The sequence below is a fragment of the Nothobranchius furzeri genome, chromosome 2 (genome assembly GCF_043380555.1).
Source record: "Nothobranchius furzeri strain GRZ-AD chromosome 2, NfurGRZ-RIMD1, whole genome shotgun sequence".
NCBI lineage: Eukaryota > Metazoa > Chordata > Actinopteri > Cyprinodontiformes > Nothobranchiidae > Nothobranchius > Nothobranchius furzeri.
The window spans coordinates 96,657,346-96,882,585 of record NC_091742.1 but is presented as its reverse complement, the minus strand read 5'-3'; the positions used below and the strand labels follow the sequence as shown (position 1 = coordinate 96,882,585).

The 225,240-nt window shown below is 44.3% G+C and overlaps 7 protein-coding genes across 11 annotated transcripts; 5 read left to right on the top strand and 2 right to left on the bottom strand.

Annotated features, from left to right (window-relative positions):
* Positions 1–9,607: 9,607 nt before the first annotated feature.
* Positions 9,608–12,827, bottom strand: LOC139066234 (gastrula zinc finger protein XlCGF57.1-like). Its single transcript, XM_070548582.1, has one exon. It carries the CDS (start codon positions 11,460–11,462, stop codon positions 9,939–9,941), a length of 1,524 nt encoding a protein of 507 aa, XP_070404683.1. The 5' UTR covers positions 11,463–12,827; the 3' UTR covers positions 9,608–9,938.
* Positions 12,828–20,066: 7,239 nt separating this feature from the next.
* Positions 20,067–219,083, bottom strand: LOC107373102 (zinc finger protein 665). Of its 4 annotated transcripts, none has more exons than XR_011519166.1 (4): positions 218,825–219,083; positions 218,615–218,681; positions 22,292–22,387; positions 20,067–22,204 (listed from the first exon to the last, which is right to left on the bottom strand). XR_011519166.1 is itself a non-coding variant. In XM_070548445.1 (3 exons), exons 2-3 carry the CDS (start codon positions 218,622–218,624, stop codon positions 188,136–188,138), a joined length of 2,163 nt encoding a protein of 720 aa, XP_070404546.1. In that variant the 5' UTR covers positions 218,625–218,681; positions 218,825–219,083; the 3' UTR covers positions 187,379–188,135. The 4 variants fall into 4 exon arrangements, 2 of the variants coding, with proteins under 2 accessions (XP_070404546.1, XP_070404547.1); XR_011519165.1 differs by having other exon boundaries at positions 20,067–22,196; XM_070548445.1 differs by lacking the exons at positions 20,067–22,204; positions 22,292–22,387 and adding an exon at positions 187,379–190,288.
* Positions 43,174–68,467, top strand: LOC107396960 (zinc finger protein 585A-like). The gene is made up of 4 exons (XM_070548426.1): positions 43,174–43,546; positions 43,643–43,805; positions 43,937–44,003; positions 64,737–68,467. Exons 3-4 carry the CDS (start codon positions 43,994–43,996, stop codon positions 67,361–67,363), a joined length of 2,637 nt encoding a protein of 878 aa, XP_070404527.1. The 5' UTR covers positions 43,174–43,546; positions 43,643–43,805; positions 43,937–43,993; the 3' UTR covers positions 67,364–68,467.
* LOC129161839 (E3 SUMO-protein ligase ZBED1-like) lies at positions 68,648–74,152 on the top strand. Its single transcript, XM_070548516.1, has 2 exons — positions 68,648–69,688; positions 70,145–74,152. The coding sequence occupies exons 1-2, from the start codon at positions 69,521–69,523 to the stop codon at positions 71,915–71,917; spliced, it is 1,941 nt and encodes a 646-aa protein (XP_070404617.1). The 5' UTR covers positions 68,648–69,520; the 3' UTR covers positions 71,918–74,152.
* On the top strand, positions 91,225–135,550 carry LOC107396959 (oocyte zinc finger protein XlCOF6). Its single transcript, XM_070548521.1, has 5 exons — positions 91,225–91,486; positions 91,590–91,752; positions 91,882–91,979; positions 104,956–105,228; positions 133,425–135,550. The coding sequence occupies exons 3-5, from the start codon at positions 91,970–91,972 to the stop codon at positions 135,050–135,052; spliced, it is 1,911 nt and encodes a 636-aa protein (XP_070404622.1). The 5' UTR covers positions 91,225–91,486; positions 91,590–91,752; positions 91,882–91,969; the 3' UTR covers positions 135,053–135,550.
* Positions 105,223–109,968, top strand: LOC129154117 (E3 SUMO-protein ligase ZBED1-like). Of its 2 annotated transcripts, XM_070548673.1 has the most exons (3): positions 105,223–106,712; positions 107,065–109,282; positions 109,453–109,968. In XM_070548673.1, the coding sequence occupies exons 2-3, from the start codon at positions 108,818–108,820 to the stop codon at positions 109,801–109,803; spliced, it is 816 nt and encodes a 271-aa protein (XP_070404774.1). In that variant the 5' UTR covers positions 105,223–106,712; positions 107,065–108,817; the 3' UTR covers positions 109,804–109,968. The 2 variants fall into 2 exon arrangements, with proteins under 2 accessions (XP_070404774.1, XP_054589941.2); XM_054733966.2 differs by having other exon boundaries at positions 105,223–109,282.
* LOC107396956 (gastrula zinc finger protein XlCGF26.1) lies at positions 153,147–182,995 on the top strand. The gene is given in 4 exon segments (XM_015976807.3): positions 153,147–154,641; positions 154,773–154,839; positions 169,410–170,844; positions 170,846–182,995. Coding segments are annotated over 3 exon segments (1,506 nt in total). The 5' UTR covers positions 153,147–154,641; positions 154,773–154,829; the 3' UTR covers positions 170,907–182,995.
* Positions 219,084–225,240: the final 6,157 nt, after the last annotated feature.

Here is a 225,240-nt window from a genome sequence, read left to right as displayed (position 1 = left end):
TATTGAAATACGGAAGCATTTGTGAATTACATGCTACAGCTGCTTGCTACAGACCTGCTGCGGTGTCTGGAGCAGACTCCAGTTGCCGACTCTCAGGGTGCGTTCGATTTTCCTCGGAAGTTGGAATTGGGAATGACGTCACACCCGAGTTAACTACGTTCTGGTTGCCGGAGACGGAGAAGTCGGGATTCCAATATAGCGACGCCCTCGAAAACTGCTGTTTTGTCAGCTCTCAGAACACAGACGACTCATAACCACACATAAAGCTCATCTTCAAAGAATATTGGAAGAGAGACGAAGACGAAGAAGGTAGGTGTTGCTCTTTCAGCATATTGCTGTTGGTTGAGTCTTTGGTCAGGATTTTCAACCTTCATTGTGTGTTGTGCCATTCTCCAATCTTTTTTTTAAAGGGATAGAAATCATATTGTTGTAATGTGAGACGCAAACAAAAATAAGACAAACATGTTGTCGGATTTGTAATTAAGTGTTTGTTTATTTATGTGTATTTAGGAGTAATAAGATAATGATTTAGTGATGATTTAATTGAAGTTAAAACTATTATTTTCCCTTACTGTGAAGTGCTTTGTGGTTTTTATCTTACAAGGCACAATAAAAACTGGTTTCTTCTTCTTCTTAGGATGTACTGTCATCTCCTACTAGGGATGGGTACCTTTGACATTTGAATCGATCCGGTACTAATTCCCGGTACCTACGAATCGATACTGGTACTTAACGGTACCAATTTTCGATACTTTTGAGTGTTTCATATTTTTAATTCTCTTTTATAATTAAATATATATTTTTCTCAATATATAACCATATTTGATAAATATCACGATAAATAACATACAACTGTTTGTATTTTAACATCGTCCTTGTAGTTTTATAAGCTGATAATTAAACTGAAGCAAACATCTTTACTGTGAACTAAATTTATTGTGTATCTTCATTCCTTTTACCGTCCTTTTTCAATTGATTTTTCCTACTGGGAAGTTAGAATTTCCGAGGAGAAAGCGAATGCACCATTAGCTGATAACAACGGTGGCATTGGAAGTTATCAAGCTAACATTATCTTAAACAGTTTATTTAACTGCTGGAACAGATTTAAACGATGATGCCTCACACTTAAATCGTTGTCACTGGTTTCATCTTCACCCAATCACCCGTCGCATTTAGTAAAGTGAAGCCAAACTTTAGAGCGCGTTCATGTTCTTCTTGTCGGAATTTCGGAGTTCCGAGGAGAAAGCGAACGCACCATTAGTGAAACGGAAGGTAAAAAATCAAGCTAACGTTATCTTAAACATTTTATTTACCTACCGGAGCTACTCTGTTTACAATTCGCTCGCAGCGACCGATGACATAACGCTCTTGCGCATGCGCAGCTGTCTAGGCAAGTTCTCGTTGTGAAGGACGGGTACCGAAACGAGGCACTGTTTCAAATGAAGTGAATCGGTGCTCGGTCGGTACTGTGGAATTCGGTCGGTACCTTAAAAAGTACCGAATTCGGTACCCATCCCTACAAGAGGCTTATCCTGAAGACTGGAACAGAGTGGGAGGTCTTGCTGCACATGGATGAGCACACCTTTGCTCGCCATTTTAGGGTCACCAGGCCACCGTTTGAATACCTGACAATGAAGCTGCAGGAGAATGGAGTAGGCAGGGAACACCATCAAGGCCTGCCACCAGTTCCTGCACCAGGTGCTGATGTTTCTGTGGTCCATGGCGAACCAAAACAGCTTTAGAGAGATGTCTGACAAATTGGACGTGTCCCAGTCTGCGGCACACCAAATCATTGTGGATGTGCTTCAAATACTTTGCACACTTGGCTCAAACTTTGTCTCCTGGCCAAATGCCTGTGAGAAAGCAACACCTGCTCTTGCTCTTCAGCGAGTCTGTGGCATCCCTGGTGTCATTGGTGCCATCGATGGGTGTCATATAAGGGTGCAGAAGCTACCAGTGCGAGGGGTAGACTACATGAACAGAAAGTCTTTCTTCTCTGTCCTTCTCCAGGGGATTGTAGGTGACAGAGGAAGATTCTTGGACATTTGTGCTGGACCACCTGGAAGGGAGCATGATGCAAGGATGTTGAGGGCTTCTCCTTTCTTTGAATCATGGCAGGAGAAAATGGCTGCTTACAGCTGACTTGGAGACAGTGCATACATCGGGCGAGATTTTCCATTTGTTGTAACCCCTCGACGCGACAACGGAACCCTGACTTGTGAGGAACAACTTCAGAACAACAAGATCAGTCGTGGTAGGGTGGTTGTTGAACAAGCTTTTGGACGAATGAAGTGCATGTGGAGGCGTCTCCGTGATCTTCAGAACACCAACATTAAAACTGTGGTGATGATAATAATGGCAGCCTGTTTTTTGCACAACATGACTATTGCTGACTTGTGCCAGCTGCACCCCCAGGGCTGCCCAAGAGAGGATGATGACAACTAGTAGTGTTGTCAAAGTTGCAAGACGCTTGTTCTGCGTTACAAGTATTTAGCATTTCTTCTTGTTCTTGTCAGATATTGACATATGTTGTTAATTGCAGTGTGCCTGTATTTCAGTGGCTTTATTTTATGCCACTTATATTTTTTTACACTAGCACCTCCAACAGAACACCATCCACCAGTACCTCCCACAAGGCCCATTTTGACTTTCCAGTGAAATCTGTTTCCTCAAATATTTTTTTAACTGATTTTTGACTTATGTGGGGCCAACGCTTCTCCTACAGCAGGGGTTCACAAATACTATTTTAAAAGGTCCTGTCAGAAAGAATTTTTTTAGCCCAAGGTCCGAAAGATCATAATGTCCGACCTACAATAGTGTGACATGTATTTAACTATCATAGCAGTTTTATCAACATCTGCATAATTAATTAGCATATCAAATCAGAAATACTTCAGTGTAATTCAAATACTTTTGACATTTATTGTTACTTAAAGTGTTGAACATGTAAATAATTTCTTATTTGGAATGTTCTCTCATTTACTGAATGAAAGTAGAAAAAAACGCCAACAAGAAAATAAGACATGGCAACTGAATCTTCACAAACTAACTTCAGAATACAATAAATGTAGGAAAAGCTTAATTTTTTCATTTTTCCACTTCACGTGTGGACTAAAAAGTCTTAAAACGATTAAAAAATGTGACTCTGCACACATATTAACTGAACTTACAGAGGGGCAAAAAAGTATTTAGTCAGCCACCGATTGTGCAAGTTCTCCCACTTAAAATGATGACAGAGGTCAGTAATTTTCATCATAGGTACACTTCAACTGTGAGAGACAGAATGTGAAAAAAAATCCATGAATTCACATGGCAGGATTTTTAAAGAATTTATTTGTAAATCAGGGTGGAAAATAAGCATTTGGTCAATAACAACAATTCAACTCAATACTTTGTAACATAACCTTTGTTGGCAATAACAGAGGTCAAACGATTACTATAGGTCTTTACCAGGTTTGCACTCACAGTAGTTGGTATTTTGGCCCATTCCTCCATGCAGATCTTCTCGAGAGCAGTGATGTTTTGGGGCTGTCGCCGAGCAACACGGACTTTCAACTCCCTCCATAGATTTTCTATGGGGTTGAGGTCTGGAGACTGGCTAGGCCACTCCAGGACTTTCAGATGCTTCTTACGGAGCCACTCCTTTGTTGCCCGGGCGGTGTGTTTGGGATCATTGTCGTGTTGGAAGACCCAGCCACGTTTCATCTTCAAAGCTCTCACTGATGGAAGGAGGTTTTGGCTCAGAATCTCACGAAACATTGTCTCTCTTTTAGAACATCCTGGCATATCCTGCATCAGTTTGAGCAGCGCTTTGAGTTCTCCAGTCTAAAATAAATTATTTATTTATTTTCTTACCTCCCTCTTCCCGTCTCTGATTCTGCATGTCGTGGGTCAAAAGAATACCACAGAACATGACAAAAGCGTGCTAAAACTCTGCCTTTGCTGAGCCATCTCACATTGTTGTGCAGCAGAAGATCATCAGCATTGGCATCAACTTCTATGAGGAATTCTCTAAGCATGTGATGCTGGTAGGAAGAGGACGCTCTAAGAAAGTTAATCATTTTCATCACTGAAGTCATCACCGCAGCATGCTCATCTGACAGGGAGGCACAGAGGACAGATTGATGAATAATGCTGTTACGCCCCCTCTGAAGGTCTAGGATGAGGAGGGGACTAACACAAGAAAATTGGTGTAAGTGTGTGTGAGTGGATAAAGGACGAGGAGGTTAGTGTAAAAACAAAAGGACTTATTAACAACAAGTGTCCGCTGTCTGAACAGCAAAGAAGGCTTAACAATAATGGTGCAAAATAAGGTGGAAACTGAAAACATAGGCAGACTAACCGCTTATGATAAAGGCTCTCCGCCTAACTTAACTTAACCACCAACATGAAAATATCCCCGGCTCAGAAGTCCAAATGGGGATAACAACCACCAACATAAGAAAACTGACATCTTGTCAGATAACTCCTACTAAGGAGGACAATTAAGCCAAAAACTAGAACTCGGGAAAATCTCAGATACATTCTGGATCTCTAGCAACAACCTTAAACCCAAACGGTAACGGTGTAAATAACCTTGAACCCGAGTGGTAACGGTAGCACTGTAATCAGGAGTGTCAAAGAGCGAGGGAGAATCTCCGGCTAATCCAGGATCTCCAGCAGCAACCTTAAACCCAAACGGTAACGGTGTAAAACAACCTTAAACCCGATTGGTAACGGTTTTAAACCTAGCAAAGTGTGTCCGTGAGCTAGGGAGAACCTCCGGCTAATCTAGGATCTCCTCGACGTCTGCTGCATTCCTCCTTTTAAACCTGTTGGCCGCTTGATAGCTGATGAAGATCAGCTGCTGTCTTTTGCCGGCGTGCCTCTCTCCGAGGTCCTGAAAGGGCGCTGGAGAGTGAGCAGGCCACTCCTGGCGCTGTCCCTGGTGCTGGATCCTTTGCAGCGGGGACAAAAGGCTCAGGCTGGGATGAGAGGACGGACCGAGGGGGCGAGGGTCGTCACAAATGCAATGGTAGGTTAAGAGGTCAGGGTTATCTTTCTTCATTCTTGTTACAGCTCCCTTTTCTCTCCCTATCATAGCAGGGGCTCCATCTGTAGTTATTGAAATCACTTTTGTAGGCTCAATTCCTCTCTTTGCCAACATCTCCATAATGGCCAGGTAGATGTCCTCTCCTGTTGTGCTGGTCTGAAGAGGAGTAATACCCAGCAGGTCTTCATAGAAAGCTTTCTGCTCTGCGTAATAAAACCTCACATAAACCAACAGCTGAGCATTATCACACACGCCAGTGGACTCATCCACAGCCAAACCCACACATGGTGCCTTCTGTATGGCTCCATCTAGCTGGGCTACAACATCCTGAGTCAGTGTTTCACTTTTCTTTGTAGCAGATGATGCTGATATGGGGATTTGCTTTATTTTTTCCCAAACTTCTTGTTTTTCTTTTCCTTCAAAAAGTGTTTCAGTAACTGCTGTCATACACTCTTTGTCGACCTCTCCATCAGTAAATGGTTTTTTGTGCTGATCCAAAGTCCAAGAAACTCTGAGGGAACTCTCATGGGCTCGTTGCTGAGCAGTGAATGTGGCTCAGGATCCTGGTGGACTGGTCATATTGGGCTTTGAGACTACGTATTTTCTCTGATCTTACTTCTGATCTGAGGGGATATGTTTCTTCAAAACATTTGTGTTTTGTCTCATAATGGCGTTTCACATTGCCACTTTTAATAAGTGCCACTGTTTCTGAACAGTTTTGTGCCACCAGTGGGAAGAACAAAGAGAAATGACTCTGTCCATTCTGGATTAAATGCTCTATTTTCGCTGTCCACTTTCCGTTTTTTAGAGGCTGCCATTCCTGCTTTTTCTACTTCTCTCATCTCTCCTTGTCGCCGCTCTCCTTTTCTCTGCCTGAACTCCTCCTCCTTTCCAACCGAATCTCTCCTTGTCGCTGCTCTCCAGTTCTTTGCCTGAATGTCTCCTCCTTTCCTCCGCTCTCCGCCTGAATCTCTTGTTTTCTCTGTTCGAATTCCTGCTCTTCACTGCTCTCATTCTGAAACGTTTATTTTTGCTACGTGTCGGCTGTGTTTTCTGGCAGGAATGTGACATGTTATTGGCTTGTTGGTGTCACGTGGTCTGACTAAACTCACGCACAATTGGCCTGTGGGTGTTCATGGATGCTAGAATACTACCGTAAAGAATGCAATAGCTGCACCGGCCAGAAGCGGTTATAAAATTAGGCGAACGTTAATTTTGGCATTAGGCTCGGGTCCACACCAGACAGCATTTCGGTCCGGATCCGGACCCAGGTCCTCCTATTATGGGCCATTCCCATCTGTACCGGGTCGGCCCGGGCCGGGTAGCGTAGGTTGTTTACATATCTGGGTGGCCTGGTATTTTTCCGGGCCAACCAAGGCTCATTCTCAGCCCTCTTCTCGAGGGGCTCTGCTTCAGGCCGACCAGGGCCAACACACCCACTGCTGACAGCAAATTCACACCTTCCATTAGAGCAAGCCTCTGATTGGTGGGTAGAATCAGCCCACATGGGCTTAAGACAAGGATATGTGGAATCAACCGGGCCAGGCTGGGGCTGACTGGGGCTACCCGGCCCGGGCCGACCCGGTACAGATGGGAATGGCCCATTAGTGATCTCTATATCCACCACAGGTGATAGAAAAAGACGGACTTTGTGACGCGTGGAAATGGAGTAAAACAAAATGTTGTTCTTTCATTTTCTTATTCCTCAAGAACAGCTTCTTCCAAAAACAGCTTCCATGCTTTTGAGCTTTTTCTCATATTGTACCAGACTGATGTCTTTAAATTTAAAATGTCCAAAATTTTCTTCCTGGGGGGCATGCCCCAGACCCCCCTAGAGTAGTTTAATACTTATCTTTTTCATGTCTGCTCTTTGGTGCTGGTGCACACCTTGTGGTAGAAAAAGAACTGGAAGATATTTCAAATACACTTTAAAAAGGCATTTAAAAGTTAGGGTTTGGTAAAGTGGTGTGTGTGTGTGTGTTACACAGTTAGGACTGCATGAGACAGTGTGGTTCCTCAAATCCATGCATCTTATTATTTGGTTGAAGTAATGGTGAACAAAAATAACTTGTATTTCATAAATGACGTCTTAATAGTGTCTATGATAATATTTTATCTTATCTTTGGTCTGAGAGGTGTAACTTATCATGATACAAGCCTTTTAAAACATGTTCACGTGCTACAAGAGGAGATAAATGCATGAATTTAAAGTTCATGTTTGGAGACCAACCTTCACAGTTACCCCGGCTTTCCACGGGAGCCGTCAGCAGCACGTCATAGCTGCTGATAGGAACCGCTGTGGTCAACAGAACCTTTTCCACCGGAGCCGTCAGCAGCCGTCAGCAGCGCGAGTCGGCCGCGTCTCAGGAGCAGCATGTCGCGGCCTTTACGCGCCGGTTCTATTTTCTACGCGCGACGCCTCTGAAACGGGTCAAGTTCGACATTTTTGGGGAAGGAAAGACAGGAAATCGGACGCGGAAATGGAGAGAAGCTCCCGAGATTTTCAGAATAAAGAACGTACTGCTTTCCGGTTGCTTTACTTTTAAAAAACGTTACTAACTGTGCATCCCCGTGAGAAGTTATCACCTAGCTAGCGGTCTCCTTTGTTTTTCAGGTCCGTATTGGCGATTATAAAGCGGACAGAACATAAAACACAAACCATGTTGTAGTTTTCTCCTGCTTGTTGTTGTGTTTACTGACGAAGTCACTCGTGTGACTTCGTGCTGTGTCGGTGACAGCTGCTCCCCTGCTGCTTCGCGTCTCGTGGGAAGGGCCAAGCAGCAGCTCACGCGAGCAAGACGTGCTGCTGACGGCTCCCGTGGAAACCCGGGGTTAGGAGGCTCACGCTGGTGAGGAGACACCGTTAGTTCTAGTAACACCTGGGCTCCCAAGGCCTGTTCTGATAGGATGGATGTTACGGGACCCTTAAGGATTCCAGCTGGATGATTGGAGGATTATTTAGGAGGATTGGAATGAACAAACTGCATTCAGTGGTGAAGGGTTAAATGAGTGAGTGAACCCACTACCAAGGATGAACTCTGCTAACTTTAAACATCAGCTGCTCTAAATAAGCATGAAGGTCAGAGAGGAGCTCTAGGATGGACACGGATAAAGGAACTGTAATGTAGAGGTAAAGTAGGGCAGGGCCGACGTTAGCAGCTGTCATACGGTCCATCTGAAATGTTTGACTTTCATTTAGCTTGTTATGTGACAGGTTAGAGCACAGTCTCATGTTAGAGTTTTGTCATGAGAACATTGAGATACCTCACATGCTGATGTCATCTAAAAAAAATTTCTTTCTCAAAATAAAGAATAATTTTAATCACAATCCTAGAAGAACCTCTTCCAATCAATGTGCACGTCCAGTTCTCACTGATTGGATGAAAATCCCTCCATCAAACTGTGTGTGTGTGTGTGCACGCACACACCAGCATGTTGTGAACTGGCGTTGATTTTTCACTACTTAGATGTAGCCATCCTTACACTGAGAAAAATGTAACTAAGCAACTTTTACTTTGAGTACATTTTATTTAAGATACTTTTTACTTTTACTTGAGTAAAAAATTAGACAGGTACTTTTACTTGTACTTGAGTAAAAAATTATCAAAGTACTGGTACTCGTATTTAAAGGTATAGCAATCGATGTTTTTCTTCCGGGTGGATCACAGCAACCATTGGTCTGTCAAAAAATGTCAATTTCTGGTGAAGCCAATCCTGGGTAAATTTTCACTTCCTGCGCATGCGTACTCTGTGCACCCCCGCACTCATGGAAATCAGGAAGAGGATAATGCGGTCCAGTCTGCTCCCCACAGACGCCGCTGTTGCCGGTTTTCTGCTCGAGAGGTAAGCTAACGTTCTGCATGCTGATTTTAGAGCCTCTTATTACACATTACGGCCGGCAGCTGCTTGTAAACAGGCGCTGGGAGAGTGTTGCGCAACGTGGAGAGGGTGGTTCTTTCCTGAAATTCAGACACATCGATTGCTATACCTTTAAGTAGGAAATTGTAGTACTCTTTCCACCTCAGACATTACAAAAACAGAATGAAAAAAAGAAGCTGGATTAGTCGGTACCGTTGCCGGTGGATGAATCTTCCTTGGTTTGGGAGTGAAGCAGCTAGACCGATGGAAGTGGCGGGTTTTGTCCAGTTTGCTGAGCGCCACATGAAGCTAACCTGCTTTCGCTACCTTTCCATCCGATGCTTACCCTGTTAGCGTTAAAACAGCAAAGTAAAACCTTCTAACTTGTACATGAACTTTTTCTATATGTCAGTGAAACTTGGATTTGTAATTACAGAAAGTACAATGTTATGTGTAGATGTGCGAGGGAGAGCCGCTACACCGTGCAGTGGAGCTAGATGAACTCTGGAATCGGTGAGTAAATCTTATGCTGCTATTTCAAATAAGTTTGCACCATTTTACCAGAAAAACGTTAAAAACAGTTCATTGTACATATTCTGGTTAATAACTGTTGCACAGAAGTCTGATTTTTGAGAAAACCAGATTTATACTTTTGCTAACTGTGAATCCGAGTTTCCATTTGTATTTGGATTATAAACAATATGGATAATATAGGTATTCATTTTTGATCAGGTTTATTTGCATGACAGATAATTACACGAGTGGATTAATCTGGTGACTTTGATGGTGAGCCTTGTCACTTTGCAAAACATCAGCATTTGCGTTTAAACTCCAGAAACAGCGAACAACAAACAGAATAGTGATCAAAGAGATTTAATAAAACACTTCAGTGGCAAAAAAACATTTTATTTTCAACCTTTTCTTCCCCAAAAACAAAACATCTACTAAAACTGCTGCCTTTCATTTTAGTTAAAAGAGTTTCCAGATCAGTAGTACTTTTCAATCAACACCCTCAGAAGTCCCAAAATATATATTTTATGTATGTTCATTAATTCTGTCCTGTGTGGACTCTCATGTGAAAGTTTAAACTTCTCTTTTCAGCAAATCTTTGTTCGCAGAGTTCACAAGCAAAAGGCTTCTGTCCTGTGTGGACTCTAGTGTGTGTGTCTAAAGTTCCCTTTTGTGTAAATCTTTGTCCACAGAGCTCACAAGCAAAAGGCTTCTGTCCTGTGTGAACAAACATGTGAGTGTTTAAATGTCCTTTTTGGGTAAATCTTTGTCCACAGAACTCACAAGCAAAAGGCTTCTGTCCTGTGTGAACACTCATGTGAGTGTTTAAATGTCCTTTTTGGGTAAATCTTTTTTCACACAGCTCACAAGCAAAAGGCTTCTCTCCTGTGTGGAGTCTCATGTGAGTGTCTAAATGGTCCTTTTGGAAAAATCTTTGTCCACAGAGCTCACAAGCAAAAGGCTTCTGTCCTGTGTGAACTCTCATGTGACTGTTTAAACTTGACTTTACACAAAATCTTTTTTCACAGAGCTCACAAGCAAAAGGCTTCTGTCCTGTGTGAACTCTCATGTGACTGCTTAAACTTGACTTTACACTAAATCTTTTTTCACAGAGCTCACAAGCAAAAGGCTTCTCTCCTGTGTGGACTCTCGTGTGAGAGTCTAAACTTCCCTTTTGGGTAAACCTTTGTCCACAGAGCTCACAAGCAAAAGGCTTCTGTCCTGTGTGGACTCTCATGTGAGAGTCTAAATGTACCTTTTGGGTAAACCTTTGACCACAAAGCTCACAAACAAAAGGCTTCTGTCCTGTGTGGACTCTCATGTGACTGTTTAAACTTGACTTTACACTAAAACTTTGTCCACAGAGCTCACAAGCAAAAGGCTTCTGTCCTGTGTGGACTCTCATGTGAATGTTTAAATGTGATAAGTGGCTGAAACTTTTTCCACAGTTGTCACATCTAAATGATTTTATTTTTTTCTGAACTTTCCTGCTAGAGTCTACATTTTGCTTCACTCTAACACATTTCTTATCAACACAACAGCTTGAAGACTTCAGTCCTGAATGACTTGTCACTCTCATGTGTTTCTGGAGAGACCGCTCATGGAGAAACTGTTCACCACACTCTGGGCAGCTGAAAGATTTGACAGCCTTAACATGTGATTTAGAAGACCTGCTCTCCTTCCAGTCTTTGTTATGATATTTGGTGTTTGGCTCAGAATCTGACAAGAGTTTCAGTTGACAGTCAGAATTGTTGCCATCCTGGTCATCATCTTCATCGTTGCTGACTTCAGTCTCTGAAGAGTTAGAATCATATTCATAAAGATTTAGATCTGGATTTCTGGTAGTTTCTGCTCCTCCACAGTCCTCTCTACCACTTTCTGCTTTCATCTGGTCAGTGGTGCTGCTGGTTGGAAGATCTCTGTCTTTAGGTTGGTTCTGATCAAACTGTGACAACAGAACTTCTCTTCCTTCTTCCTTAACCTGATGAGAAACTGCAGAGAATGGAATGTTGGTGGCATCAGTTTTAATCTCATCAAGCTGCTCCTCCTCTTCCTGCTTCATGTTGAGGGGCTCTATGTCCTTCTGGTTCAAAGGAGGCCTCAGTTCTTCAGGAGCTCTTCCTTCTTCCTTAAACTGACACAAAACTACAGAGAATGAATTATCACAGTTTAATATGAATGTAAATATAACAAAACTTTATAATGTATTTTACTTTGAAAAACCAGTACTGCCGTTGTTCCCCGTGTGCGAAGGAGCTCGCTTCTGTGCGGTGCGCTGCTCTCACGAGTTAAAGAAAACTACAGGGAGAGAAAAGGTGGAAGAAAGGAACCTTACGTTAGAAGAAGGCATTTTTAGTTCAGACCTGTGAAAACCAGCTTCATGCTAACGCACGCTGCTACATGTGAACAGTAACGTAGTCAATGTGGTCTGTCGTTAATGCGTAGTTCCAGATCGGTAACAGCGTACAGCTTCATGTCGGGTCATGTTCCCACAGAGACTCATTTCTGCTCGCATTTTCAGAAGAAGATGAAGGAAGCCGAGGAAGATGTTGAGGTAACGTTGTTGCAAGTTCCTGCAGGTCAAAAACTGTGGCAAGAAACGAGGTCCACAGAAGGGACGCAGAGATAACGGAACAGAACTTGCTTCTGCGAGTAAAATTGGGCAGAAGGTGAAGAAGTGTCCGACCCAGCCATCAGCAGAAGAGGTGGGACAAAAGGAGGCCGACTGAAAAAGCATATCAGGAGAAGACAGGCCTTCATGGAGAGCCCTGGACTTTGGGAGGAGCTGAAGATCAGTTGCAGAGATGACATCATATGTCTTGTGTTGATATGAAACTGACAAACAGTGAAATTGTCTTGCTGTCATGTGATAATGAAATATGTGTAACTGGAAAACTTTTACTTTGTCTAGGCTGTCTCATGAGGAGTATAAAAAGGGCAGCAGAGAGAGAGAAAGAGTGTGTTTTAGTCTGAGACTAGAAGAAGTAGTGCATGTGTTACGAAGACTTAGAGTTGGCGCAAGTCAACTAGTTATTCTTAGTTCATTTTAGGGTTAGCATCCTCCTTGGGGGAACTAATTAGTCTCATATCTACCTATTTTTTGTATTTTTTAAACTTGTGATAAACTTTTTGGAAAAAGAATCCACACTCCTGATTCTTAAAGGTCCACTTTAACGTTGCACGTGGGAGCCCCGATCCGAAACAATAGAGGTAAGCATATCTTAATTACAGGTTCCTGAATTTTCAGGATTTGCTTTACAGTTTGTGACAGATTGAGAAAAGAAACCTTAGGTGAGGAAGTTAGTCTTCCCCTCACCCGCGAGTAACGAGACATCTTAAGGATTTATAAGCCAAAACATTAGTAGGTTAAAATGGGCTCTGTTTGCAAGTGTGAAAAGGTCTCTGCCAGCGTGGGAAGGAACCATTTCAAAGGGTGGATTAATTAGATTAATTGATAAATCCATGTTAGCCTGATCAACTAACAGGAACCAATTATTTAGTTGCCACCGCCCACATGGCTGACAGAGGCACAAATTAATCCTAATATGACCTAAAGAATTGTCAGTCTGGATGGCCTCCACTGAACTTCCGCCTTAGTATTTAAAACCATTAAATAACAGGAGAAATCAAAAGGGAAGTGTGCTATCACAAAAGAACGAGTACGGCATATCATTTTCACCTTAAAATAGGAAACTGATTCTAATTAGGGAGTCCAAACCAGGGTCTAATACAATAAAACTCAACGACGCCCCACAAACCCTGAGAAAGCAGCGCAGTCTGAGGTTCTAACGGAACCGACAGAAAAAGACACGCTCGCTTCAACGTTAGATGAAGATGCTCATTGTTCTTTATCGTGACTCAGGTCCCTCTGAGTGATCTGTACCGTGATACGTGTGATATTCCCAACGTTCCTATTGGTGATTGAAGGAAATCTTACATGTGGCTAATATATTTGTAGCGTTATGGATGACCGTCTTTCTGGGACAAAGTTCACGTTCCAGCTAGGTCACAGCTGGGTCAAGATATAACCTTTATCCACAGATTAAAGCCATCAGGAGCCGGAGTGTCTGAAGAATAATCATCAGCCTGACTGTTTATCTGTGTCCATCCCAGGATGAAGGACATCAACTATTATCCAATAACTTAATAAACGCTTATTATTATTAAGGTTTATAATAATCATCATAAATAATCATCCTTTTCATATTAAATGTATTTTAATTAATGAAATGGCTTATTAATAATTATTAACCAAAGATTATTTATGATAATCAGTAATGTTTATTCAGTAACCAGAAGATGCCTCTGCACGTGTCCAGCTCATGCAGGATTCACTTTAAGGTAAATGCTTCACATTGACCCATATTTCCAGCCTCCTGTCGGGAGAGGGGTGTGTTCTGAGGTTTGTGAAAACCAAGAGCTTTTGCAGCTTAGATTCAGTTCTTGAACTAAGCTGATACTTTCATGGCGACGAGAGCATCCCGAGGATTAGGGTCGGCCGCCCAGCCTCAACACAGCTGTTCTGTCACGTCGACAGGATAGCCTCGAATCAACGCACCTGTAACTGCAGCTAACGCTAAGAATCGGATCCAACCAGAGGGTCGTCTGATAGGTGAGGTAGAACACAGAAGGCGTCTGTATGCGTTTATTTATATCTAAGAATCGAAGGTTAGCTGCAAACCAACGCTTCACCCAGAACCTCTCTCTCTCTCTCTCTCTGAAAGAAAGCTCTCAGAACTTCATTCACGCATCCAAACTCACCATTCTCAAATTAGTTTTCCATCCAACACAAGGGTTTGCTTTTAAACAAGTTTAACATCAAAGCTGTTAAAAATTGTCATTAAAATTGCCATCCATGAATTGTCATTTTATTATTGTCGTTTCAAATCTTTAAGTTTAATGTTGTTAGTAATAAAATTTCTTCATTTTTAAAATCGCCTCCTTATTGAAACGAAACACAGAAAAGGTGTAATATTTCTGGTTATTTCAAAGCAAAGATCCTAGTTTCCGATTCAAAAATTACTTTTGCTATTAAATTTAATTATCTATAATAAACATTAATTTTTGGATTAAAATTAGATCAAACAGGTTGATGTATGAACTTGGATCATATAAGTATCCGGGATATTTATATATGATCTAAGCCTCATAGGTTAATCCGATTGGTCATTTCCACTGAATAGCAACAGAGGTGATTTCAGTATGCACATAACTCTACATATTAGACAAGTAGGCTGAAGTGGAGGAGGTGAGTGAAGGAGAGACAAGTGGAGAGGCAGAGCAAGGAGCAGCATGATGATGGAGAGAGCAGCAAGGAAGCAGAGAATCTGGCTGGGACCCAAAATGTTCCTCCCATGGCTGTAGCACAACAGTCAAGCATTACAATTTATGTCAAGTTCAATAAATATTTTATTTAATTTTAATTAAACATAAGCTGTTGTACACACTCCTGCATTAATGTTCACCAACAACACACAGTCTCATGTCTCAGAACGACCGTCTCCATACGTCTCTACCACCCTGCATTTAGGGGCGTGGTCCTGGTCAACACCATCTCCTGAACTCCAAACTGAAGGTCAGAATGGGAAAGAAAGGTGATTTAAGCTATTTTGAGCGTGGCATGGTTGTTGGTGCCAGACGGGCCGGTCTGAGTATTTCACAATCTGCTCAGTTACTGGGATTTTCACCCACAACCATTTCTAGGCTTTACAAAGAATGGTAGGGTCTCCCATGACAAATTGGTCTTAGGTGAAGGGTGAGACAAAGAACGGTTCGAAGGATCTTTCATGGCGGTTAAAACGAAGAGTCGGAGTACCCGGCCCGGAGGGTTACCGGGGTCCCACCCTGGAGCCAGGCCTGGGGTTGGGGCCCGTGAGCGAGCGCCTGGTGGCCGGGCTTTCGCCCATGGGGCCCGGCCGGGCCCAGCCCGAACCGGATACATGGGCTCGTCCAACTGTGGACCCACCACCCGCAGGGAGAGGGTGCTCGCTGCAGAACTACAAAGGCGGAGCTGCACCATAAGGTGGAGCTGCACCAGAGTCAGCCCCGCCCATTCACGCAAACTCAGCCTAGCCCACTGACTTCCGTTTTTGTTTTTCAACTTTATCGAAAACTAACCTGACTCTCATGAATTACGGCTGTTACTAGTTTACAGTCGTTAATGATATGTTCTGTGCTCCAATTAAACAAGATAAATATAACTTGCTACATGACAAAGTCTGAATATATCCTGAAATGAAAAGGTTTCTTTCAGCGAATATCTGCCCACAGCCGCTCCAACAAAACTCCTGTACAACAACATTTGACAATACTATGTGAGTTCTGGTAGTCCAGTGGCAAGATCATTTGACTTAAGTTTTGCTTTCCCCTCAGCTGATGCTGGTTCGATTCTCGGTGGGGTCGGCAACAATCTATTTAGCCAGCTGAAACATTTAATTTGTTCATATTTTAGTTGTAATGTTCATTTTCAGCAAAATATTTATGTCTCTACAAGTTCTTTGAATTTGGTCGTTCCTAAACAGCATTTTAGTTGAAACTCTGCTGACAAATGGACTCACACTGGCTAAATAAACGAATGAATAAATAAAAAAACACATTAGTCATTATATGTTAAACGGCATACCAATAAATTGTTATAAACATAGTACTGGCAAGTGTAGCTAGAAATGAGGAAAAGGGGTTATAGAATATTTCCACTACTGGGAGGCGAACCTGCGCAAAACAGCATGTCAACCTGACACCATCACCACTACACCACCACAACTGATAAAAGTTAGGTGGCATTACATTTGATTGTGCTATCCGGCAAGTCTATGTAGATGGGATGTATGGTTTATTGGCAGTGTCTCAGTAGAAGTCATTTCAGAAATAATTTGTCAGAAAATTCACAGAATATCCAGATTTGAGAACCAAGACCAGACCCGCTTCGGGGGAGGAGACCAAATTGAAGCTGAGATGGGAAGAAAATGCATGAATGAGGCCAAAAATGGCTTTGGCGTGTTTCTTATGAGGAAATGACAATATAACATGATTAAAAGTTCCAAAAGTTAGATTTTTAATTATATGGAACCTTAACAAAAACTGTTCAATTCACTTCTCAACTCCGTCCCCAATCCTGCATTTTTTAGCTATAACACCCTCTTTGGTTCCAGAATGCTATAAAGTCTGACAACTGGAAGGAATTGGACTGACTCTGATAGAATGGGCGGGGCTGATTCTGGAATGGGTGGGGCTGACTCTGGTGCAGCTCCACCTTCTGGTGCAGCTCCGCCTTTGTGGTTCTGCAGCGAGCACCACTTGCCCGCAGGAGGAACATGAAGGGTCCGGTGCAATGCGAATCGGGTGGCAGACCAAGGCGGGAGCCTTGGCGGTCCAATCCCCGGACAAGAAAACTAGTTTTTGGGACATGGAACGTCACCTCGCTGGCGGGGAAGGAGCCGGAGCTTGTGGCAGAGGTTGAGCGGTACCGGCTAGATATAGTCGGACTCACCTCGACACATTGCATTGGCTCTGGAACCCGAGACCTGGAGAGGGGTTGGACACTCTACTTTGCTGGAGTTGCTCCGGGTGAGAGGCGGAGGGCTGGGGTTGGCTTTTTGTTAGCCCCGAGACTCTCTGCCTGTGTGTTGGGGTTTACCAAGGGGGACAAGAGGGTAGCTTCCTTGCGCCTTCGGGTCGGGGAACGGGTCCTGACTGTTGTTTGTGCTTATGGGCCAAATATCAGTTCAGAGTACCCACCCTTTTTGGAGTCCCTGGGACGAGTGCTAGATAGTGCTCCATCAGGGGACTCCATTGTCCTGATGGGGGACTTAAATGCTCACGTGGGCAATGACAGCTTGACCTGGAGGGGTGTGATTGGGAGGAACGGCCCACCTAATCTGAACTCGAGCGGTGTTTTGTTATTGGACTTCTGTGCAAGCCGCAGTTTGGCCATAACGAACACCATGTTCGAACATAAGGATGCCCACCGGTACACTTGGTACCAGGGCAGCCTAGGTCACAGGTCGATGATAGATTTTGTAGTCGTATCATCTGACCTGCGGCCGTATGTTTTGGACACCCGAGTGAAGAGAGGGGCGGAGCTGTCAACTGATCACCACCTGGTGGTGAGTTGGATCAGATGGCAAGGGAACATGCCGCGTAGACCTGGCAGACCCAAACGCATAGTGAGGGTCTGCTGGGAACGCCTGGCAGAAGAACCTGTCAAGACGGTCTTCAACTCCCACCTCCGGCAGAGCTTTGACCACGTCCCGAGAGCAGTGGGGGACATTGAGTCCGAGTGGGCCTTGTTCCACTCTGCGATTGTCGAGGCGGCTGTTGCTAGCTGTGGTCGTAAGGTGGCCGGGGCCAGTCGTGGTGGCAACCCCCGTACCCGCTGGTGGACACCAGAGGTTCGGGGAGCCGTCAGGCTGAAGAAGGAGGCCTACAGGGCGTGGCTGGTCTGTGGGTCTCCGGAGGCAGCAGACAGGTACCGGATAGCCAAGCGGGGTGCAGCAGTGGCAGTTGCCGAGGCAAAATCTCGGGCGTGGGAGGAGTTTGGTGAGGCCATGGAGAAAGACTATCGATCGGCTCCAAAGAGGTTCTGGCAAACCCTTCCGGCGCCTCAGGAGAGGAAGGCAGCAACTCGCTCACACTGTTTACAGTGGGGATGGGGAGCTGCTGACGTCAACTGAGGCTATAGTCGGACGGTGGAAGGAATACTTTGAGGAGCTCCTCAATCCCACCAATGCGCATTCCGAGGAGGAACCAGAGCTGGGAGGCCTGGGGATGGACTGTCCGATCTCGGGGGCAGAAGTTGCTGAGGTAGTCAAACAACTACACAGCGGCGGAGCCCCGGGGGCGGATGAGGTTCGTCCTGGGTATCTCAAGGCTATGGATGTTGTAGGGCTGTCATGGTTGACACGTCTCTACAACATTGCGTGGTCATCGGGGGCAGTTCCTAGGGAGTGGCAGACCGGGGTGGTGGTCCCCATCTTTAAGAAGGGTGACCTGAGGGTGTGTTCCAACTATAGGGGGATCACACTCCTCAGCCTCCCTGGAAAGGTCTACGCCAATGTACTGGAGAGGAGGGTCCGATCAATAGTTGAATCTCAGATAGAGGAGGAGCAATGTGGTTTTCGTCCTGGCCGTGGAACTGTGGACCAGCTCTATACCCTTGCAAGGGTGATGGAGCGGGCATGGGAGTTTGCCCAACCAATCCACATGTGCTTTGTGGATTTGGAGAAGGCTTATGACCGTGTCCCCAGGGGCACCCTGTGGGGGACGCTCCAGGAGTATGGGGTGGGTGGTTTTCTGTTAAGGGCCATTCAGTCCCTTTACCAGAGGAGCGTGAGTTTGGTCCGCATAGCCGGTAGTAAGTCGGACCTGTTCCCAGTGAGGGTTGGACTCCGCCAGGGCTGCCCTTTGTCACAGGTTCTGTTCATCACTTTTATGGACAGAATTTCTAGACGCAGCCGTGGTGTGGAATGTGACGAGTTTGGTGGCAGGAGAATCTCGTCTCTGCTTTTTGCGGATGATGTGGTCCTCCTAGCTTCATCCAGCTCTGACCTTCAGCTCTTGCTGGGTAGGTTCGCGGCCGAATGTGAAGCGGCTGGGATGAGGATCAGCACCTCCAAATCTGAGACCATGGTTCTCGACCGGAAAAGGGTGGCTTGCCACCTCCGGGTCGGGGGAGAGGTCCTACCTCAAGTGGAGGAGTTTAAGTATCTCGGGGTCTTGTTCACGAGTGAGGGTAGGAGGGATCGGGAGATCGACAGGCGGATTGGTTCGGCGTCTGCAGTGATGCGGACGCTGAGCCGATCTGTCGTGGGGAAGAGGGAGCTGAGCCAGAAAGCCAGGCTCTCGATTTACCGGTCGATCTACGTCCCAATCCTCACCTATGGTCATGAGCTTTGGGTAATGACCGAAAGAACGAGATCGCGGATACAAGCGGCCGAAATGAGTTTCCTCCGTAGGGTGGCCGGGCTCAGCCTTAGAGATAGGGTGAGGAGCTCGGACATTCGGGAGGGACTCGGAGTAGAACCGCTGCTCCTCCGGATCGAAAGGAGCCAGTTGAGGTGGTTTGGGCATCTGGTCAGGATGCCTCCTGGACGCCTCCCCGGGGAGGTGTTTCGGGCATGTCCTGCCGGCAGAAGGCCCCCGGGTCGACCCAGGACACGTTGGAGAGGTTACATCTCCAATCTGGTCCGGGAACGCCTTGGGGTCCTGCCGGAGGAGCTGGTGGACAAGGCCGGGGAGAGGACGGCCTGGAGCTCCCTAATTGGGATGCTGCCCCCGCGACCCGGACCCGGATAAGCGGAGGAAGACAAAGACGAAGACAAAGAATGGTGTGAAAAGGGAAAAACATCCAGTATGCGGCAGTCCTGTGGGCCAAAATGCCTTGTTGATGCTAGAGGTCAGAGGAGAATGGGCCGGCTGATTCAAGCTGATAGAAGAGCCTAACCCCAAGACTCATTCAAACCGAGGAATGCAGCAAAGCATTTGTGAAGCCACAACACGCACAACCTTGAGGCGGACGGGCTACAACAGCTGAAGACCCCACCGGGTTCCACTCATCTCCACTACAAATAGGAAAAAGAGGCTACAATTTGCACCAGCTCACCAAAACTGGACAGTTGAAGACTGGAAAAATGTTGCCTGGTCTGATGAGTCTCCATTTCTGCTGAGAGATTCAAATGGTAGAGTCAGAATTTGATGTAAACAGAATGAGAACATGGATCCATCATGCCTTGTTACCACTGTGCAGGCTGGTGGTGGAGGTGTAATGGTGTGGGGCATGTTTTCTTGGCACACTTTAGGCCCCTTGGTGCCAACTAGGCATGGCTTAAATGCCATGGGCTACCTGAGCATTGTTTCTGACCATGTCCATCCCTTCATGTACTACAATTGTGAAAGCTGGGTGTAAAATAATTTGTTGTTTGTTATAAACAAGAGAGTTAGTTATTGATATAAACCTGATCAGACACCGGGCCAAACTAGGAGATCCTCACAGGAGGATCTCACACAGGGCGCCATTTAGGCCAGCTCCGCCTCTGGGCCCAGGGCCTGAGTGGTAGCCACTCCCGCTTATTTAATCTGGGAAGCAGTTTCTACTGCGTGGCGAGGACTGGGTGGCTGAGTGATCACAAACGCACGGACAATCAGGGGCAGGTAAACATACAGAAATAAAATTGTGCCTGTGTAACTGAATCATGGACACTTACAAAGCAATAAACATGTTAACAGCACATTCAAGCTGCGAGTTCTTTAAACGCAAGTAAAACTTCGTCCACGTCAGTTACCAGTAGCGTCAGGGGGCGTTGGGCCTGGGCGTTACAAACACCGGCTATGAGGACGTGTGTGCCCTGATAAGCCACAAGTTTTCTGTTGTACCAAACTATGTTGTTAGAAACACACAAAATATTACTGTTTATTTATAAATCTGTAATATTTAGTACATTTGTTGACATACGTAGGACGCCATGTTTGCTCTCTGGGGGCGATGACGTACATTGGTTGCTCTTTGAACAACAGCTATTGACGCTGGTGTTTGTTTACGCTCTCACCGTATTGATTATTAAGTAAAATGCTGCATTGTGCTGCTTTTGGATGTAATTTCCAGTCAGAGGGCAACAAGGGGAGTGATGTGAGTTTACAGCTTTCCCACTGGCAACAAGAGGAGAAAGCAGTGGGAAGATGCCTGTGGACGGACACAACTTCCCAAAGATCCGCGGCTGTGTTCCCAACATTTTTCTCCTGATGCGTTTGAGGCTTATAGTCGACCACGACTACTTAAAGAGCTCACCAGAGCGGCTGGGTATAAGAGAAGGTGGAAACTAAATGCTTTAGCAACCATTTTCCCACACAAGGAGCCTAAACGCCCTCGGAGGGACGAGAGACGCTGGACGCTGTCCTGAGCCGACAACCCGCTCCTGCAGCTGCCGCTTCTGTCACGCTCAGCCAACCATCGGACACGCCACTCGTCACGGATGAAGCTGAACGTTCACCTCTCCCGTCAGTAAAACAAGCAGTAAGTGTAGAAACAGTGTTGTCCACATATAGAATATCTGCAACAATGATTTAAGTGGTTTCACTGAACATCCTAATCATCTATGAAGCACACGACAGCTCTGGATGCTAAAATTCTCCTAAATCATTCATGAATAAATCTGATCACACGATAGCTTACAGATAACTTCTGCTGACACAAATGTGAGCTCTCTCCCTCTCGGTTACCATGGAGACGCATTTGCCGCACACGCGCCACCGGTTCTGTCCTGCTCTCGCTTCATCCCGCCCTTCTTGCTCTTCATGTTGATGCTCGTGTTGTGACACATGGTCAGTGATGTCATCATTAATGTTTCGCTCTGGTTCAAAGTGAAAAGGCTGAACAGATGACATGTTGATGTCGCTCAACAGTCACTACAGGGTCCCAAAGCCGCCGGTGCAACCGAGGTACAACCATATGACGTCACTACCCAGAGTGCAGTGCGACGCTAACAACAATGGCGACCCACGAGTTAAACCATTTTTACTAATTTTATAAAGATTAAGACATCAAGAAGGTTTTTTACACCATTTTAATATAACTGATACTAACATTTATCTTTTAAGCACCACAGAGTTTTGTAACCTGGGTTCCTTTAAAAATGACAACTTTTGTCGCCAATGGCAGTGAATGAGTTAATGATGATGAGGGTGGCTCCTAGAGGCTGAGGTGTAGGGCTAAAGTGTCATCACTCACTTTGGTCTGGTCCAGACGCCGTCTCTTTACTGGTGCTCCTCAGTAGGTGACGTGAAGCTCCAACATCTGAGCGTTCTGTGTTCCTCAGAGGAGAAGAAAAGTAACATTAGCACTGCCTACATTATTTTTGCTAGCATCTCAAGGCCTTGGAGAAGCAGATGTTCACTTACCTAAACATCAGACCAGTTTGTCCCAGCTGAGCTCATCAGGGCGTTAGTCTGACAGCCTGTCAGTGAAACACGGCTCCAGCCTTCTGGATGTGGACTCTACAAAGCAAAGCAGCATTTTTACTGTTGTTTTCATTATTTTACAGCTGATTTTATCAGATTTCTGACGCTCATACAGACGAGTGTCAGTGAGAGTTAAAGTTTTAATGTATTTTCCTGTCTTAAATGTTCTTTTTAAGTAATCATGTTTTAGTTTAGTTTAGTTTATTTCAAACAAAGAAAACATACATAATTTTAAAGTAAGTCTCAGGGCGTTGTCCTTTCTGCCCAGCTCTGGTACGCTGATAAGACATGTAATTGTCTGCAAACTTGATTAGTTTAACGGAGTCATAGCTCGAGGTGCAGCAGTTTGTATACAGGGAGAAGAGCAGAGGAGAAAGTACACAGCCCTGTGGAGATCCTGTGCTAATTGTCTGAATGGTGGAAACATTCTTCCCCAGCCGCACGCACTGCCTTCGGTCCGTCAGGAAAGTTACTGTACTAGCAGCTGCACCTGCTACCGTATTAGCAGCTGCACCTGCTACCGTATTAGCAGCTGCACCTGCTACCGTATTAGCAGCTGCACCTGCTACCGTATTAGCAGCTGCACCCGCTACTGTATTAGCAGCTGCACCTGCTACTGTATTAGCAGCCGTACCTGCTACTGTATTAACAGCTGCACCCGCTACTGTACTAGCAGCTGCACCCTCTAATGTACTAGCAGCTGCACCCGCTACTGTACTAGCAGGTGCACCCGCTACTGTATTAGCAGCTGCACCCGCTACTGTACTAGCAGCTGCACCCGCTACTGTACTAGCAGCTGCACCCGCTACTGCATTAGCACCTGCTACTGTATTAGCAGCCGTACCTGCTACTGTATTAACAGCTGCACCCGCTACTGTACTAGCAGCTGCACCCTCTAATGTACTAGCAGCTGCACCCGCTACTGTACTAGCAGCTGCACCCGCTACTGTATTAGCAGGCGCACCCGCTACCGTATTAGCAGCTGCACCTGCACCTGCTACCGTATTAGCAGCTGCACCTGCTACCGTATTAGCAGCTGCACCTGCTACTGTACTAGCAGGTGCACCTGCTACCGTAATAGCAGCTGCACCCGCTACTGTATTAGCAGCTGCACCTGCTACTGTACTAGCAGCTGCACCTGCTACTGTATTAGCAGCTGCACCTGCTACCGTATTAGCAGCTGCACCTGCTACTGTATTAGCAGCTGCACCCGCTACTGTACTAGCAGCTGCACCTGCTACCGTATTAGCAGCTGCACCTGCTACTGTACTAGCAGCTGCACCCGCAACTGTACTAGCAGCTGCACCCGCTACTGTACTAGCAGCTGCACCTGCTACCGTATTAGCAGCTGCACCTGCTACCGTATTAGCAGCTGCACCTGCTACTGTACTAGCAGCTGCACCTGCTACCGTATTAGCAGCTGCACCTGCTACTGTACTAGCAGCTGCACCTGCTACCGTATTAGCAGCTGCACCTGCTACTGTATTAGCAGCTGCACCTGCTACCGTATTAGCAGCTGCACCTGCTACTGTACTAGCAGCTGCACCTGCTACCGTATTAGCAGCTGCACCTGCTACTGTACTAGCAGCTGCACCTGCTACCGTATTAGCAGCTGCACCTGCTACTGTATTAGCAGCTGCACCTGCTACTGTACTAGCAGCTGCACCCGCTACTGTATTAGCAGGTGCACCTGCTACTGTATTAGCAGCTGCACCCGCTACTGTACTAGCAGCTGCACCTGCTACTGTACTAGCAGCTGCACCTGCTACTGTATTAGCAGCTGCACCTGCTACCGTACTAGCAGCTGCACCCGCTACTGTATTAGCAGGTGCACCTGCTACTGTATTAGCAGGTGCACCTGCTACTGTATTAGCAGGTGCACCTGCTACCGTATTAGCAGCTGCACCTGCTACTGTACTAGCAGCTGCACCTGCTACCGTATTAGCAGCTGCACCTGCTACCGTACTAGCAGCTGCACCCGCTACTGTATTAGCAGGTGCACCTGCTACTGTATTAGCAGCTGCACCCGCTACTGTACTAGCAGCTGCACCTGCTACTGTACTAGCAGCTGCACCTGCTACTGTATTAGCAGCTGCACCTGCTACCGTACTAGCAGCTGCACCCGCTACTGTATTAGCAGCTGCACCTGCTACTGTATTAGCAGCTGCACCTGCTACTGTATTAGCAGCTGCACCCGCTACTGTACTAGCAGCTGCACCTGCTACCGTATTAGCAGCTGCACCCGCTACTGTACTAGCAGCTGCACCTGCTACCGTATTAGCAGCTGCACCTGCTACTGTACTAGCAGCTGCACCCGCTACTGTACTAGCAGCTGCACCTGCTACCATATTAGCAGCTGCACCTGCTACCGTATTAGCAGCTGCACCTGCTACTGTACTAGCAGCTGCACCCGCTACTGTACTAGCAGCTGCACCTGCTACCGTATTAGCAGCTGCACCTGCTACTGTACTAGCAGCTGCACCTGCTACTGTATTAGCAGCTGCACCTAATACCATATTAGCAGTTGGTTTTTATATCTGCAGAGAGACAAAAACTAGCCTCACTTCACTCAGAGATTGTTCTTTAAAACTCGTATTAAATCCGCTGTGCTGACGCACTTTAACCACTTAGTCGCGCTGCTCTTTAGCTGATGTGGGATTTATTTACTGGATGCTAACATCACATCACACTCACGGAGTAGGGTGACCAGGTGTCCCAGTTTACCCAGGACAGTCCCGATTTTGAGCCATTTGTCCTGTGTCCCCAAAGGTTTTTACAAACCAATTATGTTTTCCCGATTTCACCCAGCCTTGGTCCCATTTTAAACAAATGTGTTTAAAAATACTGTATTGTTTTGGAAAAGGATTGCACTAAAAATATTAGCAAAACTGCCCTTATTTTGAATATAGATCAAATGTTTCTGTTCTTGCACATTCTACAATCAAAAGCTGTTATTAAGGTCAGTTAAATTCTTTATCTTTTCACAAAAGGGCTACATTTACTATTGCCCAGTGTGTTTCACAAATACAGTATTATTTAGAAAAAGAAAATAACAAGACGTTGCACTAAAAAAGAATGTCCTGATTTTTAATAGGATGTTCAGATGTTGTTACACTTTGTACAATAAAAATCAGTTAAGTCACATGCAAGGTTTGTCAGTCTTTAATTTTGTGTAAAATTCTGGTGTCCCAGTTTTCAGTTTTTTAAATCTGGTCACCCCAAGTAACACACACAGGCGCTCTGCTGCTACAGTCAGTGGAAGGTTATCATCTGGTGTAAAAAGGCGTTCATCACAATTCCCAGATCACGTTTTATTCCACGAAAATCGTCCGAATCCACATTAATCTGGGTGCTAGCTTTACTAGCATGTTGTGCTAGCGTTAGCAGGTGGGATGCTAATGCTAGCACGCTGCTAATGCCCGTAAATGAACGTGTACAGTAAAGTTAGCCGACATTTTAGAGTGATATGAAGCTTACCGCTCTGCTGCTGTGTCGAGCTGGGTCCAGCCAGCCGCGGGGCCTTTCTGCTGGGCTAAACTAGTTCGTGTCGCACCGCCACGGCTCAACAAAAGCCACCACACCTATAAAACACACTTTTGTTGCCTTTTCTAAGATATGATAATGACTCCAACTTGTTGTTTTCGTTTCGGATCTTTATTCCGGGTTACTGTTGGCCGCAGCCCACGTCTTAACTCCAGCAGAAACACCGTTAACGATCTCCGATCTCACTAGCTCGTTTTCTTCTAAACAACCGAACCGGAACTCTGCACACAGCCGGCCAAGAACATCCCTTCAACATAAAAGCCCAACCACAACAAATCGTAACCCGTTACACTACTGTACAACAACGTAAGGCGTGACACACATATAGATTATATTTGCGCACTTATGCCAACCATAATCGTAGTTTGAAGTAATTTAAATATCATGAAACGTTAAATTTTTACTCTATTTTGAAAAGCCACTGGCGTCTTCTTCTCTAGCTGCAGTGCTTCATGTGCGCTTCTTATGAGAGACAGTAGCAGGGCCGTATCCAGAGTTTCTAAACCACCGAGGGCCACCATCCGTTATGCCATGCACATTGAGAACAAACTGAAGACTAAACCTGATTTCAGATTTAATAATTTGTTTAACCCTCTGGAGGCAGGCGTTGCAGATTAGCAACTTAAAAACCTACCTACCTGGTTACTCCACATACGTACTTCATGAGCATTTTTAAACTCAGAAGTTCCCCTGAAGGACTTAGTTGTTTGTCCTTTTATCAAAACTTATTTTGAGCCTGAGAGGGTTAACATTAAAGTGACTTGTTTTAGTATGACGTTGCATTTTTGGTTCTTTTTTAAAACACAGAAAAGTTTTTTTTTTTTACCTTGCAGACAGTTTTGTTCGAGGCTGGAAACTTCCTCAGAGCTGACTCTGATGGTGGCGTCACTTATTTATTTATTTATTTATTTAACTTATGTTTTTTCAGGAGGATAAACTGCTTGAGATGTAACATCTCGTTTTCGAGCAGGTCCTCCTACAACACAACCAATAACAAATAAGGTGGCAGAGTTAGAAAGTTGTAACAGAAATAAAAAAAAAATAAATAAAAAATAAAAAAAAGGGGAAAGTAAATAATAGTAAAATCAACGATATGTATAAATGTATATATATACACACGTAAATATAAACACATAAGCAAGGATACATAGATACCAACAAGTGTACATACGTACATACATACCTATATACCAAATTAAATTAAATAAAACTGCTGTGAGGCACTCAAAGAGAAATAAGGGCAAGAAATTACATTGTAAATAAACCTAAAGTGAAGTAGTATCCCAATTGAATACAAAGTTTGGCAACGAAATACAGCATGTTAGCCATTGAATGCACAAAATCATCATAGTAAAGATTAAACAAAGCAACTACAGCTTGGCTTTACATAAGCATAAACAGTGCGGGAAAATTTACGAATTGTTGAGATGGATCTTAATTCAGCGGGTAATTTATTCCAGTCCTGAGGAGCTTTAACACAAAAGGCGAGTCTACCCACCTCCTTTTTAAAACGAGGAACAACAAATGATGGAAGAGTAGTTAAGCGGGTTGAATACAAGGAATCAATGGGAACCAAAAGTGTTTTTAGATAAAGTGGAAAATCAAAATAAATGCACTTAAACATAAATATCAACCAATGAAATTGTCGTCTAGCTTTTAAAGGAAGCCAACCAAGAAGATCATACATATAACAATGATGAGTGTTAAATGAACACCGCAAAATAAAACGACACAAACTGTTATAGACGACATCAAGAGACCGCAGGCTAGAAACTGTTGAGTTTTGGTATAAAATATCAGAATAATCAATGATCGGTAACAGAAGCTGAGTGACGATGCACTTTCGAACAATAGGTTCAAAGCAATTTATTGAGTTATAAAGGATACGTAAACACCGTGTGACCTTAAGACATGTTGTGTGAATGTGAAATTTAAAAGACAGCTCTGGCTCTAGCCAAACTCCTAAATATTTCATTTTAACAGACGGTTGAACCGGGGAGGAATCCAAAAAATAAAGATTAAGAGTCCTGTCACTGTCAGATAGAGTTCTACTTCTGTGAAACAGCATGGAGTAAGTCTTAGATTTATTTAAAAGAAGTTAGTTCTGCGTTAGCCAGAGCTGCACCTCGTCAAAATTAGGCTGAATAGCTTCTTGTAATTCGGATTTACTCGACTTAGAACAGTATAAGACTGTGTCATCTGCATATAACTGAACAGAACAGGATCTTTAGCACCGTGGTAAATCATTAATAAAAATTGAAAATAATAATGGCCCAAGTGAGGAGCCTTGGGGAACACCTCTGATGACACCACGCATGTTTGATTCAGAACCATTAAAGGAAACAAATTGAGAACGATGATGAAGAAAAGAACTAAACCACAGTAGAGACGGCCTTGACAGACCAAAAGCATATAACTTATCTAAAAGTAGATAGTGATTGACGAGGTCAAAGGCTTTTGTTAAATCAAGAAAAATCGCACCACCAAATAAATTATTGTCAAAACCAGAATAGATGTCATTAGAAAATTTGAGCAGTGCAGTAGTTGTCGAGAAGTTTTTTCTGAACCCCGATTGGTACTGTGATAGTAGGTTGTTATCCTCTAAGTATTTAGATAGTTGGATAAAAACCAGTTTTTCAAATACTTTAACAACTGTATTAATTATAGCAATGGGTCTATAGTTATTAGGTTCAGATGTATCATTTCCTTTATGCAGTGGTATTATTTTAGTACATTTCCAAGCATTTGGAACAGAACATGAGTTAATTGAATGATTAAAAAGAATAGATAATGGTAAGGCTAGAACATCAGCAGCTATCCTAACAAAGCGACTCTCAATGCCATCTGGACCTGCAGCATTCCCACTAGAGAGAGACAGTATAACTTTACGCACTTCCTCAGAACGAATTTCAGAAAAAGAAAATCCACTGGAGCAACAGTGAGGCAGGGTGTAAGACCCATGATGTTCTGCAGAGGCAGGGAGAGGAGAGGAAGCAAAGTGCTTACTGAATGCTTCAGCAATTTCAGCCGGGTCATTAATAAGACTCCCATTAACATTCAGATGTGAGATTTTAACATTAGTTTTCCCCCTCAGGTCTTTAATTTTATCCCAGAAGCGCTTAGGGTTATTGATATCCTTATGCAAAGCATTCTTATAAAAATTAGCTTTAGCATTCCTAGTCTGGGTAGTACAGAAGTTCCTTAGTTTTCTATAAACTGTCCAATGCTCATGCAGATTGCTAAGTTTTGCTACTTTCCACGCTTTGTCGCGCTTCTTAAATAAAGCAATTAAATCATGAGAAATCCAAGGCAGCAGAGGACGCCCTCTGCTGCCCGCTCTCCCCTCACTGATGACACAGTCCCATGCACGATCCAATGTGTAGACCCAATCGTCTCTGTTCATGGTCCTGCATCCACATCTCCTTATCTCTATGGCTTCCTTTATCACTCAAGACGTTTAGTGAAGGTTTACCATCACTCATCCTAGTCTAAACATATCTAAAGTCACATATAATCAGTACAATTTATGTATTTCAGTCACGTGTTCAGCAGCAAGCTTCTGGAAATTATAACAACATTTAATAACTACCAGTAACAATGTAATGGTGGCTTATCTATTGTATTATGTACAGGTTGGCAACATAATCCAGTCTGAGGTGTATTGAAATACAGAAGCATTTGTGAATTACATGCTACAGCTGCTTGCTACAGCCCTGCTGCGGTGTCTGGAGCAGACTCCAGTTGCCGACTCTCAGGGTGCGTTCGATTTTCCTCGGAAGTTGGAAGTCGAAATTGGGAATGACGTCACACCCGAGTTAACAGCGCAGTGGCTGACATGCAACAATGACATGGAATCAGTTTGAAAAAGCTGAGCATGTTTTACTTTATTGCCCAAAACAAAAAGTTGAAAGAATTATTGTCAATCACCAATGACTTCTGACCAGTGACTTATTATGGTCATTACCAAACCTCCTTGGCATAAAGCAGATGAGTCCTGATCTCATTATGTCCTTAACTCATTTAGTTTAAAACATCTCTGTAACAAACATGCAGTTTCATGTGGTTGTCTACTGTACATCTTACTCTTCTAAAAGAGCATTATTCTTCGGTTTTTGTGATGAGAACTGAACAGTCTCACTAATTCATTTATGTCTAATGCTTTTGCTCAACGGGACTCTGCTTAACATCCCAAGATGACTCGAGCGCTCATCTGCCATTGTTAAATGATTTTTAATCAAACTTAGTGCCGTAAAGCTGCGCTCACATGAAGCACTGCTCACCGGAATCACAATGGCTATTTTTGCAAGCTTAAATCAAGAAACGGCTCCTTGTATGGTTCTAGGATTACTACTAATTCTAGAAGTGTAGTAAATCTCTGCATCCCACTTTTTTCTTTACAATCCAACAGTCTCTTTATCTGTTGAAGCTCACTGGCCAGGTAATCAACATTTGAATCAAAAAATGTGGCAAAGGAAAAAAGCATCTTCTTGCAAAAAGGTGATGCTTTGAGGATGAAGTGCTTGGATTCCCTTCATGATTGTGCAGTTGGGCTTAGAGAAACGTCGTTGAAGTTCACCTGTCATTGAATCCAAAACTGGATAGAAAATATGTCTTTTAAAGTTTTCCCTGTCATTTTTATCAACTCTACGCTCACCAGTTGATGTGGTAAGTATGTAATCATGTAGCCGCCTATTTGTCTTAGGCTGCCTCTTCTCAGTCTTTTCCCAACTTTGATCACACTTTACAGCCATTTTCTCCACCTCCCTCCATACAACCTCAAAAAGGCCTCACTCCTGTATTTCTGCAACGTGGCCAGTAAGGAATCCACAAGACTGACTGCTGCTGAGAGGTCCAGTGAGGGCGACTGTAGCATGTCTGACAAAAACTTGGACTGACCCAGGACTTTTTTGAACATAACCAAGAGTCCAATAAAGTTAAGATCAATTTTGGCCAGTAAGCCACGAGCATCTACTGCCCGATCACCTTGACTTTCCAGCCCAATTTCTTGCAGTAAACGGCACACTGCTGGGAGTCTGTCAAGCAGCTTGTGACAGGCTGCGTACCTGCAAGCCCGCCTAGTGTCCCTTAGCTTTGGAAGTTCACGAGGCGGACCGTCATACGTTTCTCTCTGAATGCTATGCCGTTTTGTGTGCACATACGATCCAGACAAAAAAACTATGTCGTTTCTGAAGAAGTGAGAAAAAGCAGTCAGCCTCAGAAACGGACTTCACACTATCAACAATCACAAGGTTCAAACAATGAGCGTTACAGTGCACATAATATGCATATTTGGCTACTTCCTGAATCCTTGTACACACACCTGAGTGCTTGCCTCTCATGACAGCAGCACCATCCTAGCCCTGGCCAACCAGGTTGTTGCGGTATTCTAGTCCATGTTTTTCAAGGCCCTGCTGCATCTAGGCTGTCAGCTTTCATGAAGTCAAGAAAGCTCTCGTGTGTGACCCCTCTGTAATAATATCTGATGACCAGTGACACTTGCTCTTTGTTCTGAAGGTCTTTGGTTTCATCAGCTATTATACTGAACACCTCACTCTGTTTAACCTCCCTTACTATTTCCTCTTGAACCATTCCTGCCGGGCATTCCAACATTTCATTTTGAATGGTTTTGCTGGCATGTTTGGCATTAGCGTGAGCTTTCATGCGCTTCTCTAGAAATGAATCATGCTTAGCTATTTCTTCAAAAATAGACAAAAAGTTACCTCAGTTACCCGAGTCCTGAGATTCTCTGTGACCCCTCTGGGAAATGTTCTGTGTGGCAGTTAAAAGCAGGACTTCTGCAATAGTTTTAATATACGTCTGATTCTCCTTAATTTTCTTTTCTCTCTCTGTGTTAAAAGACTCTGTCATGCATGATTTTGTTTGAGTGGCCGTTTCATGCTGTTTCCATGCAAACGTAGCATTTTGGTGGTGGTCTGATTTAGAGTGGTCTTTAAAGCCACCTTCTTTACACAAAGCTTTCTTCCAGTTGGAGGAACCACTTTCTGTTCTGAATACAGAAGACGGGGCATTTGGAAGGGAGAAATGGTGGCAGGCATAACAAAATACTGAGTCTCTACTGATGGAGTACTCCAACCACGTGTATTCTCTGTACCATGACTCGTTGAATGCCCTCTTGCGGTTGCCATGTTGCGTCTTGGGGAAAACCTTAAGGAGAGGCTGCACAGGACCCTCTGCTCTGGACTGGGAAATGTCTGGTGGGAAGTAAATTAAATAAGTCTGAGTCAGTTGCTTATATCTCTCAACCTTTAACATTCATGGCATTCAGAATGTGCAAGTGATTGACTGCAAAATTCAATTAAATTTAAAGAGCCTTTACAAAATGAGAAGCATACCACCAGGTCCTACTGGAACAGAACACTGTTCCGATGTCTGCGCAGGACTCTGTGCATCACACTGGAAGATGTCTGAAAACAGCAAATGAAAAATGATCTAGCATGAGCCAAATACATACACAAGCATTTATTACTTTCTAAGATCAATGTTTACCATTAGATCCTGCAGGATTAGCAGTGATTGGTGACTCTGGTGGCCCAGCAGGATGGGAGGTTGAGTCATTAACTTCACTCTGGTTGTCCGAATTGGAGAGTCTTGTCCCAGTTTGCAGCTAAAACACAAATATATGTCAAACTCCAGCTAAATCCAGCCCAAACTTTGTTTTCTATGAGACCACATTTTTATTTATTTGAAATTGAAGACTTGAAAGATTGGACTATAAAGAAGAGTTGTGGTAGATGTAGACAAAGAAACCAATACAATTTAAATCCATTATGTTAATGTTATAGTAAATCACATCACCATGAAGCGGAAGAATTCAGTAAACACATGTGCCATTAGTACAAGAGAACAACATCATTTGACACATTAGAGATAATGGGGATTTTTTTTATACCTAGAATAATGGCAGGAAAAACTGGACTAAAAGGAATATCCAAAACACAAAATCTCTTTGGAAAACTTGACCTTGATCTTACTTAAACAACCAATTGGAAAATTCAGCGTTTCAAACAAGGACTTTTCCCACACATTTCACAATACATCAAAATGTCACAGTGTAGGGAAACTTGAACGCTTTTAAACAGCGTTCTGGTTGCCGGAGACGGAGAAGGCAGGATTCCAATATGGCGACGCCCTCAAAAACTGCTGTTTTGTTAGCTCTCAGAACACAGACAACTCATAAACACACATAAAGCTCATCTTCAAAGGATATTGGAAGAGAGACGAAGACGAAGAAGGTAGGTGTTCCTCTTTCAGCAGATTGCTGTTGGTTGAGTCTTTGGTCAGGATTTTCAACCTTCATTGTGTGTTGGGCCATTCTCCAATCTTTTTTTTAAAGGGATAGAAATCATATTGTTGTAATGTGAGACGCAAACAAAAATAAGACAAACATGTTGCCGGATTTGTAATTAAGTGTTTATTTATGTGTATTTAGGAGTAATAAGATAATGATTTAGTGATGATTTAATTGAAGTTAAAACTATTATTTTCTCTTCTTACTGTGAAGTGCTTTGTGATTTTATCTTGAGAGGCGCTTTATAAAAGATGGTTTCTTTCCTTTAATAAGGTAACTGCACTTAATAAAGATGAGGCTGTTGTCATTGGTAATGTAGAACAGACTTGGACACAATATTAGAAGCAAAAACATTTAATAAAAATAAAGAAAGGTAAACAAACAGTTTAAAAAGTCTACAATCTTTACTGTAAGACAGAACATACTGTCGTGTCCCTGGGCCGAGGTGAGTCACACCATCTCCTCTCACCAGAATCTGAGCTTATTCTCCGCAGGTGAGGAGCAGAGGGAACTACAGCTGCAGGCGATTCCCTAATCAGGAACGCGGTTTTAAAAGGAGGACGGAGACACTTCACTTTGCCGGATGATTGTACCAGTTCAGGTAGCACCAGCCACTCGACTCTGAAACTTTGATCCTTGCTAACTCGTGTTTGACTCGCCTTCGACTTGTGGATTATTGACCTTGGATAGTATTTTTGGATTTGGAATTGGATTATCCCTTACGCCTGTTTTGTCTCGCTCAGGATCACCTCGTCATCTTCTCACCCTCGCTGTCTTCGTTTCTGGAATTAATCAATACGTCCCGTCCTCCTCCGCCATTCCTGTTCGGATTTCCCTCTGCTGCCTCACTCCTACTGGATCTCTCACCCTCTGCCCAGCGCCCTCCCCGGCTTCCCTTCCTCTCCTCATCAACCGGAACACCTCAGAGACTCGAGCCGTCTTGGCTCCTCAGCACAGGACTTCCCTGTGTGGTTTTCAGTTACCGTTTACAATAAAGACATTTTTACTTTACTGCCTTGGACTTGTGTGATGATTCTGCATGTCTTGGGTTAGGCACTTTCCTCGAGTCATGACACACATTTAGTCACCTTTAATGAAAATATTGCACACAAAGAGTAAGGATTTATGAAAATATTGCACAAACTACCTTGTAAAGATAAAGAAACAGATTCAAATAACTATTTCTTATTGCACTGGAAATATAATGAAAACAGTACACGCTGATTTAAAGTGGACATGTTTGTACAAACCCCAACATTTTCAAACAACTACATCTTTTCAATGAGTCTGTTCATTACAGCCTCAAAGCTTTCCTGAGCTGTGTGCAGTTGTTGCATGGTTTCATTGTGTCGTCTCTCACATGCTTCCTCAGAGTCCCTTAAAAACTGCAGAAGCTCATCCTGGGACTGATCCCTGCGCCGTTTGCGTGATGGTGAGGGTGTGTCAGGCACAAGAAGTTCTGGTCTCCTCACCTCCAGTCCTGCTGCAGTTCCACTTACTGGAAAGACAACGTCATGTTGGCCCTCTAACAGCTGCTCCATCTCTTCAAACTGAAATGGCACAGCTCCTTTCCCTGTACTCTTGTTGCTGTCTTTTACTTTCTTGTAGGCGTCCACCAAAGTGTTCCATTTCCTAGCTACTTTGTCTGGGTGAAAGCTCTCTACACAATGCAAGGACAACTTTTCTGCAACAGGTTTCCACAGGTTTTTTTGTTGCCTTCACTATTTTTCAGCCTCATGTTCAGCTCTTTCAGTTCTGGGGCAACCGTCGCCATCCTTTTCCAGGTGTTCCCTCATCTGGTGGATTAAAAACAAAGTTTGTGCTCAACTGTGTAAAGGTGTTAATTTACATCTATTTAAGGAAACGTAAGACATAAGATTCGATAGTAAATATGAAATCAATCTTACGGATCTTTGGGTAATTTTAACCAGAAGATTGGAACTTTTTATTGCAGGGATTATGTAACACTTTGTATTAACTGAGAGAAGAGAGAGTCACCTTTAAAACATTTAAGAAGATTTATTTCTAAACAATTTTAAAGAATTTTAAACAAGACTAAATCTAACTCTAAGTGATGGATGGATCTGGTGTGAATGAGACGTGAGATGGGTGGTGTATGTGTGAGTGATGATGTCATCAGAACTCTCGTATCCGCAGAAGCAAGTTTGAATGATGTTGTGATGTTTTGCTTTAGCTATGATCGGAGTTTCATAAACACATGAGACGCCATTTTGTCGCTCTACACATACCCTTAGGATGAGACCTCCGTACAGATCCAGAATGCCAGGTCCTCGAACCCTCCTTTCAGTACTGGAGCCAAACACTTCCACCAACAACATTCCACGCAAACACACACTTAGGGCCTTGGGAGTGAGCACATTCAACGGCATTTGGCAGGGGGATTTCTCAGCCTCATTCCGAGTGCCGGTGCCCATTTCCAATTTTAAACTGCACTTAGACACAGAGGGCTGAGGGTGTAAGTGGGGTGGTGCGGTGGCATCAGCTAGCATAGGCCAGACAATGCCCGCACTGCCCGCTCACCACAGCCATGGAATACACCTCATCAACACTCACTAACCCCATATTCGAGCAGGCGGAGGGAGACTAGGGGTCTTAGCACACCTCTGTTGTTGCTTGGCTTCCTGGGGCTGGAGGCTAGGAGGGAGATCTGGCCATCTGGTTGGGGTCTGGGGTGGTGGGTTGCTGTGCTCAGCGTTGGGCGGGGGAGCCTGCTCATCAGCACCCCAGCAGAAAGGGTCAAACTCTGGGAACGAGTAATGGTTGTACCCCATGTGCATCAGTACCGGGACCAGAGTGAATAGGGTGTGTATGGGGAGCATGAGTGGGTGTCCGGCGTGCACTTTTGTAAGTCTTTGGTTGTATGTGCATGTGTGAGCATGAGGGAGGGAGTGTGTGACTGTGTTTGTGTATGACTGTATATGTCAGGTGGGGCCTTTGACTCCTCCCTTCTCCTGGGACATCTTTTGATGATATAGATCTTCGTCTCCCCTCCCCCTGCCACACCTGGTGTGGAGTGCGGTGCCTTGGTCTGCCTGAATGTTCGTGGCTCCCGGGTCAGGGGGTTTAAGATTTTTGGTGTCTGCCTGATCAATCCCGGTGGCTGCCTGGTGGGGTCTGGGTCCCTGAGCTCTGCTGGGTCCCTGGCGGGGGTGATTGCCCCTGGGTTCCGGGTCGCTGCGTCCCGGGCTTGGCCGGCTAGGGGATGGGAGGCTTGGGTGGGTCTGTGGGCTTGCTGCTGATATCTCCCGGGACTCTGCCGGCTGCTGGGTGTGGCCCCCCGGGGCGATCCTCTGTGCCTCTCGAGGGGGGCGGGGGCCTTTCTGGTTGCAGTCTTCTTGGGGTTCCTGTGTTCTGGGGCAGCGCCTGGATCTCTGGGACTTGGAGCTCCCTTTGTCTCCTACACATCTTTGGGGGGCAGATCTGTGGCCCCTCACACTCTCTATTGGACGCTTTTATAGAGAAACCTTACATAAACAAGCGCGTGTACACACACAGGTGCTCACATGGTGATCTCAAAAGTATGGGCTTGGGCACGTTCAACACATGTCTTAAGGCTGTCGTTGCCACTAAATGAACTGTGATTTATTATCGTGTGATTGTTCAGTTAAACAATGCTGAGTGTATATTTCTTCAAGTTGACGCAGTGATAGCTTGCTCCTGTTGTATTGTTGTGTGTCCCATTTTTCGCTCTTCTTTCTCTTTCTGCAGGTCTAGAAGCAGACTCTTGTTCATTATTGTTTATTTTTGTGGAAACCCCCCCCCCCCCCCCCTTTCTCTCTCCCCACCTTTTTTCTCTTCCTTTCTCTTTCACCTCTGTCTCCGTGTCTGGTCAGAATTACAAAGCATTCAACAACAATAACAATAAAGTTTTAAGTATCAGGCGTGACATTAAAAGCAGACGCTTTGATGCTCCACCTGAGAGTAAATCTGTAAGGCTTGTCACCAGCATTCAGACATCAATTCTGCTTGCTTCACAGCCAGACAGGACACAGGGAAGAAAAAACAAGAGAAAAAAAGTACTGGAGCCGATGAAACAGCGTCAGCAGTACAACAGACTAGTCTTTGGATTGTCTACAGGTAAAAAGGGACAGATGGTTCACAGTGTCAGATGGACCCCCCTTGGGTCAGTGAGTTCAGCTTTTATTCTGAAAGGAACCGTTGCTTGGTTGGAAAAATGTAACATTTTGAACAATAGCACCGAGGAGAATCAAGTTAACACGCTGATGTATTGTATGAGAGATGAGGCTGATAGAGTTTTTCAGAAGAAATGCAGAGAAGCGCTCTGTGGGCAGACAGGACAAAGAGCCTTGGGAAAAAAAGATAAGGGAGCAAAAGAGAGAAGCGTCTGTACTCCTCGAGTGCCTTGAAGAAAAAAAAATGATGTTGCCCTGCAGGAGGCGTTCTTTTCCTGGCGCCAGCAGGAGGGAAAGACATTGCAAAAATTCTCTCTCGCCTTGATGAGTCTAATCGCGGCTGTTAAACAGCAAGCCCCTACTCAAATGCCCAATGCAGAAGAGTTGCTTCGTGACCAGTTTGTGGAACATGCAATGGATGGTCTCTTGCGCCGTGAGTTAAAGCAGTTTGTGCGTTGTAATCCAACAGCCATTCTGCTAGATGTTAGGGCCGAGGCGATTAGGTGGGAACGTGAGGGCTCCTCTGGAGGAGCTAGGGGCCGAAGCTATTCTATCCCCTCAGCTTTCGGGTTACAGTATGGGATGCAATGCCCACAAATGGCAGTGAACTCCCCCATGAAGTCAGAGTTGACTGAGATGAGGGAGATGCTAAAATTGCAGCAGGAACAGTTGATTAAGCTCACTGAAGGTCTCTTAGCACTCCAAGGTTCCAGGCGGAGTAATACTCCCATAATCGTGGTCCTCTCACTTACAGATGCTGTTGGCAGCCAGGACATCTTGCCAAAGACTGTGATGGGATTCGGGTCCTCTACAACCCATTACAAAGGACCAGCAGCCTGGGGGGCAACCCTTGCATGTAACACTGTCGGAAAACTGACGCCCGCCGAGCTGCAGAGCCACAGTTTGAGGGGTGCCAGGCCGGGCTCAGATGTAAATCCTACCCCTTCAGAAACTGCAAAATTGATGTCCACTTTCCCAGAGCGTACATCCTCTGAGATTGGTGTCCTCCAGGAAAATGATCCTGTTATTCAGGAGGTTTTGAACTTCTGGAGACAGGGAAAGCGTCCCAATTATGAGTAACGCGAGCATTTATCTCAATCAGCCTTGACCTTGTTGAGACAATGGAATCGTTTGGTTGAGTGTGATGGTGTTTCGTTTCGCCAGGTTACCCTCCCCAGGACCACTGGGGAAACACTGCAAGTGGTATTACCAAAGGCCTTGCAAGAGGGGGTGTTGAACGAAGTTCATCAGAACCGTGGTCATCAGGGGGTGGGGAGAACTTTGGAGTTACTCAGACTCAGGACCAGTCACAGGCAGCTTTATGGGGCACATGCTGGCCTCCCGGCCAAACGAGATCCTTGCCATGGATTACACAGTGTTGGAGCCTTCTTGTGGTGGGTGGGAAAACGTTCTTGTGTTTACTGATGTATTCAGTAAATATACTTTAGCAGTTCCCTCCAGTAATCAGCATGCATCCACAGTAGCTCAGGTTTTAGTCACTGAATGGTTTTCCAAGTTCGGTGTGCCAGCCCGGATCCATTCTGTTCAGGGGCGGAACTTTGAGAGCACCATTATTCGCCAGTTGTGTAGTTTGTAGGGCATCCAGAAATCACGTACCACCCCATACCATCCTGCTGGTAATGGGCAGTGTGAAAGATTTAATAGAACTTTACACAACCTGTTGCGTACATTGCCAGTGTCTCGGAAACGGGACTGGAGCTCCTGTCTGCCACAGTAGCTGTATTCTTATAATACAACACCCCACCAGACTACAGGAGAATCACCATTTTTCTTGATGTTTGGCCAGGAGCCAAGACTCCCAGTTGATTTTTTACTGGGAGGGGATACAGAACCAGTAGGGGGCAGTGTCCATCAATGGATGGACCACCAGAACCGGAACACCAGAACCGGCTACAGGTGGCTTTTGAAGGTACTAAAGAACATCTGAGACAAGCTGCTGACCATAGGAAGAGGAGTCATGACCAACATGTGAGGGAGGTCAGATTGGAGGAAGGTCAGTTTGTCTTGGTTAGACAGCTCGGCCTTAAGGGACGCCATAAGATCCAGGATGTATGGGGTTCTGTGGTGCATAAAGTGGTGAGGGCCCCAAGAGAGGGAGGTCCTGGGTACACTGTTGCACCAGTAGATGATGACCAAAAACTTAAAACTGTCCACCGGTCCATGTTAAGACCTGTGGTGTGGGCTGGAGCACCAGTGGCAGCGGGTCCTTCTTGTTCATCTTTGAACGAGCAAAGAACTGAAGAATCCTTGGAGGAAGGTGACGTGGTGATTGAGAGAACAGATTTTCATCAGCTGAGTCCTACGGGGGTGGCTGTGGCCCCTTATCCTGCTGAGTCATCACAACCTAGAGCTCAACTTGATCAGCAGAGACCTGGCCCTGCTGTTGTGCAGGCCCCTAGTGTGAATATGCCACCTTTGGCGGCCTCTGCTGTACCAACGGTGCAACCTACCGCCCCAAGTAGTGTGGCCATACGGCGGACGCAGCAATCCACGGCAGGTCAGCTCTCTAATGTTCACCATCTTCCCAGGCTGGTGGGTAGTTCTGAGTTGCAGGTGGCACCCCCTAGAACTGGGTTAAATTTGGCAATAGTATTTTTTTAGACCTTGGAGTGATTGGAGTCCTTGGGATTATTAATCGATGGGACAACGATTCCTTTCGGGGGGGTGGAATGTAGCAGGATGAAATAAGCCTGCTCCAAATTAGGTGGGTTGGCACATACCGGCTTCCGTACTCATGAGGGTGCTGTGTGTAGCGAACCCAGCCAGACAATGGTGAAGCGTACTGATGTTTCTCAAGGAATTTTTATTCATGTTCAGCTGGCATCCTTATTTTGAACATAAATCCACCTTTTCTTTCTTGAAACACCGGAAGAGCTAAATGAAACAGATTAACGAAATTATAATGAGCTCTTACAAAGATGACCTTTATGCCATATAACCATTCACAATATTATTGAATCTACATTAATGGTAGGTTGAGTGAGATCAAAAAATGTGCATAAACATATTAAAAGCTAAAACCAATATTAAAACTAAGTCCAAGCATGTGAACCACACAAAGGCTAATATTAGCATGGGTGTTCACCTGGCTCTATGGTTGAGATGGTTGTTACCATTGTTCTGCATTTAACCACTTTAAACACAACAACATACATAGAAAATCACATCAATCCACATAAAACTCATGCATCAAACAATACCTTGTTCCCAATTCCAGCTAGGCGCTTAATTGTCAAAAGGAAGGGTATAGAGGCCCAGTCCTGTCTGTTTGGTCTTACAGCATGCTGTCAGTTTCCAAGCAAAAGTCAATTGACCTTCTCTGCTCTCCCTTATTTCCTCTGCTGGTCCGTCAAAATAAAAGCATGCAGTACAAAACTATAAAATCAAATTAAAACCATGCAAGAACAATCACTTATTTACAGAGCCTTTCCACAGTTACTTACACTGTGGGTATAAAAAGGGAGCTCTGCTCACTGTTGGAGAATGCTAAGGAAACACTGCATTCTGGCGTCAGCTGCTGTATTCAAACTGCGCCTCAGTGGGTGATCGGCTCTGCTTTGGTGGTATGTACTCTACTGGCTAATCAAGTAATTTTAAGGAGATTCGTACTCAAACTGTGTTGTGCACTCAACAGCTTGGGCATTTGTTTATTTGGTACTGGGCGTGACGCTACTGCTCATCCCAGAATGAACTGAGCATTGGAGAACAGGTATGTAGCTCCTGCAGGGGACAGCATGTGAGCTGAACTAATCCAACTCAAGCTCTGTGTTAAAACTCGGACAGGTGTTGAACACCTGTGCGCTGCCGGGCGGGGAAGTTTCCTTGCGGCCTAGATGATACTAGCGGGTGGACCGATAGGTATGGGCCTCACCTTCTCCAGACTTGGTCAAAAATATAAGTAGTTGACTTGTACCTTTTCCCTGCTTTCTCAGATTGTGCTCTGTGGTCTGGCGGGTGGCGCCGCTGTTTCGTTTGAGTTATTTTCTTTGATAAGTTTCCAGTTTCTCTCCCCTCCTGTGGGCTCTGCACGGACCTCGGCGTAGTGTCGGAGGCTTTCCCATTCATCAGCGTTGGAGTCCAGAGGGGACAACAAATGTGTTTTAATTAAGTGATTTTACATGATTGTTCGTTTGTAATTCCCCTTTTCTTTTGTGCAGGCTGGGACAGGAGGTGGTGGCCCAGGTGGTGGCGGTCCCGTTTGTGCTGGTGCTGGGTTCCCTCATGTTGGCGTGAATGTCACTATTGCCTGGGGTGACTTTATTAAATTCCATTTGTTTCTTTTTGGGATTCATCACCCCGTGTGTCATTCCCTCCTACAGCTAGTCTCAGTCCTGCAAGTTCCCTGTGTGTCTCTTGTTGTCCTGTTTGTTAATCAAAGCCGTTTATTTAACTATATGCATTTATATATATATATATATGTGTGTGTGTGTGTGTGTGTGTGTGTGTGTGTGTGTGTGTATACATATATATATATCCAATCCAATTTTATTTATAAAGCGTATTCACAAGGCATTACAACCAAACAAGGCGCTGTACACTAAAAATGTTAGTTAATTAAACCGGCGTTATACAAACATGTCGAACACAGATAAAAGATGAAAAGGAAATACAACAAAATCCCCAAAAGCTAACAGCTAAAAATCAATAAGACACAGGGAGAATAAAAAATTTGAAAAACATTTAAAAAAAGAACCTCAATAGTACGGAAGTTGATATTGTGAAGTCCATTTTTAAACAATGTAGATATCAGTGAGGTTCATAATTATGTGGTATACGCTAGGTTGAAGTAGTGAGTTTTCAAGCGTGATTTAAAAATGCTAGCTGTTGGTGCTTGCCTCACTAGCAGTGGAAATGCGTTCCACAGCTTTGGTGCACAGACAGAGAAAGCCCTCTCTCCACGGCTTTTTAAACGTGCATTGGGAACAGCTAGGAGGAGCTAATCTTCAGACCTGAGAGCACGCGGCGGGTTGTAGTAATGGACAAGTTCTCACAGATATGGAGGAGCTTGATGGTTCAAGGATTTGTAAGTCGGAAGCATAATTTTGAAATTTATCCTAAACTGCACGGGCAACCAGTGGAGAGATTTCAGAATTGGAGAAATGTGTTGTCTTCTGTCAGCTCCAGTCAGCAACCTAGCTGCTGAATTCTGGACCAGCTGAAGTCTAGAAAGAGCTGCTTTAGTGATGCCATATAAGCAGGAGTTAGAGTAATCCAGCCTTGAAGTGATGAAAGTGTGGACCACCGATTTCAGAAGACGGACACTCAGGATGTGCTTTAGTTTCGAGATGCGTCTTAGTTGGTAAAAACATGATTTAACTGTGTTATTGACCTGGGCATCCATCTTCAGAGCCTGGTCCATTTTTACTCCAAGGTTGGAGATTACATAATATATATATATATATATATATATATATATATATATATATATATATATATATATATATATATATATATATATATGTATAAATAATGTATGTATGTATGTATATATATATATGTATGTATGTATGGTATGTATGTATGTATGTGTGTGTGTATATATATATATATATATATATATATATATATATATATATATAATTTTGTTTTTTTTTAATAAATCAATTGTAACGTTTGGAACCACGTCTCATGCCTCATTTAGTGGAATGAACCTATGTGCTTTCTGATATTTCCTTAGGTGAAATTCCCAAGGTGGCGTTGTTGACAGCTGTTGGTTGCTCCCTGAACAAGGTGGAGGGTTGCAGCGTGTTTGGAGCACGCCATATCTATAGCTCACTCGTATTGCCACATATATGATCTGACCTGCTGATTAAATACTGAACACAGGTCTGTAAAACAGAATACATGTATGTCCAGTCCAGCAGGTGGCGTAGTGCACCTTTACGCTGGCCACGGACCACCGGAAAAAGCAGAAACCGAAAGCTGCTAGCAGAGCTAGCTTGTTGTGTGTGAGGAGAACATTTGAGGCTCTGCAGTAAAAACGTCTTCACTTCAGTCTCTGGGAGAGTTGATCAGCTAAAGCGACTAACTGCTGCTGCTGCAGAAATCTTCTCACCAGGCTGTGGAAACTTTCTTCTCCTCCTCAACAACTTGGTGGAGTTCTTTCCAGAAGCAGAGAAGATATTCTGCGGTCTTCGTGACGATCGGAGCTCCTAAAGCAGGTGATGGGTGAGAAAAGCTTTTCTCTAGACTTCCTGCCCTCTGGATCTGTTGCTGTTCCTTTGGCCTCTCTGAGAAACGCGCTCGTTTTGCTGCTTTCATCAGATTGAAGAGGTTCCCTCTATCAGACTCGCTCATCTGAGTTGGTCATGATGCAGGATCGCTGCTCGCTCTCTCATCCATCCTGCTCACACTCTCCGACGGAAAAGCCCCGAATCTGAATGTGACTCTGGAGGAAAAAGCGGTTAGCTCTACTCCGTGAACTCTGGTGAGCAAAGGTCCTCTTTTCCAGACTGGATCTGTCCTCAGCTGATCAGAACCAAAGCGTTGGATCTTTAATCTCCTGCGTTGTTCTGAAGCAGCATCTTAATCAGCTCTCCTGCTTTGTTTCTATTGCAGCTGTTAGCTAAACACGGCTAAAGAGAACCTGCTACCACTTCAGGATCATCCATCAGCATGGACGCAGGTACTGGTGTGTGTGTGTGTGTGTGTGTGTGTGTGTGTGTGTGTGTGTGTGTGTGTGTGTGTGTGTGTGTGTGTGTGTGTGTGTGTGTGACAGTTCTGTGAGCCCCTGACACAAACACAGCATCTAAGGACAGCAGCATCTAAATGATCACATTTCAATTTTAATATTTGAACAACAAAAACAACATTTCAAGCAGCTCTGTTCCTGCAGCAAAGGCAGCTATAGTATCATCACATGGTTAGGGTTGATGTTTAGAAGAACAAGTCCTTTAACACCGACACCTGCAGGTGTCTCTGAATAAGTAACTAGAATCTGATTAAACATTGATATTTCATATTTATATGGGACTATCGCATCTTGTTGATGATTTTAATAAATACGTGCTAATCATAACACTACATTATCATCTCTGAGATCGTCACACAGACAGATTAGCTCCAGCTGAGTCAGATTATGACTGAACAGATTTAACAGTGACGGTTCATATTGTGGTCTTCTACGTTTCCCCTGTATCTGTCTACAACAAGCTAGTACGGCAAGCCATTTTATATTTAATTAGCTACACCTCTCTGTAATTCCTGTTCTACATAACAAGAATATAATTTATGCTTGTCCAGATAGTAATCTTACTGATGACATTAGGAAAGATATGAACAAGTAGAAGTGACATGTAAGTAATAAGTAATATTCGTAATAACAACTGCACTAGTAGGAATTTCGTAAGGAGGGGGAGAAACGTCCTCCACTTCTAATAACTGCTCAGAGTGAAGGGAGCTAGCATCGTCTTCGTCACCGCCGCGGCTCGGCCCTCTCGGTCCTCCAGGCAACGCCTACTAATGTTGCAGTTTTTAAAATTGATACGTGGGTGGAGAAGGACTCTGAGGGGGGCATTACCACTTCTTTAAAAAAAAAGAGATTTAATGTTATGCCTGACTGCGCCTGACAAAAGTATTTTAATTTTATTTATGCATTTATGTCTGTACTGACTGAGCACTGAGCCTAACTGGTGTTAGACAGCATTTTTATTTACTTTAGTATGAATTGGCCTATCAGCAGCAAAGTTCAATAAAATAACCATTTCCATTGAAGTACCCATCTTTCTTGTGTTTATTATCATTTTTCACATAATTAAAGCAATCTCATGCTAAACTTAAGAAAAATGTAATAATTATCCGATTAATCGACTAATCGTTTCAATAGTCGGTGACTAATCGACGATTAAAATAGTCGTTAGTTGCAGCCCTACCAAATAGTCATTTTGACTCTTCACATGTGGATTGAGCTGATTTGAGTTCCAGGGTTTCCCCCAGCGCTTTATAAGCCTGGTGGGCCACCATGCTTTGCTTGCCCACCCACCAGGCTAAGCGTCATGCCCCGCCCCCCTCCCCGACCCTACCGTGTCCGCTGACATGAACGGCGCAGCAAAACTAGAGCCCTCCATCAGCTGATACTGGTGAGAAACAGCAGCAGAGCATGTGCACACACCCCACCCCCACTCTCACAGAGGAGCGCTGCGGGACGGCACGCGACCCCCCCCACCCCCCACACCACCCCGCTCTCACGGAGGAGCGCTGCGGGACGGACCACTCCCATGCCCCTCCAGGAGCTCTTTCCCCCCCACCACCACCCCCGATGGCCGAAGGCACCAGGCTTAACTCATTTTCTGGGGAAACCCTGAGTTCTCATCTGGGTGTTTCTGCAGTCCATCTTGTCACTGAGTTTCTGGTGAAGAATCATAAAAGTGCTTTTCAGGCCATCGGTCCCAGCGTGCTCTCTATAATTAATGCTTCTCTGGTTTCTGGTCAGGTCTCTGCTTACTTTAAGAACGCTGTAATCCACCCGCTTCTTAAAAAACCGAGTCTTAACCCCTTGCTCCATAGCAGCTTCAGACCCATCTCCAAACTTCCGTTCATCTCCAAGATCTTGGAAAAGGTTGTGGCTAAACAACTCACAGCTGCTCTTGATGAACATAACATCGATGATAGCTTCCAGTCAGGTTTTCGTGGAGCTCATTCTACTGAAACAGCTCTTCTTAGGGTCTCTAATGACCTTCTGACTCACAGTGATGCAGGGGACTGTTCTGTTCTGGTTCTGCTGGACCTGACTGCAGCCTTTGACACTGTTGACCATCACCTGCTACTGGAGAGGCTGAGAGACTGGGTAGGCCTATCAGGATCTGCTCTGGAGTGGTTCTCCTCTTATCTCTCTGAGCGCTCCTTTTCTGTGTTCGTCTCCAAGTTTAGGTCCTCCACCACCTCCCTTACCCATGGTGTCCCACAAGGTTCTGTGCTGGGGCCTCTGCTCTTCCTCCTCTATCTGCTTCCTCTTCAGCAAATCCAGAGCTCCTTCAAAGGAATCTCCTACCATCTTTATGCAGATGACATCCAGCTGTACATCTCCTTTAAGCCCCATGAGATGTCTAAGCTGCAGCTGTTACACACCTGCTTAGACTCTACGTTGCTAAGCTGAGTCCCATTCTGTCCCGCTCTGAACTTGAGACAGTTCTCCACACCTTCATCTCCTCATGCTTAGACTACTGTAACTCTCTTTTCACGTGTCTGAGCAGAACCTCCCTGAACCGTCTACAGGTGGTTCAGAACGCCTGTGCTCGGCTTCTGACCAAGTCCTCCAAACACACCCACATCACCCCGCTTCTCCTCCAGCTTCACTGGCTGCCAGTCAACTTCAGGGTTCATTTCAAGATCCTGGTTCTGGTCTATAGGGCCTTACATGGACAAGCACCATCTTACATTGGTGATCTTCTTAGTCCCTACACCCCCAGCAGGTCCCTGAGGTCCAGTGATCAAAGCCTACTGGTTGTGCAGCACCAGGCTAAAGGTCAAAGGTGACAGATCATTTACTGCAGTGGCCCCCAGACTCTGGACCTCTCCCCCTGAGCCTGAGATCAGTGGACTCAGTGGTCTCCTTTAAAAAGCAGCTGAAGACTCACTTGTTCAAGCTGGCTTTTGGATGACCTTCTTCACCTCTCTCTCTTTGTTCTGCTCTCCCCACCTATTCCACCTTCCTCAGAATCCACTGATTTCCCTCTTTCCTATTCACTCTCTCTCTTTCTTTACATTTTTTAATCACAATTGTCTATTTTTTTTTTGCTCATTAAAAAAATCATTTTCTAAATTATTTTTTACATTTTTTGGTTTTGTGAAGCGCCTCGTGATTTTTATCTTGAGAGGCGCTATAGAAATGATCTTTATTTCTTCTTCTTCATAAAGCATCACTTCTTCCCGACGTCATAATCCCGATATTTAAAGGGGACCCATTGGGATACAAGTCTGTCATCAGCACTATTGAACATGGGATTGAGAGATGCACTGACAATGATTCAGATCACCTTTAGTTTTTGCTTCAGTTCACATGTGGACAACCACATGAGTTGGCTAAAAGCTGCCTCCACATGGAACCCTCAGCAGGTTATGTTCATGCAAGGCAGATGTTAAAGGAGTTCTTTGGAGATGACTTCAAGATTACTGAGACTTATATGAAGGAGATATTAAACTGGCAGATAATTAAACTAGGGCTGCAGCTATCGAATATTTTTGTAATCGAGTACTCTATCGAATCTTTTTTTCAATTAATCGAGTACTCTAATAAATTACCCTTTTGTGTTTGTAAACCATGATATCAAATAGCATGTCATAATTATGAAAGACCTCTTAAAATGAGCAAGCAATTGCCAGTTATTCTTCAAGTTTTATTCAAAATTAGTTTTCAAAACTTCAGCACTTCAACTTTACTTCACAGTAAACAAATGCCTGTGCAAAAAATAAGTATACAACCTGAGCCGATTTTCCCCTCGTGCGAGAATCTGCTAGCCTGCAAGCCAGACAAAAACTAGGAGGATAACTGTTGAAGTAGCGCTGCGAGCGGCTGCGGCCCAAACAGAACCAGAACCGCTCACGGCGCATGCGCAAACAGCTCGCCGGCTGTTTCCCTTTTAACACACGTCCGTTTTAATTTCAACACTTTTTTTCTCACACACTAACAAGGATTGTCGAGAAAGCATGTTTGCTGTGGTTTTGTCAAATTATACTGATCACAAAACATTTATTTACTTTCTTTCGTTTTCCTCCGCCACTCATAAATACCCGTGTCCTCCTGCAGAAACCCCGAGGGACAACAGACGTCAATAACAACACAATAAAAAGTCCGACATATTGTGTAAAAACTGCTATTTTTTAGCACATTTTAAGTCCGATGTGTTGCTACCAGATGTATGGTGTGAGCTGAAACAGAGTGCTACAAACAAAAAAGTCGCACAGTGTCCGCAGAATATATAGAAATACAGGCTAAAATGTATTATCTTGTAGAGGCTCCGAGTCCGCTTGCAGAAGTGACATTTACAGGTGCTGCAGCACGGAGGATGTGGTGTTGTGCTAGGCTAAATCCCTTTTACAGTATTTATACTGGACTACGTTTTCCACCTTACGACGTGAAAAATGGTCCCGCACCTTTGACATTTTGTGTCTTTTTCGCACTCCACCGGGGTTCACGTTGTCCGCCATGGCTTAAGAGAAAGTTAAGTTACATTCGCTACTCGCGTGTGCGTTTAGTCCAGTGGGCATGTGCGTCACTTATTTCAGCCCGGGTGAAACATGACCACGGGCGATTGCAAAGCCATCAATTAATTAAACATGAATTAAACGAAGCTTCGAGGCAGAGGATTTGACACGAGGATTTTTTGTACTCGAATTATTCGAGGTACTCGAGGAATCGTTTCAGCCCTAAATTAAACCAGAAGATGGCCTAGCGCTGCAATCCTTTGTTCTATTTTTGACAAGTTGTGCCAATGCTATGGCTGATATTGATTACCCGGAAGACTTGGATAACACAGTTAACATCAAGATGTTGGTTAGCAAGCTTCCGTACAAGTGTAGTGAATACAATATGTTGAATTATGACCAATAAGATGTGATGATTCTAAATAAATATAGAATATCAACTTGATTGATCTTTGAATGTTTAATCAGAAGAATTTAGGATTCTTTGCTTTTTCAGTGACCGTAACACACTTCGTATTAATTCAGACAGTCAAGGATATAGTTAAAAAATTTATTTTATTCTTTCTGTCCTAATTATAATACATGACAAGCTATGATGATGATGTGAGTGGAATGTAAATGGGTGTGGTGGAGGGTGATGTGTGAGGTGGAATGTGATGTGAGGTAGATTATCAGAACCTTTGTATCCGGAAGAGATTGTGAATTCTGGGTATTAAAGACTTTGTCGTTTGCTATAAGCTAAGAGTTGGTTATCAATAAAACAGCATCAAGACTAGGGATGAGTACCGAATTCGGTACTTTTTAAGGTACCGACCGAATTCCATAGTACCGACCGAACACCGATTCACGTCATTTCAAACGGTGCCTCGTTTCGGTACTGCCAAGACAGTTGCGCATGCGCAAAAGCGTTATGTCGCCGGTCCCTGCGAGCCCGTTGTAAACAGAGCAAGCATGGTAGAAAGAACGCACGCTAAAGCTTGGGTCCACTTCACTAAATGTGATGGGTAACTGGGCGATGAAACTAGCGACAGACAACGATCTAAGTGAGACATCCTCATCTTAATCTGCTCCAGTAGGTAAATAAAATGTTTAAGATAACGTTACCTTGATTTGTTAGCTTCCATTTCGCTAATGGTGCGTTCGCTTTCTCCTCGGAACTCCGAATTTCCGACTAGAAGAACATGAACGCGCTCTAAAGTTTGGCTTTACTTTACTAAATGCGACGGGTGATTGGGTGAAGGTAAAACCAGTGACAACGATCTAAGTTTGAGGCATCGTTTTAATCTGCTCCAGCAGCTAAATAAACTGTTAAAGATAACGTTAGCTTGATATGTTAGCTTCCATTGCCACCGTTGTTATCAGCTAATGGTGCGTTCGCTTTCTCCTCGTAAATTCTAACTTCCCAGTAGGAAAAATCAAATGAAAAAGGACGGCAAAAGGAATGAAGATACACAGTAAATTTAGTTCACAGTAAAGATGTTTGCTTCAGTTTAATTATCAGCTTATAAAACTACAAGGACGATGTTAAAATACAAACTTGTATGTTATTTATCGTGATATTTATCAAATATGGTTATATATTGAAAAAATATATATTTAATTATAAAAGAGAATTAAAATAATAAACTCTCAAAAGTATCGAAAATTGGTACCGTTAAGTACCGGTATCGACTCGTAGGTACCGGGAATTAGTACCGGATCGATTCAAATGTCAAAGGTACCCATCCCTAATCAAGACGCCATCTTGTTGTTTATACGTACCCTGATGGAGACCCTCTTTTGGATCTGAGATGTCGGGGAGTTGGGTGACCCCAAGGCATCAAAGTTCGTAGATTAACCGCAATGCGACCAGGTCAGTCCAGAGATTTCTCCAGGTCACAACAGACTTGTTTTGCATCTCAAATAGCTGTGCTCTGAAGGAGCCGTGCTGTATCAGCGGCAGGTGCAGGTTTTGACTGCATGTCAAAAGCTTTGATGGTTCAAAGAGTTTACTCCGGATTGGCCACTCTGAAGGTCTGCTCAAACTGAATCACTCCGGGAAGTGATTTCTGTTTTAATAATTCCTTGTCATATTCCAGCAAGTCAGAATGTGCCGTGTTAGGGAGGTTTACTAAACAAACCTCAGAAACCACTCCTTCCTCAGAAACGAAAAGTTCTGATTTGTGGATTAAACTCTGTGTGACTTTATGTTTCTGTATTTAGCAGACGCTTTTGTCCAAAGCGACTTACAAGTGATAATCGGCATTTTGCCCTTGAGGCTAACAATAACAATAACAACAACAATCATTGACATCAGTCATGGAGAGGAGGGAACAAGGAGTGGACAGTAGAGAGGGGGGATGGGTGCAGGCAAGGTGTTAGTCTAGAAGATGCTCTCTGAAGAGCACGGTCTTCAGGAGTCTCTTGAAAATAGAAAAGGAAGCCGCAGTTCTGGTAGTGCTTGGAAGGTCATTCCACATTTGTGGAACGATGCATGAGAAGAGTCTGGATTGTCCTGAGCGTGGTGTAGGCACTGCTAGCCGACAATCCTGTGATGACCGGAGCGGCCGGGCCGAGACGTAAGCCTTTAACTTTAACCTTGTCATATGGTCATGTGGATGAGAGAATGGCTGATGAGCTTGTCACGTCAGCACACTGATTAAAAGATGTAAATGGATCATTGCAAGACAATATTCATTTCAACTTCATAGATTTAGCACAGATTATTCAAACATTCATATAACATTTGGTAATTCATATAACATCTGAATAATTATCTCATATGAGCTGTGAATGTTCACTTTTTATTCAGAGGCAGGAATCCTGTAGAAGCGAAAAGGAGAAAGCTTGAGGCCTTGAAGAACAGCTTGTTGACAATATGTTATCTTTTGTGCCAAGCACTGTAGAAACTCCAGCCTTTAGGAGACAGAAGAGAAAATCCACCCTAGTGGGCTTGTTCTTGCAGATGATGTTGGTCAAATACACAGGTGAAAACTGACCCTTTCTGGACATTACACAAGCTTAGGGAGGCATGGAGAAAGAAGGCTTGTGATCTACAGGAGAACACACGAAAAAGTGTAAAGTTCAAAGACTTGGTTAACTTTGTCAATAAGCAGGTTAAGTACATGCTTCGTCCGCTGTATGGAGATATTAAAGAGATGACAGGTGTGAAAGAGCCTGCAAAACAGAGGTTTAAAAGACCACGTCCCACAGCAGCACAACCTAAGAGTATTCTCTACGAATAATTATCATCCTAAAGCTGATGTTGGAGGGCACATGGACATTCATGAACAGGAAAATCCAAGGGGGGTGACGACCCATTTAGATGCAAAGAACAAGCCGTGTGGTTTTTGTAAAGGAGCGTACACCCACATTTTACTGCGCACGATGGGAAAAGAATCACTAATGAATACTTCTGCTGTAAACAGACTGGAAATTAGCCCTGGATGGTGATCAGTATATTCAGCTTCCAGAAGTATTTTCTCATGAGAGTATTCCAGTGACCCAAGAAAGTATTCCCCGGCAGGAAGATGTAGATATCTGGCCACATTTGAAGGATGTGAAGCTTCCTACAATCAAGGCTGAGGTAGGTTTGCTTATTGGAGCTAATGTTCCCAAGGCAATGGAACCACTGCAGGTAATCCACAGTGTCGGAGATGGACCATACAGCATCAGAACCAGACTAGGATGGACAATCAATGGACCGCTTGGAAGTTGTAATGCTTCGGGGGACAGAAACAAGCAGAGTGAAGTGACTGCTAATAGGATTTCAGTTGCCAGGTTAGAGGAACTTTGGCAGTTGCAGTTTAGGCAAGACTTTCCGGAAGCTGGACAAAATGAAGACACAGATGTCTAAAGAAAATTGAAGGTTCGTTGAGATGGTGTCTCAGTCTTCAAAGCTTGTTGATGGTCATTACAGTGTTTGTCTTCCCAAGAGGAACAAGGCCATGTCCCTGCCAAACAATCGAATGGTTGCAGAGCAACGTGCAATCAATTTACAGAAAAGGTTTCATAAGGACGACAGGTTTCATGAGGAGTATGTTGCCTTTATGGGCAATCTTCTTCAAAAGGGACATGCTGTGAAGCTTGAAGATGCAGAATGCAAGCATGGAGAAGGACAAGTTTGGTACCTGCCCCACCATGGAGTCAGGTATCCAGTGAAGCAAAAGTTGTGTGTTGTTTTTGACTGCGCTGCAAGTTTTGGAGGAACATCGTTAAACCAACAGCTTCTGCGAGGACCGGACGTAACAAGCTCCCTTGTATGTGTGTTAATGTGTTTTAGACAAGAGGACGTAGCTGTTTTGGCTGACATCAAATCCATGTTCTAGCAGGTTAAAGTCGGCAAGGATGATACAGATTTTTTGCGATTTCTCTAGTGGCCTGATGGGAATTATGAACAAGATCTGGTTGAACATAAGATGTTGGTGCGTATCTTCGGAGCAACTTCTTCATAGAGTGTTGCAACATTTTCTCTCCAGAAGTGTGAAACAGATTTTCAAGAAGAGTTTGGTCATGAAGCCGCTAGGACGGTCAAGAAGAATTTTTACGTGGATGACTCACTTAAATCAACAGCTGATGAAGACACCGCAATCTCACTTTGCAATGATTTGAGACGCATGTTGGCGAAAGGAGGATTTTGGCTGACTAAAAGGGCTAGCAACAGCAAAAGGTTGCTGAGTATTATCCCTGAAGAGGAAAGAGCTCCAGGATTTTACGATCTGGATCTGAATAAAGACCAATGGTGTGCAGAAACGGACCAGTTTAGATTCAAAATCAGCATAAAAAACAAGCCACACACTAGAAGAGGTCTGTTGTCTCCGGTTACTTCTATTTTTGACCCGTTGGGGTTCATCACTCAGGTGGAGCTACACGCCGTAAGGATGCTGTGAGATTTGTGTCTGGGAAAATACGGATGGGACGACAATTTCCCAGACAACATCATCAGAGACTTTAAGCAATGGGTTGAAAGTTTACAGCTTCTTGGAGACTTTGGAGTATCCAGATGTCTCAAAACAAAGCAGTTTAGTTTGCCAGTCTGCGCAGCTGCATCACTTTGCTTACGCGAGTGAAGATGCCTACGGAACAGCAAGCTATTTGCTCATGTGTGACGATAGAGGAGTTGGCTGCACCCTGATGATGGAAAAAGCAAGGATTGCGCCAGTTAAACCTCCAACTATCCCACAAATGGAGTTAACCACCACCACTGTGCCTGTTAAAATGGACAAACTCTTAAAGAAAGAATTCCAGTTGGAGCTTAACGACTGTTTTTTGGACCGATAGCACAGCTGTGCTTAAGTTCTTGAACAGTGAAAGTGCAAGATTCAAGATGTTCGTCACTAACAGAGTTACGAAGATTCTGGAGGACACACAAACATTGCAGTGGAGATACATCAATACCAATTTGAACCCGCCAGATCATGTCTCAAGGGGACAACGTGTTGAGGTTTTTCTGTGAGGCGAGAGCTGGCTGACAGGGCCAGAGTTTTACTCAATCCTCAAGATCAATGGCCTAAACTTCAATGATCCGGAAGTTACAAAAACCTGTTCAATGCATGTAGCAGTGGTCCAAGATTCAAAGGAAGAGAAAAGACAGACAAGAGGATGCCTTAAGCCGACTTCCTTTAGAAGTCCTTTATCTGCAAAGACTTAAAAAAGGCAGAAATGGAAATCGTGAAGTACTGTCAAAGGCAAGACTTCCAGGAAGACTTTGCTATGCTAAAGCAAGGGCACAGGGTGAACAGGCTTAGTACGCTGTACACGCTCAATCTCATTTTGCAGGATGGGTTATTCGTGTTGGAGGAAGCCTAAGTAAAGTGGCTTTGCCACACGATACCAAACAACAAGCCTTTCTGCCTAAACATGTCACAAAACTGATTCTCGAGAACATTTATAAAATTATGAGTCATGCAGGAAGAAATCATATGTTGGCAGAACTACGTCAGAGATTTTGGATACTTGGAGTAAATGGAGTCATCAGGAAGTTCTTATCCAAGCGTATCGCATGCAAAAGATTACATGGAGCACCTGGCAACCAACTCATGTCAGACCTTCCAAAATGTCGGGTCAAAGTAGACGATCTACCATTTACAAGAGTCAGAGTTGATTACTTCGGCCCGTTTCTGGTATAACGGGGAAGAGGACAAGCAAAGCATTATGGAGTTATTTTTGTGTGTCTTGCTGTTCGTGCAGTACATCTTGAAGTTGCTCCATCGTTGGATATGGATGCATGTAGGGCTGAAACAATTCCTCGAATACCTCGAATAATTCGAGGACAAAAAATCCTCGAGTCAAATTCTCTGCCTCGAGGATTCGTTTAATTCATGTTTAATTAATTCATGGCTTTGCAATCGCCTGGGGTCATGTTTCACCCGGACTGAAATAAGTGACGCACATGCCCACTGGGCTGAATGCACACGCGAGTAGCGAATGTAACTTAACTTTCTCTTAAGCCATGGCAGACAACGTGGACCCTGGTGGAGTGCGAAAAAGACACAAAATGCCAAAGGTGCGGGACCATTGTTCATGTCGTAAGGTGGAAAACGTAGTCCAGTGTAAATACTGTAAAATGGATTTAGCCTACCACAACACCACAACCTCCATGCTGCAGCACCTGTAAATGTCACTTCTGCAAGCGGACTTGGAGCCTCTACAAGATAATACATTTTAGCCTGTATTTCTATATATTCTGCGGACACTGCGACTTTTTCGTTTGTAGCACTTAGTTTCAGCTCACACCGTACGTCTGGTAGCAACATGTCGGACTTAAAATGTGCTAAAAATAGCAGTTTTTACAACACGTCAGACTTTTATTGTGTTGTTATTGATGTCCGTTGTCCCTCGGGATTGCTGCAGGAGGACACTGGTATTTATGAGTGGCGGAGGAAAACGAAAGAAAGTAAATAAATGTTTTGTGATCAGTATAATTTGACATAACCACAGCAAACATGCTTTCTCGACAATCCTTGTTATTGTGTGAGAAAAAAAGTGTAGAAATTAAAACGAACGTGTGTTAAAAGGGAAACAGCCGGCAAGCTGTTTGCGCATGCGCCGTGAGCGGTTCTGGTTCTGTTTGGGCCGCAGCTGCTTGCAGCGCTACTTCAACAGTTATCCTCCTAGTTTTTGTCTGGCATGCAGGCTAGCAGATTCTCGCACGAGGGGAAAATCGGCTCAGGTTGTTTACTTATTTTTTGCACAGGCATTTGTTTCCTGTGAAGTAAAGTTGAAGTGCTGAAGTTTTGCAAACTAATTTTGAATAAAACTTGAAGAATAACTGGCAATTGCTTGCTCATTTTAAGAGGTCTTTCATAGTTATAGCATGCTATTTGATATAATGGTTTACAAACACAAAAGGGTCATTTATTAGAGTACTCGATTAATCGAAAAAAAGATTCGATAGAGTACTCGATTACAAAAATATTCTATAGCTGCAGCCGTAGATGCATGCCTTAATGCTAAAAGAACTTTTATAGTCAGTAGGGGTTGTATGCACTTGTCGTCTTCACTGCTCTGTAGTGACTTTTTATGCCTGTCATCGACTAGTCGCTGTCACATGATAATGACCGACAAGATGCAGTCCTCGGAAAAGACAGCAGGTGATGAGCCCCTGCGTGTCGGAAGCATCGACATATAAATATTGGACAATGGGTTTCCATAGGATCCAATAACACGTTTTTGAGGCTAAATGGGAGGTGGCCACCACCGCCATTTTGACCGTGTCACGGGTTCAGTCAAGCCCAGACAATTCCACAAAAGGGAAGAGAGGTGGAGCTGAGGGTGGGGCTGTAAGGCTGGGATCAACTGAGGACACCCGGTCGAACTAGCTACAAGCTAACCCAAAGCTAACGCGGAGGTGGGAGCTAAGCTAACGGAGGTAGCAACCTAGCTACAACCGGAGTTAACTGTGCACAACACCAGAGCTTCTGAGTCCCGAGATACGCCGGGCTGACCGCTGGGTAAAACCGGGTGGAACAGAGGTCTCAGAGACCTCCACAAGCCGGCAGCCACACAGCAGGCAAGCGCCGCTGCGATCAGAGATGTGCAGAGCTGCCGCTGGGGAGAACCAGGTGGAAAAGTTTCCATCCCAGATCTCCACAAGCCGGCAGCCCGCGCAGCAGACAGAAGCTGCGATCAGACAGAGGTACGCTGAACTACGGGGAGGGGAGAATCGGGTGGAAAACAGAGGTCTCCCGAGAGCTCCACAAGCCGATAGTGGGAACCCAGCTCTACCAACATGTTATATTTCAACCCATTTTCTAAAGTGCAGCATTGTGTTAAATGCACTGGGTTTTACCCTTTACATTTAAATTTCATGGTTAAACAGTACATGTTAAAATCTAAGCTCAGCACGGCAGTGACCTAAAATACATAAATATAATTTTACTTACCGAAATAAATGAAGTGGAGACTCCTTGGATGCTCTATTAGTGCAATTAATACCACAGCAAGTCATTTTGTCCAACAATTGCACAAAATATATCCAAAAAAGAATACACAAACGCTACAAATAATGGTCTAAGTTGAGAGACTGAAAATGACGGAACAGTTTTCAGGCGAGGCCGAGGCTCTACTGAGGCCTTTCCACGGAGCTGGCTCTGCGGTCACGTGGTCGGATGCTCATTAATTATACAGAATTTTAGGCTTTTAATACACTTAAACAGAAGAGTGAGAAAAAAATTCACCCCCCTCAGAGTTGTCATGAGTGTAAACTAGATCATTTAAACCAAAAACATGTTTTGGTACAAGGCTGTAAACATGTTTATTTCTGCTGTGAAATTGACTCCCATGTTAAAAATACCAATGAGGATTTGCTTGCTTCTGACACCAGCCCCCAGCGGATGAGGGTGGAACTGCAATTTATTTCATTTCAGCGTTTGCTTCAATATTTCACCCGCATTGTTGGGGCTTGGTTGGGAGCCAATGCGCTGTGCCAGAGCGTCGGTACTGACACCCGCAGTAAAACTGACATTTAACCAAATTGTGACCTTTTCCCTCTTGCAATTTAACCTTCCCCATCCTAACCTTAACCAGCTTGCGCATGCAAAGCTCTGATTGTTGACGCTCTCCAGACATCTGCGTCCTGAGCACGGCCACAGTAACATTATCAAATTAGGTGTCGCCACCTCAAAAACAAATTTAACACGCGATCGTTCATGTCGGCTCATTTCCTTTTACGTTTTCAGTTTTTTATTTGTGCTTGATGCTTTTCGCTGCTGTGGAGCGGGGTGCATCACCTGTTTTGTCCTCCGGTGACGCACCTTACTGATGCGGCCGGCGAGCACTCCGCTGTTTTTGCGGTCGGTAGATCTTTTAGAACTTCAGTTTAAAGGTAACTCATGAGGTTGTAGCAAGTTCCAGCAGGTCAAAAACAGTGGTCAGAAACAAGGGTCACAGAAGGGTCACAGGGACAAGAGTTCAGAACTTGCTGCCGGGGACAGAACTGGGCAAAAGGTCAGGAGGCAGTCTGGCTCCACCCCTGGATCCACCTCTGGTGGGAAAAGAAGGACTGGAATAGAGTGAAGACAGCCCGTTGGATCAAGAAGCCCTCTCACGAATGCTGAAGGAGACCTACAATTTGCTACAAACATGATGATTTATGATCTGTGCCCTCATGTAGAGTGCTGCATGAAGTGATAATGACACCAGATGTTTTGTGTTGAGCTAAAAAGTGTGTATCTGGTAAATGACCCCATGACCTTACTGTCATGAGATAATGATATATGTGACTTTTACCTTGTCTAAAGCTGACCCAGGAATGATATAACAGCAGCAGCTCTGATCGGAGCTGGGACACGTTTTGGGGCAGTCGACTGAGACAGAAGGAGCTGTAGCTCGAAGACAGAGTTGGTGTAAATCAACTCCTTATTTCTTAATTAATCATTAGAACTAATTTCTCCTTGGGGGAAGCAGTTAGTTTTATATTTACTCATGTTTGTATTTTTTGATCTTGTAATAAACTTTTTGGAAAAAGATCCATATTCCTGATTCTTTCAGGTTTTCTCTAAAGCTTAAGAGTTGGAGCCCTGACCATTAATTGCACAGAGGTAAGCACATTAATTATAGGTTCCTGAATTATCAGGATTTACTTTACGGTTTGTGACAAATTAATATAAAGTAACCTTAAGATAAAAGGAGCTTGCCTCCTCCCTCACCCGCGAGTAACGAGATGTCTTAAGGATGATAAAACCAGAACATTAGAGGTTAATTTTGGCTCTGATTCGCAAGTGTGAAAAAGTCTCTATCAGCGCTGGAAGGTTGGATTAATTAGATAAATTGATAAATCTATGTTAGCCTGATGAACAAACAAGAATCATTTTATAGTTACCAACCACCCACATAAGCTGACAGGGGCGCAGTTAATCCAAATAACCCAAATAATTGCCAGCCGGGCCGGCCTCCCGCCAGGCTTCGTCCCTAGTACCTAAACCAAAGATAACGGGATTGATTAAAAAGAAGTGGGCTACTAGCCTGGCAAGCCAGACTAAATAAATGTATTATTTAGTCTGGCCACGCTCCATTGACGGCTCTCGGTTGTGGGGCGGGTTCTACCGTTGTCTTTCAAATGATCTCCGCATGCTACTGGACAATGAATGTGACATACTCTTGTTTCACTCTGTTGCATCATCCCACCCACCAGGCATGTAGAGTGTCCTGATTGGCCCACAAAGCGGATAAAGCTCTGTGATTTGTTCACTAAGCAGATAGAGCACTATGATTGGCCCACCATTATGGACCAATCACAGCTCTTTATGTGTTTGAAACCCCTCTAGAGAGCTGTGATTGGCTAGCCAGAGTCCTGGTAGGAGCTGCTGAGGTTCCAATGGAGCGTGCCTAGACCAAACTTTGCAAAGCAAGAATTTGGTCTAGTTCACTCGACTAGTGGGCTACTACAAAGGGACAAGTCTTGCATATCATTTCACCTTTAAAATAGAAGATATGATTCTAACTTAGGAAGTCCATAACCAGGGTCTAGTACAATAATACTCATCCACATCCCCACCGAACCCTGATAGATGCACAGTCTCATAAGTTCTAACGTAACTGGGTTTTAACGGAACCGATAAATGGGACGTGCACGCGACAAGGTGAATATATATAAACCCATGTAGCAGTTTTTCTTTAGGTTTGAGCGGAGATGCAGGAAGATAATTATCTTGTTTTTATTATAATAAACAGTCAGGACAGAAAATTAGTCAAATAAAAACAAGTTAGTTTTTGTACCTGCTGGTTGCAACAAAATGACACCATTGAAGGTAATCAGAAGTGAGAAACAGAAAAATAAATAATAATTTTAATGTTTAGAGCAGCAGGAACTCTGAGAGGCTGCAGGTGCATCAGTGAGTTTGCGGCTGCTGCGCAGGGGGAGGGGGGAGAAGGCTGAAGCAGAAACTACCGTTGTGTGATGTGTTTAACTTTGAAAATGTGGGCGCAATTTTAATTGTCAAAAACTCCAGCGAACCTACTGACGACCCACCCCCACCCCCCGCGCCGCTTCAGTTGTATGATGTCATCAATGACTAGTCAAAGTCGACTCGATTTTTACTACTTGACTGTCGACTTTAAGAAAAATTAAGTCATGCAGCCCCTAATAGCCAGAAGGGGTCAAGTTAAAGGGATGTATTCTGACAAGGGAACAAACTATTGATCCGCATGTTCAAAGTTGAAGAAGGCTATGTGTGAATGGAACACAGACAAGATTACGAAGACGCTGCAGGAAAAGGGCATCCAGTGCTACTTCAATCCGCCAGCAGGTTCTCATTTTGGAGGAAGCTGGGAGCGTTTGATCCGCTCAGTGAGGAAGGTTCTGAATACTACTGTTAAGAGCAGATTATGGATGATGACGGACTCCACACTTTATTGTGTGAAGCTGAAGCGATCATAAACAGCTGGCCCATCTTCTGGAAACGTTGGTGTAAAGAATACCTTGTGCAGCTCCAGGAACGACAGCGATGGGCCTCATCTGGGAGAAACCTGCGTGAAGGCAATTTGGTGCTTATTGTTGATAACACCTCACCCAGAACCTCTTGGTCTCTTGGACTTGTTACAGAGACATTTCCTGACAGCAAGGGGTTTGTTTGTCAAGTTAAAGTGAAAACCAAGACCAATGAGTTTTGTTGTCCTGTGACAAAGCTGTGTCTTCAAGAATGTGAAGATGAATGAAGATCCTGATCACTTCTTCATTATGGACATTTTGAAATGGACAGTCATTTTCTGTGCGCAGTTCAGTCACCTTCAGTTAAGTGTGTGGATAATTGTTTCAAAGTTGATAACAATTAGATGCCGGTAGTGTAGGAGCCTGAACTGAGGTGAATATAAATAATGATTATAGTTGCTTAGTGGTTCGCTACTCTTTATTGGTTTAAAGTTGCTTAACCCTCCCACTGTCTTTATGGGTGACCCCTCGAGGAAAGTAGACCATTGAGCAGGGTTGATGGTTTATCCCTTGAGGTCCACGTGGCAGGGGTGAGGTGGTGCTCACTCCTCACCCTTGTCACATGGACCCAAGGGATAAACCATCAACCCTGCTCAATGGTCAACTTTCCTCGAGGGGTCACACCCATTAGGACAGTGGGAGGGTTAACTGTTAAATGGAAGTAGTATTTAAGTTAGAAATTTGAATTAAGTACAAGATATGAAGGAAAATGGTTTATTTGTTTTGCATGCTTTCATTGAATGAGCCAGTAGGGAGAGTGTTTATTAGATTGTGGAAATAAGAAAAAAGTGGATGGAGACTTTTCTCAGACAGACAAGACGGGAAGTGGAGCCAGACAGTCTTTTGACCTCCCTCTGCCCGTTAATTCTCCTCCTTACTATTTTGTTTCATTAGCAGCTTATGGAAAAGTCTTTTGTATCGTTTTGTTTTTTGTACCTGTTCAATTTTGAGTAAACAGTTAAAACGCAAGTGGACTCTGAGGATTCTTAATTCCTTAATTTTTTTGGATAAAGACGAAGGAAGAGGGTTATATGAGAGCGCCAGACTGGTCTCCACGTATTTTGGATTAACACTGTACGTTCACAGCATGGTGCACATATATGCAAATCCCCCTGATGTTAACCGTGTTTTTGTCACGATTCTGCTCAGGACGAGGGATTTGGCAATGATAGCCAAAAATCACACAGTGTGATCCCGGTGTTACACTGGCTGCCTGTTAACTTTAGAATTTGCTTTAAACTTCTTTTCACAGTGTTCAAGGCAATAAATGGGTTGGCCCCTGCCTACTTGTCAGAGGTGTTGCAGCCACATGTTCCTGGTCATGCACTCCGTTCTGTGAACCAGTTACAGCTCTTTTCCCAGAACTCTGCTGAGGACAGGAGGGGACAGGACATTCTCGTTGGCAGGTCCAAGTCTATGGAATGCACTTCCTTTAAGCATTCGGCTTTCCCCATCAGTAGGAGTTTTAAAATTGAGCTCAATGACCTATTTCTATAACCTGGCCTTTGACTCTATGGGTTAGCTTTTACGTCTATGTAAGGTTTTTGCCCAGACAGAGCCTCTGCCTTGTCACTCACTCAGGTTGTTACCAGCAGTTTGTCAACAGAAGAAAAAACAAGAGTCCAGGATGTTGCAGAGCTCTGACTGTTTATCCTTTTTCTTTGAACGCAAACAATCCATGACATTAGGGCATGGATTCCCCTTAACAAGCAATCAACAACAACAACAGTACCGAATCCACCCTTTTTAAAGCTAACTTGGAACCAGCCATTATGACATGTTCAATTTTGGCCCCACTCCTCGGATCCATTTCCGGTCACTGCAGGAGTTCCACAAGGTTTGGTTCTAGGTCCCCTTCTATTCGTCATTTATCTACATCCTCATGGTCATATATTCTGCAAATACAATATCAACTTTCACGGTTACGCTGACAATACCAAGCTCTGCATCTCCTCCAAACCAAAGTCACCTCTTCTACCACCCTCCCTCTCTGACTGGCTATCGGAGATTACATCTTGGCTCTCAAGTAATGTAATCAAACTAAACAGCAATAAAGTTAAACTTCTTCTGACTGGCACCGCTTCTGTTTTAAACAATTTCCCCAATCAACATTGATACCACCACAGTTCATCCATCTCTGCAGGTAAAAAGTCTGGGTATCATACTTGATGGCACACTTTCATTCCAGTCTCACATGAACCATGTTACTCAGGCCGCTTATTTCCGTCTACGCAATATCAACAGACTCCATCCTTTTCTCACACCCCATGCTGCTGCAGTCCTCATCAAAAGTCTCAGTACCTCTCATATTGACTACTGTAACTCCTTTCTCTTCGGTCTTCTGACGAAAGCCCTTGATAAACTCCAACTCCTCCAGACCTCTGCAGCAATCAACCTTACTGGTATACCCCTCAAGAAATCACATCACTCCTGTTCTAAAACAGTTACATTGGTTGCCTTTTGAATCCAAGATCATTTACAACACATGTCAGACTCAAGGCCCGCGGGCCAGACGCGGCCCGCGGAGCATTTTTATGTGGCCCGCGAGATAAATATCAAAAATATATTAAAACTGGCCCGCTGGCCGATTTTACCGCAAATACTTCAACTCCCATGATGCTTTGCGGCGTCAGCGCGGAGCCGACGCGCCCCCTCCTTTGTGTTTTTTCCAGCGCCTGCTGCTGTTGTCTGCAGCTCCGCTGTCTCGGACAAACTACACTCCTCTCACTCAGCGCCGAGTTCACTCAGCTATTTTCTGACGTTGAAGCCCAGAAACGGAGATTCTAGCCGCTCAGTAATGTGTTCACAACTGAAAGAGAAAGTTTTCCAACTAACGTCCAGACAGAGCTGATATAACTCCAGCGAGCAGCGACACGCTCTAACCAGCACGACTCTGTGGTTGTGTTCCCTCCCCGACACACAACAACGTGGTCAAGCTGCTCAGACATGTTCATCAGCACAAACCTATGTGAGCACCTGTTGTCATCTAATGTTGTCTTTATTATGATGAAGATGAACAAAACAACAGGAGTCTCCTCCTCAGCTCAGATCAACCCCATGATGCAGGTATCTGGCTGGAACAGGTGAGCATCACAGTAAACCAGTGGAGCAAACTGAGCTTTAAATATGTTGGTTTTATGCTCTTTTTCTGCTCCAAAACATGAAAGTTAACAGGTGAAATGTTGCATTTTCATTTAAGATAAAATGATATTTTTATTTTGTTGTTGGCCCGTGAGAAAAGATTTAAAGATTTAAAAGATTTAAAAGATTTGAAAAATGCTGAATATACCACAAGTAATGAATACCACTGATGCTTTTTATTTAAAACTGACTTGCTCGTGTGTCATTTGGTTATTCCACATTCAGTGTTAATGCAGAAATAAGTTTGTTTCCAAATTTAAAGGTTCAAAATTGCATATATGTTGATAAAGAAAATGTGCAAATTTGCCGTCACTTTTTCAAAAAATATTAAGTTTGGCCCTCGACTCCGTCCCAGAGTTTCATTTCGGCCCCTTGTGAGTTTGAGTTTGACACCCCTGATTTACAAGATTCTGACACTCCCAATTAAATCTATGCATAACATGGCCCTGCCTTATCTGTCTGATTTAATAGCTATTGCTAAAACATCCAGGTCTCTTAGATCCTCATCGGCGCTCCATCTGATGCAACCCTGAGATCGCCTGACCACCATGGGGAAGCAGAGCTTTCAGTCGCTCTGCCTGACGACTCTGGAACTCACTTCCTCCTCCCATTAGAAATATTGACTCCTTTGCGCTATTTAAAGCACACATCAAAACCCACCTATTCAAGCTAGCATATTCCCTTTAGTATGCGATCTTAGAGTAAATGTTAGTACATATTTATATTTGCCATTTATGTTTTTAATGTTCTTTCATTTATTGTTGTAAGGTGTCCTTGGGTCTGAGAAAGGCGCCCACAAATTTTTTTTACTATTATTATTTTTATTGTCATCTTCACACACTGGTGAAATTACGTCTCCGCATTTGACCCATCTCCAGAGCTGTTGCTGCACTCGGGAACTATTTGGTGCTTTAACCCGCTGTGTGTCAAGCAGGGAGGCATTGGGTCCCATTTTAAAGTCTTTGATATGACCCGACCGGGACTTGAACCTCGATGTCCTACAGCAGACTCTCTACCACTGGGCCACTGAGAAGTCATTTGATTTGAAAAATAATTTCCTGTTTTCTGAGTCAGTTTTTATCTCACCAACTTGAAGCAATAATACAGTAAGCGTGAATGTGAAGTTCCATCAATCGGTAATTCACATCATGTTTCTGTTTCCTACAGATGTTCAACAGCTGGTGCTGGTTAAAGAAGAAGCTCCTGAGGAACAGAGTGCAGGTGTGGACCAGAAAGACCCAGAACACCTCCACATGAAGGAGGAACAAGAACAAAACTGGACCAGTCTGGAGGGAGAGCAACTCCATTTGGAGGAGAAAACTGATGCTGCCAGGTTTCCATTCACATTGGCTTCTATAAAGAGTGAGGATGATGAAGAGAAACCTCTGTTCTCACAGCTTCATCAGCAGCAAGTAGAAGACAAAGAAGTTCCAACCAGCAGCTCAGCTCACCAGATGACAGCAGAAACTGGTGGAAGAGCAGAAACTAGCAGGAACCAAGATCTGAACCCTCATGAACAGACATCTTATTCTTCAGAAACTGAAATGAGTGGAGATGATGAAGAGGGTGATGATGTGAAACTAGACTCTGAGCTGTCAGACTGTGGGTCTGAAACTGGAGAAGAAGACAGTGACTGGAATGAAAGCAAGTCTTCTGATATACATATTAGGACTGTCAACAAGTCCTTTAGCTGCCCTGAGTGTGGTAAACAATTTGTCCACAAGAGGTCTCTCCAGAAACATGTGAGAGTGTCAGGTCATTCAGCAATAAGGTCTTCAAGCTGTTTGGTCAAAAAGAAATGTGTTGGAGTGAAGCAACATGTAGACTCATGCAAGAAAGTCCAGAAAGAACTAAAATCATTTAGTTGTGATGTATGTGGAAAAAGATTTAGTGCAATGTATAATTTAAACAGGCACATAAGAGTCCACACAGGAGAAAAACCTTTTGTCTGTGAGACCTGTGGTCGAAGATTTGCCTTAAAACAAGCCTTAGACGTTCACATGAAAGTCCACACAGGAGAAAAATCTTTTGTCTGTGAGACCTGTGGTAAAAGATTTCGCAAAAAGGCAGCTTTAAACAGGCACATGAAAGTCCACACAGGAGAAAAACCTTTTGTCTGTGAGACCTGTGGTCGAAGATTTGCCGTAAAACAAGCCTTAGACGTTCACATAAAAGTCCACACAGGAGAAAAACCTTTTGCCTGTGAGACCTGTGGTAAAAGATTTTGCGAAAAGGCGGCTTTAAACAGGCACATGAAAATCCACACAGGAGAAAAACCTTTTGTCTGTGAGACCTGTGGTAAAAGATTTGGCCATAAATCAGCTTTAAATATTCACATTAGAGTCCACACAGGAGAAAAACCTTTTGCCTGTGAGACCTGTGGTCGAAGATTTGCCTTAAAACAAGCCTTAGACGTTCACATGAAAGTCCACACAGGAGAAAAACCTTTTGTCTGTGAGACTTGTGGTCGAAGATTTGCCTTAAAACAAGCCTTAGACGCTCACATGAAAGTCCACACAGGAGAAAAACCTTTTGTCTGTGAGACCTGTGGTAAAAGATTTCGCAAAAAGGCAGCTTTAAACAGGCACATAAGAGTCCACACAGGAGAAAAACCTTTTGTCTGTGAGACTTGTGGTGGAAGATTTGCCTTAAAACAAGCCTTAGACGTTCACATGACAGTCCACACAGGAGAAAAACCTTTTGTCTGTGAGACCTGTGGTAAAAGATTTTGCAAAAAGGCAGCTTTAAACAGGCACATGAGAGTCCACACAGGAGAAAAACCTTTTGTCTGTGAGACCTGTGGTCGAAGATTTGCCTTAAAACAAGCCTTAGACGTTCACATGAAAGTCCACACAGGAGAAAAACCTTTTGCCTGTGAGACCTGTGGTAAAAGATTTTGCGAAAAGGCGGCTTTAAACAGACACATGAAAGTCCACACAGGAGAAAAACCTTTTGTCTGTGAGACCTGTGGTAAAAGATTTGGCTATAAATCAGCTTTAAATATTCACATTAGAGTCCACACAGGAGAAAAACCTTTTGCCTGTGAGACCTGTGGTCGAAGATTTAGCCGAAAGGGAAATTTAAGCATTCACATGAGAGTCCACACAGGAGAAAAATCTTTTGCCTGTGAGACCTGTGGTCAAAGGTTTGCTTTAAAACAAGCGTTAGACGTTCACATGAAAGTCCACACAGGAGAAAAACCTTTTGCCTGTGAGTCCTGTGGTAAAAGATTTAGCCAAAAGACAGCTTTAGTCTATCATGTGAGAGTCCACACAAGAGAAAAACCTTTTGCTTGTGAGACCTGTGGTCAAAGATTCAGCCAAAAGGCAATTTTAAACTATCACATGAAAGTCCACACAAAAGAAAAACCTTTTGCCTGTGAGACCTGTGGAAAAAGATTTGGCTATAAATCAGCTTCAAACATTCACAGAAGAGTCCACACAGGAGAAAAACCTTTACCCTGTGAGACCTGTGGTCAACGATTTGCCTATAAACAAGCCTTAGTTGTTCACATGAAAGTCCACACAGGAGAAAAACCTTTTGCCTGCGAGACCTGTGGTAAAAGATTTGGTTTTAAGACAGCTTTAAACTATCACTTGAGAGTCCACACAGGAGAAAAACCTTTTTCCTGTGAGACCTGTGGTAAAAGATTTGGCTATAAGACTGCTTTAAACAGGCACATGAAAGTCCACACAAGAGAAAAACCTTTTGCCTGTGAGACCTGTGGTCAAAGATTTAGAGACAAGACAGATATAAACTGTCACATTACAGTTCACACAAGACATAATGACTAGCTGCGACCAGCTGTGTGAGATATTGGCATCCTGTTTGAGTGTGTTTGTGTGTTTTGGTGCTTTATAATAGTTTTAATACATTATTTTGTGCCCCAGCTAACCTAGAATCCTTCTGACAGTAATAAGATGGATTTATGTAAGTTGATTGCGCTGGGACTTTTGATTGCGTGGCTGTTTGCCGCTGGAGGGAATGGAGCTGTCATGGCGGGGAGGCAACTCTACTCCAGGGAGACGCTGCTACAGTTGAGACCGACAGGCAAGACAGTTGAATCGGATCTGGTGCTGCATTGGTTAGAGTCCGCGGATAATGGAAGATCAAGCCATGATGTTTTTGGGAGGAGAAGGAAACGTGGAAAACGCGGTGGTGTGTGAGTCCGCATGAGGAAGTGAGGATTAAATCACATTCCTTTACCCTCAATCATTATGGGAAATGTTCAATCATTGAGGAATGAAACGGATGAATTACAAGCATGTGTCCGATATCAGAAGGACTTTGGAAAGTGCTGCATTTTGGCTTTCTCTGAAACATGGCTTACACATAAAGAACAGGATTCGGACCTGGCGATTGATGGCTTCGGAGCTCCGCTTCGCTTGGATCAACAGGCTGAGTTGATGGGGAAACATCAAGGCGGAGGGGTATGTTTATACGTAAACAAAACAATACTGCAAATCAATCAAGATACGTGAAATAATCTGCAACCCAGATGTAGAACTGCTGTCAGTCTCAATGTGCCCCTTCTACCTGCCGCGGGAGTTCCCGCAACTCTTTTTTTACTATGGTGTATATTAACCCGAAAGCAAATGCGTAGTTAGCCTCCAGCACTATCTTTGACGTTGTACAGAGATGGCAGTCAATTTCCCCAGATGCACCTAATTTCATTCTGGGGGATTTTAATCATGTGAATTTAGGTAAGATGCTTAAAAACTTGTAGCAGTACGTGACCTGTTCTACCAGGAAGGACAGAACTCTGGACATGTGCTACGGGTCTATAGAGAATGCTTATAAATCTTTCTCTCTTCCACCTCTGGGATCTTCAGATCATAACTGTGTACACCTCTTGCCGAACTACAAGACTGTGTTTAAAATAGAAAGGTTGGCTGCTTATACTGAGCCAGGATTCTCTGGAGGTTTCTTCCTGTTTAAAGGGAGTTTTCCTCTCCACTGTCGCTTTATGCTTGCTTAGTATGAGGATTGCTGTATAGTCACTGACACTAGTCAGTGGCTTGATGCAATTTGCTGGGTTCCTTATATAGGAAACATTATTTCTGATTGGCTTAATGAACTGACCTGAATTTGAATGTTTATTATGTGAAGTGCCTTGAGACGACTCTTGTCGTGATTTGGCGCTTTATAAATATACTTGAACTGAATTGAAAGTAAGGACCAGGGAGGTGAGCACCTGGTCTGAGGAGGCGGTGTTTAACCTACAAGAATGTTTTGACTGTACAGAGTGGGACGTCTTCGTTCAGTCATGTGGAAATGATTTTGACATGTTTGTTGATGTAGCCTGCTCATATATGGCCATTTGTCGGGTTATGATTATACCCCATAAACGTGTCAGGATATATCCAAACAACAAACCATGGGTCACAAAAGCAGTACGATTATGTATAAAGAAGAAAAATTAGGCTTTTAAACAGGGGTCAGTGGCTGAGTTACAGAGAGCTAACATACTGTTAAAAAGAGAAATTACAAAGGCTAAACATGAATATAGAAGACAGTTGGAGAACAAAATGGCAGCAGGTTCGGCATGGACTAGTATGAAACAGTGTTAATTTTGTTGACAAAATATTTTCGTCTTTTTTTTCGTCACGAAAATATATTTACAGACGAAAATGAAACAAAAATTCAAAATAAATGCTTGGAAAAAGACGAAGACGATAATTAAATTGATTGAAACTTTTAGTCAACGAATGAAAGACGAGACGAAAATCTACGATGACGCTCTTCTACATGGCGCACTATGGTGCGGTGCGACTATTGTGTTGTTGTGAGATGCGAACGTAGTAGAAGACAAGGGGCGTGGCGTGCCGTGAACGTGCGGGACGACGTGAGAGAAGACAGACCCTGAATTGTATAAAGGGGCAGGTATGCGCGGTGTGCTAAACATAGCTCACTGAATATATCGACGGCATAAGAAGAAGGAGTAGAGGAAAATGTTAACTGCTGGGCGAAAAAGAAGAGAAGATGTGTGGAGTCATTTTTCTTATGATAACATTGCTACCAAGACTACATGCCGAGAGTGTGGACTGTCGTTCCGAGGAAAGAACACAATGAATCTGAAGAGGCATCTACAGAATGGCCACTTCGCCATTTTCTCCGAGGTAAATCCACTTAAATGTTGTACACGTGACGACCCGAAAAGTAATATACAGGCAAATAAAACTGTATCAACACTGTCATGTTGGGATAAAAATTCGGAAGTACCGTATTTTCATGACTATAACGTGTGTTATTAGGGAAATAGCGGGCGAGCAGTGTTGATGCATGATTGCGCATGCGCCGTGAGCGGTTCTGGTACTTTTTGGGTCACAGCCGCTCGCTGCACGTGCGCTCTAAACCAGGACTAGACCAGTAAAGTGAAGCATGCTGTTGGCTGTTTATAATTTTCTCAATGTCTGGTTTGCACTAATATGATCCGAGTCCCGAGCCCGCACAGATGTTTATGTGTGTGTGTGTATGTATATATATATAATATAATGTATGAAATCTCAAAAAGCAACAGGTAAATCATTGTTAGAAAGTCAATGTTTTATTTGTGTATTTTTATTTTTTTGCAGTTGCAGAAAACCATTGCTGATGGTGGCCAACCAGCTACCAAAAAGGCAAAAATGTCCAACCAGAACATTGAGGACGCATTTACAAGTACTACAAAGTACAAGAGTGACGCCAAAGATCAACAAATTAAAGAAGAGGCTATCGCTACATGGATTGGATGTACAGGATTGCCGGTCACAACAGTAGAAGATGAGGATTTTATTCTGATGATGGAAAGTTTGGATAAGAAGTTTACTGTGCCAAAGAAAACCAAGATAAGTAATCTATTTGAAAAACACTATGAAAACAAAAAAGCTACATTTAAGAAAAGACTGTCTAGTGCCAGAAAAGTATGTATTGGGACTGATCTGTGGACTAAAAAGGGACTGACAGCATCATTCCTTGGCATAAGTTGCTGCTTTTTCTGTGTTGAACAACAAAAACCAGAACACTTACTGCTAGCTCTTGAACAACTTGACCATCCGCACACCGCCCAGTCCATTAAGGCTTGTGTGGAAAAGTGCATGCAAGAATGGGGGATCCCAAATGAGAAAGTTCTCACCGTAATAACAGACAATGGTAGCAATATGGTGGCAGCATTCAAACATAGTGCTCCAGAAGATGAAGATTCCAGCTCCGATGATCCATATGCATCCATCCTAAGTGAAAGTGATTCCAAGGAGACAGAAAACCTGCAGTGTCAGGACATGGGCATGGACAGGATGCCATGTGTCGTCCATACGCTGCAGCTTGTTGTCCACATGATAAACAAGGAGGAAAGCATCAACAGAGTCTTGAACAAAGTCCGATCAATCGTGAAACTTTTTCGCAAGTCATCAGTCGCAACACAGAAGATTTTGGATGAGTGCGGCCTAACTGTTGTGAATGACTGCCCCACACGCTGGTCAAGTACTTATGAAATGGTTGCACGTCTCCTCAAAGTTAAAGAATCTGTTTGTGAAGTAGCAAACGAGATGGGATGGGACTGCTTGCTCTCAAGTGAGTGGCAGAAGCTGAAGTCAATGCAAGAACTTTTGCAGCCTTTTGCTGAACACACACAAACTCTTCAGAGTGACACAATGTCGATGTCATTAATACTCCCTGCTCTCTTTGATTTACTCAGCCATCTGGCAGATGTGGAACAAAACACAAGTCGAGATGTTGCTGCTCTAGCCCGTAAAATGGAAGGTAATGTGAACCAGCGTTTTGCCTGGGTACTTGATCCCTCAGATGACAAGTTTTCCCCACTTGTAGCAGCTGCTTGCTTTCTCAATCCTACTGTGTGTCAGACCCTCCTCAATGTGGCTGATGATAACATTCAGGAGCTGCTCAAGCAGGCAGAAGGGTATGTTGTTCGGTGCTCTCACACACAGGAGAACCACTCTGATCTGGAGGAACTGAATGGACCTGAACCGGCACCACCCGCCGCCGCCTCCTCTTCATCATCTGCCTCCTCCTCCTCCTCCAGACAACCAGTCTTTAGGTTTCTCTCCAAATTCGGAACAAAGCCTAAACCAAAATCTTCCAAGTGTAGTGTAAGACAGCAGATAAGCCAGTATAAGGAAGAGCTCTCACAGTCCATCACTTGTGAAACGGGAATGGAGTTTTGGCTTGGAAAATGTGACACATTTTATCACAGCCTGAAACCATTAGCATTAGATATATTGGCAATGCCAGCTTCTCAATCTTTTGCAGAAAGAGTGTTCAGTATCACAGGTGACCTCACTAGAGGGAAACGCAACCGAGCAAAGGTCACACTACGAAGTGCTTTTCTCAAAATGAATCGCAGCAAATAAATATTCACACTGTTTGGTTGAGCCTGTGTTGTAACAAGTGAATATCTACAGACTCAGGGTTAACATGTTTAAATTTGCTGTTCTTGTAAATTCTTGTTGTGCAATTGCTAAAAAGAGCACCTTTGTAATTTCCAGTGTGCTTTTTGTTTTTTATTAAACACGTAAGTGTTAAACATGTGAAGTGTTTTTTTATTCAAATATTCTATGTTCTTAGCTGTGTGTGCAATATCTGATCAGTGGTGGTTAAGAGTTTGGACCCTGTGTATTAAATTACACTAGTTTTTCTGTGCTCTATACAAAAGTATGAAATTACTTCATTAGAAAAAATATATGCATTTTGTTGACTAAAATTGCTTATTTTTATCGACTAAAATTACTTGTTATTTCCGTCGACTAAAATGGGACTGAAACTAAAATAAATCCAATGACTAAAATTGGACTAAGACTAAAATTAATTTTTAGCCAAAAGACTAAGACTAAAATAAAATTAAAATGTCCTGTCAAAATTAACACTGGTATGAAAGTCATTGCAGGACATGGCTCTGAGGCACAGTACACAACCATCTGTCTAGACACATTTAACACTGACAGGGAACTAGCCAATGCCCTGAACAGTTTTTATTGTCGGTTTGACGCTCTGGATTTCAGCGGGGAACGGGAAATCCTGAGGGAGAAATGTAAGGATAGTGAGCATTTTAAAGTTGAAATGGAGGACATAGGTAGGGCTATCAGGACAGTTAGAGTAAATAAGAGCTGAAGTAAATAAGAGCTGAAAACTGTGGCCGCTTACTTAAATTCTGTGCATACCAGCTGACACATAAACTGCACCACATTTTTAATGAATCTTTACGGTAACAAAAGGTCCCTAAACTGTGGAAGGATGCAGAAATTGTACCGATTCCTAAGGTGAGACATCCAGGTATTTTAAACGATTTCCGCCCTGTTGCTGTAACTTCAAATTTAATGAAAATCTTTGAAAAGCTGGTTAGATGTGAGCTTTTAAAGCAGACACAGCGACTGATGGATCCTCTACAGTTTTCATAGCAGGCTAGGAGGGGTGTGGAGGATGCAACGGTCACTCTGTTAAATATGCTTTTTCATCTTCTGGACCTAGTAGGAACTCATGCTTGACTCCTCTTTGCGGACTTTTCGTCCGCTTTCAATACAATTCAGCGTCATGTTTTGGTTAATAGGCTAGAGGAACAGTTTCACCTGAGTAAAAGCATGCTTGGGTGGATACTAAATTTTATGAGCAACAGGACACAGAAGGTCAGAGCGAATAGCACCCTGTCGGATAAGAAAAATGTGTCTACCGGATCTCCCCAGGGCTGTGTTTTGTCCCCCTTGTTGTATATTTTATACACTAACATGTGCCAAAGCAAACATGAAAGAAGGACAATTATGATTCGGAAGTAGTACGTCTCCTGAGAGAAGGGGAATACAGCCATGGACCTGTTCTTGAGGATTTTATCTCTTGGTGTGATGAATCATATCTACAACTCAATGTAATTAAAACAAAATATGTGATCATCGATTTTAGAAGGAAGCCCCAACAACAGCGTGATCTTTCCATGATTAAAGGTCAAACTATTGAGCAGGTAAAATCGTATAAATATTTGGGGACAATTATTGATAGGGAGTTGAACTTTGAGGAAAACTGTGATTCTGTGGGTAAGAAAGGCCAGCAGCCTTTGTACTGCCTTAGAAAACTGGCCTCATTCCATGTGGACAGGACTATAATGTCATGTTTTATTGTTCTTTTATTGAAAGTGTTTTGTCTTTTCCGTAGCCTCATGGTTTGGTCAGGCAAATCTTTAACAAAAGGAAACACTAAACAGGATTGTAAAGTGGTCGGGTCGTCTGCTTGGAAAACCAGGGAAAAATGTGGCACAGCTGTACAGTGGACAGGTAGAGCTGATTGCTAAAGCTATTGTGAGGGACACGGGACACCCACTGCATGGCCAGTTTACTCTCCTGCCATCTGGACGGAGATTTTTTGTGCCAAAATGCAGGACCAAGAGGTACAAAACAAGCTTTATTCCTGAGGCAGTAACGTTACTCAATAAGAATTGAGTCTGGCGTGGCAATTTTATTTTTATTCATTTATTGTTTATATTTTTCATTGATGTGTGTTTTGTGACTGTGTGTATTTGTGTGTAACCTGGGCGCTAATTCTCGTGTCACATGGCAAATCAAATTTACCTGTGGGTATTAATAAAGTTCCCTTGACCTTGACCTTATTTTGAAGGTGTTATTGACGGGAAAAAAATTCCATCTAAGCAGGGGAGTGGAGGAGGAGGAGAATGTGTGTGGCGCAGGGGCGTAGCAAGCTTTTGTAAAGTGTGTGTAAGAGCCAATTAGTTGCTAATTCATTTGGGATATATTAGGGAATAAGTTTTTAAAAAATGCACATTTGTGATGTTTAAAAAATATAATTTCATTATAAAAAAAAGGGGGTGGGGGCGCAGGGTGTGTTTCAACTACAGGGGGATCACACTCCTGAACCTCCCTGGTAAGGTCTACTCAGGGGTTCTGGAGAGGAGGGTCCATCGGATTGTTGAACCTCAGATTCAGGAGGAGCAATGTGGTTTTCTTCCTGGCTGTGGAACACTGGACCAGCTCTATACCCTTGGAGGATCCTGGAGGGTGCGTGGGAATTTGCCCAACCAGTCTACATGTGTTTTGTGGATTTGGAGAAGGCGTTTGACCGCATCCCTCGGGAGGCCCTGTGTGTGTGTGTGTGTGTGGGGGGGGGGGGGGGGGGGGGTGGGGGTACTCCGGGAGTATGGGGTACCAGGCCATCTGATACGGGCTGTTAGGTCCCTGTATGACCGGTGTCAGAGCTTGTCCGCATTGCCGGCAGTAAGTTGGGCTCATTCCCAGTGAGAGTTGGACTCCGCCAAGGCTGCCCTTTGCCACCAATTCTGTTCATAACCTTTATGGACAGGATTTCTAGGCGCAGCCAAGGTCTTGTGGGCATCCATTTTGGTGGCCTGAGGATCAGGTCTCTGCTTTTTGCAGATGATGTGGTCCTGTTGGCATCATCAGAACGTGATCTTCAGCTTTCGCTGGAGCAGTTTGCAGCTGAGTGTGAAGCAGCTGGGATGAGAATCAGCTCCTCTAAATCTGAGACCATGGTCTTGATTCGGAAAAGGGTAGAATGCCTTCTTCGGGTCAGGGATGAAGTCTTGCCACAAGTGGAGGAGTTTAAGTATCTCAGGGTCTTGTTCACGAGTGAGGGAAAACTGGAGAGTGAGATCGATAGGCGGATTGGTGCTGCATCTGCAGTGATGCGGGCGTTATACCGGTCTGTCATGGCGAAGAGAGAGCTGTGTCAGAAGGCGAAGCTCTCGATTTACCGACCTACCATCACCTATGGTCATGAGCTTTGGGTAGTGATCGAAAGAATGAGATCGTGGGTACAAGCGGGTGAAATGAGTTTTCTCCGAAGAGTGGCTGGGCTCTCCCCTAGAGATAGGGTGAGAAGCTCAGTCATTTGGGAGGGGCTCGGAGTAGACCTGCTGCTTCTCCACATCGAGAGGAGCCAGTTGAGGTGGCTCGGGCATCTGGTCAGGATGCCTCCTGGACGCCTCCCTGGTGAGGTTTTCCGGGCACGTCCAACCGGGATGAGACCCAAAGGTAGACCCAGGACACGATGGAGGGACTATGTCTCACACCTGGCCAGGGAACGCCTTGGGATTCCCCCGGAGAAGCTGGCCCAAGTGGCTGAGGAGAGGGAAGTCTGGGCCTCTCACCTTAGGCTACTGCCCCCGTGACCAGACTCCGGATAAGCGGATGAAGATGGATGGATGGATTAATTTACATAAATCTTTGATAGCTTAATTACTTACTTTTAATTTTATATTCCCTTTTATGTGTTAATCTTTAATCATTACTTGATATTTGAATCATTTACTTTTCTTTCATTTTAAATCTTGTAACATTTAACATTTTAATTGCTTGATTACAGTTTTACCTTTTATTACTTTGAAATTTGAACATTTTGCTATTCCTTATAATTTGTATTGCATTTTAACTTTAGTTCAGTAGTTACACGTTTATGATTTTTCTTGTTTTTTCGTCTTTCACGTAATCAACCAGAGAAACAATAAAATAACAAAACTCAAAAACATGGATTTACTTTAATTTTTTGCCGTTCATACCGTAGCCTTTTGGCCAATTTTGTTGTGCTAAAAATTTGGTTCAGTAAAAGGGTCGCTTTTTATAAGGACCCCAAAGGACAACATCATCTCCTGCCAGGTATTCGACCTAATAAAGCTACCTAGAAAGTTGTACAACTGAGAGCTTCTTTCTAATAAGGGGTGCTCAAGTTCAGGACAGCTTGACCTTTAACCCCGAAACCCCAGGGTCCCACTGTGATCAACAAGGCTTGTGCTGCTTCTCTGGATCAGAACTGCGTGTTATGCTCTGCATCACAATTCTACGACACCCTCATCACCAAGCCCGTTGGGATTCAGAACACGAAACCGTGTGGGGAAGATTCCTCCTGGCCAACACGGTCCATGGATTCAAGCCAATAGGTCAGCCGAGTAACTAGACCCACTGGCAACTGTCTGATTTAGTTCCCTACAACAGTAAGGCCTCTGCGAGCTAGTGGCGGTTTTACCATTAGGCATATATCGGCGGCTGCCTGGGGCCCCCTTTTGTTGCGGGGCCCCCTAGCCCTGACTGCTGGCACCCATCTGTTAAGACGCCGATGCACAAACGGGAAGTGATTGGTAGTCATTCCACTCCAATCCAGTTGGTGGCAGCAATGCTCCAAATTGTTGTTTGCCAAGTGCCATAAGACCACAAATATGAAAAGAAAGCAGAAGAAGAAGAAGAGAGGCAGGAGCAAACTCGAAGCGGTAGTCCAAACATTAAGCTTGAAATGGAGTTATCCTAGTTGCTCCAATAAAGCCCTTTTAAGACAGACATTCTGGAACATTTGCGGACAATTCAATCCGGTTTTTAACCGGAACTGTGTTTTCAGACACACCACTTTTGTACCGGAACTTGTCCTTTCAGCTGCGTTCACACAGCAGGGAAAAGTTCCAGATGTCTGACGGCGGCGGGGGGTGGGGGGGGTGGGGGTGGGGTGGGGGGGGGTGGGGGAATTGGACTTATGTTAAGAAGAAGAAGAAGAAAATATCATTTCTACAGCGCCTCTCAAGATAAAAATCACGAGGCGCTTAAGCTTAATTCTGCGCACACGAAGACGCATAAGAGACCTGGATGATGAAGCTCAATGGTTAAAGGAATCACTGAAGCGGTGTGAAACGCTCCGTCGCGCGTCTAGACGGTACCGTAGGAGGCGAGCTGCCGTGGTTCGCCGCATGCTACAGCAGCGGGCTATATAGGTGCGCACAGCGTCCCCCGGTCCCCTCCTCCTCCCCCTCCCTCTTGTCCGGAACTTTACCTCACCAGTCTGAAGCAGCCACCCTGTCCGTAACAAGTCTGGCCCTTTTACTAGGGGCTTCGTCCGGATAAATTCCGGAACACGTTATCCGGATGTTTGTATTCAGACAGAAAGGTCTTACGGACAGATTCCGGAACATTTCCGTTTTTCATGGCCTGTCTGAAGGGGGCTTAAGAGAAAGAAGCAGCTTGCTTTAAAAAAGCTTTTATCTTCACTTCCAAAAGTAACATAGTTTTTCAATGTAAACATCAAAAGGAAGCAGAAAAGGAAAGACAATGGAAAATGTTTGAAGGAGGAAAACAGACCAAAATGGAAAATAGAAGAAAAAAAAGAAAGGCAAAAGCACAAGTGCACTGACAGGAAGCAGAAAGCACTCAAAGGGAGAAAGACAGGAAAAAAGAGGACTAATAAAAAGTGAAAGTAACTCATGTCAGATGAGGGGAGAGTTTCACTAATCCGGTTAAAGATAAGATTGTCGAAAATTTAGTGTAAGGGGGCCCTATGTCTGTGTTCGTCTTGGTCCCACAAATTGCTACATCTGCCACTGCAAGCAAGAGCTGGGTTTGTCCCCTCAAATGGTCAATGGTTGTATCGATAGGGCCTTAATGTTGAGACAAATTTTTAAAAGAGGAACTGATGAAGCAATATAACAAGACAGAGGTGGAGCCCTCATTGGTGACATTATTCAGACTTAAATAGGCAGTTATAGTGGTCCTAAAGGTGATGTCCACTCTAATGTCCAGATTTTCAAGATTTAATCACAGAAACAAGGGGGGACTCCTCTTGTTCACAAACGATCTTTGTTCTATTGTGCTTGTCACGTGTCATCATTTGACCAATCACAGTCAGAGAGACAGTGCGCCGCAAACGACGAGGCATCAGTGGCGCTCACAGCAAGGATGAGAGCTGGCGCTTTAACTTCTGTTAGATTATATCCCTTGCTAGCTCTCAGCTTAAGGATCAGATAATCACACAAGGAGATAGAATCGTTATTTGCAGTGGCGACTGGCCAGTAGAGGGCGATAGGGCGCCGTCCTCCCAGTTTTCCCCAGTGTTTTTAATTTTTATTTTAAAAAATAAATACATAAAATAAGTATATAAGACACTGTCCAAAATAGACGATAAAATTGCAATCCCTATTGAAAAATGGGAGGTGGATCTATCAGTTAGCTTTGACCAGGACTTCTGGTCCCAAACTTGTTTAAAAACTTTTAAAATGATCAGACACCCCAATTTACAATTAATTCAGTACAAAATTCTACACAGAGTACACTATACAGGTCATCGGATGTTCAAGATGGGGTTTGTGTTGTCTGACACCTGTACACACTGCACAAACAACATTCCTGACAATTACATTCATGCACTGTGGTCCTGCCCACCTGTCCAGGAATTTTGGGGTAGAGTATGTGAGGATCTGTCAAAATGTCTGAAATGTCATATCCCAACTTCCCTCTCTCTTTGTTTACTGGGAAACCTGGACGATGTCCCAATTGAAACATCTTTGGTTCACATGGTTCTGACTGCCATATGCATCGCTAAGAAAACTATCCTCTTGAATTGGAAAAATAGAGAAACTCTCTGCATTAACCAGTATAGAAATCTTTTGTTAGATCATATTGCACTTGATATAGCCTCTGCTTCCACTTCAGATGAATCTCTCTGGGCTCCTTTGATCGGCTCCATCACATAGCGAGGGTGGGGGGCCGTTGATGTTGTCCTACGGGATGGTGTGGGTGGGGGTGTGTGGGGTCTGAGTTTGGAGTATCCGGATGTTCCCTGGAGGTGGGTTCACTGGGGATGTCTGGGACTGGGGGGCCGTTGCCCCCCTCTGGAGGTGCTTGGATTGCCTCGGGGGGTGGACTGCTGGCAGTTGTGAGTGGGGCCCCTTGGGGGGCTTGGCGGCGGCCATGGGTCACTGCCTGGCGGCTGCAATACCCCTGGGCAGGTCTGGGTGGGGGCCTGGGGGCTCGGGGTTTGGGGGTGGCCGGCCCCGTGTGGGGATCTGGGCGGGGCCTTGGGGGTCGGGTCCTGACATGTATGCTGCCGGGAAGAAGGCAGGAACACGCAGCAGTGCCTGGCCCGGGTTCGGGGGCCTCAGGTAGACCTTGGCTCCTCTGCCGTTCCGTCACAGGGGAGGGGGAGGACCCAACCTTACCTGGATGTCCCATGTCTTATGTATTCTGGAAGTTGTGCAAATACAGGGATGGGCATAGATATTCTGCTGGGGTGGGGCTGGGTTGGTGCCCTCGGACTCCGTGAGGCTCTGTAATGCTGCTGCTTTGTGCCCTAGCAGGATGGGCTGGGGTCTCCATGCCCTGGGTGGCAGTTTGGCAACAGAGGTGCGTGTTGGGGCCAGTAGGGGAGCTGGCTCCCTGGAGGGCTAAGCCCAGCCAGCCATTCCTCCCCATCCGCGCATATTTCTCTCCTCCTGCTCCCTCACATCATCACACAAACATACACATAGGACCTTGGTGGGTGGGCAAGTCAGGGAGTGCGGGTATGGACCCCATTTCCGCATTCCTGTGGCAACCTGCCCCCCAATTTTATTTGCACCTTATACACTTCCACTGATGACATTCCACACAAACACACACTTAGGGCCTTGGGAGTGAGCACATTCAACGGCATTTGGCAGGGGGATATTTCAGCCTCCTCCCGGGTGCCGGTGCCCACTTCCAATTTTAAACCGCATTTAGACACTGATGGCTGAGGGTGTAAGTGGGGTGGTGCGGTGGCACCAGCTGGCATAGGCCGGATGATGCCCGCACTGCCCACTCACCACAGCCATGGAATACACCTCATGATCACACAACACTATATGGGAGCAGGCAGAGGGAGACTAGGGGTCTTAGCCACCTCTGTTGTTGCTGGGCCTCCTGGGGCTGGAGGCTAGGAGGGAGATCTGGCCGTCTGGTTGGGGTTTGGGGTGGTGGGTTGCTGTGCTCAGCGTTGGGCGGGGGAGCCTGCTCATCAGCACACCAGCAGAAAGGGTCAAACTCTGGTTACCGGTGATGGTTGTACCCAATGTGCAGCAGTACCTGGACCAGAGTGAATAGGGTGTGTATGGGGAGCATGAGTGGGTGTCCGGCGTGCATTTTTGTTAGTCTTGGGTTGTATGTGCATGTGTGAGCATGAGGGAGGGAGTGTGTGACTGTGTTTGTGTATGATTGTATATGTCAGGTGGGGCCTTTGACTGCTCCCCTCTCCTGGAACCTCTCTTGATGATTTAGATCTTTGTCCCCCCTCCCCCTGCCACACCTGCTGTGAGGGGTTGTGCCATGGTCTGCCTGAGTGTTCGTAGCAACCGGGTCTGGGGGTTTAAGATTCAGGCATCTGCCTGATAGATCCCGGTGGCTGCCTGGGGGGGTCTGGGTCCCTGGGCTCTGCTGGGTCCCCGGCGGGGGTGGTCGCCCCTGGGTCCCGGGTCGCTGGGTCCCAGGCTCGGCCGGCTAGGGGGTGGGAGGCTGCGGGCGGGCCTGTGGGCTTGCCGCTGATATCTCCCGGGACTCTGCCGGCTGCTGGTTGTGGCCCCCCGGGGCGATCCTCTGTGCCTCTCGGGGGGGGGGGGGGGGGGGGGGGGGGGGTCTTCCTGGTTGCAGTCCCCTTGGGGTTCCTGGGTTCTGGGGCAGCGCCTGGATCTGTGGGACTTGGAGCTCCCCCCGTCTCCTGCGCATCTTTGGGCGGCGGATCTGTGGTCCCTCACACTCTCTGTTGGACGCTCCTATATAGAAACCTTACATTAACAAGCGCGTGTACACACACAGGTGCTCACATGGTGCTCTCAAAAGTATGGGCTTGGGAACGTTAAACACAGGTCTTAAGACTACGGTGGGCACTTAATGCACTGTGATTTATAATCGTGATTCTTCAGTTAAGCAATGTTGATTATATATTTTCTTCATCATCTTGACACAGTGATAGCTAGATCTTGTTGTATTGTTGTTGTGTCCCTTTTTTTTGTCTTTTTCTGCAGGCCTAGAAGCAGACTCTTGTTCATTGTTTTTTTTTTTGGAAACCCCCCCCTCCCCACCTTTTCTTTTCCTTTCTCTTTCACCTCTGTCTCCGTGTCTGGTCAGAATTACAAAGCATTCAACAACAATAACAATAAAGTTTTAAGTGTCAGGCGTGACATTAAAAGCAAACGCTTTGATGCTCCACCTGAGAGTAAATCTGTAAGGCTTGTCACCAGCATTCAGACATCAATTCTGCTTGCTTCACAGCCAGATAGGACACGGTAAAAAAAATAAAAAATAAATAATAATAATAATCACATATTCTAAGTTAATTGTGTGTTTTGTAACAAAAGCAAATCATATTTATTCATATATCTATTTTGGTGAGAAGCTCTCTGCCGAGCGGTGGGAGGCGACAGAAAGGCTGTAGGCTGTGTTTCAATCGCCCAAACAGCACGGAAGGAGCCGGCCAAATGCTGACAAGAAAATCAAACGGTAGGAATGGGAATGTATCCAATCAGCGTCGACGTTGATTCAGAAGCATGATGGCCAATAGAGGTACCGCCCAAGGCTTTCGTTGGTGTTCGGTAGAACTCGGCAGAGTCTCGACTACTCCAGCACGTTTTTGGTAGTGACGCAGATGTAATAGACATGGACGCTAGTGAGCCTACAACCAGCATGGATACCGGACCTCAGCAGCCACTGAATTCAGTTCGGTCTCTTCTCCAGTATCCGTTCGAGAGGAGAACTATGGTGGAACAACTACTCCGGATCTCCACCACCAGCTCTGTGCCTCTTCCCCGGCATCACCTTCCAGCCTCGCCGTCGGTATATCCATCGGGGGTCCCGGCGGAACCTCCATCTTGACGGCTCCAAAGGAATACCCTCCTTCTGGTCCACGATTCGCCAGCGGCTACCCAGGAATACCTGCCGAGCGGTCGACTCCAGCGTGTTAGCCCGGCTGGCTAGTCAGGCTAATGCTCCTGTCGCCAGGGACTTCCGCACTGCAAATTTTGGTCTTCTCAACATTCGCTCCCTCTCTGGTAAAGGATATCTCCTCCAAGATACCATCAGTGACCATAAGCTAGACTTTCTTTGTCTGAACGAAACGTGGCAACAACCCGGCGATTTCTCACAACTCAATGACTGTACTCCTCCCGGATTTGTTTACCTCTCCAAACCACGTGGGTCAGGCCGTGGTGGTGGTCTCGCGATACTCTATCGCGAGACTTGGAAGGTCCTTCCCGTAAGCCTTCCTCCTCTCACCACTCTGGAATGCCTCGCCTGTCAACTCTCCGGCCCGACCCCCACAATAATTGTCACTGTTTATCGTCCCCCCAAGTTCAGCCCTGAGTTTTTAAATGAACTCTCTGCTCTTTTATCCCATCTGTCCGCCCTTTCCACAAATGTAATTTTACTTGCTGATTTTAATATTCATATGGATAATATGGCCCTCCCCCTCAGCAAAGACTTCTCCTCATCTTTGGAAAGCCTCAGTTTTCATCAATATGCCAATTTTCCCACTCACATTAAAGGTCACACCCTGGATTTGATCTGCTGCTCCGGCCTGACCCCCTCCAACTGTACAGCTGACCCGCTCCCTTTCACGGACCACTTCCTCATCTCCTTTTCTGTTCCCCTCCGTCTCTCCATCATCAAATCACCCCGTATCATTTCATTTCGTAATATTAAGGACATTGATCTAGCCTCCCTGTCCTCCAGTTTTGCCACCCTGACCCCAAATTTGTCCTCTACTCCCGATGAGCTTGTCATTCAGTACAATAACGGTCTGGTTTCTATCCTTAATTCATTTGCTCCCATCAAATCCCGCTCTGTATATTTTACTCGGTCTTCTCCATGGTTCACCCCTGCCCTACGCTCCATGAAAGCTACTAACCGGAGGCTTGAAAGACTCTACAAGAAAACCGGTCTCACCATCCATAAAGACTTATATTCTGCTCAGATTTCTCTCTACAAGGACTCCATCTCCCATGCCAAATCACAGTATTACTCCGGTCTCATCTCGTCCAACTCCAGCAACACTAAGACTTTATTTTCCATCATGAACAGCATTTTTCAGCCTCCCGACTCCTTACCCATCCATCTTTACTCTTCAGAAACCTGTAACTCTCTCCTTCAGTTTTTTAATGATAAGGTCAATAGAATCCATCTCTCTTTACCTCATTCCTCCCCTCCCTCTCCTGATTTATTTGAACCCTCCATTCAGTTCTCCTCCTTTCTCGAGGGAGATGTTTAACCCAAGACATGCAGAATCAACACGACTTCAATGGTGAGTAAAGAAAAATCCTTTTATTTTAGAACAGGGACTAAAGGAGTATTGGAAGGTCCAGTGAGGGTGTGCCGTTCGGCTAAAGTCCATTTAATAGTCCCAGATATGCAGAAAGGGTGTCAGCCTAGGTGAGCGTAGGTGGTGACACAGCGGGCTGAGGTGGATGAGGCAGCGAAGATTAAACAAGCAGGCGTTGAAGAGGAGGATGGGACATGGTTCTGGAACTCTGGGGTTCGAGCGGCGAGAGTAGTGTGTAGAGTTGAGTATCCTGAACAGAACAAAGAGGTTTCAGAGGAAAATCCAAAAGCGTAATCCAGAAAAAACAGTCCAGGGTTCAGAGCCAAAAAATCCAATATTTACTGTAATTCTAACAAGCAAACGAGCAAACGAAGTCGAGAGGCTGGGGCTACCTAACAGGTGCAATCATCCGGCGTAGTGTGGTGTCTCCATCCTCCCTTTATACCCGACCTCCAGATTGGAGATTCGGCACACCTGCAGCTCCCTCCGCTCCTCACCTGTGGAAAATTTCCTCAGAGATGGTTATTGTGGAAAGAGTGCTCACCTCAGCTCAGGAACATGACAAAATGTTAGCCATTTCATGTAGTTTACAGTGGATAGAACAAAATGGTGTTAGGAAAAGTATTATTTGCTCAGACTCCATGTCAGTATTGTTATCAATTAAAGAAATGTCAGCCGATAAGAGGTCAGATATTTTGTATGAAATATTTGAGTGCTTGTTTAGGTTGATGAAGAATAATTCAGAGGTTAGATTTATGTGGATTCCAGCTCACAGTGGAGTAGAGGGTAATGAAAATAGCTGATTATTATGCGAAGCAGGCAACGAAACTGGATACTATGATGGAGGTTCCATATAGTGTTGCAGAGGTGAAACCAGTTATTAGACAGCAGATTGTGGATGAATGGCAAGAACAATGGATAAGGGACAAGAAAGGAAGACATTTTGTACAAATTAAAGGGAAAGGTTGGAAGAATGGAAGTCATTCAAATGAGTAACAGAAATCAAGTGATAACAAGGATGCGAATGGGACATACAGCTTTGAACAGTACGCTTTTTATTCTTGGACGGCATAATACCGGTATGTATGACTGTGGACTTGATAGGGAAACAGTAGAACATGTATTATGTACTTGTAGAAAATATGTGGGTAATAGGAAAATGTTGGTTAAAAAATTAAAAGTTAAAGGATGTAAGAAATATGATTTGAATATTCTGTTAAATGGGGGAATAGTGGTTTACAAGTTAGCCATAGACTTTTTAAGGGAAAGTGGAATACTTGATAGAATTTAGGTTTGTTTAGTAGGATACTCCCCACTTCGACTAACACTCCCATTCAGTAGGTAACGGAAATGCAACTGAAAGTTGGTTGCCACCCGCCAATTAAACGAAAGAAGAAAAAAAAAGCAAGGAAGGAGCAGGGAGACTCTTCCTCCCACATGCTGCTGCTTCATGAACCCACCTGTGTTCTGGAGCTGCTTTTGTTTGAAGGTTTGGTGGAGGGAGACTGTGGACAAGGTAAGCTGGGGAATCCCTGAACACCTCATCACGAAGTAGAAACTTGTTAAAAACACTAGGTACGGAGGTGGGTGCCCCCTGTAATGTTTTTGGATCCATCTATTTTGCAGAGAAATGTAGCTGAGGCTTTTGTTTGATCCCTTTGTTTAGTTAGAAGGGTAGATAGGATCTATTTTCATTATTTTGGCTCCACCTAACTGTCCCTGTCTCCCCCTCCTCCGCAGTGGTACCTGCAGCATCCACATGAACAGAACAGCAATAAAAGCTGTGATAAACTGACGTTTGTGCATGGAGTGTCATTTCGTATGGTTGTCCAGTTGCTACCTTCTCTCTTCCTGACGGGTGGGGAGTGGGGGTCTGTAACAGGTACCAGAACAGGACTCGGTACTGGTACCAGAACGGGACTCGGTACTGGTACCAGAACGGGACTCGGTACTGGTACCAGAACGGGACTTGGTACTGGTATCAGAACAGGACTCGGTACTGGTATCAGAACGGGACTCGGTATTGGAAGATAATCAAAAATCAAACTTGGACTCGGATCGGGGCAGAAATGTGGTTGTAACATCTCTAGATGGAATTCAGCTTTAAAAACTAAAACAATCATTTATGAACCAACATTAACTTCAATGAATGACACTAAATGATTTATTTTTTCTAGTTTTTATGTTGTGTGAACCCAAGGGTCTCATTATCTGAATTTTGAGACTTGTAGGATCGTGAAACTGATTAAATGTTTTGCCCCTTTTTAACTTTGAGCACCCGCCCCTTCAAAGGTCTCTGCACGGCCCTGCGAGACAGAGCCTGGATTTGTATTCTGAACAGTTGAAACAAGTTTTAAAAAGAAACATGGCGACTAAAGTGGCTCCTGCTCAGTAAAACCACTAACAGGGTGAAAAATATCAACATATTGTAGGCAGAGACGGGCGACAACTTCTGGATCCATTTTATACAAACTGTTTTGTTTATCTTCTGTTGACAGATAACTTTGATGTACACGAGCAACCGTTATTGGCTGCTGTCTGCTGCTGTGATTGGTTAAAGCAGCTCTCTGCTGCGGCTCCCAGCATTTTCTGTGGGAAACAAATAATAACGGCTCTTTGATGGGAACAGGCTGCCGACCCCTGGATTAGATAGTTATTGTTTTTGTGGTTATTTGTAGCAAGGTGGATGTAAAATAAAATATAAACAAAAACAGTTGGGAAAAGAGAGCGAGGTAGAGGAGCCGCAGCAGCCGAAGCAGAAACTATTTAGTTCCTTCATCCCCAGAAATCTCACTCTGAACTTTTCTTTTAACTTGAGAGCTCTGTCGGTGAGGAGGTGTTAGGATGGTGTGGAGATGGGTGAGGAGGTCTTTGAGTGGTGCTGCGATGGGTGAGGAGGTCTTTGGGTGGCATTGAGATGGGTGAGGAGGTCTTTGGGTGGTGTGATGATTGGTGAGGAGGTCTTTGGGTGGCGTTGAGATGGGTGAGGAGGTCTTTGAGTGGTGTGAAGATTGGTGAGGAGGTCTTTGAGTGGCATTGAGATGGGTGAGGAGGTCTTTGGGTGGCATTGAGATGGGTGAGGAGGTATTTGAGTGGCATTGAGATGGGTGAGGAGGTCTTTGAGTGGTGTGAAGATTGGTGAGGAGGTCTTTGAGTGGCATTGAGATGGGTGAGGAGGTCTTTGAGTGGTGTGAAGATTGGTGAGGAGGTCTTTGAGTGGCATTGAGATGGGTGAGGAGGTCTTTGAGTGGTGTGGAGATGGGTGAGGAGGTCTTTGGGTGGCATTGAGATGGGTGAGGAGGTCTTTGAGTGGTGTGAAGATTGGTGAGGAGGTCTTTGAGTGGCATTGAGATGGGTGAGGAGGTCTTTGAGTGGTGTGGAGATGGGTGAGGAGGTCTTTGAGTGGTGTTGAGATGGGTGAGGAGGTCTTTGGGTGGCATTGAGATGGGTGAGGAGGTCTTTGAGTGGCATTGAGATGCGTGAGGAGGTCTTTGAGTGGCATTGAGATGGGTGAGGAGGTCGTTGAGTGGTGTGAAGATTGGTGAGGAGGTCTTTGAGTGGTGTGAAGATTGGTGAGGAGGTCTCTGAGTGGTGCTGCGATGGGTGAGGAGGTCTTTGGGTGGCATTGAGATGGGTGAGGAGGTCTTTGAGTGGTGTGAAGATTGGTGAGGAGGTCTTTGGGTGGCATTGAGATGGGTGAGGAGGTATTTGAGTGGCATTGAGATGGGTGAGGAGGTCTTTGATTGGTGTGAAGATTGGTGAGGAGGTCTTTGGGTGGCATTGAGATGGGTGAGGAGGTATTTGAGTGGCATTGAGATGGGTGAGGAGGTCTTTGATTGGTGTGAAGATTGGTGAGGAGGTCTTTGGGTGGCGTTGAGATGGGTGAGGAGGCCCATGCTTTCGTTCTTTTTTAAACACAGAAACAGTTTTGTTTACCTGTTTGTAGCTACGGTTTCGCCGACAGCTGCCGGCTTCTTCAGGCTGACGCTGATGGTGGCGCGTCACTTCCTTCTCCGTTTATCTGCGGGCAGCAGAGGACGTTGTCGCCCTCTACTGCCCGCTCTCCCCTCTCCGACGATGCAGTCCCATGCGTGGTCCAGCGTGTAAACTCCGTCGTCCCTGTTCATGGTCCCACATCCACGTCTCCTTATCTCTATTGCTTCCTTGATCCATCTTTTGTATTTTTGTTGTTCAGTGGTTATGATCCGTGTGCTGTCCCAGTCCATTATATGGTTTTCTCTTAAGCAATGATCTGTTACGGCTGACTTTTTTATTGTACTTTCTGCTTCTTCTTTTGCTGCTCTTGTGTGTTTACGATTTGCCTCTTTCTCGCACTCCTTTCTGTGTTCTATTGTCCGTGTATTGAGTTGGCGTCCGGTTTCTCCTATGTATGTTTTATTGCATATTTTGCATGGGATTTCGTAGATGACTCCACATTTTTGTCCAGCTGATATTTTGTCTTTTGGGTGTACTAATCTGTTTCTAACTGTTGTGTATGGCTTTGTTGGTGTGTTTATGTTGTGTTACCCGACATGGGCAATAAACAAAGGAAAACAACAAACAAAAACAGAAAGCAAAGAACAACCCAAAAAAAGAACCAGAAACCCAGAAAGACAAGAACCAAAACCAGTGATAACCCTACCATACATCAGAGGCATAACGGAAAAAATAAGAGCAACAATGAAAAAACACAACATAAACACACCAACAAAGCCATACACAACAGTTAGAAACAGATTAGTACACCCAAAAGACAAAATATCAGCTGGACAAAAATGTGGAGTCATCTACGAAATCCCATGCAAAATATGCAATAAAACATACATAGGAGAAACCGGACGCCAACTCAATACACGGACAATAGAACACAGAAAGGAGTGCGAGAAAGAGGCAAATCGTAAACACACAAGAGCAGCAAAAGAAGAAGCAGAAAGTACAATAAAAAAGTCAGCCGTAACAGATCATTGCTTAAGAGAAAACCATATAATGGACTGGGACAACACAAGGATCATAACCACTGAACAACAAAAATACAAAAGATGGATCAAGGAAGCAATAGAGATAAGGAGACGTGGATGTGGGACCATGAACAGGGACGACGGAGTTTACACGCTGGACCACGCATGGGACTGCATCGTCGGAGAGGGGAGAGCGGGCAGTAGAGGGCGACAACGTCCTCTGCTGCCCGCAGATAAACGGAGAAGGAAGTGACGCGCCACCATCAGCGTCAGCCTGAAGAAGCCGGCAGCTGTCGGCGAAACCGTAGCTACAAACAGGTAAACAAAACTGTTTCTGTGTTTAAAAAAGAACGAAAGCATGGATTTACAAAGACACAGCAAGAACACACCTAAGATGGGTGAGGAGGTCTTTGAGTGGTGTGAAGATTGGTGAGGAGGTCTTTGGGTGGCATTGAGATGGGTGAGGAGGTATTTGAGTGGCATTGAGATGGGTGAGGAGGTCTTTGAGTGGTGTGAAGATTGGTGAGGAGGTCTTTCAGTGGCATTGAGATGGGTGAGGAGGTCTTTGAGTGTTGTGGAGATGGGTGAGGAGGTCTTTGAGTGGTGTGGAGATGGGTGAGGAGGTCTTTGGGTGGCATTGAGATGGGTGAGGAGGTCTTTGAGTGGTGTGAAGATTGGTGAGGAGGTCTTTGAGTGGCATTGAGATGGGTGAGGAGGTCTTTGAGTGGTGTTGAGATGGGTGAGGAGGTCTTTGGGTGGCATTGAGATGGGTGAGGAGGTCTTTGAGTGGCATTGAGATGGGTGAGGAGGTCTTTGAGTGGTGTGAAGATTCGTGAGGAGGTCTTTGAGTGGTGTGAAGATTGGTGAGGAGGTCTCTGAGTGGTGCTGCGATGGGTGAGGAGGTCTTTGGGTGGCATTGAGATGGGTGAGGAGGTCTTTGAGTGGCATTGAGATGGGTGAGGAGGTCGTTGAGTGGTGTGAAGATTGGTGAGGAGGTCTTTGAGTGGTGTGAAGATTGGTGAGGAGGTCTCTGAGTGGTGCTGCGATGGGTGAGGAGGTCTTTGGGTGGCATTGAGATGGGTGAGGAGGTCTTTGGGTGGCATTGAGATGGGTGAGGAGGTCTTTGGGTGGCATTGAGATGGGTGAGGAGGTCTTTGAGTGGCATTGAGATGGGTGAGGAGGTCTTTGAGTGGTGTGAAGATTGGTGAGGAGGTCTTTGGGTGGCATTGAGATGGGTGAGGAGGTCTTTGAGTGGTGTGAAGATTCGTGAGGAGGTCTGGTGTGAAGATTCGTGAGGAGGTCTTTGAGTGGCATTGAGATGGGTGAGGAGGTCTTTGAGTGACATTGAGATGGGTGAGGAGGTCGTTGAGTGGTGTGAAGATTGGTGAGGAGGTCTTTGAGTGGCATTGAGATGGGTGAGGAGGTCTTTGAGTGGTGTGGAGATCGGTGAGGAGGTCTTTGGGTGGCATTGAGATGGGTGAGGAGGTCTTTGGGTGGCATTGAGATGGGTTTTTGTCTCCTTGTATGTAAACAAGCACCGAGCAGAACCTTCTGGGTTTGGAGGCCAGATAGAAAGTGGGTTTATGTCCTCAAATCAAAGGTTACCTTGTGGTGAAGTAGATGGTGAAAAATAGACCACTTGTGTATGTAACATAGCTCACGTAAAGCTTCAGTTACTATTTAAAACATCTCAACAAAAGTAACAGAAAAATGAAGACAAAACAAATAAAATGAACTCCTTTAAGCAGTCGGTTACTTTCTCTCTCCCCGTGTCCTGTCTGGCTGTAAAGCACCAGAACTGATGTCTGAGAACCGAAAACGAGCCTCAGAGTTCTTCTCACAGGTAGAGAGTTACAGATTCAGCTGTAATCCTACACCTGATATCTCAACTTTGTTAGAGATGCTTTTGGTTGTTTTTAGGACATGGAGACAGAAATGAAAGAATGGAGGAGAGGAAAGGAAGAGATGGGGAGTTCACAAAAATAAACAATAAAGGATGAACAAGAAGCAGCTTCTAGATCTTTAGTTCTGGTGGATGGTTTGTCGTGTTCTTGTCATCCAGATTTTCTTCTAGTTGTTCTGTCTCACCCGGTCTTTGACACTATATGTACATGAATTACACAAACACTTCTATTGTTACCTATAAGAATTATATTGTTAATTAGTTGGCTGAGTAGTCGTTTCTGCTTCTCTATCATATATTAAAGTGTGTTTTTTCAAATAACTGCCATAGATGTCACACACTTGTTGTATGAGTTTTAAAAATTATTTTGATTCTCATTGTTTGATTTTTAGTGATTGATCCTCTTTTTATATAAGTTTTGACACTAAGCTCTGGACAAGAGGCACATAGGTACCCACCGCAAACCCACTGTTATTTAAACCGCTAAAACATGTGCCCTGTATCAGAGCTCCATGTGTGAAGTTTATAGGGAAAAACTGCATCAACATGGGTTGAGAATTCAAGGAGTTATGGTTGATTTAACATGCTGACACTTCAGACCGATCCAAGATGGCGGCGCCACCGCTCGTCAGCGCCCACAGGCAGTAGTGGTCACGCGGGGTCTATCTTAAATACTGAGCACAGGTCTGTGGAACTAAATAAATGTTTATCCAGCCAGCAGGTGGCGCTAGTGCAAATTTACGCTGGTCACCGACCACCAGAAGAAGCAGAAACCGAAAGCTGCTAGCAGAGCTAGCTTGTTGTTGTGGTGTGTGAGGAGAACATTTGAGGCTCTGCAGTAAAAACGTCTTCACTTCAGTCTCTGGGAGAGTTGATCAGCTAAAGCGACTAACTGCTGCTGCTGCAGAAATCTTCTCACCAGGCTGTGGAAACTTTCTTCTCCTCCTCAACAACTTGGTGGCGTTCTTTCCAGAACCAGAGAAGATATTCTGCGGTCTTCGTGACAATCGGAGCTCCAAAAGCAGGTGATGGGTCAGAAAAGCTTTTCTCTAGACTTCCTGCCCTCTGGATCTGCTGCTGTTCCTTTGGCCTCTCTGAGAAACGCGCTCGTTTTGCTGCTTTCATCAGACTGAAGAGGTTCCCTCTATCAGACTCGCTCATCTGAGTTGGTCATGATGCAGGATCGTTGCTCGCTCTCTCATCCATCCTGCTCACACTCTCCGACGGAAAAGGCCCGAATCTGAATGTGACTCTGGAGGAAAAAGAGGTTAGCTCTACTCCGTGAACTCTGGTGAGCAAAGGTCCTCTTTTCCAGACTGGATGTGTCCTCAGCTGATCAGAACCAAAGCGTTATCTTTAATCTCCTGCGTTGTTCTGAAGCAGCATCTTAATCAGCTCTCCTGCTTTGTTTCTATTGCAGCTGTTAGCTAAACACGGCTAAAGAAAACCTGCTACCACTTCAGGATCATCCATCAGCTGGGACTGATTCATCGAGGGATCTGGACAGCATGGACACAGGTACTGAATGGATGACTTTACTGTCTCTGTGTGGTGGGACACAACAGTGTATCTCAGCTATGACATGGAATCTAAAATAATGGCTTGTATTTGAATAAAGCCTTGTAGTGATCTAACCCCACAACCAACAGGGAAAGTGGGTGAAGTCTTGCCCATGGGCACAACAACTACAACAGACTGAGTGGGGCTCGAATCTGCAACCTTCTGATTAGGGGGCTGACATTTAATATCATTTACTATGCACATTAATCAGTCCTCCTGTGTTTTATTGATGCCTTTACAGTAGGGATGTACATAGCTAACCAGTTAAACAGGACTGTAGTTCTATCTCCCGCTGACTGTATTTGCCAAATGCAGGAAAGGCCAAAGTGCCTGACGGCTGCAGACCCAGAGACTGCAGGTTGAGGCCTGCACCGTCTCTAGTAGAAGCAGGAATCTGCAGCAGCATGTTTGACTCGAACATGCTCTTTTTCTGTGATTTTACAGGAATAGAGAGGCAATCACAGTAAAAATGCCAGGGATCGGTCTTCATGTCTAGGGCATAGCAGGAGAATGTATGAGGAAGAAATTTTACATTTCTATACATGTTGTTGTTAAACTTCCTCATAGTCACTTTAATGTCCCATAGTCCTATTTAGCTCTTTATCTCAGTGTGTTTACATGTCCACCAGAAAACCAAAGCATTGCCCTAAAGAGTCACGTCAGTTTCTTTAAATGCATGTAAACACGTTAGTCTGTCTGAAAGCAAACTCTTTCTAATCGAGCTGAAGCACCCAGATAATGCGGTAGCAATCCGATTACACTCTGCATGTAAACGCGTCCAACAAGCTAATACAGGTTAGACACTCGCATTCCAGAAGTGACGAAACCGCTGAAGTCGTCTTCTGCAAGGACCATCGTCACAAACAAACAGACACACGTAACTCCATAAAACAGGACAGTACGTACCAAGTAAGCTGTGCTGCAGCGTTGTTGTATATTCCTTCTGCCATTCTGCAGATCTTGTGCCAATTCCATCTGCTTCACTGCCGCCAGCCTCTGTTTACTGCTTATGTTGCTATAAGCTATCTGGAAGAATGCCAAAATGAAAAGGGGCATGTCACCACCTACTGTACCGGAGTGGCACACACTTTATTTGAGAGGCCGGTTTTCTAATGCTTGTGTAAACTAGGACAAAGACTCCCAGCTTATTACAATAAGATCGACCTGGATTGACTTCGATGTCGGTCAGGGCACATGTAACTGCACTGAGTGTGTAGGGAGGCTTCTGTGAGATAATCAGATGCAAATACTTTCTGGGTTGAGTGAAGGCTGGCGAGTTTGGCTGTTACTGCTCACCGTGTCTGGTTTTTGTTCTTCACTGTAGCTTACACTGTTTAATGTTTTTTTTTTTTTTTTACTTTTATCTGAATCACTGGAAGCCTATACTTCGGGTGACTAGACAGTCGACTACTTGTCTGTGGTGCCTGAATGCTCTAGTCCAACCATACAGGGCATACGGGTGTGGTGTGTGCTTACCTGGGTTGTTTTGTCTATCGACCACCGCCCAGTGACCGCTCTACTCCGCTAATGAACTCCTAGGGCTGCAGTTCTACCTGCTGGTTCCTCCACCAGCAGCCCTACACCTCCATCCAGACATCGTCTTCCAGCCGCGCAGCAGGTACATTCATCGAGGATCCACGGTCCAGAGCTCAACGTTCTCCTCATCCAAAGACTCGGACTGCCAAATACAGTACGCTGGCCCACCTAACCAGGTCCGCTGATTATGAGTTCAAACACGCTACCTTACAGGGAAAGGTCATCTCGTCCAAGATCTCTAACCCTAACCCACTCCACTCTTCCATTCATTTAAATACAACACAATACAACTCCCAGGATCCACGTTAACCATAATATGTACTGTCTACCGACCACCCAAACTGAAAAAAGATTTTCTGAATAACTTTGACTGTCTCCTGATCCACCTATCCATGCTCTCTCCGAATATGGTAATCACTTGTGATTTGAGTGAGTGATGTTTATTTGACATGGACACAGCAATTACATTGGACGAACCAGATGCATTGTTTAGTGTGTTAGCACATGTTCTAATTTGCAACACTTGTCCATAGAACCTTTCTAAAAAGTAGACTACATTTAAATAAAATACAAAGAGATCAACAATAAATCAAAGAGAAAACAGATTAAAATTGCAAACAATTTTCAATAAAAAACAATAAAAAGAATAAAACAAGGCAATTTGAGCAGCAATGCAAGACTTTAAAACTATTCATGTAGACATTGTTGTTTAGACTTTAACCATTTTTTGAGTTCTTTGTTAAAAACGTTACTGTCTGTTTCTAGTTTTAGGTCAGCAGGTAGAGAGTTCCAAAGTTTGGCCTCCTTTACAGAAAGAGCAGACTGACCAAAAGAAGTCTTGCACCGCGGGACGAGACAATCGCCGCAGGTGGAGGCTCGAGTGATCGTTCTATGAGAGCTCCGACGTCTGATGGCCACAATAGAGAACAGTTTAGACAATTTATCATTTAGACAATTGAAAAAGAATCTTAGAGTGCTAAAATTAATAAAATTTTCAAAAGTGAGAAGATTATGTTTCCTTAAAATGCGGCAATGATGCCATTTCAATGGTTTCTGGTCCATAATTTTTATTGCTTGCTTGTATATTAAGACTGTAGGTTTTAGAGTGGTGGATGAAGCCTGTGACCATGATGTAATGCAGTATGATAAGTGGGGAAAGATCAGTGCATGCATGTACAGTTTAGCAGTTTGGTGTGACAGGTTCCTTCTGATAAAACGGAAGCAGTTTAAATTTGTTTTAACCTTATTACAGACGTGCTTAACCTGACTGTCAAATTTTAGGTGTTTGTCTAGGATGATCCCAAGGTACTTCACATCACTCCTTACTTCAATGATTTTCTCTTTAATCCTAACCTGAAATAGTTCCTGATCAGGCCTGTTTCTCATGGAGAAGCTAATGGACACAGTTTTTTTAACATTAAGAGTTAGGTGGGATGACTCTAGCCATTCTGAGATGTCTGATAAAGCCTGCGTCAGGCGCTCTCCTGCCAGGCCAGGTGTTTTTGTGGACACATTAAATGACGGTGTCATCAGCATACATCTGGCAGTTGACGCCTGAGCAGCTCATCGGAAGGTCATTAATGTACATTGTAAACAGCAATGGACCAAGCACGGATCCTTGTGGTACACCCATGTTGTTTGCAAGCAAACTTGACTTGACCTCATTAACCCTAACACACTGCTGTCTACCCTCCAGGTATGAACTGAACCATTTCAAAGCTTCAGGTGATATTTTAAATTGCATTAGTTTATTAAGTAAGATGCTATGGTTTACTGTGTCAAAAGCCTTTTTTAGATCCAGAAACACTGCCCCTACAACACATCCTTTATCCAGAGAAGTTTTGATCTTTTCAAGCAGATAACAATTTGCAGATTCTGTGGAGTATTTCTGTCTAAAGCCAAACTGCTGTGAATAAAGCAGTTGGTTGGACTCTAAGTGATCCATTAGTTGCTCAGCTACAATCTTTTCTAGGATTTTTGAGACTATCGGGAGGATGGCAATAGGCCTGTAGTTACTTGCTAAGTCCTTTTCTCCCGATTTGTAGACTGGAGCAATTATTGCAGTTTTCCAGCTTTCTGGGAAACTCTTTGTTTGAATTGATATGTTTACTAAATATGTGATTGGCTCCAACATATAACTGTGATGTTTCTTAAATAAATGTAGTATTTAAGTTATGGATATCCTTTGCCATGGACATCCGCATGTTTGCAATCACTTTTTTAACTTTATCCTGGGAAACTTCTTTTATATAGAAGGAGTTGGTGTGATCCTGATCACATTCGTTACAGGGTGGGCCAGTTGATTTAAAACGACTGGCTAAATCATTCACAGACTCAATAAAAAAATTGTTGAAACCATTTGCAATTGACTCATTACTATTAATGAGTTCATCACATATTTTAAGGCTATTTATTTTTGGGTGCTTTTGCTTGCTAGACTTGGTTAGTCTGTTTATATGTTGCCACAGTTTAGAACTGTTGCCATTTGCCTCATCAATCAGGTTATTAAAATAATTAGTCTTTGCATTCCGCAGCTCAGACACTACTTTATTTCTTAGTCCAGTGTAAATTAAATGGTCAGTATTGGTTTTAGTCCTTAAGGATCTTTTCAGAGCAAAATCTCGCTCTTTGATCAGCTGACTGATATCACTGTTGAACCAAGGAAGAGACTTTTTCTTAGGTTTTCTTTTCCAGGTTCTTGTGTGCTTACCAATTATACCATGAAGGGTCGTCGTCGTCGTCTTCCTCCGCTTATCCGGGTCCGGGTCGCGGGGGCAGCATCCCAATTAGGGAGCTCCAGGCCGTCCTCTCCCCGGCCTTGTCCACCAGCTCCTCCGGCAGGACCCCAAGGCGTTCCCGGACCAGATTGGAGATGTAACCTCTCCAACGTGTCCTGGGTCGACCCGGGGGCCTTCTGCCGGCAGGACATGCCCGAAACACCTCCCCGGGAAGGCGTCCAGGAGGCATCCTGACCAGATGCCTAAACCACCTCAGCTGGCTCCTTTCGATCCGGAGGAGCAGCGGTTCTACTCCGAGTCCCTCCCGAATGTCCGAGCTCCTCACCCTATCTCTAAGGCTGAGCCCGGCCACCCTACGGAGGAAACTCATTTCGGCCGCTTGTATCCGCGATCTCGTTCTTTCGGTCATTACCCAAAGCTCATGACCATAGGTGAGGATTGGGACTTAGATCGACCGGTAAATCGAGAGCCTGGCTTTCTGGCTCAGCTTCCTCTTCCCCACGACAGATCGGCTCAGCGTCCGCATCACTGCAGACGCCGAACCAATCCGCCTGTCGATCTCCCGATCCCTCCTACCCTCACTCGTGAACAAGACCCCGAGATACTTAAACTCCTCCACTTGAGGTAGGACCTCTCCCCCGACCCGGAGGTGGCAAGCCACCCTTTTCCGGTCGAGAACCATGGTCTCAGATTTGGAGGTGCTGATCCTCATCCCAGCCGCTTCACATTCGGCCGCAAACCTACACAGCAAGAGCTGAAGGTCAGAGCTGGATGAAGCTAGGAGGACCACATCATCTGCAAAAAGCAGAGACGAGATTCTCCTGCCACCAAACTCGACACACTCCACACCACGGCTGCGTCTAGAAATTCTGTCCATAAAAGTGATGAACAGAACCGGTGACAAAGGGCAGCCCTGGCGGAGTCCAACCCTCACTGGGAACAGGTCCGACTTACTACCGGCTATGCGGACCAAACTCACGCTCCTCTGGTAAAGGGACTGGATGGCCCTTAACAGAAAGCCACCCACCCCATACTCCTGGAGCGTCCCCTACAGGGTGCCCCTGGGGACACGGTCATAAGCCTTCTCCAAATCCACAAAGCACATGTGGATTGGTTGGGCAAACTCCCATGCCCCCTCCATCACCCTTGCAAGGGTATAGAGCTGGTCCACAGTTCCACGGCCAGGACGAAAACCACATTGCTCCTCCTCTATCTGAGATTCAACTATCGATCGGACCCTCCTCTCCAGTACCTTGGCGTAGACCTTTCCAGGGAGGCTGAGGAGTGTGATCCCCCTATAGTTGGAACACACCCTCAGGTCACCCTTCTTAAAGATGGGGACCACCACCCCGGTCTGCCACTCCCTAGGAACTGCCCCCGATGACCACGCAATGTTGTAGAGACGTGTCAACCATGACAGCCCTACAACATCCATAGCCTTGAGATACCCAGGACGAACCTCATCCGCCCCCGGGGCTCCGCCGCTGTGTAGTTGTTTGACTACCTCAGCAACTTCTGCCCCCGAGATCGGACAGTCCATCCCCAGGCCTCCCAGCTCTGGTTCCTCCTCGGAATGCGCATTGGTGGGATTGAGGAGCTCCTCAAAGTATTCCTTCCACCGTCCGACTATAGCCTCAGTTGACGTCAGCAGCTCCCCATCCCCACTGTAAACAGTGTGAGCGAGTTGCTGCCTTCCTCTCCTGAGGCGCCGGACAGTTTGCCAGAACCTCTTTGGAGCCGATCGATAGTCTTTCTCCATGGCCTCACCAAACTCCTCCCACGCCCGAGATTTTGCCTCGGCAACTGCCACTGCTGCACCCCGCTTGGCTATCCAGTACCTGTCTGCTGCCTCCGGAGACCCACAGACCAGCCACGCCCTGTAGGCCTCCTTCTTCAGCCTGACGGCTCCCCGAACCTCTGGTGTCCACCAGCGGGTACGGGGGTTGCCAACACGACTGGCACCGGCCACCTTACGACCACAGCTAACAACAGCCGCCTCGACAATCGCAGAGTGGAACAAGGCCCACTCGGACTCAATGTCCCCCACTGCTCTCGGGACGTGGTCAAAGCTCTGCCGGAGGTGGGAGTTGAAGACCGTCTTGACAGGTTCTTCTGCCAGGCGTTCCCAGCAGACCCTCACTATGCGTTTGGGTCTGCCAGGTCTACGCGGCATGTTCCCTTGCCATCTGATCCAACTCACCACCAGGTGGTGATCAGTTGACAGCTCCGCCCCTCTCTTCACTCGGGTGTCCAAAACATACGGCCGCAGGTCAGATGATACGACTACAAAATCTATCATCGACCTGTGACCTAGGCTGCCCTAGTACCAAGTGTACCGGTGGGCATCCTTATGTTCGAACATGGTGTTCGTTATGGCCAAACTGCGGCTTGCACAGAAGTCCAATAACAAAACACCGCTCGAGTTCAGATTAGGTGGGCCGTTCCTCCCAATCACACCCCTCCAGGTCAAGCTGTCATTGCCCACGTGAGCATTGAAGTCCCCCAGCAGGACAATGGAGTCCCCTGATGGAGCACTATCTAGCACTCGTCCCAGGGACTCCAAAAAGGGTGGGTACTCTGAACTGATATTTGGCCCATAAGCACAAACAACAGTCAGGACCCGTTCCCCGACCCGAAGGCGCAAGGAAGCTACCCTCTTGTCCCCCGGGGTAAACCCCAACACACAGGCAGAGAGTCTCGGGGCTAACAAAAAGCCAACCCCAGCCCTCCGCCTCTCACCCGGAGCAACTCCAGCAAAGTAGAGTGTCCAACCCCTCTCCAGGTCTCGGGTTCCAGAGCCAATGCAATGTGTCGAGGTGAGTCCGACTATATCTAGCCGGTACCGCTCAACCTCTGCCACAAGCTCCGGCTCCTTCCCCGCCAGCGAGGTGACGTTCCATGTCCCAAAAACTAGTTTTCTTGTCCGGGGATTGGACCGCCAAGGCTCCCGCCTTGGTCTGCCACCCGATTCGCATTGCACCGGACCCTTCATGTTCCTCCTGCGGGTGGTGGGTCCACAGTTGGACGAGCCCATGTATCCGGTTCGGGCTGGGCCCGGCCGGGCCCCATGGGCGAAAGCCCGGCCACCAGGCGCTCGCTCACGGGCCCCAACCCCAGGCCTGGCTCCAGGGTGGGACCCCGGTAACCCTCCGGGCCGGGTACTCCGACTCTTCGTTTTAACTGCCATGAAAGATCCTTCGAACCGTTCTTTGTCTCACCCTTCACCTAAGACCAATTTGCCATGGGAGACCCTACCAGGGGCACTAAGTGCCCCAGACAACATAGCTCCTAGGATCATTAGGGCACTCAAACTCCTCCACCACGATAAGGTGACGGTTCAAGGAGGAGTATACCATGAAGGGTCAAGACAAAACTGCTTGCACTATGGTCTGGATCAGGCTCTCTGATTACCCTGTCCCAATTAGCTGTCTTTAGATCATGTATTTTAACATCCATATGGGTAAAAACGATAATCCTTCAATTCAATTTTATTTATATAGCGCCAAATCACGACAAGAGTCATTTCAAGGCACTTCACATAATAAACATAATGCCATAAGTCAGCACAAGGTCTAATGTATGATGGCAGGAGTGGGTGGAGCTATGTATTCTTTGAGTAAAATCAATTGAGTCTAAGATATTACTAAAGGCTACATTGAGGCTATCATTTTCAATGTCCACATGAATGTTAAGATTTTACTTCCTGTTTGGACAGTTTTGGATTTCAGCAACATTTAATTTCCCCACTCACTCTAAAGACCATATTTTGGATGTTATTTGCTGTTTTGATGTTTCATTTTACCCTCTACAGTCGAGATATCAAAAATCATTAGGCAATCTAAATCATCCACCTGGCTGTTGGACCCCCTCCCCACTGTATTAGTTAAAGCATTTCTTCCCTCACTAGTCCCTATATCTACTGTCATATACTCCTCTCTAACTACTGGAGTTTTTCCACCTGTACAGAAAACTAGTGCATGACTCCAACCCTCAAAAAGCCAGGTGCTGATCCCAAAAATTTTGACAATCTTCGCTCGATATCTTAACTACCTAGACCAAAATCGTGCTTTGCAAACGTTGATAGTGTCTTGCAGGATGCTGTGGTTGATGGGGAGAAGGGTCTGAGTTTGAGTTTGGAGAGTCCAGACATTCCCTGGGGGGGTGGGGGGCTTCCCTGGAGATGGTGGGCTGCTGCCCCGTTCTGGGGGTGCTTGGGTTGCCTCGGGGGGTGGACTACTGGCGGTTGTGAGTGGGGTCTTGGGGGGTGTTAGCAGTGGTCACAGGTTGCTGCCTGGTGGCTGCATCACCCCTGGTTGGATCTGGGTGGGGGCCTGGGAATTAGGTCCAAACTCAAAGGCTGCCGGGAGGCAGACGGAAATAAATGGCATAGGTCCACCTGGGACCCAGGCTCATGGGGCTCATTTGTATTTTTTATTAGTTACCACATTGTCTGCGTGTTCGCCGGTAGCTGCTAGACCAGAGTGAGACAACCAGTGACTCCACCCCCTAGCCAATTTGTGATCAACAGCCTTTATAGGGCTGCACGATATTAGGAAAACCTGCGATATTCGATAACAGTGCTTAATATTGCGATATCAATATTACTCGCGATAAATGAACACATCAGAATCAGAATAAGCTTTATTGCAAGCGCTCCAGTGACCCAGAGCATAGGGACTTGACTCCGCAAACACAACCTGACCAAGGTTAAACACACACACATGTAGACAAAAACAGGTACAGGCAGTCACGAGAGCAGCCAGAATGGCGCTCATTTCATTAGATGAAAAGGGTGTTACATGAGGATAATTGGGGTAAGGTAAAAAAAAAAGGCATAGCAGAGTTAGTCCCAGCAGGGAGTAGCTCTATTATACAAAAAAACTCCTCAACATAGAAGCACGAACTTCACAGTTACAAAACATCAGACTCCGATAGGGAGGCGGGGTGGGGCGGGATCCTTAATCCTCCAACAGGAGCTGCCAGTACAGCGCTCGGCCAGCTGCAGTCAAACAGGTGGGAGGGAGAGATGAGGGACAGAGAGCACACTGAGTTTCCTGCAGGTTGACCTCGAAGCAGAAGACAATCTGAAGGCAGGGGGGGAAGGTCGGGTCACAGCATCTGTCAGCATTCCTCCTTTTGTGGGGGTGTGTTGATGGCAGCCTTGGAGGCTGCCTTGGCGTCAGATAAGGATATACAAATACTAAAGTATGCAGTGTTGATATCGTCTGGCGTGTGACGTCTGCTCTGGGTTCAAAGCAAACAAAAACTAATGCATAAATTCCATTACAACATAACATTTTTATTGCAAAAATATGCAGCTGCACCTGCTACTGTATTAGCAGCTGCACCTGCTACTGTATTAGCAGCTGCACCTGCTACTGTATTAGCAGCTGCACCTGCTACTGTATTAGCAGCTGCACCTGCTACTGTATTAGCGGCTGCACCTGCTACTGTATTAGCAGCTGCGCCTGCTACTGTATTAGCGGCTGCGCCTGCTACTGTATTAGCAGCTGCACCTGCTACTGTATTAGCAGCTGCACCTGCTACTGTATTAGCAGCTGCACCTGCTACTGTATTAGCGGCTGCACCTGCTACTGTATTAGCAGCTGCACCTGCTACTGTATTAGCGGCTGCGCCTGCTACTGTATTAGCGGCTGCGCCTGCTACTGTATTAGCGGCTGCGCCTGCTACTGTATTAGCGGCTGCACCTGCTACTGTACTAGCGGCTGCACCTGCTACTGTATTAGCAGCTGCGCCTGCTACTGTATTAGCGGCTGCACCTGCTACTGTATTAGCAGCTGCACCTGCTACTGTATTAGCAGCTGCGCCTGCTACTGTATTAGCAGCTGCGCCTGCTACTGTATTAGCGGCTGCACCTGCTACTGTATTAGCAGCTGCGCCTGCTACTGTATTAGCAGCTGCACCTGCTACTGTATTAGCAGCTGCGCCTGCTACTGTATTAGCAGCTGCACCTGCTTCTGTATTAGCGGCTGCGCCTGCTACTGTATTAGCAGCTGCACCTGCTACTGTATTAGCAGCTGCGCCTGCTACTGTATTAGCAGTTGCACCTGCTACTGTATTAGCAGCTGCACCTGCTACCGTATTAGCAGCAAAACAACAAACTGCATGCATGCAGTTTCTCAGTGACTTTAAAACATCACCTCCACCATAAAACTTTTTCTGATGCTCCAAATACAGAAAAACATCCCTTACCAGGGTTTTTGAATAAATAAAAGAAATCAGAAAATAAGTTTAAATGTTAAATAATAGTTAACATCACTTAAATGCAACAGCAAATTCTCTCATTGCTACTGAACATTTTCTCCACTTATGTGGTTATGATATAAGGCTGTTGCTGTAATTGGGAAGTGAACTGTGCTGGGCCAAACTAGGAGAATATTAAGATTTTCTGAGGGAAAGAGAAAAACAATTGTCTACCTTTCAGAAGAGGAACTGGCAAAAAACTACATGGAAAATATGTGAAAACATTTGTTTTTAACCCCAAATTGAAGTTTACCTAGATCTTAAAAAGCAGCTCAGATGATGAAACTGCAACTATGATTCTGATAACAAGCTAACAAATTGAACTAGCTCCTCTAAGATAACCGGCTAGCAGAGCTTCTGACTGACGTGTTTGATGTGTGAGGGAACTTTTCCAGGACCTCTTTAGCAGGGTGGGACTGGGAGGAGAGGGCTGTAGCCTTTTAGCTGGAAGCTAACCGGAGCCTGGGGCTAACATCACCACCCGGTGGAACACTAGCGACCTGAAGGTGGGTTGGTTCACCGGCACGTGTCGGAGTCAGCCCGGTTACTATCAGCTGCTTAACGACACCGAGCGGACTCAAGTTCACGTTTGAAAGCAGCGCTGATTCCAAAAACCTCAGCACAAAGTGCGTTCGTTAATCTGAGCCAGCATGACGAACAAGGGAACGGCGCCGCAAACTCTGTTCGGGTGATGCTTTCCAAAAGGGTCTATGTAGGGGGCGGGCGTATTACGTGAACGGAAACATCTGATTGGCCGCATATCAGAAGGACTACATTTGATTGGTCAAATAATACTTCCACGTAAAAAACAGAGCTAGTTTACAAAAAGTTGATGTATGACATGGATGGAACATTTATCGCTGTTTTTGCCGTGTTTTGCGATGGGCCTATCGCACGTCCTGTTATCGCGATGACGATAATTTTTCGATATATTGTGCAGCCCTACTTTTGAATATGTATCATGGTACCTACTCTGAGCGAAAACAACTCCTCGGCGAATGATTCTGAAAATTTGAGCTAGAGCTGACACTAGGTACTAATGGAGACACAATCTTATCGCACAGAGTAGAGTGGTGTCAGTCAAAGCAGGTACTGGTGGAGTTGAGGCTTTAGATCCTCATCGGCGCTCCATCTGGTGCAACCCCGAGCTCGCCGTACCACCATGGGGAGCAGAGCTTTCAGACGCTCTGGCCCACGACTCTGGGACTCACTTCCTCCTCCCATTAGTAAAATTGACTCATTTACGCTATTTAAATCAGACATCAAAACCCACCTATTCAACCTAGCATATTCCCTTTACTATGCAATCTTAGAGTAAATGTTAGTACATGTTTTTATTTGCCATTTATGTTTTTAATGTTCTTTATTTTATCTTTGTAAGGTGTCCTTGGGTCTGAGAAAGGCGCCCTCAAATTAAATGTACTATTATTATTAATATTATCATATTCATCACACACTGCTCAAATTACGTCTCCACATTTGACCCATCTCCAGAAAGAGCAGTGAGCTGCAGCTGTGGCTGCGCTCGGGAACGATTTGGTGGTTTAACCCCCAATCCAAGCCCTTGAAGCTGAGTGTAGTGGCATTTTAACCATGCCCAGTTGGCACTAATGGGCCTAAAATTTGCCAAGAAAACATCTCCCACACCATGACACCACCACCACCAGCCTGCACAGTGGTAACAAGGCATGAAGGATCCATGTTCTCATTCTGTTTACGCCAAATTCTGACTCTACCGTTCGAATGTCTCAACAAAAATGGAGACTCATCAGACCAGGCAACATTTTTCCAGTCTTCAACTGTCCAGTTTTGGTGAGTCTGTGCAAATCGTAGCCTCTTTTTCCTGTTTGCAGTGGAGATGAGTGGTACCCGGTGGTGTCTTCTGCTGTTGTAGCCCATCCGCCTCAAGGTTGTGCGTGTTGTGGCTTCACAAATGCTTTGCTGCATTCCTCGGTTGTAACGAGTGGTTATTTCAGTCAAAGTTGCTCTTCTATCAGCTTGAATCAGTCGGCCCATTCTCCTCTGACCTCTAGCATCAACAAGTCATTTGGCCCGCAGGACTGCCGCATAATGCCTAGAAATGGTTGTGGGTGAAAATCCCAGTAACTGAGCAGATTGTGAAATACTCAGACCGGCCCAACAACCATGCCACGCTCAAAATAGCTTAAATCAGCTTTCTTTCCCATTCTGACCTTCAGTTTGGAGTTCAGGAGATGGTCTTGACCAGGACCACGCCCCTAAACGCATTGTTGCAACTGCCATGTGATTGGTTGATTAGATCATTGCATTAAGGAGAAGTTGAACAAGTGTTCTTAGTAATCCTTTAGGTGAGAGTAAGTGTGAATGTGAAGTTCCATCGATCGGTAATTCACATCATGTTTCTGTGTTTCCTACAGATGTTCAACAGCTGGTGCTGGTTAAAGAAGAAGCTCCTGAGGAACAGAGTGCAGGTGTGGACCAGAAAGACCCAGAACACGTCCACATGAAGGAGGAACAAGAAGAAAAGTGGACCAGCCTGGAGGGAGAGCAGCTCCATTTGAAGGAGGAAACAGATGCTGCCAGGTTTCCATTCACATTGGCTTCTATAAAGAGTGAGGATGATGAAGAGAAACCTCTGTTCTCACAGCTTCATCAGCAGCAAGTAGAAGACAAAGATGTCCAAACCAAAGGTAATCAGTGGATCGTAAATATTTATGTAAAGAAATGTATTCATAAAAGAACTAGAAATAAAATAGAAGAATAAACACAGGAAGTTAATCAGTGTTAGTAATCAGACTTATATGTGTATGTACCACAGAAGGAAGTAGTGGTTAGTATTGTCAAGTTCAATCAGAAATGAACCTGAATCAGTTAAAAATGTGTACAAATTCTAGAATCTCTAGGAACTGAAAAACAAATGAAAATGGAATTTGGATTCAACATAACAGCTAGTGGAGTTCCTCAGTTTTAACTGTTATGAACTCGGCCATAGATCTATAGAGACCAGCCGCATGACCTCAACCAAGTCTATACGTTATGTTTAGACATGAATTCTACACACACACACACACACACACACACACACACACACACACACACACATACATGCATATATGGTTTATGAAGCCACTATGACTTTTTGGTGGTTTATGAGGACACACTTTTCCCTGCATCTGGTGAACACGAAAAGTATGTCAAAAATTTTGATTTTACCCATAGAAGAAAAGTCTCACTTCAAAATTAAGAAAAACATATCAGAACATACATACACACACACACACACACACACACACACACACACACACACACACACACACACACACACACACACACACACACACAACAGAACTTGTGTGACTTGAAACAGCGAACCGAGGGAGAGCTGATGGAAAATTCACCCCCCTGTTGGTGCGATTCGAGTTGGGTAATCAGATTTATGTGTATATATATAGATATATATAGATATAGATATATATGTGTTGTCATCCAAATGAGTGGAACCCTTGTGAGGTTTGATTTGGTTCCTGTGGACCCACTCATAGACGGGGTCTTTGTTACTTTTGGTGATCTTGATCTGATACACGACCGGAGAGTTTTTCAGTGACCAGGTATGGACCTGACCACTTTGGTAAAAGTTTCTTAGCCAGTGTTAGGGATGTTATCAATAACCCAACACCTGCAGCTGAGAGAAAAGGAGACAGTTAAGTAGGGCTGCAACGAATCCTCGAGTAACTCGAATGATTCGAGGACAAAAAATATTCGAGGATTTTCCGCTGCCTCGAGGACTCGTTAAATAGACCATAGCTGAAAAAAACTGGCGTTTCGCACGGATTCTTTGTGTTGCACAACGCGGTTACGTCACAGATTATACATGCCATGCACTCCACTGCACAGCGCGCAGGCGCAGCGGTCTTTTTGTCTTTTCAGCTGGACAGCCGACAACGGCAGACGCCACGGAAATAAATGAAAACAAGCAAGACCAAAACGAGAGATATAGGAAGCGACAGAAGTTATCCAAGGTGTGGGATCACTTTACGTTAAAAGGCAAGGAAAACGTCGTTGTATGCAAGCATTGCAAGGTGGAGCTAGCATACCACAACAGCACTTCTTCCATGCTGCAGCACCTCTTACGAAAGCACCCGACTGAGGGCATGAGTGGACGTGCCGAGACCAGGTAAATAAACTTTTATTTCAGGACGTAAATGTTGACTCAAATGTAGTGTCAATAAAATACATTTATTTGTTATAAGTTAGTTTTAAAGTGCTGCTTTAAAATACATCCGTTAAAATGTATATTTTAAAAATTGGTTTACAATTTAAAAAAAACTTTGTTTGAATGATAGTTTGTTAAAATTATCCCCAAATTCCAGTTAATTTTCATGAATTCCCCTATTTCTTGTGCACAGTTTCAAATTTTAAATATTTCCAAAATTCCCCAGCATAGCCTTCCATGGAAATGTACCAAACCCTAATTGCAATTTAGGAATGTTTTACTTCACTTTATTTATTTTTTGCCTTTTTTTCAGTGAAACATCACAACCTGTCCTGGATAGATTTCTGCTGAAAGCACCTGCCTGCACCCCAGCACAAGCAGCCGTACTGACAGACCACATTCTAAATATGCTGGTTACAGACATGCGCCCGCTGAGCATGGTGGAGGATGCTGGCTTCACAGCCATGATTGCTGCTTTCCAGCCAAATTATGCTCTTCCATCTCGGACCTTCTTCACAAAGCGGTTGGAAGAAAACTATGAAGACATCAAAAACAAGATGAAGAAAGCCCTGCAAGAGACTGACACCATAGCACTTACTGCTGATATCTGGACAAGTGTGGCAACAGAGGCATACATGGGGGTAACGTGCCACTACCTAGAAAACTGGAAAATTGTGTCTCATTGTCTTACCACTACGCCTTTGGAGGAGAGGCACACAGCTGCAAACATTGCAGATTGGATTGAGGAGGTAATTGCCAAATTCAGCTTTCCACCAGAGAAAATCAAGGCTGTTGTACATGAAAATGGTGCTAATGTTGTAGCTGCAACGAAGATTTTGCATGCAAAGCATGGATGGGAGCCAGTGACACGTGCAGGACACACCCTCAACTTGGTTGTGCAAAACACTTTAAAAAGCCAACAGGCCATCTCCAGGTGTGTGGGTGCAGCAAGAACTCTTGTCGAACATTTTTAGAAAAGTGAATTGGCAAGCACAAAGTTAAAGGTCAAGCAGAGGCACATGGGGACCAAAGAAAACATGCTGTTGCAGGATGTCTGCACACGCTGGAACAGCACCCAGGGGCGGAGCTTAATATGTGCAATATGTGCGGCCGAACAGGGCGGCTGTCTGCAGGGGGCGCCATTTAATTTCCTTCTTTTTTTTCTTTTCTTTTTTTTTTCTAAAAAAATTTTTTTTAGCATCAACCAATAAAATAAACATAAACAAAACATAGAAATCGCATGTTCTTAATAATAATAGTGATGATAATAATATTTCTGTAATAAAAGCACAACAAAGTGTAACCCATATCAACTACTCCCTGTCACATGACCCACGTCAGCTGATGTGAGGTCCCTCTCCTGATTGGCTCCTTCCACGTCGCGGCAAAGCTGGCTATGGGGGAATACTTCCGGGCTCGACTCCTGCCGTGGCTGTAAGCTTGTTGCTTTAGAACGGCGTTGGAAAACAAAGCGTTTTTCTCCCCTCAATTCATTTATACTCTCATTTTACCTCAGCGGTAAGTGTTCTTCACATCTACCAATAACACCCTTTTACTTGTCAGTGACCAGTCGATGGTTTTCGCTATAAAAAATGACCTTGTTCGGCGGAGTTCCCACCGCGAGCAGAACTCCGGTTCAAAAACGCTGTTTTTGAAACACTTTTATTTACTTAAGCACTTTAATGGGCTTAACTTGAAACCAAGAGCAATCGAATGATTATTGTTACGTGTTGCCTTGAATTCGGCTATGCTGTCTGTCAGACAGTTGTTTTCCTTTATTGTTGTTTTTGTATTTGTTTGTAGCAAACGCTACTGGAATGCATAGATTGAGCTACGTAGCCAAGTAGTATCTCGCACAGGGCGCCATTTAGGCCAGCTCCGCCTCTGACAGCACCTATGCCATGTTGTCAAGGCTGCAAGAACAAAGATGACCAGTGACTGCTACATTGTCTGACCCAGAAGTGACCCAAAGAGGGAAACATTACCTGGATCTCAAACCCGACCAGTGGAGCCTGACTGAGGAGCTCAACCAGGTCCTTGAGCCCTTCCACTCTGCCACAGTTTTTATGAGTGGAGAGCAATATGTTACGCTTTCTGCACTTCCACATGTTGTTGACAAAATTAAGAAGTCACTCCAGAGTCAGAATCTCGAGTCACCACCTGTGGTGTCATTCCAGACTCATGCAAAAGAACAGGTCACAACAAGATGGAAAGACTTGGGTAAGTTCAAACCTGAGTCTCCAAACATCACACTGCTTGCTGCTTCTCTGGATCCCAGGTTTCAAAAACTGAAATTCTTGCCTGCTGACCAAGCATTAGGAGTCAAAAACGCATTGCAAACCATGGCACTTGCTGTCAAGCAGCAACTGAGGCCTACTGGATGCGGAAATGAAGCATCCAGCACAGCAGAGGGTGCTCCATCTACAGCACATAAAGACAAGATGACCACATCCTTCCTTGACTCGGACTCCACCAGCAGTGATGAAGAGCAGGATGAAGAAAAGCTGTCAAATGAAGCTATACAGAATGAGGTAAACATAAATAATGCTTTGTTTTTTGCCCCTTTTATTTTGGTAACAATTTCCTATAAGGCAGTTCAAATGTTCTACTAGAACAGAAAATGAATATTTCATAATGTTGAATAAGCCAAAGACATTTTTAGATTTTGTTTGTTTGTTCTTTTTTCCCCCAACTGTCACAGGTCTTGGCATATTTCGGAGAACAGTCCCTTCCAAAGAAGGATGATCCTCTGATCTGGTGGAAAGCTAATGAACAACGCTTTCCAACATTGGCGAAGCTGGCAAACTCCCTGCTCTGCATTCCAGCTACATCCACCCCATCCGAGCGGTTGTGTTCAGCAGCAGGTAATATCGTGTCAAAGAAGAGGGCAAGCCTCAGCCCTGAGCATGTAGATATACTTACCTTCCTTCACTGCAACCACACGCTCCTTGGATGGATTGTACTTCCACTCCCCAGGCAGTCTCTTGAGGACAGTTTAAAATCCTTGTTTACAGTAGTAGGACTTGTGGGCCAAGTTACTGTCTTACGTTAGTTCTGAATGTAAAGTTGCACATTTGAAGGACCCTGTTAACGGCACAATTTATTGCACATTCTTTTTGATACTAAGAGTGATAACTGCTTTTTTGTTATTCAAAGAATATTTTTATTTTTTATGTAACTGTCTCAGGGAATGTTAAGTTTAAAGTAATATTATTTATATTTGTGTTTTCATCTCAAATGTTAAGGTGGAAGTAATTTTAGTCCTCTGATTTTTCTAAAGAAACAATTACTATTTTCCATTATACAAACACATTAATAAAATGTCATTTATACATAACATTTAAATTTGTTGTTCTCATTATTAAGTCTGTCTTTTTTATATTGTATATTTATACTTGAACCTTAATTTAGCAAAAGTATGTTTTATTCGATTACTCGATTAATCGATCCGGATATTCGATAGAATACTCGATTACTAAAATATTCGATAGCTGCAGCCCTACTATTAAGCAGACAAGTCACCAGATTGCAATCAGGGGCAGAAGCTCAAGGCAACTGCCAAGAGAATCTGTGTGTGTGTGTGTGTGCGTGCGTGCGTGTGCGCGAGCGTGTGTGTGTGGGTGTGTGCGTGCGTGCGTGTGCGCAAGCGTGTGTGTGTGTGTGTGTGTGAGTGTGCGTGTGTAGAATCAGAATCAGAATGAATTTTATTGCCAGCGCTCCAGCGATCCAGAGCATAGGAACTTGACTCCACAGTACAGCCTGACCAAGATTACGCACACACATATAGACAGGACAGATACAGGCAGACCACGAGAGCGGCCATGACGGCGCTCATTTGAGTAGATGAAGAGGGGATTACACGAGGAGAGTTCAGAGAGGGAGAAAAAGGCATTAACAGAGTTACACCGGCAGGTGTTTACCTGGTTTAGAGCGCACGTGCACTTCCTCATTGCGTGCGCTGACGGCTCGTGCTCTTCTAATGGGCTTGACACACGGGAGGCAACTTTGCCTCTCCTCCATTCATTTTCAATGAGACACGCGACAAAGCGATAATCGCGGGTCTCCCTCCTTCTAAAGCCGGGCGTACACCGGGAGAGCTGCAGGAGGACACACAGGGATTTATGGGGGTTGGATGAGGAAAACAAAATAAAGAAAGTAAATCTGTGTTTTGTGATCAGTTTAATTTGACATGAACACGACAAGCACGCTTTCTTGACAATCTTTGTGAGTAAAAAAAAAACGTGTAGAAGTAAAAACGAACAGCGTGTGTTATTAGGGAAATAGCGGGCGAGCGGTGTTGATGCATGATGGCGCATGCGCCGTGAGCGGTTCTGGTACTTTTTGGGTCGCAGCTGCTCGCAGCGCCGCTTCAAGCGCTGATGCGCTGTGTTGAAGTTCAGAATGTGTTTACCGGTAGTTGGTGGATTTAACCACATGAACTTTCCACATGAACAAAATCATATGTGTGTTATTAATAGGCCTAAGAAAATAGTGTGATTTGAATTATTTTATTAACCCTCTGGGGTCCATGGACGCGTATCCACGTCTTTAGATCAGGTCTGATTTGGGATGCTGTAGCAGCAAGACTCCACCTCCCTGAGTTTCGGTTTCAATTCAGCTTTAAAAAGGAGATTATACCCTACACCCCAGTTTTAAAATTTTGTTAATAGGCAACGTAAAAGCGGAGTTATACTAAACTAAAAAATGACCTCTTTTTAGACAATCTGACAACTTGTCAAAACAACAGTTCAGTTATCCGTGAGAGGGAATGTGCTTGTGAACATAAAAAACCCACAAAAACATGAGATCCTCTTGCTGTTGGTGGAAGTCTCACATGTTCAATTGATAAAAAGTATCATTATGTAGCTGAGAGAGAGAGGAAGGCCGCACGAGTAACGAGATGTGCGCAAAAAGGAGCCGCTTCGCAGGGAAAGGAGTGACGCAAACGGAGTAACAACAAACAATTAGACAGATATTGACGGTAAACTTCATATTTTGGAGCGATCCGTACAGATATATTGTCGCTGCAGTTTAGTAGGCTTTTATTAGGCTTATATATAGGATGATGAGAAGGATAAATGCCCACCAGGCAGGTCAGATAGTACGGCTGTTTTTGAACTGGAAGCAGAGGAAGTGGACAGAGACTCACAGCCGGAGTCTGAGGCAAATAGCGAGGATGTTGATGACGATGTGGCAGATCCACAGGTCCGTCTTCGCTCACGTCCGTACGTTCACGCCACGCCCCTTGTCTTCTACTACGGTCGTGTCTCACAATAACACAATAGGTGCACCGCACCATAGGGCCCAGCGTACATTTTGGAGAAAATGTACGCTAAAATAAGACTTTTAGGTGCGCCTAACCCCAAAATTCCACTATCTCCGCTCCGCCCCCGCTTTCCGCTGCCGCTCGCTTCCAAACTCAAATTATACTGTACCCGCTCTACAACGGCTCCGCTCCGGTGCGGAGACCTGAGGTGCAAAAACAGACATGCGCGTGATTTTCTGGATCTTGCGATACAGTCCGAGCAATAAACGCGGAAGTTAGATCCAAACACCCGTTGTGTGGGAGAAGCATCGAAATGAACTGTTTAATCTGCCCATCATTTGTGTTGAGAGATCAGCAGTGTTTGGATCAACAAAGTGTGACTACTTTGATAGTAGAAACTGTATTTATGGCTTAATTTTGTGCATTTAAAGTTCAGCCGCCATTGATAGTAATTAAAAGTTGTTAAACCTGTGCATATGAAACAAAAAACGCTTTTTGTTTATCGATCTATAGTGAAATAACGGAAGTTGTGCTTGCTCCTTTTCCTGTTGGGCGGTTGTGATTTCTGTCCATTGACTGCGGAGGTGCTCCGGCGTCCGGCAAAAATAGAATCGATCCTATTTTTGCCGGATGGCAGAACGGCGGGCGGCGCACTGCGCCGCACAGCCGCAGTACTGGAACAGCTCTGATTGACTACAACGGGACCGTTTTTGCTGCGGAGTTCGTGCCGGAGCGGAGCGGAGATAGTGGAATTTTGAAGTTATGGTTGTGAAAATACGGTAGTAAATAATAAACATTCGATACCATTACAATTTCCTTTGATTTAATTTTAAATAAATATGTAGAGTGCCCAGGTAGCACATAAAAAAATGCAATTTAACGGTTTTCTTAAAGTAGGAACGTTTAACCTGTGCGGCCAGAGCGCTCTCCTTCCTTCTGCTCTGTGTAAACCTGAACTGATCACCTACTAAATGTCTATAGGGGAAAAGATGGAAAAGCCATGAGGTTCATTTTTGCGTCAGACCGACTTATTGCTGTTTCATGGTGTGGCTGAATCTGCGATCCGCTGCCACGCAGACTGAAATAACAAATGCTGCAGTAACATGAGTTGTAGTCAGGTTCATGAGGAGTCACTGGCTGGAGCGGACCCGACTTTAATACGTCATCCCAAAATAGAAGCCAATATCTTAATTTGACCTTGAATGAAAAATGTTGTTATAAAACCTCTTAAAAGTTTTTATCACGGAGGAGGCAGCGCTCATTTCTGCCTTCAGTCTGACTGCGCAGCGCGTGTGCTTATTGAATCAGTGTGTGTGTGTGTGTGTGTGTGTGTGTGTGCGCGGCACAGCTCCATGAGCCGCTCCAGTCACCGCGTCTCGTTCTTGGCGCTATTTAAACCAATGTTGTAAAATGACTTCTGCCTAGCCCAGATGTGCTCACATGTGCACCCGTGAGCCGTGGTTCCGCTGGAACGCGTCTGACCTCTGACAGACGCACTCTGAACTTCAGATCTTCAGCTCGCTGTTAATAGCCTGACACGTTTAGAATGCTGTCCCACAGTCAGTGTGCTAAAATAATAATATAATAATGCTAAAATGCTCAGATGGGAATCATTTCTTGATTTATTTTGTTACATCCACAATGTTCTGTGTGTGAGGTTTACAATGTCAGAACACCTGCATGAGACAGGATGTTAATTACAATCTGCCAGAATTACTCACCACCTTCAGATTCCTCCAACACCGTTAAAAATGATCAAATACGGAACACATCGGTGTGCGCAGGCCAGAGTGCTGAAGCTCGGCGCATTGTTATTATGAAGTTAGGGCACATGCGGATGACACACATGTTGCAAGTTCTCGCATGCCAAAAACAGTGGCAAGAAACGGAGTCAACAGGAGGGACACAGAGATGAGAATGAACTTGCTCATGCGAGTAAAATCAGCCAGAAGATGAGGAGGGGTCCAACTGAACAAGAAGCACCGAAGCTGGAACAATCAATCAATCAATCAATCAAAGCTTTATTTATAAAGCTCCTTCCGCAATCCTGTCAGGAAGCCCATGGCGCTGAACATGGTTCAGTAGAAGTACAAATATAGTGAATAAGTCAAAAATAAAAGCAATTCAAAAATAAAAGCAAATTAAATTACTAAATACAAATTACAAAAAAAGGTGAAACATTCTAGTACAGGACAGATGGGTAAAACAAGGGATAGAGTGAATAAATGAAAACTGTGAAAGAAATTCAAGATAAAAGAGGGCCGAATCAAACATATTCAGGAAACGCCAAGCGGAGGAGGTGTGTTTTTAGCCGACTCTTAAAGGCTGGCAGTGATGGGGACAGCCTAACTGAGGGTGGCAACTGGTTCCAGAGTGACGGTGCTAGGACTGAGAAAGCCCGGTCCCCGCGAGTATGACACCTAGAACAAGGGACAGCGAGCAGGCCTTGGTCAGAGGAGCGCAGAGCGCGTGATGGGGAATGTTTGTTCAGGAGAGTGGCTAGATAGGGGGGAGCACCACCCTGGAGGAAATGATAAACAAAGACGAGGAGTTTGAATTGTGCACGATAGCAAACCGGAAGCCAGTGCAGGGAGGCCAGAACCGGACTGATGTGGTCCCGTTTCCTGGTCCCAGTCAGGAACAAAAGATGACCAACTGAAGAAAAGCATCTCAGGAAATGACAAGCCCTCCATGGAGAGTTCTGGACTTTGGGAGGGGCTGAAGACCAGTTTGCAAATATGACATCATATGGTTCGGCTGTCTTGTGTTGAGCTAAGATGAAACTGACAAATTATCACATTGTTTTGCTGTCTTGTGATAATGAGATGTATGTAACTGAACAAATATTACATTGTTTAGGCTGTCTCATGACTGTTTGAGATATTGCTTGGCAGTTGTTTAGGATAAGTATAAAAAGGGCAGCTAGAAGAGTTAGAGAGAGTCGACAGGAGAGAGACAGAGCAGAGGTAGAGAGTAGAGGTGGGATAGAAGAGGTCGAGACAGAGAGTAGCAAGCGAGTAGGCAGATGCAGAGACTTAGAGTTTGAGTGTGACAGTTTAGTGTTGACACCAGTTAACCAGTTATTCTCAGGAATATTTTAGTATTAGCATCCTCCAAAGGGGATTGGTTAATCTTATATTTACCCTTTTTTGTATTTTTTAATTTTGAAATAAATTTTTTGGAAAAATAATCCTCGTTCTCGATTCTTAAAGGTCTCTTTTAGCCTTTTGAGTTGGGAGCCCCGACCAGACCTAAAGGAGAGGTAAGCCACCTTGAATTGCTTGTTCCTGTGCTTCAGGACTTGTTTTCAGGTTGTGACAGATTAAGAAAAGATACCTCAGGTAAGGGAGCTTGTCTCCCCTCCCTCTTGGTAGTGGGACATCCTAAGGATTATAGGTCATGACAGTTCGTTGGTTCAAACAGGCTCTTTTTTGCACTAACAAAGTCTTTGTTTAGCGTGGGAAGGAACCATTTTAAAGGTTGATTAATTAGATTAATTGATAAATCTCTGTTAGCCTGATCAACTAACAAGAATCATTTTCTAGTTACCACCGTCCACATTGCTGACAGAGGCGCAAATTAATCCTGATAGGACCCAAATAATAGATGCCTGGACGGCCTCCAGTATTGATCTTCCGCCCTAGTATTTAAACCAATTATATAACGGGAGAGTGTTAAAGTGTTAGTGTTATTACAGAAGAACAAGTACAACAATTTTCATTTCACCTTAAAATAGAAAACGAGTTCTAATTGAGGGAGCCCAAAACCAGGGTCAGTACAATAAAACTCACCTGCGGCCCCAACCTCCCTGAGAAAGCAGCGTATTCTAAGGTTCTAACAGAACCAGGTTCTAACAGAACCAATAAAAAGGACACGCTTGCGACACACACACACACACACCCGCGCACGCATAATATACTTGTTTTCAATTACATTTATTGTGCCCACTTACTTTTTCTTTGGCCCACCCACAAATCCTGGTCTAGAAGTACTGTTAAACAGACATATACTCAAACCAAGGGGTTCTACTAAAACCATTTCCCTTTCATCCACCAAAGTGACAAAGTTCAGTTTAAATTATATTCGTCACCAAAATACCAGATAAATCATGTACACCGAACCTGAGATCAGCTACTTCAACCTTAGGGTAGATCCCTTCAGCTGAAGTATCTTCTTTAATTTGGTCAGTGCTTAATTTACCATCTTTATTTCTAGATCAGTAACCTTCAGACCACAATTGTGTAGCCTAGCGCGATTCCGAGCACCAGCTGCTGTTATTTTTGGGTTTGTGGCAGGCTGTGCTTCTTCTCTGCTCCACATTTTTAACTCTTTTCTTTCTCTCCACCGCTCTGTGATTTCTCGTAACCATAAATCTGAAAGTTCATATTGTAATTTTCTCATTTCTCTCCTTTACTATCTCAACTTTAAGGTTACTCTGTAAGCATAACACATCAGCGGTTATCAAATTACCAGAGAAATGATGTATTTTCATCCACATTCAAATGATTTTCCCATTTCCCGGATGTTACATTTCCATAAATGTACCATCTTTACCAAAGGTGTTTGTGAGTTCTTATTTCCCATAATTAAATGTCACACCGTCTGTCTTCGGTATGAGGTCAGATTTAGACTTACGAACCTGCCCTTCGACTTTGTTCTGAACACAGCGGGATTCGATTTACCGCGTGACAGCCAACCTGTATAAAAAATCTGACAGCCGATACGTGAGACGTGTGTGCAAATGAGTTGCGATATTCTTCTTTCTACAAGAATAAAGCAAGTCCAGGCACTCTCTCACTCATTCAAACAAACAATTAAAGCAGACAACAATTAAAACAAACAAAGAGGTAACTAGAGTTGCGTTTCTATTTTCGGCTAAAACGCTCAAAAACCGAGCCAATACAGCAATCCAGGAATCTGTTTAACACGTCTCTTCCGGCGGACTGAACCAATTTAGTGTCCTCTGAGTTTTGTGTAACAGACATCCACTCATGCTTTCCATACATACCCTATTCACTCTGGTCCCGGTACTACTGCACAAAGGGTACAACCATCACTGGAATCTTGTATTGATGCACAAAAGTCAGCGTGGCGTGTGGTGGTGTAGGAATCCTGACCTCATGAATAGTGGTTAACCCACAGTCCAAGGAGTTGTCTGAAAGATGGTCTTTGTATTTAACAGAAGTTGCCGTAGTTTTTCTCGCTCTACCTCATTCGTAAGAGCATCGGCTTGTCATGTTGGGTCAGAGTTTTCTGACCCACGACATGCAGAATCATCACAAGAAACCGGCAAGTAAGTAAAACGTTCTTTATTATTAAATGAGAGGAACGAGAACAGACGACGTGCAGGCTGGCAGCAAGGCTCCAGGAGAGGATTCTGAGGAGGGAGAAGAGTGAGTATATGGAGGGAAGGATGAGGATAATCTGAGGAGTGGAGCTTACTGATGTAGATAGTGGTGAGAGCCTCTGGAAGGGCTAGGCCAGGTCCGGGTGAGCAGGAAGGCTCCAGAAGGAGGAGGAACTGTTGAATCAGAGAGGAGGTAGGAGCTGAGGCTTGGTGGGAGCAGGTGAGCGGCTGAGAGCGGGCGGGCAGGGGTGGAGACAGCGTGATATGAAGTGCAGGAATCCGAGCTGGTATTGAGATGGTGGAGTGTGGAGTGAAACCTGGAGCAGAGCAGGGAAGAGTAGTCAGGGTCTTTTTTGGTCGACAGGAAATCCAGCAAATATTTCTCAAGATCTGGTAACAAACTGGAACTAGAAAAAAACACAGGATCAAAAACGGGTCAGAGGCTAGAGCTACCCAAAACTGAGCAATCATCCGGCGTGGTGAAGTGTCACACTGCTCCTTAAATCCCCTGGGCCTTGATGACGAGATCAGCTGCAGCTGGTGGCTCTCAGACACGCCCACCTGAAACAATACTCAGAGAAAACAGGTTACATGCAGGAGGCTCACCACGGACCGTGACAGTAACAACCCCCCCCCCCCCCCAACGGACGCCACCTGGCGGCCGAGCAGAGGAGTAGGAGGCGGAGGAGGAGGAAGCCCGAGAGGCCTCGAAGTCTCTGATGAGATCCGGATCAGTGATGAAAGAACGAGGCACCCAGGAACGATCCTCCGGACCATACCCCTCCCAGTCCACCAGGTACTGGAGGCCCCTGCCTCGGGGACGGACATCAAGGAGACGACGGACCGGATAAACCAGGCCACCGTCGACGAGCCGGGCAGGTGGAGGAGGAGCGGGGGCAGGACACAAGGGACTGGACAGAACAGGCTTCACCAGGGAGACATGGAATACAGGGTGGACTCTCATGGACGGAGGCAAGGCCAGGCGGACAGTGGAGGGGCTTATGACGTCTGTGATAGGATAAGGACCAATTAACCGAGGAGCCAACTTCTTGCTGGTGTCCCTCAGCCAGATGTCCCTGGTGGAGAGCCAAACCTTCTGCCCAGGGACATACACAGGAGCGGGTCGTCTGTGGCGATCTGCTAGACAGCGGTTGTGGTCAGCTGTCCGTTGAAGGGCCGCCATGGTCTGAGCCCAGGTGCGCCTGGCATGGCGAATGAACTGGGGGGCTGTGGTAGGAGGGTCCTGACTGGATGGAAATAGAGGGGGCTGGTAACCTAGAACGGTTTCGAATGGGGACAAACCTGTAGATGCAGAGGTGTGAGCGTTGTGTGCGTATTCCACCCAGGGCAGTTGGGAACTCCATCCCGAAGGGTTGGAGGAACACACACATCGTAACATGGCTTCGAGCTCCTGATTCATCCTCTCACACTGCCGGTTTGTCTGAGGATGGAACCCGGAGCTCAGGGCGACACAGGCCCCCAGGTTGTTGGCAAAGTCTCTCCATACACGGGACAGGGATTGAGGGCCACGGTCAGACAGGATCTCTGCTGGAATACCATGAAGACGAAAGACATGTTTGATTACAAGACTGGCTGTTTTGGCAGAGGATGGGAGAGACTTGAGAGGAACCAGGTGGCAGGATTTGGAGAAACAATCTACAATAGTGAGAATGACTGAAAAACCATTAGAGGAGGGCAAACCAGTAACAAAACCCAAAGCTATGTGGGACCATGGGCGAGTGGGTACAGGAAGAGGAGAGAGAAGACCAGCTGGAGGTTGATTACTGCATTTGTTTCGGGCACAAATTGAACAGGCACTGATGTACTCACGGACGTCCTTATACATGGAGGGCCACCAGAAAGTTCTGCGGATTAACGCTAACGTGCGGCCTACTCCAGGGGGAATAGAGAACTTGGCAGTGTGGGCCCAATGTATCAGGTCACCACGAACACGGGTAGGGACATAAATCTTTTGTGGTGGACCGGTACCTGGATTGGGTTCAGTCTGCTGGGCCTCCTGCACCCTCCTTGTGATGTCCCAATCTACAGCGCCCACAATGCAGGATGGTGGCAGAATAGGAGCTGATTCAGGATCCTTGTCGGGTGAGTACAGTCTGGACAGGGCGTCAGGTTTTGTGTTTTTGGAACCGGGTCTGAAAGAGATGAGAAATTGAAAACGGCAGAAAAACAGGGACCAGCGGGACTGTCGTGGATTCAGTCTTTTAGCCTCCTTTAAGTATGCCAAGTTTTTATGGTTGGTCCAGATGATTATAGGATGTTCCGCTCCCTCCAGCCAGTGTCGCCACTCCTCCAGGGCCAATTTTATGGCCAGAAATTCCCGATCCCCAACATCATAGTTCCGCTCAGCTGGGGAGAGGTGGCGAGAGAAGAAAGCGCATGGGTGGAGACGGTGATCTGAGGGGGAAACCTGTGACAGCACAGCACCAACGCCAGAGTCAGAAGCGTCAACCTCCAGGGTGAACTGGGCAGAAGTATCGGGACGGGTCAGGATAGGTGCTTGTGTAAACTTGTTTTTTAGGGCTTGGAAGGACTCTTCAGCAGAGGAGGACCAAAAAAAGGGTTTATTTATGGATGTGAGCTGAGTGAGTGGGGCGGCAGTCTGGCTGTAGTCTTTAATGAAGCGGCGATAAAAGTTTGCAAAACCTAGGAAGCGTTGAAGCTGCTTGCGTGTGGTGGGAGTAGGCCAGGAGAGAACTGACTTGATTTTTTCCGCATCGGTCTTCAACCGCCCGCTCTCAAGGATGAAACCGAGGAACTTAACTGAGGAGACGTGAAACTCACATTTTTCTGCCTTCACATAGAGCCGGTTTTACAGGAGGCGTTGAAGTACGCATCTAACTTGTTGTCGGTGTTCTTCAGGGCATCTGGAAAAAATCAGAATGTCATCTAAATAGACGGTAACAAACTGGTTGAGGTAGTCGCCAAGAACAGAATTGACCAGGGATTGGAACACTGCGGGGGCATTTGTGAGGCCGAAAGGCATGACTAAGTATTCGTAATGACCCAGAGGAGTTTTGAATGCGGTTTTCCATTCATCGCCTTCCCTGATACGGACGAGATGGTAAGCGTTGCGTAGATCCAGTTTTGTGAAGATGGTAGCATCTTGGACTGGTTCAAATGTAGATGACAGTAACGGGAGTGGATATTTGTTTTTTATGGTAATTTGGTTGAGCCCTCGGTAATCAATGCATGGTCTGAGTGAGCCATCTTTCTTAGAGACAAAAAAGAAGACTGCCCCTAATGGTGAAGTGGATGGTCTGATGATACCAGATGCAAGGGATTCGTTTATATAGGTGGACATGCTGAGCTGTTCGGGTTTGGAAAGGTTATAGAACCTGCTGGATGGAAGTGTGGCGCCTGGCAGGAGATCGATGGCACAGTCGTAAGGTCGGTGAGGAGGTAGAGAAGAGGCTCGGTCCATACTGAACTTAAGGGAGAGGTCATGGTACTCCTCCGGCACTCCTGACAGGTCGGGGAGAACTGGGGAATCGGCTTTTGGTTTGGAGGTTGGTGCTGAACAGATAGGTGAAGCAGAACGAAGGCAATTAGTTAAACAGTGGGAGCTCCAAACAGTAACTTGGGATGTTTTCCAATTTATTTGTGGGTTATGAGTCATCAACCAATCTAGGGCTGCAACAACGAATCTATAAATTCGATGAAAATCGATTACTAAAAGCGTTGGCAACGAATTGCGTCATCGATTCGTTGTGTCGCACAACTCTTCCAAAAGCGCCCCCCCTTCCCGCCCGCCGTTGCGCGCAGACCAGAGCAAGTCAGATCAGCGCGAGGGAGAGCCGCAGATCAGCGCGAGGGAGAGCCGCAGATCAGCGCGAGGGAGAGCCGCAGATCAGCGCGAGGGAGAGCCGGCAGATCAGCGCGAGGGAGAGCCGCAGATCAGCGCGAGGGAGAGCCGCAGGTCAGCGCGAGGGAGAGCCGGCAGATCAGCGCAAGGGAGAGCCGGCAGATCAGCGTGAGGGAGAGCCGGTACCGGCAGATCAGCGCGAGGGAGAGCCTGCAGACTTGCGCTGCTGCGAACCGGTTCCGCATTGTTGCACAGCGATCCAGGCAGCTGCTTCCAGCGCACGGTCCATTCTCAAAGTGGCGCAACCAAAAAACTATAATTAGCACACGATCGTTCATGTCCGCACATGTTCTCTATTTTCTGTCTTATTTGTGCCTGAAGCTCGCTACTGCGGATCTCATCACCTGTGCTGTGGTGATGTCACCTCACGCAGCATCGAAAACGCGCTCTGCGCTTTTCGGTCAGGAGATCCCTTTGACCTGCTCAAAAGTAACTGATGAGGTGAAAAGGTAAGAATCCAGGCAACAGATTTTCTGGAGAATTAAGAGGAGATGCAGGAAGATGAGAGACAGACAGGACAGGAAAATAGTTAAATAAAAACAAGAAAACAAAACAAAGTGTTGAAAAGTAAAATGTAGGTAGATTTATCTCCACTACACGTTTTTACCAGTAAAAAACAATAAGTTATACACATGTCATATTTATACATCTGATACAATTCAGATCACCTTCAAAACTCAGTCACACACCCAGGGCCGTTTCAAGACATTTTGGGGGCCAAGGCAAAATGCCCCCCCCCCCCCCCCCCATAACTGGGCTCCCCAGAAGCCTCTGTGTAATTCATGCCCTCTCCAGTAGTGTTAGTTATATGGTGTTTATAAAAGCCCCTCAGACATTACTGACATGTTCTAATATTATCAGATGAAAAACTAAATTATCAGACATGCTGTCTCATCTGCTTCTTTTTTAAACTTGCAAAAAGTAACAAAACCATTTGAAAGCCACTATTTGTGGATTCTCTGAAAGTTTCCATGGAGTGTGTGACAACTTATTTTTTCATTGATCCTATCGTCTAATCTCACAGCTGAAACAAGCATCCTTAATCATCTGTGCACAGGAAGCGTACCGATGCTGTAGTAAAACAAAAGGTATAATAATTTATTATTAATAAAACCTTGTTGCAGCACTAAAGCAGAAAAATTAGATTTTGCATTAAATATGCAAAATATTTACATATGAATTGTTTTAGAGCCCTTTAATTGGCAGCATCTGATATTAATTTAGTTCTTACAAAAAATGGGTCCCAACATGGTTTGTGTGGCGTTGCCATAGTGTGACGTCATAGGCACAGATCCCCTGTCCTCTTGTTTGGAAATGGAAATATGATCACCCTACATTAAACAAACTGTCCACCCGGGCTTTTGCACTGCACAGAGACGCTTCGCTGCCTATGACTGAACGTCAGTTGAGAGTCAGTCTCATGCAGACTGACCAATGAAGAGAGGGCCTCAAGTTAAGACCCTCTCCTCATTGGTCAGTCCACACGAGGTGGGTCAAAGGTTACTCTGGGCGGGTTACGTGTTGTCAGGCATTCAAGTATTGAGTATATTTACTGCATATTACAGTAAAATATTCTGTATGTGACCACATTATGGTGATCCTTGGGTCGTGATGATGGAGCCCTTGAATATTGTTGCCCAGGGTACAACAAAGTGTTAATCTGGCCCTGGTTCCGCCGTCACATTCCCGCAGAAACTGGTTGATCACACCGGGGCCAGACTACTAGCATGTGGTTTTACAACCACAATGTCCTCAGAAGCAAAAACGCTTTTAAAAGGGAGGGAGGAGTCCTAACTGTTGCTGCAGGCGTGTTGTGTGAGAGTGCAGTTATATACTGGTTAATATATTTTTGGGTTCAGTTGCTTTCATGTGGCCTAATGTGAGTCTATTTGGGATCATTGGAATGATCAGCAGCATTTCTTGATGTGACTTTATGGCAGTTGCCCAGGGCATCATCGCAAGGAGGATGGCATTCATTTACTTTTGTTTTATTTGGTATTTTTTCAGTCATTTTTGGAAATAGTGATCAATTTTGATTAATTCACAGCCTATGTTTAATTACATTTAAAATAAATGTCAACAGATGAGATCAAACAAAACAGATGAGAATTGCCCTTAAGCTGTTTAACTTGGACCAAGCATTTTAGGTCACAGATAGATGTAGCTTAGGGTCTCTGTCTGTACACCTTATAAGACAATTTAGGTGATGGCATGTTGTTTTTCTGCTATTGAACTGTTTTCTAATAATGTTGTGTTAAATAAAGTGAAGGGAGAGAAATAACGTTTCCCTAGCTGTTTTTAAAAATTTCCCCATGTAATCCGATTAATCGATTAATCGTGTCGAGACCCCATCCGATTAATCGATTATCCAAATAATCGTTTGTTGCAGCCCTAAACCAATCATATCCAAGGACAACGGGGGAGTGAGGAGAAGGAAAAACGAAAAAGGAGATACTTTCCTGGTGGCTGCCTGACACTTGTAAGCTGACTGGCACGGTCTGGTGGGTTATGGTAGTGAGAGTGTTGCCATCCAGGGATGATGCTCGTAGAGGAGTCGGAAGGGGAATAGTGGGGATGTCCAGATCTTGAACGACTGATTTGTCCAGCATGTTACGTTCACATCCAGAATCCAGTAAAGCCTTCAACACACGACTTCTTTGGTTGTACATCACAGTACATGAAAGCATACACCAGGAATTAGGGCCACCATTACCACCCACCAGTAATCCTGGAACTACTGGTGGGCTTGCCCTTTTAACCGTAATCCACAGTTCGAGATTCTGTGCCCCGGCTGACCACAATAGAGGCAAAGGTTAGCGGAGAAACAACGTTGCCGCTCCTGTTGGCTTAACTGGGTTCTGCCGATCTGCAAAGGCTCGTCTCCAGAAGATGATGCAACTGGTGTCTGAGTAGTTCTGGTCTGAGTTAGTGAAAAATATGGCTTCCTAGAACCCTTAGAATGCTCCTTGAGGCGTTTTTCGATTCTTATGGTCAGGGCTATAAGGGCTTCTAGGTCGGGGGGTTCCTGGCATAATGCCAACTGATCCTGGAGACGGTCATTTAATCCCTGGGTGAATGCTCCCAGTAATGAACCACGATCGAGTGAGAAAGTTGCTGCCAGCGTGCGGAATTCTATTGCGAAATCGGCTACCGTTTGGTTTCCCTGACGGAGATTCCACACCTTTTTTGCTACCTCAGCTGGGGACTCAGAATGATCAAACGTTTGATTAAATTCAGTCAGGAATTGTGAGAGCGGACCGCGCAGAAAACTGGAGTCATGGCTCTTGGCTTCAGCCCAATCTAAAGCCTTACCACGGAGCAGCCCGATAATATAAGAAATCTTTACTGAATCTAATGTGAAGGCTTCAGGCGTTCTTTCAAAAACTGACTGGCAATTAAAAAGAAATCTGCAGCATTTGCCGAACTCACCGGAATAGATGTCTAAATGGGGAGAGTTGGGTTTCCGGAAGTTTACGGCAGGAGGCGGAACCGGAAGTGCGGACGGAGGAGAAACTGGAGGCTGCTGAACTGAAGGTTCCGGGGGAGTTAAGTGAGTAGTGAGATTGCGTAACATAGTTTCCATCTGGAGTACTCGTCGGTGGGAGTCGGAGACTTACTCCAGTAAGCCAAGGATGACGTGTTCATGGCGTGTGAGTATCTCTGAAACAGCGAGTGGAGCATTATAGGACGGGTTGGATTCTGCAACGGGGTCAATGTTATGGCCGGATGATTCTGTCATGTTGGGTGAGAGTTTCCTGACCCATGACATGCAGAATCATCACAAGAAACCAGCCAGTAAGTAAAACGTTCTTTATTATTAAGTGAATGGGTGCAGGTGAGCGGCTGAGAGCGGGCGGGCAGGGGTGGAGACAGTGTGATATGAAGTGCAGGAATTCGAGCTGGTATTGAGATGGTGGAGTGTGGAGTGAAACCTGGAGCAGAGCAGGGAAGAGTAGTCAGGGTCTTTTTTGGTCGACAGGAAATCCAGCAAATATTTCTCAAGATCTGGTAACAAACTGGAACTAGAAAAAAATACAGGATCAAAAACGGGTCAGAGGCTAGAGCTACCCAAAACTGAGCAATCAACCGGCATGGTGAAGTGTCACACTGCTCCTTAAATCCCCTGGGCCTTGATGACGAGATCAGATGCAGCTGGTGGCTCTCAGACACGCCCACCTGAAACAATACTCAGAGAAAACAGGTTACATGCAGGAGGCTCACCACGGACCGTGACACGGCTTGGTCCACGACTTGTTCAATGTGAGAGAGAACATCAGAGGGCTGCTCTGAAGGAAGCTGTGGTTGTGGTGGAGGTTCTGAGCTTGGCGGGGAGCATGTGGTTTCCCCATGCTCAGAGTCACCAACCGCAAGGCAGTCAAGGTCAGGAGGCAAAACGACGGGCAGGGGGTCTTCTATACCCGCCTAATGTTCCCCCCCTTTCCAGATAGATAAAAGCTTTAAGGCACCTCAAAAGATCAACACCTAGGATCAAAGGTGTAGTGATATAATGCTACAATTTGTTTATGTTCAATAAGATGTGATAATTCCATATAAATATGGAATATCAACCTGACTGATCTGTGAATGTTTAATCAGAAGAATTTAGGATTCTTTGCTTGTTCAGGGACCATAAGTACACTTCGTATTAATTCAGACAGTCAAGTATATAGTTAAATTATACTTTATTCTTTCTAAACTATTGAATAAAACATGACAAGCACTAAGCCTCAAAAGATCAACGCCTAGGATCAAAGGTGTAGTGATATAATGCTACAATTTGTTTATGATCAATAAGATGTGATAATTCCATATAAATATGGAATATCAACCTGACTGATCTGTGAATGTTTAATCAGAAGAATTTAGGATTCTTTGCTTGTTCAGGGACCATAAGTACACTTCGTATTAATTCAGACAGTCAAGTATATAGTTAAATTATACTTTATTCTTTCTAAACTATTGAATAATACATGACAAGCACTAAATCATGATGTGTGATGGAATGTATGTGTGAAGTGAAGTGTGATGTGTGAGATGTTTGTCAGAACCTTTGTATCTGAAAGAAATTGTGAATTCTGGGTATAAAAGAATTTGTTGTCTGCCATAAGCTAAAGAGTTGATTATTAATAAAGCAGCATCATGGCGCCATCTTGTTGTGTCTACATACCCTGATGGAGACCCCTTTTGGATCCGAAATGTCGGGAGGTTTGCTGACCCCAAGGCACCGAGGCCCATAGACTAACCGCAGTGCGACCAGTTCATTCCAGAGATTTCTCCAGGTCACAACAGTTTGGAAGGCTTGTATGTCTAAAACGGCTGTTTGTTCTCAAGGATAGGGATGGGTACCGAATTCGGTACTTTTTAAGGTACCTATCGAATTCCATAGTACCGACCGAGCACCGATTCACGTCATTTCAAACGGTGCCTCGTTTCGGTACCCGTCCATCATAACGAGAACTCGCCAAGACAGCTGCGCATGCGCAAGAGCGTTTTGTCGTTGCTCACTGCGAACCAGTTGTAAACAGAGCAGCATGGTAGAAGAACGCAGGCTAAAGCTTGGGTCAACTTCACTAAATGTGATGGGTAACTGGGTGATGATGAAACCAGCGACTAAGTGAGACATCCTCATCGTAAACTGCTCCGGTAGGTAAATATAATTAGCTTGATACGTTAGTTTCCGTTTCGCTAATGGTGTGTTCGCTTTCTCCTCGGAACTCCGAATTCCCGACTAGAAGAACATGAACGCGCTCTAAAGTTTGGCTTCACTTTACTAAATGTGACGGGTGAAGACGAAACCAGTGACAACGATCTAAGTGTGAGGCATCATTGTTTTAATCTGCTCCAGCAGCTAAATATACTGTTTAAGATCACGTTAGCTTGGTATGTTAGCTTCCATTGCTACCATTGTTATCAGCTAATGGTGCGTTCGCTTTCTCCTCGGAAATTCTATCTTCCCAGTAGGAAAAATCAATTGAAAAAGGACGGTAAAAGGAATGAAGATACACAGTAAATTTAGTTCACAGCAAAGATGTTTGCTTCAGTTTAATTATCAGCTTATAAAACTACAAGGACAATGTTAAAATACAAACAGTTGTATGTTATTTACCGTGATATTCATCAAATATTGTTATATATTGAGAAAAATATATATTTAATTATAAAAGAGAATTAAAATAATAAACATTCAAAAGTATCGAAAATTGGTACCGTTAAGTACCGGTATCGTTTCGTAGGTACCGGGAATTAGTACCGGATCGATTCAAATGTCAAAGGTACCCATCCCTACTCAAGGAACCGTTGCTGTGTCATCTGTTGAGCTGCAGGTTTTGACTGCGTGTCAAAAGAGAGGTGATGGTTCAAAAAGTTTAGTCCGAATTGGCCACTCCGGAATTCTGCTCGAAACTGAATCACTCGGGAAGTGATTCTTGTTTTATTATATCCTTTATGATTTCTGGCACATTCCAGCAAATCAGTGTCTGCCATGTTAGGAGGTTTTACCAAACAATCCCTCAGAAACACATCTTCCTCAGTTACAAAGAGGTTATGATTTTGTGGATAAAAACTATGTGCCGTGACCTTAACCTTAACCGGTGTCATATGAAGATGATAGTAAATAATGATTAGCTTGTCAAATCAAACACACTGATAATACGATCTGCAAAGTATCATTGTAAGACACTATTCAATTCAACCTCATTGATTTATCCACAGATTATTCAAACATTTCACTTAACACCTTTTCATTCATCAATATGATTATTTAACTTCTTGCAAAAGTTCACTTTTTATTCACAGTGAGGAATCCAGCACTCGATAAGAGGACAGCCTTTGTTTGGAGACCTAGGTTGACAATCTTGTCTTCATGACATGTCAACAAGGACTGCAGAATCTTTTGGGTTTAGAATATTAGAAATCCACACCGAAAGTGGATATATTTCTGTGAATTAAAGGTTCACCATGTAGGTCAATATATAGGTGAAAACTGACCCTTTCTGGGCGTTCCAATACAGAAGCAACTGAAGATCAAGGTCAGAGACATTAAGAAGGCATACAGGAAGAAGCTGGAGAACAAACTACAGAGGAACAATATCAGAGATGTCTGGTCAGGGACATCAGGGCTGGTCCAGGACTGCACAGATGGCAGCCTGGACACAGCCAATGAACTGAACAAGTTCTTCAATAGGTTCAGTTCAGGAACAAACCCAGCATCCTCCTCGCCTGTCTCCAGCCAATCAGACATCCCATCCTCCTCTGATCCAACATTTTCCTGTCAAACGCCAGCTCTTTTGTCCTCTAACTCAGTCATGGACTCTTCTGGTTCTACAAATTTGTCTTCAACCAAGTCAGGAGATGCTGCTGCCACAGTTACCTCTAGGGTCCGACCGATATATCGGCCGGCCGATATAGGGGTCATTAACACTATCGGCTATCGGCCAAAAAGACGGCCGATATGGCCGATATTGCGCTACCTATCCAGCAGATGGCGCCAGCTTTGTGAACTCATGTTGTGTGGCTCCACTCCTCGGGGGGTGGAGCCATCGTCACAGCACACATGCAGTGGAGCAGCAGAAGCAATTCAGTCAAGTAAAGACGACGGTGATGAGGAAGTAGGAGGTAAATCTTCAGTTTTAAGTGTAGCGGAATATAGTTAGTATATTCTTACACTTTTATTACATCCAGAGATTAATCTATGGACTGGGCCCTTATAATCAGAAGAGCTTGATTTTACTTCAGGGAGTTTTATTCAAACACTTTGTATTGACTTAGAGACAAGAAAAGAGAGAGATAGGACGTTTACGAATATTTAATTTTATAATTATTATTCGAAACAATCACCAGGATTAACTCTCTATGATGGATGCATATGGATTTGGATGCTGAAGTGTTGGTGTGTGTGTGTGTCAGTTCAGAATCTCCAGCTGATGCAGGCGAGTCTGGGTGTAAGATGTTGTTTTGACTAACTAACCACGAGGACTTCAGGAGCACGGACATGAGACGCCATCTGTGCCGGATCTACGTACCGTTTCGGAGACTCCCGTGGTTAGATCAGGAATGCCAGGTCGACTCGGACCCTCCTTCGGTGCTCAAACTGATAGCACAGCTTCTGCAGCACGACAAACCAGTCTACGGATAGACTCCCGGTAGTAAAGGCAGATGTCCGCGTCAAGTAGCGAGTTCAGCTTTTATTCTGAAGGAACCGTCGTCTTGTTGATGAAACGACAGAAGCTTAAAAGTAGAAAATACAGCTGGCCAGTCTGTACTTCACTTAGCGATGATGGATTTGAGAGCTGGTTGAAGAGCTTCGTTGGAACTCAGTTGGAACTACGTTGAAACTGAAGTTAAAATGGCGTTGTTCTGTTTTATTAAGCTTAGTTGTTTTTATTTCTTAGCTAATCGGAGTGGACAGATTAAATAAACACTACAGAACTCTGCCAGAAAGGAACAGAAAGGAAGTTCTGATTGGATGAGTGACAATGTGTCATGTGTTTACCTTATGTGTTTACCTTATCTGTCTCTAGAAGTCAGGTGAAGAGGCAGCTGGAGAGACTGAACAGGAACAAGGCTGCAGGTCCAGATGGTGTCAGCCCCAGATTACTGAAGGCCTGTGCAGTGCAGCTCTGTGGGATTCTGCAGTAGGGGGATCTGGTCATCTGGTTGGGGTCTGGGGTGGTGGGTTTCTTTTCTCAGCATTTGGCGGGGGAGCCTGCTCATCAGCACCTCAGCAAAAAGGGTCGAACTCTGGGAACCGGTGATGGTTGTACCCTTTGTGCAGCAGTACCGGGACCAGAGTGAATAGGGTGTGTATGGGGAGCATGAGTAGGTGTTCGGCGTGCATTTTTTTAAGTCTTAGGTTGTATGTGTGAGATTGAGGGAGGGAGTGTGTGACTGTGTTTGTGTATGACTGTTTATGTCAGGTGGGGCCTTTGACTCCTCCCCTCTCCTGGGACTTCTTTTGATGCTATACATCTTCGTCTCCCCTCCCCCTGCCACACTTGGTGTGGAGTTTGGTGCCTTGGTCTGCCTGAGTGTTCGTGGCTCCCAGGTCAGGGGGTTTAAGATTTTTGGCGTCGGCCTGATCAATCCCAGTGGCTGCCTGGTGGGATCCGCGTCCCTGGGCTCTGCTGGGTCCCGGGTCGCTGGGTTCCAGGCTCGGCCGGCAAGGGGGTGGGAGGCTGTGGGCGGGCCTGTGGGCTTGCCATTGATATCTCCCGGGACTCTGCCGGCTGCTGTTTGTGGCCCACCAGGGCAATCCTCTGCGCCTCTCGAGGGGGGCAGGTGCTTTTCTGGTTGCAGTCTCCCTGGGGTCCCTGTGTTCTGGGGAGCTCCTGGATCTCTGGGACTTGGAGCTCCTCCTACACATCTTTGGGGGCCAGATCTGTGGCCCCTCACACTTTCTATTGGATGCTCCTATAAAGAAACCTTACACATCCTTCTCAAAAAATTAGCATTTTGTGATAAAGTTCATTATTGTCTGTAAGGTACTAATAAACATTAGACTTTCATATATATTAGATTCATTACACACAACTGAAGTAGTTCAAGCCTTTTATTGTTTCTAATATTGATGATTTTGGTATACAGCTCATGAAAACCCAAAATTCCTATCTAAAAAAATTAGCATATTTCATCCGACCAATAAAAGAAAAGTGTTTTTAATACAAACTAGTCAACCTTCGAATAATTATGTTCGGTTATGCACTCAATACTTGGTCGGGAATCCTTTTGCAGAAATGACTGGTTCAGTGCGGCGTGGCATGGAGGCATTCAGCCTGTGGCACTGCTGAGGTGTTATGGAGGCCCAGGATGCTTCGATAGCGGCTTAAGCTCATCCAGAGTGTTGGGTCTTGCTTCTCTCAACTATCTCTTCACAATATCCCACAGATTCTCTATGGGGTTCAGGTCAGGAGAGTTGGCAGGCCAATTGAGCACAGTAATACCATGGTCAGTAAACCATTTACCAGTGGTTTTGGCACTGTGAGCAGGTGCCAAGTCGTGCTGAAAAATGAAATCTTCATCTCCATAAAGCTTTTCAGCAGATGGAAGCATGAAGTGCTCCAAAATCTCCTGATAGCTAGCTGCATTGACCCTGCCCTTGATAAAACACAGTGGACCAACACCAGCAGCTGACATGGCACCCCAGACCATCACTGACTGTGGGTACTTGACACTGGACTTCAGGCATTTTGGCATTTCCCTCTGCCCAGTCTTCCTCCAGACTCTGGCACCTTGATTTCCGAATGACATGCAAAATTTGCTTTCATCCGACAAAAGTACTTTGGACCACTGAGCAACAGTCCAGTGCTGCTTCTCTGTAGCCCAGGTCAGGCGCTTCTGCCGCTGTTTCTGGTTCAAAAGTGGCTTGACCTGGGGAATGCGGCACCTGTAGCCCATTTCCTGCACACACCTGTACATAGTGGTTCTGGATGTTTCTACTCCGGACTCCGTCCACTGCTTCCGCAGGTCCCCCAAGGTCTGGAATCGGTCCTTCTCAACAATCTTCCTCAGGGTCCGGTCACCTCTTCTTGTTGTGCAGCGTTTTCTGCCACACTTTCCATCCCACTGCGCCCACTGAGGTGCCTTGATACAACACTCTGGGAACAGCCTATTTGTTCAGAAGTTTCTTTCTGTGTCTTACGCTTTTGCTTGAGGGTGTCAACGATGGCCTTCTGGACAGCAGTCAGGTCGGCAGTCTTACCCATGATTGCGGTTTTGAGTAATGAACCAGGCTGGGAGTTTTTAAAAGGCTCAGGAATCTTTTGCAGGTGTTTAGAGTTAATTAGTTGATTCAGATGATTACGTTAATAGCTCGTTTAGAGAACCTTTTCATGAAATGCAAATTTTTTTGAGATAGGAATTTTGGGTTTTCATGAGATGTATGCCAAACTCATCAATATTAGAAACAATAAAAAGCTTGAACTACTTCAGTTGTGTGTAATGAATCTAATATATGAAAATCTAATAATTATCAGTAAATTACAGACAATAATGAACTTTATCACAATATGTTGATTTTTGGAGAAGGACCTGTACAAGCGCGTGTACACACACAGGTGCTCACATGGTGCTCTCATAAGTATGGACTTGGGCATGTTCAACACGTCTTAAGGCTGTGGTTGACATTTAATGCACTGTGATTTATTATAGTGTGATTGTTCAGTAAAACAATTTTGATTTTATATTTCTTTAAGTTGACGTAGTGATAGCTTGCTCCTGTTGTATTGTTGTGTGTCCCTTTTCTGCAGGTCTAGAAGCAGACCCCTGTTCATCATTGATTGTTTATTTTATATATAAATCAGCCCTTGAAGCTGAGTGTAGTGGCATTTAAACCATGCCCAGTTGGCACTAATGGGCCTAAAATTTGCCAAGAAAACATCTCCCACACCATTACACTACCACCACCAGCCTGCACAGTGGTAACAAGGCATGATGGATCCATGTTCTCATTCTGTTTACACCAAATTCTGACTCTACCATTTGAATGTCTCAACAGAAATGGAGATTTATCAGACCAGGCAACATTTCTCCAGTCTTCAACTGTCTAGTTTTGGTCAGCTGGTGCAAATTGTAGCCTCTTTTTCCTATTTGTAGTGGAGATGAGTGGTACCCGGTGGGGTCTTCTGCTGTTGTTGCCCATCCGCCTCAAGGTTGTGCGTGTTGTGGCTTCACAAATGCTTTGCTGCATTCCTCGGTTGTAACGAGTGGTTATTTCAGTCAAAGTTGCTCTTCTATCAGCGTGAATCAGTCGGCCCATTCTCCTCTGACCTCTAGCATCAACAAGACATTTGGCCCACAGGACTGCCGCATACTGGATGTTTTTCCCTTTTCACACCATTCTTTGTAAACCCTAGAAATGGTTGTGGGTGAAAATCCCAGTAACTGAGCAGATTGTGAAATCCTCAGACCGGCCCGTCTGGCACCAACAACCATGCCACGCTCAAAATAGCTTAAATCACCTTTCTTTCCCATTCTGACCTTCAGTTTGGAGTTCAGGAGATGGTCTTGACCAGGTCCACACCCCTAAACGCATTGATGTGACTGCCATGTGATTGGTTGATTAGATAATTGCATTAAGGAGAAGTTGAACAAGTGTTATTACTAATCCTTTAGGTGAGAGTAAGTGTGAATGTGAAGTTCTATCGATCGGTAATTCACATCATGTTTCTGTGTTTCCTACAGATTTTCAACAGCTGGTGCTGGTTAAAGAAGAAGCTCCTGAGGAACAGAGTGCAGGTGTGGACCAGAAAGACCCAGAACACCTCCACATAAAGGAGGAAAAAGAACAAAACTGGACCAGCCTGGAGGGAAAGCAACTCCATTTGGAGGAGAAAACTGATGCTGCCAGGTTTCCATTCACATTGGCTTCTATAAAGAGTGAGGATGATGAAGAGAAACCTCTGTTCTCACAGCTTCATCAGCAGCAAGTAGAAGACAAAGAAGTTCCAACCAACAGCTCAGCTCACCAGATGACAGCAGAAACTGGTGGAAGAGCAGAAACTAGCAGGAACCCAGATCTGAACCCTCATGAAGAGACATCTGATTCTTCAGAAACTGAAATGAGTGGAGATGATGAAGAGGGTGATGATGTGAATCTAGACTCTGAGCTGTCAGACTCTGGGTCTGAAACTGGAGAAGAAGACAGTGACTGGAATGAAAGCAGGTCTTCTGATACACATGTTAGGACTGTCAACAAGTCCTTTAGCTGCCCTGAGTGTGGTAAACAATTTGTCCACAAGAGGTCTCTCCAGAAACATGTGAGAGTGTCAGGTCATTCAGCAATAAGGTCTTCAAGCTGTTTGGTCAAAAAGAAATGTGTTGGAGTGAAGCAACATGTATACTCATGCAAGAGAGTCCAGAAAAAGCTGAAATCATTTAGTTGTGATGACTGTGGTAAAAGATTTAGTGCAATGTGTCATTTAAATGTTCACATGAGAATCCACACAGGAGAAAAACCTTTTGTCTGTGAGTCCTGTGGTAAAAGATTTGGCCAAAAGGCAGCTTTAAACGTTCACATGAGAGTCCACACAGGAGAAAAACCTTTTGCCTGTGAGACCTGTGGTAAAAGATTTGACTATAAAGCAGTTCTAAATAATCATGTAAGAGTCCACACAGGAGAAAGACCTTTTGCCTGTGAGACCTGTGGTAAAAGATTTTGCAAAAAGGCAACTTTAAACATTCACACGAGGGTCCACACAGGAGAAAAACCTTTTGTCTGTGAGACCTGTGATCGAAGATTTGCCTGTAAACAAGTCTTAGACTTTCACATGAAAGTCCACACAGGAGAAAAACCTTTCGCCTGTGAGCTCTGTGCTCAAAGATTTAGCCAAAAGGCAGCTTTAAACTATCACGTGAGAGTCCACACAAGAGAAAAACCTTTTGTCTGTGAGACCTGTGGTCAAAGATTTAGCCAAAAGGCAACTTTAAACTATCACGTTAGAGTCCACACAGGAGAAAACCCTTTTGCCTGTGAGACCTGTGGTAAAAGATTTAGCCGAAAGGGAAATTTAAACTGTCACATAAGAGTCCACACAGGAGAAAAACCTTTTGTCTGTGAGACCTGTGGTCAAAGATTTAGCCAAAAGACAACTTTAAACTATCACGTTAGAGTCCACACAGGAGAAAACCCTTTTGCCTGTGAGACCTGTGGTAAAAGATTTAGCCGAAAGGGAAATTTAAACAGTCACATAAGAGTCCACACAGGAGAAAAACCTTTTCTCTGTGGGCTCTGTGGTCGAAAATATGCCTATAAACGGGACTTAGACTTTCACATGAAAGTCCACACAAGAGAAAAACCTGTTTTCCTGTGAGACCTGTGGTCAAAGATTTAGAGACAAGACAGATTTAAACGGTCACATTACAGTTCACGCAAGACATAATGGATTATTTTGAAGGTGTTATTGACGGGGACAAAAAGTCCATCTGTGAGAGCAGGGGAGTGGAGGAGGAGGAGAATGTGTATACGCGCTTGGGCGTAGCAAGCTTTTGTAAAGTGTGTGTAAGAGCCAATTAGTTGCTAATTTATTTAGATATATTAGTGAATAAGTTTTAAAAAGTGCATATTTGTGATTTAAAAAAATATAATTTCATAAAAAATGCAACATTTAAGTTAAAATCATAGAATGTAGAAGTGTTAGATTCAGAAACATTTTCTTTGTATTTTGGGCTTCCTGTATCCCATAATTCCTTGTATAGAAGGTTTTGTTGTTGTTTTTTTATTTATTTATTTTTTTTTGAGTAGATGGGAGTTGGAGCGCTAGGAGGCAACACAGTTTTTTGACTGAGTTGTACCACGATTTGATTTTTAATTAAATAAATTCAAAAGAACCGGATTGCCACCACAGTGTGGCTGTTGAAATTCCTCTGATATATGTATATATATGTATGTAGGTATATATATATATGTATATATATGTATGTATGTATATATATATGTATGTATATATATATATGTATATATATATATATATATATATATATATATATATATATATACATACATACATACATATATATATATATGTATATATATATATACATACATATATATATGTATGTATGTATATGTATGTATGTATGTATATATATATATATATGTGTATGTATGTATGTATATACATATATGTATGTATGTATATATATATATAGATCGGTGGCTCGTATAGATCTAAGTTGTCCGGCGGAGGTGTTACATTCATAGCTGTGGCGCCACGCCATGCCTGAGCCTATGTAGGGGAAACACTGCATAGCCACATGTATAAATAAATACTATGATAGAGGACGTAACATAACTTCAGCATTGAGAGGTGCTGACCAAAATCAATGAGCTAAAAGTTCCTTACCTCATGAGAATCTATTTCCCCTAATGAGTAAAAGATCAGTGAGGCATTAGACCAGCGATGTTCGAAAGGCTCAGGAAAAGATTTTATCCTTCTAACCAAAAGGAATCAGAATTGCTAAAGTTTGTTTTATTTTCACCACTATTATTACTCAATTTATATAAATCTGTAATCTCCCTGGGCTGCCACCTTACCGTGGTGGAGGGGTTTTAGTGTCTCTGTGATCCTAGGAGCTAAGTTGTCTGAGGCTTTCTGCCTCTGGTAGGGTCACCCATGGCAAACAGGTCCTAGGTGAGGGATCAGACAAAGAACAGCCCAAAGACCTCGTTTAATGAATTATATAAATGGAAACCGTGTTCCCTTGCCCGGACGTTGGTCATTGGGGCCCCCTCTGGAGGTGGGACACTTTAGCGAGCGCCTGGTGGCCGGGCTTTTACTCGTGAAGCCCGGTCGGGCACACCCGAAGAGGAAACGTGGGTCCCCCTTCCCATTGGCTCACCACTCATGGGAGGGGCCAAAGGGGTCGGGCGCAGTGTGTGACGGGTGGTAGTCGAGGGCGGAGACCTTGGCGGTCTGATCCTCGGCTACAGAAGCTGGCTCTTGGCACTTGGAATGTCACCTCTCTGGTGGGGAAGGAGCCTGAGGTGGTGTGTGAGGTTGAGAGGTTCTGATTAGATATAGTCTGACTCACCTCAAAACATGGCTCTGGCTCTGGAACCAGTTTCCTTGAGATGGGTTGGACTTTCTACCACTCTGGAGTTGCTCCCACTGAGAGGCGCCGAGCAGGGGTGGGCATACTAGTTGCCCCCCATCTTGGTGCCTGTACGTTGGGGTTTACCCCAGTGAATGAGAGGGTAGTCTCCGTTCGCCTACGTGTGGGGGGAACGGATTCTGACTGTGGTCTTTGCTTATGCACCAAACTACAGTTCAGACTACCCACCCTTTTTGGACACCATGGAGGGGGTGCTGGAAAGCGCTCCTTCCGGTGACTCCCTCGTTCTGCTGGGGGACTTAACGTTCACGTGGGCAATGACAGTGAGACCTGGAGAGGTGTGGTTGGGAGGAACGGCCCCCTGATCTGAATTCGAGTGATGTTTTGTTATTGGACTTCTGTGCCATTCATGGATTGTCCATAATGAACACCATGTTCAGACATAAAGGTGTCCATATGTGCTCTTGGCACCAGGATACCTTAGGCCGCAGCTTGATGATGGACTTTGTTGTTGTTGTTTCATCTGAGCTGCGGCCGCATGTCTTGGACATTCGGGTGAAGAGAGGGGCTGAGCTGTCAACTGACCACTACCTGGTGGTGAGTTGACTCAAATGGTGGGGGAGGATGCCGGTCAGACCAGGCAGGCTCAAACGTATCGCGAGGGTCTGCTGGGAACGTCTGGCAGAGTCTCCTGTCAGAAGGAGCTTCAATTCCCACCTCCGAAAGAACTTCCAAAATGTTCCGTGGGTGGCGGGGGACATTGAGTCTGAATGGACCCTGTTCCGTGCCTCCATTGTTGAGGCGGCCAACAGGAGCTGTGGTCGCAGGATCGTTGGTGCCTGTCGTGGTGGCAACCCCCGAACCCACTGGTGGACACCAACGGTTAGGGATGCTGTCAAGCTGAAGAAAGAGTCCTGTCAGGTCTTTTTGGCCTGTGGGACTCCAGAGGCAGCTGACGGGTACCGGCAGTCCAAGTGGAATGTGGCTCGGGTGGTCACCAAGGCAAAAACCCGGGCATGGGAGGAGTTCAGTGAGACCATGGAGCAAGACTTCCGTACAGCTTCGAGGAGATTCTGGTCCACCCTCCGGCGCCTCAAGGGGGGAAAGCAGTGCACTACAAACACTACCTATAGTGGGGATGGTGTGCTGCTGACCTCTACTCAGGATGTTGTGGATCGGTGGGCAGAATACTTCAAAGACCTCCTCAATCCCACCGACACATCTTCCAGTGAGGAAGCAGAGTCTGGGGACTTTGGGATGGCCTCTCAAATCTCTGGTGCTCAGGTCACTGAGGTGGTTAAAAAGCTCCTCTGTGGCAAGGCTCCAGGGGTGGATGAGATCCGCCCGGAGTTCTTTAAGGCTCTGGATGTTGTGGGGCTGAGTTGGCTGACGTGGCTCTGCAATATCGCGTGGACATCGGGGGCAGTCCCACTGGACTGGCAGACCGGGGTGGTGGTCCCCTTATTTAAAATGGGGGAACGCAGGTTGTGTTCCAACTACAGGAGGATCACACTCCTGAGCCTTCCTGGTAAGGTATATTCAGGGGTTCTGTAGAGGAGGGTCCATCGGATTGTTGAACCTCAGATTCAGGAGGAACAATGTGGTTTTCATCCTGGCCGTGGAACACTGGACCAGCTCTATATCCTTGGGGGATCCTGGACGGTGCGTGGGAATTTGCCCAACCAGTCCACATGTGTTTTGTGGATTTGGAGAAGGCGTTTGACTGCATCCCTCAGGGGTCCCTGTGGGAGGTACTCCGGGATTATGGGGTACCAGGCCCTCTGATATGGGCTGTTAGGTCCCTGTGTGACCAGTGTCAGAGCTTGGTCCGCATTGCTGGCAGTAAGTCGGGCTCGTTCCCAGTGAGAGTTGGACTCTGCCAAGGCTGCCCTTTGTCACCGATTCTGTTCATAACCTTTATGGACAGGATTTCTAGGCACAGCCAAGGTGTGGAGGGCATCCGTTTTGGTGGCCTGAGGATCAGGTCTCTGTTTTTTGCAGATTATGTGGTCCTGTTGGCTTCATCAGAACGTGATCTTCAGCTTTCGCTGGAGCGGTTTGCAGCCGAGTGTGGAGCAGCTGGGATGAGAATCAGCTCCTCTAAATCTGAGACCATGGTCTTGATTCAGAAAAGGGTAGAATTCCTTCTCCAGGTCAGGGATGAGGTCCTGCCACAAATGGAGGAGTTTAAGTATCTCAGGGTCTTGTTCACGAGTGAGGGAAAACTGGAGAGTGAGATCGATAGGCGGATTGGTGCTGCATCTGCAGTGGTGCGGGCGTTGTACCGGTCGGTCATGGTGAAGAGAGAGCTGTGTCAGAAGGCGAAGCTCTCGATTTACCGACCTACCCTCACCTATGGTCATGAGCTTTGGGTAGTGATCAAAAGAACGAGATCGCGGATACGAGCGGCCGAAATGAGTTTTCTCCGAAGAGTGGCTGGGCTCTCCCTTAGAGATAGGGTGAGAAGCTTAGTCATTTGGGAGGGGCTCGGAGTAGACCCGCTGCTTCTCCACTTCGAGAGGAGCCAGTTGAGGTGGCTCTGGCATCTGGTCAGGATGCCTCCTGGACTCCTCCCTGGTGAGGTTTTCCGGGCACGTCCAACCGGTAGGAGACCTAAAGGTAGACCCAGGACACGATGGAGGGACTATGTCTCTCACCTGGCCAGGGAACGACTTGGGATTCCCCCGGAGAAGCTGGCCCAAGTGGCTGAGGAGAGGGAAGTCTGGGTCTCTCACCTTAGGCTACTGCCCCCGCGACCAGACTCCGGATAAGCAGATGAAGATGGATGGATGGATGGATGGATGGACGGATGGATGGATGGATTAATTTACATAAAACTTTGATAGCTTAATGACTTACTTTTAATTCTATATTCCTTTTATGTGTTAATCTTTAATCATTCCTTGATATTATAATCATTTACTTTTCTTTCATTGTTAATCTTGTAACATTTAACATTTTAATTGCTTGATTACAGTTTTACCTTTTATTACTTTGAAATTTGAACATTTTGCTATTCCTTCTAATTTGTATTGCATTTTAACTTTAGTTCAGTAGTTACACGTTTATGATTTTTCTTGTTTTTTCTTCTTTCACGTAATCAACCAGAGAAACTATAAAATAACAAAACTCAAAAAACATGGATTTACTTTCATTTTTTACCTTTCATACTGTAGCCTTTTGGCCAATTTTGTTGTGCTAAAAATTTGGTTCAGTAAAAGGGTCGCTTTTATAAGGACCCCAAAGGACAACATCATCTCATGCCAGGTATTCGACCTAATAAAGCTACCTAGACAGTTGTACAACTGAGAGCTTTTTTTTCATAAGGGGTGCTCCAGTTCAGGACAGCTTGACCTTTAATCCCAAAACCTCAGGGTCCGACTGTGATCAACAAGGCTTGTGCTGCTTCTCTGGATCAGAACTGCGCATTATGCTCTGCATCACAATTCTACGATACCTCCATCACCAAGCCCGATGGGATTCAGAACATGGAACCGTGTGGGGAAGATTTTTCCTGGCCAACACGGTCCATGGATTCAAGCCAATAGGTCAGCCGAGGAACTAGACCCACTGGCAACTGTCTGGTTTAGTTCCCTAAAACAGTAAGGCCTCTGCGAGCAAGCAGTAGCAGTTTTACCATTAGGCGTAGGTCGGTGGCTGCCTGGGGCCCCCTTCTGTTGGGGGCCCCCCTAGCCCTGACTGCTGGCACCCGTCTGTTAAAGCCTGATTTATGCTTCTCCGTCTGCGTCAGTGCGGAGACACGCAACACCATTTATCCGTCCTTGCGTAGGGCTCCAGCAGGCACGCAAATACGTACGGAGTCGAGCAAACTTTTTTAAACATCAGTCAAACGAGACTGATTACGCAAGCTTGTGACTGGTCAGGACGCCGTTGTTTACAGCACCGCCATTGCAAAGAGAGCCGAGGATAACTAGCGGCAGACACGGAGAAGCTTGAAGTATACCTCGCGAAAAAACTCTTAAAATATGAACATTTAATTCTCCCGTGACTGGAGGAGTGAAAAGATGCGCAGCAAGCGTTTTATTTGTGGACGGAAATGACAGGAAACATGGGTTTAGAGGTGGGGAGCGCATGAAGAGGTGGGAGAATGAGAGACAAATATGTCCGTGTTAAAAGTCTCTTATATACACAAAAAAACACAATATAAACACACTATCTTGGACCGATACATGACAGGATACCACAGAACAGCGCTACGCCCTCTGTTGTCCTGCCGGGTAATTGCTTTGCAACACTCACCAGGAGATGGAGAAGTATGAGAGCAAAACACTTCCATCAATCCGTACGTGTCTGTCCCTTGCGGAGCTGACGGAGAAGCATAAACCAGGCTTAAGACGCTGATGCACAAACAGGAAGTGATTGGTAGTCATTCCACTCCAATCCAGTTGGTGGCAGTAATGCACCAAATTGTTTTTTGCCAAGTGCCATAAGACCACAAATAAGAAGAGAAAGCAGAAGAAGAAGAAGAAGAGAGGCGGGCGCAAACTCGAAGCGGTAGTCCAAACATTAAGCATGAAATGGAGTTATCCTAGAGGCTCCAATAAGAGAAAGAAGCAGCTTGCTTTAAAAAAGCTTTTATCTTCACTTCCAAAAGTAACGTCATTTTTCAATGTAAACATCAAAAGGAAGCAGAAAAGGAAAGACAATGGAAAATGTTTGAAGGAGGAAAACATAGACCAAAATGGAAAATAGAAGAAAAAAAAGAAAGGCAAAAGCACAAGAGCACCGACAGGAAGCAGAAAGCACTCAAAGGGAGAAAGACAGGAAAAAAGAGGACTAATTAAAAGTGAAAGTAAATCATGTCAGAAGAGGGGAGAGTTTCACAAATCCGGTTAAAGATAAGATTGTCGAAAATTTAGTGTAAGGGGGCCCTATGTCTGTGTTCGTCTTGGGCCCACAAATTGCTACATCTGCCACTGCAAGCAAGAGCCGGGTTTGTCCCCTCAAATGGTCAATGGTTGTATCGATAGGGCCTTAATGTTGAGACAAATTTTTAAAAGAGGAACTGATGAAGCATTATAACAAGACAGCGGCGGAGCCCTCATGGGTGACATTATTCAGACTTAAATAGGCAGTTATTGCAGAGGTCACCACTGGCCACTAGAGTGTGCTGCGATCAAGCCTCGAGGGGAAAAAGTTGTATTCAGGGATGTGCCTGAAGTCACGTACAGGTGACACAACAACAAGCAGGAGAAAATTACAACGTGGCTCCAAAAGGTTTGTGTTTTACGTTCTGTCCGTTTTATAATCGCCAATACGGACCTGAAAAACAAAGGAGACCGCTAGCTAGGTGATAACTTCTCACGGGGCCGCACAGTTAGTAACTTTTTTTTAAAGTAAAGCAACCGGAAGGCAGTACATTTCTTTATTCTGAAAATCTCTGGAGCTTCGCTCCGTTTCCGCGTCCTATTTCCTGTCTTTCCTTCCCCAAAAATGTCGATCTTCCTCTTACTCAGTGGCAGTGGAGATGTGGCTATTGTGGGCGTACTCCACCCAGGCGAGATGGTCACTCCAGGCAGAGGAGTTTGTGGCACACACGCAGTGTAGCATGGCTCCCAGCTCCTGATTCATGCACTCACACTGGCCATTGGTTTGGGGGTGGAATCCCAAGGTTAAGGCGACCCGGGCCCCCAGGACGGTGGCGAACTCCTTCCAAACCTTGAACACGAACTGGGGACCGCGATCCGAGAGGATCTCAGTAGGTATTCTATGGAGCCGAAACACATGCTTGACCAGGAGCTGGGCAGTCACGACAGAGGAAGGCAGGGTCTTTAAAGGAACCAGGTGACAGGCCTTGGAGAACCTGTCTACAATAGTCAGTACAGATGTAAAACCATGGGAGGAAGGTAGTCCACAAACAAAGTCTATTGCTATATGTGACCACGGGCTAGACGGAACAGGCAGAAAACACAATAATCCAGCTGGTGGTCGGTTGGTACCTTTCTGTTGGCCACAAACATGGCACGCCGACACGTACTCCTTAACGTCCTTATAGATGGCGGGCCACCAGAAAGAGTGCTTGATTAGTGCCAAGGTTCGTCCCACCCCGGGGTGTATGGAGAACTTCCCAGAGTGAGCCCAGTGGATGACTCTTCCTCGCAGACTCTGAGGAACAAACAGTTTATTGGATGGTCCATTACCTTGGCCGGGGTCGACCTTGAGAGCCTCCAGAACCTGGTCCCTGATTGTCCAGGTGACCCCTGCCACAATGCAGGAAGGAGGCAGAATGGTTCCAGGCATGGAGTCATCCTCTGAGGCATACTGGCGGGAGAGAGCGTCGGGCTTAGTGTTCTTAGATCCTGGGCAATAAGACAATACAAAATTAAAACGGGAGAAAAACAAGGACCAGCGGTATTGCCGAGGGTTAAGTCTCTTAGCCTCCTTGAGGTAAGTCAGATTCTTGTGATCTGTCCAAATCACAAACGGATGTTCAGCCCTCTCCAACCAGTGCCTCAACACCTCAAGAGCCAGTTTAATGACCAGTAATTCCTGGTCTCCCACATCATACCTGTTCTCGGTAGGTGTTAAGCGCCGGGAGAAAAAGGCACAGGGATGGAGCTTGTGATCTGCAGGGGATACCTGTGAGAGGACCGCTCCCACCCCAGTGTCCAAGGCATCCACCTCCAAGGTGAACTGCTGCATGGTGTCAGGCCTGCAGAGTACCGGGGCCTCAGAGAACCTCTTCTTGAGTTTCTGGAAGGCTACCTCGGCCTCTGGAGACCAAGAAAAAGGTTTAGAAGTGGAGGTGAGAGACGTTAGTGGAGCAGCGGTTTGACTATAGTTTCGAATGAATCGTCTATAAAAGTTGGCAAAACCCAGAAATTGCTGCAGCTTAGGTGTGTTCTTGCTGTGTCTTTGTAAATCCATGCTTTCGTTCTTTTTTTAAACACAGAAACAGTTTTGTTTACCTGTTTGTAGCTACGGTTTCGCCGACAGCTGGCGGCTTCTTCAGGCTGACGCTGATGGTGGCGCATCACTTCCTTCTCCGTTTATCTGCGGGCAGCAGAGGACGTTGTCGCCCTCTACTGCCCGCTCTCCCCTCTCCGACGATGCAGTCCCATGCGTGGTCCAGCGTGTAAACTCCGTCAGCTGCAGCTGTTTTCTGGTGGTAGGAGTGGGCCACTCTGTCACAACTTGCACTTTGTCTGGGTCTGCCTTCAGTCGCCCGCTCTCCAACACAAAACCTAGAAATTTCACAACAGGTACATGAAATTCACATTTTTCTGCTTTAACAAACAGTCTGTTCTCCAAAAGCCGTTGTAAAACAGCTCGAACATGCCTCTGGTGCTGGGTGATGGTCTTGGAAAAAATCAAAATGTCATCCAGATAGACAGTCACAAAGTCATTCAAATAATCACCCAGAACAGAGTTCACCAGTCTCTGGAACACCGCTAGAGCATTGGTGAGACCAAAAGGCATCTCAAGGTATTCGAAGTGCCCCAAAGGTGTCTTGAAAGCTGTCTTCCACTCATCTTCTTGGCGGATCCTAACCAAGTGATAGGTGTTATGGAGATCCAACCGTGTGAAGATGGTGGCGTCTTGGACTGGCTCGAAAGTGGACAACAGTAGGGGTAGGGGGTTCTTGTCCTCAACGGTTATCTGATTAAGACCCCGATAATCAATGCGAGGGCGGAGAGATCCATCTTTCTTGGCGACGAAGAAGAACCCCGCCCCCAGGGGTGAAGTAGATGGTCTGATGGTCCCGTTCGCCAAAGCCTCAGTTATGTAGGTTTGCATGCAGTCACGTTCAGGTTTTGAGAGGCTGTACAGATGACTGGATGCCAACGGAGCACCCGGTAACAGATCAATACCACAATCAAAAGGGCGATGAGGAGGAAGAGTGGCAGCGCGGTCCCGGCTGAACAACTGTTGAAGGTCGTGAGCTGGAGGTACCTGGGAGAGATCAGGGGGCTCAGTAGGTGCCAAGCTGGAGTCCTTAGACACTGTAGGAGCCGAGTTTAGACATGTGAGATGACACTCCGGACTCCAGGTTTTGACTCTGCTGGCTCGCCAGTCCAGAAGCGGGTTGTGTTTCTTGAGCCACGAATGTCCTAGCACCACAGGGTTCTGCGGGGATGGGAAAACAAATAGTGAGAGTGTCTCTGTGTGGTTACCTGAAACCTGGAGCTGGAGTGGCAATGTCCTGCGGGTGATGGTGGGCAGATCTCTTCCGTCCAGTGAGGTAACTGACAACGGCTCAGGAAGAAGTTCAGTAGAGATACCCCATTCACGAACCAGTTGGGGATCCACCAGAGACTGCTTGCACCCCGAGTCTACGGGGTAAGAATGACTTCCGGTCGGCAAGATGGCGCCTGTGCTTGGCCTAGCCGCGGTCACCGGCCACTTTTTCAAACTTTTCTCCACTAACCTCCTCTTTTCCACCTTGCTCCTGTCTGCGATCTTCTTCAGTAGTGTCCCCACTACCATCTCCTATGATCGCAAGACTCTTTTGTCCTTCCGTCCGTTCACGATCGCCCAAGATGCACCAAGGATTTACCATCCTGTTTGTTTACCTGAGCGGCGTACCGGCCCGGAACCAATCGACGATCCAGAGCTGCGCACCTCTAGCGATGTTTGTCCGGTCCCGGGAAAACGTCAGAGGAAAAGAGGTAAATGAGCAGGAATCCAGGTGAGAATAAGACTTCTCTTAAAGCGTGGTTTATCTAGTAAACATCGGCGCGATCTTCTAGGTCAGGGGTGTCAAACTCATTTTAGCTCAGGGGCCACATTGACGGAAATCTAGTCCCAGGTGGGCCGGACCGGTAAATAAAAATAAAAAAACTTCAGATTGTTTTCTTTGTTTTAATTCAATCAATATAAAACAAGGCTGGAGCCTGAGGACAGTGTATTACAAGTACAACACCTGAAGTGTACTTGAAAATTTGAAAAAAATAAAAAATAAATAAATAAACATTCCTTAGTGATTCAAAGAGCTTACAGATCACATGGCAAGATCAGTTTCATGCAGCACTTAAAGTATATTTGACTCATTTTACTTTACATCTTTTAGCTTTCATCAGCACATCAACATCAAGTCACATCCTGAGTGGCAGCCAACTTCAGGATGTGATTCAAGTTCTTTTGTGAGCCTTGAGCGCAGCTTTGTTTTATTTATACTCATTACAGAGAAAACTTGCTAACAAAGATAAGTTTATTTTCACTCTACATTGTAAAGTATGAAAATAAAGTTTACACAACCATCTTGCGGGCCAGATTAAACCCGCTTGCGGGCCGGATCCGGCCCACGGGCCGCATCTTTGACACCCCTGTTCTAGCCTCTTGTCCTTTGACTGGTGACCTGAGCACCACTTCCGCATTTCCGCCAGGCCGCGTTGCGGCGCATTTCATCTGTCCAAGTTTTTAAAGGTCGGTTTATCCTCATTCCTCAGTGGTTTCTCCTCCTGTTCCCTCCATAAGTGGTTTGTATAAAAACCGTGGATCTAACCCTGCTAATTTACGTCCACTAACTCCAGCTGTTTCTGTAGTTTCTGATTCCTCCACCTCACTCAGTATGGCTCTATTAAATTCCCGCTCTGTTAACAATAAGACCTTCCTGCTCAATGATCTAATTCTGTCTAAAAACCTGGATTTTCTGTTTCTGACTGAAGTTTGGCAGCAAACATCTGATTATTCTGGTCTGATTGAACTCTGCCTGAGTGGTTATTCTTTTCTTAGCCAGCCCCGGGGTTCTGGTCGTGGTGGAGGCCTAGCTGTTGTTTTCAGAGACCATCTTCCATGTAGCTCTACAACCTCTGCTTCCTTTGAACTGCAGCTGATTAAAGTCGGGCGTAAGGACCCGTTCTACTGTGCTGTGGTCTATCATCCATCTGGTCCAAACAGTTCTTTCCTTCAGGAGTTTAGTGACTCTATCCTCCACTGTGAAGCTATCCAGACTGGTGATTGTTGGTGACTTGTTGATGATCCCTCCGATCTCTTTGCCATGAATTTCTCCAGCCTCATGGACACCTTCGGCTTTACCCAGCATGTTTCTGGCCCCACACACACCAGGGGGCACACTCTAGACCTTGTTTTTACCCTGAGTCTAAATGCTGGCAGTGTTTGTCCTGAGGATGTTTATATTTCAGATCACCATTACATTTTCTTTAACTTGTAAGTTTCTGCGTCCCCACCTCCTGCTCGCCGTATGGTTAGTTCTCGTTTTCTTAATGAAAGCACAGCTAGCAATTTTTCTGCTGCTTTTGATCCACCCTGTTCTTCTGATAACGACCCAGATTCCTTAACTTCTCAGTTTAACGAGCACTGCCTCTCCATTCTGGACAACATCTGTCCTGTCAGAACCAGGTCAGTTCCTGTAGTGAACCCTACTCCCTGGTTTAATGACAGCCTTCGCAGCCTGAAGCGCCAATGCAGAAAAATTGAGCGTTTGTGGAAGAAAACCCGTCTCCACGTCCATCTGCTGCACCTAAAGGATCTTCTGACATCCTTTAACTCTTCAGTCAGAGATGCCAGGGTTTCCTATTTCTCCAACCTGGTGTCCCAGAGCAAAGTGAACCCCAAGGTGCTGTTAAACACCATCAGCAGCATCGTCTCTCCTGCCTCTCCTACAGCCTCCATCCACTCTGTTGCAGACTGTGAGAACTTTCTGTCTTTCTTTGTGGACAAAGTCAATAAGGTTAGATCTAGCATCTCTCCTTCAGCCTTATCGCTGCCCCTCCCGACTCAACCAGGCCCATCATCCTAGAAAGCTTTGCTCCGGTTTCTTCGCCTGAGTTGATCAAACTAGTTAACTCTATGAAGACCTCTGCATGCCCCCTCCACATCTTACCCTCATCTTTGTTTAAAAGTGCTTTTCTGTCCATCGGTCCCAGCGTGCTCTCTATTATTAATGCTTCTCTGGTTTCTGGTCAGGTCCCTGCTTACTTTAAGAACGCTGTAATCCACCCGCTTCTTAAAAACAGAGTCTCGACCCCTCTCTCCATAGCAGCTTCAGACCCATCTCTAAACTTCCGTTCATCTCCAAGATCTTGGAAAAGGTTGTGGCTAAACAACTCACAGCTGCTCTTGATGAACATAACATCTATGATAGCTTCCAGTCAGGTTTTCGTAGAGCTCATTCTACTGAAACAGCTCTTCTTAGGGTCTCTAATGACCTTCTGACTCAGTGATACAGGGGACTGTTCTGTTCTGGTCCTGCTGGACCTGACTGCAGCCTTTGACACTGTTGACCATCACCTGCTACTGGAGAGGCTGAGAGACTGGGTAGGCCTATCAGGATCTGCTCTGGAGTGGTTCTCCTCTTATCTCTTTGAGCGCTCCTTTTCTGTGGCCGTCTCCAAGTTTAGGTCCTCCACCACCTCTCTTACCCATGGTGTCCCACAAGGTTCTGTGCTGGGGCCTCTGCTCTTCCTCCTCTATCTGCTTCCTCTTTAGCACATCCTGAGCTCCTTCAAAGGAATCTCCTACCATCTTTATGCAGATGACATCCAACTGTACATCTCCTTTAAGCCCCATGAGATGTCTAAGCTGCAGCTGTTACACACCTGCTTAGACTCTATCAAAGCCTGGATGGCTGGGAGCTTTCTTCAGCTGAATGAAGATAAGACTGAGATCCTTATCTGTGCCCCAGACAAGCTGGTTCCCAAAGTCAGAGACTCTCTTGGTCAGCTTGCTTCCCACACCAAACCTTCCGTCAGGAATCTTGGCGTGACCTTTGACCCAGCTCTCACCCTGGATTCTCATGTCAGTTCTCTTGTTCGCTCTTCCTTCTTCCATCTCAGGAACGTTGCTAAGCTGAGTCCCATTCTGTCCCGCTCTGAACTTGAGACAGTTCTCCACACCTTCATCTCCTCACGCTTAGACTACTGTAACTCTCTTTTCACGTGTCTGAGCAGAACCTCCCTGAACCGTCTACAGGTGGTTCAGAACGCCTGTGCTCGGCTTCTGACCAAGTCCTCCAAACACACCCACATCACCCCGCTTCTCCTCCAGCTTCACTGGCTGCCAGTCAACTTCAGGGTTCATTTCAAGATCCTGGTTCTGGTCTATAGGGCCTTACATGGACAAGCACCATCTTACATTGGTGATCTTCTTAGTCCCTACACCCCCAGCAGGTCCCTGAGGTCCAGTGATCAAAGCCTACTGGTTGTGCAGCACCAGGCTAAAGACCAAAGGTGACAGATCATTTGCTGCTGTGGCCCCCAGACTCTGGACCTCTCTCCCCCTGAGCCTGAGATCAGTGGACTCAGTGGTCTCCTTTAAAAAGCAGCTGAAGACTCACTTGTTCAAGCTGGCTTTTGTATGACCTTCTTCACCTTTCTCTCTTTATTCGGCTCTCCCCACCTATTCCACCTTCCTCAGGATCCACTGATTTCCCTCTTTCCTATTCACTCTCTCTCTTTCTTAACATTTTTTCTTTTAAATCGCAATTGCTTATTCTTGCTCATTTTAAATATATTTTTAAACATTTTCGAAATGCTTTTTTTATATTTTTACATTTTTTATATTTTTTGTTTTTGTGAAGCGCCTCATGATTTTTATCTTGAGAGGCGCTATAGACATGATATTTTCTTCTTCTTCTTCTACTAAGGCAGTAGTCTGGTGGCGTTGATTTGCCCAAGTCACAGCACACTCGATGAGAAGGCGGGAGGATTGATTTCCTGTGTTACTACCCACCAGGACTCCTGGTCCTACTGGTGGGCTCGACCTTTTGTCACCGTCGGGCATGTCGAAACAAAATGTCCTGGAAGTTCACAGTATAGAGCCAGCTGATTCTTCACTCTGTCACTCAGGGCCTCAATAAAAGCTGCCTTTAAGGCGTCGTCATTCCATGACGTCATGGCCGCCAAAGTCCTGAATTCTGGACATCTCTGCCACCATTCTCCTCCCCTGAGTTAAATGCAAGAGCTTCTTTCTTATGTCAGTTTTGGTCTCAGAACTGCAGAAAGTCTGTTTAAACTCCTCCATAAAGTCAGTATACGAACCAGACAAGAAATCTGCGTTTTGGCTCTTCGCCTCTGCCCACCTAAGAGCATTTCCCCTCATAAGTCCAACAATAAAATAAATCTTAGAAGAGTCTGTCATGAAAGCACTTGGGAAGCGCTCGAACGCCAGGCGGCACTGAAGCAACAAAGCATAACACTCATCGAACTCACCCGAGAACGTAGGGCATGACAGAGGAGGAGCTGAACGGAAGTGGGTGGCTTCCGGACGGCCGACCGTTTCCGGTCCGGGCGGACTCACTGTTCGCAGCGTTGGTTCCGAGTTTGAAGCGGAAATGGTGACTGGAGCTGAAGCTGGGATTGGCGCTGGAGCTGGAAATCGCTCGTGAAGCTGTTGGACCATAGCCTCCAAATGCTGGTAATGCTGGTTAGCAATTGTCAGCTGCTCCATGAGCACCGGAAGAGTCTGCTCCTGCTGGGACATCCTGTTAGCTAGATTGGCGAGTGCTGATTCCGCTGGGTTAACGTGCTGGTCGGATGATTCTGTCATGACTCGAGGGAGATGTTTAACCCAAGACATGCAGAATCAACACGACTTCAATGGTGAGTAAAGAAAAATCCTTTTATTTTAGAACAGGGACTAAAGGAGCATTGGAAGGTCCAGTGAGGGTGTGCCGTTCGGCTAAAGTCCATTTAATAGTCCCAGATATGCGGAAAGGGTGTCAGCCTAGGTGAGCGTAGGTGGTGACACAGCGGGCTGAGGTGGATGAGGCCGCGAAGATTAAACGAGCAGGCGTTGAAGAGGAGGATGGGACATGGTTCTGGAACTCTGGGGTTCGAGCAGCGAGAGTAGTGTGTAGAGTTGAGTATCCTGAACAGAACAAACAGGCTTCAGAGGAAAATCCAAAAGCGTAATCCAGATAAAACAGTCCAGGGTTCAGAGCCAAAAAATCCAATATTTACTGTAATTCTAACAAGCAAACGAGCAAACGAAGTCGAGAGGCTGGGGCTACCTAACAGGTGCAATCATCCGGCGTAGTGTGGTGTCTCCATCCTCCCTTCATACCCGACCTCCAGATCGGAGATTCGGCACACCTGCAGCTCCCTCCGCTCCTCACCTGTGGAAAATTTCCTCAGAGCTGGTTATTGTGGAAAGGTGCTCACCTCAGCTCAGGAACATGACAAAATGTTAGCCATTTCATGTAGTTTACAGTAGGGCTGTCACAATAATCGCAAGAACAATATATCGCGATATTGAGAAACCCACCGCGCTGCATGACGTGCCACCGCAATTCCCGCACTTGATTAAATCTCGCGACAGCGCATGCTGAGAGGTAAAGTCCGCGCTGATCGAGGAGATAGTAGGGCACTTTTTTTTTATTTCTGTTAGATGTTGCAGCCAAATTTGCATTTCAAAGTTAAACCTCCTGAATGTTGTTTTTAAGTTCAGTCAGAGAATGCCGTTACTGCCCTTTGATCTGCATTCAATAAAGTGTTAAAAATGGCCATGTATTTTTTTCTAACATTTTTTAAATGTGTAAGCACAATGTTTCAAAGGAAATATTGCCATGAGTTTAGTAATTAACAAACAAATTTGCTAAGTACATAAATAAAAACGAGGTGCAATAATATCGCAAATCGCAATATTGAGCTGCCCTGACTCACCGCAGGGGGAATTCCTCAATCGCGACAGCCCTAGTTTACAGTGGATAGAACAAAAAGGTGTTAGGAAAAGTATTATTTGCTCAGACTCCATGTCAGTATTGTTATCAATTAAAGAAATGTCAGCGTTAGATTTATGTGGATTCCAGCTCACAGTGGAGTAGAGGGTAATGAAAATAGCTGATTATTATGCAAAGCAGGCAACGAAACTGGATACTATGATGGAGGTTCCATATAGTGTTGCAGAGGTGAAACCAGTTATTAGACAGCAGATTGTGGATGAATGGCAAGAACAATGGATAAGGGACAAGAAAGGAAGACATTTTGTACAAATTAAAGGGAAAGGTTGGAAGAATGGAAGTCATTCAAATGAGTAACAGAAATCAAGTGATAACAAGGATGAGAATGGGACATACAGCTTTGAACAGTACGCTTTTTATTCTTGGACGGCATAATACCGGTATGTATGACTGTGGACAAGGTAAGCTGGGGGATCCCTGAACACCTCATCACGAAGTGGAAACTTGTTAAAAACACTAGGTACGGAGGTGGGTGCCCTAGTTTTTATGTTGTGTGAACCCAAGGGTCTCATTATCTGAATTTTGAGACTTGTTGGATCGTGAATCTGTTTAAAGGTTTTGCCCCTTTTTAACTTTGAGCACCCGCCCCTTCAAAGGTCTCTGCACGGCCCTGCGAGACAGAGCCTGGATTTGTATTCTGAACAGTTGAAACACGTTTTAAAAAGAAACATGGCGACTAAAGTGGCACCTGCTCAGTAAAACCACTAACAGGGTGAAAAATATCAACATATTGTAGGCAGAGACGGGCAACAACTTCTGGATCCATTTTATACAAACTGTTTTGTTTATCTTCTGTTGACAGATAACTTTGACGTACACGAGCGACCGTTATTGGCTGCTGTCTGCTGCTGTGATTGGTTAAAGCAGCTCTCTGCTGCGGCTCCCAGCATTTTCTGTGGGAAACAAATAATAACGGCTCTTTGATGGGAACAGGCTGCCGACCCCTGGATTAGATAGTTATTGTTTTTGTGGTTATTTGTAGCAAGGTGGATGTAAAATAAAATATAAACAAAAACAGTTGGGAAAAGAGAGTGAGGTAGAGGAGCCGCAGCAGCCGAAGCAGAAACTATTTAGTTCCTTCATCCCCAGAAATCTCACTCTGAACTTTTCTTTTAACTTGAGAGCTCTGTCGGTGAGGAGGTGTTAGGGTGGTGTGGAGATGGGTGAGGAGGTCTTTGGGTGGTGTGGAGATGGGTGAGGAGGTCTTTGAGTGGTGTGGAGATGGGTGAGGAGGTCTTTGGGTGGCATTGAGATGGGTTTTTGTCTTCTTGTATGTAAACAAGCACCGAGCAGAACCTTCTGGGTTTGGAGGCCAGATAGAAAGTGGGTTTATGTCCTCAAATCAAAGGTTATGTTGTGGTCAAGTAGATGGTGAAAAATAGACCACTTGTGTACGTAGCATAGCTCACGTAAAGCTTCAGTTACTATTTAAAACATCTCAACACAAGTAACAGAAAAATGAAGGCAAAACAAATAAAATGAACTCCTTTAAGCAGTCGGTTACTTTATCTCTCCCCGTGTCCTGTCTGGCTGTAAAGCAACCAGAACTGATGTCTGAGATCCGAAAACGAGCCTCAGAGTTCTTACAGGTAGAGCGTTACAGATTCAGCTGTAATCCTACACCTGATATCTCAACTTTGCTGGATGCAATCACGCTAATGCGTTATTTTGCTTTCTGTGTTTATTATTCAAAACGGCTGGGATCCACAGAAGGTGGATGTGGAACTTGTGTCTCATTAGGGACTCCATTCATTCTCTGACTGAGGAATGCAGCGCATCAGTGCAGCAGCCAACAAAGAAACGGAGGACGTTTGGACAAGCAGAACAGCAGCTGGGTGCAGAGGTAAGCTGTACATTACATTTCTGTAAACAAGACAATCAGAATCAGAAATCCTTGGTTGTCCCACAAACCGGGACATTTGTTTAATAACATGTACATTGTTTAATGTGCAATAACTGTAAAAACTAATGTCAACACACATACCTATTATACATATTTAATCATGTAAATGTGTATTTCAAGTAAATTTGTACATACATCAATCTGATTCCATTTTACTTGTTACACTTCTGCTGCAGCAAACAAATTTCCCAGCTTGGGAAGTGGGAAATATGACATTTGTAAGAGGATACTGATGACATTATTTCCTATGAAAGTGTTTCCACTTTCCATAAGTCCTAACAGTGTAAATTTCTGGCATTTTGTCTAAGTAGTGTTTACTACCATTACTGTAACAGTGACCTGCTCATAATTTTTCGTGTTCACTCAAATGTTGAAATTAAACAAAATGTTTTTGTTACTTGCCTCTCGCATTGCCTTTTTACCATTTATGGTCATGTTATTTTATGTGCAATTTAATGCAGTATTTTTCAACCTTGGTCCGCAAGGCAGTGTGCCAATAGTCAGACACACCTGGATTAATCAGTTTGTCCAATGATGTAAGACAGGAAATAAAAGAGCTGTGCTTAATTCAGGAAATAGTGAAGTTGTGCACAAAGCTCAGAAAGCACAAGTTTGTTAAAAAAAAATAGCACAGCCCCACCAAAAATATTTTTCACCAGCCGCCACTGGAACACAGGTCTGTGGAACAAAATAAATTTTTATCCTGCCAGCAGGTGGCGCTAGTGCACCTTTACGCTGGTCACCGACCACCGGAAGAAGCAGAAACCGGAAGCTGCTAGCAGAGCTAGCTTGTTGTTGTGGTGTTTGAGGAGAACATTTGAGGCTCTGCAGTAAAAACGTCTTCACTTCAGTCTCTGGGAGAGTTGATCAGCTAAAGCGACTAACTGCTGCTGCTGCAGAAATCTTCTCACCAGGCTGTGGAAACTTTCTTCTCCTCCTCAACAACTTGGTGGAGTTCTTTCCAGAAGCAGAGAAGATATTCTGCGGTCTTCGTGAAAATCGGAGCTCCAAAAGCAGGTGATGGGTCAGAAAAGCTTTTCTCTGGACTTCCTGCCCTCTGGATCTGCTGCTGTTCCTTTGGCCTCTCTGAGAAACGCGCTCGTTTTGCTGCTTTCATCAGACTGAAGAGGTTCCCTCTATCAGACTCGCTCATCTGAGTTGGTCATGATGCAGGATCGCTGCTCGCTCTCTCATCCATCCTGCTCACACTCTCCGACGGAAAAGGCCCGAATCTGAATGTGACTCTGGAGGAAAAAGCGGTTAGCTCTACTCCGTGAACTCTGGTGAGCAAAGGTCCTCTTTTCCAGACTGGATGTGTCCTCAGCTGATCAGAACCAAAGCGTTGGATCTTTAATCTCCTGTGTTGTTCTGAAGCAGCATCTTAATCAGCTCTCCTGCTTTGTTTCTATTGCAGCTGTTAGCTAAACACGGCTAAAGAAAACCTGCTACCACTTCAGGATCATCCATCAGCATGGACACAGGTACTGGTGTGTGTGTGTGTGTGTGTGTGTGTGTGTGTGTGTGTGTGTGTGTGTGTGTGAGACAGCTATAATAACTGTTTACATATAAACTGTTGATGAAACCCTTTAGTGCTCCAGCAGCAGCTTCTATGGAAGGTCACGACCATTTTATTTAAAGAGCAGATTTATTGTTGCTCACACAACCCAAAGTGCTGTAGCTCATAGAACACACCCAAAAATGAAACTCCTTAAAAAGCTAAGAAGTAGAAAATTAAAATGATAAAACCATTAATAAAATGGCAGAAAGGAAAGAAAGAAAGAGCTATTATTTATAAATGATGATAAATGACCCACACTTGTATAGCGCCTCTCAGAGTGACGACTCCAAAGCGCTTTACGCTACAGTGAATCATTCACACATTCACACACGGGTGGGGATGAGCTACGATGTAGCCACAGCTGCCCTGGGGCGCACTGACAGAGACACCTCAAGATAAAAATTATGAAACTTCACAAAAACCAACAATTAAAAAGGTGTTAAAATAAAATATCATAAAAATGAAAAAAAGTAAAGATTTAAAGATGTGAGGAAAGAGAACGAGAAAATTATCAACCAGTCAATCAGATTTTAATTATAAAGCGCTTTTTAAGCTAAAGTGTGACTCAGAGAGGTTGAATTAAAATGACCCTAAATTCCCGAAACAGATTAAAAGCATTATTATTAAGAAAGGAGGAAATCAGTGGAAAGGCAGAACAAGGAGAGGGTGGTGAACGTCCCACCAAAGCCTGAACTGGTGAGTTTAAAGGAGACCACTGAGTCCACTGATCTCAGGCTCAGGGGGAGAGAGGTCCAGAGTCTGGGGGCCACAGCAGCAGATGATCTGTCACCTTTGACCTTTAGTCTGGTGCTGCACAACCAGTAGGCTTTGGTCACTGGACCTCAGGGTCCTGCTGCCGGTGTAGGGACTGAGAAAATCACCAGTGTATGATGGTGCTTGTCCATGTAAGGCCCTGTAGACCAGAACCAGCACCATATTTTTCCTCCTGTAAAATATTTATGTTAACTCCCTTCAAGCTGTCTTATATCTTATATTATATACATAAATTCCTCAAATTGAAATCATAAAAATGCATTTATCTATCTCTCTGGGGTGCTTCTTAGGAAGGAACCTTGCCTTGATGTCTTGGCCCCGCCTCGGTTGCCTAGGAGATATGTCATCAGGAGCCGCCAAAACGTGTTCCAATGTTCATGTTCTACCGAGGCATGTTTTCTAGAGCCCTACACGGGCCTAAAATCTGAGCCCGTGCCCGGCCCGAGGGGGTGGAGCCCCAGCCCGACCCGGTCCGAAAAGGTTTTCAGGATTCTCTGGCCCGACCCGAGCCCGACTTTTTTTTAACCAACTAAATGAAAACAAAGTGTGTCAATCCTGACCAATGTGTTAAAAGACATGCAGGATCCGATCAATTTGTTTCTCCCTCATTTACCGTCACGGAGATAACGGAGCAGTGCTCCTGGCTCTGGTGGTAATCAAGTTAAATTTTATCTCTTTGCAACAATTTTCACAAGAAAACAGAACAGTTAAAAGCAGGACTTGTGTTGACCGGATAGTTCCCGTATTTGACCGTTTATTTTGACGGAGAAAGAATAGAAAGAATTACCCCGACGCATGCAGACGAACTGACATTTTATTCTAAGCACATCGCAGATGTAGCTAAATCACCCAAGAAAAGATTCCCATCTGAGCTGGACACTGCTCAGCGCAGCTCACTGCAAGCGCATATGTGCACAGCGAGCTGAAGATGTGGAGAGGGGCTTGGAGCGCGTCGCAGAACCAGAGCGCATGCAGGAAGATTCCTCCAACTGAAGCGAGTGTTTTCCAAACCCTGTCTCTCAGAGAGACTTGTCACTTAGAAAATGTTCCCTGATTATGAAACTTTGGCTGAATAGCGCTTGTTCCTGTCTCCAATGTGGCGACACATCCAGGAGTCGTCTGAGGAGAATCCCAGAATCTCACATCCTCTTCAGCTCAGAAGCGCCTATGATTACGCACAAGCGTGACTCGTCAACCCGGTCTCACAGTAAGACCTGGTTGGACCTGTTCAGGTTTACGCAGACAATCTTTACATTTAGAATTGACTTACAGATAAAAAATTAATTCAGTAAAATATAAAGCATTTTATTTAAATATCCATTCATTATTTTACAAGCACAGAGAGCCTCGTCAGATGGATGGAAGAGCCGCGGGTTGCCGACCCCTGGTATAGCTTATAAAATGACATGTTGAGGACGCAAACTCAATACATCTCTTTTATTGTGAGGTAATAATTTCTCCGAGTTTTGCGGTTGCGGGCGGGAGTAGACATGCACGCTACGGGTGCGGGCGGTAATGGCCAGAATTTCAGCGGGAGCGGGCAGGAGCGGGATGAAGAAAACAGTCCCGTGCAGGGCTCTACTGCTGCGTTTAAGTGTTTCAATTTATTTTATGAATTCGATTAAAAATAAAGGCGCCCGGCCCGTGTCTGAGGTAATTACACAGCCGTTGGCCTGAATCCCTAGGCCCTCGGGCCGGGCCGACCCGAGGGCCTAGGGCTTCAGTGCAGGGCTCTAATGTGTTCTCCATTTGTTAGCCGTTTAGCTAGCTGAGCGAGGATACATGGGAGGTGTCTTGTAGCCTAGCCATGGTCAAACATTACCCAGAATACACAGCAGTATTTTCAAAAGGACGGCGGATCAGAAGCCGGCAGCTACTTCGGGGGCAAATTTCAAGTTTAAAAGTAAGACAACCAATTTAAAATGTTTTTTAGATCCAAAAAAGTTATCTATGGTTGGTTAGTTGCTTAGTAGTTGCAGCTTCGGTGGCTAGTGGGTAGTAACTCACTTATATATTTAATTTATTAAACATATACACACTTTGAAAAGTAAAAGGCTTGTTATATATTTATATTGAAACAAATACATATAAAATATAACGTTATCTCCCATGTGACGTTACGTGACCGCCGTGGAAGCCGCCGTCACGTGATGCAAGTCTGTTCAATTTAACCGTTTTTGACCAAGGAAGGACAGTGTCCTCGTAAGTAAGGCGCCTGGCCTTGCAAGACATCGCCTCGCAAGGCCATGCGCCCTGACATTGAGAAGCACCCTCTGTCTGTCTGTCTGTCTCTCTGTCTGTCTATCTAACAGTAATTCATGCTTTTATTACATCAAGGCTTGGTTACTGTAATTCTTTGTACCTTGGTGTTTCACAATTCCACCTCTCACGTCTTCAGTTGGTGCAGAATGCTGCTGCACGGCTGCTCACTGGGACGAAAAAGACGGAGCATGTTACTCCTGTCCTGGCCTCGCTGCACTGGCTGCCTGTTCGTTTTAGAATCCAGTACAAGGTGCTTTTATGGGCTTTTAAATCTTTGCATGGCCTTGCTCCAGATTACCTCTCCGAGCTGCTGGTTTTTTACAGTTAGCTTCGAGTTAAAACTAGCGGCAAAATGTGGTTGTTGTTTTTTTAACCTGGAGTCAGCCAGCCTTCAAAAAGAAAACTCATCAAACTGGAAGAGAAACAACCAGGACCAGTGGCAACATGAAGATGTAATGAAAAGGGGCGAATCGGAGACAGCGGTGTCATAAGACACTAGCTACATTATGAACCGGGATCTGTGCAAATGAGCAACACCGTTTGCCGCTGGAGAAAAGGATGTAACAACTCATCAGGAAATAAGACAATGAAGCTTGAGACTATTCGATAACACGAGAACAGCAAATGCGTCGTTGCCTGCACATCCATGTCCAGGCTCAATCTGAGCCTACTCATGATTCCCACAGCGTCGGCGCTAACGTCAGCGCAAACGAGCTCAAAAAGGAAAGTGCTGTTTCGTACCGTACGTGCTATTGGAAAGAAAATGTGCACGTTAGTAAAATTTGCTTTTTTAACATGTCTATGCTCTTAAGTTCAGTTGTGAAATATGGCTAAGTAATTCTAATTATACAAAATGTGATCACCAAACAGTCGAGTTATGCTGATTAACATTATCGTATATTTACTAGGGCTGGGCGATACGGCCTAAAGTCAGTAACACACAGAGGTGGAAAGAGTACTAAAATTTCCTACTTAATTACGAGTACCAATACTTTGATAATTTTTTACTCAATTACAAGTAAAAGTACTTGCCTAAATTTTTACTCAAGTAAAAATAAAAAGTATCGTAAACAAAATGTACTCAAAGTAAAAGTTACTTAGTTACATTTTTGTCAGCGTAAGGATAGCTACAACTAAGTAGTGCTAAATCACAACGCCAGTTCACAACACACACACACTCAAACATGCAAGGCTTGAAGGAGGGATTTCTATCCAATGAGTGAGAACAGGACATGCACATTGATTGGACGAGGTTTTTCTAGGATGGTAAGTTTCAATTGTGATTAAAATTATTCTTTATTTTGAGAGAAATTTTTTTTTAGATGCCATCAGTATGTGAGCTATCTCAATGTTCTCATGACAAAACTCTAACATGAGACTGTGCTCTAACCTGTCACATAACAAGCTAAATGAAAGTCAAACATTTCAGATGGACCGTATGACAGCTGCTAACGTTGGCCCTGCCCTACTTTACCTCTACATTACAGTTCCTTTATCCATGTCCATCCTAGAGCTCCTCTCTGACCTTCATGCTTATTTAGAGCAGCTGATTTTTAAAGCTAGCAGAGTTCATCCTTGGTAGTGGGTTCACTCAATCATTTAACCCTTCACCACTGAAATCAGTTTGTTCATTCCAATCCTCCTAAATAATCCTCCAATCGTCCAACTGGAATCCTTTAGGGTCCCGTAACGTCCATCCTGTCAGAACAGGCCTTGGGAGCCCAGGTGTTACTAGAACTAATGGTGTCTCCTCACCAGCGTGAGCCTCCAAACTGTGAAGGTTGGTCTCCAAACTTTAAATTCATGCATTCATCTCCTCTTGTAACACTTGAACATGTTTTAAAAGGCTTGTATCATGATAAGTTACACCTCCCAGACCAAAGATAAGATAAAACATTATCATAAACACTGCAGAGACGTCATTATTTATGAAATACAAGTTATTTTCCTGAGCCATTACTTCAGCCAAGATATAGGATGCATGGATTTGATGAAACCATGCTGTCTCATGCAGTCCTATATGTGTAACACACACACACACACACACGCTTGCACATGCACACGCAAGCGCGCACATACACACTGCAGCATGTTAGAATCATGTGAATGACTAATTTAACTACACTGAACTGCTTTAGTAATAATTTAATCTCGTATTCTGGAGTAAAATAAAGAAACAAGCTAAATCATCACATATCTGCGGCATCAAGCAGCATCTTCTGAGTTCAAACACAGGGATGGAGCACAATGTTTACAACTGAACAGTATCAGGATGTTTTAACTCACAGAGGCCTGCAGGTCTTCTGTTTTATGAGCAAAGCGCTGAGAATCCGCTCGTTATGAGCGCTAAACGTTATTTTGCTGCTTCCATGGGGAGCGGTAGACAAACAATTTCAAACACGGAACCGAGTCCGGCTACCGAACCGAGCAGAATTCTGATGACGTCACACCGGCGCGCGAAGGTGCGGGATCCAACACACAGGAGAGGAGGGAGAGAGGAGGTAAACAGCGAGTTGAGGAACTGAACTGATGTCTTTGAGCAAAAGTGTACACCCCCACACCCCCCACGGTTTAGACGCGGTGCTCATGCAGGTGTCTCTTCCCGTTCCGACGCTGCTACACGTAATATTTGTAATTTATTAAGCCTATAATTTGTTTTTACTCAGTAACGGATATGATTTAAAATGTAGCGAATTACAATTCTTTTTTAAAAACTTACTCAAGTAAAAGTAAAAGTACAGCTTTTAAAAACGACTTAAAAAGTATAAATATACAAAAAAGCTACTCAATTACAGTAACGTGAGTAAATGTAATTCGTTACTTTCCATCTCTGGTAACACAATATGTTGAGGATTTCACCTCGATAACGATAAAGGGACAGCAAGTACAGGTATGTGCAGAGACAAATGTTGTCCACTAGATGGGGCTGTCAAGTTTATTACGTTTAGTCACCTTTTTACCTGACTCAAGGTGGTACAGCTTCTTAAAGGGGCGTGAACGTTTCCAACCTACACACATTTTTTCATTTTTTATTATCATATTTATTGACATGGGAAAAATGATCTCAATAAGAGTCAGAAATTTCAGTAACGATACATTTTCGGTTTATTGCCCAGTCGTAATGTTTACAGTATGCAAATGTACAAATATAATTGTATTTGTAATAAATTCTGTTTTAATTCTTTGCAGTCTGGATGAACAAAAGTGATTTATAGTGGGATCAGCATACAGAAATGCACGGGACGATGTCATGGATCACAGCCCTGATTTGCTGGCATTGTTGGACCTGGTCCCGTCCCTCCCTCCCTCATTGCTGAGTGTGAAAGAGGCTTTAGCACCATGAAGCAAGTTAAACCTGACTAGAGGTCCAATATAAGCCCTGACACACTTTCAGATATTTTCATGGTGCAGGGACTATGACCCAAAGTAGGCTGAAGCAGGGGGCCAGGTCTCATGGACAGAGAAAGTCAGTCTGACTAGATTTCAATGAATGAGTTCATTAAAGGTATTTGTAAAAAATCAGAAATGACCAAAACGTTGTTTTGATGTTTTAATTATATTGTTGTTATTATAGAATAACACGCTCTGGGTGGATCTAAATCATTTACAACTTCGGCTGGTAGCTTTGCCTGTGAGACAAAAATTTTATTTCAGACCCTGGTGGTAAATTTAAAATCTGTTGCTACAAAAATACTGATAAGAAAAAAAGAAGAGATGTTATGGAACATTATTGACATATCCAAGGCAGATTTAAAAACTATATTTCAGTCACCCAAAATATTTTTGATGTAAAATTTTTCTTCTGTGCTTTTTTTCATAAAAAACTAGCATGACATAATCAGGCTAGCATATATAGGTTAAAGATCAGAAAAATATTCAATATTTGTTTGTTTAGATCAGAACTGAAGCTGATCACGAGATTTAAGCCCAAAAAGCAGAAACAATATTAATCTGTATCATTTTTAAAGCTGTTTTTAGTAGTGGACATTTTTGTCCCAATAATGACACAATAAAGTCGTGAATTTTACTGTTGAGGTGCAAAAACTATTCATGCAAAAAAAAATTATTTTAGAGATTTCATAACAGACCGATTTATAATTAACACCCCAGACAGAAACAGGTGTTTTGTTTGAAAATTGTGTGTGTGTGTGTGTGTGTGTGTGTGTTTCATAAACTACAGTAATGTCATTGAATAATCAAACTAGCATTTTGAGGGTTAAAATCCTCAAAATGCTTGAAAGTTTTGTAGTTTTGAGCAGAGATGAAGTTGTTTAAAGAAAAAATATAATAGAAAATCCATTTTTTAGCCCTTAAATACGGTGTGTTGTGACTAGGGCTGTAGCGAAGCCTCGACGAAGTCGACGGCTCGATTCTAAAAATTTGTCGATGTCAGATCCGGAAGTCGACGCACCGCGCCCACTTGTTGCATCCCCAGGAGTTTGTAAATAGAGGAGGAATCTGCCTGTTTTTCCTCTAGTTCGCCCTCTTCTCCGCCTTCACTAACATCTCCGCCAAATACCGAAGACCCGGAACAACGTCCGTCCACTACTAGATTATTTTCCTGTTTTGCCCCTTCGTCTCCCGGCAACGGACAACAACTTCCGGGGTCAGATGCGCTGCTTCGTGTCTATCGCAGATGTAGAAAATCACCGGGAGCGTTTCTCCCTTCATTAAGGAGCTTCTTTCAGACATTAGGAGAGCTGTTTTGGTGGTAGCAGTCTCTCCTCTGTGCTGGTCTGTTTGCTGCTGGGTGTTTTTGGTTTATTTAAACTTGGTAACTTGAACTTAATGTTGGTAAAGCTACTGTTAGCATCTTCGCTAACAGCTTCTTGCGTTGGGATAAGCTGTTACGTTTTGGTTTAGAGTTCATCTTTTTTGTGGTGCAGATCTCCCTTTTATTACATTTAGAGTGTTATGGGTTTTCGGTTTAGTGTAAAATATCACCTGAGTTTGGTTTAACCCGTAAGACCACTCGCCTCACGCACATAAGTGACCAAAACAAAGCAGCATGGAGACACTCCATCTTCTACCACCTCTCAGGCAGCAGCCTGCACTCCCAAGTTCTACACGTCACCAGAACATAACCAACCAACACAATAAACGCAGTGTTATACAAAATGGAAGGCCTGTAGTGTTTATTCTCTTACAGTAAGAATTTATCAATTTTTTTGAGGAATTTATTTGAGATTTTCTGGTTTTTGTTAACTGTGCAATAGAAAAATAATCATTAGATTAATTTTCTAAATAGTCATTAGAATAGTCGACTATTCGATAAAATAATCGTCAGAATAAACGTTTTAAAAATAATCGTTTACCCCCAGCCCTAGTTGTGACTTTTAAGTCTAGTGCAGACTATTTTAATTAGTCAGTTCAGGTGCTTATGAGAAGTTTTAGTATTACGTTTTGGACTTAGATTTCAGCCTGTTCAGTTTTCTTTATTTCCTATTACGTTTTGTCTTCTGTTTTGTCATAACAACACAGCACGTTACGGACGTCCAGCTAAACATCGAGCTAATCTGCCATATTTTCTCCTCGCTAAGGTTTTTGTGGTCCATCTAGAAGAATGCCGAATGTCCAGTTATCCGATTTGAGTTTTCATGGCTCACTGCAGAATTTAAAACTAACCTGGAGCATCGACAGTCAGACGCAGCTAACAGCTTAGCTCGTTAACACTTTTCTGTATTAGCATGACCGTCAGATAGCTCAACAAATAAGCTGTAAAAGAGTTAATGCAGAAATGAAAAGGCGTCTTTTTTAGACTCCACATCCAGGAGACTGGAGCCGTCTTACTGACACCGGCTGTCAGACAAAAGCTCTGATGTGCTCAGTTGGGACAACAGTCCATCAAAACTATCATATCTGTTGTTTAGGTAAGTGAACATTTGGCACTGCAAGGCTGTGAAATGTCAGTACAAAAATAATTTAACCAGCAAACTTGTCCATCTTGTAAATTTTTCTTTTTTTCCCGTTAGAGGAACACTTTATCTACCGTCTCCTCCACACCAGGTATAGAGGAAGAAGTCCCACCAGTAGAGAGACTGCGTTTGGAGCAGACCAAAGTGAGTGACACTGTAGGCCAACACCTCAGACCTCTGTGGCCCAATCCCAATACTCACACTGCACCCTTCGGCATTCTGTGAAGTTCACTTGGAGAAAGTGCGCTGTAAGGCTTTGAGTGCATGGTGCACCTGCACCTGCTGATAATGTCATCGTACTACAGCAATACCGCTCTGCCAAAATATATGGCATCTCTTTTTCTATTCTATTCTTTCACATGTATTTTGGAGAGAGTTTAGCAGTTTTGTTATTAATTTTGTTTTTCTTACTGCCTAAATGTTTTTCAACATGGTATAAAACTTCCGTTAGTCTAGTCGTGACGTCATCGACAGGAGCACCATGTACTATCCGCCTTAAGTCTTGGGTGGGCCTATCAAGGACTACATTGGACTGGTTTAGCTCTTATTTGGAAAACAGAGTGTTTAGTGTGCAGCTGGGTACCCGTGCTTTGCCCTGGCTTCTGCTGAATTGGGGGGGGGGGGGTGCCACAGGGATTTGTCCTGGGGCAGTTCTTATTCACCATATATGTTACCATTGGAGAAGATCTTTGAGCATTTTAACATCAGCTACCACAATTATGCAGATGATTGCCAGATTTATGTAGTGATCGATGGAGCAGCTGTCTTACTGCAGTGAAGGAGTGGCTTTCTGCAAGATCTTTAACACTGAATGAGACAAAGACAGGCAATCCTATTTGACCCTAGAAATCTAACCTGCACATCACTGGTCCCAAACTTTCCTACTTATATGTCACCAGTCTTGGTGTGAGGCTGGATGCTGCATTTACAATGTTACCACATATTATTGCAGTGGTGGGGGCTTGTTTTGTCCAAGGACAGCATTTGGTGTGTGTGATTCATGCCTTCATCACATTCCGGTAAGACTACGCTCATTCACTACTTGTCAGTGTGCCTGCCTCGGCCTTAAACAGACTGAAGTTGATCCAAAATGCAGTAGCAAGGTTTGACCAACACAAACCGGCGGAATCATGTGACACCAATTCTAATGCGTTTGCACTGGCTCCCTGTCCTGTTTATGGTTCGGTTGAAGATCCTGGTTTTTGTTCTGAAGCACTAAATGGCATGGCACCAATGTACCTGGCTGACTTGTTACAGCTGCACGTACCAACGCACCCTCTGAATTATAAAAGGAGGGGGGGGTTGTTGTACATTTGGTGCCTGTTCTGTTCTCTTACGATCCGCCAGTCAACATGTTTTTCAGTCACAACTGAAAAAGCACTTTTATGACCTGGCTTTTACATCTTGACTTGTTTCTTGTTAAATTCTTACTTTTAGTTGTTTTAATTTATATTTTTATTAGATTTTATTTTTTAGAATCACCATTTCAGCGGCTGTTTTATCCTTAGCTGTGTTTATAATATGAAGTATGTGTTAAGTTCCACTCTCGTTTACACTCCAAAGGGACACTTTGGGACAACTCCTTACTTTCACTTTCCATCAATCTTTATTATTCCAGTTTAGTGATTAATGTAGTTAAGTCATCAGGTTGATAACCTTCAAAGAACAGAGACAAGTGTTAAACATCACATATTTTATATAAAATACAATAAACAAAGAAATTTCTAAACCAAAACTTCCTACACTAAAAGTGTAAATGCATAAATTAAAACATGACTGAATCACTAAAATTCAATCAATGAATTAAGGTTTCAATTCATTTTAAAAAATGGAAATTAAAGCATCAAGTGTAACAGTGACTGTGACAAATCAAATGCCTACATGCTTGAAGACACCTGTATTTAATCAAACTCATAAGCAACACGACTTTAATGGTCAACCTAAACAACTTATCATTAATAAAGTAATATTCACCAACCATTGGTGTCTACAGACTCAACTCATGAGTAGAGCTTGCTTGCTTGTTGTTCCTTGTTTGACTGAGAACAGAACCCCCACCATCTTTGCCCAGGTGTTTTTCATCATCAATCGGTGGCCATTTTGCTGGTGCTTTCTGGGGGATGTAGTTCTCAGTGGCGGTTGAGCACTATCACCTCCAATAGTTCAGTTTTAACTCAACACCTCCCACTTGAGCTCATGGTTTCTCAAACCCAATGAGGTCACACCAGTACTTTGCTCTTTCTGTTCTTCAATGGGAACTAAAATGACAATGTGCCTGACATCTCTATGAAGGATTGTGGCTGGAATTTTGTTGTTATGTTTATCGGATTCTGAAGCCGGCTCCTTTCCAGCTATCTTTCTGATAGAAACAGGATAACTGGGGAAGGTCACAAACACATCTCTGACAATGACTTTGTTGTCAGTGTTGAGGCTGTCAACTCGGGCTAGCCTGTACTGTCCTCTCAGGGCGTTTTGGCCAGCTACCCAGACCACATCTCCCACAGCGACATTCCGCTCTTTAGTGCGTCATTTGTTCCGTACAAATAGGGTTGGTCCAGCCAACTGGCTCCACGTTATTCCAGAATTTGCTGACCTCTGTTAGAATACTTTTAAGCCTTTCATATGGATAGCCATTGAACTGGAAGTCTCCAGGGTCTCCCTTTGGGCTTGCACGCCCCAGAAGCAGTGAATTTGGGGTGATGTACTCCACACAGTCTTCCCTGCTTTGAGTTCTGGCATCAGTAGGTCTTTCGTTAACAAAGTTGGCATTGGCTGCCATGAAGAGAAAGGTTTGAAATTCACCCCAGGTGAAGACACCATCTCCACCAAGATTGCTTAGGGCCTGCTTCACGATTCTGACAGCTGCCTCTGCTGCACCATTTCTATGGGGAGAATCTGCAGAGTGGATCTTCCAAACCCATTCTGTTCCATGCTTGGCAGCTGGGTCTTCAACTTCCGACTTGTTTAGTTGGTCATGGAATTTATACAGCGTTTGCGGAGCAGGTTTGGTTCCTACAAAGGTGGTGCCAGGGTCTTACCAGAGTTTCCTGGGGTGCCCTCTCAGTGAAGTGAACCTTTGGTAGGCCAACAGGAAACCCTCTGATGACTGGTCACTTACCACATCTGTGTGTATGGCACGGGAAGCCATGCAGCAGAAGACGGTTCCCCATACCTTAAGTTTGGTTCTTTTCTTGACTTCATCCTTAACTTCGTATGGGCCGAACAAGTCTACGGTGGTGAATTCGAAAGGAGCAGCTGGGTTTGTTCGCTCTGGAGGCAAATTTGCCATTATTTGCCAGTTGTTCAGTTTTAACTCAACAGTATGTTTTAGTACTTTCTGTACTTTATGTAAGGTGCTTTGGTCGGCTCTCATGCTGTATGGTATGTTAACATGTTCAGGAACAGCTACAGCATTTAGAAACTCCAATGGTGTTGCTCTCAAATATGCTAATTTGAGTCCAGTCATTTGAATGATTGTAGTGGCAGTATTTTATTATACTAATAGCAGCAGCAAAGTGAACTTATAAATAATAAACTAAAACAACACAACAAAACATGTATTTATAAACAGTAGTGTAAATAATAATAAATACATCAGCACTGCTATCGTCTGTCATTGCAGAATACGTGGATGACATCATGTAGCTGGTCTTGTAACAGGTTTTCCCTGATCTACTTGTAGATGAGGTGGCAAAGATGAAGCTCCCACCAACCCTCTCCTCTGAGTACACCAGGCCAGACAGGATAACGGTTGTCGCTCTCTATGTCTCCCGCTTCAGTCCAGCACCAGTGTGAAGCCCACAATCTGCCCCTCATCACCAGGAAACTCCTGCCATATCCCGATGATCCCAGCAGACGCGACACAAACTTTGTGGCCCAGATATCGCCAGCACCAGGACACAAAGCATCTGTATGAACAGTATCTATGACTGAAACAAAACCCAGAGATACTAATACATGTCATGTAACATTGAAATAGTTTAGCTTTTCAATTTATTACTATTTCATGTACTAGTTTGCTGTAAGTTTATTACTTTTTTGTATTAGTATGTCAATAAACAATAATAAAAATCTTACAGCACGTTTCTTCTTAGACGTAAGGGTCCAGACTGGCCTTGTAAACATTTATTGCGTTCTGGAGTGAATACACACTGAAGCAGGCAGGCTCCAACCTGGGATGATCCACCATGCATTTCAGTTGGCTCGATACTTCATCCATACAGCTTTAACCTAATATATGATATTTTATTTGGAGTGCAGCGAAGTTTAATCAGTTTTATTGTAACACACTGACCTCAGGAATTTCTCTACAGCATTGATTTTCAGTGGGCATTGTAGAGCAATTACCACAGGTACACCTAAAAACACATGTAATAACTATATGTGTTAGACATAGCACTGAGTAATTAAAAACACGTTGAGTTCCTCCGCTGTATATGAACCACAACTGAATGATTTAGATGCAAAAAGGAAGAATTTGTAAGCATGATATGTCCACTTTACCAGATCTATGAAATAAAGCAAAAACTTATAACAATCACACAATTGTAGCCATTTTAACAAGCAGACTTTTTTGTCCTCTAATGTCTCAAATGTGTGGTTTGCCTTGCAGCAAAAAGGTTGCAGGTTCGAAACCTGGCTGCAGCCTTTCTGCGTGGAGTTGCATGTTCTCCTCCGGGTACTCCGGTTTACCCCACAGATCACAACATGCCCTATAGGTTAAAACGTGTACGTCGCTTTGGATAAAAGCGTCTGCCAGATAAACAAACATAAACATATCGGGTCCAAGATGAGTGCATTTACTAATGTGTTTGCACTGTTTTCTATTTGTAATGCATTTCAGAGACTTTTTAACACAAATTTGTCCGTCATTCTCCTCCACCTCTTCTTGCAATCGGCACCTCAAAACTCACTTTTCTCATCTTTTACGTACACAAATAAAACGCTAGCTTTGTACTCCTGCAGTCACAGGTGAATCAGTAATTATATTTTCTGACTTTTTCCAAAATGCATTCTTCAATCTGTTCCTTTTACTTTTTGACGGGGCAACGGTGATGCTGTTAACCAATTTACAGGAAGTGGCGTCCTGACCAATCACAAGCTTACAGTCTCCATCAATTTTGATGGATATTTAAAATTTTTGACATGTCTCTGTCACCCTCTGGAAGTCTTTCGGGAGCCTGGCCAGCCAGACTCCTCCTGTTTAATTCTGCACAGAAAAAGAGTCTGGGAACTCTCCTGTTCAAATAACCCCACCCCCTGAGAATTCTAACCGAGCCAATCAGCCTGCCGGGGAGCTGTTGAGCTGGCTCATAATGGTGTTGAATGTCTCTGTACAAATACAGAATTAGAAGTATGAATTAGGCTTTAACCTATTTACTTTTAACTTTTGGAGTTCAACTCACAGTAAAAATTCATTCTACTCAAAAGTTATTTTCAGTTTCAGTTTTGATCTCAACAACTTAAAGCAATAATAGAACTGTAAAGTTTGAAAAGGGTTAGTCAGCTGGTAATTCACATCATGTGTTTCTGTTTCCTACAGATGTTCAACAAGTGGTGGTGGTTAAAGAAGAAGCTCCTGAAGAACAGAGTGCTGGTGAGGACCAGCAGGACCCAGAACACCTCCACATAAAGGAGGAACAGGAGGAACTCTGGACCAGTCTAGAAGGAGAACATCTCTATCTGAAGGAGGAGACTGATGCGGCCAGGTTTCCATTCACTATTGTTACTATAAAGAGTGAGGATGATGAAGAGAAACCTCTGTTCTCACAGCTTCATCATCAAATACAAGACGGAGATGTTTCAACCAGCAGCTCAGCTGACCAGATGAGAGCAGAAACTAGCAGGCACCCAAATCTGAACCCTCATGAAGAGGCATCAGGTTCTTCAGAGACTGAAGTTAGTGAAGATGATGATGTGAATCTAGACTCAGAGCTTTCACACTCTGGGCCTGAATCTGAACATGGAGACAATGACTGGAATGAGAGCGGGTCTTCTGAGTCAGATTCTAAGACTGCCAACAAGTCCTTTAGCTGCCCTGAGTGTGGTGAACAATTTCTCCACAAGTGGTCTCTCCAGAAACACGTGAGAGTGACAAATCATTCAGCAATTAGGTCATCAGGCTGTTTGGTCAATAAGAAACATGTTAAAGTGAAGCAACATGAAGACTCATGCAGAAACGTCCAGAAAGAACTTGAATCATTTAGTTGTGATGACTGTGGAAAAATTTTTAACGTAAAATCAAATTTAAACAGACATATGAGAGTCCACACAGGACAGAAACCTTATGCATGTGAGCTCTGTGGTCAAAGATTTAGCCAAAAGACACATTTGAACAATCACATGAGAGTCCACACAGGAGAGAAACCTTATGCATGTGAGCTCTGTGGTCAAAGATTTAGTCAAAAGGCATATTTGAACATTCACATGAGAGTCCACACAGGGCAGAAGCCTTATGTCTGTGAGCTCTGTGGCCAAAGATTTAGTCGTAAGGCAACTTTAAACATCCACATTAGAGTCCACACAGGACAGAAACCTTTTTCATGTGAGCTCTGTGTTCAAAGATTTAGCCATAAAGCAACTTTAACCAGTCACATGAGTGTCCACACAGGACAGAAGCCTTATGCTTGTGAGCTTTGTGATAAAAAATTTAGCCATAAGACACCTTTAAACAATCACATGAGAGTCCACACAGGTCAGAGGCCTTTCGCCTGTGAGCTCTGTGAACAAAGATTTAGCCAAAAGACACATTTAAACAATCACATGAGAGTCCACACAGGACAGAAGCCTTTTGCCTGTGAGCTCTGTGGACAAAGATTTAGCCGTAAAGAAACTTTAAACAATCACACGAGAGTCCACACAGGACAAACCCCCTTTTCCTGTGAGGTCTGTGGTCAAAGATTTACTCATAAGACAACTTTAAACAGTTTAATCAGTATCCACACAGGTCAAAAACCCTTTCCCTGTGAGGTCTGTGGACAGATTTCGCCAGAAAAAAATACTTAAAACAGACACGAGAATCCATATAAATCAGAAGTAACTACTCAAAAACCAAAAATTTTTCTTGTTGTTTGTACATCCTAGTTACAAGTCTTGCACCACTTGTTGTTCTTTATCCTAGATCAGGGGTAGACAACCTTGGTCCTCGAGAGCCGCAGTCCTGCTTGTTTTCCAACTATCTTTGTTGTTCCTGCTGTTGATTGCCTGGATCAGGTGTGTTCAGCCAATTAGAAGCTGCAACTTCATGCATAGCTGGAAAACATGCAGGACGGAGAAACCTCAAGGCTTGGTCGTTTTTGAATGCTGACGCATGCAGATGCGCTGACATTTTAATTGTTACGCACACCGCGGAGGTAGTTAAATCAATCAAGCTCAGCACAGCTGGCTGTCAGCGCATGCAGGAAGACTCCTCTCACTGAAGCGAGTGTTTTCCAAACCCTGTCTCTCAGAGAGACTTGTCACTTGGAAAATGTTCCCTGGTTATGAAACTTTGGCCGAATAGCGCTTGTTCCTGTTTCTAATGTGCGCTGCGACGCATCCATGAGCCTGAATGAGGAACAGTCCAGTGTTAGGGTTTTTTATATTTCACATATCTCAAATGTTCTTTTTAAATGTTTATGCCCTAAATGTAAGTCTTAAGCCTGGTTTATGCTTCTCCGTCAGCTCTGCAAGGGACAGACTTGCACGGATTGACGGAAGCGTTTTGCTCTTTTACTTCTCCGTCTCCTGGAGAGTGTTGCAAAGCAATTGCCCGGCAGGACCACAGAGGGCGTAGCGCTGTTCTATGGTATCATGTCATGTATCCGGTCCAAGATCGTTTGTTTATATTGTGTTTTTTGTGTATATAAGAGACTTTTAACACGGACATATTTGTCTCTCATTCTTCCACCGCTTCATGCGCTCCCCACCTCTAAACCCACGTTTCCTGTCATTTCCGTCCACAAATAAAACGCTTGCTGTGCATCTTTTCACTCCTCCAGTCACGGGAGAATGAAACGTTCATATTTTTAGAGTTTTTTTCACGAGGTATTCTTCAAGCTTCTCCGTGTCTGCCGCTAGTTATCCTCGGCTCTCTTTGCAATGGCGGCGCTGTAAACAACAGCGGCGCCCTGCCCAATCACAAGCTTGCGTAATCCGTCTCGTTCAACGGATGTTTAAAAAAGTGGGCTCGACTCCGTACGTACTTGCGTGTCTGCCGGATCCCTACGCAAGGACGGATAATGGCGTTGCGTGTGCTCCGCACTGACGCAGACGGAGAAGCATAAATCAGGCTTAAGTGTTCTGTTCCACTGTGATATCGTGCGTCTTAATCTGCCCAGCAACAGGAACTGTCCTAGTTCCTGAGTGACTCAGCAGTTCTAAAAGGAGACTTCCTTTTTGGAATGTCCCGCTGTTGGGTATTTTATAATTGTATCTTTTTGAGGCCGAAAAGATGCCCAATTTGTGTTATTAACACTTCATGAATCTCTGTGTTTGCCAACTGTGGCTGTTCATGAAAGGTTGAGCAAGGATGTTGATTGTGGGTTTCCAACTGAACTCTGTACCTCTGTAACCTGAGAAGGCCCAGCCTTCTCCTCCATCCTTTGCTGAATAAAGCCCCTGGGAAACTGAGGAGACTGGGGAGTGACGTGGGGAAGCCTCGGAGGAGGTTCCTCTGCGTTAACTCTCCATTATTTTGGGGACTCAGGGTAAAATGTCTTCCTTTTGTCATGTGTGTTTATTTCAGGTTCCAGGGTTATGGAGATTAAATATTACCTAACATTTTGGTTGGAGAATGCGGGTAAGCAGAGCTGGTGAGCTGAAGGAGCTTTGTCCGGAGCAGAGTGGGGGCTGGGATTTCTGCGGCCAGCTTCTCACATGTTGATTCGTGCTCATGGACATTACGAATGATTAATCCACTCTCTCTCTCTATGTGTGTGTCGTCCTTTAAGGTAATATGGGATGAATGAAAAATTACCTATCATTTTGGTGGCCCGTACGGGGAGCACAGAGCCTAGGGATGGAAGATTGTCTCCAGGGAGCCGTGTGGCGCCACTTCTTCATCAAAAGTCCGGGGGGCTGCAAATTGTCCCATCGGCCGGCTAAATAGCTCTGCAGACAGACTTTCATCAACAGGCTCTCGCGCTCGGAACTCAGGACGAATTCACAACGCGGAGAGTAAGTTAATTCTAGTTAATTCTTTAATTCATTAAGTTAGTTCATTAATTTGCGTCTGTTTCTTTAACCACTGGCAGTGTGGTTTAAGTTGATTACGGTGGGCCAGTTGCGGCCGTGTGCATGTGAGCCACAAGCTCTTGAGTGTGTGAGAAAGTTCGGTTGATGAAAGGAAAAAGACGTGTGAGATTGTTTGGCTAAACTGTTTCTGGTAAGGGAGACGATGGAATCAGCTCTGGTGCAGCTCCGGAGAGCAGAGTTCCGGTGGGAGATCGCTACACAGTCTGCCCAGCACGCCGAGTGAGTACCTAAATTAAATTGCACCTTTTCCTAATAACTGGACGACAGTGATTTTACGCTGGAAGTGATGTTTGCAATCCACGCATGAAAGACGTTTCGTGCCCCGGCTGAAAGCTGGTCTGAGAGCTGCTGGACCTTGTCCTGGACTCCGTTTACCTCAGTTAAAGTGCTGCGTTAAAGCAGCCGACCGCAGTTCGGCACAGGCACGCACCCCTTTTTGCAGTTGCCGGCAGGTGGGCTGTTTAGCTCTGTCTGCATGGAAGTGCATTGAGATGTTTTCGCAGCGAGTCCCGGCCTGCGCAGCCAGCTCGTTTTGGGTTTATTGAACATGTGTGCGAAATGTATACTGGCTTGGCAACATACCTGCGGCACTGGGGGAGAGGTGATGTGTAGCCACGGTAAAGCGGATAGCAATTTGAGAGAGGAGAGGCTGAACGGAGGGAGGTTGTAATCCAGTCTTTGTCTGCGTACATAAGACATCCCACGACGGAATGTGGGTCGTAATAGGGTTGGATTATGCAAAATCACTTATGTAAAGTCATTGTTTTTAGGTGCTCCAAATTAATCACCGATATTTGGCTTAAAGATCTCAAATCGGTCTAAAATTCCCGGTCTGTGTTATGTGTGATTTTTCTGGTGTCATGGGGCTGCGTTCCGTTTTGTGGGTGGACTTGCGGGTTTCCGTGTTTACTTGTTGAGTATTGTTTAGAGTTGTCGCTGGGGACTGGCATGTTAATTTGTGTGTATCAAAGCTCTGCATGTGTGTGAGTGAAAGCCTGCAGGTTCGTTTCTGTTTGTGTGTATGAGAGAAGCTTTGGGCCGAGGTTCTGAAGCCTGAATGTGTGTCTCGGCCGAGATCTCTGAGTGGGTGGAAAGTCCGAATGCATGAGAATGTGTGTGACTGAGCCTAGTCTGTTTTGTGTGAAACCTGCAGATTTTAGGTTCTGTGTTGGTCCTGATCTGTTCCGTTTCTGTCTGTGTGTGTGTGTGTGTGTGTGTGTGTGTGTGTGTGTGTGTGTGTGTGTTTATGGGATATAAGAACAAAGGGTAAGAAGTGAAGAGACAGCGAAGTGTTAATTGATGGGGGATGGTTTGGTAAGGAAGAAATGAAAGGTTAGCAGAGAAGGTTGAAAAAAGCAGACAGATGGAGAAAAGAGAATTGGTTGAGGAAAAAGAGAGGGCAATAGTAAGTTTAAAGAAATGTTTGCGGAAGAAGACAGGGTGATAGGAAGTAGGGAAAGTAATGTTTGGTTCTTAAATTTTTATATTTTACGTTTAATCTCTAGGATCTTAATGGTCAAAATTCTAATTAGAAATGAGGAAAAGTTCGTGTGTCAGTGAGTGAGTGTATGGAAGACAGAAAGGAGGTGTGGTGATTAACTAAATACTATCCGAAAAAGTCATTGCTCTTATCTGCATGATAACTCTTACTAAACTAGTAAACAACATGACTTAGATAGAATGTTAAGGAAATACAGTTAAGCAGGGATAAATACATCCGTCCTAAGTAAACTACCTCCTTCAGCTTCACCGGCTGAATGGATGCCCAAATATGATGGGGAAGATTCACGCGATTGCCTCAAATTAAATTAGAAATTCTGGTCTACAGGCCCTTTTGTTATTTTATTAAAATACATAAATACCCTTGTTAAAAGATCATGTAGTTTATTAGAATAAACAAATCATGTAGGTTTTAGACCTAAGTAGTCCCCCTAATCTTTTATTGATGGATTTGACCCCAAGTTACAGAATTTGAAGGGAAAATTATTGTAAATCATAATTTTGTGTTTAAGAGGTACAAAACCTTAAAAATAGCTTTTGCCATTTTAAAATGACAGACTCTTTTCTTTTGCCCCTTGTGAATTCCAGCATAGCTCTATTTTCACCAGACAGAAACAGATTAGCTGTGAACTAAGTTTAAAAAATACAACTTTGACTCCAGATGGTCTCTATTTCACACGTGGTAGGCTGTTCCTTTCTGGACTGCAAACTTTAGAAAGTTCTATACAGATAGTTTAAAACAACCCCAAACTAATTTCGACCTGGTTTATTGTTTCCTTTTGAACTAATTAAGTAGAATTTTAACATTCTAATTTTATGAGACCTATTTTTTAAAATTTCTAGTCTGATAGATGTAAGCTAGTGTCACCATGTTCTGTATTATTGTTTAGATTATGCAGTTTTATTTTAGTGGGTTATTTTCTTGGGTGATATAATTCTGCACAATGCAGTAACAGTTTTCGTATCTCAGGATTTTATCATATGACTACATCATGTTAAACTTGGTGTTCCTGCCATAAGCAGACCTTACTCAGTTGACTGTTTTAGGTGTTCAGATCTTTTATAAACCTTAAAAACTTCCCATTAAATGTGTCTTGTCGACCATTGATGGATTAAGTTACTGGGTTAATTTAATAACATGAAATAGTGATTGAATCAACACAGTGCTAGGTTTTTCCTGTATGTTAATTCCCATGCAAATCCTGTTTGACATGCAAATATCAACTCTGCCCCTGCAGACCATAAATGCTAATCGTAGTCCCAAGAACTTTATTTTATTTTACTCAACAGTAAGGCTGTTTTGTAACTATTTCAGCATTTGAGCTATTATTCCATCATTTATTTTCTGTTTGGGTTATAAGGTTTAATTGACAAATTGGTTACTTAAATCCTGTAAATGTGTGAGAAGCCTACCTCCACACTGATAAAGTGGTGTTTTAACCCTTTGATTACCCCACAGTTGATACATTGATATTATTGTAGCAATTATAATTTTTGTTATCGTTGTCTCACTGGCCATAACTTTGTTTCTGAGAGCTCTCAAAATAAACTTCTTTCCTCATTTAGTTCCTGAATCCTAAGATGTTCAATAGGTCTGACTCATTAAAGTGCTAGTCAGGTCCCTGCTCAATTTTTTCCTCACAAACTGTGTGAATGTGTGTCGTGCTGCAGACACGTGTGGTTAGTGGTTTTGCGTTTTGGTGCATTTTGGTCAAACTTTATTTTTTTGGGCTTGGAGCTGTCAGGGTTGTGCCGTTGTCAGATAAAAGCTCTGCACTGTATTTGAGTTTGGATCTGCCTGGCTGGGAGGTGCCCTGAGGTGTTTGCTGGTGCAGTGTGATGTCACGGTGTTGTGAGCCTGTGTGTGTGTTTGATAAAAACTGGTATTAACATTATTGAATTAATGTTTTGACTGTTAAACATCTGGTGTCTGTTTAAACGTAGCTTCATCCTTTTATTTTACTCTTAATAGACAGGCTCCTGCAGGTCTTACAGGGAGGAGGTTTTAGGAGGATGACCTAGCCTTGGAACGACCTTTTTCAGTGAAACTCCCTTGAGAAAGTGCAGGAACTGCTTTGTTGATTTAGTGCACCTGGAGAAAGCTTAGTCTCCCTTTTTTACAGCTTTCCACCTGAGAGTCTAAGGAATGTCAAAATGTGTGTGCGTTCATCTTTTGTGTGTGTGTGTGTTTAATAAATGCTTTCGGAGGACGTCTGTCCGATGAGAGTGAACTGGCGACCTTTGACTGGTGTGTAATCTTTTCCTCTCCACTTTGCAAAGTCTAAAATGATTGTTGATTATTGGTATTGGTGTTGATCGATTGATTACTATAACCCCCTGTGCTTTGAACTTTCCTTAAGGTAATCCTGGATTGATAAAATTACTCAACTGTGTGTGTGTGTGTGTGTGTGTGTGAGAGAGAGAGAGAGAGAGAGAGAGAGAGAGGAAGAGTGTGAGTGATTTCTGACGTTCACCCGTCTTATCTGGAGACATTCTCTCTCTCCAGAGGTCGTGGTCGGGCTTGGTTGAACCCCACCTACATGTTTCTGTTCACGTGCTTGTAACTAAATACCTGAATTCAGCTGCTCTTAAGTGAGACTTTGTTCTGAAACCATTGTGGATACATTGGGTTGTTTTTCACCTGTCAGACCTCCCCAGGGCGGCTGTGGCTACAAGTAGCTTACCATCACTAAAGTGTGTGAATGTGAGAGTGTGTGAAAGCATCTTTGGGTGTCTAGAAAAGCGCTATATAAGTTCAATGCATTATTATTATTATTATTATTATTGTTATTCTCCTTTCAACCCAAAACTGAGTGATTAGGCAGACCAAAAGTGCACACATGTGCTTCAATCAGCTTGTCTACACCTGGTGTTTGCATGCTCTGTCTCGGTGATCTCCAGTCTGAAATCTAGACCAACCATAGTTGAAGATTTGGCTCTGCAGGTCGGTCTAGCCACGTTCCATTGTAGCCCCATTTGCCTTCCTGCTAAGAATGTTTTAAAAATAGGATTTCTCTTTTCTTTTTCTCGGCTTTAACGTGTTTTATTTTTGTGGATTCAAAGAATACTTTTAATGAATATTGCTTTGGCCATAGTGTTGTTTTATTTTGATTAGTTAGTTTAGATCTTGAGATAAGTTTTATGTAATGATTTAAATTACATGGTATTTAATTAGCCATAAGGCGTAGGATCCCATAGTAAATATGAAATCCACCTCATGGATCTGGGACAGCTTGTAAAGATAGCTTTTTATTTTTCACTCTGTGATTCCAAACTGCCTACTGAGATTTCAGTTTTCAGGGAATACGTTTGTATTTTTAGGCTGTCTGTTTTTAGAGTCCTAATAATGGTTTACATTATATTTTACCTGTAGCCGCATTTTTGCATTAAATATTTTTAATTTCATCAAATGTATTTCATTTTAATCTTCATTTGTTGATTTTGCAGTCTATTTGGACAAAAACATGGCAATGTTCCTAGATGAACAGAGGAGTTTCCCCTTTCCTGGCCCCTTGTTCCAGAGGCAGGGCAGTCCCACGTGCTACATGGATGAGGATCTCACAATAGAGGCCAGCCTTATAGAGGCTGAGGAGGAGGTTTGTGATGAGTCAGGTAAAGCTCCTGAAGTAAATGTTACAATTAACATAATAAATGTGAAATGTTCTTGCAGCATCATAACCAAGGGCGTCAGTTTGTTTTCAGAATTACTGGGGACAATAACCATACACTTGAGTGGGGTTTAAAAATTGCTGGGGACAATAAAGTAGGCTAGCACAGGGGTCGGCAACCCGCGGCTCTTCCATCCATCTGATGCGGCTCTCTGTGCTTGTAAAATAATGAATGGATATTTAAATAAAATGCTTTATATTTTACTGCATTAATTTTACATCTGTAAGCTAATTCTAAATGTAAAGATTGTCTGCGTAAACCTGAACAGGTCCAACCCGGTCTTACTGTGAGACCGGGTTGACGCGTCACGCTTGTGCGTAATCATAGGCGCTTCTGAGTTGAAGAGGATGTGAGATTCTGGGCTTCTCCTCAGACGGCTCCTGGATGTGTCGCCACATTGGAGACAGGAACAAGCACTATTCAGCCAAAGTTTCATAATCAGGGAACATTTTCTAAGTGACAAGTCTCTGAGAGACCGGGTTTGGAAAACACTCGCTTCAGTGGGAGGAACCTTCCCGCATGCGCTCTGGTTCTGCGACGCGCTCCAAGCCAATCTCCACAACTTCAGCTCGCTGTGGACCTTATGTAGTGCACGCTGACAGTGAGCTGCGCTGAGCAGTGTCCAGCTCAGATGTTCAGAAGGAAATCTTTTCTTGAGTGATTTAGCTACATCTGCGATTTAAGTGGAATAAAATGTCAGTTCGTCTGCATGCGTCGGGGTAATTCTTTCTATTCTTTCTCCTTCAAAATAAACGGTCAAATACGGGAACTGTCCGGTCAACACAAGCCCTGCTTTTAACTGTTTTGTTTTCTTGTGAAAATAGATAAAATTAAACTTGATTAACAACAGAGCCAGGAGCACTGCGCCGATATCTCCGTCACTGTAAATGAGGGAAAAACAAAATGATCGGATCCTTTTCTGACCTTCCCCACCTACAAAGTTTAATTACAACAATCAAACGTGACAGAGCCTGGATTTGTATTCTGAACAGTCTAAACATGTTTTAAAAAGAAACGTATGACAAAAGTGGCACCTGCTCAGTAAAACCACCAACAGGGTGAAAAATATCTAAATATTGTAGCAGAGACGGGCTACAACTTATGGATCCATTTTATATAAATCGTTTTATTGATTATCGTCTTATGAAAGATAACTTTGACGTACACGAGCGACCAGGCGCGTTGCAAGATTATCAGGTGTGGGGGATGTTGTCTGTGCCTAAAATAATTTTATGTTATTCATCTTGTTAGTTTAATTTCCATAATAGCGGAGCAGGTGCAAATTTTAGACGCGTCACGCACGTCTCCGTTTAAACATGTTTAAACTGTTCAGAATACAAATCCAGGCTCTGTCTCGCTAGATTGGTGTAACTAAAGTTTGTGCTGAATGAAACTTTACATTAAACCATGTTGAAAAGAAAAGGATCCGATTAAATCGTTTCCCCCTCATTTACAGTCAGAAGTACAGCGCAGTGCGCATGGCTCTGGGGTTAATCACGTTTAACAGTTTCTCTTTGCTACAATCTTCACAAGAAGGCAAAACAGTTAAACGGCAGGTTACAGATATTTCCATTTGACTGTTTATTTTGACAGATAAACTCAAGGATGTTGGTTGTTTTGAAAGAATTACCCCGACGCACACTGATGCGCATGGATGAGCTGACATTTTAATCGTTACGCACATTGCGGAGGTAACTTGATTCCCATCAGAACATCAGAGCTTTATACTGGACACTGTGTTCAGCGCAGCTCGGAGCGCCCACGGTGGACAGTGGGCTGAAGATCTGTAGAGGGGTTCGCAGCGCAGAACCACGGTGCATGCGATAAGATTTCCTCCCACTGAAGCGGTCTAGAAACCTGGTCTCTCTGAGGGATGTGTCACTTGGAAAAATGTTCTTTTTATGAAATTATGAAACTTTGGCTGAACAGCGCTTGTTCCCGTCTCTAATATGGAGACCCATGACGCATCCAGTCTGAGGCAGAATAGCCTCTTCAGCTCAGAAAGCACCTGTAGAGACATTTGATTACGCACAAAGTTTATGTGGAGCAGAAGCTGTCGGGCCACGGCAGGTGAAATGTTCCTAGCCTACATGAAGAGAAACTGTTTAATTGTAACATTAATATGTTACTGGACACGCTGGTCTGGTTGGTTAGACCAGTGTTTGAAGTGGAAAACACACACACACACACACACACACACACACACACACACACACACACACACACACACACACACACACACACACACACACACCAATTAAAATAATGCTGATAGCGTGGACTAGAAGCCAGGAGATGGTTTACGTATTTAAATGATGATCAGGCTGCTGTAAAATGTAATCTCCATCCACATCCAGACAGGATTATCCTTTCTCTATTTGCTCTGCTCTTGTCTGGGCTGACGTAGCTGACGGTGCGCGCGACGTGCCTAACTAGCGACTGATGCACATTTTACGCATTTGGAGAGGTGGGCTGGATGCTTTGCTTTTACTGGAAGTTGGTCCACTTAACGCACGGGTGTAGACTAAATATTAATGACAACTGAAAGAAAATTAAATTGTAAGTTTTTACTTCATATTTTAGAAATAAAAATGACGAGGGAACACATTTATGACGTCTTTTTAAATGAAATTTTCTAGCACGACCTGCCTGCTTCACTTAAGTCACTGCTTATTAAGGTCCGTCCAAAATTACCGTGGCCCACCCAAAAATGAAAGCCTGGCGCCGCGCCTATTATAACCTCTGCAAATTGTTGTTCTTCACTTGATCAAACTCAGACTTTGTACAGCTAATGTCAAGATGTAAAATTATGAATTCAGTCGAGCTCTTCTGTCCCTCCCTCTCCTGCTCTCCTGGAAACCCGACATCGGCTGTCAGAAGCGGGAGGTGAAGAAGGAGATGAGGCAAACAGAGTGAGTGTGACGTAAAGAAACCAGACTGGTGTGGAGGTGAGCAAAACAGCTGGAAAAGTGTGGGTGTTGAATCCCCCACGGGTGCGACGCCAAAAGTGTGGTTGTTGAATGATCTCAATAAGAAAAGTGTGGGTGTTGAATCCCCCACGGGTGCGACGCCAAAAGTGTGGGTGTTGAATGATCTCAATAAGAAAAGTGTGGGTGTTGCATCCCCCCCATCCCCCACGGGTGCGACGCCCATGCGAGCGACCGGTACCGGCTGCTGTCACCTGTTGTGAGCAGCTCTCTGCTGTCTGAGGGTAGGCCCCGCCCACAACGCCGCGGCTGCTGTGGTGTTTTCTTTACTGTGGGAAATGGGTAATAATGGCTCTTTGATGGGAACAGGTTGCCGACCCCTGGTATAAGATCTGAGCTGGTAAAACAAAAATCCTCATCAGCAGGCTTTTTTGAAAGTGGGGGGGATACAGCTGCCAATCACAAATTTTGCTGGGGACATGCAGGGGTGGACCTTTAAAGAACCCGAGCGCCAATGGCGCTAAATTTTCTCGTCGGGCGGTAAATACTTGACGACTCACTGCCTGGGTGGCGCCCAAGCCTTATTTGTCATTTACACACCGGCTTTCACCTACATCATGGCCGCGCCCTGTAGGAAGCCGCCGTTTTCATTTCGCACGAGTGAACCTGTGCGCCTCTAGCCACGTACTGCACTTGTACGATTCGTGCACATACTGCATGATTCTAGTTATAGTCACGTGAACTATAAGTTCACTATTAAAGACGAAGTGGAACCACGCTAGAAACACACAAGCACGCAGGGAGATGTCGCCGCCACAGGGATGGGATTTCTTGATGAAATCTCCGGCAAAACGCTTTAAAACTGGTGAGGAGAAGCGAGACAGTTCGAAACGGTATGAAGCAGAGAAGCGTGTGCGTAGGTGGAATTATTCTTGGAGGTTTAAAGAAGATGGGAGGCGCAGAGAATGGCCGTGTTCGAGTTGAGCAGCGCCTCGCCTGGAAAACAGACGAGAGCAGACGGAAGCAGCAGGGGGGAGTGGCTGAAAGTCGGACAGATTTCCCTGCGTGTGTAGCTCGGGGGTGATGATGGCTGAAGATATCGCGTGAGCGTTCACACTTGTTCAATTTTCAATTTTAATTCCGGTGCCTGTTAGCAGCAGAAACACATCCTCACGTGCTTTTGGATATCATATATTGTATATGTAGACCTGACTGTAATAATAAGTAAAGGTTATCAGTAGGTTTAGTGTGCTCATAGGAAACGTGACAAAAGAAAACAAAACACATTTCTCTTTATGGCCTATATAGTTGTCATCATCAACATAACATGATTTACAAAATACATGTGACCAACTATCATTTCATGTTCTACCACCGGATGTTTGGATCAAACTGTGAACCAATCAGATCTTAGCTCAGGTGAGAGCCAGGCGTTTCCCGTCATCCTCTAGGTTTTGCAGCCGAGGGAGAGCAACTGCAGCGCCTTGCTCCAAAATCTGCGGCCGCCATGATCTCACGAGGTTATCGTTGCCTACGTATGCATGACGTCAGAACAAGTCGGCGTCAAGTCGGACACAAATCTAACCGGCATGCGCTGCGCACCGATCACCGCTGGTCTAATCTGCGCAGAACTGGCTCATCTCGAAGACAGCCAAAGGCGGAGTTGGTGATGTACTGCGTTGTATGCCGGAAGTATGCGACGACAAAATCGAGTTGTTGAGGGAACAAACAAATTCAAACTTGAATACGTTATTATGTTTGTGAATGTGTACAAAATAAAGGTTTATTACATTTAAAACGGTTCAGTTGTTATTTTGACTCGTTTTGGCAGCTGACCAGCGGGGTTGGTAGATATTCAGAGTTACCGGCCCGGCTGGCCGGTTGGTTTTGAAGTTAATGTCCACCCCTGGACATGTCCCCAGCGTCCCCGGTTAAAATGACACCTATGGGCGTGGGGACTGTTTTTTTTTAATCTGGATGTTTTGATTTCGGGTCGAATCAAAGTTGGCAGATTTATAAACACCACAGAGACTATGTCACACTTCAGAAAGGAAGGGTCTGATTGGATCAGTATCAGCAATGTGTCATGCGTTTACATTACGTGTCTTCAGCATGTCTAGTGCACTAGATTAAAGTCATATTATTTATTGAAGCATATTAATCATGACATTGTCATTTCACAGATCGGTCAACATTATATTATTGACTAACACTTTGTTTGATTAGCTTTATTAAAAATAGAGTTCTTTGATTTATTAAAAGGAAAGAGTCCTTTATCTTCATTCTTCCCTTGATGGAAAGAAAACATGTTTAGAAGCAAATGCATGATCTTGAGGCAGTCTCATGCAGCATAGTACTGTGTCAGAGGCATCTGTGGAGAGAGTGTAAATAACCTTCTGTGGAATGGCACCTCCATCACGTTACAGTACATTTTATTTCAAGCGCCTTTCAAAGCTCTCAAGGTCACTGTACAAGACAAAATATAAGGAACAGCAAGCAATACAAACAACAAGAAATAAGTGCCAAGAGTAATTCCCAAAGGTAGAGTCAGAGCAGTACATTAATAGACTAAAAAGAGTAGATGGAAAGAGGACAGTTACAAGGAGTAAGCCAGGCGGAACATGTGAGTTTTGAGTTGAGACTTGAAGGTTGAGAAAGAGTTTATATTGCGGAGGTCAGGCGGTAGAGTGTTCCAGAGTTTTGGAGCTGAGTGGCTGAAAGCTCTTGCTCCCATAGTACTAAGACGAGTGCGAGGAACAGACAGGGAAGGTGAAGATGATGATCGGAGAGAGCGAGTGGGAGTGATAATGTGGAAGAGATTAAAAAGATAAGGGGGAGCGAGATTATGGATGGCTTTAAAGGCATGAAGAAGTATCTTATAGTCAATTCTGTATTTGACAGGGAGCCAGTGAAGTTGTTGCAGGACAGGGGTGATGTGATCAAAAGTGGAGGTCTTAGTGATTATCCGGGCAGCTGAATTTTGGACTAACTGTAGCTTGTTGAGTGATTTTAGAGGGAGACCAGAGAGGAGGGCATTACAGTAATCGATGCGACTGTTGACCAGGCTGTGGACCAAAATCGCAGTGGAGTGCTGACTGAGGGAGGGGCGGAGCCAATTGATATTGAAAAGATGAAAATAAGCAGTTTTTATTGTGTTGTTAATATGAGGAATGAAGGATAAGGTTTTGTCTAAGATGACACCCAAGCTCTTAGCTTTGGCAGTGGGGAGAAGTGTGGTGTTGTCGAAGCTGAGTGAGAATGAACTGGTCTTAGATAGAGATGACTTGGTGCCAATGAGGAGGATCTCAGTCTTATTGCTGTTGAGCTGTAGAAAGTTAGAAGAAAACCAGGATTTGACTTCAGTGAGGCAACGGAGGAGAATGAAGGGAGCGGGGGTTTGGTTGGGTAGAGAAGTATAGCTGGGTGTCATCGGCGTAGCAGTGAAAATGAATATTAAATTTCCTGAAGATATTGCCAAGTGGGAGTAAGTAGATTATGAAGAGAAGGGGACCTAAGACAGCCCTGAGGAACTCCAGAGGTAACTGGCTTGGGGTTAGAGCGGAAGGTGCACAGTTGGACAAATTGAGTGCGATTAGATAGATATGATTTAGTTTAAATGAGATATAGATTAGATAGATATGATTTAGTTTAAATGATATTAGTGACCACTTACCTATATTTTTATACTTTGACATCAGCAATGGAATTAAAGAAAGTAGGTGTCAAAGGAAATCAGGGAAAGAGACCTATAAGAGATTACGAACAGACGATTTAATTGCTGCATTCAAAGAGGAACTGATGTCACAAGACTGGGATGAAGTCTATAGGGAAGATGATGTTGACATGGCATATAGTAAATTTATTGACATATTTAAGACACTTTACAATAAGAATTGTCCAGTCAACGTCATTAATAGAAGTCATAAGTATAAAATTCTCCCATGGCTAACTAAAGGATTACAAACTGCTTGTAAAAAGAAAAATAGTCTTTATATGAATTTTATTAAACTACGAACTAAGGAAGCTGAAACCAGCTAAAGTTTACAAAAATAAATTCACTGAAATAATAAGAACTAGTAAAAAGACATATTACAGAAAAATCCTTAATGAAAATAAGAATAACTTAAAAGGTGTCTGGGATATACTTCACAAATTAAAGAATGGTGGGACAAAGAAAATAATATACCCTGAATACTTTACTGATAATCAATGTGATATTTATGATGAAGTAAAAGTAGATAATAGAATGAATGAATACTTTGTGAATGTAGGCCCAGAGCTAGCAGCAAATATACCAAGCCAAAAAACACAGACAATAAGTGAACCATTGATAAAAACAAACTACTCCGACTCAAGCTTCCTCTCAGCAGTGGATGAGTTGGAAGTTAAATCAGTTGTTGATAAATGTAACCACAAAGTCTCCACTGATTGTGACGGTATTGATATGGTGTTGGTCAAAAGAGTTATTGATGGTATTCTAAAACCATCAACTTATCTATTTAACCTATCCTTCCAAACTGGTTTATTTCCTCAGAAAATGAAAATAGCTAAATACCAATTTTTAAGCAAGGGAATAAACATCTATTTAACAACTACAGGCCAGTATCACTTCTTCTCAATTTTCAAAAATCCTGGAAAAACTATTCAATAGCAGACTAGAAAACTTTTTAAATAAACACAAAATACTAAACCATAGTCAGTACGATTCCGAGAAAAGAGGACAACAGCTTTTTCAATAATGGAAGCAACCGATGAAATAATTAATACATTAGATAAAGGTAAATATGCTATTGGAGTATTTATAGATTTTAGGAAAGCTTTTGATACAATAAATCACTCAGTTCTCATAAACAAGCTTCAACAGTATGGCATTAGGGGAATGGAACTGGACTGGATCACCAATTATTTATCTAAGAGACAACAATTTGTGAAAATGGATGCTGTCACTTCTGAAAGTATGGGGATTGCCTGTGGTGTCCCCCAGGGGTCAGTATTAGGACCTGCTCTATTTAATATATATATATATATATATATATATATATATATATATATATATATATATATATATATATATATATATATATATATATATATATATATATAAATGACATTTTTCAAGTCTGCAAAACTCTGAAGATGATCTTAATTGCTGATGATACAAATTTGTTCTACGCTGGAAATGATCTCAATGAAATAATTAATATGACTAAAAAAGAAGTAGGTAAACTAAAAAAATGGATGAATAATAATTAATTATCATTGAATATAGAAAAAACTAAGGTAATGACATTTGGCAATTGTAAAAACAAAACAGAAGCATGTATAAAGATTGATGATGGAAAAAATGAGAATGTTAATGAAATCAAATTTTTGGGTGGGATACCGGATAACAAACTCAGTTGGAAGCCCTACATTAGACACATATAAATCAAAGCAGCAAAAAGCATTGCAATTATAAATTGGACTGTAATTCACTCCATATTCTGTATTGTTCATTAGCTCTGCCATATTTCACTTACTGTATAGAGCTTTGGGGAAACAACTATAAAAATGCACTACACCCACTATCAGTATTGCAAAAGAGGGTAATATGTGTCATTCATAAAGTTGGGTATCTGGATCATACAAATTCTTTGTTTTTACAGTCAAAATACTTTTAACTTCAAGACCTGGTTCATTATCAAAAAGCTCAAATCATGTTTAAAGCTAGTAAGCACTTATTGCCACCTAATATTCAAAAGCTCTTCAACCAGAGTGATGAGGGATATCATTTACGAAGGACTAAAAATTTTAAAACGCCTAGGGGAGGAATGTGTGTATGTATGTATGTATGTATGTGTGTGTGTATGTATATATGTATGTATGTATGCATGTATAGATGGTAATAAAGTAAATTAGTAATGTGAGACAAGGAGGTAGGATTGAATAAGCACTTGCTTCTTCTTACTCCCTTTGGACAAAGACTTCTTTTTTATTGGTATATCTTTTCTTTTCTACTATGTGTGTGTGTGTGTGTTTGTGTATATATACACATACACAAACACATATATATATATGTATATACATGTGTACACACACACAGATATATATCTGTGTGTGTGTGTATATATATATATATATATATATATATATATATATATATATATATATATATATATATATATATATATATATACATATATATATATTATATCTTCCACTCCCCTGCTCTCACAGATCGGATGTTTTTCCGTCAATCACACTTTCAAAAGAATTCATTATGTCGTGTGTGAACTCTAATGTGACAGTTTAATTCTGTCTTGCCCCTACAGCCTGATTTATGCTTCTCCGTCTGCGTCAGTGCGGAGACACGCAACGCCATTATCTGTCCTTGCGTAGGGCTCAGGCAGGCACGCAAGTATGTACGGAGTCGAGCCCACTTTTTTAAACATCCGTCGAACGAGACGGATTACGCAAGCTTGTGATTGGTCAGGACGCCGCTGTTGTTTAAAGCACCGCCATTGCAAAGAGAGCAGAGTTTAACTAGCGGCAGACACGGAGAAACTTGAATACCTCGCGAAAAAACTCTAAAAATATGAACGTTTCATCCTCCCATGACTGGAGGAGTGAAAAGATGCGCAGCAAGCGTTTTATTTGTGGACGGAAATGACAGGAAATGTGGGTTTAGAGGTGGGGAGCGCATGAAGCGGTGGGAGAATGAGAGACAAATATGTCCGTGTTAAAAGTCTCTTATATACACAAAAAACACAATATAAACACTCTATCTTGGACCGATACATGACAGGATACCAGAGAACAGCGATACGCCCCCTGTTGTCCTGCCGGGCAGTTGCTTTGCAACACTCTCCAGGAGACGGAGAATTATGAGAGCAAAACGCTTCCGTCAATCCGTGCATGTCTGTCCCTTGCGGAGCTGACGGAGAAGCATAAACCAGGCTTCAATCTTTGACCACAGGTCTCACAGGCAAAAAGGTTTTTCCTCTTGTGTGGACTCTCATGTGATAGTTTAAAGCTGTCTTATAGCCAAATCTTTGACCACAGAGCCCACAGGCAAAAGGTTTTTCTCCTGTGTGGTCTCTCATGTGATAGTTTAAAGTTGTCTTATAGCCAAATCTTTGACCACAGAGCCCACAGGCAAAAGGTTTTTCTCCTGTGTGGGCTCTCACGTGATAGTTTAAAGTTGCCTTATGTTTAAATGTTTGACCACAGAGCTCACAGGAAAAAGGTTTTTCTCCTGTGTGGACTTTCATGTGACCATCTAAGGCTTGTTTATAGGCAAATCTTCGACCACAGATCTCACAGGCAAAAGGTTTTTCTCCTGTGTGGACTCTCATGTGAATGCCTAATTTTTTTTTCTCGCAAAATCTTCGACCACAGAGCTCACAGGCAAAAGGTTTATCTCCTCTGTGGAATCTCATGTGCCTGTTTAAACTATATTTCTCGCTAAATATTCGACCACAGAGCTCACAGGCAAAAGGTTTTTCTCCTGTGTGGACTCTCATGTGATTGTTTAAACTTTTTTGGTGACCAAATTTTTGATCACAGTGATCACAGGCAAAAGGTTTTTCTCCTGTGTGGACTCTCATGTGACTGTTTAAAGCTCCCTTTTGGCTAAAACTTCGACCACAGAGCTCACAAGCAAAAGGCTTCTGTCCTGTATGCACTCTTATGTGACTGTTTAAACTTAACTTGTGGGCAAATTTTTTACCACAGAGCTCACAGGCAAAAGGTTTTTCTCCTGTGTGGACTCTCATATGACTGTTTAAATGTGTCTTACTGCTAAATCTTTTTTCACAGAGCTCACAGGCAAAAGGTTTATCTCCTGTGTGAACTCTCATGTGCTTGTTTAAAGTTGCCTTTTCGCGAAATCTTTGACCACAGGTCTCACAGGCAAAAGGTTTTTCTCCTGTGTGGACTCTCGTGTGAATGTTTAAATTTCCCTTTTGGCTAAATCTTCGACCACAGAGCTCACACGCAAAAGGTTTTTCTCCTGTGTGGACTCTCATGTGCTTGTTTAAACTTTTTTGGTGACCAAATCTTTGATCACAGAGCTCACAGGCAAAAGGTTTTTCTCCTGTGTGGACTCTCACGTGATAGTTTAAAGTTGCCTTTTCACGAAATCTTTTACCACAGGTCTCACAGGCGAAAGGTTTTTCTCCTGTGTGGACCCTCATGTGCCTGTTTAAAGCTGTCTTATAGCCAAATCTTTTATCACAGAGCTTACAGGCAAAAGGTTGTTCTCCTGTGTGGACTCTTACGTGACTGTTTAAATTTCGCTTTCGACTAAATCTTCGACCACAGGTCTCGCAGGCAAAAGATTTTTCTCCTGTGTGGACTCTCATGTGAACGTTTAAATCACACATTGCACTAAATCTTTCTCCACAGTCATCACAACTAATTGATTTTAGTTCTTTCTGGACTCTCTTGCATGAGTCTACATGTTGCTTCACTCCAACACATTTCTTTTTGACCAAACAGCTTGAAGACCTTATTGCTGAATGACCTGACACTCTGACATGTTTCTGGAGAGAACTCTTGTGGACAAATTGTTTACCACACTCAGGGCAGCTAAAGGACTTGTTGACAGTCCTAACATGTGAATCAGAAGACTTGCTTTCATTCCAGTCACTGTCTTCTTCTCCAGTTTCAGACCCAGAGTCTGAAAGCTCAGAGTCTAGATTCACATCATCACCCTCTTCATCATCTCCACTCATTTCAGTTTCTGAAGAATCAGATGTCTGTTCATGGGGGTTCAGATCTTGGTTCCTGCTAGTTTCTGCTCTTCCACCAGTTTCTCCTGTCATCTGGTGAGCTGAGCTGCTGGTTGGAACTTCTTTGACTTCTACTTGCTGCTGATGAAGCTGTGAGAACAGAGGTTTCTCTTCATCATCCTCACTCTTTATAGAAGCCAATGTGAATGGAAACCTGGCAGCATCAGTTTTCTCCTCCAAATGGAGCTGCTCTCCCTCCAGGCTGGTCCACTTTTCTTCTTGTTCCTCCTTCATGTGGAGGTGTTCTGGGTCTTTCTGGTCCACACCTGCACTCTGTTCCTCAGGAGCTTCTTCTTTAACCAGCACCAGCTGTTGAAAATCTGTAGGAAACACAGTAACATGATGTTAATTACAGATCGATGGAACTTCACATTCACACTTAGGCCCTGTCCACACGTAGCCGGGGATCTGCCAAAACGTAGATATTTTCTACGTTTTGGCCTGTCATCCACACGAAAACGGAGGTTTTTCACACGAAAACGGATCTTTTTAAAATCTCCGGCCAATGTGAAGATCTGCGTTTTCTCCGTTTTGGATGTCTGCGTGTGGACAGACAAAACCGGAGTTTTAAGGTCCACAACGTCACTTTCCGCAACAAAAAAAATACTGGCATCACGTGTGCGACCTGTGTTTACACTAGCCGACAGCATGGATGCCCTCAGAGCTGCACTCGCTTTATCAGTTGTCCAAGCGCTTTTTGCTTGTTTGTTTTTGCAAGCGGAATTTCTGCTCCTTGCGGAAGACCACAGACGAAGGACGAGGTTAAGAACGGGGCAAGTACTGCCGCCTACAGGTCCGGCATGTCCTTAACAACGTATTTATCCGGGTACTTGTGGACACAGGGTATATACAGCAATCCTTAAGTAAAATTTACTACTTTTTAATACTTTTTTTACTACCTTCAGAATTTTTTTAAAAACCATCACAACACTAAATTGCAAGTGTTAAACAGCGACCTATTTACACATATTTTAACATATATAACATACAAAAAGAATAGACTTAGAGACTCACTGATGTTGACAACGTATTGCACATATTTATTTTACTTAGAAAATAAGCCAGGCACTTCTGTTCAGCGGTTCAGACAGTTGACCACGAGGCCTGAAATGATGCACAACGACCACTGAATATGATGTCATCATTATGTGACCGGATATGCTAAAGTAGGGCTGCTCGATTATGGCAAAAATAATAATCACGATTATTGTGACTGAAGTTGAGATCTTGATTATTTAAGACGATTTTTCAATTTATGTAGATTTTTATTTTTTTATTTTTATTCAGTCATATAACTGCTCAGGGCACAATCAGGACAAAAATAAGAAACAAGATGATCACTAAAATAACTCCTGATTCCCAGTATAAAAAGACCAATATACTTATAGCTCATAGTTTATGACCCAAGGGCTATAGACCTTGGTTTAACTCATTTAAGTCTAACCAGTGCAGACCCAAATACCAATATCTTGCTAATACTGACAGCAAGAAATATACAGTGGCATTTATAACAAATACATGCAAATTGCTGTTCACTAAATGTTGCATAGCATTTATTGAGTCATGTCAAGGTGCTGTAGGAGAGTGCACTAGCACCATGTCCTCAGAGAGATTAGTTATTATTTATCAGCATGAGGAACTTATTTCTACCTTATTTATAAACTATTTATTTTCAAGTCCATCAGTTAATGTAATAATTGTCCCAACCACAGCTGCACCCCCACCCCCAACCCGGTCTCACAGCAATCAGGGGCAAGCTGCACATGTGTTTAGCGCGCCGCACGCGCACATTTAGCCTTTTTCATCGGCTCAGGAGTCCGCAGGTGCGGTGTGTGTGTCACTCACTCTGGTTAATCCAACAGGGAGCCGGCTCCGAGAGCTGTCTTTAGCGACTGACACATCACTACATCGTTCCCTTTCCTAATGTCCTGAAGAACGGTCCGGAGTGCAGGCGGAGTGTTTAGCTAACCTGCAGGAAATGTCGATGACAGTTATCCAGAAAGTAGCTAAGGGTTACCAGAGATGTTTCTGAGGTGTTCGCTAGGTACTTTTAAGATTTAAAAAGTCAAGAAGGGGGTCTGAGAAGCTGTTAGAAATAGCGTCAAAGTCGCTAAGTTAACTTGGCAACACTGGGAGGAGCGCTTCATTTGCAACTCAAGGCAGCGCAAGTGGGAGGAGCAAATAATCGGCTTGTTTTGTTTTTATAATCGTTCAAAACATTTCATTCGGAATATATTTCTATGTCGATGTTCAGAATACGACATCTGATAGTCTGAAAAAAATAATACCTAATTTGGAAAAAATAATACCTCTGAGACCAAATTTAACACTTTTAATGGCCTTAAATTTGACTATTTTTATTTATCACTTTTTAATACTTTTTAAAACCCCGCGGACACCCTGGGACAGTTTTTTTTAAACGAGGTGGTGTGGATACAAGTATTTGGAGGGGCGGATATTCGTTTTTTTTTTTTTTACCGGCTACGTGCTGACTAGGCCTTACTCTCACCTAAAGGATTACTAAGAACACCTGTTCAACTTCTCCTTAATGCAAATATCTAATCAACCAATCACATGGCAGTTGCATCAATGCATTTAGGGGTGTGGTCCTGGTCAAGACCATCTCCTGAACTACAGACTGAAGGTCAGAATGGGAAAGAAAGGTGATTTAAGCTATTTTGGGCGTGGCATGGTTGTTGGGCCAGTCTGAGTATTTCACAATCTGCTCAGTTACTGGGATTTTCACCCACAACCATTTCTAGGGTTTACAAAGAATGATGTGAAAAGGGAAAAACATCCAGTATGCGGCAGTCCTGTGGGCCAAATGCCTTGTTGATGCTAGAGGTCAGAGGAGAATGGGCCGACTGATTCAAGCAGATAGAAGAGCAACTTTGACTGAAATAACCACTCCTTACAACCGAGGAATGCAGCAAAGCATTTGTGAAGCCACAACACGCACAACCTTGAGGCGGATGGGCTACAACAGCAGAAGACCCCACCGGGTACCACTCATCTCCACTACAAACAGGAAAAAGAGGCTACAATTTGCACCAGCTCACCAAAACTGGACAGTTGAAGACTGGAAAAAAGTTGTCTGGTCTGATATTTATTTGTAGTTTTGTATCGTCCACAAGGTCCATACTCTTGAGTTTTTGGATCAGATCTCTGATTTGTTATCTGATTTGGTGCTAAATACTGATAAGGTCATTGTAGTGGGGGACTTTAATATTCATGTGGACATTGAAAATGATAGCCTCAATGTAGCCTTTAGTAATATCTTAGACTCAATTGTTTACAATTATTTACCCAAAGAAAACATAGCTCCACCCACTCCTGACATCATACATTAGACCTTGTGCTGACTTATGACATAGATTATGAGGAAATAACGATATTTCCACATAATCCAGTCCTCTTGGACCACATTTTGATAACCTTTAAGTTTTATATAACTGAGTTTTTGAGACATGATAGTAAATTTCACTAGTCTGTCTCTATTTGACAACGCTGTTGCATCTTTTAAATCAGCTGTTCCATCTTTACTGTCCTCAGCATCTCAGAGGAATGTAGAAGAGGGCAATATTTTCATTTCTAGCCCTTCACAAATTTATGCTTTAGTTCAGGGGTGCCCAATCCTGGTCTTGGAGGGGCAATATCCAGCAGGTTTTAGTTTTAACCCTTCAACACACCTGAATTCAACCAGCAGGTGAGAAATAATCAGGCTATCCTTAGTGAATGAATATGTACCACAGGATTTTAAGGTTGCTGTAATCAAACCTTTACTTAAGAAGCCTTCTCTGGATCCACATGACCCAATGAATTATAGAACAATATCTAACCTTCCATTTCTATCCAAAGTCCTTGAGAAAATAGTGGCCATCCAAGTATGTGAGCAGTTAAACACTAATGATCTGTTTGAGGAATTTCAGTCTGGTTTTAGAGAGTATCACAGCACTGAAACTACATTAGTGAAAGTTACAAATGATATTCTCATGGCCTCATATAAGAATCTTGTGTCTGTTCCAGTCTTGTTAGATCTCAGTGCTGCCTTTGACACAGTTGATCACAATGTTCTTTTAGAAAGGCTTGAACATGTTGTAGGGATCAAAGGAACAGCGCCAGGCTGGTTTAAATCCTACCTGTCTGACAGATTTCATTTTGTTAATGTACATGACAAATCTTCTTCATACTACAGGGGTACTTGTGGAGTACCACAGGGTTGAATGCTTGGACAAATTCTTTTTTACTGTATATATGCTTCCAATTGGTAAAATCATTAGACAGCATGTGATAAAATTCCACTGTTATGCTGACGATACTCAGTTATATTTTCCTGATTAACCTAATTGGTTAGTTAGATTACAGGTTTGTCTTGAAGACATAAAAAATTGGATGACTCAAAACTTTCTGCTATTAAATCAAGACAAGACTGAAGTTTTCATCTTTGGACCTGAAATTCAGAAAAGGAAATGGCTTAGTCAATCACCTGACCTAAACAGCATTAAATTAATCTCTGAGAATAAAGTAAGGAACCTTGGTGTTATCTTTGACCAGGATATGTCTTTCAAATCCCGTTAAACAGGTTTGTAGGATTTTCTTTTTCCACCTTCGGAATATTGCTAAGATTAGAAGCATCTTTCCATGGAGGGGGCCATCACCCCGCTTCTCCTCCAGCTTCACTGGCTGCCAGTCAACTTCAGGGTTCATTTCAAGATCCTGCTTCTGGTCTATAGGGCCTTACATGGACAAGCACCATCTTACATTGGTGATCTTCTTAGTCCCTACACCCCCAGCAGGTCCCTGAGGTCCAGTGATCAAAGCCTACTGGTTGTGCAGCGCACCAGGCTAAAGACCAAAGGTGACAGATCATTTGCTGCTGTGGCCCCCAGACTCTGGACTCTCTCCCCCTGAGCCTGAGATCAGTGGACTCAGTGGTCTCATTTAAAAAGCAGCTGAAGACTCACTTGTTCAAGCTGGCTTTTGTATGACCTTCTTCACCACTCTCTCTTTATTCTGCTCTCCCCACCTATTCCACCTTCCTCAGGATCCACTCATTTCCCTCTTTCCTATTCACTCTCTCTCTGTCTTAACATTTTTTTAATCATAATTGTCTCTTTTTGCTCATTTTAAATATATTTTTAAACATTTTCTAAATGCTTTTTTTATATTTTTACATTTTTTGTTTTGGTGAAGTGCCTCGTGATTTTTATCTTGAGAGGCGCTATAGAAATGATATTTTCTTCTTCTTCTTCTTCTTCTTCTTCCTTTCCAAGAGTGATACTGAAAAACTAGTTCATGCATTTATTACATCAAGACTGGATTACTGTAATTCATTACTATCAGGAAGTCCACAGAATGTAGTTAAGAGTCTTCAGCTTGTCCAAAATGCTGCAGCTAGAGTTCTGATGAGAATTCAAATGAGAGATCATATCTCTCCTGTCTTAGCTTCCCTACATAGGCTGCCTGTTAAATTCAGAATAGATTTTAAAATCCTCCTTCTCACATATAAACCTGCTAATATTCAAGCTCCATCATACATCAGTGATCTGACTGTTCTATCCGTTTCTAACCGAGCACTTTGCTCTCAGACTGCAGGTTTACTGGTGGTTCCCAAAATATATAAAATTAGGATGGGAGGCAGATCTTTTAGCTATCAGGCTCCTCTCTTGTGGAACCAGCTCCCAGCTTTAGTCCATGAGGCAGACACCTTATCTACTTTTAAGACTAGGCTTAAAACATTTTTATTTGATAGGGCCTATGGTTAAAATATGATGTTAGCCTAGATCTGGACAAGTGGGAGAGTAGAGGGATATTAGTGTACAGTCGGTAAAGGTGGCTCTCCCTTGCCCTGCCTCCAACATGCCTCCATCTAAAAGGCTAAGTTATCCAGAGTTATTTCTGTAGTTATGCTGCTATAGGCTTAGACTGCTGGAGGACATACTGAACACTTTCCACACTCGACTACTTTCTTCTACAATCTGCTCTTTAAATGCATTATTTCCTGCTATTTCAGCTGTTAACTTTATTATTTTCTCTAAGTGTTTTTCTCCCCAGAAGAAGCTACAATGATGTTCTGCTGAGCTGTGGAGGCCTCATGGAGGGGGCCATCGGCTTAAACACTGCTGCTAATCATTTAAACACTCTCCGTCTCCTGATAATAACATTTTACTCTCATGACATTGAATGTGCTACTAGTAGTTTACCCGTTTAATTATAGATTCACTAGGATAAATAAAATAAAGTTTATCTCTCACCGAATAGAATATTTACTAAGAAATCACAATGTAACCAGAGAAACACTACTTGGTAAACAGGGGTGGACCTTTAAAGCGCCCGAGCACCAGTGACGCTAAATTTTGTCGTCGGGCGGTAAATACTTGACAACTTACCGCCCGGGTGGCGCCCAAGCCTTGTTTGTCATTTACACACCGTTTTCACCTACATCATGGCCGCGCCCTGTAGGAAGCCGCCGTTTTCGTTTCGCGTGCGTGAACCTGCGCGCCTTTAGCCACGTACTGCATGTACTGCACTTGTACGATTCGTGTACGTACTGCACGATTCTAGTTATAGTCACATGGAGGTATCTCAGGCTAGATGAGTTGTATCAGAGGTAATTTACGAGTTCCATTGCCAGAGGTCCACTATACCGGCTGTGTCCATTCCGACCTCTTCACCCAGTAGATCGCTGGAACCTCAACACAAGTGTGCATAGACTCGACACAAATGGCTTCAGATGGTTTTTAATAATAATTTCTACCTCATCAAACATTACAGCCAAACAGATTTTACCACCCAGATTCCACAATCTGTCTCAGATACTTAAGAAAGGTTTTGCTAAAACATCTAGCTTCCCTTCCATCATTTCATTCATTATCTGTTATGTAAAATCATTTAGTTTAGGAACATAGAATTAGAGTCATTTTTATAAGTATAATCCTGACTCTGTCTGAATTAATGTGGAGTGTGTGTTCCATGAATAAGTCAAATAAACTAAAGTCTTCTGATTAAACATTCAAAGACCAATCAGTTTGACATTTCATATTTATATGGAATATCACATCTTATTGATAATTTAATATACACTACCGGTCAAAAGTTTTACAACGCCCCATTTTGTCCAGTTATTTATTGCAGTTTAAGTAATTTGAGTCCAATAAATAGCTTGAAATGGTACAAAGTTAAGTGGTGAACTGCCAGAGGTTGAAAAAAAAAGGTAAGGTTACTCAAAACTGAAAAATAATGTACATTTCTGAATTATACAAAAAGGCCTTTTTCAGGGAACACAGCTGTTCTGCAGCAATAGAGGTTGATCAGGCCTTGAAAGCTGGTGCTACTAAATCCCACAGGTGTTCCAACTTTTCTGGATTACTTACAACCCCCTCTGTCTGCATAAAAGCAGTGTTGGAACATACTGTGGTACCATAACCTCGTGATCATCAGCTGAGCAGTATTGAAATGGAAATGGAGGTGACTTTTCCCAAAGAATTATTTGGAGCAGAGATTGACATGTCAACTCTTGCCCTTGTTGTCCCAGAAGGAAGCCCAGGGCACCAGTCACAGCTGCTGATCGGAATGAACACTTTGGAACCCTTATACAATCTGTATCTGCAAAGTGACCTGGCTGGGTCCCAGCCTATTGCTCAGGCCTATCGAGCTGTCTTGAACCTGTTGCAGTTACAACACCAACAGACTAAGGCAGACAGCGAAGGAGTGGTAAGACTGTGGAGCAAAGGTCCATTTCAAATTCCTGCTGGCTGCACTGTTGTGGTAGAGGGGTCTGTCCATGGCATCATCCCCCCTAAAGGCCAGTGTGTTCTTGTTGAACATCCTACCACACCATTGCCCGGTGCGCTATGTGTTGAAAGTTGTCTAGTTACGTTCCCTAGTCACGCGCCTCATACTGTTCCAGTGATCCTTAAAAATGAGTCACACCAAGAGGTATTGATCCCACCTTTAAGTATTATCGCTTCACTGGCGGTATCTAACTAAGTCCTATCACATGCTCTTTCTGTTCTACTTGAAACTTCCCCCAGCACTCTACAATATGATTTTGGAGATTCCCCTCTCTCTGCAGAATGGAAAGAACACATCCCCCAGAAGCTGAATGAGATACCTGAAGTCTTTTCTCAGCATGACTTGGATTTTGGACGAACCAGCAAAATGAAGCATAACATCAAACTACATGAGGAAACTCCTTTTAAACACCGACCCAGACCTATCCACCCCCAAGATATTGAGGATGTCCACAAACATTTGCAGGACCTACTGGAGTCTGGAGTAATCAGAGAGTCGGAGTCTCCGTATGCTTCACCTATTGTTGTTGTTCGGAAAAAGAACGGTGATGTCCGTTTATGTGTGGATTATCGGAAGCTGAACCTGCAAACCGTAAAAGATGCATATGCCCTACCCAACCTGGAAGAGTCGTTCTCTGCATTGACTGGTTCAAGATGGTTCAGCGTGCTGGATCTCAAAAGTGGATACTATCAAATTGAGGTGAGCGAAGCTGATAAACCCAAGACTGCTTTTGTTACTGCTCTCGGATTCTGGGAGTTCAATCGTATGCCACAAGGTGTTACGAATGCACCGAGTACATTTCAGCGACTTATGGAAAAGTGTATGGGAGATCTGCACTTGAAAGAGTTTCTTGTGTTCCTCGATGATTTGATCGTCTTTTCCCGGACGTTGGAGGAACATGAACATCGGTTGCTAAGTGTGCTCAAGCGATTGAAGGAATATGGTCTTAAATTGTCACCAGAAAAATGCAAATTTTTCCAGACATCAGTGAGATATTTGGGACACATAGTATCTGAGCAAGGAGTGGAAACTGACCCTGAGAAAATAAGTGCCCTCAAATCCTGGCCAACTCCCAAAACCCTGAAGGAACTGAGATCATTTTTAGGATTTGCAGGCTACTACCGGCGGTTTATTAAAGGTTATGCTACTATAGCGAGACCACTAAACGAGCTGACTCGAGGCTTTATATCAACTCGCAAGTCTGCATCCAAAAAGTCCAGTACCACGGCAAAGTCCCAAGATGCAAAGAAGCCTTTTGGAGAGCGCCGGACTGCTATATGTCAGCAAGCCTTTGAGAATTTGATCGATAAACTGAAAACTGCACCAGTTCTGGGATTTGCTGACCCGAAGCAGCCATACATCTTTCATACTGATGCTAGTGTCACTGGACCCGGGGCAGCTTTATACCAGGAACAGGAGGGACAACCTCGGGTAATAGCGTATGCTAGCCGTGGATTATCATCAAGTGAATCAAGGTACCCAGCACACAGATTTGAGTTTCTTGCGTTAAAGTGGAGTGTCACGGAAAAATTTCACGACTATTTGTATGGGGCCAATTTCACAGTGGTTACAGACAACAATTCCCTCACGTACATCCTCACCTCAGCGAAACTGGATGCTGCCAGTCACCGATGGCTCGCTGCTCTCTCCATTTATACATTTAAGCTCCAGTACCGAGCCGGAAAGCAGAGAGCTGATCCCTGCATCAGAGAAGTCATTCACCAGCTAGAGACTGGAGAGCAAGTTCCCTCTACAGCAAGGCGAGTTTCAGAATTAAGCTCTTATGCTCAGGGAGCTGAGCCGCTTTGAGCTGCAGGATGGCATCTTGTACAGGAAGAGATGGGAGGGAGGGAAGGGGTTGTTCCAGCTGGTTCTACCTGAAGAACTGAGATCCATGGTTTTAACCAGTCTTCACACAGACATGGGCCATATGGGTGTGGAAAGAACTCTTGATCTCGTTCGCACAAGATTTTTTTGGCCCAGAATGGCAGTGGATGTGGACAATAAAGTCCGGACCTGTGAGCGATGTGTAAAGAGGAAAGCTTTGCCTAAGCGAGCTGCGCCATTTGTTAGCATTGTTACTTTTCGGCCACTGGAGCTCGTCTGGACTATCTCTCATTGGAACCTGATCAAAGTAACACCAAAAAACGTACTTGTCCTCACAGACCATTTCACAAAATATGCAGTGGCACTCCCAACTGCCAATCATAAAGCGAAGACTGTGGCGAGATGCTTATGGGAACATTTCATCATTCATTACGGGATCCCTGAACGTCTCCATACAGATCAAGGGCCCGATTTTGAATCAAAGCTCATAAAAGAACTTTGTGACCTGACGGGCATAGAAAAAACCTGTACCACTCCGTACCACCCACGAGGAAACCCTGTCGAGCGTTTCAAAAGAACGTTACTTGGTATGTTGGGCACTTTGGAACCAAGGCAGAAGAAGAAATGGAAAGAGTACATAAGACCCCTTGTTCTGGCGTGTAACTGTACTCGGAACGAGGTCACAGGTTACTCTCCCTATGATCTTCTGTTTGGACGTTCCCCTCGTCTTCCCGTGGATATAGCTTTTGGGCTACCGCTGCGAGAAGGCCAAGCCAAGTCGCATTTGCGGTATGTACAGGATCTGCGGGCAAGATTACAAGAGAGTTATCAACTGGCTTCTAAAATTCAGTGAAGCTGGCAGAACAAAATAGAACCCGCTTCAATCAGCGTGTGAAACCCTCCTGCCTGGAAGTTGGAGACAGGGTTCTGGTCCGCAACGTGAGGTTGCGTGGAAAACATAAACTTGAGGATAAATGGGAGCATGACATATTGTAACAAGGTTCTCAAGCGTGCAGGTGACCTTCCGGTTTACACTGTCAGACCAGAGAAGGATGTTGATGGTCCGACTGGGACACTACATCGTGATCTCTGCCTTGTGGGTTTCTCCCAGTTGAGGTTGTCTCTGAAGCTCCCAAGGGTATGCCAGTGTCTCGGCCAACAACACTTGGTCCATCCTCCATGGATGCAGAGCTAGGTGGTGACGGATGTGACAATGGCGTTGAGCAGGATCTGTGTTGTGTTCCGTCCCCCCCTTCTGTTACGTTCAAGTCAGAGGGTTTTCTCTCACCCCATGAACTCTCCAGCCGAGATGCTGACTTCTCTCTTACTCAAGCTGGGTCTGCACATGTACTTCCGGCTCTTGGTTCTGACCATCCGGTTCTGTCTTTACGAGCAAATGACTGCTTACCTGATCCGGGGAAGCCTTCAGTGATATCTGACGCTTTATAGACTCCTGATACCCTGATGCATATCGAGGGTGGATCTACTGAAGAATTCCTGGGGGTGCCCGTTCAGGACGTTGACTCAGGGCCCCGTGGTCGGGCAGAGAAAACCCCAGATTTGGTTTCGTCCCCTGACGCTGCTGAGCTTAGTGACCCTCCCATTCATCACTCTACCAGGAACAGGCAACCACCTGACCGTCTTCAGTATTCCGTTAAGGGTAATCCTCTTCTTTCGGCGGTGCAAATTTTGTATCATGGTTTGGTTGATGCGTATGGCACCGTTTTTGATTCAACTGCAGCAACTAATGGTTTTAACTCTCCTGTTATGGTTGTGTAGCATGCTCCAGAGGTGCATGGTCTTAAGGGGGGAGGGTGTAACCCAGTTGCCAGGTGATGGGTCCGGGGTTTTTCTGTCTTTTCCGTCTGTCTCTAATAAAGTGGCCGGAATGTCTTCGACGTTGCCGGTCACGTGGCCAAATCTAGGTAAATCAGGAAGTTAAATAGCTCACAGCCAGACGTTATCGGTAAGCGCAAGGAGACGCAGGGAAGAGTTGCTGCAGGTCGGTATAAAGTTAAACTTTCTGTTTTCACGCCGTCCCGAGTAGTGAAAGTAAGAGCGTTGACTGTCCGTTTCAGGAGCCAACTACCGGTTGTCGGACGTATAGGAAAGAGCGCGGAGTTATCTTTAAATTGACGGAAAAGGTGAGTTGTTGTCATTAGCGTTAGTGTCCCCTATTATTTCCATGGGCCGATTAGCTTAGCTTTTCAGTGCAGATGAGGTTGGCTGATTAGTCTGGGCTACTGTGTGTGATTTCTGTAAGTAAAGGCACCACTTGGTTAATTGCCTGAGGAGTTATTCTATAGTGAGTTATTGTGTATGGGGCTATTTGGAAATGTTAGTGCACTTTAAATGCTCTTGTGTTTTGGTTGTCAATGATTAATGGTATCTGAATGACTAAATGATTAATGTCATCTGAATGTCTGAATGATTAGTGTTATCTGAATGACTGAATGATTAATGTTATATGAGTGACTTATTGGGATATATAAATATATCCAGTGAACATTATTGTCAGTTGGTGGATGAATGTATTATACAACACTTTTACCACCTGGCCCTGTTCTTTCAGGCCAGGTTTTCTTCATGGATGGCGAGCTACCCACTAGAACCTAGGCTGGAAGCCCAGAACTCCTGAGTTCCTGAACCAAATCAGGCAGATTGAATCAGACTCACTCCACCACTGTTGGGCTGGTAGGAGGCTCCTGTAGCCACCTTTAAGTCTCTGTTCCTCAGCAACTTCATTAAACAGCGAGCCGCGATTACCCTGATCACATCCTTCACAATCCCCCCCCCCTCCCCCTCCTTCATGAACATTGAACTAACTCTTTAGGACCAATTCGTGGGTCCTCAGGTCCGCTGGAGCTTGAAGTTGCCAACGATCATGTGCTAGCCCATCTAATGGACAATTGACTGACTTATGATGATTTGTAATTTATTCTCTGTATATTGTCAATTATTATTTATTGTATGTATTGTTAAATAAGTGTTATAATATATTCTATATTGGTACCAACCTAACAGTCTATTCCATTCTGTCTCTGTGTCACTTACTCCTGTGGACTGATCCTAGCTTCTGATCTGAATTACATCTGGTCCTGATAAAACAAGTCACCCTAATTACTCCTATGCATGTTACACTCAGGAAAAAAGAACAAGATGGTGGGCTTGTAAACATGGGAGTGGCCAGCACAATCTCCAGACTTAAACCCCATGAAGCTGGTCAGGGTTAGGGTTTTTGCACAAATAGAACACACACATATATGTGTGTGTGTGTGTATATATATATATATATATATAACACATATATAACAGTTTGTGCTCCTCCTTGAACCGTCACCTTATCGTGGTGGAGGAGTTTGAGTGCCCTAATGATCCTAGGAGCTATGTTGCCTGGGGCACTTAGTGCCCCTGGTAGGGTCTCCCATGACAAATTGGTCTTAGGTGAAGGGTGAGACAAAGAACGGTTCGAAGGATCTTTCATGGCGGTGAAAACGAAGAGTCGGAGTACCCGGCCCGGAGGGTTACCGGGGTCCCACCCTGGAGCCAGGCCTGGGGTTGGGGCCCGTGAGCGAGCGCCTGGTGGCCGGGCTTTCGCCCATGGGGCCCGGCCGGGCCCAGCCCGAACCGGATACATGGGCTCGTCCAACTGTGGACCCACCACCCGCAGGAGGAACATGAAGGGTCCGGTGCAATGTGAATCGGGTGGCAGACCAAGGCGGGAGCCTTGGCGGTCCAATCCCCGGACAAGGAAACTAGTTTTTGGGACATGGAACGTCACCTCGCTGGCGGGGAAGGAGCCGGAGCTTGTGGCAGAGGTTGAGCGGTACCGGCTAGATATAGTCGGACTCACCTCGACACATTGCATTGGCTCTGGAACCCGAGACCTGGAGAGGGGTTGGACACTCTACTTTGCTGGAGTTGCTCCGGGTGAGAGGCGGAGGGCTGGGGTTGGCTTTTTGTTAGCCCCGAGACTCTCTGCCTGTGTGTTGGGGTTTACCCCGGGGGACAAGAGGGTAGCTTCCTTGCGCCTTCGGGTCGGGGAACGGGTCCTGACTGTTGTTTGTGCGTATGGGCCAAATATCAGTTCAGAGTACCCACCCTTTTTGGAGTCCCTGGGACGAGTGCTAGATAGTGCTCCATCAGGGGACTCCATTGTCCTGCTGGGGGACTTCAATGCTCACGTGGGCAATGACAGCTTGACCTGGAGGGGTGTGATTGGGAGGAACGGCCCACCTGATCAGAACTCGAGCGGTGTTTTGTTATTGGACTTCTGTGCAAGCCGCAGTTTGGCCATAACGAACACCATGTTCGAACATAAGGATGCCCACCGGTACACTTGGTACCAGGGCAGCCTAGGTCACAGGTCGATGATAGATTTTGTAGTCGTATCATCTGACCTGCGACCGTATGTTTTGGACACCCGAGTGAAGAGAGGGGCGGAGCTGTCAACTGATCACCACCTGGTGGTGAGTTGGATCAGATGGCAAGGGAACATGCCGCGTAGACCTGGCAGACCCAAACGCATAGTGAGGGTCTGCTGGGAACGCCTGGCAGAAGAACCTGTCAAGACGGTCTTCAACTCCCACCTCCGGCAGAGCTTTGACCACGTCCCGAGAGCAGTGGGGGACATTGAGTCCGAGTGGGCCTTGTTCCACTCTGCGATTGTCGAGGCGGCTGTTGCTAGCTGTGGTCGTAAGGTGGCCGGTGCCAGTCGTGGTGGCAACCCCCGTACCCGCTGGTGGACACCAGAGGTTCGGGGAGCCGTCAGGCTGAAGAAGGAGGCCTACAGGGCGTGGCTGGTCTGTGGGTCTCCGGAGGCAGCAGACAGGTACCGGATAGCCAAGCGGGGTGCAGCAGTGGCAGTTGCCGAGGCAAAATCTCGGGCGTGGGAGGAGTTTGGTGAGGCCATGGAGAAAGACTATCGATCGGCTCCAAAGAGGTTCTGGCAAACTGTCCGGCGCCTCAGGAGAGGAAGGCAGCAACTCGCTCACACTGTTTACAGTGGGGATGGGGAGCTGCTGACGTCAACTGAGGCTATAGTCGGACGGTGGAAGGAATACTTTGAGGAGCTCCTCAATCCCACCAATGCGCATTCCGAGGAGGAACCAGAGCTGGGAGGCCTGGGGATGGACTGTCCGATCTCGGGGGCAGAAGTTGCTGAGGTAGTCAAACAACTACACAGCGGCGGAGCCCCGGGGGCGGATGAGGTTCGTCCTGGGTATCTCAAGGCTATGGATGTTGTAGGGCTGTCATGGTTGACACGTCTCTACAACATTGCGTGGTCATCGGGGGCAGTTCCTAGGGAGTGGCAGACCGGGGTGGTGGTCCCCATCTTTAAGAAGGGTGACCTGAGGGTGTGTTCCAACTATAGGGGGATCACACTCCTCAGCCTCCCTGGAAAGGTCTACTCCAAGGTACTGGAGAGGAGGGTCCGATCGATAGTTGAATCTCAGATAGAGGAGGAGCAATGCGGTTTTCGTCCTGGCCGTGGAACTGTGGACCAGCTCTATACCCTTGCAAGGGTGATGGAGGGGGCATGGGAGTTTGCCCAACCAATCCACATGTGCTTTGTGGATTTGGAGAAGGCTTATGACCGTGTCCCCAGGGGCACCCTGTGGGGGACGCTCCAGGAGTATGGGGTGGGTGGCTTTCTGTTAAGGGCCATTCAGTCCCTTTACCAGAGGAGCGTGAGTTTGGTCCGCATAGCCGGTAGTAAGTCGGACCTGTTCCCAGTGAGGGTTGGACTCCGCCAGGGCTGCCCTTTGTCACCGGTTCTGTTCATCACATTTATGGACAGAATTTCTAGACGCAGCCGTGGTGTGGAGTGTGTCGAGTTTGGTGGCAGGAGAATCTCGTCTCTGCTTTTTGCGGATGATGTGGTCCTCCTAGCTTCATCCAGCTCTGACCTTCAGCTCTTGCTGGGTAGGTTCGCGGCCGAATGTGAAGCGGCTGGGATGAGGATCAGCACCTCCAAATCTGAGACCATGGTTCTCGACCGGAAAAGGGTGGCTTGCCACCTCCGGGTCGGGGGAGAGGTCCTACCTCAAGTGGAGGAGTTTAAGTATCTCGGGGTCTTGTTCACGAGTGAGGGTAGGAGGGATCGGGAGATCGACAGGCGGATTGGTTCGGCGTCTGCAGTGATGCGGACACTGAGCCGATCTGTCGTGGGGAAGAGGGAGCTGAGCCAGAAAGCCAGGCTCTCGATTTACCGGTCGATCTACGTCCCAATCCTCACCTATGGTCATGAGCTTTGAGTAATGACCGAAAGAACGAGATCGCGGATACAAGCGGCCGAAATGAGTTTCCTCCGTAGGGTGGCCGGGCTCAGCCTTAGAGATAGGGTGAGGAGCTCGGACATTCGGGAGGGACTCGGAGTAGAACCGCTGCTCCTCCGGATCGAAAGGAGCCAGTTGAGGTGGTTTGGGCATCTGGTCAGGATGCCTCCTGGACGCCTCCCTGGGGAGGTGTTTCGGGCATGTCCTGCCGGCAGAAGGCCCCCGGGTCGACCCAGGACACGTTGGAGAAGTTACATCTCCAATCTGGTCCGGGAACGCCTTGGGGTCCTGCCGGAGGAGCTGGTGGACAAGGCCGGGGAGAGGACGGCCTGGAGCTCCCTAGTTGGGATGCTGCCCCCGCGACCCGGACCCGGATAAGCGGAGGAAGACGAGACGAGACGAGACGAGACGAGATATAACAGTTTGCACATATGCAAACTGTTGTAATTCCTACACCGTTCACCTGATTTGGATGTAAATACCCTCAAATAAAAGCTGACAGTCTGCAGTCAAAGCGCATCTTGTTCGTTTCATTTGACATCTATTGTGGTGGTGTATAGAGCCTAAAATGTTAGCATTGTGTCGATGTCCCAATATTTATGGACCTCACTGTACAAGTGGAATTTTTCCTTTTCTACATTCTTTTTTATATTTGTACATTTTTTTGTTTTTGTGAAGCACCTCGTGATTTTTATCTTGAGAGGCGCTATAGAAATGATATTTTCTTCTTTTTCGTCTTCTTCACAGTCTCCAGACTTAAACCCCGTGGAGCTAGTTTGGGATGAACTGGACAGAAGAGAGAAAGCAAAGCAACCTACAAGTGCCACACATTTATGGGAACTTCTGCAACAGATGTGGGAAAAACTTTCTGAAGAACATTTGATTTCCATTGTAGAAAGAATGCCACGAGTGTGTTCAGCGGTTATATCTGCCAAAGGTAGCTACTTTGATGAGTCAAAAGTTTAGATTACATTTTGGTCGGAGTAGAGTACATTTGGGGGCTCGGAGTAGATCTGCTGCTCCTACAAGTCGAGAGGAACAAGTTGAGGTGGCTCGTGCATCTATTTAGGAAGCCTCTTGGACACCTCTCTGGTGAGGTTTTCTGGCACGTCCAACCGGAAGGAGACCTAAAGGGAGACCCAGGACACGCTAGAGACACCATGTCTCTCATCTGGCTAGGGAACACCTTAGGATATCAATCAATCAATCAATCAATCAAAGCTTTATTTATAAAGCGCCTTCCGCAACCCTGTCAGGAAGCCCAAAGCGCTACCAGGCAGATACCACCACGATGGAAAAGAAATATCAAACGACTTTTAAATGGCCTGTATTTGATATAGTAGAGTCCTGGAACCCCCCAAGGCGCTTTACAACACAATCAGTCAATCACCCATTCACACACACATTCACACACTGGTGGGGATGAGCTACGATGTAGCCACAGCTGCCCTGGGGCGCACTGACAGAGGCGAGGCTGCCGAGCACTGGTGCCACCGGTCCCTCCGACCACCACCAGCAGGCAAGGTGGGTTAAGTGTCTTGCCCATGGACACAACGACAGCGACAAGGTGTGTGTTTCTCTAATGACACAAATAAAAAAACGTTAGAAAAAAGGCAATTATGATCCAATAAAAAGGTTGCTGACTGAACAATCAAGAAACTAATAAAGTGTTAAACATTTTATTTGTGTTAAATCTTAACCTACTTTATGTGATATAACAGAATTATTAATCTGGTAAATAAACTAACTTTAATATCTTATCTTTACGGAAAAGCAGACCCTCAGAGCTGTCGATGGTCCCTGACTGCTGACGTGTGGACCAGCCGTGCTACAGAGGCGTACCTCGGTGTGTCCTGCTATCTCCTGAGTTATGATTGGAAGATGAAGCGCTTCTACCTTGCCACCTGGACTGGAAGAGTGAAAAGATGTGCAGCAAGCGTTTTATTCGTGGACGGAAATGATGGAAAACGTGGGTTTAGAGGTGGAGTGTGCATCAAGAGGTGGAGGAGGATGAGGGACAAATGTGTCCATTCTTAAAAGTCTCTTTAATACCAAAAACACAACAAAACACAATATCTTAGGTGTGTTCTTGCTGTGTCGTATCTCTAATTCCATGCTGTAGTTCTTTTTTAAAACACAGAGCAGTTTTGCTTACCTGTTTTCCCGCTACGTTTCGTTTGCGGCTGCAAACTTCCTCAGGCATTTCATGGAAGACCTAGAGCAAAAAGCCATAGCCACTGCCCCCCCAAACTGCAAAATAAAACTATGGAAACGCTACGTAGACGACATACTGGAAATCGTACCAAAGGGACAAACAGAAACACTAACACAACACTTGAATAACATTGACGACACAGGCAGCATAAAGTTCACTTATGAGTCAGAAACAGAAGGCAGCATAGAATTTAGGGATATGAAAATAACCAGGCAGACCGACGGGACCCTAAACATAAACACATACAGGAAACCAACACACACAGACCAATATCTATTATGGACATCAGAACACCCCACCATACACAAAATGTCAGTAATCAGAACATTATATCACCGAACAAACATGGTAACAGAAGAAAGACACCGTAAACAAGAGGACAAACACATACAACATGCTTTAAAGACCTGCGGATACCCGACATGGGCGATAAACAAAGGAAAACAACAAACAACAACAGAAAGAAAAGAACAACCTAAGCAAAGAACCAGAAACCCAGAAAGACAAGAACCACAACCAGTGATAAGCCTACCATACATCAGAGGCATAACAGAAAAAATAAGAGCAACAATGAAAAAACACAACATAAACACACCAACAAAACCATACACAACAGTTAGAAACAGACTAGTTCACCCAAAAGACAAGATGTCAGCTGGACTTAAATGTGGAGTCGTTTACGAAATCCCATGCAAACTCTGCAATAAAACATACGTAGGAGAAACCGGACGCCAACTCAACACACGAACAATAGAACATAGAAAGGAGTGCGAGAAAGAGGCAAGTCGAAAACACACAAGAGCAGCAAAAGAAGAAGCAGAAAGTACAATAAAGAAGTCAGCCGTAACAGATCACTGCACAAGAGAAAACCATATAATGGACTGGGACAACACAAGGATCATAACCACTGAACAACAAAAATACAAAAGATGGATAAAGGAAGCAATCGAGATAAGGAGACGTGGATGTGGGACCATGAACAGGGACGATGGACTTTACACGTTGGACCGCGCATGGGACTGCATCGTCGGAGAAGGGAGAGCGGGCAGCAGTGGGCGACAACGTCCTCTGCTGCCCGCGGATAAACGGAGAAGGAAGTGACGCCACCATCAGCGTCAGCCTGAGGAAGTTTGCAGCCGCAAACGAAACGTAGCGGGAAAACAGGTAAACAAAACTGTTCTGTGTTTTAAAAAAGAACTACAGCATGGAATTATAAACACAATATCTTGGACCGGATACATGACAGGATACCACAGAGCAGCGCTACGCCCTCTGTTGTCCTGGAGGGGAACTGCTTTGCAACACTCCCCAGGAGACGAAGAAGTCTGAAGATAAAACATCTCCATCAATGTGTGTGTTTCTCCTCGTAGAGCTGACGGAGAAGCCTGAACCATGCTTCAGAAAAAAAGCTTCCATGATTACATTTAGTTTTTTTCCACTGGTCCGTCCCCTTAAAGTGTCTGGGCAGAAAACATGGATTGTTTGTTCCTTCCAAGCCCCCACAATGCGCGTGAAAAATTGAGGCCAACGCGGAAGTACCAAAAATTGCAGTTCCACCCTCGTCCACTAGGGGCTGGTGTCAGAAGCGAGCAAATCCTCATTGACTCCCATGTTAAAAATACCAATTTCACAGCAGAAATAAACATGTTTACAGCCTGGTACCAGAACATGTTTTTTGGTTTAAATGATCTAGTATACACTCATGACAACTCTGAGGGGGGTGAATTTTTTCTCACTCTTCTGTTTAAGTGTATTAAAAGCCTAAAATTCTGTATAATTCATGAGCATCAGACCCACGTGACCACAGAGCTAGCTCCGTGGAAAGGCCTCAGTAGAGCCTCGGTCTGGCTTGGAAACTGTTCCGGGATTTTGAGTCTCTGTGTGTGTGTATTCTTTTTGGATATTTTTTGTGCAATTGTTGGACAAAATGACTTGCTGTGGCATTAATTGCACTAATAGAGCATCCAAGGAGTCTCCACTTCATTTTTTTCGGTAAGTGAAATTATATTTATGTATTTTATGTCACTGCCGAGCTGAGTTTAGATTTTAACATGTACTGTTTAACCATGAAATTTAAATGTAATAGGGTAAAACCCAGTGCGTTTAACATAATGCTGCACTTTAGAAAATGGGTTGAAATATAACATGTTGGTGGAGCTGCGTTCCGACTATCGGCTTGTGGAGCTCTCGGGAGACCTCTGTTTTCCACCCGGTTCTCCCCTCCCCACAGCTTGGCGCATCTCTGTCTGATAGGAATTTCAGTCTGGTTTTAGAGAGTATCACAGCACTGAAACTGCATTAGTGAGAGTTACAAATGATATTTATATGGCCTCAGATAAGAATCTTGTGTCTGTTCTAGTCTTGTTAGATCTCAGTGCTGCCTTTGACACAGTTGATCACAATGTTCTTTTAGAAAGACTTGAACATGTTGTAGGGATCAAAGGAGCAGCGTTAGGCTGGTTTAAATCCTACCTGTCTGACAGATTTCATTTTGTAAATGTACATGACAAATCGTCTTCATACTCCAGGGTTACTTGCGGAGTACCACAGGGTTCAGTGCTTGGACCAATTCTTTTTACTATATATATGCTCCCAATTAGTAAAATCATTAGACAGCATGGGATAAACTTCCACTGTTATGCCGACGATACTCAGCTATATTTATCCATTAACCCTGATGAACCTAATCGGTTGGGTAGATTACAGGCTTGTCTTGAGGACATAAAAAATTGGATGACTCTAAACTTTTTGCTTTTAAATCAAGACAAGACGGAAGTTCTCATCTTTGGACCAGAAATCCAGAAAAGGAAATTGCTTAGCCAATCACCTGACTTGAATGGCATTACATTAATCTCCGAGAAAAAAGTAAGGAACCTTGGTGTTATCTTTGACCAGGACATGTCATTCAAATCCCAGGTTTCACAAGTTTGTAGGATTTCCTTTTTCCACCTTCGGAATATTGCTAAGATTAGAAGCATCCTTTCCAGGAGTGATGCTGAAAAACTAGTTCATGCATTTATTACATCAAGACTGGATTACTGCAATTCATTACTCTCAGGAAGTCCACAGAATGTAGTTAAAAGTCTTCAGCTTGTCCAAAATGCTGCAGCTAGAGTTCTGATGAGAATTAAAAAGAGAGATCATATCTCTCCTGTCTTAGCTTCCCTACATTGGCTACCTGTTAAATTCAGAATAGATTTTAAGATCCTTCTTCTCACATATAAAGCTCTTAATAATCAAGCTCCATCATACATCAGTGATCTGATTGTTCTATCCGTTTCTAACCGAGCGCTTCGCTCTCAGACTGCAGGTTTACTGGTGGTTCCCAAAATATATAAAATTAGGATGGGAGGCAGATCTTTTAGCTATCAGGCTCCTCTCTTGTGGAACCAGCTCCCAGCTTTAGTCCATGAGGCACACACCTTATCTACTTTTAAGACTAGGCTTAAAACATTTTTATTTGATAGGGCCTATGGTTAAAATATGATGTTAGCCTAGATCTGGACAAGTGGGGGAGTAGAGGGAGGTGGAGTATACAGTTGGAAAAGACGACTCTCCCTTGCCCTGCCTCCAACATGCCTCGATCTAAATAGGATAGATTATCCAGATTTATCTCTGTAGTTATGCTGCTATAGGCTTAGATTGCTGGAGGATACACTGACCACTTTTCACACTCTACTGCTTTCTTCTACTATCTGCTCTTTAACTGTATTACTTTCTGCAATTTCAGCTGTTAACTTTATTTTCTCTCCAAGTGTTTTTCTCCCCAGAAGAAGCCACAACGATGTTCTGCTGAGCTGTGGTGGCCTCATGGAGGGGGCCATCGTCTAGCACACTGCTGCTAACCACTTAAACATTCTCCCTCTCCTGATAATAACTTTTTGCTTTCCTTGACATTGGATGTGCTACTACTAGTTTACCCATTTAATTATAGATCCACTAGGATAAATACAATAAAGTTTATCTTTCACCAAATAGAATATTTACTAAGACATCACAATATAACTATAGACACATTATTGTGTGTGTGTGTGTGTGTGTGTGTGTGTGTGTGTGTGTGTGTGTGTGTGTGTGTGTGTGTGTGTGTGTGTGTGTGTGTGTGTGTGTGTGTGTGTGCTCTGTCTTCTCGTTCCCCAGTGAGTCGTGGAGGATGGCTGCTTATACTGAGCCAGGATTCTCTGGAGGTTTCTTCCTGTTAAAAGGGAGTTTTCCTCTCCACTGTCGCTGCATGCTTGCTTAGTATGAGGATTGCTGTATAGTCACTGACACTAGTCAGTGACTTGATGCAATTTGCTGGGTTCCTTATATAGGAAACATTATTTCTGACTGGCTTAATGAACTGACCTGAATTGGAATGTTTATTATGCGAAGTGCCTTGAGTCGACTCTTGTCGTGATTTGGCGCTATATAAATAAATTTGAATTGAATTGAATCGCATCTTCTGTCTGCTGTGCGGCTGCCGGCTTGTGGAGCTTTCGGGAGACCTCTGTGTTCCACCTGGTTTTACCCAGCGGTCAGCCCGGCGTATCTCTGACTCAGAAGCTCTGGCGTTGTGCACAGTTAACTCCGGTTGTAGCTAGGTTGCTACCTCCGTTAGCTTAGCTCCCACCTCCACGTTAGCTTTGGGTTAGCTTCAGGTTAGCTTGTGGCTAGTTCGACCGGGTGTCGTCAGTTGATCCCAGACTTACAGCCCCACCCTCAGCTCCTCCTCTCTTCCCTTTTGTGGAATTGTCTAGGCTTGACTGAACCTGTGACACGGTCAAAATGGCGGTGGTGGCCACCTCCCATTTAGCTTCAAAAATGTGTTATTGGAGACTATGGAAACCCATTGTCCAATAATTATATGTTGATAGTTCTTACCACACTCTTTTTGTTTCCCTGTTCCAACACAGATGATTCACCTGTTCAGCAGCTCATCAAGCTTCTCGGGTATCAACCATACGTACGCACAGGTCTGTGCGGATATTGTGCGTAGTAGGAACTAAAGTACACTTGTGTGGTATTCATCATGCTGCACCTGTACCTGGAAATGCTCCTAAACATCAGAAAACTTCAGACCATGCACAGGAGCAGCATCTAGTGGTAGAATGGGGGAACAGCAGCACCGAAGGGCTCAGTCGTCCACACGTGTTCCTCATCCACTAATTATTTTAGCCGTTAAATAAATATTATGGTGCAACAGCCGAGTCACATGACTGGTGTTGAAACACCCGATGGGAATCTGACTTTGTAGAACGGATGTCGTGTTTTATAATCATGGGCTCTTCCCATATTTGCAATGTTTTAATTGTTTTTAATTAATTAACATTATCTTATTTTGTTATATTTTATCCTTGTGAAGCCCCTCGTGCTTCGGCTTCAGAGGCGTTAGATAAATATATATTACGAAGGATCTGTCAGAGCTCCTCTGGTGAAAACGCATCTCTATGAGCGCGCTGACAGCAGATCCGTCTGGAGCCATGCTGGGATCTGGGATCCTTTGTGGAGCGACAGATAAACCGCCTGAATCTGATACCGGTCCATATTTTATTTCACAACAACAAGAATCCTACAGAACCGCCTCTGATCCCCAGTCATACAGGCGTTGCCATGGTAACCAGACTGAATGACCGCTAAGAGGCTGCACTCTGACATTTACAAATGAAACTAACTCCAACCAGAACGACTCCTGTTGAAATGTAAAATGTAAATAACAACCTGTTACTCTACTATTTATAATATTCTTTGTTGTTTTATTTATTCCCGAGGGGAACCTCTCCTCTGTCCCGACTGCGTTTATAACATCAGCTTCTTATTAGGTTCTTTTGCGCTTCGGCAGCCAGAATCTCAATGACGTTTTTTTCCCCAGACAAAAAAAATAAAATAAAAAATAAATAAAAAACAGGGAATCCACTCAGGAGGATGTCGCGTGACCATATACTGTATGGTTAACTGAGGGTGTTCCTGTATGTAAAGGACTGAGAACGGACACGAGCACCTAGGTACACACAGGTGGGATTTAGCATCAGACGAGTGCGGAGGAGCGAGCGTACGAGAGGCTGCCACGTGTTTCATAAATCACGATTTTGACCGTTCGTACGAACGTTCTAAATTTCATTCATAGGAAGGAACTTAGGAATATTTCTACAAACCTTAGGTTAATGTGGGCCCTGGTGTGTTGGAACAGGGAAAACACTAAAACATGTAGGATAGCGGCCCCCGAGGACCGGAGTTTGACACAACTGTGTCCTAGAGTTTCAACATCTATTTTCCATCAGAAGCTAATGCAGGAGATGGGTGTAGGAAAGTTAATGTTCAACTGGCATGAATGATTATCATCTGAAATAATCATTACAAATGGGATTTTAGTGTTCCACGCCAGGAAGTGGGTTCTAGTTTTAAGTTGGCGGTGAGAACCACCACCAGTGAGTCAGCTAGTGGAACAGAGGAGTTTAAACAGCAGTAATTCTGCATAAGTAGATGATGAGTCTGTGCTGGCTTCAACAGCAAAATGATCTAGGACAAATGTTGGTGGGGACATTTCCCAAGTGTCATGTGGGTCAGAAGAACACGCCTTTGGATTACAAAGTAAACGGAAAAACACAGAAAATGATGGCGATATAAATGCTGTTTACAGTGTAACCCGTGGCTAGAATAGATGAGATGTGTTCTGACTAAAGACTGCAGTTTTATGTTTCTGTTTATGTATTTAGCAGACGCTTTTGTCCAAAGCGACTTACAAGTGATAATCGGCATGTTGCCCTTGAGGCTAACAACAACAACAACAGTCGTAGGTGGCAGTGAGGCAGCATGATGAATCATGGAGAGGAGGGAACAAGGAGTGGACAGTAGAGAGGGGGGACGGGTGCAGGGAGGGTGCTACTTTAGAAGATGCTCTCTGAAGAGCAGGGTCTTCAGGAGTTTCTTGAAAATTGAAAAGGAAGCTCCTGTTCTGGTAGTGCTTGGAAGGTCATTCCACATTTGTGGAACGATGCATGAGAAGAGTCTGGATTGTCCTGAGCGTGGTGTAGGCACTGCTAGCCGACGATCCTGTGATGACCGGAGCGGCCGGGCCGAGACGTAAGCCTTTACAAGAGGATTCAGGTAGATGGGAGCCGTACCATCTCGGACTTTGTATGCTAGTGTTAGCAATTTGAATTTGATGCATGCAGCTAGCGGTAGCCAGTGGAGCTCAATGAACAGAGGGGTGACGTGTGCTCTTTTTGGCTGATAGAAGACCAGACGCACCGCTGCGTTCTGGACCATTTGAAGAGGTCTCACAGTACAGCCTGGAAGACCAGATAGAAGGGTGTTGCAGTAATCGAGGCGGGAGATGACAGTAGATTGCACCAGGAGCTGGGTGGCATGTTGTGTTAGGTATGGTCTGATCTTTTGTATGTTATACAGCGCAAAGCGGCATGAACGAGCAACAGAGGCAACATGATCTTTCAAGGTCAGGTGTTCATCAATCACAACACCCAGATTTCGAACTGCCTTTGAAGGAGCCAGACATAGGAAGTCATTTTGGATTGAGATATTGTGCTGTATGGATGGTTTTGCTAGGATGACAAGTAGTTCAGTTTTAGAGAGGTTGAGTTGGAGAGGGTGGGATTTCATCCATTTTTGATTTGTCAGAGAGACAGTTTGATATTTGTGCAGAGACAGTGTGGTCGTCCAGTGGAAATGACAAATAGAGCTGGGTGTCGTCTGCATAGCAGTGGTAGGAGAAGCCATGTGATCGAATGATTTCACCCAGTGTGGTGGTGTATATGGCAAAGAGAAGAGGTCCTAGTAGAGTGTTCCCACATTAAATCTGTCTACCATCAACAGTAACACTGGAGAACGGTTAGGGTGCACTTTTAATCTCAGTAGGTGCTTCTCTAACAGTTATGACATTTATGATGGATGCTCTACACCAGCGGTCAGCAACCCCCGGACTCCGGTCCAAATCCGGACCCCGAGAGGGTTTTGTCCGGACCTCAAAGCATTTTCTTATTTACTTTGCTTCCTATCGGCTGCAGTGGCTGTCAGCGCCAGGCTGCTATGCAGATCAGCGACAGCAGGTGGCAGTAATGCGCCACTCACCGCACACGGGGAAAAACAACATAGAAGTTTCAGTTAAAGTCATTTGCTCAGTAACTAGCTTGGATGCTCACACTTGCTAATAAAAGGGGGATGACTTGCAAACACGAGTGAGTAAAAGAAGATGGCTTTGTCGAAAATACGTAAAGTGGACTACTAAATTCGGACATTTAAAGATGAATGGATTGAAGCTATGCCTTTATTTTACCTCCGTCGGGTGTACGGCCAGTCTGCCTTTTATGTTCTGAAACAGTCGGACTAATAAAGAGTGGAAATCTGAAGATAAATTATGAAACCAAACATAAGCACTTCCACCAATACTTTCCTCCTGGGTCTGAGGTTAGGACACGGAGAATAAATGAACTGCGGGGACAGTAAGAGAGAGCTACGCGGTTAATAACTCAGTCTCTTACCGCACAACAGCGAGCATATGAGTGTTCACTGCGAGTACAGTGGATTTTAGGAAAACATAAAAAGCCTTTCACGGATTCAGAAATGATCAAGGAGTGCATGGAAGCCGTGGCAGAAACACTTCTGGATGGAAAAGAAGGACAACAACTGAAAGAAAAGGTCAGGCAAATTCCCATGTCGGCCTCAAGCACAACAAGGAGAGCAGAAGTTTTATCCCAAGATGTACAGACCCAGCTTGACTGTGCTGTTCAGAGCGCTCCGTGCATATCGTTAGCAGCTGATGAATCAACAGATGTGAATGACAATGCCCAGCTTCTGGTATATGGCAGATTCTATCATGAGGACAGTAAAGCTTTTGTGGAGGATCTTTAGGCATCACAGCACTAAAAACACACACCAGCGGGGAGGATATTTACTCAGCAATTAAAGAAATGTTGACTGAAAGAGGGCTTAATCTGAAAGATGTTGTCTCCGTTACTACTGATGGGGCACCTTCAATGATAGGACGAGAAAAAGGAGCAGTTAAGCCTGATTCATGCTTAAACAAAGGCACTTTTGCGCTCCCCCGCTGCTGCAGCGTCGAATCTCCTCTGTATTCATACTGGCCTGACCCTGTTGCTTTGGAAGATCAGCTCCAACGTTTCATGAAGAATCCCTTTCTGGTGAAAGATGTCATTGCATTCTCACAGGAGGCTGCACGTATCTACAAATGGGTGGAAATAAGTTCTCTGCAAATGGAACGTGTGGATTTACAAGCAGACGTACTGTTAAAAGGGAAATGTGAAGCATCGGATCATACTTCCTTCTGGCTGCAGGCGGTGCCAAAGACTACGTTTCCTGGACTTTTTAAAGTGGTGGAGCATACCTTAACCATGTTTGGATCTACATACAGTTGTGAATCAGCCTTCTCCACTGTTAACATGACTAAAAACAAACTTCGCTCACGGCTGACTAATGAACATTTGCATGCGTGCTTAAGAATGGCCGTAACCCCGTTCCACCCAAAGTTTCAAACGTTAGCTGCAAATGCAAACTTCTCCCACTGAAGTAAGAGCCAGTGATGTTTTGCAATAAGGAGCGAGTTACATTGTGTTGTGGGTCAAAAATATTTTCTGCACAGTTTAAAGCAGTTGCTGTTTTTTCTGAATAGTGTTTTTATTTTAGGTGAATTGTTCGCACCTGAAAATTGATTTATCTGTAAAGAAACGTCATCATTTCAATGTCAAATAGTTTCTTTCTTTTAATGTTAATACCTCAACTGAATTTCACTTTTCTACTCGGCAGATAATTAATTGGGCACCAATAATTATTTACACCGTGACTGTCAAGAATATTTTCTGCACAATTTAAAACACTATTGATTTTTTCAGGAAATACTTTGAATTTTAGGTGACTTGGTTGCATCTTTAATGTTGGTTAAGGTACGGTGGATATCGTTATTTCATTTTCTAATAGTTTTTCTCTTTATTATTAGAACTTCAACTAGATTGCACTTTTCTGCTCTGCAGATGATTAAGTGAGCATATGGAAAATTGATGATACATTGTGGTGTTTTTCAATTTTTTTCTGTGCAACTTAAAGGACTTAGTTTTCTGAAAGAAAAAAAAATTGTCGATTGATTTTAAATCTTCGGATCCAGGATAAATTTGGTGATGGAGGTAGTGGACCTCTTGCTGTTTTGGTTGGGGACCCCTGCGCTAGATCAAACACTAACAACTGTTGAGTTTCTGTCTGATGGCTCAACTAAAGTCACGTCCAGCATGGCAGCAAGTCGTGGAGCCAAACCAAGGAGAGGAGGTGTGATATCAGCAGGAGGCTGGTGAGCTGGGAGCTGAAAAGGCCCTAAAGGGTTTTGTTTATGGTAAATATGAAGATGTTAACATTTAATAGTTAGAAGCCAAGAGACTGAATGCATTTTAGATTATGTCAGATGTGAAAATCAACCAAAAATAATTAAACTCACATCTAGCACCACATGTCAGTATCGGCAATAAAAAAAACATCAGTCGACCTCCTTTTTTGACTAATGTAGACACACACACACACACACACACACACACCTGTGTCCATGCTGATGGATGATCCTGAAGTGGTAGCAGGTTTTCTTTAGCCGTGTTTAGCTAACAGCTGCAATAGAAACAAAGCAGGAGAGCTGATTAAGATGCTGCTTCAGAACAACGCAGGAGATTAAAGATCCAACGCTTTGGTTCTGGCCAAAGGAACAGCAGCAGATCCAGAGGGCAGGAAGTCTAGAGAAAAGCTTTTCTCACCCACAACCTGATCCTGGAGCTCCGACTGTCCCGAAGACCGCAGAATATCTTCTCTGCTTCTGGAAAGAACTCCACCAAGTTGTTGAGGAGGAGAAGAAAGTTTCCACAGCCTGGTGAGAAGATTTCTGCAGCAGCAGCAGTTAGTCGCTTTAGCTGATCAACTCTCCCAGAGACTGAAGTGAAGACGTTTTTACTGCAGAGCCTCAAATGTTCTCCTCACACACCACAACAACAAGCTAGCTCTGCTAGCAGCTTTCGGTTTCTGCTTCTTCCGGTGGTCGGTGACCAGCGTAAAGGTGCACTAACGCCACCTGCTGGACTGGAGGCGCACTTAGCAATGACGATGCCACCTGATGGATGACATTACCTCTTCCTGGCCAGGGCTACACTCCCTAAAAGTGAGTGAAGTAAAATCATCTTTGGGTGTGAATGTAATCAAGGCTGAAGAGACATTTCAGCTGTTAGATTAAGGTGATAAAAAATAACACACATCGAGTAAAGAATATCTTCTCCAGGTCAGAGATGAAGTCCTGTTCCAACTGGAGGAGTTTAAGTATCTCGGGTTCTTGTTCACGAGTGAGGGAAAGATGGAGCACGAGATCGATAGGCAGATTGGTGCATCTGTAGTGCTGCGGGTGTTGTACTGGTCTATCGTGGTGCAGAGAGAGCTTCGCCTTCTTGCTCAGCTCTCGATTAACTGTTCGATCTATGTTACCCTCACTTATGGTCACGAGCTTTGGGTAGTGACCAAAAGAACAAGATCGTGGATACAAGTGGCTGAAATGGGGAGAAGATGTGTAGCAGCACAAGAGGTCCCAGAACAGGGGAGGAGTCCAAGGCCCCACCTTACATATACGGTCATATACAGACAGTCACACACTCCCTCCCCCATGCCTAAGACTTAAATGATAAATGACTCGCACTTGTATAGCGCGTCTCAGAGTAAGGACTCCAAAGCACTTTACACTACAGTGTATCATTCATCCATTCACACACACATTCACACACTGATGGTGATGAGCTACAGGGTAGCCACAGCTGCCCTGGGGCGCACTGACAGAGGCGAGGCTGAAGAGACATTCCAGCTGTTAGATTAAGGTGTCAAAAATGAATGCTAGTCACCCACTCACAGTCCCCATACACACCCTATTCTCTTTGGTCCCTGTACCGCTGCACAGAGGGTACAACCATCACCGATCACCAGAGTTCGCCCCTTTCTGCTGGGGTGATGATGAGCAGGCACCCCCCGCCCCACTCTGAGCAAAGCAACCCACCACCCCAGACCCCAACCAGACGGCCAGCTCCCCCCTCCTAGCCTCCAGCCCCGGGAAGCCAAGTGACAACAGAGGTGTGCTAAGACCCCTAGTCTTTGTCCGCCTGCTCCAATACAGTGTTGACACTCAGGTTCTTCACCTGTGAAGATGGATTAAGAGACAGTGATTGTAATTTTGGTAAAAGTTTCTCTCTGGGCCTCAGGACCGATAATTAAAACTTCAGTTTTGTCCTGGTTGAGCTGGAGAAAATTTTCTGCCATCCAGGATTTGATGTCTAAAATGCAATTAAAAAGTGTGTCCATTGTCCATGTGTCATCAGGAGACAGAGATGTACAACTGTGTATCATCAGCATAACTGGAAATTTACCCCATGTCTCCTGATGACACTGCCAATAGGGAGCATATACAGGTTAAAAAGCATTGGGCCTAAAATTGAACCCTGGGGCACACCACATGTAATCCCATGGACCGTAGAGGAACAGGTATCCAAACCCACCATAAAAGTCCTGCCTGTGAGGTAGGAAGTGAACCATCGGTGAACAGCACCAGAGAGGCAGATCCGTTTCAAACCAGTTAAAAAATAGTGTGGTCTACTGTATCAAAGGCAGCACTTAGATCCAGCATAACCAACACAGTCACCTTCTGTTTATCATAATTTACTCTAAAACCATTTAAAATCCTCAGAAGGGCCGTCTTGGTGCTGTGGTTCACCCTAAAACCAGACTGAAATTTTTCAAAGACATTATGGGTGTCGATAAAATCATTAAGTTGAATTAAAACAAGCTTTTCTAAAATGTTGTTTAATGGTAAGTTGGATACCGGTCGATAATTGTTTAAATTGTTAAAATCTAAATTGTTGTTTTTCAGCAGGGGCCTCACCACCGCCCGTTTAAAAGCGGCATGAAAGACCCCCGTCTGAAGGGAGTAATTCATCATAGTTAAAACCTCATCTGTAAAAGAATCATAAAATTGTTTTAAAAACCTTGTGGGAATAGGGTCCAGGACACGTGTGGTGGGTCTCACTGGGGAGAAAACTTTATCAAGACTCAGCTTCAACCAGAACAACACTCTCCAGTGTTTCCTCGGGTAGACACACACTCTCAGATGTGTCTAAAACCACGTTACGTAGAGAGGATAAAATATTACATCTGATGGAGTCTACCTTCTCTCTGAAGTGGCCTGCAAACTCCTCAGAGAGTGTTTGAGGGGTTTTTCTGAGTTGGAGTTGAGAATATTATTGATTGTGGAGAAAAGACTTTTAGGGTTATTTTTATGGACTGAGAGGATTTTGGAAAAATATGTTTCTTGAATTTCTTACAGCATTGTTGTATGTTTTTAGTAGTTGTGAATATATCTGATGATTTATTATCTTGTTTTTCCTGCATCTCCTCTCCGCCACTCTGGAGTTTGTCTTTAGTTTTTTTAGGTTTTCATTTCTCCAAGGTGATGTATGATTTGACTGTAAGTTTTTGGTTTTGAGTGGAGCAAGCAAGTTAAGAGCTGACTCAAGTCTTCTGTTAAAATCATTGATAATAAAATCACAAAGGGCGGAGACGTTAGTTGGAGAGATATTGTTAAAAGCTTTAAGAAAACCAGCAGCCACTTCAGGGGTTAGATGACGCTTCCTTACAGTTCTCACAGAGGGCGCACACGGGATAACGCTGGTGATGTTAAAAAATACGCAATAGTGATCAGACACTGCCAAGTCGACAACAGAGGACACATCAGTGGACAGGCCATACATGATGACCATGTCCATGGTGTGTCCTCTGTTGTGAGTTGGCTGCATGACATGTTGGGTAAAATCCATGTAATTCAAGATGTTTAAATCTTCTGTGGCTCAGAAATAAATTGTCAGGGTTTTACTTTAAACAACTGCTTTCATTGTCTTTTATTATTCACCCAGGAACACGTACACAACACTTCTCACAACGGTTTTGAGCTCAAGGTTCATCAAATGGAACAAAATCACTACAGAATAATAGTTTTCTGTCAAGGATTTTAGCAGATTTACATTTTTAGATTTTCGTCCGAGGATCGTGTTTGTTTGTTTTTTTGTTTGTTTTGTTTTGTTTTGGAGCTGCGTTCGGATTAAACACCACCAGTATTTAACCCCGTTAAAACTAATGTTAGTAACTGTTATGGACCCCTTTTTAGGCTCGCTAGGAGTGTGAGATCAGTAACATAAGTAAGACGAGTCAACAGTTTAGTTATAGAAAAAAAAAACCTATTATCTTGAAAGTCGCGGTGGATTTAACCCAATTTGTGCCACTGGACTTAAAAACAAACAGAACAAAACAGTGAGTGAATATTCCGTCAGAATGGAACAATCTAGCTTAACCCTTTTAGGACGGGAATCAAACAAGAGTAAGTAGTAGTAACAACCAAAAGGGCTTAAGTGTCCCTGAAGGAGACACTAAACTCAAAGCCCAAGTCACCAGTGGTGGCTGGTCCATAGGGGGCGCTAGGGCGCTGCACCACCAGTCTCACAAGAAGAAGAAGAAAATAGGAATCACAAAATTTAAAAAACAACAATAAAATTAAAGGGACTTCACGGAGTTTTGAATTGTTATGCTTGCGATATCCCCCTCAGGCCAAAAGCGTAACGGCAGCTTCAATAGTAGGCTCGTGCACGAGGCGCGCATGCTGTACGTGCACACTCCTTAATGAAAATAACAGCTGAGACAGTCCCTTGTGTTTGTGTGTGTGTGTGTGTGTGTGGCCCGGAGGACAGAGGACAGGAGAACACGCAGCTAATTAATTAAATAATTTGGTTTTGTACCTTTCTCTTCAGCACAGCCGACAAAGGTTTATGATGGGTCAGTCCTCCTGCATGCTCAGATCATTCCCTTCCCTTGCTTGAAAAATTGTTCCAAAATGAAAGTTGAACCCACATCTTTTTTTATCTGTGAATTCAATGCCGTTCAGCGAGTCTCAAATAAAAATTTGGGCATCTTACTGTAAAAAAATATACCATTAATGTAAAAAGAAACTGTGAATAAATAATGTTAACACCCTTGTGTGTGTGTGTGTGTGTGTGTGTGTGTGTGTGTGTGTGTGTGTGTGTGTGTGTGTGTGTGTGTGTGTGCTCTGTCTTCTCGATCCCCAGTGAGTCGTGGAGGATGGCTGCTTATACTGAGCCAGGATTCTCTGGAGGTTTCTTCCTGTTAAAAGGGAGTTTTCCTCTCCACTGTCGCTTTATGCTTGCTTAGTATGAGGATTGCATCAAGTCACTGACACTAGTCAGTGACTTGATGCAATTTGCTGGGTTCCTCATATAGGAAACATTATTTCTGATTTGCTGAATGAACTGACCTGAATTGGAATGTTTATTATGTGAAGTGCCTTGAGACGACTCTTGTCGTGATTTGGCGCTTTATAAATAAAATTGAATTGAATTGAATTAACACCCGGAATTAAACCCAGGTCTCCTGCACAAGAGTCTGATGTCTTACCAGGTGAGCTATAGCACCAGTGATATATTGTTGATCTGTAACTTTTATATCCTTGATGACAGCTGAAACAACGTTCAAAGAACGGTTCAGAGCGAAAATGGCTATTTTGTTGCTAATTTGCAGGAAATATCTTGAAGAAAGTTCTACAGAAAGTAGCTAAGGGTCCTCAGAAATGTAGCTAGCTTTGTCACTAGGCGTTAGGAACAGCGACAAAGACTAACGCTATGAATAGCAAATGCTACGGGCTATGCCTGAGCGTGAATGTGCATGGACAGAATTTAGTCAAAAGCACAACTCACACGTTCGCTCCGAAGGCGAAGATGGGATAAATCAAAGTATTGTCTGTAATTTGCGGTCAATTTGAGATCGGAGATCTTCCCCGTCAAGTTTCCACCAGGACGTCTCCCGGAGGAGTGACTTCAGCGGAACAATTTCCGGTTTTTCAAAATAAGACATCAAAGTGAAACACAGAGAAAAGCGTTGTTTGTAGCTTTTAGATGTAAGAAATCAGACATATCGCAGATATAGAAGACTGGATACGCTCGCCATATTGTAAAGAAAAACTTGGTTGCTCAGCCATATTGTAAAACTGGCTGGCTGGTCATATTGTAAGGAGAAACTGTCTTTACTCAGTTTTATTGTTAAGAAGACTCAAAGGTTGTTTTCATCGATAAGCTGCCGATAATATCTGAGTGTCTGTGTTTCAGTTCAAAGAGGAAACCAGTTTGACGATTAAAAGTTTTAATTCTTCAAATTAAACTAATGATTTTGAAAATTGACAAACAGGAAATAACAATCACATTGGCAACTTTGTGGGACAATCTTTAACAGTTGATATGCTGTTCTTGCTCAAATAGACCTTCTGGTGAATTTATGAAGATTGAGAATGTTGTGAGTTGTGAGAGTGATATGATGTGATTATGGATGTGTGTGGGTGCAAAGTGTGGTGAGATGAGGTGAGATGGATGCGTGTGTGCATCTGATTTTGCTTCAGGAAGAAACAGGTGTCTGAGTGAAAAGTGATGGTTTGAATAAACTTAGGTTTAGTTGGAAAAGATGCATCCAAACGCTAAACACCGTGTTCTGTCTCACCGAACTCTTGTGGACCCTCTTTCGGATCCGGGCCGTGGAGGATGTTGTGGTTCATCCAGATGACACTCAACGGCTGACAGGGAAGACGTAGGTGTCGAACGGAACCGGTCCAGAGTTGCCCTCGGTACACGTTGATGGTAAAGCGTTTTGTCGACGCGCTTTCTTAAGTTAATTCACTCAGAAATCAAAAGACTCGGTAATGAGTCTGCGTTAGAAGCCGTGATTCAGCTATTCTGCCTGGCTTGGCAGGAACAGCGTGAAAGGGGGGAGAAACGAGCCAGCCGGCTCTGCCCCCCCTTTGGTTTTCAGGTCCACTCTCTTTCGTTGTCAAGCACGAACTGCCATCATAAGACTGAAACTTACCAAAAACCTTTCTCTTCTCAAAGCAGTGTGCGTCATCAAATGTGTCTGGAGTTTACTGTGGGAAGATGTGTGTGGGTGTGTGTGAATGTTTGTGTGCTTGAGTGTGTGAAGGTCAGTACCAAACATTCTCAACATTATTTAAGAATGGATTCATTAAATCTCTTATAATTACCCCAAAGCATAATAGTCATTCATTTGATTTAAACACATTTATAATGAGCAAAATGATAAT

Bases quoted from the DNA above. Each gene is read 5' to 3' on its own strand.
- LOC129154117 (XM_070548673.1), top strand. From the start codon at position 108,818: ATGAGTGGAGAGCAATATGTTACGCTTTCTGCACTTCCACATGTTGTT. The intron at 109,283-109,452 runs GTAAACATAAAT...CAACTGTCACAG, and splicing joins ATGAAGCTATACAGAATGAG to GTCTTGGCATATTTCGGAGA.
- LOC107396959 (XM_070548521.1), top strand. The intron at 105,229-133,424 runs GTAATCAGTGGA...TGTTTCCTACAG, and splicing joins CAAAGATGTCCAAACCAAAG to ATTTTCAACAGCTGGTGCTG.
- LOC129161839 (XM_070548516.1), top strand. From the start codon at position 69,521: ATGTTAACTGCTGGGCGAAAAAGAAGAGAAGATGTGTGGAGTCATTTT. The intron at 69,689-70,144 runs GTAAATCCACTT...ATTTTTTTGCAG, and splicing joins ACTTCGCCATTTTCTCCGAG to TTGCAGAAAACCATTGCTGA.
- LOC139066234 (XM_070548582.1), bottom strand. From the start codon at position 11,462: ATGAAGCAGGAAGAGGAGGAGCAGCTTGATGAGATTAAAACTGATGCC.